The sequence below is a fragment of the Zalophus californianus genome, chromosome 13 (genome assembly GCF_009762305.2).
Source record: "Zalophus californianus isolate mZalCal1 chromosome 13, mZalCal1.pri.v2, whole genome shotgun sequence".
Classification (NCBI taxonomy): domain Eukaryota; kingdom Metazoa; phylum Chordata; class Mammalia; order Carnivora; family Otariidae; genus Zalophus; species Zalophus californianus.
The window spans coordinates 46,040,345-46,328,702 of record NC_045607.1 but is presented as its reverse complement, the minus strand read 5'-3'; the positions used below and the strand labels follow the sequence as shown (position 1 = coordinate 46,328,702).

General features: G+C 39.1%; 1 protein-coding gene across 13 annotated transcripts; it reads right to left on the bottom strand.

Moving 5' to 3' along the window:
- Positions 1–52,908: 52,908 nt before the first annotated feature.
- On the bottom strand, positions 52,909–216,493 carry ELAVL2 (ELAV like RNA binding protein 2). Of its 13 annotated transcripts, none has more exons than XM_027616907.1 (8): positions 216,400–216,493; positions 122,355–122,445; positions 119,302–119,545; positions 93,567–93,670; positions 67,834–67,987; positions 63,939–64,164; positions 56,302–56,340; positions 52,909–55,681 (listed from the first exon to the last, which is right to left on the bottom strand). In XM_027616907.1, the coding sequence occupies exons 2-8, from the start codon at positions 122,424–122,426 to the stop codon at positions 55,351–55,353; spliced, it is 1,170 nt and encodes a 389-aa protein (XP_027472708.1). In that variant the 5' UTR covers positions 122,427–122,445; positions 216,400–216,493; the 3' UTR covers positions 52,909–55,350. The 13 variants fall into 13 exon arrangements, with proteins under 13 accessions (XP_027472708.1, XP_027472709.1, XP_027472707.1 ...); XM_027616908.1 differs by lacking the exon at positions 216,400–216,493 and adding an exon at positions 191,450–192,007; XM_027616906.1 differs by lacking the exon at positions 216,400–216,493 and adding an exon at positions 187,206–187,407.
- Positions 216,494–288,358: the final 71,865 nt, after the last annotated feature.

Sequence of the window (288,358 nt, the reverse complement as noted above, 5' to 3'; positions counted from 1 at the left end):
TGGTTTCTGGCATGTAGTACTGTGGCGTAATTTCTATTGAGGTAATAATTTGAATTCCACTCATAGCTGTAATAAGCAAAATCACGAGCAGTTATTTTCTCCCATTATAAGAATATAGCTATATCTCTGTGATCTGACTTCTGGGTTCTTATTTAGGGGCTGAAAGGGGCAGCAGGTGTCAAGGGAAGAGAGGAAGGTTAGTCTTCCGTTGAATGAGAAGGCAAACAGTACGCCCAAGGGCATCTTCCAAATGAGACTATGTGGAACCTAGAAAGGGTGAACCAAATCCTATAGCTCAGCACCTTGATGAATGGTGGCTATGCCTAACTTGCCTTTAAAATGGATCATGTAGGGGCGCCTGAATGGTACAGTCGGTTAAGTGCCCAAGTCTCGGTTTTGGCTTAGGTCAGGATCTCAGGGTCATGGGATCGAGCCCCAAGTTGGGTTCCACACTCAGTGCAGAGTCTGCTTGAGTTTCTAGCTCCCTCTGCCCCTTCCCCCACACACTCTCTCTAAAATAAGTAAATCTTTTTAAAAAAATAAAATGGATCGTGCTTTTGAGTCAGTGACGACCAACATAGGTAAAAACAAAGACTCTCACAGAATGTCAGACTGTGTGTAAGGCATCCAGAACTTATGTAACACCTTAGGAAGATCCCCACCCCAATAATAATTGGTGTTGGACATCTATCCACTTTGGCAAGTAGAAGTTTAGAACCAATTTGAGCTTTGAACAATGAGGAAATGTAACATTTATGCATCCAAATGTTATAGAACAAATTCATAACCATCATTCAAATGGGAGGCCCACATTAACTCCATGGAGGGATTTTCTCTTTGAGTGGGAAGTCGTGGGAGCATCCCCCCCTTTTTTTTTTTTTAAGATTTTATTTATTTATTTGAGAGAGAGAATGAGAGATAGAGAGCACGAGAGAGAAGAGGGTCAGAGGGAGAAGCAGACTCCCCGCCAAGCAGGGAGCCCGATGCGGGACTCGATCCCGGGACTCCAGGATCATGACCTGAGCCGAAGGCAGTCGCTCAACCAACTGAGCCACCCAGGTGCCCCCCCCTTTTTTTTAAGATTTTATTTATTTATTTGAGGGGGGGCACGAGCAGGGGGAGAGGCAGAGGGACAGATTTCCTGCTCAGCAGGGAGCTCGATCCCAGGACACTGAGATCAGGACCTGAGCTGAAGGCAGACGCTTAATTGACTGAACCACCCCGGCACCTTGGAAGGATCCTCTTTTTATCAGAATATCAGGACATCTTCAGCATTGCTGCCTCACATCTTCAAGGCCATAGTACATTCCAACATCCAATCTGTGGGACACAGCCCTGGGACACAGTCACCAGCTTCTTTACTACCCTGCAAAGCAACTACCCATTCTAAATTCAAGTCATCAAAGGAAGCTTTCTCCTTAAAATGAACTTCAAAAAGGTGAGTCATTCCTTTTCAGTCAGTAAGTTACCTGCAGGTAGAAAGAGAAGGGATGGTCACTTATGCTTCAACGCTGAAAATACGGGTTATGAAATGCTTCTCTGGATGCCTTTCAAAACAAAAGGACTTGAGTAACTGCAGCCACAGACGTCAAAAGGCACTCCACAGGGTGAGCACACAAGCAGAGGCAGCATCAAAATGGAAAACCCTTAATTGAGAGCTTACTCATGTGCCAGCCACGGACCTTAGCACTTCCTAAGCATTGTCTCGTTTAGTCCTGACCACAGCCCACTGCTACTATTATCCCATTTTTTTCAGACAAAGAAACTCAGATTTAAAGGGATTAAATCAGCTGTTGAAGAAACAACTAGTAAACAGCAGGGCAGACGTTCCTGAGTCCGAGTTCTGTACCTCAGTGGCACTAGTCAGGCCACTGAATCACAGGAGCACTGGGCTACGGCTTCTTGTTCAGGCCAATCAAACCCCAGCTGTCAGCCAGCTGTCCTATCCCTTATTCTTATATGCCTTCTCTTCCTGACATTGCAATTAGCAAATCTTCATCCCGGATCAGTCAGGATCCTGGGAGGAAAGCAAAAACCACACCAAATATCTTACCAGAGAGAATCTGACATAAGGAATTAAACAGGTGCAGTGGAACTGAAAATGTGAACAGGAAAGGCCACGGTAATGCAGAAATGAAAGCCAAATGGAATCAACACCACCAGTTAGAGTCTAACTGGGAGCCAGCCTCAAGGACTCCCAGCCTAAACACCGTGAGTCCTGTAGAGAAGGGTGGGTTTGGAGTTTGGGACAAAAAGCTTAAGGACTAACTAGCACACACCCTATCAGGGTGCACAGCTCATCACTGACAATCCTGTGCCTTGGCCGATGATGAAGTGTGACCCGTAAGAATGCCAAGTGAAAACACTCTTCCCACCTGATCTGGCCTCCAGTGAATGGCTTCATGAATGGGAGAAAAATCAGTCTGTGTTCATGTCCACAGTGTGTAACTACTGTACCGAGAATTTGATCACGTGCATCTTTACACAACAGTCAGTTCTGCTATAACTCAACATAAGCATTCCCCAAAATCAGCCTGCTATTCGAAGTCACACAATAAAAACCACAGGACTTGTGGGGAAAGTCAAGGCGAGGGGTGAAAAACTCACAAAATTTGTCAGTGACACAGAGGAACCTAATAAAAAGAGTACAGTTTTATACATTTTAAATGATTAAGAAATATGTTAGTACTACAATAAATATGTATGGAATTTTATGGAACTTGACCTTGAAAACTCCTCAAGTTTGTTTGTGGAAATGAGCATCAGATGGGCTTCAGCTGGTGAGTTACTGTAACATAGGAGGAAGGTCACCTGAAATCAGAGGGACAGTTGTAACACCAGCTGTGGGGGTGTGGGTGGGTGTGGTTCATGGCCCAGAGAACTGAAGTAGGTGGTAGATTCCTGAGCTGTGAGTGTGTGACTTGTGTCTTCTTAATGCAGCCCAGTTCAGCTGGGTATAATTTTCTGCGTTTACCTAATGTTTCTGGCAGACAAAAGCCCACATAACTCAATACAAAATCCATTCTGTGATCAAATTGTTCCCTAATATACCAATATTAGAACAAATTAATGGTTTCAAAATAAATATAGCAGAACTGATTATATTCTGTACCAGGGAGTATTAACTCCAAGTTTACAGATCAGAAAACTGACTCAGAAAGATCAAACTTCTCAAACAATAAAAATAATAAAGCACGCTTTCTTGGGACAGCACTGTATTTTCTCATTTAAGGTACAGCACTTGACAGTATGAGGTCAAAGCAGAAGAACCTAAGGGCAGCTTTCAGCACAGTTTTGCTGGTGACCTTCTCCAGGTGGGTCTAAGTGCCCTGGGATGCAATGGCCGGTGATCTCAATCTTCTTTAGGTCAAAGTGTAAAGCAGAACTGCTGAGCAAAGGAATTCATGTCTCTCCTTCACTTTCTCATAAATGAACTATTAGACGTCTGTCACGGTGCTACTCAAAAGATGTTTGACAATAGCTGAAACCCACAGAAATAAATATCCCAACTTCCAAGGTCCAGAAATAAAACATAACATGAATTTCTAAGTTTATTGTTCATACTCTGCCAAAGTGATCTTTCTAAAATGCAGAAGTCAATGTCATCCCCAAGTTGAATATTCTTTGATGTCTCCCTACTGCCCAAAAGATAAGGCCCCATGCTCCTCAGCACGGAGGACAGAGTACTTGTAGATACAGCACCAGCTTACATATCCAGCTTCATCTCCAAGTAAGCACTCACCTAAAACCTGGGCTCCAATCAGCTGAAAGGTTTGCTTTTCCACACACCCAGGTTCATTTCAGAGCTACATAAATCTGCCCACGGTAATCCCACAGCTCAATGCCTGCATGCTCTCTGCCCAACTTCTGAACACCAACCCACTGCTGCTTACAGCTCTTTGGATAGGAGGATCCCCTCCCCACATCACCAGGCAGAATGAACAACTTCTTTTTTGGGCCCCTACTGTGTCCTTCACTAACTCCTATCAGAGCACTCTGCCCTGCATATTTGTACGAAATTTGACTCTTTTCTTCTTTTTTTAAAATTACAGCTATCTATAGGTATTGGCCATGTCTGAAAAATCTCCACATCCCTAGAACCTACCTCAATGCCTGATAACTAAATGTGTCATAATTGTTTTAGGACTGAATGACAAAAGGCTATGTTATCATAACAGAAAAGAGATAAATCTATGCCTTTTTCTTTCCTCCATCTGAAATCTGGAAAGGACCCTCAGCTCCACTCAGTTTCTGTGTAGGGTAAAACCTACCGAATTTTTTGGGGGGGTGGGGAGGGGCAGAGGGAGAGAGAGAGAGAGAATCTTTAAGCAGGCTCCACGCCCAGTGCAGAGCTGACGTGGGGCTCAATCTCACAACCCTGAGATCATGACCTGAGCTGAAAACAAGAGTCAGACACTCAACCGACTGAGCCACCCACACGCCCCTAAAACCTACTAAACTGATAAAGGCAGATGTCATGGGCTGAATGTATGTGTGCCCTTAAAATTCATATATTGAAGCCCAATGCCCAGTGTGATATTTGGAGATGGGGGTCCTCTGGGGGAGGGCGGCCTGTCATATTTTGTTATAGCAATCCAACCAAAGTAAGATGGCCTATGATCAATAGATGTAGCAAAAGATTTTGCCAAGATGAAGATGGCCTGGACCCACCGTCTTACATCAAAGTGTAAGATTCTTGAGGACACAAAATGCACAGACGCCTCACACAAAAGGCCTACTGAAAATATAGATAGTTCCAAGAAAGTGAAAATTAAGACAGCAGGAAATGCTCACCTGGGTTGAGTTACTGAGTGAGGTACCTACGAAAAACATAATTTTGACTGCTGTGGAAAATAAACACTTCTTGCTGACAAAGTCTCTGTTCAAGTACCAGAGGCCAGTTACCCGGTTCCACATTGAGGCCAACTTAAATCAAATACCACAACAAGGTTGCAGACACCAGATCTAGGATGTTGTAACAAACACAGGTTGCTCAGTGGCTTGCCTTCAGTTTTTCTGGGTCTGTGTTCAAGAAATCTCCTGTACTGATGGGTGGATTGCTGTCCGCGGCAGCAGTGGAAAAAATAATAAATCATGTGATGGTATATCCAGTCCCAAAGAATACTAGGCATGATATTCTTGAAAATGCATATTAAAAAAAAAAAAAGTATCCACAAAAAATCTAGTTTTTTCCCTCCATTTGGGTCGTGCATTTTTTGTCATTAAGAAATGGTAAACCCTGAAAATCATATTCTTACACAGCTCTCAGAAGATGAATACAGGCATATTTAAAGGCAGATAACATAGGTCCTCATTTAGGAAAGTTAGCCACACTGAGGTTCTAGGTCTGTTTTTCCAAGCACCCAAGAAGATTTCCATGGTATATCTCACAGTTGCCTCAAATAATTCCTAAATCACCCTCCTTTGGTCCCTTTCCCACAAACATGCTGACTTGCCCCAAAGCCCTATTCCTATGTTTGATCATCAGCCCAGATGCATTCTCTAGTTCAAATCTTCAAATTGTCCTTCACTTCTCCTACTTGTCTCCTCTGTCAACAAAATCTCATCACTTTTTCCGGTAAGAAATTAGGGATAGGCAAAACATCTAAACCTTTTCCTGACCATGCTTTGGAACCAGAGCTTACATTCTGGGACTGGCTACAGTGCTTTTGGGAGATGGCTGCCCAACCAGTGGATCCATTGCTTAGCCCTACCACTTGGCAGTAAGTTGTGACCATGTGAGTTAGTTCCAGACCATGGAGTGTGAGCAAAGACAGGTGCCACCTCCAGGCCAAGCTCATGGAAAACCCCCTCACGGCGCTCCTTTATGCCTCTCCCTTCTCTTCTGGCAGTAGTGAAATCTGAGGTATTGAGAGATGGGGGACCACCGAATGGAAGAAGCCTGGATTCTCTGTCACCGTGTGAAGGAGAGCTGCCCTCTGTCCAACAACATCCCCCTTAACAGATACATCAAGAAATAAGTTTTATTATAATAAGCCACTGAAATACTGCAGTTTGCTATTCACAGCACAAAGAATAAGAATTCTAGAATCATATAAGGTTAAAGCCGTCTCCACATATGTGATAATAAGGGTTATGGAACTGCCCTTGATTATATGATTCAAACCTGTTTTTTTTTTTTTTCAGGTATACAACAAACATACTCATTCAACAATTCTATACATTACTCAATGCTCACCACGATAAGTGTAGCCAAACACTTGATTCAAACCTCTTGGAGTGATTCAAACCTCTTAAAGTTTACTACTGCTTTGTGAAAATAATTGTAATTGTACTATATACCACATTAAAAGAAAAGTCACCATTTATTGACCTCTTCCTGCGTGCAAGGCAGGGATCATACTATGTGTTTTATGTATTTTGATCTTACAACCAACCTACAAAGTAGATATTGCTAACTGTCGCATTTCATAAATGAGAACACTTAGGCCCAAGGAAAGTAGCAAGAACAAACCTGGGTCACACCGCGGGAACTCAAGCCCTATACCGTCCTTCTCCTCCACTGCTTGCTATCCAGCCTTCTTTAAGACAAAACCAAAACAAAACACGTAAGGATGCTAATGGCTTTCACTCCAGTTACCACATGAGACTCTACATTTTACAATGTGCATGTGAATTTATTTTCTGCCATACAGAATAAACAATCTCGTATTTTAGTTAACACTACTGCAGAGTCCCTCAAGTCTCGCTCAGGGACCCCCAGCCTGATCTCAGCAGCCGTATAATGAAAGAATGGTTTTCTGCTGCTCGTCTCCACTTGCCTTGTACTCTGCCAACAGCATTGCACCCTTCACCCCATGAGCACCTCACACAGCTCACATAGGGGCCTCTGAAGTTATGCTTGTACCATCTCTGACCGTCTTTAAATTCAATCACCAGTCTGAGAATACAGATTTCAGGCTTGGTTTGCAAAAGAATAGACCCTCCCTAGCAAGTGGGCTAACGTACTAAGTCAGCTCATCAGACTTTAACTTTCTTCCTCACTCTCTCTCCAAGAAAATCCAGACGACAGGTAGCTTGCATCGTGCCTTTGAACAGTCTTGAGAACTGAAACAGATCCCTATATGATCCACTATAATGAGTTGGGTTTTTTAATTAATTAATGACCTTTCCATAAACAGCCTTGTTTATGACCGACTGCCTTCCAAATTACAGGCTGACGGGAGGGACAGTTATCAGTCATGGAGTCTCCCTACACAGAGCAACTTACGTGACCAACTGTGACTGACAAAGCCTCTCCCAGCAGAAAACAGGGGAGCTAATTTGTGAAACAGGATGAGCAGGCATGGCTGAGGTCATCTCTCCAAGGGCACCGACCTCCTAACCCACGAAAGATTCCGGACAGGTATTTTATGTGCCAACCTTGGCACAAAATGTAACTTTCTAAGTTTAAATGAAGACAAAGACAAATTAGACACTTCCATGAGAGTACTGATTTTTTTTTTCTATTGCTATGGTAACACTACTCCATTTTAGGAGAGGGGAAAAAGAAAAGTGGGCCTTAAAAACTAAGCTATACAATTTGTCAATGATGTATCAAAAAGGACTAAAAAGATATTCCTTTTAATTATCTCACTGCTAGGAATTTATCCAAGAGAAATCGTCTGATAAATGTGTACACATGAGAGACTTAACGACAGCATTTCATTAAACAGTGAAATTGGAAAAATAAAAAATGTCCAACAATTAAATAAATTATGGTATATTCGTACAGAGAAATACCAGAGAGCCATTACGAGTTAAGATGCAGATACGTATTTACTCACATGGTGCATGTTCATTGTGTACCTTTAAATGTGCATGTTAAGTGACAGGACAGCATACAGTATTTGACTCCATTATAAAAATTTCCCAGGGAAAAATATCTGAAGATATTTATATCAATATACTAACAGGAGCAGTTATGTCTAGTGAGAGAAATCTGGGATGACTGGTAAGGTCTGCTGTGTGCTTTTCAGCATTTTCTAGGATAACTTTTCATTATTTGTGTCATTAAAAATAGGGAAACACGTAACCATGGCTACATGTTATATTGTAATTATTTGTAATTGTACTATTTATTCCAAAATATTTGCTGCTCCTTCCTAGGGGTCCTTGTCTGGTATCTTTCTTTGTGAGAAGAACAGAACTCTTGTACCCAAAGATATCAGGCTCAACTATGTGTTTTGCTTAGGCTAATAAAAGATAAAATAAAACACAGAAGGGCATTTGAGACTCAAAGCAAAAACTTTAATAGCTATTATGTGTTTCCACCAATTTTTATTTTCCTTTTACCCTAACAAAAGAATGTTCCAGAAAGGCTGCTTCCTCTGCCTGTATCAAAAAAGGAAAAGATGTAAAACAGATTTGACCGGACTTGCAAGAGTCCTATTATGAGTGAGAACTAAATCTTGGGTTGTCATAAGCCCCTGAGACTTTGGAGTTGTTACCTCAGCACCACAGCATAATAAATTCTAAGCTGACTGATACATGAACTTTTACTACCACCTTCCCAACAAGACCAAACTAAAATTTAAGTATAACAGCCTCTTTACTACTTATCTCTGATTAGCTCCGGAGTTTCATGTTTAACGCAAACCTCCCTGTTAACAGTACTTTTAAACTGTGATTTGTGGCAGAGTTTACTACACCCAGCCTTCCCTTTATCCTGTCTGCCTCTCCATAACCTCTCCAAGTCAAACTGATTACTCTGCCTTTCATGATCATTTCTTTTAGGCCCCACTATTCTGCCTATAGTCCAGGCCTTGCTCATTTCATATCCACATATGGTGGCCATGGACACTGATGCTATCCTTCAATGTTCTTTATACAGTGTTGTGAGATTCATCTTCCTTCAACAGTGCTTTGCAATTTACCACTACTGGCAGCCTGAACCTTTAGACTGAATTCAGGTCACTGCATAATTCCTCAAACTCACTACCCTCCTAACACAAACCCTCAGCACTGGCCAAATAGCAAGTTTTATTATTTTTTTAATTTTTATTTGTCTTAGCAAGAGAGAGTGCAAGTTGGGGGTGGGGCAGAGGGAGAAAGAGAATCTCAAGCAGGCTCTATGCCCAGCACGGAGCCCGACACGGGGCTCAATCGCACAACCCTGAGATTGCGACCTGAACCAAAATCCAGAGTTGGACACTTAACTGACTGAGCCACTCAGACACCCCATCAATTTTGTTATTTCCTGTGCACACCTCACATATTCCCAGAATCAGGGCCTACCTGCCCAAAGTTACAGTAAAGACGTCAGTAACCTAAGCCCTCTGGAGAAAGGGTATACTGATGTTGGAATGAAGGAATAATTTCATGGGTGACTCTGATACATGAAGTACAGGTAGTGTGCCCTTAAGGTACAGCTGACAGAGTGGGCAGAGTGAAAGGCATGGTGATAATCTACAAATGTGGCCACCAATAACTCCTCATATCCCTGAACACACATGACCTATTTCCTTTCTCTTAGAACTGGGCTGGCTTTGTGACTTTTCCACCAATAAAATGCAGTGGACGTGATGTTCTGAGAACTGCAAGACCATAAAAGATCCGAAGCTTCTCCTACCTCAGAGCCCAGGCACTAAATTATAAGGAAGTACAACACAGACTACAGAAGAATGCGAGTCACGTGGCCAGGGACTTGAGGGACTGGTGGCCCCCTTGGACTTTCCAGCCCTAGCCAAGGTCCTGGCCATATGCAGCCACCTGAGTAACCCCAGGCAACAGACTGGAGCACAGTAACCACCCATTTGAGCCCAATCAACCCACGCACTCATGGGGGGAAAAATGATAGTTTTATGAAACAGTTTGTTTCACAGCAATATATAACTAAGACAACAGGCATTCTCCTTACTTCTGCCCTGAATAGAACACCATCCCAGCCTTGTGGTGGAGGGTCGTTTATGAAAGCTGTTTATGGAACATTCCTGGCACAGCAGCAACAAGAGGATCCCCTCAGCTGACTAACAGGAAGTGGATTTAAACAGTGGAATGAGGGCTGAGGGTGCACACGAAATGGGAGAGGAAGAGATGGCAGCACAGAAGTCTTGCTAACAGACTGACCTCTAAGATACAGCTAGATGAAAACCCAGAGGTGGTGGAAGATCCCCAGGGAAGCTCTGGGCAGGAGCCAGTCCAGTGTGAGTTATTCTTTCTATGACTCTGTTTCCTCAGGCTAGTATGGACTTGTAAAGAGTCAGGGGCATTAATAACAACTAAATCTATATATATCCCTAACACCCACCATGCTCTGGTTATCAAAGTCCATCATGGGCAGAAGCACAAACCTGCCGACATCGGAGCATTTAAGTCTCAGGGGGCAGAGACTGGCAGCTGATCACCGAACTCGTTTCCTCTGGTTCTGGGCACATGGACCACCTTCTCCAGCCTCCCTTGCCGCTAAGAGTGGCTGTGTAACTGAGGTCCAGCCAAAACAATGGAAATGGAAATGATGAACACCACTTCCCAGCCTGCCTATCAGAAACCTCCATGTCTCCCCCTTACACTGCCACCTTGGAAGGCACACATCAACAATGGTAGAGCCTCAAGAGGCCAGACTCTGGGTCTCTGATCTATTGTTTGGAGGAGAGTGGTCACCCAAACCAGCACATTGATTCCATGACTGAAAAGGTGATCCACTACTAAGATTTGGGTATGTATGTTTTACAGCAGTTTATCTTTTATACCCTGCTAATACATCCTAGTTGCTGCATGGCAATACTGTAGCTGAAAGTGTCCTTCAGTGCAAAGATATCCAAAACGAGGTCTCCAGACACCCTGGAAAACGGTCATATAGCAATGAAAATCTCAAGTTTAAAATCTAATCAGCATGGCAGGACAGCAAGAGTCAGTGTGAAATCTTGATTCTAAAGGCGGTCTGGAACAGGATCCCTTTCTCTTTTGGCGACCTTGATCTTTTTGCCTTAAGGCCTTCAACTGATTGGATGAGGCCCAGCCAGAATATAGAGGGTAATCTGTTTTACTCAAAGTTTACCATTTAAATGTTAATCACATTTTAAAAATACCTCAGGGGGCACCTGGGTGGCTCAGTTGCTAAGCGTGTGCCTTTGGCTCAGGTCATGATCCCAGAGTGCTGGGATGGAGCCCCGCATAGGGCTCTCTGCTCAGCCAGAAGCCTGCTTCTCCCTCTCCACTCCCCCTGTTGTGTTCCCTCTCTCACTGTGTCTCTGTCAAATAAATAAAATCTTAAAAAAAAAAGAAATGTTTAAAAATACCTCCAAGCAACATCTAGATGATGTTTGACCACATAACTGGCATTTGACTAACCCTAGCTAAGGCGACAGCTAAAATTAACCATCTCACCAGGAGAAGCTAAAGTCCTGGTGAGCCTCTAAGGGCCACGGCCCTATGGGACTGTGAAGGTATGTAAACTAAGAGAAGTAATGTCATCTGACTGCAAAGACCTTTCAATTACAATGACCTCTCTTTTCTTATAGACCTTTTTATTTTTAATCAACTAGAGAAATTAGGTTTTCACTCCCCAAATATTTTAAAGTTCTGTAGTTGCTTCCTAAACTTAAATAAGCAGTATCTGGATTACCCACTTTATGTTACCTGAGCCTCTTCTTGATCCTATAGGTATAAAAGACAAAAGTTTAGTTATGGTGCTGAGATGACCATTCTCATTAGACAGACATGGACACTAAAAGTTAAGTGTGATCTTCCATCCACCCCTAAGATTCCTCAAATCTCCATGGATCTCAGTTTAGAAACCTGAATTTTAAGATTAATGCTGGTATTCTGACCAGGCACTTAATAATTACATGTTACATAAACATGATGAATAATTTTGTATGTTGAAAAGTTGTAAAATGATGATATAAATGAAATGCTAATTATTCTCTTTTAAGAGAGTTGTTTCCTACTAGGATTAAATTCTTGCTTTTTTGACACATTTTTAAAATCTGCACTTCACAGCAGTTAGGAAATAGCAGAATTTGGTTCTGATTTAATCAGATGAGAACTAATTCAGCTTCAGGCCAAAATGACACTTGGTGGGAGAGGTTGGGAAGCTTTCACACTACATTTTTTTAAAACACAGATTTCTTTCACTCTTCCCTTGAACTTTCACTCTGCTTGATACTATTCCTAGATTTTAATTCCTAATTCCCTGAAGGGTAGAAAAAAGCCATCTAATGTATTATAAACTAAGACATCTTTAGTTACAAAAGAAAGGTTTTATAATACTAGAATCAAATAAGCCACTTTTTAAAAAATCTGATTTTGGCAAAGAGGACAATAACATTTATATACAGAAACACACATCGTTTTGACCAAAGTCCTTTAACACCAAAAAGCTACATTCATTATTTCTGTGTTTCATAAATTATGCTCCACACACTTTGTAATAGGCATTAGGAAAAAAGAATAAATCAGTCATCTGGAGGGAAACTCTAAGTGAAGGAGGCCCTTTATTCTAGAAAGTCTGTTTTTTTAAGATGTTAATATACATGGTGACTTAAAACGCACACGTGTACATGCAGGTGCACAAAGTATGCGTGGTTTCCCAAACTTACTTGTTCATGAACAACTTTTGTTCCCCGCTCAGAGCATCCTTGGGATTTAGGTTCTACTAAAACATGCTAGAAAATGGCCTAAAGATGCATCCAGGAAGAACTGACACTAACAACTATAACCTTTCATTTAAGGAAATGCTTATAAATTTCAGGCTCTCTGTACCTGACTCAAACCCAGTGTCAGTAAGGCCCACTATTCAGCTGAAGGAAAAAAGTAGAGTCTAACCTGAACAACAGCAATGCTTCCATTCTCCAGCATCCCAGAAAACTGATTTCCCTACAAAATAATGACAGTCTTTCACACCAGGGTGGATGAATGGTAGAACAACTGCTAACCCCCTCCCCTCCCCCCCCCGGGGGGTACTAATGCAATATGATAAAGGAAGTCAAAATTATCAATATTGCTCATTTCTAGGTTGTTAAAGTTATGGGAGGCTTTTTTCTCTTTGTGCTGTTTTAAGTTTTCTAAATTTCCTAAAAGGAGCTATGACTTTTCTAATTAGAAAATAAGTTTAGGGGCACCTGGGTGGCTCAGTTGGTTAGGCATCCAACTCTTGATTTCAGCTCAGGTCATAACCTCAGAGTCCTGAGACTGAGCCCCACATCAGGCTCTGTGCTGGGCGTGGAGCCTGCTTGGGATATATTCATTCTCATTCTCTCTCTCCCTCTCTCTCTCTCTCTCTCTCTCCTCTCCTCTGCCCCTCCCTCCTCTAAAAACAAAACAAAGAAAATAAATTTAAATATGATTTTAAAAATATCATCCCAGCTCAGTGGGGAGTCCGCTTCTCCCTCTCCCTCTGCTTGTGCTCTTTGTCTCTCTCAAATCTTAAAAAAAAAAGAGAGAGAGATGCGGAACAAACCACCGGAAAGACAGATTTCGCCCAACTAGAACTTACATTATAAAGAAAAATTCAGCACTATAGTCAATCACTTCCAGAAGAGTCACTTTCAAAATAGTTCACATGCCTGTGGTAGGCTGAATAATGCACTCCCACCCCCAGAAGGTATCCACATCCTAATCTCTGAAGCCACTTCCGGTCTCCAGAGCTGTGAGAGAATCAAGTTTAGTTTTTCTAAGCCACCTAATGGGTGGTAACTTGTTAACAGCACCCATAGGAATGAATGCACTGCCCCAGTCTAAAGTAGGCAAGTAGTTTTGATTTATACCAGGCTGCAGGAGACTTATCCTCTGGCTGACCAGTTCCTGGAGGCAAGCCCCACCTTGGGTGGCTGTCCCTTGGTCCTGATTCAGGGATGATCAGGACACTGGTATACAAGCTCTGGAAGCAGCCCCTTTGAGTCACACGCTATTAAAGTGACTTAACGCTAGGACACAGAGCCCAGGCCTGTGAATACTACCTGGGGTAAAGTGGATTTATTATTAAATACATCATTTCCTGAAATCTTTAGTGTGTGTTTAAAATCATCTCTCTGGCTAGGATATTATTAAAACATGCACCTGACACAATTATATACACACCTATAATCCTAATGTCCAACAAAAAGTCCCACAAATCTAGAAACCAGCAAATGTTTTAAATAGGAAACAGGTGAGAAAGAGACATTTCACTTACCTCAGTTATTGATTAAACTTGGAAAGATAAAACATATACTGAAGAAAGAATTGCTGTACTTGTAAATCAAATTCATTCCACTTAAGAGCTCCATTATCTCCTAGTAGTACCAAAATTGAAAAGAGGTTATTGCTTTTAAAGGTTTAATTTAAATTTAGGCCCTTCAACAGCAAGTTCAATGATTTATCACACTGATTGAATTCTAATTCTCTTACTATGTTGAATTCCAGAAAGTTATTTCCTTCAAACCTTAGGACCACTGAGATACAAACCACACTTACAGGAACTCCTTAACCCTCCAAAAAATAATGTAATTCACACAACATTTAATTGAACAAGAGAGTGTTACTGTCACACGGTGATTAAAGTAGTGGTACAAGGAATATGATGAGGCACGGTACTTTTTTTATGTGGTCTTGTAGAAAATCTGGTTTTGCAAAATGGTAAAATATTGATAACTTAGTGTGTCCTGAATATGAAACAAATGATATACAACTACTAGGGCACAGAGATCACTTCTCTTTAGGAGGAACTTCATCTCCCTCCCCTCTACTCACTCCATGCCATACTCTACATAAAAGTGGCTACCTCAATGGAAAGCCATGGGAATTCATATCTGAATGTGACTCAACCCAGAAAACTCCCCAATCAAGGAAATAACACAAGTAGACAAAATTCCAATGGTGCATGGCCCTAAGTCCTATGAATCAAATACCCATAGAGTTCTGCTGGAGTTTTTGTGGAAATTGGAGAGAGGTGCTGGAAAATATGAGCCATGATTCCCAAGTTGATTCTTGAAACACAGACATGGCAGGAGCTTCTCCAATTATAGGAAAAAACATGTGCAGAAATTATATGGGGACAGAGATTGCAGGGCCTGTGGAGAATGGAATGGGGAAAGATGAGGCAGGGGAGTGATAACCATAGGCTTGGTACTCTCTGCAACAACCTCCAACGTTAGTACCACCGACTAGGTAGCTTTGCTAAGGAGAGTGTACTTTATCCTTAGGCAATGGAAAGTCACTGGTGGTGTTTATGGTAGGCAGAGGCAGACTTAAAACTGTTATCGGGGGGAAAACACCCACATATGAAGTAGAGGAGAGGTGTTTTTTGTTTTTTTTTTTCCCCCTTTAGGAGATGGTGTGGTTAGGAAGGAATCAGAAATAAAGGGATCAAGTTTACAAACTACTGGAATTCTTATGTTGAAAATCAAAGGTTCTACACATGCAGAGAGTTCCCATATACCCCTTCTCCTGTGTCCCACATACAGCTTCCCGTATGATTAACATCTTGCATTAATGTGTTAATGTTAAAACTGATAAACCACTGTTAAACTGTTAAACCACCGTTAAACTGATAAACTGTTAAAACTGACAAACCACTATGGATACATGAACTAAGGTCCATAGGTTACACTAGGGTTTGCTCATTGTATTGTGCAGTTCTATGGGATTTGACAAATGCATAATACGAATCCATCATTACAGTATCATAAAGTTCACTGCCTTTTAAAAATCCCCTGTGCCCAGCCAATTCATCCCCCCTTTCTTCTCTCCCCCTGAACCTCTGGCAACTACTCTTCCTTTTACTATCTCCACAGTTTTGCCTTTTCCAGAATGTCATATATAAAATCATAAAGTTTAGCCTTTTCAGGCTTCTTCTTTCAATTAGTAATATATAAGGTTCTTCCACGTCTTTTCATGGTTTGATAACTCATTTATTCTTATTACTCGATAAAAAATTGCTATTGTATGAACAGAGCAGAGTTTGTTTACCCATTCACCTGTTAAAGGGCATTTTAGTGGCTTCCAAGTTTTGACAATTATGAGTAAAGTGGCTACAAACATTCCCATGTGGGGTTTTTTGGTGTGTTTTTAACTCATTTGGGTAAATAACTAGAACTGTGACTGCTGAATTGTATAGGATGACTACATTTAGCTTTATAAAAAAAGTGCCAAATTGTCTTCCAAAGTGGCTGTAAAATTTTGCATTCCCAACAGCAGTAAATGACAGTTTCTGTTGTTCCACATTCTTGCCAGCATGTATTATCAATGTTTGGAATTTCTGCTGTCCTAATAAGTGTGTAGTGGTATATCCTGTTGTTTTAATTTGTAATTCACTAATGACATATGATGCGGAACATCCTTTCATATGCTTATTTTCCATCTGTAGATCTTCTCTGGTGTCTGTTCAGATCTCTTACCCATTTTTGAATTGGATTGTTTCCTTTTGTTGAGTTTTAAGATTTTTTTTTTTTGGTATATTTTGGATACAAGTATTTTATCAGATGTGTGGTTTTTCCAAAGATTTTCTCCTAGTCTGTAGCTTGTCTTTTCATTCTCTAACAGTGTCTTTTGCAGAGCAAAAGGTTTTAAATTTAATGGAGTCCAATGTACCAAATTTTTCTTTCGTGATTCATGCTTTTGGTGCTGTATCCAAAAAGTCATCACCAAACACAAGGTCACTTAGATTTTTCTCCTAGGTTATCTGAGGATTTTTACATTTTACATTTAGGTCTATGATCCATTTTGAGTTAATTTTTGTGAAGGGGGCAAGGTCTGTGTCTAGATTCACTTTTTTTTTTTTTGCATGTGAATGACCAGCTGTTCCAGCACCATTAGTTGAAAAAAACTATTCTTTCTCCACTGCAATGCCTTTGCTCCAATAGTCAAATATCACTTGACCATAGTTGTTGACCTACTTCTAGGCTTAGTATTCTGATCCACTGATTTATGGGTCTATTCTTTCACCAATACCACCCTGTCTCAATTATTGTAGCTTCACAGTAAGTCTTAAAGTCAGGTAGTGATTTTTTCACTAACTAACAAAGAGAAAACAAGACCTGCCATCACACACAGGCGACTCGCTGCATATGTCTAACTCAGAGAGAAGAGAACACCTGTGAGAAGCCCAGGCTGCTCAGCCAGCCTGGACCCCAGAGTGAGGATCATGTGGGGTAGAGACCTCAGCTAACCCATCATGAATCTTATGTGGATTCTTAAGTGGAAAGAAGTTTTTGCCATTTTCAAGCCAATGAACATTCTGGTTTTCTTTTTAAAGATTTTATTCATGTATTTATTAGAGAGAGAGAAAGCACATGTGCATGAGAGAGGGGAGGGGGAAAGGGAGAAGCAGACTCCCTGCAGAGCAGGGAAGCCCCACATGGGACTCAATCCCAGGACCCTGGGATTATGACCTGAACCAAAGGCAGATGCGCCACCAAGGAGCCCCCGTTCTGGTTATTCTTTTAATGCCACATATGCTAGCCTAATCTCAGGCACAGAAATTTGGACTGGGAAGACTTTTCACAACTTAAGTGAAGAAAACCACTTTGATCTCCGAATCCTTCATCAGGAACAGAACAAATGAGCACCAAAATGCTCCTATAAGTATAGTCACATAACATTAGTCATGGTCCTCTTAAGCAGAAAGAAAGAAAACCCTCAGCTTCCGCAGATAAAGATAAGGCTTTTAATAGTAATGATTCAGATGTGTCCGCATACCTGTCCCCAGTGTGAGCCTCAACCAGGCATGGAATCTTACCACCTAACAGAGTGGAATGTGATTCCGCCCACTAGGGCAGGGAGGCCGAAAGCATGGTGAGCCACCACACTACCACACACAGACAGCGCTTCCTTGACAATCAAGGACTCACTGCATGTATTATGCAGAAAAAACTGGACTCAGAGCAACGGAAAAGATATTGTACCTGAAGAAAGTTGTGATCAATTTCATTAGCAGAATCTGAGAAACCCATGCAATGAAGAGCAACTGATTCCAGAACAGACTTGCAGGGAAGGACAAGGGCAGGGCAGGAAAACGTGCAAGACACAAAAGGGGGAGCCAGAATGGGCCATCAAAGGAGACTATTTTAAGCCATGGGATGTGTGTCCCGACCAGAACCTTTGTGAGGAAGAGCCCTAAGTTCGTATCACATCCTCTGAACTGCCTAATGACTGGGAATACTCACATTTTAATATATAGGACACATTTTAATTAGTAAGAGAGCAGATGATGGCAAACTATGGCATGCAGTCCACATCCAGCTATTATGGTAAATCAACTTATACTGGAACCCAGCCACGCCCCTTTGTTTCCGTAGTGCCTTTGGCTGTTTGAGAGCGACCAGAACAAAGCCGAGTAGCTGTAACAGAGACCATATGGCTTGTAAAGTCTGAAGTATTTACTACCTGACCCTTTACAAAGAAAAAGTTTGCTGACCCCTGATCTAGAGTATAGATTTAGTCATCCAATAACTCTTTTTGTTGTCTTTGGGGAAATTTCAAGTATTAAAGAAAGGTTCTACTATCTTTACTTTAAAAGGTCCTACCAAACCACAAATTTAGTATTTTCTTACCCCCAAGAAAATGATAATGGCACTTGCTTTAAGGAGATGACTGGAAGGGTATGGAATAGAAACAGCTACCCTTTACTGTGTTCTTTCTGTTCATTTTGACCTTTTTAGCAAAAGCACATGTTAAATTCAACTTCTATGTATATCCATGCACACATTCTTTTTACTTAATTAAAAAATGGCTCCAGCAACCAAAGTTATATGAATTAAAGGTTTTATCAGGGTTCATTTTATTTACCTCTGCAATTGTAAAGGGGAAGAAATAACCTTAAGAAAATAACTGAGTGTGGAGAGACTGTTTATAAGTGGAAAGTGGAAACCACTTAAATGTCCAATTTTCCAAAAAATGGCCTCAAGGAAAGAGGCTGTTATGTAAACTGTGGTATATCCATTCAATGGAACTCCACACTGCCATTACAATAGTGAATTACACATGCATTTACTGATGTGGAAATATGTTCACAATGTGGTACTGGGGAAAGCTACAAACAGTACAATATAAATCTCAAAATACACTTAGGTGTATATATAGGCATTGAAAAGACTGCAAGTATATACAACAAAAAGTTAAAATTTATGTATTTAAAGGGAGTATGTTTTTCTTCTTTTGCTTTTCTGTACTTTTAAAATTTCAAAAGTGAACATGGATTCCTTTTCATTATTTAAAAGGAAGAAAGTTCTAAAATATTACTGAGTAGAAGGGAGTATAAGGGCATGCTGGTCATGTTTGGCTCCTGATCTGGAGGCCTGTAACACATGAATATTCAGTATGTGAAAATTCATCACACTTACATGCACTTTTTGGGTCGATGCATATAGATGTACACACATGTAACATTACAGAGCTCAAAAGGGAGGGGAAAAAGCTTTAATACATCATCCCTTATAGAATTTCATTCACTCATTTGGCACCTATCAACTACCTCCCACAGATCAGACTCTGAGCTATGTATGAAAATAAAGACACACAGAATATACATTTGCAGAGCTGGGTGGAGTACAAAGGCACACAAAATATTACACACAAATATTTAAGTTGTAGGATTCAATTACAGATTCATAAATATTTAAAATAAACTAGCTTAAGCAAAAGGGAAATTCATTGGCTCAAAGAATGTGAAGAAGCACTGAAAAGCAAACTAAAGACAGAGAAGCATCTAGGCCAGTGGTTTGCAGAGATGATTTTGCCCCACCCCCACCCCCAGAACATTTGGCAATGTCTGAAGACATTTCTGGTTGTCACAACTGGAGAACACTAGTGGCGTCTAGTGGGTAGAAGCCAGGGATGGTGCTAAACATACTACAATGCACATGACAGTCCCTTGCAACAAAGAATAGTTTGGTCCCAAATGTCCAAGAGTGCCCAGGTTCTCTGAGAAACCCTGAGGCCTTCTTACTACACACGTGGTCTACTGAGCAGCAGTTCTAACCAGCACCTACAAAAGCAGGTCAGAAATTCAGAACTGTGGTCCCAGTCCAGATTATTTAAATCAGAACCTGCACACGATCCCAGGTGTCTCTTAAGCACCTCAGGATTTGAGAAGTACTACCCTCAACTCCTGCAAAAAGAGTCAGGTACTGAGTTTGCCAGGCAAGTGGCTCCCTATGTGACTTCCCTTCTCTTGCTGTAAATGATATTCTATCTCACATAGGAATCCTGGTTGCTGTGGATTCCCGAGGCTCACACCTCCTTCCACGCGAGAGGCACTGACTCTCTTCCTCAAGTGCTGGGCTTACCAAATCATAGGTGGCTCTCCTAGCCACAAAGGAAAATATAGAGTACCATAAGAGAACTACCTGAACTTAAGATCAAGAAAGCCCACACTGAAAATTTAAACTAATTTCTGAAAAACAAGGACAGTTAGCGAGACAAGACATTTGTTAAAAGATTTATTAAGCACCTATAATGTTTCAGACACTGTTCTGACTCTGGGAATGTAACAGTGAAAATGACAAAGTCCTGAGCCTGCTTTTGAGTTAGAGTTCACATTCTACTGTGCAGAAGCGGACAAATATGGGAACAGAGTCAACTCAATTACAGAACGCGATGCATCCTGGGAAGTGGAAGGAGGCAAAGCATCTAAAAAGTAAGGGATGATGTGACAGAATGCCTAGGGCACAAGGACAAGTATTTTAAGGATTCTCCAAATGAGGTAACATTTGAACTGATCTGAAGGATAATTAGCCAGAAGCACCCAGGGGCAGGCATTCCATAAGGAGAGCTCAGGGACAAAAAGGCCCTGAGGAGGAGAGAACCTGGTGGGCTCAGAGATGAGGGCAGGGTTGATGGGGAGGAAAGCGGGCAGAGAAAGGACAGGGATAGGGCAGCAGAGAAAGGAACAAAACTGAGGGTGCGGAATGAGAGAAATATGGTACTGCTCTCTACATTAATTAAAATGACCCACCTTCAGGGGCAGGAGAGGAGGTGGCACAGACTGACGAGGGTTCTGAGCTCTGGTTGCCTTGGTGTGAATCTGGGTTCGACCATTTATTAGAAGCGTGACTACCTCACACACTTACATATTGGATCACATATTACAAGTAACATGTGAAGAGGACTTGGAACAAGCCCACTGCTTGTTTTCATATGGCCTATGACCTAAGAAAGTTTTCTTTTTACATCTTTAAATCTTTACATTAGGAATGGTTACATAAGTACTTGCATTATATCCTGGATTTTGCCCTTGGTCCACAAAGTCTAAAATATTTAGCATGTGGCCCTTCACAATAAAAGTCCACCCCAGAACCAGGTGTGCGGGCAGCAGCTGCTCGGCGGGGGGTGGGGGAGGTGGGGGGTGGGGGGGGGTGGAGGGGCGTGAGAGCGATTACAGCCCTCTGTCATGTCACCAGACTAGGTGGATCCCCAGCCAGCACTAGCAGAGGCTTTTTCGTGTAACACCTCTTAAAATAGCCATTTGCTTGATTTACAGTTAAAATACAGGCAAGTAACATTCCAAGAACACACAACTTAACTCTAATTCTTGAATTAAAATCCAGTTCTTCAAGTTCTCAAAACCCATGGTGTTTCAGTTTACTGTGGGAACTCCATTACAATTAAGCCTTTATTTTTTTTGAAAGATTTTATTTATTTATTTGAGAGAATGAGAGAGAGCACAAGCAGGGGGAATGGCAGAGGGGGGGAGGGGAGGGAGAAGCAGGCGCCCCGCTGAGCAGGGAGCCCAACATGGGGATTGATCCCAGGACCCTGGGATCATGACCTGAGCCGAAGGCAGATGCTCAACCCACTGAGCCACCCACGCGCCCCCAATTAAGCCTTTATTAATCTGTTTTCCAAGCCAGATATTTTGTTCCCTGCATGTCTGACACACAGACAGTTAAGATGGAACTGAATGAATTTATATCATGTTGCTCACTGTATGACCAAAAAGGGGGGCAGGGAGGGGAGGGAATCATTGTTTTTGAGGGTAAGACTTAAATCAATTTAATAGCCCTCTTTTTACTTTTCTCCTTTTCCAATTTTCTCTAAGTGTGTTACTTTTGTAACAGGTAAATACACTTATATTTTTACAAAGAATGAAAGAAAGCAGAAATAATCAGTCTTATGGAAAGTATCTACATTGTACTTTTTAAAGATAGCACTAATTTGACAGCCAAAAAAATACATTTAGGCATGCAGCATTACAAATTCAAGATCATGTCTTATGAACTTGGCTTGAAGAAAAGCCCTCTAAAAAAAATACAACCTACCATCTGTACAATGTATTAAAAAATGATTAGCATAGTATGAAAAAAATAATGCTGGAATAGCAGAAAATTTGTTGTTATTTTAAGAATGCCCCTGGTTCAGTGTTCTTTTCAGATTTCTCCATGAGGTATAAAGCAAAGGCAAAATGGAACTTCAAGTCAAGAAGAGAGACACAGGAAGTAAACGAAGTTGGGCAAGGAACAGTAAATGCTCTTTACTGAAGATGTGGCCCTGCTCTAGAAATTCCACAGAGCCCAAGAGAGAGAATCTTTGTCTGCATGCACCCATGTGGAGAGCTGTATGGGGAAGCCTCCCATTTCTGGTTTCAAATGTGAAGCCTGAGCCCTCTTTACACTATGTCAGCCATCAAAAGCGACGCGGCCCTTTCTGTGACAGCAGGGCTCTCACACTCTTTTCGACAAAGTGAATCAGCAGAGCTTGGAGACACGGAGCTGGGAAAAGTCCCTCATAGCTGACCGTGCAGAGAGAGCAAAGGGAAGCTGTGGAGCAGGCTGTCAGGCTGGGAGAGCGGCCTTGCGGCCCCGTGCTTGGCTTCCTTGCTAATCAAGGCACGACCTTGCCCAAGTCCCTCAACCTTCTTGAGCCTTAGCAGAAAAGAGAAGAAAAAAAAAAAGGAGTTAGGCCAAGACCTTACAGCCAAAAAGCCATTCTATGCTTTTGTGATGTTAAAAAATGAGATCCTGTTCACATTTATAGAAACACATTTTAATAGTGACTTTCAAACATTGTCAGTTTTAGGAAATTTTGTCCCATAGATGTTTAGTTTTCCCAAAATGAAAAAATTTTTAATATTTCAATTTCATACCTATTAGGGGATATTTAACATTCAGCTGTAGTGCCCCAAAGGTGTCAGAAACACCGACGTCTGCATCTGAAAAAGCAGGCTGCGGTGGGTTTTTCCCCTATCTTGTCAGTGGGCCCTGGAGGACCCCTACAGATGAGCTTGTTTGTAGGAAAACTCTCAACCACACCAAAAGGGGATCAAGAGAATGACCTCCAGCCAGCCCTCTATGGGAGCAGCTGGGAAGTCTGTGCCTAACAGAACTTCACCTCTCAGGGGCCAGAACAGCTCATTCAAGCCAGGAGGCAATCTCTGGAGAATTCCAAATTTAAAAAAAGAAACAGGTTAGGTATGAGCTACTGTCTTTTCCTCCTTTACCTGATGGTTTGCTCCTCTACCTCTGGGGCAGCCAAAGCCTTCGAGTTTATTTCGCCTGTGATACTGGCTGTCTGGTCCCTTCCAGGACAGAGGAGATGTGTTAAGGACCAGCCCAGGAGGAGGCTGTGTTCATGCTCCTTGTTCATGATCTCTACAATCTCTTCAGTTTTCAAAGCTGCTTTACTGGGTGGTTGGAATAGGTCAAGTCCCTAATGCTGGCAAACAAAAATGTCCCTTTAATGTGGACTTTGTTCAGTCTACAGACAGAAAAGACAAGGGGAAAAGAAAAAAAAAAAACCCAAAAAACAAAATCACACTTCTGACAATGCCCCTACCAAGAAGGATCTAAGATTTGGGTAAGAAGGATGTACGAACACCAACATGTTTTTCCAGAGACTGCCAAATAAACCAGCACGGGGTCAGCAAACGTGCTGTAAAAGCCCAGATAAGAAATAGTTTAGGTTCTGCAGGCCACAGTTTCTGTTGCAACTACTCAACTCTGCTGTTTCAGTGCAAAATCAGCAACAGACACTATGCAAACTCTTTATGAGCACTGAAATTTGAATTTCTTATCATTTTTATAGGTCATAAAACCTTCGAGTTTTTTCAACCATATAAAAACGTAAAGACCATTCTTAACTTGCAGGCCATACAAAAACGGGTGGGCTATAGTTTTCTGATACCTGGCCAAGAGAATGAGACAAGTGTCCTATTTAGCATCCCACCACAGAGGATAGGCTTGGTGACACCTGATTTATCCCTTTCCTTCCACACACACAATCCTTCAAAACATTCCTCCCTTGGATCCACTTGTCTATCCCTTCTTGGTCAGCTCCCACCATCCTGGGAGGTTGGTGGGCTCCTCCTCATTCTGCTCAAATCTCTCACACCACCAAAGTAGCCTCCAGCAGCACAGAAGTGAGAATGGGCTTTGAAAGGTGGTGGGGTCAGGTCATTCCTTGTGAAGCACCCTCAGTAACTCCCCAGTCCTTTCAGAATTAACTCCAAACTCCTCACCAGCACCTGCAAGGCCCTGCCTCTTTCTCCAACCTCATTTGTACCCCTCTCCATGACTTGGACCCCTGTGTGATGTGTCAACCTAACTGGGCCACACAGTGCCCAGACACTTGGCCAAACATTATTCTGCATACGTCTTGGATGCAATTAACATTGGAATCAGTAGGGACGCCTGGGTGGCTCAGTTGGTTAAGCATCCTTCTTCAGCTCAGGTCATGATCCCGGGGTTCTGGGATTGAGACCCACGTCAGGATCTGCTCAGCAGGGAGCCTGCTTCTCCCTCTGCTTGTGCCCCCCACCATGACAAATAGATAAAATCTTTAAATAAATAAATACATACATACATACATACATACATACATACATACACCAGAATCAGTAGACTGAGTAAAGCAGGCTGCCCTCTGTGTTAGTCAAAGTTCTCCAGTGAAGGGGCGCCTGGGTGGCTCAGTCAGTTAGATGTCTGCCTTTGGCTCAGGTCATGATCTCTGGGTCCTGTGATCGAGCCCTGCATCGAGCTCCCTGCTCAGTAGGCAGCCTACTTCTGCCTCTCTCTCTCTCTCTCTCAAATAAATAAATAAATAAAATCTTAAAAAAAAAAGATTATGAAGGCTGGGAAGCCCCAGGATCTAAGTCCCAGTTTAAAGACAGGGGAAGGGCGCCTGGGTGGCTCAGTTAGTTAAGCAACTGCCTTCGGCTCAGGTCATGATCCTGGAGTCCCGGGATCGAGTCCCACATCGGGCTCCCTGATCGGCGGGGAGTCTGCTTCTCCCTCTGACCCTTCCCCCTCTGATGCTCTCTCTCTCTCAAATAAATAAATAAAATCTCAAAAAAAATAAAAAATAAATAAAGACAGGGGAAGACTAATGTTCCAGTTCCACAGTTAGGCTGGGGGGGCGGGGGGGGCGGGGGGGGGGCGGGGGGGCAGAGAGAGAGAGAACTTAACCTTCATCCACCTTTTTGTTCTACTTGGGCCCTCAGAAGGTTGAATGATTCCCACCCACATTGTGGGGGCAATCCACTTTACTCAGTGCACCAATTCAAATCTATTTTGGAAACACCCTCACAGACACACCCAGAAATCATGTTTAACCAGGTATCTGGACATCCCATGGCTACACAAGTTGACAGACAAAATTAACCGTCACTCTCTCCCTAATGTGGGTAGGCTCATCCAATCAGTTGAAGGCCTAAATAGAACAAAAATATTAACCTTCAGGTAAGCAGGAAGAAACTCCCCCTGCCTGACAGCCTTTGAACCGGGACATCAGTTTTCTACTGCCTTTGGACCTGAACTGAAACATCAGCTCTTCCTGGCTCTCAAGTCCGCCAGCCTTCAGACTGGAACTATACCACTGGCTCTCCAGCTTGCCAACCTATCCTGCAAATCTTCCATAATTGCTTGAGTCAATTCCTTATAATAATAGATACACACACACAAAACCACTGGTTCTGTTTCTCTGGAGAAACCTAATACAACCACGAACTGCTGTACTTTTTCTCTCACTTCCTCAAAGGATGTTCTTTTTGCATTTGGACCTTTTATATTTCCTTTTTTCTGGAATGTCTTCACATTTTTTAGAACTATCTTCTCATTCAAGTCTCAAGCTTAAATATCTCCTCCTCCCCCAATATTCATTAGAAAATAGCTTCCTCTCACCCTCTGCCAATGCTTTTCTATTTCAGTCTCTGTTTTTGTTTCTCTCAAGACATTTACCACAATCAATACATCAATTATTATTTTGATTATCTGCATACATACCCTATTCGTTAAGGGAGGCATCATGTGTGTGCTCTTCACTGTATCCTTGGGCCCTAGGGCACAGCCTGACATAGCATATACTTTTAATCAATATTGTAGAATGAACAGCCCAGAGTTCACAAACTCCTTCCCTCTCACTTGGGTCTTCTATCTTCTTTATTAGAAAATGATCCTTGTCTGAGCAAGGATCACCATAAGGGGATACGTATTGTACCACTGTGAAGTCCTCTGCCACCTTAATGCTGTTCTTGCTCTGGGAACCCATCACTGAAATGCGGACTTGCTCTCACAAGGAAGGGGCTATGTCTTACTAGTTAACTGTGTATTCACATCGGTGATTCAGGTTAACAATTAAGTCACCAACACACATAATCTACAGTAGGGCCTGTCTCTCCCACTACCAGACTGTATACACAACCTGAGGTTCTGGGTATCTCCAGTTCCCAGCAAATGATAGGTACTTAAAGGTCTGCTGAATCAATCAACTTATCTAGGAGATTTCCTCATTCACTGGATGACTTCTCCCGAATCGGAAAGACTTAGAGTAATAGTGGTGGATCAGTGTCAGGGAGGGAAAAAATGGGTACAAGCTTTAATGAGAGTGCTCAGAAAAGTGGGACTTGAGAGCCCATTGGCTTAATGTCATCCTATACTAGCAAAAAGTGTTTTCCTCCTATTACTTATCGCCACCTTCGGCAGGTTCCACCCAGTGAGTGCCTGCTTTCTATTCCTCACACTTGTCCGTGAGGAGAGCTTACCCTTCCACACAGTGCAGAAAGCAAAGTGAAAGTAAGGCGGTTATTCACGGATTTGTTTGTGGTTGGTTAGCAGTGAAGCTGATGACCTTCTGTTGTGTCCTGCCTCATACATCTGAGGTTCCCTCCTGCTTCCCAAACTGTAACAGAAAGAACATCTTTAATTTAGGTAGAACAATCTGATCTCAGGGCATGCTACAACTTAATCGAAGATAAAATAATCTGTCAGCACTAGTTATGTGAGTCTGTCTCCCTACACCTGAGAGCTCCCCAAAGAGGCCAGCCACGGTTATCTGAAACCTGCCAACAAGTCTGGGAACCCGGCCCTCGGAAATCTTCCTTTGCTAGAACTGCTCTATCACAGGGAACATCAGACCCTCAACGATCTTCAGGCCTGTGTGTGCCTGGGATGGCATTCTGCTCACCTAGTTCTTGAATGCAGAACATGTGACCGGAGTGTGAAATGTGTTCATTTTCTGTACGGCAATTTTATTTCCAAGTAAGAGGACCCCTTGTACCTGCTCTACCGAGAGGGGCTTAATCCTGTCACTTTTCCAGGTGGATTTCATGCTGCAAGGGGCTCAGTTTGGGAAAAACAAGGCAGCTATGTTTATAGCTGTCTGACTTCCTGTGCATACAGCCAAATGGGATTTATCAGCAGTGATGCCTCCCCAAGCTCCTGAAAAAGATCCTTGACTTAAGAGCGACTTACAACTGAGCACTTCCCCCTTTGAATTTAATTCTCTTCACAAGGCAGCACCTTGAGGTGCGAACTTCAAAACAGCAACCAGAGCACAACTGCAGGTTACTGTTTCCTAGCTCCAGACCTCACTCTGCGGGCTGTTTACTCTTGAGCTCGGATACAATGTGGGGGTGATAGGTCTGTCATAGGAGAGTAAAAAGAAAAAGAAAAAAAAAGATTATGTGGGTCATACTCTAAAGTGATTAAGGGCTAGCTGGCAAAGCCAGAGCTGCTTTTGATTCACTAGAAACACATTTCCCAGCCCTGCATTCTTATAAGGCAATGCAGCTCAGTTTGTAGTGCAGTTCTTGTTATACAATACTTCTTCATTTGATTCCAAGTACGTATTCGTGAGATATTGCTAAAAGTCACAAAGGGAAGGAGGGCATTAATCGATCGTGCTTCTTCTAAGCTTTACCTCCACAATATACGGACGGGTAAGTGCTAGAAATGAAGAAATGTCTCAATTTGCCTGAAAACCTCCAACATGGCTTTCTAATAATAGGTACAACTACGGGTAAAAGCATTTCTCAGTATCTGACTAGTGAAGCCTCCCACGGCTGGTAAGATTAGGTTTCCAGCAAGACTTGCCCCCTCCCCCTCCCTAGCTGCTTGAGTGAGAAATAACAATGGTCTCTGCTTGATTCCAACTATACTTTATTCCGGAACTCACACTTTGGTTTTCTTCAGGAGAGCTGTTTAAAGTCAACTGCAACAGTAAAAAAAAAAAAATGATGATGATGATGATGATGATGATGATGATGTCATGAACGTTCTTACCGAAGAACTTCTACACCTTGCTTAGGCGCCTGAACATACTACCAGTCTCTCCAAGGAGGCAGAGCCACAAAAGCCAACTAACAAGAAAGGTCTATCCTAACAATTAGAACAAGCCGGCATTTCCAAAAGTGTAAGTCATTAAGTAGGGAACAAGAAGTTTTCTGAGAAAATGCATATAGGAGGTAGGGTTAAATAAAAGTTAAATGGAATGCTTTTCTGCAGAATTTCTCTGAGGCTTTAATATACAGACATGTATTCTGATCTTAAACTTTTTACCACTGACTTCTTTTTGATAAAGCGCAACATTTTGTAGGGCTAGCGTTCCATGGAATAAACTTTTGGGATCTTGGAATAGGATCATTAAAAATGCTAGGAAAGTTATTTTACCACCTTTTCCATCACACACATCCTCTTCACTATTTCCTATCTTTCCATCACAAGGATATTTTGCATAGGGCAGTGTAAAATACAGTATTACACTAATAGGATATAGGGCAATGAAGATGTTTCCAAATGCTCCCTGGCATTATTACTCCTATTTCCTACTTGGCTGGTATTTTGGGCAATTCTGGAATGGGTCTTTCCTCCAAAGCACATGGCGATCTGAAGAAAGCATGAATGAACAAAATGAGGGGCTGCACACAAGTGTGACTGCCACATCTGTTAGCAGTGCATTTGGTAAGCCTTCTCCTGTCACTAAATATATTCAGAAATAATGACAAAGAAATGTGGTTCCTCCGGGCAAATGAAATGGGAGGTGCAAATTAGAATCACACCTCCAGTCTCATTTTGGTATCACTTCTTGTCTGGATAAACAACACTTACTCTCACTTTCCTACTCATGGCAGGTAGCCACTGTTAACACTTGCATTAGGGATCAGTCACAACAAATTACAGTTAAGTTTCACACTGCACTGCAGGAGGGCAGCGTGGGCCCCAGGGGAGCACTGAGTTAAGCTAGGCCCGTTACCAATTTTGAGATAACTATCATCGGGGCTGAAAAGGCCCCTGTGCCTCAGCCACATGAAGTGGTTAAAATTCTAATAGTCTAAGTGGTATCTTGATATTTCTGTGTATGGTCATTTTATTATTCTCCGTGGAGAGCACCAGTGGGCAGCCGCTTGCAAAAAGGGTGATTTTAATCACCAATCATTTTCAAGAACACAAGAGATCAGTAGTACTCAACTGTGAAAGCCTTATTATAATGGGAAACTGCCTATGTGGATTAAACACACAAACAGATTTCACTTCAACATAATTGTGCTAGATGCTAAACTTGTGGCACGCGGAGAGTAGCTATAGACCTTGCGTCACACAAAAACATCCGTGGGGAAGAGGAAAATACAGACTGTAGACTCACTGCTTCCATGAATCTGCCCTACCTAACAGGTGGACAGAAGAAAAGGGGATTTTGTAACCCTGATTCTACAATGGCTACTTTATTAGATACTCAAATAGGGCAAAGTCCGCCTTTTTCAAAAGTGAAGCACATAGGTGAAACCTGACAAAAAAATACCTATAGAATCCACACAACCAACCTCTTTTAAAGAAGCAAAAATAAATAAAATCTTAGTAAACCTTAAGAATCGGCATAGCTATGAATAAATAGGAGAAGTAAGCACTGTTAAACATTCTTCAAATGACACAAATTCAGATGAACTCATTCTTTACCAGATTTGCTAAGCTTTTTGGCAGATTACTTATCCAGGGCCCTTCTCTGAAGTTCCTGAGAGGTCCTGCTATTCCAAGATGGGAGGGAGGAATTGAGGCCCTCTGTGATATGGGACATGATATTCCCAGATCTTGGAACAGGATTCATTTTATAATTTAGTATATTAAAAAGGTAAGGAAGAATTTTGATATGCTTTAATCCCAAGTAAAACATGGATGGGTTTAAGATGCCTGTAGATCTCTTTTCCACAAGGCTTACCAACTCTCCTGTTGGTAAGTTTCAGGTACCTACCAGCTCTTCTAGAAGTACAGGAAAATTATTAGACTCCATCATATGCATGTCCCCTCATTCACACACCTTGGGACATCTGTTAGTTTAAGTATCCTCTCTTATTTAGAAGAAATCATTACGTGGAGCACCCCCTTAGAGCCTGATATTCACATTGCTATCCGTAGTAGTGCTCCTTAATGGCAGTGGTCATGCCCCAAACACCACACTAAGTACTGGCATGCATGATATACCTTATCCCTCACAATAGATTGTAAGCAGGTTTTATTATGCTTATTTTACAAGTGAGGAAGTTGAAGCTCAAAGGGATTTTGAAATAGATTGTTTCCGGTAACAGAGCCAGTAAATGATACAGTCCAGGTTCAATCCCAGCCTGTTTGACTCCAATAAGCATGTGCAGATCTTTCCTGAGAAACTACAAGGTACAGTGCAAGGAAAACAGACATGTGCAAATGAAGATATGTTGTCAATGAGCTTAAAGCTTAGTGGAAACCAGTGTGAAAACCAGTAACTAGGATAGGGTACAACAGATTTCGGGCCAAGAGGGGAAGATGCAAAAGGTGGCTTTTGAAGTAAAGCTTGGGAAGAGGGAAATGTTCCCTTTTCCTATTGAAATCCTGTTTTTCCTTCCAGGCTCAACAGGATTTGATAAGTGGGACAAGGGCATTTCAGATGAAGAACTAATAATCTAAGGGTAAAACATAAAAAACGAAGCTCACATGTTCATGAAATTGCAAACACTGCAGGTTAGCTGAGACCTGAGTACGAGGAAGAAGTATAAGGTAAGACAGGATTGGGCCAGTAGTGCAAACAAGATGCTTTGGAATGGTACTGAACTCTTCCAGATCACTGCCAAACTCCATCAACATCTACCCTTGCATTTTCTCCCAAGCCTCTTCCTTCCATTTCTACAAGCATTTTCCCTTTCCTTTTGCTTGGCCACTTAGTCTCCTACTCATTTTCCATCTTTCTTGAGCTCTGCTTCAAATACAGCTCATGTTCTGTCACCACTGTTCATCTGCAAACCTTGCCTCCTGTACAGCATTCGTGGTCCTCCCTGACTTGGTCCCACGCCTTGTCTCCTGCTCCATCTTTCAACGTACTTAACACTTGTTAGGTTCAATTTAGGGCTCTTCCCAAAATAGCTCTAATGGCTTTGATAATACACCATTAACTCATCTCCTCCCCCAACCCTGTTTCGCCCTCATGTTCCCCATCTCAACAAATGAACAAGTGAAATTAGAAAGCACAACTAAGTTAGAAATCTCATCATCAACCAAAACTCCCACCTTTCCTTTGCTCTGATTATGAATGTAATTTTTTAAAAGATTGTATGGCCACTAATTCCTAACTGGACAAGTTTTAGAATTAGGTAACATCATCTCTTATCAGCTTTACAGCAAAGGTGTAACCGATCTCCTTACTTCTAGTCTTATCCTCCTCCCAACTCCTCATCCAGATTTTTCTTAATAATCAAATTTAATCGACTCATTTCCCTGCTTAAATTTTTTTTTTAAGGTATCCCACTGGTCCTAGGAAAAAAAAAAACTCATCCTTTAAGCATGGTATAGAAAACCTACAAAAGCTGGCCCCCGTTTGTAAGCCTTGCCTCTCCCTTTCTCTCCCTTGTCCCTGTTCTCTTGTTCACAGGAACTACTGGAAAGTTCTAAACTCACATGCATTTTTTTTCTCATCTCTGGAAAGGCCAGGCTCTGCACAGGACCCATCTCTCACTGCTTTCCACATGAGCCCAGCTAACTAATTCCCCCACATCTTTCAGAGTCTTGGCTCATACGTTCCTTCTGCCAGGAAGATAGATGTGTCTCTTCAAGTCTAAGTTAGGAGCTTCTCCAGAGCACCCTGATACACTTACCTCCTCCATTCTGTATTGTAATTGCCTTTTTGTCCTTCTCACCCCATTATCTTAAGAAGCTGTGGAAGATCTCCTAATTCCTGCAGTCTCACGCATGAAGAAGTGAACTTTTCCGTAATAATCCAATACTACTGAATTTCCTCATATTTATATATTATTTACTCACTTTTCACATCTCTTCCTCCGAATCTGAAGAAAACACTAAGGAAAAGAACGATATTCACATAATTTCCTCCACTCTCTTCCTCTTACTCCCTCTGCTTTTACACAGCAACCTTAGCTGGTAACTTAAATGGTCCCTTTGAGAACATCACAAACACCTGTCAGTAGGAGAATACAGTAAGTGAGTTAACAGAATACACAAATGAGAATCTAACAAGTGATGACTCCATGTACTAGTTTTCATAAGACTATATAGACTCCATTCACATCAATTAATTGTACCTGGAAGCTTAGACCAGGAATAAAAAAGATGGGGAAAAATAGGCCAGTTTCCCCCTCTATCTTACTATAGTTCCTTACTTTCTTCATTCCTCATTAATTCTCTGTTAACAGTGAATTCGTCTAGTAAAAATGAGCTCTTGGGCGGGGGTGGCGCCAGGGTGGCGCCAGGGTGGCTCAGCTGGTTAAGTGTCTGACTCTTGATCTCAGCTCAGGTCTCAATCTCACAGTCATGAGTTTGAGCCCTGCATTGGGCTCCACCCTGGGTGTGGAGACTACTTAAAAAAAAAAAAAAAGAAAGAAAGAGCTCTTGGGTACAAAATGCACTGTAGGCACCTGAAGCTTCCATTTATCTCCAATAAGAAGACATTTAAGTGGGACACAAGTAGTTGCCCAACTGTTTGACTCATCCAGAGAAAATGAAGACTTAAAATCAATACATAAATATGAATATTGTCTTTCAATAGCAAAGAGGTTAATACCTGTCCCTTACTACACATTCCTGATGAAAAATAAAAAGGCAAATGTTGCACACGTCTAACAAGGCAGTGTCTCTTTAAATTGGTCAGAAAAAGCAAGAACTTTCAGATGGGCACAATTACAACCCTTCCCCATGGAAAATGGAGAGAGGAAATGATGCAAAAACAGTGCAGAGATATTTGACTGGTATTCACATTCTAGCTTATAAACAATTTCTAACTTACTTGCCTAGACAGTTAGCCATCAGTCTGGATGTAAAAAATTTAAGCCCAACCAAGAAACAGGAAGCATCGGTTCTGACACACGTGTGTTTATTTCAGTGGCTCACATCTGCAGTTTTCCCCCTCGATGTATCCTTTCAGAGCCAAAATGGGGGAGGGAACAAAGTTACTGGGCCTATATCCATTACTGCGATTGTGATAAACTGAACCACCCACAGCATCTTTAGAAGGAAGTTATTAGTTTTATGATGAAGAACTCCAAGCCATATAGAGGCAGAGCCCAGGGGTAAAGGAAGTCTGTTCAATATGATTGACTTTACTCAGTACACCCAATGGCATCCAGGACTGAACTAGTCACATTCAGTTTAGAAACAGCATATCTAAATGGATGTGTTCAGAAGGATGTTCAAAGGCCTTTGGTGCTCTTTTGGGAGTCCAACATCAGCAAAGCATCTTCTTGACATCGTCTTGTGCTGATGATGAAATTACTTCCAATTAATCAGAACCTTTGATAAATAGTGAACAACATAGCAGTGGAGGTCAAAACTGCCATTACCAAATCTACAAATCTAAGGGTATAAACTTCACACCATTAGCCTTGACTACTACACTGCATGAACCCAAATCCTTTGACTGAAAAATCTCGTACATATATTGAATTCTTGTGGTCTTGAACAGGGGTTGATACAAACCCTGGCCCACTGGCTAAATCCTACTGACCACCTCTTATTGTAAATAAAGCTTTATTGGGACACAGCCATGACCACTCACTAACGTACTGTTTTGTGTTAAGTAGTTGTGACAGAGATCACATGGCCTACAAAGCCTAAAATATTATCTTGCTCTTTACATAAAAAGTTTGCAGATCCTTGGTCTAGAATGGTGGATTATTTGCCAATCCTTGCTCTACAAAACCAAGTTCTGGATCAAAATTATTTTGTCTTGATTCTATACTTCTTTACTTAAAAGACCCTAGCACTTAAGGCTTTGGGTTGGCCCAAAGACAACCCAACCCTCCATTTGGAAACACTATAGGAATGGGTCCAAATGGCAACCCTACAGATCTGAACAGATGCCTATTTTTCTTCTGCCCATGAGACAGATGGTCTTCAGAGAGGGGAGAATAATTCGTCCATGAGAGAGAATTCTCTGTGCAGCACTAATTTTGGAAATTTATCCCTGATCCATCTGGCCAAAAAGGATTCCTTAGGAGTACCTTTGCTATTTGAATTTGCTTAACATTCAGGAGGGGAATCCTAAGTACCAAGGCTAGAATATCAGGTATTTTCTCTCTAAATGTCAGTAAAGCTTTCCAAAGTCTGCCCTTGACATAAGAAAACTCAAATACTTTTAAGAACAGAAGATGATTATAAGGATGAAGAACAGCTAACCATTCATTTAGGGGCCCCATTTCAAAGAATTTGTTCACTTCTCTGACAGTAAGTAACCCTTCTGGGTAAGGAAAGTAACACCCAGATATTTTTGCCATGTACAGAAAGTAGGAGGAGCAATATTTACCTTCTGACCCTAGATACAACAGTGCTTCCCTTCTCATTAACCACTCTAACCTGTCTTTGATACTCTGACTTGGTTGTCCTAAAGAGCTTTTCTCCCTGGGTAAAACCTATACATTTTCAACATCAGTTAATTCAGATATGATGTTTTTCCCCATTACATTCCTAATTCTGCTCCACAGCATAGAGTGTTTATTGGGTCTTTTTCATCCATAAATAAGGAAGAGACAAAATTAAGAACTGACAAAGAAAAGTTAGGCGACTACAAACAAGGGCCATAGAAAGTAACTGTGTAGGGGTTCTTTCCATTCAGTTTCAGTTGACAGGCTTTTGAAGTCTGATGGTCTTGGGCTCGAGTCCCACTTCTACCACTTACTACCTAGGTAATCTTAAGGTCCTCACCTATGAAACAAAAAAATAACCTACTTACCTGTGGAGTTATCATAACAACTGAATAAAAGTGCATATAAATCATTTAACAGTGCCTGGTTAGCAGTAAGTCCTTCCTATATAGTTAAGTCCTTAATATGTACTTAACAATCTTTACTGATCAAAGTTCCTGCTAAGAGCATAGTTGCTGTCAGAAACCAAAACAAAGGTAGACTGGGGGAAAGAATCACAAGGGAAAGGTATCTTTCTTGACTTTCTTCTAAGTCATATATACTTGGAGACAAAGGAAAATTCTCAATAGAAAAGATATCATTAAATTTGGTATCCGCTATTCCTATCATTAGGAACACAGTAACAACAACTACTTTTAGAGTGCTTTCGCCCCAAAACCATCTGTGGAGTTGCTTATGAGCCTGCTGTACCATCCAACACTGCCTCACCCAGTCACAACATCAAGGGGAAAGAAGATGCTGTCTCAGATAACTGTAGATGATGCTATGCCACATCAATTAATCAAGAAATAGTTACGTGCCCAGCATTATTTAGGCAGAGTGGGTTGTGGAAGAAAAGAGTTCCTTCTACAAAGTAGTTACAACATTAGGAAAATAATATCACTGACTCTGATGTGGTAAAAGCACTTAGCTTAAATTTAGTCTTACAAGATTTTCTTAAGAACCTACTATTTATTTGTTTACAAAATAATGTGAGATCCCCAGACACGTGTACAAAACGTAGGAACAGAGACAATGTCCACCAGGCTGTGGACAAAAATGACAAAGGACTTTATAAATGAAAATCAATACCTGAATTGTACCTGGAAGCAAATGGGCAGCCAGAACAGACTACAGAACACAGCTGCAGTGACTTCTAACTGCTGTTAATCTTATAGAGCTCACCTCTGGGGCAACTAACTCCCTGAAATCAAAGCAACATTATCCAGCTCCTCTCACCAGATGCTTCTCTTTCTCCAAGCTCCATGGGTTTAGGTTACATCTGAGCTCGCTTTCACCCATGTTGCGAGCTAATTACAAAGAATCCAGAAATGTGGGAATGAACTGGGAATACCATAGGCTGCTGTAACAAACCTTAGCACCATCTGCTGAAATATTAAGATGCTTGTTTAAAAAGTTGGCTGTCAGAGAAGGAGGTCACAGCTACTGACAGTGGGAAGTTCTCTTTAGTAATTACTTTTTATTTCTCTTTCCGGCACATAAGCAGTGGGGCACTGAGCCAAAGGTGAACAGTCTAGAGATAAAAGACCATCTTTGCTTACCTTCTTCTCCTGGTCCAGGTGCCAGCAGGAGAGAACCTAGAGAGCCTTGGTCATCAAAGGACAAGAGATATGGTCAAAAGATTGTGGCATGTTTGTGTGTTTCAGTGAATAACAACGGTTATTTGGAAAATACATAAGAATGTCATTAAAATTCCTGTCTTTTTTATAACAATTTGGCAGAGAGACAATCAAAGTGTACATGTATTTACAGAAGACATCATGTAAATATGGTTTTATCCAGGTATGATCATCCCTTGGCCACTCAAATGGTTCCCTTTGCATGCTAGATGTTTCTCTCTCACAGAACAGTCAAAAACAGCCTTAGTTTTATGGACAAAGATGAGGTCAACAGAGTTCCAAAGGGCTTGGGGAAGGGAAGGGAAAGTAAAGTCTTATATGCCTTAATGTCACTGTTAACACAATCATACACAGTCATACCAGTGGACACGAAGTGGACAACAATAGCTCTGGTCCTTCATACACTTTCAGCAAAGGGAAGAATATTCACCAGTCTCCAGGTGATGAGGACAGCAACAACAATAAGTAACAACAGCGGCCAACATCTGTTGAGCACACACCATGTACTAGGCACGAATGCTACGGGCTCCATTTGTTAGGTATTAATTCTTCCAACACTCTGAGGCAGGTATTGTTTTCTCATTTTAAAGGGGAGGAAACTGATGCTTACAGAGGATAACAACCTTACCCAAGAGTTCATCAGCCTGGAATGGGTAGAATGGGCACAGAAGCCAAGCCATCTGACTGCACGCACAACCACTGTGCTCTAGTGTGCATAGACAAGGTGTCACATAGGCCAGTTTACATGAGGGAGTGTCATCATAACGTATGAGCAGCAGTGAGGAAGACAGACTCTACAAGAGTCCAACCACGTGCTTCACAGAGACAATAAGTGGAGCCAAAGTGACCAGAGGGGCACCAGGCCACCCATGTTCAAGAATCTTCATTCTTGTGACCACAATTACTGGGACTCAGCTGCTCTGCCTATCTGCTTCCCAGCCTCTACCAACTGGCTTCCACTCTGTAACTGGCCCAAGTCACTCACTGACCAGACTACACACAGGCCATTCTTGAGTCAGGTACCAATGGTCTAATTGGCAGAGGCCAGGTACAAAAGCCTGGGCCACGAGGGCTGCAGAGGGCGAGGACTTCACATGAGCTACTGGACAGGCAGACAAGCATGAAAGGAGCTAGGAGCACAGGAGGCCCCAGGCTGCTCACACAACACAGAAAGCAACTCTCCAACCCTACCTGGAGGCTGACTTAACATTTTTGGCATTTACAGAGATTATTTATACCCAAAATGGCACACAGGATTATTTCTCAGTCTCAGTAGTTTCCATGTCATGAATATCTAGATGAAAAAGTAGGTACGTGAAGTTCGCCTAGTAATAAGTGCAAAGAGTACCAACAAAAACAGAGTAGTAACCTGGGAAAGGTTTTCCTCTCCCTTCTTCACTCTGTGTTTGTTTCAATGTCCTGTTTATCAGAATTAAAGGTGCACGGGTTCTGATTTCCACTTACCAGGACGCTGGTCATTTTTCTTCATTATGCAGAGGGGTGGCTCCGAGTTTAGCTCAACCATCTGTCATCCCTCACAAGCCTGAGGGATTCCCAGCAGGACCAGGAGAGTTTGCCAACCATCTTGAGCAGGGTCGACAAGTCACTTCCCAAGCCTGTGTTGACCAGACAGGAAGAACACATGACTAGATAAAGCCAGACATGTGAGCCTGATAGGTCCTAACAAAAGTGAAGTAACCCTGCAGGAGGAAAAAACCCAGCCCCCCAATATTCACTATCAAAGCCACAAAGTGCTCACACTGGACACTACCTTCCAACTCCAAATGTCTCTCTAGCAAAGAGGCTAAAACATGGTCTCAAGGTAAGACTTTTATTGCAGACAAAAATTAATGAGGTAAACAAACACTCAGCTGCAACATAAGCCAAAAGATAAACAAATCTCTACAATAAGTGTAATCAATCCACTGGAAAGAATACTTCACTTTTAAAGAAGGAGGGCATTTAAAAACTTTTTCCTAAGAAAACCAAGTTCTAAAGACATGGGTATTAAATATTATTAGATTAGATCCCCAACTACTAATGCATTTCAATTTTACAAGCCTTTTTATGAGATGTTTGCAATTCTAAACTATTCCGCTAAAAACTTTTCCAGCCTCTTTTAAATACACTTGTAACAGACTGTTAGGATAAGCATGAGAAAGTTTATCAAGGTTTGGAGTCAACATGAGTGTTTGATCAGAGGCTCTGCCATTTACCAACCTTGTTCAATTCAGCCAATCCTTCCACTTGGCTGAGTTTTAGATTGGTTTTGTTGTTTTTTGTTTTTTAAGATTTTATTTATTCATTTTGAGAGAGAGAGTACGCGCACGCACAGGAGGAGTAACAGGGGGAGAGGGAGAGAGAGAATCCCAAGCAGACTCTGCACTGGGTGTGGAGCCTGACGTGGGGCTCAATCTCATGACCTCGAGATCTCCACCCAAGCGGAAATCAAGAGTTGGACACTTAACCGATTGAGCCACCCAGGCGCCCCCTGCCTGAATTTTAGATTCTTACCTATCCAGCCCAATCCCACCTGTAAATGAGCACATTAACACCTGCCCTATCTATTTCACAAGATTATGAATACTTTTAAAACTTTAAAACCTCGAGGTAGGCATGAGGCATTTTCATTTTTAATGGCTGCATGGACTCAAATCTATTTTACCTAGCTTTTAACAATATAAGGCACATGTTGAGAGTAGGTTCCAGACTTCATGTTCAAATCCAAATTTAAATCTCAGCTCTGCAAATAAATCTTGGGGATTTATTTAAGGTCATGTTTCCTCAGCTGTAAGAGTGGAACACACAAGTCAGTTTATGGAATTGTGAGGTGCCTCACACAGCACTCAGCTAACAGTAGATACTCGATGAAGCACTGGTTTTCTTCTTCTAATCCCAGAGTCCCTTCCAACTAAAACTTCTCGAATTACCTGATGGCTCTGTGAAACACAATCCCTTGCAACAGAGTAAGTGCATAGCCACGCCATGCCCAAAATGAACACTAAACCCCACTATTTCCTAGGGCACATTTTCCAGAAAATAACCTTCCAACTTTCAACTCTTTGTTCCAAAAGCACAAAAAGTCAAACCAAAAGAAACTGACAGGGAGCACGAATATTAAAATCCTGATAACTGTCATATAAGAAACTTCTGCTTTTAGCAGTCACTTTATCGATCTATGAATGAGTTACCTTTTATTATTATAGGAGGATGTTGAAAATTAAGGGCAAATGAACAAAACCCCATATACCCAAGCTTCACCTCCAAATTTAAAAAAGCAAAGTTTGCTGAGTATCACACCCACAAGTAGTGAAGCAACTTTTTTCTTTCATTAGGACATATCGAATACTTAATGCCAACCAAAGAAGATAAACAATGGTTTAAATGTTGCAGGAAAAAAATCCTGTAGAAAAATTTACTTTGGTGGGTGTGTGAATTTGCCAGTGCCAATGCTTTTTTTTTTAAAAATTTCATGATACAAACAAGAATACATTTAAACTCCAAGAGCTTTCATTTTGAGGTGAACACAAACATACCTTTGAAAAACCATCCAACATCTACCTCCCCGCAAATTTAGCAGCTGTCCAAGGGTGGGGCTCACTACTTCGTTAACACACTGATCAAGAGAATTGTTTTTAAGCCTTAAAGGTACCTATACTCTCAATGGATAAACTCAGAAAAACACCTTGAGGCAAAGTGGTAAGCAGCCAACCCTCCAGACACAAGAACTGCCTTAAATCGATTTAAAAAGGAAAGACTGGCTGGCCAAGTAGGCTGCTGAGTTCTGATCAGTGTTTGTGGTAGTTGGCAAGGGTAGTGATGAGAAATTATGAAGTTCTTAGAAGGAAGTGGAATCTTAGAAAAGCTGAGATATACAATTTTTCCCTTTTGATGAGTAAAGAGGGCAGTGCTTCTGGCCAACCCATTCAATGGCTTCCTGGAAACAATTCAACTATTATTTCCCTGTTCTATTTATCCTTATATATGTATTTATCTATCTAAATTTATCTTGCCTTCTCGTAGTGACCACAGAACACTTTCCCATCAACCTTAGTCCTTCACAGGGTAACTTTTCAATAAGTAAGTGTAAAACTGTTGTGGACTCCACCTTCAGTCCTTGGTAAAAAGCACCCAGAGAACTGGCTGCACAGGTTCTTAACTTCATTGAGTTCAGCCATCCAAATGACAGTGGGAATAACCTAGCACCAGAGACCATCCAACCACTGCTGCAAGGTATGCAGAGACAGGACAACTCCCAATGCATTCATCCCAGACCTACTGAATCAATCTCTGAGACCAGGAGTCTTGTCTTTTAACAAGCTCTCCAGGTCCATCTTAAGCATGTTCAAATTTGAGAAACATTGCCTCAGAGCACTTCTCAAATTTTAATGTGCATATGCATCAACCAGGTAATTCCACAAAAATGCAGATTGTGGTTCAGTAGGTTGGAGGGCAGAGACGCAGTGTGTCTGCATTTCTAATAAGTTCCCAGGTGAGATCAGTGCTGGGCTGATCCATGGACCGACCATACTTAGAATACCAAGACCTTAGAGAACAGAGTCCAACACTCTTATTCTGTGTACTGTAATAATTTATTAGCAATCTAACCTGGGAACCAAAATTACGTGATGTTGAAGGTTGGAAGGCTGGTAATGCTAAGTAATCAGACCCAGCCTGAGATACTGTGCATTTTAGAAAAACCCATGCCTTCCATTTTTATGCACTTCAATTTACATAGTGAGTGCTACTGCAAAATATATTTCCAAGTATCATTTCACCTGATCCTGCTCAATTTGCAAATTACAGCCTGGTACCTGGAGGTCTGCAATTCTAATCACACAGCAAGTGCTCAACATTCGTCAAACCAATCGCTTCTCTTCTACCCAAATTCCTCACCTGCCAAATGAAGGCATTTATTCCAACGAATCCACAGGCTTACGTACTCCTTACAGGTACAATAGCATGCATGACAATTAGGAAACATTAAACACAGAAAGAGACACAACTGCTACTGACATAATTTTCCACACACAGAAAGCAGTAGGATAACTGTGTATGTTACCACCAAAAGGACAAATGTTCTGTTGTTTCTGAAGGCAGAAAACTAAAGACTTCAATCTGAACTAGGTTCCATTAAAGCTTGTGAGCTTTAGGATTTCTTGAAGGTACAGGCACCACAAGACACAAAGGGAATAATCTGAGTTCCAGTACCAAAATGTATTCCTCTGAGCATACTTTAGTTACCAAATACATAATTTACCATTTACCTACCTGGATATGGAGAGCTCTCCTTTCCATCTTATTTAGCAATGATAAAAGAAGCTAAAACATTTTTTTTCCCCATCAGGGGTTCCTTTGTCTCCTCAAGCCTTAGGTTTTCCTATCTGTAAAAGGAGGATAACATTATGCACCTTTCAGAATTATCATGAAAATTAGCCAACAACTCATATGAAATGCCCAGATTCCTGACAGGGTCATGGTTGACATTCAACAGAAGAAAACCATTATGACAACACAGTCTTATTTTTTTTTTTTTGAAGATTTTTATTTATTTATTTATTTATTTGAAGAAAGAGAGAGAGAGAAGTGCAAACAGGGGAAGCAGGAGAGGGAGAAGCAGGCTCCCCACTGAGCAGGGAGCCCAACGCAGGACTCGATCCCAGGACCCTGGGATCATGACCTAGGCAAAGGCAGATGCTTAACTAACTGAGCCACCCAGGTGCCCCGACAACAGTTTTATATGACGAGAGACTGATATGAGTTAGAGAGATATCTGTTCAAATACACCCCAGACCTCCACATGGAGTGTTATGGATGGGGTGTTTGTACCCCACCATGCACATGTAGAAATCGAATCCCCAACTTGATGATATTTGGAGGTGGAACCTTTGGGAGATAATGAGGTCATGAGAGTAGACTCTCATGAATGGGACTACTGTCCTCCTACAAAGAGGCCAGAGAATCGGCTTGCTCTCTTTTCACTACGTGAGATCACAACAAAAAGTTGGCAATCTGTAACCTGAAGGAAGACCCTCACCAGAACCCGAGCATGCAGAAACCCTGATCTCAGATGTCCAGCCTCCACAACCATGAGAAATATCCTTCTGTTGTTTATAAGCCTACCAGTCTCTGGCATCATGTTATAGCAGCCTGAACTAGACACTATACTTAACATCCTGATACTCTGGCATGACTCTCTTAGGACATGGATTTAGTCAAGAAATGACATTAAGTCAAGCTATAAACTCTAAGCAGGGAATATTCTATTACTTAGAGTAAATTCAACGAGGGCAGGTTACTCTTCTGGCTATTAACAACATAATATTTCCATAAAAAAGGGAAGAGCTGTGAAATCTTGTGTTTATAAATGTATATCAATACCAGGTCACCCAGGACCCCTGACTGTTTCAAAACAGGGCCAAAGACATTTCAACTTCCCTTTACATTTCTGTCTCATTCTTACTGATACACTATACAGACATAGGACCAGCTTATACATTGTCCAAGAAAAAAGACATTAACTGTTCATATCCCTAACATTCACATTTAGAAGACCTTTCTACCCAAGGAGCACAGAAACGGAATGTGTAGCAGAAGTCCCTGGGTGGGCAGACTTGCACTTCCTCCTGGAGCACCGTAATCCCTTTCCCATACTTTCTCTGGGGTCATCATTTTACAATTTAGGTATTATTTCCAACCCTGAGTCACCCTCAAAATAAACAAGCAAACCTGAAATGTTTAAGAAACACAGATATTATAAGCATTAATTTCCTGATAGAGAAAATGCATTTAAGAATATACTAGGTCTAGGGATGCCTGGGTGGCTCAGTCGGTTAAGCGTTGTCTGTTTTCGGCTCAGGTCATGATCTCCATGTCCTAGGATCAAGCCCTGCATCAGGCTCTCCACTCAGCAAGGAGTCTGCTTCTCCCTCACTCTCCTTCTGTGCACGTGTGTACTCTCTCTCTCTCAAATAAATAAATTTTTTAAAAATCTTAAAAAGGATAAACTAGGTCTCATACCAACTCAAATTCTGGATAGGCAGCAGTTCTTCAAACTTCATTCTTCCCTTTTATGTATTCTACAAGTATGCTGAATGCTCACAACGTACAAGGCGCTACAGTGGACACAGAGGAAAAGAAACACCAAGCTGAATCACAGAAACAACTTACTCTAGGGAATTCTTCAGTCTAGAAAGAGCGCTAAAACATCAACAAAGAGTATCTCTCTCATGACTTTAAGATTGATATATATATACTGTATATAAAGTGTTTAACATGGTGATGGTGCTTGACCCAAATACACAGTCAAATGTAAATTTTCTAGGTGAAAAATGCGGTAGGAACAGACAACCACAGGCTTCCTGGAACCTGAAAAGACTAAAACAGAAAAGGAAGGGGAAATAGACGAATAGGAACACCTTGTATTCCTATATCCTCTACAGCCCATTAACCATGACACCAAATATCTCTACCTTGGCTGAAAAACCTCCCTGCACTATGAAGCCCATCTGGGATTTACCCTCGGGCCAGAGAAGCACAATCTAGGGGTGAGCCTCAATATTAATGCTCCCAAATTAACAAGCTTCAAAAATGAGTGTCAAGCTCAAAAGTGATCATGAGACTCACTGCAGAAGATAAAACATTTGATAAGTGCTGCAATATTTGAGACATGTTTCAGCTAAGACCTGATGCTTTACTTTGAGGCTAACCTAGCTAGTTGCCTATTCTTCAAAATCTCAGGATCCCTGTACTAAATTCCATTAAGAGATCTTCCTAATGAGGTTTTCACTGATTCATTAGTACAACTCACCTCCCCGGGGCATTCCTTGCAACAAAAAGGAGAGCATCACACCGAGGTGCCCTCACTCCTCCGTTCAGATATTCTGGCCCACCCATCTATCCACGCTTCCACATCCTTCTTATCTCACTTATTGGCATCTCTGTTGAGTCTTTAATTTATCCAAGATAATGCTGCTACACTGCCTTCAGATAAATTCATAATCAAATCTGAGTATAAAAAAAACTTTGTCCAATAAACATACTTCAATCTTAATGGTTATAGTGCCCTCTTACATACCAGTTAGGTTTCCAAAAGGTTTAACAACATAAGAAATGGTCTCAAGAAGTTTGTAGAAACAAGAAAGCCATCAATAATTCATAATACAATTATTTAATCTTATTCACAGAAAGGAAAAGGGGATAATGTCTTGCATTTTGCTGAAATTTTTGTGTGTTCGTTTCAAATCATGATACTTTGGGACTACAGTATCACTGAAAAATAAAGTCACCCAAAGAGAAAATTTTTACAGGAAAATTTTTTATTGAAGTTACCAGGTTAGGGGCACCTGGCTGGCCTTGGTGGAGCATGCGACTTGATCTCATGATTGCGAGTTCATGCCCCACGGTGGGCGTAGAGCTTACTTTAAAAAAACAAAACAAAATGAAACAAAAAACAAGATTTTTGGTTTACAGGTGTTCATACCTCCCCAACTATATGAAAAAATTTACTGGAGAGAGGGTGTGATTAAAGAAGAAATACTGCACTTGACTTAGTAATAATAGATCGAAGCCGGCTGATCAAACAGATTGCCATCTGGTCAATCAATTACCATTTGAAAGGCTGCTCTAAAAATATCTTCATATAAGTGTCTAAATCTCAACAAAATGTACTGAGTCCTAATTAATTTAGGCTAGCTAGCAGGAAACAAACTTTCACTGTACATTTTACATTCCCACTTATAGTAACTTATAAACCAAAACCCTCCAATATTCCCAAATTATTTCCCCAAATAAAGATGAAAAAAAATTCTAATTCTACTCTAACTTTCTGGGAAGCCACTATATCTAGTCTTAAGCAATCTCTAGCAGCCTTAAAATAAAGCAGAGTTCATCAACCTGCTTCAGCTTAGTACGCTGGCAGTAAAATACAAGAAGTATGTATTTTCTTTTTTGTACAAAAGTAAATGGCTACAGTAAAGAAAGTAAGCAGGTGGCTGGCTACCCACTAACTTAGAGACTATCTACTCTTCTGTAAAATGGGGACAGTACAGAATTCCCTGCCTCACAAGTTACTGTGACATTCAAATGTCAAAATGTATATAATAGTATATTGCGAATCCTAAAGCAACAGGACTATTAAATATGTACACACATATACCCTCTTCTATCAAAACTATATTCAAAGGCAAAAGACATGATAAAAACCGTGAAACCTACAGCCCCTTCATTTGAGCTGCTGTTTCTGGAAGTGTCAGGCATTAAACTGGAGCCAAGATGATCTAAGAAGTCATTCTTCACTAAAGATACAAATCTGAGGCACCAGACTGTTCTGTGAATCTCTTTCTCACACTTGCACATGTAGATTATCCCACAAAAGCCCCAACAAATCAAGAGCAACAAACAAGGAGTAAAAGCAAAGGACAAATTACTGAGAAAACAGCATGACGCTTTTGGATGGACCATATTTGGGTTTGCACAGGGAGGACTCAGAGAGGAAAGAACAGGGCAGGTTCTTTCTGCAGCGGCAGACACAGCCATCCCGGCTTCCCCAGAGCAAGGTGTTTAAGAGACTCTGATCAGCATGGCATGCTGACGATCCCACTGTACATCTGATTTGGCTCAGGATCATCCAATCAAATTTGCTAACACAGTAGACTCCAGAAGAATCACCCATTAAAAACAATCCAAATACAGACTCTAAATGGGCATAAGGCCTTTTATGATCTCCACTGGAGCTTATAGTATCTAACAGCTGCAACTGTGACTGTTCTAGCTAATTGTCTCAGCAACAAAAATAAACAATCGCTCCAGGAAGAAGACTGTACCCGCCAAATATTAATGAATTTTTTAACAGTCAGAAATCTCAAATCTTGGTTTAAAAGCCCTGCCACTGGTTAAGAAAAAAAAAAAAAAAAAGTCTCCAAGAACAAACAGGGTTGAGGCGGGCCAGACAGAAAGTCCTTGCTTTGTATTTAATCCTCCCCCGCACTTCTGCCCCCCGCCCCAAAAAAAAAAAAAAAAAAAGGAAAAAGGAAAAGTGCCTTGTGTCTGGAAGAATTTAAGCAATCTGAGATATTTTAACTCATGTATAACTTTTTAACATATGGGGGAAAAGAGTCGTACTGATTGGAGCTATTTTTGAAGTGCAGCTCTACCGTAAAAATAGACATTTACTCATAAGGATGCTTGAATAGAGAACAAGCCCAATCTATGTCTCATTGTTAAGAAAGGGGTGAAAAAAGGCTGCTGTGCTTTCTGGAGAGCCGTTTATGGTCTGCCTGTGATGTCATGGCAGGATCCAGGTGCACTCTAACAAGCGTCTTTCAGCCTCCTCAATCCTTATAAAAGTGCTCTTCTACCATCAGCTACTTCTCTGAGCACAAGCAATAAGAAGCTAGTATTTACTCAGACCGTTGCAAGAGGGAAGATCACTGCAATCAGAGACACATGGAGGGAGAAAGAAAAATTACTCACCCACAATTAGGTGCCTCATCATCCTCTCCTCGCCCAGCATTTCTTTTTGCTAAGGAAAGAAAGGATAGAAGCAGTTGACTTATCAGTACTCTGGGACATCTACATGTCTTCTGTCCAGGAGAAGAAGGCACTTCATAGTTCTCTCCCCGTGCAGGCCCCAGCAGCTTAGGTGAAGCTCACAACCACATACCCGCTGTAGACAATGGCAAGCAGGCATTTTAGGTATCTCCACAACTTAACACTTGGAGACATCACCCCAGTTTCTGGACGTCAATAGTTCTTTAGCCTGGAGCCATGGAGTTGTAATGGGAAACCATGTAGAAACCCTGGGATTTTAGCCCTCCCTGAGAAAATGTCAGCAGCAATCTGATACAATAAAAACCAGGCAACAGCGTTCACGTGCCAGGTCTTAAACCAAAATCAGAATGCATTAGTTTATGTCTGAAAAAAACCAAACCAAAACAAAACTTTCTCCATACACACCTGGGAAAAAAAAAAAAAAAAAAGAGTAAAGAATCCTTATCAAAAGAAAACCAAAACAAAATTGGAATGCTTAAAATTTCTTAAAAGATTAGATATATAATCATGACTTTAAAAGTGTCAGAGGAAAAAAAGGTGCTCAAATATCTTTTTCAGAAGACTGAGTTAATTCTGATTTGTGCTTTCTGTACTTTATAAATTTTCCACAGGGACTGTATTATTATTTTTGATTGAAATTATCCACAGGGATTAAAATAATATCGAGTGCCTCATAATAAAATACATGTATTTGCCTATGTTCAACTTCTAGATGCCATATATATATATATCCTGCAGGATTTAAGAAATCTGATCCCACAAAAGGACACAGTTTATACGAGTTAATTCAGCATGTGTTTTAGTAACTCAGTGATTGTGAAGGGCAAAGATCCAGCAGTTGGGGAGGGCTGGGTTCAAGTGCCAGGTCTCACATTAGCAAAAGACCCTTTGAGAACCTTAACATATTTGGGACGGACTCACACATCTGCTGAACAAGACCCCTGAAGTGTCTTCCGGCTCAAAACCGGAGAAAAACTAGACATAAATTAAATGTTAAGCCCAGAAGCATAGCAGAGCTACTGGTGCAGAGCAGGTGCTCAATGTATATTTAACGAAAGAATTACCAAAAGAGAAGTTTTAAAAAAAAATATTTAAAAAAGAGCATCCCAACCTGTGCCACCATGTCACAAAGGGCTAACAGGGGTGTCAAGCTACTGATCTCAGGACTACAGCCCATCACACAAAACCATTTGTGAAGCACAATTTTTTAAGTATACTACCATTACACACACAAAAACATCTTTATTTGGAGAAGTTCATAATCAACTTAATAAAAAGTTCTCACTGCCCTTCATTAAGAAAGACAGCATGTGGGTCTTTATCATCTGATATTCAAATCCATTGAATCTGAAGACAGAGAGCATGAGTCATTTACTTAAGAAACTTTGAAAGGGACTTTCCTCACACAATTATGGGTGTAAAACAGGCACTTCTCTAAGAGTAACTTCTGAAAACCAGAATCCTCTCAGCATTACTTGGGTACATATGGAGAACACACAACAGCAACCATTCTCAAAAGATGAAATTCTGCTAAAGAATATTTAAGTAATACAGTAGCAACTGCAATGTGTGGCTTGAACATTTATAGCAACAGCTACTTATCCTTGTTGATAGTAACTAGGGAATATTTTGGTGTGAAAACCTGCATTATTTCTTGCAATTATTAAAACTGGCAACTTCACAAAACCTTTTTTTTTTTTTTTTGAGAAAGGAAAAGATTGGGAACATATGGGGGGTTTACTTTCAACGAGGTGCTTAAGGGTACTTCCCAGCTAGCTGCTTTCCCTTCCACATAAAACAAATAAAAGCTCTGCATCTTTTGGAAGCCCCATCGCCTGTATTATGGGTCACCACCTTCCCTTCCCCAGTCTCATCGCAGTCACTTCACCTTTGTTGCATCTGCAGTGCAATCCACAGAATAAAGCTACCTTGCCAACTGCACTTCATTCCAAAGGGTGGGTCCCTCAGAAGGGGGCTGCCAGTTTCTTCAAATCTGCAAGGAAGTCCACGGTGGGGCTGGTGGCTTCTGAAACTGTCCAGGGAGGATTCTCGGAAGGAGTGCACAATGAAAATCAGAGTTAGAGACGCCATGTGGCTGGCCACGATCTGTAGGTCCGAGGGGCCTGCAGAATGAGCAAACAAGCCCTTCCCCCCTTGAAGGGCCACTTCAATGGTATGCCTTTCTTTCCTGTGGTTCTTCATGGAAAGGGAAGGTGTGGCTATTTAACTGAGCTTCCAAAAAACCCCAGAAATGTAAAAAGCTGTCAAACTAAAACCTCATCTTGGAAACACCTGAGGAACATCTGGGTTTTACAATGTTCCCCTCATCTTCTAGGAATGTGATTCTTGAGCAATGTGGGTTAAGAAAAATATAAACTGCAGTCCAACGTTAAAGGTCAAATGAGTACTATGGCCCTAGAAAGAGTATAAACACTACAGAAGGATCACTTTACCATCTAAACTCATAGAGTCTGAAAGGGTATACACACTGAGAAATAGATTGGTCCAGTGTTCTGGGGTGATTACTGGGGAGATTTTGTGGGGGTTTTTGCTTTTGTTTTGCATACACTGAACAAATGCTCCAAATAAACATCTCCCTTAAAAGAAGGCACTGTCCTGCGTAGCAACTCCAAAAATCACAGATTACCTATCATAGCAGGTATTTTTAGTGTTAGAGTATAAATATGGGCGAAGGAGCAAGAACAAAGTTTTGATGTTTAGATACTTTGTATTTCATTATGGACTCAGATTTCTGACTCATCTGAGATTTAACTAGTCACAGACATAAAAATGTTTAACGAACTCAAAGGTCTGTATCGAATGACTTAATTGCCCAGAAAATACTACAAGTAGACAGAAGCTTACCCACATGCCTTTGATCAATGTTCTCTCATTGACTTCCCTCCCCCCAATCTTTTCAAATCCCACTTAATGCCCCAGCTCAACTGCTACCACCGTGTGGCTTCCCATTCCCACCCAAATTACCCTTCCAACACACACACACGCGCGCGCGCACACGCGCGCACCCACCCACATCCACGCACCATTCCCTTCCTTTTCTTTTTAATTTATTTTTTGCACAGCACTCCACTCTTGATCTTCTTTCTACTGTATAGTTACTTGTAGATGTGGACAAATCTTCTTGAGCACAAGACAGACTGTGTGAGAACAGAGAAGCTTATTTCATCCAAACCCTACTGTCTATCCCTTTGAGACACTGTATGCTGTGGGGGTTCATGCTTGGTTGCTATCAGGTATTTGAAAACGTAACATCCGTAAGTGTTTCTGGGGGTTAGTATTAACTACTACATCTTAACCTGCATATTTACTTAAACTAAAAGTAATGTTAATATTGAATTTGAGACCCTAAGATTGTGGCATGTCTTAATTCAAAGTAGAATAATGCCAGTTGGCATACTTTTGATATTCAGGGTATTTTACCATATTAGTGTTTTGTAAATTGTCACCCCTTTATTATATGTTTACAGAGGGCAAGAACATCTGGCCAAATTCTTCTGTCAACCCAACTACTGTATTATTATTGTATATAATAACTTATTTTGCTTCAGAAAGGATATGGGCAACTTAATGCATATGAGAGCACTTCAAGATTCACTAAATGGCACTAATGTCAGATTAAAAACTACACAAATGAATTAATAATCAAATCCAACAAAGGAAAAGCCAGATCCACAAGAAGGGGAAAGCAGGTTCACTTTTGCAAGTTGTAACTGGGCTTGTAAAAACTACACCAAGTTAGCTGGAAACTGCTCTGGGCTCTCACAGCACTTAACGACATTGTGGTCCTGGCCTTGTGGCTTATCTGCCCTTCCTTCTGGGTGACAGTTTCCAAGAAGGTAAGAGCCACATCGTGCTCATTTTTATAGGCTTGGGGCACAACGCACAATACACAGATCACCAATAAACCTGTGTTGAACAGCCCGAATAGCTTCTGTTTATTTCTATAAACTAGAATTCTGGAGAGGTTAATTTCAGTGACCCTATATTCAACAGGCTGCCTGAATTAATGGTATAGATGTTTTAGTCCTTCCAACTTAAAAGGGTATTGAGCCCACTTCTGGGAGTTTTCAGAGAAAGAATACAAATAGTAGAGAAAAATGAACCATTCACTGCAATGACTGAAGCTATAAGTGCTCTTCCAACAATAATCGTTACAATTTTAGCAATACTTCTGTTTTCTTCCGTTTGAGGTTCTGATATGGTAACAGATACAAAGGATCAAAACCAATGCCTCTTAAATGTATCTTCTCCCGATAAAAAGTATATGCATACTGTTTTGGAAGTATATTAAAATTTCCACATACTTACTGTTAAAATATATGCATTTTCTTATTTCTAGGTAACCCTCTGAGTAGGATGTTACAAGCTTCCACTACACATTTTTGAATGTCTTATAAAGTAAGGGTAGGACACTCTTTTTTTTTTTTTTAAACAGAAAGGCTAAAATGCTAACACTTCTACTCAAATCAGATTAAAATATCATAAAATGATGTTAAGATTAAAAAATTTATGTTGGCAACCCTAACACAGAATTGCACTACTCTAGGATGATTTGCAAGCTTGAGGGGAGAAAGGATTCTAAGGGGGGGGAAAAAAAAACCTCTCAAGTATACCAGTAGTCTCACCAACCTCCTTTCCTGAGAATTTTTCCACTATCTGCTCAAATATAAAAGAACTGCTGACATGCAAACCAGTCAAAATACGGGTAAGCATGCAAGAGGAGAGAGGTGAGGGAAGGATGTTCCGATAACACAAAATTAGAGTATTAAATTCATATAATAAAGAAGGGGGTATGGAGATTTGAGATTAGAAGAAAAAGAATTGTCTTATCACTCAGCTACTCTCTTGACTACTAAGTTGTGAATTCAGGACAATTACTTTTAGAATGGCTTTTTACCAAAAAAAAGAAAACTGACAGATACAAATTTTAAAAAACCATTTGGTATACTTTGTAAGAAAAAAAAGAAAAAAAAGTACTTCATTATATCAAATTTTCTTAAGTTCTATAGAAGTAGAATCTTCACATAAAGGATCAGCAAGAAGTATTTTCCTTCCTGCACAGATCTGGTAAGGATGTGTAATGAGAACTGAACATGTATATGCAACACAGGATTGGCACAGTTCCTGACATGGACACGTGCTACACACATCAGCCTTAACCGAATGAAACCGGAGTTTCTGATTTCAGAGAAGAGTCTCTTGACAATCTGGCACTTGGGCAACAAAAATAAATCTCACACACCAGCAGTTAATCCCATGGGTGAATTAAACCTTGCTGGCAGAAGCAGAGTAAGTTATCTTCCTTCTCTTTGGTTTTTCGTTCGCTCAAGTAAATGTGTGAAGACAATTCCCATTTGTTTAAAAAAAAAGTTGATTATTAAATCAGAGCAATAGAATGATGTCAGCATCCAATTACCCAAACTTTATAACTAGCAGATGAAAGCAAGTATTCCTATAAAAATTACTCATTAAGTAATATTTGAAAGCTAACTATCAGAAATGTCATTCAAAAAATTTTTTTTGCACATTCTACTTCAAATTAACATGCTTCTGGAATTCTTACTTTAGATAACACAGCTTTCAACTAAAGCTCTGAGAGAACCTCTTAACTCAAGAGGGTAAGTTTATTAGCCTGAGCACAGGAGCCCCCAAAATGTGTATAAAGACCTACTCACCACACTGTTCTTTCCCTTCAACTTTGTTTATTGATGTACTGAACATGAAAAAGTACAAAGAATCCAAACACAAAAGAAAACATGTACAGCCTCTTAAATACTCAACAGAATATATTTTCTATTCCAACAGATGTGAATTAAGTCATACTGTACAACTTCAAATAAATACCAGCCTTACATTTTATTAAGTGCTCTGATAAACACTGTAAAGTGAAGCACAATTTGCATGCCCTCTCATCAATGCCTTGGTTTGCTACAGTAGTATAGGAAAGAAGCATGTAGCTGCTGTTTTCCCATGAGGGAAACCTTATTTTTTTTTTTTAATATATACATGTATTTAGTTTTTTTTTTTTAGTTTTTTTTTTAAACGCAGAAGGTTAACTCTGACAATCTAAATGCACCTAAGGATATGAGAAAGTGCTAAGCCAATTGATTTCTGAATAGCATTGAGTGGGTCAGCATGAAAACTCGCTTATTCACTTTAGCACGCGCCTCACAGTATATGTACTGTACTATACTGAAAAATTTTATAACTACAATTTTAAATAATAAAAAAAACTCAACGCAACCGCAAAGATAATGTACAACTATGTTATGCATAGCACATTGCCTGTTCTAAGGGGAAGCATGTGAGCATCTCAGTTTATACAAAAAGCAGGACGTAACTATATAGTTCTCAGTGCATCCTGATGAAGGCATTTTTGCCTTCAGCTTTTTTGAAAATTTATTATAAGCTAGATGCTAATCAGAAAATATTTTGTATTTTTTAAAATTTCTTTCATACATGGTAAAGACTTATTTTATTATTTCCCCAAATAGTGGTTTAAGCATCATACAAAGTTAAATTTCAGTAGCATACAGATATTTATGATTTTTGTATGAAAAATGTAAGGAAATTTGTTCAAAACCTATGGTTATACTCATTTTTTTTTTACCACAAACATATTTATAAACGAAAATGTAGCATCACCATAAACAGCTGAAGCTAGACTATCTACAGACAAAATTAGCAACAAATCTGATGCACTGTAAATTCAAGTCCTCAGGACAACAAAAGTGATTAAGCAAGACCTCAAGTAACAATGTTAATGCCATTTACAAAGGAAAAAACTGATACAAAAACATTCAAAACCTGAACATCACTTGGCATGTAAGGGAAAAAAAAAAATCAAATTAGCTGAAAGGTTCATAAACACAAGGTCTTATTTACATTACACAAAGCTCAGGTGTTAGCCTTGAACGTAACTTTCAAAATACCTTCAAATATATCCAACTCAGATCACTTTTGCCGATTTGCTGCAGTACAAATCATGTGCAACATCTTTTTTTCCTTAAGACAAAACAATTCTTCAAACAATACTGCAAGTACATCACTAAACACCATGAGCTCTATCTGAAGGGATTTCTTTAGGAAGAACAGATTTTTTTTCCCCCATCTCTTGGTAATTTAAATTTCTTGCCTGCTCTTATATATTCTTTTGTAAATTTTTTTTATTTGTTTCAAAATCACAAATCAATGTGAGCCACCTATCACATAATAACCAGGATGATCAGACATTCCACTGGTGATTACAAAAACGAAACCAGCAGTGTTTCCCCCATTGATTCTACTCCTTTCATACAAAGATCTCAAAAGTAGTATTTTCTACATCATAAATCTTTCTAAATTTTCCAACCGCTGCAAATTTCCTGGTAAATTTTAAAAGCTCACTAGGTGTCATATGAAGAGATTTCTCAAAGTATTCAAGTCAAAATATTTGTTCCAGGACCAGTAAAAAGTTTCTCCAAATTTTCTTTTTTATAAAAATAGATGCTTTTTTTAAACCCACATCAAAGAGGCTCTTATCTCTTTGGCAAGGTACTGCTTTACGAAAAGTTCTCCAGTATTCTTACAATAAGCGTTTATAATGTAGCCCCCCCCTTCCCCAACCCAAATCATAATTACAAAATAAATACTGTTTTTAACTTCATAAATAAAAATGTAAACTTCAAAATACTTTTCTTAGACATAACAGCAATGCTTTAAATGTAAACCAAACACAAAGCTAATCAGAAAAAGAAATAAAAGGGGGAAAAAAAGACACAACCAACTGAAGAATTACAACACAAAGCCTCAATATTTACTCACAGGTTCAAGGCAGTTATGTAAAAAGAAAAGAAATGTCTTCCCTTAGCTGAAACACTTTAAAAGGTCCACCTTCTTCAAAGAAGGCAATAGAATGCAATGTGACAGGTAAAAACCCTGTACCTCTTGTCCATATTCAAACATAAAAGATATTTAAGAAGTTTTAATTCAAATACTAGCAATAAAAAATCTCACATATTTCTTAGGATGCTAAGTAGTCGTTTTATCCCCATCTCAACACTGACTTACAAAGACATTTACTAATGTATAAAGTTTCTCTTAACTTGCCTTTGTTGTATAGTTTTCATATATAAATGGACTGAGGACAAGAGCTCATTAGGCTTTGTGCGTTTTGTTTGTCTTAAAGGAGACCTGCAGTACTCTGTCTCCCAGACGGTATCCATTGAGGCTAGCTATCGCCATGGCAGCCTCATCATAGTTTGTCATAGTCACAAATCCAAAACCTTTGCATTTATTGGTGTTAAAGTCACGGATGACCTTCACGTTGGTGACAGCTCCAAAAGGCCCAAACATTTGCCACAGGATACTCTCATCTGCGTCAGGAGCCAGGTTGTACACAAAAATACACCACCCTGTTCCTGGGTGCCCAGGGATATTAATTCCAGCCAAACTGGTCATTCCATCAATGGTCATTGGAGAAAACCTACTAAACAAAATAGGAAACACACATACACACACACACACACACACACACACACACACACACACAAACACCACACACACACACACAAATAGAAACAGAGGTTGGTTACAGCAATGGACGTATTTCTTTTCCCCTCCCATCCCAAGAGTTTCAGTAACCCCCTCCCCTCCAACAGATACATACAACTATCTGATGTTTCAACCAAAGTCTGTGTGTGGCTTGCAGTGACATGCTATACTGTCAAGGTATTAATAAATTATGAAATGGTCATTATATGCTGTATTGAATAATATGATCCACAGTAGCAAATAAATATATTTAGAATATATTTAGAAGTGGTTTCATGAATTAAACAGGATTGGGGGGAAGGGGTACCAACACATACGTACACATGCTATAGCGTCGCAATGCAATATAAAACAAATAATGGGTTTTTTAAAGACCAGGTGGCATCCAGTGGTATAAAAATACTCGAATCAACCGTGCTTCAAAAAAACAACTTTTCATTAGGTTGTACATGCAAAAGAAAACAACACAAACTCATGAAGGGTGTCACTCCCAAAATCAAAGAAACTAATCAATTATGGGAAGGGATTATGATTATCATGAACCTCTATCATTACCTCTTTACTCCATAAGCCATATTGAGCAGATTGTCCAACCTGCAAAACATACATTTAGCAAACTTCAGTTTTTAATTTTCCCCTTGATGTTCAAGAAAGCTGGGTTTGTTACTGACATCTTCCAAGGGGAGTATTTGTATGTTAATTCTATGTGAACTCTCAAAACTTTGGTCTTTTCACATTCCTGAGAGAATGGGTACCCACTTCCCTAAGACACTAGTTCTTCCAATGGATACAGTTTATCCCTACAGTGATCAGAACCATACAGGCAAAATGTAAGTGGTCACTTGAGGACACCTTTCAGAGAGGAAATGTGGAGGCTCTGCAACAGTTCATCTTTGGATTCTCATCTATTACCAGGTAAATTCTAAGTGCTCCACATGCACCTACATGTACTTTATACTACCTGTTACAAAAAAGAAGAAAGAAAATAGGCCTCAAATGGAGTCACCTGTGCTGAGCCCCATGTCAGCAAACCAAGACTTAATATCTAAGCTAATAGTAAGTTCAAGAATACAAACTTTAACAGTCAGGCTGGAATTACCTGGTCAGCTCTAGTGACCCCCACACCTTTCCCCCAAAGGAAGGTGACCTTGGTGACCTTGCCTGAAACAATCCACTCCTTGTTAGAAATGTCCCCTTGCCTGCTCCCTTCTGCCTGTAAAAGCCTTCCATTTTGTACAGCCCTTCTTTGAACCTCCTTTCTATTTGCTAGGTGAAATGCTGCCTGATTCATGGAGAATAAAGCCAATTTGATGTTCAAATTTACTCAGCTGAATTTTGTTTTTTAACATTAAGTTTTATAACTCCATTAACTCCTGTGTATACCAAGGCACACCGATTGACTTGCCAAAGAGCATAGGGCTAGTAAACAGTGACACCAATATTCCATAAATCTCCCTTCAACCTCTCCACTCTGCAAGACTTTCTTTTCTTACAAAATGGTGTATTACAGGTAGAAAGAACCTTACAGACGGTATTAGCTCAATCTGCCATTTCTCTGTGGGCTCAATTAAGGTGCAGAGGAAGACAACAGACTCATTGCTTCAGTGAGCAACAGAGCAAAAAGGTCAGACCCGGCGACCGACGCTTATTCTGACTACGCTACAGGAAGCGTAGCTCTACTCAAGGTCTAAGAAGCCAGGTTAGAAACAAACCAACTTGAGCTTCTCTTAAAATTTTAAAACAAAGTAGTTAGGGGTGCGTAGGTACTCTTTAAAACTCTCCATCCTTTTCCTATTTCAAAAATTAAGTTGATTTTATAATACTTGATTCTTCTTGCTTGGTCAGTTTCAAGGAGACCATTCTGATGTTCCAAATTTCCATAATGTGTACCAGTTAATTACATGTGTTTAGGGGAGGTGGGCATAGCGTATAGTAGACGCTCACTCTCCAAGTGAGACCCTGAGGCAGGGGGAACAATTTTTTTCTTTAACACCTATGAAAAGTAAGTCTGAAAAACGCCTCAGTGTTATTGTCTAACCTGTGGCCTCAAATGAGGTTAGGGCACACATGAGAGAACATTTGCTTCAATCGCTTTTAGTTTTATAAAAGCCAAAAAACATCTCCTTCTGGTCTTTTAGAACTGGAAAAAGAATCTTCACACATTCCTATCCACAATAATCACCTCTGGGCATTTTGTGTGTTTTGCAAAAATGGAAAGAAATAACTAAGCTGATAAGATGCAAAGTGCAAGGAAACAGAACAAATCACAGTGGCAAAGGATCCTCATCTGTGTGTGTCTGTCCCGTCCCAACACCCTCTCAGAAGCAGGGACATGTTCATTCCTCACTGTGCCACTAAGCATAAAGCACAGGCCTGGATCACTGCAAGTTTATAGTAACTATCTGTTGACAAATAAAGCAATATGGTTACAAATACTATCCTTAACTACTTAATCCAGAATGAAAACTATCAAAAGGGCTGGCTGGGGAGCCTGTTTGCACATGCAAGGAGAAATCATGTATTTGGGAAAAGTACACAGGTGGGAGGGCTTGGTTTTCTGCAGAGGCAGTAAGTCAAAGACGTCATGCCTCTACACGCCAAAAGAAAGGCCACGAACACCAGAAATAAAGATGCGTACAACTTAGTATATCACCAACCATAACATAATCTGATACAGATAATTTCATACAATGACTGGGATGATCAATAAAGAATGCATTTGGCATATGATACCTGTAGAAGAGAATGGCAACTGAAGTCTCCTTCCTAAGCGCTGAAGGGCCCAGACACAGACACCTTATCGATTCACTCAAAATAGAATTACACCATCTCTGCCCAGGTAGGGGTGTCCCACTTTGCCACCATCATCTTACTCTACCAACCGAAAGTCCAGAGATTGCATCTCCTAATCAAGTTTTCAGTATTTTCAAGACAGGAAACCAAAACTGCCCCAGATATGAATTACGTGTGTTAGGGAGAGACATCTCATTCACAATTCTTCATCCAAGGACCCTCTAGGCAGGAGGCCTAGGATATTTATACTAGGATCTCTGAGGACTCTCTCAGTGGGCCTCCTATGTGCCCCACCTATGAAATCCTATGATACACTGTGATCCTGACCATGGATTTCTCTCCTCAGTACCCATTTCCAGAAGAAATTCAGTCTTCTGGAACTTAAGACAAGTTATCTGTCTAAACACCATCATCCCCTCCCCGCACCAGCATCTCCTTCCACCTCCCTTCCTCTCTCCCACACCCCCCATTAACAAGGAGAGCCAGGAGGAGCATGGGACCTGAAAAACAGGATGTAGGCAAGGCCAAAAACCCCAGCCTGCAAGCGGGTGGACCTGGCAGTTTTCCCTGCTCTCTTCGCACCACACACTCATGCTTCTCATGGGAGCCGTAAGAGAGCAGTGAGTGCTCCACATGGACACTATGCAACCCAAATCCTGTAGCAGCTGGAAAACTGTAAACTAAGCATCTTCTCTTGTAACTGCTTAGTTTACAGTTCGCTCAGACACAGGACCACTATTACTCTCCAGAATAATACATCTTTGCTGGGTGTGTCCAGAGCCTGAGGACAGTCATCTTTAATAGCTGGTCATTTAAAAATAGAAGCCAATATTTAATGGAGATCAAGTCAGTAGTGTCCAGAATGATCCGGGGGGGGGGGGGGGTGTGTGTGTGAATGATGACATACTATAGGGTGGCAAGAAAAGAGCCCATTAAAAAGATACTTTTAACTTTAAAAATATTCTTTACTCAAATTTAATGGATGCACTGCAGCCAGTACCCTCACTCAGTCCCCATGCACTGCTTACTTTCTGAGGTAAGACTGAGCAGTCCATCAAGAGACAGTGACACTCTTCCCCTATTCTGTAGCTTGGATATAATCCACTTTACAATAACACATGAACTGGATATGGAGGATTGGACAGGGAAACCTAGCTTTCATTAAAATAACCCTCCAAGAAGAGGTAGCTTCACAAAGATTTCTATAAAAATCACCATCATCAGAGTCAGGACGACACGAGTAAAAGCAGCCCAAGTAAACAAAACAGGGACAGAGCTATTTCTGATTATTTCTCCTCTTCCTAGTACAAAGTCCGCTATGAGGTTAGACACAAGATAATCCAACATGAAGTTCAAAATTACCAAAGATAATTTTATGAATCTCACTTTAAAGATATAGGATTTATTAAGATACTGAATAAATGAAAAGTCAGCATGATAATAAGACATTAAAATATTGTTTCTTTCATCTTTATATGTATTTTCTATGTTTGATCAGGGTTTATGAGTTCACAAATGTAATAGCACAAGCCCGTGTTCATATAATTTATGAAAAAATATGTACTGGGGATACCGTGTACAAACATTTTCCTCTCAACAGGAATACAACTCAGACTAGGCAATATTTTGAATAGAACCATATATTAGGTAGAGTACTCCCATTTCAAAGTTAGAGGTCTACAAAAAGAAAACACCTAGTTTCCAAGAAATTTAGCTGACAGGTTATGGGGAGGCCCACACACAAGTAGAAGGGGAAATGTGAAGTCCATTCAAGTCAGAAATAAAAATATAAAGAGAGATTTACTAATGGGTAAGAAAGTGCAACTCTGAACTCTACAAATAATGGTTCTCAAAACCTCTCCAAAGCACTGGCCAAAATGTGCTTTGAAGTTAAACCACAAGATCATCAACTTACCCCTTCTCCCGTTACATGGTGTCATCTAACCTCTAAGAGAAAAAAATTATTCAGGAAGACTGATACCAGTTTCTTCCAAAAGGAAATTAATGATAGTAGCAACCAGCCCATGCCTTCAACGCAACACAAGCACGGATTTAAAAGACTCCTTTAAAAATGCATAAAGGCTTACAGAAGTAGGCACTCAGGCCATTAGACTAGATCACATTCAATAAAATTAAAGCTGCTCCACAAGAAGAGAGATGAAAAATTTGGCTGAAAGCTTAATTCTGACACTGTGTCCCAGAAATATACTTAAGGGGCTTGAATTCTACTATCCATCCAAATAAATAAGGATGGTTTTATTTTGAAAACTGTAGTCAATTAAGTAAGCATATAAGATCAGCTGTGCTCATGTTAAAATAATTCTATTTGTATGGATTGACTGAATCATAAACTTCACAAGCCCACTTTTGAACTTAAACGTTACTGCATGGGTTTTACATTTTTTTTTTTTTTACCTTAAAAGATATGGTGCATTTCATGAATATTAAAAATATCCTTTATTATTATAATATTTATAACTTGTATTCTCCAATCTCTTTCAACTCCCAAGGTACTATGACAACATAAAAAACACAATGAGAAATGTTCTAAGTGTCTGCTGGAAGGTGACAAACTGAAGGCTAAGAGCATTAGGACACAGATGTTAAGGATAAAATATTTCTGTAATGATCTAGACTTGAATGAGAGGAGAGCAAAATACCAAAAAAACAAGCAAGTCCTTAATTCAATGGTCTTTATGAAGAGAAAGAAGAATCAACCTTAATTCAACAGAAGAGGAGGGAATGAAGGTAATGACAACCAAGTTTTTAAAGTATTAAAAGCAACCAAACATTTATCAGGTTAAACCTGAACTCTAGGAATAAAGGCTCCTAATTTCTTCTAAAACTGAGTCTAGACCAAGCACTTTCACTGAGCTCAAAGACTAGTTCATTACTTATTACCTACACAGAGAATATGAAAGGAAAGAACAGAGGGCGGCAGAGATGAGAGTTAGGAATTTGAAATAACAATAAAAATCTTCGCCGTTTTCTGAAACCGAGTCTCCCTTACAACAGACAATTCTTATTTGCTTGTTTTCAGAATTTCTTTTTCTAGGAGTCAAGGAAAGGAAGAATTTCAAGTTAATAACGTATGGGACAGAAAGATAAAAGCAAAGGATGGGCAGAGAGATATTTAGAAAGATATTAAATTTGACCAGCATAACATCCTGGAAAGCTTTCCTAACCCACAAGTAAGAAGCATGGAGCATGCAGGGAGTGGGCTGGGTGGGGCTGTGTGCAGACACAGCAGTTACCAGCCTGTCTGGGAGTCTCCTGCGTGCCTCACCATTTCAATGATCAGGCATTCTCCTGCAGATCCTGCCACCTCAGACCTTTGGTCTGATCTTCCTCATCATTCAGTCCTGACTCAGAACACAGTTTTACTTAATAACCACCATAAAATGAAACCAGAGCTTACAATGAAAAACACCAGAAATAACCAACAATTCAAAATGAACATAGCTCTCTATTAACATCAAACATTTTATATTTTCACGGGGCTGAAATCAGCCAGTAAGTCTCAAAGAACCTCCCTCTATGTAAGCTCAGAACTCTTTTCTAGACCCCAAAGAGCTCTGAAGTTAAGTGAAGAGGCTGTCCAGGAAACACCTCTAAACTTTGTTCAAGTCTGTGCAAAATTTGCAGAAAATATTATTCACTTTAAGATGCCATGCAGGAAACCTATAGGCAGAGCTAAAAAAACAAACAAAAACAAACTTTTTTTTTTAAGATTTTTCTCCACAAGGGCAAATATCAAGTTGCTCCAATGCATCTCTCGCCCTACAGCCATGGCCTCGACCACCCACCATAGTCAAAGGGAGCAGGGTTTCCTGACAATGTGTTGTTTTTGTTTTGTTTTGTTTTGTTTTAACATCGCAAAGTTTAAAGCAGAGAGTGAACACAGGCTCAACCAACTGGGTACCCCAGTCATCCAGTTTCAAATGGATCCTTTTGACAGTACCACCTTTTCTGCCAGGGCAAAAGCTAGCCTAAGTAGGAACTGAACACAGTGTTTATGGCAAATTTCTTTCTCACACCTCAGGTGACACAGTTGAGTATTTTTTTTAAAGCAGGTATCTGACCGATTTTATCTCCATTCTTTAACTCTATTAATACCCCAGTGAAAAAATGCATGTGATTTAAGCTCAAAAACGTTAACTCCTCATTAAGTTACATTTGTGATCCTATTTTTGGTAATTAACTATTCTGCCCCTGCAAGGAATGAAAGAAAACTGATAATGCACTTAGGATAAAAAAAAAAAAAAAAAAAAAAAAATTTAGTATGGGGTTAGATGGAATTATGGCTGCAGTATATCATATGGCCAAAAAGGATATTAAAAAATGTTCTTGAAGAAAAACTGGGTGGCTTTGCTTATGAAACCAGTTCTTTGTGCTGTGTTTAATGTCTTAAAGTCACTGTTCTCACATGCAGATTAAAATGATTCTTGATTTGATTGTTACCCCAGGTTTAAATTAAAACTTGAAAAACTGAAATATTTATGCTTGTCTAACAAGATAGAATGTCTTCTTTGGGCTGAAGATGCATAGTCATTCTACGGACTATACAGGGGTCTGAAAACTACCACCCACAGGCCAAATCCACACTGCCATCTGTTTCTATATAGCCCAGGAGTGAAGATTGGCTTTTACATTTTTAAAGAGCTGTTTAAAAAAAGGATCTATATGCTACAGAGACCATGACCCCAAAGCCAGAATATTTACTATCCAGCCCTTTACAGGAGGTTTGCCAACCCCTAAAATACAAGAAAATAAAAAATTTTAAAAGGGGAGAGGGATCCATTTGTAGAAACTTAATGTTTTTGCATAGGTTGTATCTCTTTAGTGATGTACATATTATAAAACAAAATAACTGAAAGAGCTTGACCTAAAAGCTAAAATACGAGAATAAAATCTTACCAAGAAAAAAAACTAGAAAGGGGAAATCAGAAGCACTAGAAACAGAACCCAGCATTTCATAGGTCAGGGTTTCTCAGCCTTGCACTATTGATGTTTGGGGTAAGATGATTTGCTGCTGTTGGGGGTTATACTGTGCACTGCAGGATGTTCAGCAGCATCCCTGACCTCTACCCAGTAGATTCCAGGAGCACCCGCACCCAAGTTGTGCCCACATGTCTCCAGATGCTGCCAATTGTCCTGAGGGGCAAAATTACTCCCCAGTTGAGAACGACCGCTATAGCTTATTGTCCTTTTTCGTTACCACCTTCAACATTAGCAAAAGACACTAAACCCCAAAGAGGTTTTCTCTGTGCCCATAAGAAAAAGAAAGAGAATACCACGAACAGTAAGAGCAAACCCGAATCCTGTCAACAAAAGTATTGCACAGTGAACCTGAGAGTTCTGAGTGTAGTAGCTGGGCATAAGAACCAGACCATACTTACCTAAAACGCTGTGCCTGCTGAGCTAGTGGTCCTGGATACCTTCTGTTTGGAGACTGGTACAGCTGGGAAAGGATGGCCTGATTGGTTTTTTGGCTTGGATTATTAGCAAACTTTACAGTGATTGGCTCTGTGGCACCAGGAGGTTTCTGGCCATTTAGGCCTTTGATAGCTTCTTCTGCCTCAATCCGCTTGTCAAATCGAATAAACCCTACACCCCTTGATATGCCTATTGGTAGATTTGGGTAAGGATTTGGGAAAGAGGAAGCGGAAGGAGAAGGGAGGGAGAGAAGAAAGGATAAATTAATTTTTCCTTCTCAAAACATGTTTTCAGTCACATATAACATCTGCCACAAAATCAGAGGAGGAGGAAAGTTTTACCTTACCTTAGTAGCAGTTCAGTCTAGAATCACAATTTTGTATTTTTTTAATGCATGAAGTCATCTATACAATCTGAATACCCATTATTACATACCTACCAATAAGCCCAGACAAAGAGAAAGCATGCAAATACGTCCCTGTTCTCCCTACCTGCCGCCTTCTCTCTCCGCATATACTCTCTTGTCTTCAATAATGTCAACAACAGCATGCCTGATTTCTATTTCTCAAATTACGGTCTTGGATAAGCAGCTCAAAAATGAAGGGCACAGGAGCTTCCTCTCTTGTAATAAGAACAGAACCAGGCATTTGCTAAAAATGCTAAAAAGCTATGCTAAAAACACATCACAGTGGTTGAAAGATATTTCAGCTAAATTTCTGAAAAATAAAGTTCTACTTAGTAATATTACAGAGGATACTGGCCCACTCAGAAAAATGTCTGAAGAGGCTTTTCCGGTTCCCTGAAACTTCCCCCACTGATTTTAACTAGCTATACTTTATGAGAGAAACAGTATTATATGGAGAAAAAGGGATAAAAGAGGACCTACATTTTTAAAATAAAGAAAATAGAAATAAAGCCTCAAAGCTTTCTGGCTCCAGCAGTACTGGTCCTATGGAAATGCCATTCTCTGTCTCATGCTCTCCCCGCTCTGACAGACAAGAATAGGAAAGCAGAGGGACGGCCAAATACCAGTCCAGCTTTTGAAAAATGGCAGAGAAAAACCCAACCCATTCCATTTAATTAGCTTTACTGGGCCAGTTGAGGCGGCCACAGCTGGCCACCCAGAGATACACAGGTGTAGGGAATGCTTTCTTGGCAAGCAAATTGGTATTAGCTGTACTAGCTTGGGACTAGTAGCTAGAAAAGTCTAGATGATTCAGAGTATGTCAATGAAGAATAGAACAAAGGTTACTGAGAAAGACAAGCTGAGAAAATGTACCAGACCATCACGATTTATAGGAACTTTAAAAAGGAATGAAGTTCTACTTGCTTTATAATTAACGCTGTGTAAGTTCAATGGCTTAGAACTTTATTCTAAGGTAGAGAGGCATTTCTTTCATATACACTTATCTCAGCCCATACCACTTTTCCTTTCCTATTTAAGTTACATCAGCTGTACACTATCACCACCTGATGGCTGAATAACAAAATTGCAGGGTTTTCTTTTCCATTTCAAGTAAAGTGAATAATTTCACCTTGAAAGTCTTAAGTATAAAGAGTAAAGATAAAATGGTGAAATAACAGTAAATATATTCTTTTAGCTATCCACTAACAGGAAGACTTAATAACCCCCTAGAGCTTAACTATTCCATGAGGAAAGCATTAGATTAGCAATGCAACAGCCTCCACACAGACTGAGTCACCTAAACCTGAGGCCCTCTAACTTGAGCATGCATCAGAATAACCCAAAGTGGGGGGCACCTGGCTGGCTCAGTCGGTTATTAAACAATTGACTCTTAGTTTTGGCTCAGGTCGTGATCTCATGGGTTGTGAGATGGAGCCCAAAGTCTGACTTGGCGCTCTGTGGGGAGTCTGCTTGAGATCCTCTCCCTCTGCCCCTCCACCCACTTGTGAGTGTGCGCTCTCTCTCTCTCTCTGAAATAAATCTTAAAAAAAAAAAAAGAATAACCCAAAGGCTTGGTACAATGCCCACCTTCAGAGTTAAAGAGATGGGCCTTCTGTAACAGAAGTGAAATCTACTCTCCACTCACCAGGTTTTCATTAAGAATGATGAATTAAAAAGTATGAATGATAAGAACCAAAAAAAGGGCATTTCTGTTGCTTTAAGCAAATTTACCTGGATTGCTAGACCTGGATTTCTTCTATTTAACCAACTAGCAGTCTGTGTGATACAGCAGAGTGACAGAATGTACAAGGAAGATTATAAAATGCAGCTTTGATGAAAAGACCATATTTTTTATATTCCTTCCCTAGACAAAATTTTCTTCATACAGCAAAACCTACAGGCCATTCTCCCAAGCATGTATATGATATCTCTCTACCCAGAACTCTAAGGATGATGCTTCTTATGTATGAAGCCAATTAACAGCACAGGGGAGCAGAACATGGACTGCTTCTGTTCAAACTCAGATCTTCACTTGAATTAAGAACTTGGTCTGATTTTATTCTGTAGTTAATCTACTGCATCTTTTTTTTTTTTTTTTTTAAGATTAGAGCAGAAATAGGGGCGCCTGGGTGGCTCAGTTGGTTAAGCGACTGCCTTCGGCTCAGGTCATGATCCTGGAGTCCCAGGATCCTGGAGTCCCAGGATCGAGTCCCCCCCTTCTCCCTCTGACCCTCCCCCCCTCATGTGCTCTCTTTCTCATTCTTGCTCTCTCAAAATGAATAAATAAAATCTTTAAAAAAAAAAAGATTAGAGCAGAAATAAATGATATAGAAACTAAAAAGACAACAGAACAGATCAGTGAGACCAGGAGCTGCTTCTTTGAAAAGATCAACAAAACTGATAAACCTCTAGCCAGATATATCAACACAAGAGAGAGGACTCAAAATCAGAAATGAAAGAAGAGAATTAACAGACCCACAGAAATACAAAGGATTGTAAGAGATTATCCACTGCTTCCTTTAGAGAGAAAACAGACATTGTAATACACGATGATGCAATCTCCTCTGGTGGTATTAGAAGAGACAGGGAAAAAGGAGAAAGAAAACAGGGAAAGTGAGAGGAAAGAAAAGGAAGAAACACAAAGAAAATTAAAGAGGAAAATCTATGTTTTCCCCAAAACTCATAAAATCGTAATGTGACTGCTTGAGTATATGGCACTACTTAATTTTCCCCTCCTTACCATGTTTCTCTGTTTTCAATACGTTTTTAAAAAGAATATGCATTGTTTTTATAGTAGAAAATTATAATTTATTCTTTAAAATCCATAATCAAATCTATATTGCTAGCTTTTCTTTAAAAGCTTTGGCAGAAGAGCTCCCTTACAAAAGTTTTAATAAACCTATTATTCTTCTCATTTCGGTTTGGTCAAAAGTTATACCAGGCATAAAATACATTTTTAACATTCAGAATGTCAAATTCTTACACATGCCAATCTGATACGGCATGGACCTAGAAACCAGCCTGAATGCTACTGTGGACACAGTGTCATCCTCCCTTAGAGCACAAGGTACATACTGCTGCATTAAACTATGCTTTTTACAAGAAAACAAGACTGTTTACTAGGAGGAGTACTTTATGAGGAGGATAGGGGCTTTCCTCACGCGGCAGCTTGTAAATGAGGATTATATCACCTACAAATTTATTACATGCCATAAAACGGACTTCGAACCTGCCCCTTCGGGGTGGAAATGACTCAAGCTTGCTCATTCCACTCCACAATCTATTTTTATCCATGCATATTTATGAACAATTCCAGCAGAAAACTGCATTTTCTGGTCCACATATACCTTTGATGTGTTCCAGAGGCAAGACTGCTATATGGAAAGGGAGACTATTTCACAATCTGCCACTCAGAAAGTGTAAAAGATTGTCTAGAGCAGCTGCCTACTTACCAGTGACCTGGTCAACAAGAATACGAGAAGTAATGATGCGGCCATATTGTGAAAAGAGCTGCTCCAACTCCTTCTGGGTCATTGTTTTCGGAAGTCCGCTGACGTACAAATTCGCATCTCTGATAGAAGCTGAACTTGGGCGAGCATAGGAAACCTAGGAAAGGAAAATGAAATTAAGCATCTACACACACTCAGTTACCTCCCTTCAGAAACTCAAGGACTGTCTAAAGTTAGTCAGCAGCTTTTCCATACAGAGAACATAACAATGAAGTTAAAAGCAGGTCCGGTATTAACAGTTTTACTCATTTCTGGAGAAAATGCTCAACAAATGGGAAATGCCACTCCCTCCGGGGGGGGAGGGGAAGATAGAGTATTTATCCCTAGGTTTGCAGGTTTTCAAAACACATCACATAGCACAGTACTAATCATGGTAATAGGTTGTCCTCAGTGGGGCCAACCCCCTAAACCAGGAATGTAGGCTCAATCGAATAATTAAGCTTAAGGACTCTAAATTCATCCAACACATTCTTGTGACCTGTTTTTGAGCCTCTCCCATCTCTGCAGCTGGTGGTACAAAGTTTCTAAAAAGTCACCCTATTATCCATAAGTATGCCTTTTAGATTCATTGCCAAAATAACTTTCTATCATCCCTAAACTCCCAGAAATTTAAGTAGGTGAATGAGCTAGATCCTTTGTTATTCTTTGCTTTTTGTCTTCTTGTCCACAAGTCTCTGTAACATTGATTTTTCCAAAAGGTCTTGAGTCTCTTTATTGGCTCTACCTACCATTTTATGTATCCTTTCAAAAAGCTTCCTCTAAGATATAGTGTCCAAAATTCTAGAAGGATGGAAGACAAAATAAGTCTGCCTGTATTTATTTGTAACCAACATTCTTCATGTAAGCTCCATGCTCTAAGGAACTACATCTCTCTTTCTTATCATGGTTATCCTCAGTATCTTGGCATGTGATAGATGCTTGAATATTTGCTGAGTAAAACCCATCTAATACGCCACTGATCCTGTGGGTCCACACCAGCTTCCTAGACCAGAGGATTTAAGGGACAGTTCATGCAGTCACCAAGAGCTTGCCCAAATTATAATCGATGGCTCTTTGCTTACAACTCTCTGCCAATTTTCAGATAGCTCTAAGTCTCATGTGTTATTCCTGACCACATTCCCTCTCGTTTAATTCTAAGCTCTCCTGGACTATCTAACTGCAAGAACTTCACAATACAGCCCCCATCTTTCAGATCATTCATAAAAATGGCCAGTGGATCTAACTCAGATTGATTTTTCAGGTACCATAACATGGTAACTTCTGCTTGCTACTTTTATCTATTAGTATCCACCTTTAATCTAGTCCATTGTTCATTACAAAAACAACAAAAAAAACCATCTTTTCAATTTAAACAAGGTTTTGGTATTTTCAAATATTTTCCCCATGGTTTAAATTATGTCCACAGTGTTATCACCTTTTTATTTTTGGCTTTTCATTTCGGGGGGGGAGCCAGGTTTTATACTCCTTTATAAAAGTCTTGCTATCTTTCATCCCTGCCCCACTAGTGTTAACATTTAATATTCTTATCCTTTATTCAACAAATCTGCTCATTAACGAGTGAAAATACACCTATTGGTCCAAAGACTATATCTGAAGTCAAGTGAGCACTGTCTTATCCGACAAACACAAGGAATTTAGAATAGTGGTAGAGAGCATAGATAACTATTCACATGTACTTTCTCTCTACACCTAAAAGAAGAATGAAGACTGGGGAACTTAAATGTTAAAAGTAAGAAATTAAGGAAAATTCCACGTGATCACCAAAATAATTCAAGTGGAATCTAGTCTTGGGACTGCTATTAACTGAAAAAACAAAGCAAATGAATTATACATGCACTCAGCAGTATGAAAAAATGAATACCCAGTTTCTTTTCTAAAGCACAATTCTCAATTATAAGGGTACGCTAAAAATCCCACCACTTAAACTCTTGCTTTCAGTGCAGGGAGCTCTCAGCAAGTCAGCTGTTAGTCTGCTCTGGATATCACGTGACCGAAGTGGTTCCCTTTAGGAAGAGCCACTTCACACGGGCAACAGAGTCAGCATCTGCACATTCTCAAAGTTGGGAGGCTCCCTTCCAAGGGCTAATGAAGCATGGGCTCAAGCAAGGCATGAGGTATTATAACGTAGTTATAGGGGACAGCTCTCTAACCAGTATACCTGGGCTCAAAACTATGTGCAATTCATTAAAGGCTCTGTGAACTTGCATAAATTATCTATTACCACATAACTGGAACTTTGTATGGTTATTAGGAATAATTAATAAAATAATTTCTAATCTACAAAAAATTCTTAGCACAGAACCTAAAAACCTAGGTGACTATATTATTTACTTCTCCATGCATCTGAGAATATAGGTAAAGACATAGACCATTAAAGTTGAGAGTAACCTGAGTCCATTACTGTGTTCCAGAATAATTTACTCATGCAGTGACATTTACTGCTGTGTGCATTTCAGAGGAGTGTAGGTGGAGTGTTTTAAAAGTTATCCTAAAATATATTTAGGAAAACGGGTTTATATTTAGTGCTTATATAAAAGCTTTGAAAACATACTTGGGTCAGCTATGTTATCTGCTTTTTTTTTCCTTCAACATCTGGTCTTGAGTTCACATTGCTTCTTTAATTCTCAGCCTGTACGGACAATATTTTATTTTCTGTATTCTTGATGCTCTAGCATCTGGGGCCTTGATCCTGGAGAGACCGCCCCTCCCAGGGAGACAGCAAATGACTCCCGTGAGCATGCCTTTGATATATAAACAACCAATGCAGAGCCCACACCCGTAACTCCTTTATCAAATTCTCACACACCAAGCCTATTCCCCCTGTCCTAACCCCAGGGCCAGATGCCTGACAACTAGGAACCCCTACCCCCCACCAGGCTAGAGTCCTTCAAAATTATTCAAACTAACCATTGCTAAACTTACTCAGCACACCTACTGTGCCTCGCCCTTTACTCCTCACCAGGAACTCCAATAAAAGCTCTGGGCCATACTCTGCCCTCCTCTCTGCCTCTTGACCAACCCTGATGCTTCCCCATGTGGCCTTACATGTCATGTGTCACCCCCCGTTTCTAAAGATCTGTAACTATAAACTTCTTTCTTCATAACAATCATTTCCATGTCTGCACGTCCTACCATACCTGATTAAAACAAATCCTGGGTACGTTTTTAGAATGCAACTATGTTTTTTTTTTTTTTAAAGATTTTATTTATTTATTTGAGAGAGAGAGAATGAGAGATAGCACGAGAGGGAAGAGGGTCAGAGGGAGAAGCTCCCCGCTGAGCAGGGAGCCCGACGTGGGACTCGATCCTGGGACTCCAGGATCATGACCTGAGCCGAAGGCAGTCGCTTAACCAACTGAGCCACCCAGGCGCCCCAGAATGCAACTATGTTAAAAGGGCTCCAAGAACCAATAATAAGCCTCCTCAAAAGAGTGTTTTTCAGGAACTTCCTCAGGAACCGGTTCCCATCACCATAGGCAGGACAGAGGTGACTACATTGCATATAAACTCACGGTAGTAACAAATAATATTTCCATTTAATTTACACTTAGGGACTTACGAGACTTCACCATGTGCAAAGCATTTTCAAATAGTGTTTTGTTTGTGAGAGGTAAGGCACGCATTAGTATTTTATAGCTAGGCAAATAGGTACAGACAAGGTAAATAACATGCCTAATGTTACATACCACTGGATTCAAACTCTGATCTTCTGACCCCATGTCCTTGTCTCCTTGTCCAGTTTTCTTTCTAGAATTTACCACACTATAGTAACTTTTGTTCTGAAAGTTTGGAAAAATTAAATGAATCTTGGTTGTTTCTTATAAACACACAGACACACACACACCCACACACACATTGAAACTGAGCTAAGATAGAAGAGGATGACACTAGAAATTGTAGTTATGTCAAAGTTACTGTATTTCATTTTCCATTAATATTTCTAAAAAGTAACTTCTCCCAAGAATGAGTGGTCACTAATTGAGATTCACTGCAGAAACTGCATGATAATTAGAATTTTTAAATTAGTTTTTATTACTTTCTAATTCTTAGAATGAATTAAATGAGCAATGTATCTCTCCTCTATCCCTCATCCACTTCCAAGAAAAAAAAAATGTAAGGGCAACCATCCCTCTCCCAGACCAAGGGGTTATGTCTTGCCCCTACACCTTTGTTTCTCAGGATTAACAGGCCCCTCCCCTGCTCTATCAAAGACATCACTGTCAATAACATCATCCCTTCCAAGACAAGCAAAGTATTTCTTCTTCCATTTCAAGGGATTATCAATGGAATGTACTTAGATCAAAGTAGGAAGAAGACTCCCCCAGTGGGATAAGGACTTGTTCTTGGAGATTCGAATCAGTTTCCAGACAGAATTTTGTATCTAGAAATTATCAGCAACCTTCTCCATTCTGATTTTTCTGTGGACGTGAAGCTTGCACTGGTGCCTTAAATCACCAGGAGAACCACTCTTGAGCTATCTTAAACCTCACAGTGTTAAGTCTATTTTTATGGTTCTTCAAGGTTAAAATCTCTTGGAGAAGACCCAAGAAATGGTTTTGTTTTATGGCAAATTATATATTAGAAATAATTCAATACAATGAACCTCCAGCATATGTCCCAGTGGGGTCAAAATAGCTTCTTCCTTCACCAACTGCAAGCTGTTCTCCAATCTACATTCAATGGATTAACAGAATGGGTTTGGATTTTAAATTTTCACTGCCATTTAAACAGGTGAGTATTTAATGCCTGAGGAGTAAGGTTATGAAATGTCAAAACTACTAAGTGAAGGATCTAATTTAAGAGGCAGCCAGAGAGCCTGCAATTTAAATATTTAAAGATGATACAGGGAGTACAACACTGAACACCAATCTACTCCAAAGATAGCAATTTAAAACTCAGGTTTATTCTGGAATTTCTCACAACCCTACAAGTGATATAATAAACAAAGGCAAGCAATACTGAGATTACTTGAGGGGAAGGAAAGGAAGCAGTCAGAAGTACCAGGCAAATAAATGCTCTAGCCAATGGCTTCTCAAATTGTTCTTCACAAATGAGATCACACTGGACAAAATAGAGATAAAAATAGATTTATCAAAGTAATTAGGTCTTGAAAATGGAATAGTTGAAACAATATACTCCTTGTAATTAAAAACTCATTCCTTCATCAGCAACTAAAACTAATTATACATTAAACATTCAAGGACAAGTAACACATATACTAAGAATGGGCTATCAAAACACAAGTTAATCAAAATACACAGAATTAAAAGGAAGGAAAATATCTTTTGGATAAGAATTAGTTCTTTATTTCACGTACATAATAAGTTTAAAATCCCAGTACATTACTTTCAATAGAAGTCCATCGAAATGCCTCTGTCCAAAAACACAACTGCTCTCATTTCTCTCTGATTCATCAAGGAAAGATCAGTGATAATGGACATTAATACCAACAGATTAAAGAGATAAGGTCTACAAATGAACAAAGCAATTCCTTCTTTATTAAACTAAGGACATTTGAAAAACCTCCCACTGGCAAGATCACCACCAAACAACTTCTATCACTTGTCAATTACTGACCCAGGACTATAAACATTAAACCTGAAAATTAAATCCTTGCCACTTCAGACTTTTTTTTGAAAAGCTCCATTCAATCTCGTCAGCTGAAAGGAATGGACAAGGTCACGCCTGTGCCTATTTAAACTGAGAATTAATTGCTGTTCATATCAAAAAATGGAGTCTTGATGGGACTGTCTGAAAAAATGACAATCTCACTAAGTAAAAGTTAGCTCTGGCTCTGGTAGGGTGTAGCAAAGGTCTTGTGGCAGCATTAAGCTTCTACAGACAGGTGGCTACACTGGACCCTCCAAAAGAGCTCAGAAGTCAAGTACATAGAAGGATGTGATCCCCAACCACAATTCAGGCCACAGACCTCAAAATTCACCCAAAAGGAAGAATTGTACTTTTATCTGCTTCTAAAGGCAAAACCCTGCCAGGAACAAGTCTCAAACACACATCAAGGCATATACATATCACAGCCTAAGATTAAGTTTTTTTAAGGGCATGCATGTTTCACAAAGGGTTGCAAATGAGTAACCCTGAGAGAACAAAGCATACGGAAATAAGTCCATAAGAAATTAAAGATTAGCTCTAGCAAAGGTGTTAGAGCTAAAAGCAATAATCACCCCTAGCAGGAAGGCTTAAAAAGGGTATTATAGATTAGGGGAGTTACCTTTAATAGATATTCCAAGAGGCAGAATTCAGAAACTACATCAGAGGAAAATACATGTGAGACCTCAAATTTTACTGAGGCTTGATCTGTTAAATGCTTTGAGTCTCATAAAGATTGTTTTAATTCAGGCAACACCACGGAACACATTTGATTGTGTTCTTCTCTGCTTTGAATCCCTCAGGGGCTCCCTAATGCTTTAAGATTTCAAATTTCTTAGTTCTTTATGCTTGGGGCACTGACTCCCTTTTCTATATAAACACACACAACCTTCAGTAGTTTTCCAAACCTTCCTCTCTTACTTCCCTGTTCTAGTACAACTTGCTCCTCCCACTCAACAAAATGTGAGTCACTTTGGACTCAACAAGGGCATCATCAAGTGCCTCACATCCACTCTCATCTAGTCCAAGTTAGTACCCTTGCTGTACGGTACCCACCCTGCACCACACACACCTTGTTCTTGTCCACACAGAGCAAGCCAAGATAAACTTGTCTTTTATCCTGTCTTGCGTCCTTAAAGTAAAAAACCTTGTCTTTACCCTACTTTGCACACCCTGGTACCTGCCACACATTTACTGTAATGAAGAGGATTTATAATCACACACTAACTGGGGGAAACTTCATGTTTGAAATCTTGTCTATAAAGTTAAGAGGGGCCATAATCTGTGTTGTGATATAGCAAATGTCGTATGTGATGGTACTCTGTGCATAGACTCTGTGCAGATGCCATTAAACATGTCAAGAATGAAGTTTCATTTCACAAACTGGGGACTCAAATCCCCAGAGGCAATAAAACCTTTGACAGAATAATGCTGCTGGGGGGAGGGGAGGGTCTTAATTTTGGAGCAAAAAAGAGATCGTTTAGCCCAATTTCTTGATATTTAGGAAAAAGGGAGGCTGAGGCACACAAAGGTGGTATGACTTGTCCAAAGAGGCAGAGCAAGGGATTTTCCACTACACCACTGGCTGCAGCACAGTCTGAAATCACACAAGTTTCTAGCAAAATGACAATTACTGGGAGGATGATCAGACATTTACAAGGAGATACCAGAAGAGAGATGCAAGAAGGTAAGAACTTTAGCTCTGCTAATTGTTTTCTTCTATTCGCGTAAGAAAATCTGAAATACATCAAAATGGGTCTTTTCCTTAGGACAGTTCCTGTATTTCTTCTACTAGTATTGCCTGAGAACCATTTAGGAAATGTCTGAAAAAGAACTAAGAGAGATAGGGGGAAGGGAGGGCAGCCGGAGAGAGAAAAGTCAAACCAAGAATCTGGGCACTATTGCTTTACACCAAGTAAATTAAAATGTGCCCTGAATAGTCAGAGTATTTTAGATATTAAACATACTTTAAAAAAAAGATCTCATGTCATTTAACAGAAAGGGAAAACAGCAACTGTGTGTATTTCACTAGAGAGACTACCTAGCTTCACATCATGTCCAAGTTTCAGCACAACATTAAATAAAATTCAAAGCAGTTGATTCTCATATTCAACTTAAAAATAAACCAAAGAATAAGTAATGTCGTAGGAATAAAGTGATCGTATATGGCATTATTAAAAACAACACTAAAACTACAGAACAGCAACAGAAAAACAAAAAATTGTGCTGGTTATAAGATTTGTATTAAGCAACTCATCATACACTGGATATTTGACAAATTAGATTTCCTTTTTCACACATCTTAAACTCAGCCTCTGAAAAACTACACTGAGCAGTCTATAGTAAATGCTACCCAAATCAGGGACACCTGGGTGGCTCAGTAGGTTAAGTGTCTGCCTTTCTCTCTGTCACGATCCCAGGGACCTGGGATTGAGTCCCGCTCAGTGGGAAGCCTACTGCTCCCCCTGCTCGTGCTCGCTCTCTCCTGCTCTCTAATAAATAAAATCTTAAAAAAAAGTTACCCAAAATCCATTTTATGCACGTGTATCAATTAAGTTAGGGTCCAAATAGACTGTCCTGACAGACATCTTTGTATCCTATTAAGTATAGTGTTTTTTTAATTTTATTAAAGTATCAAAGTATTTCATAAACTATCAAAGTTAGTAGATCACATCTGCCCTTTCATTGTTGCTTCTGCCTGGCTACAGTACACAGTTGGTTCAGCAAGGACTCTCGCGTTGGTAAAGGCAGACAGGGAGCCCACGGTAAAGCATTCTTGAAATGCAATTTAGGCCAAAAATGTCTTCCAAATTTTTAAAGATCTCTGCGTGTAAAGAATTTAACAAAAAAATAAAAAAACAAGCAGATCAAGTAGTGATGTGGCATCTGAAGGGGGGGTGGATTAAATCAGATGGACAACTGCAGCACCGGTGGATTAGTCATCCTAAGGTCTAAGCAGGAATCTAATCAAATGGCACTGATATTCCCTATTGAATTTCCAATCCCACACCTTCACTTAGCCCATTAAAATTTTAGAAAGTGATTACACTAAAGTGGCTTGGAGGAAAAAAAAAAAAAGGGGGAATTTCAGCTGTAACTACTAGAGTTCATTCCTACCCTTTCTGCATTAAGCAGTTTTCTGTACTGATTAGGAAAAGCAAACTCCCTTACTTTTAACATTAAAAATGAGAAATTAAGACTCTATTTGGCCACATATCTTTAGAAGTATTAAGTAAGGGAAGCCTGGCTGGCTCAGTTGGTAGAGCATGGAACCCTTGATCTCATTAGGGTCATGAGTTCAGGCCTCACCTTGGGTGTGGAGCCTACTTTTTAAAAAAAAAAAAAAGGTAATATAAATAGGCTAGAATTGAGGCAAACATGAATTAGTTTAATACTAGGTCAAAAAACTTACAGAGGCAAAAGAAAATGCATTATTACTGGTGAAGTTCTGGCTGCAACAGAGCATACTCTGAACTAGTGGCCAGAAACTGATGCTTGTACCAGAGCCCTCCGAAGTTATGCCGTAGTACAAACACAGGGCATGGAATCCCAAAGAGCTAAGTTCAGGTCCTGGCTCTGTTACCTTACCAGGTATATAACTACCGTATATAATTTCCGTACATTCTCTGAAGCCTCTATTTCTTCATTTGCAATCTGATGTTAATGATAGTCCTTACCTCACAAGGATTAAAAAGAAAAATAAAACTATTAACACAGAGCTGGAGAACCATAATAAAGTTTCATCATACCATAAGAATTTCATGTATATATAAAATCATAACAACATAATGATAGCCCCAAACATTTATTAAATGCTTACCATGTGCCAGGCACTGTTCTTGGTATATTTTATATATATACATATTTTAAAGATTTATTTGAGAGAGAGAGAGAGCGCACGCACACGCACACGGTATGGGGCAGTGGGGAGGTGTGGCAAAAGGAGAGAGGGATCCCAAGCAGACTCCCCACTGAGTGTGGAGCCCTGATGCAGGGCTCGATCTTAGGACCCCAAAATCATGACCTGAGCCAAAATAAAGACACTTAACCAACTGAGCCACCCAGGCGCCCCCTGGTATGTTATATATATTAGGTGAATTGATCCTAGTAGCACGGTATGAAGGGGTATTATCATTACAATTCGTAATTTATGTAAGAAGAAACTCAAATGTAACTATAATCTCTGAGAGGACACAGATAAGACACATGGGGAGCCATTTGGCACAAGAAAAGATGTATTCACTTTAACAGGAAAAAAAAAAAGCTCAAAGAGTAAATAAATAAGACTTCTCCCAAATCCATGGCAGTTATTATCAAAATTAACCCTTACTAATTATTACAATAGTACAATATTCCAAGCATTTTGTAAGACAATGGCAGGGGAGTGTGTTGGAAAGCCCAAAGCCTGGCTGAAGCATGAGGAAAAGGGTGTCTTACTGTCATATATAGGGCCAACATCCTGCATCTTTAAACGGGCTGATAGAAAAGACCAACTTAATTTTATTTCTCTCATCAAACTGCTGCATATTAAATAATCCTCCCGCCTCCTTATTCTCTCTCATAAAGATCTGTTAGAGCCTAAAGTTGGATGCAAAATGAGAAAACAGAGGGGAAACAGAGAATCCTCTCCGTTTCGGAGAGACAGAGGTAGAAATACTAAGTGGACTTCAGGGAACAGTGCCTAATTTCAGATTAGGGTTGCAGGTATGCTTCTGAATATGGGATTCCAGTGCCTAATGACTCGATGTGATTTCACAGTAGAAAAAAATAGTAACACTAGCAGGGAGTACTGTGATTTTTTTCATTTTTGGACACTATCACTAAATATACTAGGAGGATGTTAGAGAAACTTAAAGAAAAAGGGAAATCTCAGTACTTAGTCCTCAATACTCAGATGTGTTTGGGGCTTCCTCCATGCTGCCAGAGCAGCAGACTGCCTCAGCGGCTCCTCCCAGGTAAGAGTACTGCAATTCACTTACAGAGCTTTTATATTACTAGGCTGTAAATTCCTAGAGGGTTGAAACTAATTCTTATCCGTGAGCCTATCTTACAACCCCACCCACCAAGGAGGCCGTCTGATTCCTGCTGACCGAATATTCCATGGCCTCCTGCAGGGGCTCTTTCTGAAGTACCTCTCCGGCAAGATGATTAGAAGGTATGATGCTTGTCCAAATAATCTGGCTTTTTGTGCTTCACTGGAAACAACACAAGTTAAACTGGCTCGCAGAAAAATAGATGTACTCCTTCAATTCTTAGAAAACCATTCTCCAGTAGTAGCTTAAGGGTTCTTTCAAGATTCTGAAGTATGATCAGATGCAATCTCTAACAAAAGCCATACTACCAAAGGTACAGGTTACAATTTTACCTCCAAAAATAAACTTAAAATATAATTTATGTAGCACTGGACCGTCTAGTAGATCTAAAGCACTGCCAACAGATTAAATGCTGAGTTAGAAAGTGAAACCGAAAGAAGGTCTCCATGGTACTTGGTAGAAGTAAACTGGAGAGGTTTAATGATAGAAGTAAACAAGCACTGGTTGGTAATGTGTGGAAAAAGAAGGTTCTCAACAAGCCAATTTTGATGGGTTACATATCCTAGGGCTTGAACATAACCTATCTAAGGTTTGAGAGAGGAAAAAAACATGAAAGTGATGAAGGACAAAAAGACACAGGCTGATAGACATTACGTAGAAAATCACACATAAAAGGAAAACAATAGTTCAATCTTCATTAACTGTACAAAAGAAAAAGCAGGTAAGTCCTTTATATATCCTTCATTCGACTGTGTCTTCAATAAATAGTAACACCTATCAGGAAGTGTCAGAGTTTCACTTTTGGTTTCGCTTCAGTTGTGAATTTCCCTATCTTTGAGCGTACAGAGCACATCTCCACCATTCCTTATAATATATAGAAATTTCCTCCTTCAGAAGTTTTAAATAAAAGCTTAAGTATTTTGTGAATTGCTCTGAAGACAAAGATGCCTGCCCTCTGAGAGTAGACCACCAAAGGGGAGAAAAAGGTAACGTACAGTTAAAAAAAAAAAAAAGAATGCTTTTACAGCCAAATAAAGTCAGTAAGTAATGACATTGGTACAGGGCAGTATAGGCAGAGAATGACCCAAGGCAGGAGATAAGACTTTGACTTGCATCTTCAAGGATGAGGAGCCCAGGTGAGCAGGATAAGCATCTCTGCAGAACAAAGACAACACTGCAATAGCAAGTTGGGGCAGATTCTGGAGCCCTTAAATGTCACAGTGAAGCTTCTATGAGCAGGGGAGTGACAGTGTACAGAAATATATATACATATACAATATGGTGGTAATTTTCCCATCATGAACTAGGTGAGAATAGTCAAAATCAGTGTGGCCATTTAAAAAGCTAATTTAAATACCATCTACAATAAGTTCTCTTTTGTTCTATAACTAAAAGAAAAACTGCTTTGCTGCAATGTTGGTTCAGATATCCAAGTCTTCTTTGACCTACTTATACATACAGTAATGAAAATATAATGATCCTATTTCTGTGTGTACACTAAATACTCCACAGAGAAATTTCATCTTGGTACCATTTTTAAATATCTTAAATGAGTCTCACAGGTTACCATGGATCTTTGCAAAACAAGGAAGAGAGGTATCTATGAACAAATGAATTAATCGGCCCAAAATTCATCTCTATAGTTCCTTCTATGAATTAGGTCTTCACTTAAAAAAAGGATAAATGTAAACTATGGGGCTAGGTTTAATCAAATTTTCCTCCCAACTACTTTCAAAGAAGGTTAATACTCGACAGAATCAGCATACTTTATAGTTTCCAGATGTAAGTTTCTTCCAAAAAGTACATGTCACATAAAGGCCTCCGTGCCTCTGGATGTGACATTCCTTTATGTATAATACCTGTCTTCTCGCTCTGCATGATAAACCCTATTTTGTAAAACCCTATCACCTCTGAAACCACTGCAGAGGCCTCTCTTGACAGCCAGTGACATATCCACTCCCATTGCACTGTGCATTCCCTTATCATACATCAGAAAAAAAACGGTCGTATAAAGTAAGTGCTGTCTCTCCCTACTACACAATGACATCAAGGACAAGACAATATCTTGTCATATTTTAGCACAGCTCCAACATTTAGCAAAGCTGACTGGTACATACTAGACACTCAAAACGCTTGCAGAATTAAGTACTTCATTACTCACAGATGTTCTCTAAGATTCCCTATCCAAGATTGTACAGTCTTTAAAAAACAATTTGCAACTATTTTTTTAGTATTATATTTGATATCTTTGCCCTTGGGGGGGGGAGAAGAAAAAAAAGCACATGTACGATGGCCATTAATAACTTTTAAGGCATATGCCCTTCCATACAAACTTGGAAACAAATCACTGACCTTGCAATGATTCCATATAATGTAAAAGCCCCTAAAGGGATAAGACTCTTGAAGATGAAGTATTCATTTTTACTAAGCTTTAATGTTCTTAAAAAATTATTCCTCAAACATCCAAAGGAAAATTTCTAACAGTATTCCTTCAAACACCTGTTGCAAATGTAAAAACAGTTTGCAACCCATACCTATATTACAACTAAACCACAACAGCCAAGAAGTGTTTTCGAGCCTGTTTTAACCCAACTGTCAGGAATCTAGTGTGTATATGCATGTATGTACACACACATATGCACAAAATGTTAGGAAACCACCTCACTTTCTTTCAAGGAGAGCCTGTCTTTGGTAAACTTTAATGAGTATGAACTAAACACCATTTAAAAAAAAAAAAAAAAAAAGAGTAACAAACATTTTGGATTGCCTATGCATTTATCTCTCACATAGATCTAGATGAAAATTTGTGTGTGAAACACATATAACATATGAGAAAAGGAAAAAAAAGGATAATAAGATTATTATTATAAATCCTTCCCAGAACCAAAGAAAGTTTTACCAAATATATTTTATGGACCTGACATAAGTTATACAACTATGAAAAATTTATTCAATAGACAATTTAAAAGGACTAACCCCTGAAATATTACTGAATGTTTTATAACTTCAACCCACCAAGATATTTTTCTCTCAACATGATGAGACATTAGAGAATAATCACAGGGAAAGCTTTTTTAAATGAACTGATTTGCAGGACTAATAGTCTCGTTCAAAGACAATCCCTCATTCTCCAAATATCTATTAGACACCTGAGCTGTATATCCCCCCAAACAGCTTTAACAAAAAGTAATTACTGTATTCCTAAAGCCTTTTGTATGATAGTGTGAAGATCTTACAAAAAGAGGGTTTTTAAGGAAAACACCGATAACCTTAAATGTACACAAGGAACAGACCGTATCACTGCCATTCATAGACTCCTCCAAAAAATTTATTTTAAAGATTTTATTTATTTATTTGACAGAGAGAGAGAGAGAGAGCACAAGCAGGGAGAGCAAGCAGAGGGAGAAGCAGGCTCCCTACCAAGCAAGGATCCCGATGCGGGGCTCGATCCCAGGACCCTGGGACCATGACCTGAGCCGAGGGCAGAAGCTCAACAACTGAGCCACCCAGGCGCCCTCCTCTAAAAATTTAAAGAGAAGCAATATGAGGGGATAACTACCTTTACCTGGGTTGCAAGACAAAATGCTCTCCTGCTTCAGATGTGCGGAAGCCCCTCACTTTACCTTGAGAATCCAGTCCTGCGGTATTTAATTACACTGTCGGGAGCACTGAATGGTCTGGCACTGTGCCCTTTCCCTGGGTCTCACTGATTGATAGCATCAATAACATTCACTGGCTGTAATTAAACCGCCAAACTGTACCCCCTTTGCCACTTGGTAGATCAATGTTCTTTAATACTCAAAGGACAAAGTACAAAGGTGAGAGGGGTGTTTTTAGCCCTCACCTTCACAGTTCATTTGACTTTGTACACCAGAGCAGTATGCAGACAATGCATATTTCACAATTCCCCCAAGACACTGGTTAATGAAGAACACTATGGAAAATCCTGTAAGTTGGTGACAATTACTTATTAACCCATTTTTGCAAATCTGAGAACAGAGACATTCTAAGCCTTCTGGTGACAGTATGCCTGCTTTCACATAGCTTTGGGAAAAAATTCAATTTATAGGTCAAAAGGTTTCTAAATTAAGGTGACAGAGAGGAAAGAGGTTTTTTTTTTCTTTAAATATTTATAACATGCTATGTTGTGGGAGTTTTTATGATAATAGAGCAAATTCCCATTTATTCAAACCATGACTAGAAAAGTTCAAACATCCAGATACTGGGGAGGGGGAGAAGAGGGGTGTGGTTGGGAGCCTATAAATAGGAAATAAATTTTTATTGCATCTTAAAAGCAATTTCCATATTCTAAGGATTCACAACCATGTTGAATCATATAATTCAACTCCCAATTTCTAAACTAATATGAAATATCCATTTTAAATAAATGGGCCCCAGAAGAACCATGCTGCAAATTCCCTCTCAGAATCAAATATTAAATGACGTTTATGTACTTGTAATGCTAAAAGTATTTAATGACACCGAAATGCTCTGAAAATGAGTATTCTGTGTGTGTGTGTGTGTGTGTGTGAGAGAGAGAGAGAGAGAGAGAGAGAGAGAGAGAAAGAATGTATTATTTAGGTAAGTCCAGCATTATATTCAATAAAAGTATGCCTGTTAACCACAAGTATTCCAGATACTTTGATAGAACCCACAAATGAAAATCTTATTTACATGTGGATTTGTTTTGAGACAAGCACCACAGATCCATCCAAGTTCAAATCATTAAGGTCCACCAAACAATGTTTCTCGTGTCAGACCACCACCTATTAATAATCACCTGTAGCGGTTGCTTAAAATACAACCTTTGTTCTCAGATGCAGTAAGTTTTGATTGGGATCTAGAAATATGCATTTTATCAACCACCCTACCCCAGGGATTCTGATGAACATTAATATTTTGGCAGTCCCTTATGTAGAGGGACTTTAAATAGGTAATCCTCAAACTCTGGGGGCATATTTGGGATTCCTAGAAATTAGCTCTCCTCCTTGTCACCCACCAATGTTGGTTTTCAAATGAGTAAGAAATTCACAGGTAGCTTGAAAGTAAAGTACATACGAATATAAATCCCCAGCAAATACAAAAATATAAAAGTAAAACAAAGCACATAAAACTCATCCCAAGGTATTTCCAAAAATCTGCCTGGCTAGCTGGGGCTCAGCTGGATCAGGGAGCTCATCAGCCTGGCTGGTCTGTGCAAAAGGCTGCTGTGCTTAATTCTAGGAGGTCAGTCAGAGCCACTCTCAGTGACTCCAGAAATCTTTCTAGGAATATGAACAGGGTCGTTTGGGTGAAACAAGTGGGAATAGTCAAATTTCTAAATAGTCATTTAACAAAATTTGTGGAAATGAAAGCATATTCTGAATGATCGGTTTTTCCAGGACCACGCAGGCACTCTGCTTTCCCTTGCTTTTCCCCCTGCTCACCTGAGGGTCAGTGAGGGTCACTTCAAGACTCATTAGCAACCCCAGAACCTATGCAAGAAGGATTACACTTCCCATTCCCGTGGGAGGAGGTAACCTTATACTAATGACCAAAAAATAGAGCACATTAGCATGATTTATTGATTTTTTTCACAACCTACTTCTCTATAGCACAAGGTAACTACAATAGTTATTTTTGTTTTTGTTTTTTTAAGATTTTATTTATCTGACAGAGAGAGACACAGCGAGAGAGGGAACACAAGCAAGGGGAGTGGGAGAGGGAGAAGCAGGCTTCCCGCCGAGCAGGGAGCCCGACGCGGGGCTCAATCCCAGACCATGACCTGAGCCGAAGGCAGACGCTTAACGACTGAGCCACCCAGGAGCCCCTACGATAGTTTAAATATCCAACAAAATTAAACCAACGAAGTAGACAGAGTGACTACTTTCTTCAGAGTAAAAGTAGCTTTTCAATTACTCCCCAGCTAGATTTCTAAAATACCACTTTAATACAGAAAAGACTGAAAAACAATATTCATCTTCTCTTGCTGAAAGTCACAGGCCAACACCAAATACTTTTCTAACTCCAGATGTTAAATAACACGTTTCACAACAATTGTGCGGTCAGTACCACCCCCACCCCCCCATTTTACAAATGAGGAAGCTAGACCAGGAGAGCGAGAGCAGGACATAAATCCAGGACTTAGGGCTCGAGGTCTTGATGCAGCATTCAAAGGAGCCCTTCTCGCTTGGGGCGGGGGGGCACACACGTAGCAGGCTACCTATACCGTTTTCAAAACACAGCCCACTTTCCCTGCTTAACTATAAATAGTAGGTCAAGACACTTCCCAAAGAAAAACCCCCACCAGTCAGATGTGGTGCTTGTAGCTCAGAAATGATGCTAAGGACAAGCACAGGAAAATCTAGCAGAGGTGGGAGGAAAAGAAATGGACCACACGTGCTCTTGAAAAGACTGCACAAACTGAGTAACAAATGCACTTTAACTTTCAAACGTGCATCTAAGACTTGCAAGAACCTACCAGAAAAACATTCCTGAATGGGTCGTGTCCTATAGAACAGAGATCTGGAGAGTTACTAAATAATTCTTTTACTCTCCAGTTACCATCAAAATACTTAAATCTATGTGAACTTGCCCATCTGCTAAAAAGGACCCCCAGACATGGGTGTTCCTCGCAAGCTGGAGATGTGGCTCTCTCCAGCACTCAGCCCAAAAGAGCAGTGTTTCCACCGCCAAGAAGAGCTCCACTTCTCACACCTAACAGAGATCTGATCCAGAAAGTCTCAAGACAGGAAAAGACACAAATTAAGGTGCCCAAGAGAATATTCCATTTGTTTGTAGTGGTATCTGTAACCTATTTCTAAGGAAAACACCTGAATATCAATAATATGAGATGGAAAGAAAATAATAAAAAGCCACCAGCATTACCCAGCATGACCTTACATTTCTGTTCCTAGTGGTGCTGTTAGCTGCACTGTGTTTTGAGCAAGTCCCTTAACCTGAGCTGCATTTCATTGGTCAAAGGGAGTATTTGCCTGTTGGTTAAGCATCTGCCTTTGGCTCAGGTCATGATCTGGGGGTCCTGGGATTGAACCCCACGTGGGTTCCCCACTCAGTGGGAATTCTGCTTCTCCCTCTACATCTCCCCCCTACCCCACCCCACCACTCGTGCTCTCACTAAATAAATAAATCTTTAAAAACGGGGAGGGGGGGTATTTGCCTACAAGAGACTATTGTCTTTGCATAAATCCAGACAAGTAGAAGGATAAAAGTCCTATGCAACTACTACAAAAAGTAGATAAAGAAATTAAGGGACTCTTCTTCAGAAGTTAGCACACCTATCTTAACCTCTCAAAAGCTAACTTTGTAGAACAGACAGAAGCCACTCAACTACCTGGTAATACTTCTCCCAAGTCACAAATGAAAGGCCACAAGCCCTACCCTACCCTTAAAGAGCAGTAGAAAAGATAAGCAGACAAGTGTTAACAGTGCCTAGTAGAAATGGCTTTGCTGATACACATCTATGAAACAGGCAGGGAAAGTAGAGGCTTGGATAATAAAATGATCCATAAACTCCTTCCTAAGAAAGATGGGTTCAGTCAACTGCTGAGACTCTCCCACCATCCCCCTGTCCTGTGGTTCACAAGCAGGGACGGGCAGGAAGCAAGCGGAGACACTGCTACTGGAAACCCTCCTCCTCACCTATCGCTCTGTGCGGGCTCAACCTCTGCTCTAGCAACCGTGAAAAAAGTATCTACAGAAAAGCCATTCGGATAACGCCAAGTTATTGCCCTCTGGGAGTTTTCAAATGCCTCATTTCCACTATGAAGGGAGCTTGGAAGGAGCAGGAGTAACACTAGCAGGCCTGAGCTGGGACAATGAAGTTCTGGACTAGGCTAGACTCTCTAGGCCACCCAAGGTAAGTAACAACCTATGGTGCTTTTTATAGTTTAAAAAAAAAAAAAAAAAAAAAACTCACAATGGAGTATTCTGCAAACACATGAAGGGCATTATACAAATAATACCTTATTTAAAAAATCTTATTCCTCATTTCAAATGAGGACTATGTAAACTGGACTCAATATAGATATAAGAACTTTATTTAAATGCATTGAAGAGGTTCTGATAATCTGATGTAGCAATATACTGGTAAAACTTGGCACATGGCTCTAGAAAGTTCCAGACCACGGGTTAAAAATGAAGTTACTATACATTCAGACTTTATTTTTAAAAAGGCAAAGAAATTATTCACTCAGCTTCCATTCTCACTTCCACTCCTGGTATGTACTTTTTCCACTTTTTTTGTCCCTCCACAAACAAAGTCTGGCCAGCCAAATAGCAATTTAGGTTAACATCTCAGAAGCTGTCAGTTAATTTGAGGCCTGTCCTTCAGACTATTACTTTCAAATTTTCCACATCTGGTCAAGGTAAAAGGTAAATGATGATCCATATGCAGCAGTGCTGAAATGTGGGGTACTTTATAGGAGATGCTTGGTAAGTTTGTGAAGCCCACACTTCTACAAACATCTATACTTTGTACCTGCACAGAAAACAAAATCAACTACACAAGCCAAAAGAACACTGGGGTAAGCCTGAGCGTCTCAGAGAGACATGGGGTTTGTACCAAACAGACCTTCCCTTCCTCACAAATACTTAAGTCCAATCCATCACTGCCCTGCTCAAAACTCTGGTGTTCTCCCTCACCTACAATATAAAACCTTGGCATGGCACACCTGCCTTTTTAAATCCCCCAATGCTCTCTGGCTCCTATCTGCATTACCCCCCCCCCCCCCCCCCCCCCGCCGCTTACTGTTCTAATTCTATGTGGTTCCCATACCATCTGCTTTCAAACTTCCCTACAAAAGCATAAGCTCTCAGCATTACTGCTATTATGAACCCACTTGTCTCAAACACCCCAAAATGGTGCTGCAGATATTCTAACAGAGCACCTACCAGGTGGCAAGCCTAACTGCGCTTACATTTCGGCTTCCATGCCCTTTCCTTCCTACACCGAAGAGCCAATGATTTATGCAGCATTTCCTAACGGTCAGAATTGAATTTTATAAAAGAACAGTTTACAATGGTAAGGGAGAACCAATGCCCTCCCTGGTAATTCTGTACCAAAAACAGGGTTGAGCGGATTCCCAGCACAAATTTTACTAGAGCGGATAAACTTTCAACAACGGCAAAAAACAGTTAAAACTGTTGTCTCTTCAGGATGGGGTGCTGCATTTCACCACTAACTAAATCATTCCATGATAACCACGAGTTCATTAAATATTTATTAAATAGTTACAGCCTTTCTTAAAATGCAATTTGGCAGACCAGGGAAAGTTAAAAAAAAAAAAAAAGACACAGGTAATAAACATTCTCAGTGATGAATAAATTAATTTTACAGATAAAATGGAAACTTAAATGATTAAAAGACTTGTCCAAGATCACACAATGTCAGGGAGACTAAAATTTCAGAAATGTAGTTCTGTATTCCTTCTGTATTATTAAGGATATAGTTCCATAGGAAGAAATTTTTGTGACCTTGGGTTAGGCAAGGGTGTATCATCATTCAACACCAAAAGCATGATTTATTAAAAGAACAAATTCATAAATTAGACATGGTCAAAATTTAAAACTTTTGTTCTTTAAAAATCTGTTAATAAAATGAAAAGACAAATAAAAAAAATAAGGAGTATAGTTCATGCTAAACACACAAAAGTCTGTGAATATGACTGTTACTGGGAAAAGAACAGGCTAGTGAGGAAAAGATATAAACTAACAGATAATTTAAAGCAACACAATGGCTCAGAATAACGGTTTATTAGCTTTACTTAATTGTTCTCTAACAAACTGAACACTTTAAGAAATAGACACTATTTTTAATTAGTATTCCAATTTTTATAACAGTTTTTCCAGATGATCTTAAATAGTTCGGTTACTTTAATATGAGAAATTTCACATCAACATGTATCAATTAATAACTTTTAAGCAAAGGTGAAATTTAGGCTGGTTTATGTCTGAATGATTTAAAAAAAAAAAAATGTTTAATCGAAACCAAACTTAGGCAGTTTTTCCATGCTGGTAGTATTTCCAAATAGGAATTTTTTTTCTTCAGTGGGGCAGAGAAGCCATGAATTTCTCGGGGTACCTATCAGTAATAACAAAAAAAACTTCTATTCCTTGAGATAAAACCTCCCACTTTCAGATAAAACAAACCCACTTTTGGGAATAACAAAGATTCCTACAGTCCTTATAGAAGAGGGGGAGAAGTTGGGAGTGATGCTGGGAGGAAAGACTTCCATTACCTATTCACGGTACTTGATGGGAGGGAGGGGAAGGGAGCATATAAGATTTTTTGGAAATATTCAATATTTTACTCCACTAATTATGAATTTAAGTCTTATACCATTAACCTAGGCAAAAAATACACTTTCCCTTGGGGGGCGGGAAGGAGTTATTAGCTTGAAGCCATACATGTTTCAAATACCAATTTAGATTTTATCAGTACTTGAGACCCCTAAAAACAAGCAAAGAACATGACCACAAAACGAAGGGTTCCCATGGGGACCAGCGGGCTCTTGATGAGATTCCCCCGCCAGTATACAGTTTTTGACACTGTCATGAGGAGATTCCCAACCCCCACACCTGAATTGTGCATATACTACCTTTTCACTACCCTCCCTGATATAAGAAGTTAAGAACATCTCGTATTCTTTACACTGTATTTACCATCTCAGTATCAGGGACAACGTAGGCAGGCTTTAGCATGACTGCCTCCCGTGAAGCTCAGAGATGGTGTGACATCACCAGCAAGGTAAGCTGCCAAAACATCGACCTAATCAGGGAAAAATGGGATCCTTAGGAGAAGACAATAACCACTTTGGAACTTTAACCTATGAATGCTATTTATAATAAATATCTTTCTAACATAAGGTGAACATACTAAGTTTTTCTAATTTCTAAGCTATACTTTTTAAAAAGTGAAGATGATATGAACTACTTTTTATACTCTGAATGCTGAACTATCATTCAGCATGCTAAGAATTATCCACAAGATTATCAAGGTAAAAGATGAAAACAAACTGAACTTTGCATGCAAAAATGCCAAACAGAGAACCCACCTATTCAGAAAAGGTATGTTTTGGTGTTCCTATGTGCTAGGTCTTAGACTTGCTATCATGAACTAACTGGAAAGCATATTAAAAAGCAGATTCCTACATCTCACCTCTGGTCACTGATCCAGTAGTTCTGAAGTGGGCCCAAGAACCTGCATTTCTAAGTCACTTCTCCTGGTGATTCTGATGCAACCAACTTTAGGAATAACTGCTTTAGGATTTCGCAGCGCCTGAGTGACTTTGCTTCACTCACTGCAGAAATACTGAACATCTGTCATTTATTCAACACACCATCCATCTATTGCACAAAACCCTACTGGGCTAATGCTATTAGGAAGCCCCAGGAGAAACTGCTAAATAAACCACCTTTCACAGCACTTGATTCACTGTTTCAATATTCCAATTCCTAGGAATTCTACCAAATGCATACTAAATGCTAGGTGGCTTGGAAGACAACTTGAGGAGCACACAGACATTTGAATACTCACATATGATGTATGTACTAATTAGTCTACTGCAGCTTTCTAAAGGGAAAGAGTTTTGCCACATTAAATATAAGAGTTTTAAGAGCCTGGTCTTCGCCAAACTCTGAGCACTAAGGTCTCAACTCTCTTATTGGGGGCAGCAGCTGAAGGAAGAACTTCAGATGGGCTCCCATAAATTCTATTCAACTAAAGCAGTGTGAAAAGGTATGCCAGGAAGCGAGACCTACAGGGGCATTATGTGCAGAGCCTGAAAAGATCAGCTTGCCAGGGAAGAGCCAGGCTGACTACCACACAAAGTAGAAATAATACTGGGTCAACTCCAAAGTTGACTCAAATGATATGATAAGAGAGTAGGGAAATACAAGAGAAGTTTGAGTGAGAAGCAACATGAGGAGAGTAGTGTCTATGTAAGTTTAGCCCAACAGCCACTGCCGGGATGGACGGCAAGAAGGGTAAAAAGGCTAATTTATGGAATGGTATCCCAGAGAATGGAATGGTTTAAATGGAGCTTCCAAAAGGTACTTGAAGCAGCAAACATGAAGAAAAAACTGGCTCAAGATGTTGCCTAAGAATACGAAACATGTCTCAGTGAAAATAAGAGGAAATAAAAAACATACAAAGAACAAACAGACAAAAATGGTGCTGTGTAGTTTTGGAAAATGGTCTTCTTTGCCTCTCAGAGAAATCTGGGCCAAATTGAGGATACCAGCTGTTATCTGATATTTTTACAGGAACCGAATGGGGGCGGGGAAAGAAGTAGCCTGCTGCTTCCCCACCACTCCCACCCCCATTTCAGAAAATCAGAAGTAGCAGATGTCACAGTTTAAAAGCCACAAGGCATTACTGTCCTTTCTTCCACATACTCTGCCCAAGCAGCTGGGCCCTGAAGAGAAAGCTGGGCAATGGGCAGGGAGGAAGCAGCTGTCATCAATGGACTCCTTGCAGGCCATGGAAATTTACTCTGGCGACCCATTTCCCCTGCATTTCTGCCTCTTGTGGACATTATTGCAAAAGAACTTATAGCAAAAGAACTGACTCACTAGAATGAAATAAGAGTGGCTATTTCTGGAATGGAGAAAAGGGTATGTTGTGGTGTGAGCCATCCCAACCATCTATTCCAATTTCATCTTAACCACAACTCAGGACCTCAACACTAAGATAAATTAGCAGCAATTCTGGAAATCAATTTAACACGGGGAGGCCTGCAAAAGTCCTCAGGAGTACAGAGAGCACAGAAAACAAACTGAAGATAACTGAATATTAGAGGGTTTTTTTTTTTTAACGGCATTTGTTATTACTTAATAGTAACAGTGCTTAATAGTACTAATAAAACAAGGCGCCTGGGTGGCTCAGTCGTTAAGCATCTGCCTTCAGCTCAGGTCATGATCCCAGGGTCCTGGGATTGAGCCCCGCATCGGGTTCCCTGCTCAGCGGGAAGCCTGCTTCTCCCTCTCCCTCTGCCCCTGCTTGTGTTCCCTCTCTCGCTGTGTCTCTCTGTCAAATAAATAAAATCTTTAAAAAAAAAAAAAAAACAGTACTAGTAAAAGGTTAACCTTTGTGACACAAAAAATGTGCAGAGAAGTATAGAAATTAGAAAAAGCAATTCAGATTAAAAAACCAAGTCCTTGTGGGGTGCCTGGGTGGCTCAGTCATTAAGCGTCTGCCTTCGGCTCAGGTCATGATCCCGGGATCCTGGGATCGAGCCCCGCATCGGGCTCCCTGCTCAGTGGGAAGCCTGCTTCTCTCTCTCCCACTCCCCCTGCTTGTGTTTCCTCTCTCGCTGTGCCTCTCTTAAAAAAAAAAAATTCGAGGGGGAAAAATTAGATTTCTAATACAGTCTATGATCACAAGGACTTTTTTTTTTAAGATTTTATTTATTTATTTGACAGAGAGGAGATAGTGAGAGCAGGAACACAAGCAGGGGGAGTGGGAGCAGGAGAAGCAGGCTTCCCGCTGAGCAGGGAGCCCCATGCCGGGCTCAATCCCAGGACCCTGGGATCATGACCTGCGCCGAAGGCAGATGCTTAACGACTGAGCCACCCAGGCACCCCTTGCCCCCTCAAATTTTGGTAGCACAATAACCAGCTCATTTTCTGGCTAAAGAGTGAATTTTTTCAAAGGACATCTTCTTAATCAACAAATATGTAGAATTCTTGGACATCTTACATCCAAATATATTTGGGAGCCCCCCATACAGTTCCCTTTAGATGAGACAGGGCTGGGAGGCATTGCCTATGGGCCAATAAATATAAAGAATGAGATGTCAAAACTATCCAGAGCTAATGAATTACCTTAGCTGACAATTCTGAGAGAAGCAACTTTTAAGCACAGAGATGACACTGCATTTCCAGATTTCTGAAAAAATGAGCAGAAATCTTCTAGACAAGTCTCTAAGCAAGATGGATGCCACAGTCAGCCTTGACTAACTTCCCCTCACCACTTCAGGCTATAGTCTGAGCTGACTTCTTAAATCAAGGGTGGAAAATAGGTTCCAACTTGAGTCAACTGATAGAGGTTGTCTGGAGCACTATTTTGAAAAATATTTGGGAGCCACATCTAGACTCAGTGAGAAAGACTGCCATGATTGATCGGCAATATCTGCACTGGGCAGGAGAGGCAAAATTGATGGCACGTGCACTAAGCATTTGCCAGAAGCAACATCCCTTTTATTTTCTAAAAAGAAATCTATACTGCAAATTGTATTTACCTCTTATCCAGACACAATCTATGTCGGCATTCCAAAAATTCAAAAAAGCTGGAAAATACCCACAAATTACCGACCAATTGTCTTGAAAAACATAACAGGAAAAATAACCTGTGTGGCATGTAAGCAGGTCCAGTCAGTCTCCTCAAAGTTAGAGCAGGGTCAGAACAGAGCCGAAGGACCACATCCAGCTTCCCAGCTGTTTTTTATGATCCAGGAGCTAAGAATGATTTTTACATTTTTAAATGACTGGGACAAAAGAAAAAGACTATTTTGTGACACATGAATAGGACATGAAATTCAAGTTTCAGCTTCCATAAATAAAGTCTTCTAAGATCACAGTCGCATCCATTCATTCCCGTAGTTACTGGCTATGGCTGCTTCAAGCTACAAGGGCAGAGCTGAGAAGTCATGACAGAGACTGCATGGCCCACAAAGCCTAACATATTTACTACTCGGCCCTTTACAGAACAAGTCTGCCAAGCCCTAGGCTCAAAGAACTGGTCAAAGGTTTCCTCAAGCTATACTTCTCCAAAGGAAGGAGATGTAATTCAGCAGGCTTCATAGAGTACTTAGCACAGAAAGTTGCTGCCGTCCGCCCCTCCCCTTAATACAGGAGTGATTACATAAAATGCTCGTGAACAGTTTTCCCCCATCATGCAACAAACAAAAAATTCTGCTATGCCTCCCAGAGAAGTGTCTATGCGGGCATGAAACAAAGGAAGAGAACTACAAGAAGACCTGAATCATTTTTAATCTCTGTTCTGCAAGTAGATATAAAAAAAATTTTTAAACATACTTTGATTGTTTTGGTTTGAAGTCTCAATCCATTCAGGGTATTGATAGCCTTCTCTGCATCCTTAGGGTCAATGTAGTTCACAAAGCCATATCCCAAGCTCTGCCCTAATGAAAGGGAAGGAGAAAAAAGGCATATATTAGTTCTACACCACTGATGACAGAGATCCACTCTCATTTTGGCATATGGTCAGGTCATTAACACCAGCACGTTTTCTCAATAGTAAAAAGAAGTCTACATTAATTCTCCTAGAAATATACATGTGGTCTTCTTTTTTCAGCTCCTGTCTACTACATTTGCAAGTTTAAACATGTTAGAACTCAGCAAGCTGTGCATTTAAAAACAAAACAACAACCCCACCCTCACCCCCACATCTCCAAAGGATTCCATCAAACATGTCCTGCCTGAGCCAGAGCACCCAGCAGCAAATGCAAGGTTCAGCTTCAGAAACTGTGGGTGCAAGTCTCCGCCAAGCTGCTGAGTGGGCTTCACGGGCACGACTTTTTCAGTTTCATTTTCTTTACCCATAAAAGGGGAAGGCGTCAAGCATCAACCAAGAATCTGTCAGCATTCTGTACATTGTACCCTGACGAATTTACAGCCTTTACCAAGTACAATTATTTCCACTTAAAAGGTGAAGAACCGTGTGTTCACATGTGCACGTATATGTACACATGTACATTTATTTTATAGGAGAGCCTCTTCAAATAAACTGAATACAATTTTCTAAAAAAGGTCTGATGACCTACATAAGGATACAGGGAAATCTGAACACAAAGATTTACACCGAGTACATCCAAGCCAATGAGAACATGCAGGAAAGGAAGAAAGAGTAAAAGAAAAATAATAAAACACAATTTCTGAAGAGTTGCTTAAAAAGGAGTACTGTGTGGTTTTTCCCTATCATCTGAGCGCTCTAACCCCGGCTCAATGATATCCCAGCTCTCAAACAAAATGGAAGGTATTCAAGGGACTGTAATCAATGGAATGCACACATAATTCGAAAGGTCAATTTTTCAACTAAGAGGAAGTTTCTCAGTTTCAGAAGGTAAGAAACACTAAAGGAGAATAAGTAACAAAAATGGACATAAGACAGGTTTAGTCTACTAAAAATCAAACCAAACTAATTAAGGGTTTCCCAGGAGATGCTCAGTAAAGGTCCAAACACTTTTTATTAAATATATTTTTTCATCAATTTCATAGCAAACTGAGGGATTTTTTTTCCTTGACGAGAGAAGGTGCATGTGGTTATGAATACAGGTATTTAGGATAGCCACACTGGTTTCCCTAATGTGGTTCCCTATTAACTACACAAAAAAAGAGAGACAGAACACTAAATACAGTACCAAATAACCATGAAAACTTGTGGTTGTATTTTGGGACCATTATCAGAATTTGGGTGTTGTACAACACCCAAAACTAATATGTCAATTTACCTCAATTAAAAAAAAAAAAAAAATTGGGTAATCATTGCTAACTTATGCCCTCTTATCAAATTGTATTTTTTTTCCTGTTTTTAAAAAAAGAGGGTGACAGAAGAGCTAAAACTCATTCGGTTCATTATTTTTTCTCACACTAATCAGAAATTTTGTTTTACTCATGGTTCTATTTTTAGAAAGTTGCATGGGAAGCCACTGTATTTTAAGCATTCAGTTTTTACTAATTCGACATTTACCAAGGGTCTAATGCATGCATAGTGCCCTCTTACAAAATGTGCTGCAGTTCTATTGTCTTCGAGCAGGATTCAAATGGGCTAAACATAAAAGCTGCTCAAGGAAGCAGTTTTTGATGGACGCACAGGAGTTCTAATCCTGCCTCTGCTGTTTACCAGCTCTCTGACTTTGAAGAAGCTGCTCAACTTCTCTGAGCCCTATCGTCCTTATTTCTAAAATTAGAGTAATTTCTACCCAACAAGGTTGCTGAGGCAGTGATGAGAATATTCACTACTGATGAAAGTAAACCACTTTAGTCAAAAGATAAAAAAAAAAACATATCCACTATATGTTAATGAGGTTCCATGTATTCATTTAAAATTAAATCAGGAGGCCCCTGGGTGGCTCAGTCCATTAATCGGTTAAGCATCTGACTCTTGATTTCAGCTTCGGTAGTGATCTCAGGGTTGTGGGATCAAGCCCCTTGTTGGGCTCTGCTCCAAATTCTCTCTCTTCCTCAGCCCTTCCAACACCACCCCCCCGCAATGCTCACTCGCTCTCTCAATAAAATCTTTTAATAAATAAATAAAATCAGGAAGATGCTACAAATATAATGGGTAAAGGAAAGGCAAGCTGAATATTGTATAGTTTTGTCACACTGCTATTCTATAATAAAATGTATCAAATCAATTAAAACCGCATTAAGACTATTTCTCCTATATGGCACTATCACACCTGCATTTTAGCAGCTTCTAATTAATCGAGGTGCTTTTTCAACCTTGGTCACACACTGGAATCATCTACAAAACTTAAAAAAAAAACCATAAAACAAAAAAACTATTGCCTGAGTCCTAGTCCCAAAGACTTTTATTTTATTGGTCTATCATGAAGCACTGGTACCAGGTTTTTCAAATTATGCTGATTCTAACATGCAGCCAAGGTTGAAAATCAGTTTCAATGGTGAGAGATAATCTGGGGCTGCAAATCTAGCATCTGGGACCCTTGAGAGGGGCCACGTGCTAAGGGTCTGGGCATGTGAAGACACCCTGCAGGAAGACTGTCTTTTTTACAGATGCATCTTCAGATACAAGTGATGTCTTCCCACCAAAACCCTTCAAGTTACCCAGCACTTCAGAGAAACCGTTCACTGGCCTGAGGAGGTCACTCTCAGGCACAGCAGTGCCTGCTGGAGTTGGGTCACCAGGTAAAGGAGAAAGCCTGCCGGGTCAATCCCTGCTTAGCTGTCCGCCAGGCTGGCCTCTGAGAGCTTACTGCTAAGCACACAATAGGCACTCAAAAGCTTGCTAAATGAATGAATGAGAAACACAGTGGTGTTATGCATTTAACCAAAGGCATTATCATCAATATCACGTCAGATGGTCCATCCACTAAATGGGTCTTTGACTTGACCCTCCCCCATAGCAATCATGGCTAGCTGATGAGTCAGCCATGTTTCTACTACCTGTAAATTGACTACACTCAGACAACATTTTATCCCCAAATGACTTCTCCACAAAGTTTCTAATTTGTTTAGTGGCGTTATTAGGAAAATCACCACCCATCAATTAGAATGTGTTTGAGGTAAGCAAAATTTTACTATTAATCTAAGGAAGATAATACAAAAGGAGATATTTGCTGCAAAAGGGTTACATTTCTAAATCCACTATAGATGAATTAGCATGTTGGCACCAGAAGCACAAGGGAGTTTGGAACTTGAGCAATTTTCACTTTAAGTTATTACTGAATACTTAACAATATATAAAGGTTTCACAGATGATACCAAGATAGGCAAGGCTCCACCCCCCATTCTCACCTTCCAGCTGTGTGGTGTTTCACTGTTTAATTTTAGCCTCACATATATCATGTGAGATACTCATTTTCTTCTCCTGAAAGGGAGATACGATTTTTGAAGCTGTGCAAGGTCAATTAGCATCCTCAAATCAAAAAAGCAGGTAGGAAGTAGAGACAAGATTTGAATCCAGGACTCTCAAATGCTAAGCTCTTCTGCACTCAATTCATAGCTAGTTAATATATGAACCCAGACCATCTTCAATATGAAGTATAATGTAACCAGGCATTTTCGAAGAGGGTTCTACCACAAACTGTTTTGAGACAGTTGTCCACTGTCTCAAATCCCTGTAATTCATGTGCAAATATCAGTTTCAGTATATATGAATTTAATGTTATTATTCATTCCTATGACAAAGTAAATTGTATCTTATATAGTGACCACTTCACTTCAGGTTATCCTGAGTACAGATTTTTAAAAAAAATAAAAGAAGTACCAAGTCAAAATCAAGAAAGATTATTTAGCCAGGATCCGCTGTTTCCCACTCTTGTATTCATCAGCTAGTAACAGTCATAAACCACCAGGGAAGGCTTGGAAACCAAGCATCATCTATCCATACCATTCAAATCTAGTTTTCAAATCATTCTGAATTTAGAACGTGCATATTGATAATCCCAAAACCAAGAATCCTTTCTTTAAAAAAAATTTATAAAGCTCTACATTTAAATTCCAAGTATAAAGAAGCCGAACATGATTAAAAGAAAACTGAACAAAACGACAAAGCCCCTTCCAAAAAAAACCTTCAAGACAAATCGTATCTTTAAAAGCCAAAAAATTCCTTCTGGTAACTGGACATCAAGAATAACGTCAACATCACTTGTCCCCAGCTATCCTTACAAGCAACCTGTGGTCTCAAGGCTCGTAGGGATTTTTGGAACCATTGATCCAAGGCTTGGTCCAAACGGCCATGGCAAGGATTCTAGAATCCCACCACAGAGAAAGCCACATGAACAATCACGTGGCCTAAGACCTCCACACAGGCACTGAAGACTCCAGGTCAATGCCACACTTCAGCACATGTATTCCATACTCTGTGTGTGGGAATGCCTTCTTTTTTGCATTGTCCTGTTTAATCTAATATATATGCCACAGAAGATCCTTCACAAGAGGTAGAAAAATCACGTACAGACTGCTCCTGGCATGAGACGAACAGTGAGAAGCAGGCTACTTAGAACCACAGTCAAGTGATCTACAAGCACAGAGCTGAAGCACTCCACAGGCCTCCGAGTGGGACCGAGGCGGGGGTCAGGGAAGGGGAAATCAGGAAGAGTCCTTACAGTAACAAAGTGCTGGTGGGGCACACAGCAAACGCCAGTTTATCCCAAACTGTGCATAATTCAAAGCAGCAGCCATTCCCCTGCCATCTACATTGCTTTTATTAGCATACTTTAATTAAAAATTTAATTGCATATTTTAATTAAAAATACACAATCTTCTGGACCCATTTAATTCAAAGGTCACTTTATTTAGTCTTTTCTATTTCAAATTACTACCAATGTGCAGAATATCAAATTACCCCCCTCAGGTTTAAAGGTAAAGGTAACAGACCTCCATAATTCTTGATCATAAACCTGGTACGTTAATTTTATCCAACTAATATTAAGTGAGACCCTTCTCAACACGGAACTGTGGAAAGTAAAATTCTGTATTACAAAAAGCCATCCTACGTATTTCTCACCAACATTTAGCACTCATTTGTTCAACAATTGTAGAAAGTCTATTTTCTGCTAGTCCCCAAGGACAAAATGTTCCTCTTCATAAAAATCTCAATTCTGGGGCTCTGGGGTGGCTGTCGGTTAAGCGCTGAACTCGTGGGTTTCTGCTCAGGTCATGACCTCAGGGTGATCTCAGAGCCCTGAGAGCAAGCCCCTCGGCAGGCTCTATGCTCAGCAGGGAGACAGCTTGAGGTTCTCTCTCCCTCCCTCTCCCTCTGCCCCTCCCCCCCACCACTTGCTGACATGCTCGCTCATGCTCTCTCTTTAAAATAAATAAAATCTTTGAAAACAAAAACCCCTACCTCGGCTAGAAGGAGACAAGAGAACAAGCTCCACAGTGTACTAGAAGAAAATAAGGGCTAAAGAGATAAAAGAAGCAGAGAGCAGAGTGTTGGGGGAGAGGGGTCAGGGCTGCTATTTATATAAGGTGGGGCTCATCCAGAAGGTAACATGTGATCCAAGGCTTGAAGGAGTAACTCACAGTCTAACAGGAAAGCTTTGTAAGACGGATTTCAGGGCAAGGGGTACCCCATAGGGGTAACCTATCCTGCCCGTTCTAACAGCTAAATCTGCCCCTCCTCCCCACCCCACCTCTGCATTAGCACAGATCCTCATGTATTATTCTAAACTGGACTATTGCTACAATACCCTAAGCCATCAATCACCCTTTCCCTAGACTCCTGTGAACTCCTAAACCAGCTGTCCTCATCATGATGTTGCCCAGATGAGCTTCCAATTATGCTCTGGTTTCCCAGGTAGTCATCGGCTTCTTGTTTACTTCCACTACTCCTCCACACATACCCTAAAATGCACCTTCAGTTCCCTGTGCCTGGAATACACATCTCCAACTGGCCAATTCCCACATACCCTTGGAGACTTTCTCTAAGACCCTTTCCCTGACACAACTTGTCCCACTCCCAGTACACACTGTTCAATGCGCCTCCGTCCTTCCACAGCCCTTATATTATATACCTTTATCTTACTACACATGGGTAGTGAGTCAACTTGGATTACCATCTCCCCACCCCGCTTTAAACTGTTGAGCAAGGGCAAGCTGAGAATAGTTCCTGGCACAGGAAACCCTAGCACAGATTATTAACTACATGTTCACTGAATGAATGAACAAATGAGCTAATGAACAAAGGAACAGCCATCTGCCTTTCAAGAAATTACGGTTTAGAGGAGAGATACCCTGCTCCCAACGTCCCTACATTGTTTCAGAAGGGTTACAGAACAAAGGTGTTCAAATGTTACAGTGTTCTGTCCTTATAAGGGAGTGATGTGAGATGTATTTTTTAAAATAGTTCATGTAAAATTTTTCATGAAAAATTTCGACAAATACCATTTAAATGAAATCTCAATTTTAAAAAATGTCACCTAGAGTAATTTGATAGATTTACATAAATCTGTTTCACAAATCTGTAAGTATGAATTATGGGATGTCAGCATATAATTTTGTTGAAAGTGCTTTTTCACTAATATAATTAAGTCTGCCGAGACTATTCATGTACAAGTCAAATAAAATGCAGAGTGAATTCTGTAAAAACCTGGTAGTTGAATCAACAATAAAAGGTGACTATGCTGATTGATGTGTATCTATTATTTCATTTAGAGCAGTAGCAATGTTTTATGAAATAAAAAAGGACAAAAGCAGCATGAATCTTTTCTAAATCCCACAGTTAGCAGAAACAGGTCACTATGGTCCTCTCTGAGAAGCAAGACTATTTGCAATCTCAAGCCTAATACTGTAATACTTAAAAAAAAAAAAAAATTTGAAAAGATTCACTGTCTCCAAACGCGGCCCAATATAAAACTTCATCCCCTAACAAAAAAAGCAAATAATTTGAATTAAGAAAACAAGTTTACTCCGGGGGTAGGGGCGGGGGTGCAACTTTTGTTTTTAAAGACAGACCTATCCCTTTCCCTCATTGTAACACCCTTCTTTCCTCCTCCCCCAAACACACGCTAGAGTTCCAAATGTGTTGTGATTCTTCAGATGGACTTTCTGTTCTTGGGCATTGGTTATGTGTGTCTGTTCAGACAGGCTGTGCACTGCAACTCTGGCACCAAAGCAGGGAGCACCAGACTTTCCAAAGGAGCTCTCTTAATATCTCGGATCTGATGTGTAACAAAACCATGTGGATACCACACACATCAGGGGAAAGGTTTGAGAGAATCTTAGGAGAACAGAGGGATGCAATCCTCTCCAGTCACGTTTTCTCTCCAAATTTTAATTCCTGACTTAGCCTGAGTCACCTCAGATGTAGCACGCCAGATGCAGCAAGACCTTTCATTTAAACACTCAACTAACTCAGGTCAAATTAAACAGGTCCTCCTAGCTGCCCTCTAATGAGGAAGATCAAATTGTGAGGCACAGGACTAGTGAGATCCTATTACCACAAAACAAGCTAGCCTCCCTGAAAGCTCAGAGCATTTTTACCAGCTTCCCAAAGGACATTACCAGGGATTAGCACAAGGAAGGAGAATTCAACCTAGACGCTCACATAATACAGAAAACAGATGGCTCACTCGAGGACTTATCTTCCACCCAAATGTTAATAAAGCTGGCCTAAGACTAAAATGCCCCAATATTTTAAAAAGGTTTTTAGGACTTCACAAATATATTGAGATAATAGAGAAGACTTTAAATTGTAACTTTTCTGCTGAAATCAAAGTTGTAAATAGTGATCATGTGGTAAATATTACCTAAGCAGCCTAATTCTAAAAGGAGCTGTTAACATCCTCAGCACCAAGGCATTTTCCTTTCAAGTTAATTTTAATGGCCATATCTGTCCTCTGATTATGCAACTGACAGAGCTCTATTTTCCTATGGTTCCAATACCAGTAATTATGAATCTGCTGGCAATGCAGCATGACCTGCAAGTTGGTGAAACTGTGGATTCTTAATACACCACAATTTCAGACAACATTAAGAACTCCCACACAATTCAGTCTTAGGCTATGGAGAACAGCAACAGCATATTAAATTCGTGAGTACTGCACATGGGTACTAAGATGTCTTGCATCCAAGACCAGGAAAATTAGAAAATAAGATCTTTATCGAAAGTGAGGAAAATAAGCCAATTGTTCCAGCAAATACATCTCAGAATAAGACTTCACGTTGGAAGTTCTCTAGCCAGAGACAGTGAGCATCTCACTGTAGATGTATTGTAGCATCTCAACACCACAGTTAAAATAAAAGCCAGCTCTCATTACTTACTAATTTAGGTAGTTGCCCTCAAAAAAAAAATGAGCAGTGCTACCTTAAATACTGGAACTGCCCCCATAATGAGAGCAAAAGCTAAAAAACTGGCAGGTGGCTAGAAAGTCAGACACTACAGTTCAAAAACAAAAACAAAAAACAAACAAAAAAACACCTAACAACTTTCTTCGTTAAAAAACAACAACAACAACAACTCTGAGCTAAGGCAAAACTACTTTCAGCAGATCTAGGTCAGCCCCCACATTCTCATTTCTTTATTGATTAACTCTAGAAAAATTTTTTCTTTTTTTTTTTCTTTTTTTTAGGTAGGCCCACATTAAGCATGGAGCCCAACACAGGGCTTGAACTCATGACCCTGAGATCAAGACTGGAGCTGAGATCAAGAGTCAGATGCTTAACCGACTGAGCCACCCAGGTGCCTCTATACAAATTTCTTATAATTCTACATACACTACACACACACACACACACACACACACACAGGCTGAGTTATTTGCTTTATCCTGTGCTTTCCTAAAAGGCAATGGAGTTGTTCATGTAAATATCATTTGAGATGAGGGCAAAAGAACTGTATATCTCAAAATATTGTTGTGGTAAAGAGAGAAATCAGTTAACAACTGCAGTAGTAAAAAGGGCATCTGCTGTTGCTTGCACTACCAACTGGTGTCAATCTATGCACACATGTACACACACACTCATATACATACACACACACTAGTGAGCAGTCCATCAAAAAGCAATACAGCTTAACGTGTTTTTCTCTCTTTGTAAGACATTTTTATTTAGATATTGCAAGAAAAAAAATTTAAACATCCTAAAACACTAGAATTAGCTCAGTGCCCTTTGAAACTGTGTCAAAGAATCTCACAAACCACTATGATGAGCTCCCTGTTTTGTCCAGAACAATGGGAAATATTAGTCTACAAATCCCACCACTTCCACCTGATTAAAAAATCTTGAGATAAATTTTCTTCTTGAACACGTAACAGTTTGTGTTAAAAAAAAAAAAAAAAACTCATCCAAAAGTTAAAAGCTCACCAGCCAAAGCCTTCCCATACAAAAAACTAAGTCTATGGGAAAAGTCTGTTCCTACGGGTCCATGACTGCTTTTATCTAAGCTTTCTAGAAACAAACAGTACCACTGCCTAATTATAATCTGGCATCAAGCAACTTTTAAGTCTTCCAATACACATACTCATATTTAATTCTCACAATAAAGCTCTGTGTAGATAGATCTGTACCAATTTCATATTTATAAATTTGGAGGCCCAGACATGCTAATTAACTTGCTCAAAGGCACACAGTTAGCTGGTTAATGGTAGTTAGGTTTCTCCAAAGCCAGGGTTGACCTTTCCAAAGTTGGTCTTCCCGGGATATACTTAACTGCCTTTGGCCAAGTTTGGGAATTACACTGAAGCAGAGTTCCGTGTATCCAAAGGTCACGTTTTCAACCAGGATATTCATAATCTCCAAATACACCTGCAACTTTTTTTCTTGTTGTCATGTCATCGATTGACTGGAACTTCACCATTCTTTCCTAATCCATCAAGATATTATGTACAAAAGAAAAAAAAAAAACTAGAAAAAAAAAGGAATGGCATGCCGCAGGTGCACAAACCATTTAAATCCTCAAAACAAATCCATCATTACAAAACAGATTAGAGATATCCACATTATAAAAAGATTCATTTAAAACAGGACTTGATTTGCATACTCTTTTTCCAGAAACTCAGAAAGCAATTCTTATGGCTAAAGCCAAACATGTTTGCTACTGCCAAAATTGTCTCCCACACAAGACACTTCTCTCGTCAGCAGATTGCATTGAAATGCTTTTATACGCACAGTGTGGTTTCCTAGCTAAAGAAAAGCAGGTGGGATCAATACCACATGCTCTCTGCCCTCTTTAGATCTTTGCTTAAAAATTTAAAGCATGACAGTAAATAAGGGAGATGCAGGCACCTAATGAATGTGGACCATCTATGGTTAATCACTGGAGTTTCATGCTCAACCAGCACAAACTTGCAAAAGATATATTTAGTTGGCTGAAACACAGAAGAAACTTAGGAGTTTCTTGACAGAGAAATAAGGAAATAGGCATACGGAGAAGAGCTAACGTGTAGAGAAAGAGGAGATGGTTGGACCAAAGGCGTGGCTGAATGCTGAATGAACAGCACGTGGTCTGTGTAGAAGGAAGCTGACCATAAGAACGGGGACGCCCCACATGAAGGTCAGTAGTGGTCATACTGCAGCATGCACCAAGCAGGGAGGGACAATGAAGAAAAGATGAGAGAGAAATTTAGGGAGGTTAACTTCGGAAGCCTAGAACAATCAGGACATACAAATCTAAGATCAAGAAGACCATTGAGGAAGAAATTTTGATAAGCCAGAAAAAGGATCTGGACCCAAATGTCTTTCATTCAAGTCCCCAGAGATCTCTAAAAAACAAAAATTACAGGATAAAAACCCATGACCTCTTTCACAAGTCCCTACAAATCTGAAATGGCTAACCTCCTATCTATTCCTTATTCTCCTAGTCCACAAAACCTTTTGCTCATGCTACCCTTCTCTGAGCCTCTACTCTGACCTTAGAATAAGCATGATTAACTGGACCCAAAATTGAACTTTTGGACCAACTACTACACCCAAAACTGAACTTTTGGACCAACTATTCTTTTCTTTCGGTGGGCCTTCCATAATAAGGGCCAGGAATGGAATCAAAGGCAAACTCTCCTACCCCAGTATCTCTGTACTTCCATGTACCTTCTCACCTTCATAACACTAACAAAAGACAAGGAACCTTCTAAACCTTAATACTCAGCAATTAAAATAGAGCACCAACCCAAGAGCCTCTCTAATATTCATTCATTATGCAGCTAACAGATATGGATAACTCCAGCCATCAAACAGCAAAACCCAACTTGACTACCCAGGGAAGACTTATGATCTTCCAAAACCTCCAATATACCTGAAACCTCCCCCGCACCAACCCCCAGTTAAGTTGCTCTTATGGGTGGAAAGTGTTAATAGTACCATAAACAAACACAAAGTGTTAAATCTTATTTTGACATTTTGTGCAGCTAACACAAGGTTATACACGATTTCTGAATGCACCCACATGCCTAAGTCCTACACATACAAATGGTGATACCAAGTCAAAAAAGAAAGAGTTAAGAGGGGAAGGCTGGGTCATTTAAGAAGGGGACCCTGGGGGGCATGTGGCTGGCTTAATCAGTTAAGCATCAAACTCTTGATCTTAGCTCAGGTCTTTATCTCAGGGTCATGAGTTCGAACCCCATGTTGGGCTCCACACTGGGTGTGGGGGCCTACTTAAAAAAAGCGGGGGAGGAGACCATGGATAGCATCACATCATCATCTGGAAAAAAAAAGTTTCAAATCAAGCAAAAACATGTATCATTTCACCTTCTTATCTGTATCACTGATAAAGTATACTCAATATATGTAACAAGGTTTCACTTGGGGACTTTTCACTTTAGTTCATTTTATTTCAATAAAAAAATACCATAATTAAATGAGAGATATTTTTAGCGAAGACAAAGGAAGTAAAATTCCAAAGGACATCCACTGTCCCCAACTGACACAAAAATTTAGGTATAAATAACATGTGATTTTCCTTTTGTACAGCACATTTTGTTTAGTTTATATTTAATAAAGAAAGGCATTACCTTTTCAAGAGGATACGGGGAACATGGTTGTCCTCCCCCCGGCAATAGTCACACAAAAGGACTGATTTTTATACTTAGGAGAAATCCCCAAACAGACCAATTGTGTTTGGTCAGGTTAGGGTATAAATGCTGACTATAAAGGAAACGTATTTAAATACTGCAGACACAGCTTCAAGGACCTCAAGAAAGCCCTCTCTGAACCAGTAAAGAGAAAACAATCTAGAGAGGAAGCCAGTAGTACTAGGTGAGAGTTTAAAAGCTGCAGGTCAGATGGGAACCATGGCTACAAACTAAGTCCAAAAGGTACCCAGACAGAAATAAATATCCATTTTGTTTTTGCTGAGGGACAGCTATGTTACAGCAACCGCTCTGAGACCATAGGGCAATTTGCCTGCCAATTAACAGATGGCTTCTAAAAAGAAATACAAAATGGTCGGGCTCCCATGATTGGCACATTCATATCACATACACATCTCTGACAAAATAACCTAGTTTAAAAGTTGAAAAGATTAACTATTGTGATCCTCCAAATTTAAAATTCACACACTTTAATTAAGAAGCAAATGCTTAAAAGATTTTGCTCAATGACTCATTAGCACACAAAAGTGATGTGTCCCTGTCCTCATCAGCATCACAGTAAATGCACCATCACACTGACCTCGAGAAGCACAGAGGCTGCCCTCTTACCACTGACTAAAAAGTATATTAAAAAGGTAATATGCAAATCATATACCCCACAACTTAGTCCATCTGACCACTGCTGCTAACTCTGGACACAATTTCCCCCACGAAACAGGAAAAACCTAAACACAAAAATAATCTTTTTAACTTACTACCATTTTATCATCTCAAGTACCCATGAACCTAAAGCAAGATGGTGGGAAAAAGAATTTCATTCAACCAGTGCACCTAGGGTGCCTGGCTGGCTCAGTTGGCAGAGCATGCAACTCAATCTTGGGGTTGTGAGTTTGAGCCCTACATTGGGTACAGAGATTCCAAAATAAATAATTAAAGAAATACTAGGTACCTACACTTATGGTTTATTTTAAGGACTTTTTTTAAAGGCTTTTTTTATCTTTTTTAATTTCTTTAGCTGAGTGAGCACAAGCAAGAGCAAGTGAGGCTGAGAGAGAGAGGGAGAAGCAGGCTCCCCGATGAGCAGGGAGTCTGACACCAGGCTCAATCCCAGGACCCTGGGACCATGACCTGAGCTGAAGGCAGACGCTTAACTGAGACTGAGCCACCCAGGTGCCCCTATCTTAAGGACTTTTAAAATGATGCTTCTTTCATCTGCTATTACTGAAGTTACCTGATTACATATCTGAGGCTCACTCTTGGGGAAGATGCTGTGTTTTTAATAAGGACGTCTGATGTGGGAAGCAACTTCTACAGACAGAACTCCTAAGCTATTTGGGTCACATCACATGGCAAGTCCGCAAACATATTTCAAGATTAGGGCAAAGAAAGGTGACATAAGGCATCTCATTCAGAATATCCATCTTTTTGCCAGAAGTGTCCCCTATAGAAAAGGGGGCTGGGAGTGTAAGGCCTCCTGCTAACTCAGCCCTAAGATGCACATCTGTGAAAGGATACTTCATCTGTGGAAAAAAGCTAGACTATATGCACTCTCTCATATTCATCCCTGTGACACCATCTACCTTGCCCTTGTCAAGTAAGTTACACAAGTCAGTTCCTACTAGAGAATTGCAATCAGTCATGTTAAAGAGCCTTCTAGCCTGTCAAGTGCTATACAAAACGGTAGGTATTCAAGTACAAGTATACCACTCAGATGACGATTTCACTAAACATTAGTCTTTCAGCTCATTCCAATATTCAATAACCTTTAGTGTCAAGGAGTTTTCTTATGTTGTTGCTGACAATTTTTTCCTTGCTATTTATTTATAAAGGAGATGGGGCCTAAAGAGTATACATTACAAACTAATCTCCTTTATCTTGGGAAAACTTGAAAAAATCTTATGTATGGTGCCAGATCACTTACCAGTCAAGCCCTATCCCCAAACATATTGCAATGTATAAAATAAGGGCTTTTTCTAGCTGTCCTCATAAACACCAACATTATTATGGTAGTCCATTTATACCTAGATTATCAATCTCGTTTTCCTCAAGCAAGAATATTTTCCCAGCAAGAAAACATATATATTCACTGAAATGCATCTCTTTAACCCAAAGCCTTCCATACTGTACTTGGGTTCTTGAACTCCACTCCTCTCTCAAAAAATTACATCTGAGACTAAAGGAAGTAGAACTTATACTGGGTTTAAAAAGCTTTATCTCCTATAGACAGTTGTAAATTGTAAAGGTGTAAAAACTTCAGATACCTCTAAGATTAGTTGAGATTGAGATAAAGATTGACTGGCTCTAAGCAGCATTCTTCTGAAGAAAGGGAGAGGGACAATTCTTTTTCTTAAGCCTCCAGACTATGAAAGATTACATTAAACATCAATTAAACAATTTAATTATGCTCTTCTGTGCTACTGTCACATCTTCATTTTAGTCCTTGCACTCTTGAAACATGGAAATTAACCCGGTATTTCTTCTTATTCCCAGCAATTCTCAAGACTTTTGATTGAATATCCAGAAACAAAAAAAAACTGAAGGTTAATCATAGTGATAACTACATGAGCTATCATATCTTATCAAATGATAGTCCTCAGTCAAATTTAAAAATCTTGCCATCAGACATAATGACTTCCCAATCTTGCCTGTTACCCCAAGACCCTGGATTCCATTATTGCTCACAGAGCTAACTTACCCCTTCACTTTCACTCTCTGTAATTCTCATATAAGTTAAAAGAAGGGAAGCAAAGTTTCTACGGAAACACAAAATGACCAGGAGCCATACTAGACTATTACATTCCCCAAAGGAATCTTGTTTCTTCTGAATGCAGAATCTACAGGCTAATGAAGGTGTTATTCAAAGACTTTCTGTATCATTTCCTTAAATCTATTTGATACCCTGGCCAAACCAGGCCCCTCCGGACCCCCATGCCATATTTCCACTAAAAGCTACTTGAACAGATACCCCATTCTAATCCTTTAAGCTTACATAAATATCTTAACAGGTTGCAGGGTGAGAACGTAAAACCAACTGGATATTCTTTCAAACAATTACAGTTACAACTCTGTATCGGGGACTAGTTAAAGATAAAAGTACTCTAAAAAGGAAAAAGCTAAAACTAGAATTTGATTAAAAAAAAAAACAACAAAAACAAAATACCTTTAGACTGTCCAAAATCGCTGATACTGACAATGTAAACCACTGACTCAGTGGGACAACGGATTTGACACACCATAACCAACCTACTCAGATCCATTTAAAGTGGACTAAGAGCAAACTATATAATTCATTTCAGTGGTATGAAAAAAGCTCTCAGGGACTAGTACCAGGGTTAGGAAAGAGGACTTGGAGAACCGTGCCTTGGAGGCCACTGTGTTATTGACCCAGTGGCACCTTAAGACTGGATTTAAAGCATCAAAATGTGAGGAAATAAAATTGTTCCCTCAGGCTCCAGTGACCTTGAATACAATGAAAGGACTCTGGTTTGCCTGTTTACATGCTGCTCTGCCTCCTTTAAACCTTACTTCAAAAGGAGAATTTAACTTTCTCAGAATAAAGCCGGAAGGTCAAACAGGTTGTGAAGAGTCAAGGACAAGACCACATCTACCGTACAAAGTAAAAAAAATAACCAGATCTATTACCTCAAATGCAGAAATGCAAATTTCTGTGGAGCTGGACAGGAGGTTGGGGGTGGATTTGTGAGCCATATACACTCCCCCTTCAAAATCAAAGCATTATGTAGAAAACAGAGTTCCAACAAAAAGTACAATGATGAGAAAAGAACTCATTAAGAGCTAAAAATAATCTCTAATTCACAATATGCATACGGATTTAACAAAAAAAGGAAAACAAGATGTAAAATTGCATCTGCTAAGTTAACCATGCCCTCGTGGAAATCGCCACCCCCCTTACACAAATCTGTAAAGTCTGTGATGACTGAATAAAAGCAAGGCTTTAAATGTTTTCAATGAATTCCAACAGAAAGAAAACAAAGGGATAGCAATTTTTTTTGGAAGTCTCTGATCTGCTAACACTATAGGAATTCTGGGCTTCTTAACATCCAAACACACAGGTCTCTGCATTTCCCTACCTGAATGTCTTATTTTATGAAATCAGAATATTTGGTAATAGTATTTACAATTTATATTAAAGGGGTACTAGTTTTGGTTTTTTTTTTTTTTTTAGTTTGGACTTTTTAATATCACAACATCAGACTTTCAACATCTGCAAGTACCAAAAAAGTTGAGGATTTTCTCGTTATCCGTAGGCAAGTAAGGACAGAAATCTTACAAAATGTGTTTGAAAACAATTACAAGAAGAAACGAGTTTGGTTTCCCACGCCCATGTAAATTCAGCCTACTTTTAAGGAAGAAGATGTCCATAAAAGTGAAAACAAGCCTCAGTTTTTATCTAACAAATACCTCATGACGCAATTTAACAACCTGCTGACCTTGCAGGCCAGTAATAGTCCACTGGAAGCTCAGCTGAGAGCACCTTCATATTTTAAGTCAAGCTCATTCATTCTGAATAACATGCACACAATACCACACAGAGCAGTAACTCCACACTCCAGCACTCTAGTTCATACAGAATGATGTATTATCAGTAATCATCTTTCTGGACTCCCAAGTCCTGCCTTGAACTTCCTATCCCATTTTGTCCCACCTCTAGAAAATCAATTATCTTGGTCAAATCACCTAGAAAGCAAAAAACAGAACATTAGCTTCGGGTTGTTCCCACATCGTGCCTGAAAAACTGTAAGAATTCTAAGGCACCAGATCTATTTGAAGATCTTTTCAAAATTGGTTCACCTAAGGAATAAAGTCTGCAATTGTTATAACTGAATGTGTATTAACTGGTTAGAAGGGGATAGGATAGAGAGAGAGATGCCTGTGTGTTACTCACTTTATAAAACAAACTCAACCTTTGGAGTCAAATAGCTCAAAAAAGGCTACATTACAAGTAAGTGGCTAGACCGGGATATGAACCCAAGTGTCACACATTCTTTCTAGGCTAAAACCTCTAAAATAGCCTCATTAGGCCACCTCCCTAGCTGGGGAGTAGCAGGTAGCAGGCATTTTGTATCAATGTTAATCCTAAGAACTTGATCCCAAGCTAAGCAAATAACAACCCTAGTGTACATAGGGGTTTGGTAAATCCTATTACCATTGCATTGAAGCCCATCTCACATGGAAAGATACAAAGGAGTGCTATGAACACAGTTTAAATCAAATAGCTCCATCTTGCATTTGTTTCCGTGAAGGAGGTATACAGAGTAAGAATCTTTCTTCTTATTTAGAACAATGTAGAATGATCCTCCATTAGTTAAATACGATATATGATGTAAGGCTGAGTAGATAAATCACAAAAAGATAGTTCTAACTGAGGATCTGTTTCTTCACAATACTTGGAAGAGCTGCCAATGCGGCTTTACAGCTTTAAAGCTTCTCAGAATATAGTTGATGACAGATACCATCACCAATAAAAGGACATTCAATGGTGTCAAAATATTGACACTGCAAAACTTTAAAAAGCGAAACCATGTTTTAAGGAGTAAAACATGCTAACTAAAGCCACTGCATAGTCCTCACAAATCAAACGACACTCACAGGAAATATTTTTTAAAGCTGACCTTTTCAGTTGAAAAGGCAACCTCTGAGGGTTTCCACAGCTCTCAAAATTCAGTAGTAGCAATGCACTACACTGAAAGTCAATTAACTTAGAACAAGCTTGGAAGAAGCTGGTGAATTGTGAAGCACGGTTTTAGCTTCAATGATCAACTCTTCTGTTCAGGAAATATTTAAAAGGAAATGTTCCAACAGGTACAAAATCAAAATGCTTTGCTCTATTCATAATTTGGAAGTTAAAAAACAAAGGCTGACGCTAAAGTAGCGTAATAGATAAGATAGTGAAATAAAAACCATCAAAAGAAAAGCAGGTTGATTTTGTATTACATCATGGAAAAGGGAGGCGGGAGAGTCAATTTCATAGGTGAGGAGAAACAGGATTTGAACATTCTATGGATTACAGAAGGAAGAAGAAATCCTGTATCAGAATTTAATTGTTCTTTATCTTCTCCCATTTAGTTCACCATCTTCTTTCTCTTCTACATTTTTCCATCATTACTAGGACAGACACGAAATAATAAACTTAAAGTGGTTTCTACTCTATGCTACCAATCTCCTGATGCAGAAGTAAACAAAAACTAGAAAAAAAAAAAAAAACAGTGTGAAAAGATCTGGAATAGCAAACAGCACACACGTACTCACACTTGGCTGAATTTTAAGAGGAGGGCCCCTTACAGAAGAACTTCAACTGTGTTTTCTATTAACTGGAATACATTAACAAAGTTTATGTTTTGTACCAAATTAATAAAGGAATCAAGTCATATGCACTCAATGCATGCTCTTAATCTACTGACAAGACAACCATGATCATTCTAGAAGCCTCAGTGATGATACGGGTCAACAAAGCACAGAATCAAAACTCATAAACCTCATTTACACAACAGGTTCAACCTCATTTCCCCAGTAGATATTCTTTTTTTTTTTTTTTTAAAGATTTTTATTTATTTATTTGAGAGAGAGAATGAGAGCCAGAGAGCACGAGAGGGAAGAGGGTCAGAGGGAGAAGCAGACTCCCTGCTGAACAGGGAGCCCGATGTGGGACTCGATCCCGGGACTCCAGGATCATGACCTGAGCCGAAGGCAGTTGCTTAACCAACTGAGCCACCCAGGCGCCCATTCCCAGTAGATATTCTTAAAAATCTGCTGGAAAAATGTGTAACCAGCTCTAGGGAGCTGCAGTACCTTTCTTCATTTCCTTCTAATGGAATAAAGCACAGAGTAACACAAATATCAACATCAAGAAATCAGAGAAACTAAAATCCAGATGATTGACAAACTAATCAGCAATGGTTTTGCTCCAAACTTTTCTATATCCTCACGATAGCTGTCTTTTCTTCCCAGCAACTAGCCATTTCAGGTTGCATTACCATTGGATATCCAAAGAAGAATCTTTTCTGTTTAGGTTTGCTAATTGAAAGTTAATTTATTTCATGATAAAGGGGTCCTAAAGAAGATACCACCCCAAATAATGCCATTTTGGCCTACAATTATTTTGAGCTGAAGGCAATTAATAATCAACAGACACAGACAGTTCTCTTCCCTACCCTTTTCTGCCTACAAAAAAAGTCACAAATTTCCCTTGTGAAGAGGTCCCTGCCCTTGTGCCAGAAAGAGGAGAGCAACTCTCACCACCAGTGATGGAGAGCTGGCACCAAAATGTACAAACAAACCTTGCTAAAATAGCTCCATACCTTCCATTAGTTTCTCCCATGTAAGTCCTGGTCACTTCCCCACAATTTACCAAGCCTCAGAACCCAAACCCCTTTGCCTTTGGTAAAATGGTATAAGCCCCCAAGTCTAACCACTTCTTTGAGTTTCAATTCTCTTTTGTGAGCTCCAGTGCACATAAAATACTAATAAAAATTGTGTGCCTCTCCTGTTAATCCTCCCTGCCCCTGCCCAGTTTTATTTGAGATAGAGTTGACATAAAACACTGTCTAATCTATCCTTTGTTAGGTTCAGTCCCTGGGGACCTGTGAATTAAACTAAGAAAATCAAGGAAAAGATTTTCCTCCCTGATAACGATAAAGGACTGTATTTGGTTTCTTAAATTTGATAAATTTTAAATTTCATCATCCTGAAGTTCTTCATCTAAATTACTCAATGCTGACATTAAAATTTGTTCTTTAAAACACCCTGAGTTCAAGGTTTGAGCGGAAAAGTGAACATAGAATTTTAAAGTTTTTCCCCCAAAACTTTATAAAAAAGCTTCTATACTGGTAACAAATTTTTTAAGTGACTGACTAGTCATGACCTTTGAAAATAGACAAAGGTGCAATTAAAAAAGTTTCTTCAGTACCACCACCAAAGAAAAAAAATTCATTTTATACAAATACCACTTTATGCAAACTTAGTCACTAAAATCTAAAGATAGCCATATTCAAATGTATTGTATTTCAGAGTTAATGCATTAGGGACCACCAAAGCATTTACTAGTAGAGCCAAGGTGCCCGGGTTTTGTGAGGAACTGAGCACACACCAGCCTTTCTGCTAAATGTCTAATTAAATAGCACTCAGAGTCTGCAATGTGAGGTGTTTATTAAGCTACCACCAACCACTCACCCACTCTGCCCTCTTCAACTACATGTCTGAAAGAATCAGAATTCTTAATCTCTTGATACTATAGACACCCAACAGCTGACTTTAGGATTTTAACGGACACACACAACCACCTTCTCAAATTAATGTTCATCAAAACAGCCTGAGGCTCACTGTATTGACTTCATCACAGTAAATAAATGCTATTAAATTTGAAGGTATGGATTAGAAAAATAAAATACCACTTACTGCTTAAATCCTGAAAAGCTAAGAACCTTCCTATTTAAAAAAAAAAAGGGGGGGGGGGGAGTGAGGAGAGAGAGTCTGTGTTACCATAGGTGGCACTGTCTGTTCAGAGGTAATCATCCAAGGAGGAACACTGGCAAAGTCCCTCCTTGGGTCCCCTACAGTTTGTATTTGTTTGGGTCTTTGTTTTTCTCTTTTGTCTGAAAGATTCCAGTTGGCGGCTGACGGGGTCAACATAGGACCCACCTCCAACAATTCCTAGAATAATAGTGAAGACATCACTCCAAGATAAAAAAGAGCATCACTCATTACCTGAGGTCTTCCACTAACTATACTTCTCTAGCTCTTCTATTAGAAGAAAGGAAAAGTAACAATGACAGAACAAGCTATCTTGGAGTTTTGAAAACCAGTTACACATGTGCACACACACACCCTTTCAGGGACAGGTCAGGTGTTCAATACAGAGCCTAACGACTAAACATCTCTAGTCCTGCACCCCAGGAGTTAACACATCAGAAACCACCACTGGGGAGGGGACAGCCCCTGAAACTCAGTTTGCCGTAGATCAGGCACTGAAGTCCTAACAACTCTCCCACCCATCTCCAGCCAGAGTTCAGGTAAACCTGGAATATTCTGGTTCTATCTCCCTGCAAAATGTTCAGGAAAAGTAGTGGATAACTCCCAGGCAAATGGAATATTCTGGGCCCTACTTCAAAGACTCTGATTCAGTAGGTCTGGGCAAGGCCCAGAGAGCTGCATTTCTGGTGGTCATCCCAAGTGATTCCAATGCAGGCAACTCCCCTGACTATACCTCAAAAGGCTGATTCCCAAAACTGCTTGCTTGCTCCTCAAAATCACCTGGGGAGCTTTCTGACAACAGATTCCCAAAGCCTCCAGAATCTGTATTTTTAAAAACTCCTTCACATGAGGATGGGCAGCCAGATTTAACAATCACTGAGCTAGAATATCCAAATTCACAACTACAGGCTACAAAGTTTGTAGAGAGGCAGGGATGTTCTCCTTCATTTCATGTATCCGTCGGTCCTTGACTCTCAAAACTCTCATTCCCCTTCTGAAGACACACCCACCAAAAGATGCCCCTCAGTGGATCTGTACAAGTTATCTGTCTCACTACAAATTCATCAGTTGGTCCTGGGTTAATTTTTAAAGAGTTCTGGCCTCTAACAAGAGGCAAGGAGGAAATATCCCAGGGAAGAAGCAGAAAACCAGAATTCTGGTCCCTGCTCTACCACTTGACAGCTATGTGGTCTTGGACTATTCAGTCATTTAAACAAACCTGAGCTTCAGATCACCTGTTAAGTGAGGGAGTTGGCTAAGGTCACCTCAAGGACGTTTCTGATTCTAACATTCTATTACTCATTCCTTGCATCATAAAATCCATTTCAGTCCTCTAGAATGCAGCATCAGCAGGTGTCAAGGACTCTAAAATGCATAAACTCAAAGAGATGGACCGATATCAGCTGAACTGTACAAGCAGCAGTAGCTTCTCATGATGAATGTCTATAGACAGGAAATGGGATGAAGCATAAAGCTGGGCATGAGCCCAAAGAAAGGGCCTGAAAAACAACATAATAAATAGAATTTAGGCCAAAGAGAAGCTTACTATATTTACTACTGAAGAGGTGTCTTAACGTATTTCTCTAATCTTCATTCTATCAAAATAGTGACATTAATTTGCCAACAACAACACAATCTAAAAATTATATACTCTGTTTCAGGACTTCGGAAAGAGGCACATACTTTCCTAACTAGATTTTTTTTTTTTTTTTTTTACCTGAGATACAGTTTCCTAATTCGGCATTATTTAAGCAGGGAAAGATTTAAGAAAAATGAAAAAGAGCAATTTAAATGTTCTTCCCAAAGAGTAATCTCATAGTTTTCTTATAACCGAGAAAATTAATGCTTACTTCCTACAAAATCAGAATACAAAGAGCTGGCCTGGTAGCTCCCCAGGCGGTAGGATAAATTGGATAATTAGACCAAGGAACTCAGACTTGACCCTACAAATGTGAACTGAGAAACCACATAAACTGGCTAATGCTAAACACCACAGGGCAGGGCCCAAATCCTCACAAATTCAATCTTTCTAGATATGTGAATAGTAGCTTCTTAGGAAGATATGCCCACTTGGCAAAGTACAACTATTCAAAATCCAGTTTTGGAAATCTACCATTTACTATAATATTTTGTTCAATACAAATATTCGCTAAGAAACTCAGAATTTAAAAAAAATATATATTTAAATTTATGCTTTGAAACTAAGTCAGACCCTCTGAACACCATTTTAACCCATACTAAGAATAAGATGTCAGCGGACTATGTCAAAACAAGGTTACTAGAAGAGGTCCTCTGTATTCTTATTTACCTACTCACTTTTTTATAATACATAGTTCATTATCATGGATGTTCATTTATGAAACATGCTCATACTTTGATATAAACAGGTTACAGAAGAGTTTAGGAGTGTCTGATAATCTGTTAAATGATTTCAAAAGCTTTCATAGCATAAGCTTTTATATGCTCAATGGAAATCTAGTATTGGAGGGGCACCTGGGTGGCTCAGTCGTTAGGCGTCTGCCTTCAGCTCAGGTCATGATCCCAGGGTCTTGGGATTGAGCCCCGCGTTGGGTTCCCTGCTCAGCGGGAAGCCTGCTTCTCCCTCTCCCACTCCCCCTGATCGTGTGTCCTCTCTCGCTGTCTCTCTCTGTCAAATAAAAAAAAAAATCTTAAAAAAAAGAAAGAAAGAAAGAAATCTAGTATTGGGGAGATATCCCCAAAATGAGTTCTGTGGTCAAATAAGGCCAGAAAACCGGTTTCTTTACTGCAGGATTTTAATGTATGGTTTCTAATATGCTAATGACCTGCAGTTTGGCTCTTAAATAGGAAACTATAAAGGGCAGCATTTCTCAAACTTGCCTGTCAATGGAACATTTACTCTAAAGAACAAGTATGACTGTGTCTCTTGGAATGAAGCTTAGAAAACATCTTTTGACCCTCCTGCCCACTGTGGATTTTCTTAGTACTCCATTTGCTTACCAGAGGTTTTAAACAGAAATTTTACCATGGTGGGAAACTTCACTGGCTCCCTCTCGCTGAAAAGACAATGGTGGGGGATAAAGGAAATGGACAGCAAATATTAATGCACTTTGCCGGTATCTAACCACATACTTCAGATTACCATGCACTGTGGTTCCATTACCACTGTTTATCACACTAAAGACAGGGAGGCAAAGGGTATGAAGACACAGAATTCAAATTTATTGCACCATAAAACAGCTCTAGTAAAAGACTTATGAAAGAATAAGATAATTCAAGATCACCCAGAGATGAAAGATAAAAATCTTTGAAATGTTTTCTGTGGAAGATGCCTAGTACAAAGGATGTAAGATTTGCTTCATATTTTTATCTACTCACAGTATCATAACAAAAAAATTCAACATTTATATATCTAGTTCAAGAATCTTTTTTTTTTTTTTTTTATGGTAGAGACAGTTACTAAGCAATCAAACCAGAAATCACATCATTGATGTCATGGCCTTTATACCATTTATCACACAGTCATTTATGTCAAAGAGGTTGCAAAATTCACATATGAAGAAGCGGTTTTGCTAAAAAGATAGTAATAAAATTTTAGTGTCAGGACAAATGTATTAAGAGCCATCTGTTCTCTACATTTTTCAATTTCTCAAACATTGTCTATAAATTTTACATATGCTACTGACACCAATTTTGGAAAAAGAAATGGAAAAATATTCTCCATTTGATTATCAGTATAAAAAAAATCTTCCTGATGATATTGTGGTGAATATCTAAGTAACATAACTAGTTAAAATGTAATTATTCAGTACGGATTGATGACAACTATGTTTTACTTAGTTTTTACTTGATTTAAGTATGTTCTCTCTGTGAGCTTCAATCCGTAGCTCAAGGAACCAGGACTGTGAGGCCAAGCTGAGGTGATAGCTCTAAAGAATGCACTCACTCACCCTGGAGGCAGTAAGCCCTACTGTCTTGATAAAAGAACAGCTAAAGACACTATCTCAAATAAAGCAAAAATGATTGCAGAAATCACCTAGTGTGACCCTTTTCTTTGCCCTCTACCTCATTTTACCAAGGAAGACCTGGAGCCAAGACCTGACTTGTCCAAGGTCATAGGACTAAAGTTCAGATTCTTGGTCAAACTCTTCTCACTGCCTTTAGGTATTTGCCCATTTCAAATATTTAGTTTTTATAGTTTGAGTTATAAGCCATGTAAAGCAATTTAATATACATCACTCAAATTTAACCATAACATGAGAAAGTTAGTCTTTCTACACTTAACTTCGTGTATTTTCAGTGTTTGAGAGCAACTCCTACAGGAAACATTAACCCTTGTATCCCAAGAACATGCTCCATTAGGTTTTGGCTTATTCTAAATATTTAGTTGAATCTTACAAAATACTAAGGATATTTTCCACTACCCAATATTCAAAATGTAGTATCAAAGGTCAAATTACCCATCCTTTCATTTTTGTCTTTATGATAAGAGGAATACTCATACACCACTTTCTCCTTTCCTTGTCAAGGAACAGAACATAAGATCTTGCTACATTCAAATGATATCAGTGCAAGTATTTATACATGGACAATGTGAATATTACTATTTACTCTGTCACATACATTATAAACAGAACTATACAGACTTCAAGGAAAAGACATTTTAAGAGGTTTCTTCTTCTCCCAAACAGAATATGCTTCTTATATCTCATTGTTAAAATGCTAAATCACATAAGCACAGGGAACTAAAAACTAAAGGTCAACATGACACTTTCTGTCCCAGACATACATAGACTTCTAAAACCATTTTCAGAGATGTTATTGTACAGTACAGGGTATATAAAAGTCTAGTTATAATATATACTGCCCATAAAAATATTTTATGCTTTAAAAGGAAAACAAAACTCTTAAAACTAAGTTTCGTGCTGTTGATGTATTCAGTAACAGAGAGAATACCTAGATGGGTAAAACTGCAGCACTGAATGATCTACAGGCAGTAAACTTACTATTTTCTCACACTGTGAAACACAAATCCTTTAAAGGTGAGTAACCTGTATAAAACTGCATACCTGTTATTTTGTCCCTTACAAGCTTACAGGACTCTATCTCACCGATGCTCCCAAAGAGACTCTTTAGTTCCTCCTGTGTCATGTTCTGAGGAAGGTAGTTGACTATTAAGTTGGTCTTGCTGTCCTCTGTGTTCCCAGAGTCAACTGGCGAAGAGCAGTTGTTGTTTATGGTGGTTGGACCATTGGCTGTGTTATTGCAAGTTGGCCCATTAGACAGTTGTGTTTCCATGGCAGCAATTACCTGCTAAAAACAGAGAAAACAAGAAATGTCAGAATTCATTATTTCACAAACTATTAGAGATTCCAACCAAGAATGTAAATACTTGTCACTAAATACGAGTCGTTCTGCTGAAATTACAATAAAGCTTCAACAAAAAGTGCAACATCTACGTTAATTTATACTTCATACATTAAGCTAGTCAATTTAATTTCACAATTATACTTTCACATACATATTCCATACATGCACATAAATAAGCACACTGTAAATGTTAAACATTCTCTAGAACCGCATTTTGGGGTCTATTCACATACCCTTACTCACCTGCGGTGTCCAAAGACTTGAGGAAATCTAGTACCAAAGGGCACCGGATTAAACCCTGACTAAAATCATACTACAAAACAGAAGTGCTTAACATGCTACCAAAAAGACAAACCAAAAAATGGTCTTCCTAACTCTGAAGAGATTTTCAGTTAGCCTAAGAAAACTAAACAGACATCCTAAAACTGACAGACATCCATTAACTTAAAATCAAGGAGCAAGAGTACTTTAAAAAATATAAATTTGTCAACATGTACTGTTTTGGTTACATATTGAAAATGTTTTTGATTGACAATATCTTATACCTCTTCTCTTGGTAAGAAATAAGAAAAATATCAGATGTCAAATGTTAGGGCATGAAAAGGATTTGTAGGGTAACTTGGAAAAGAAGCTATGAGTACTTAGTGTACCTTGTAGAATCTAACAAGCCATTCTTGTCAATCTTGGCAGCTAAGATCACCAACAAGGCGACTGATCTAGAGCATCAAAATAGAATCCCCAAACAATTCAAAATGGCATTTTGCCTTGATTCTAACTTTAAATGGGAAAAAAAAAAAACCCAAAACAAAAACTTATCCAGTTCACCAAAACAACTACATAAATATTTCAACTTTTGCAAACAGACCAGCCCAAGGAATTTTCATTTGAGCACATAAGCCTGTTGAAATGCAAGTAATAAGGTACCTATAAACTCCAAATACGGGATAAACAGCAGATTTGGGGAAAATGGCCTCCAACTGTTCAGGCTACTCTGAAAACCTACTTATTAAGCAAATTTGGATCTAGTTTCCTAAAAATCAATGCTACGCCCTTTGAGCAAAAGAGTCACAAACCACAGACCCAAATTTTCGAAAAACCATCTTCCGATAGCTATATATTTGGACAGCCAAGATTCTGGGGGAATCCAAAAATCAAAGCATCACTGAACAAATTATCCTTCATATTTCATTCAATACAGCTCTCATCTCCACAAAGAACTATTTCTCAAAACTGACAATTCTGAATTGATGGAATGCTAGTTTTAGGGAAGTTCTCTAACATATAAAAGGCAAAGAATTTGAGGCAAAATTTTTAAAAAGCAAAGTAGAGGGAAAGAGTGTTACAAGAGAAAAAAGTCTTTTAAAAAGCATATTGCCTAAGAAAAATAAAAGGGCACAACAGTGGATAAGCATACAGGAAGAAATCTCTACTGCCAAGAGATGTTTATAAAAGGCGGCAGCATAGGATAGATTGAGACTGGTCAGACTGGCAAGAATCCGTGCTATCGTGATTAAAAAAAATAGACAAAATCCAAACTACTTATCAAATATCAAACAACCTATAACCCTCCATGACTGCATTTCAAAGAAATGGGTATTTTTTTTCCTAAAAGCTGCATGCTACCTCTCTTGGGTAAGTGTTCTTAGAGAACACTTAAAAGGAGCAAGGTAAAATAAAGAAATCTTTAGAAATCTGCAAGGAAAAAAATCGAAACAATTCAAGATATGCATTTTATTATAATTAACAAATTTATCTGAAACTGAGAAAGGAGTTTTCAAATTTCCTAATAAAGCGTAACTGTTCCAGTCTGTAGAATATTAGCTGCGGGTCATTTTCCACGCAAAACTTTTATGGGATTAAACCTTTGCCCAGCACTTCTGAAAACAACGAGTGGCAAGATGAGAGTGGCCAAGGCCAATTAAAACAAATCACTATTCAAAAGTTAGGGCATGTGTAGAAACTATATGAACCCCAAATAAGAGATATGGATTTAACTCGTTGGGATGGCATGTGAAATATAAAGTGTTCATTGACTGAAATTAGCAGGATTTAGCAAGGACAACAAACACTCCTCACTTAATTGCACATTTATTTCCATGTTCAGGTGGCAAGAATGAGCTCCTAAGCCAACATTCAAGTGAACAGCTGCAGTAAGCTGTGTGTGCTGAAAATTACAGCATCTCTCAGCTATAGGACCATCTGCTCAGAATAAAATGATACTAATGTGCTATATTTTACAAATAATGCATATTCCATTGATAGGCTCAACACAACTGTTCACAGAATGCAAACTCTTTCAACAGTTACTGGGCAAATAATTTTCAGCCAGTTTCACAATTTCAACAAAATTTTTTTTTTGAGCATCAGGAATTGTAAATAACTTCAAAATTTAGTAACCAAAAAAATACATAGTAAACAGAATGTAAAGAATTACGGTAACTTAGTATTCAGACCATACCAAAACTTTTTTGTTTTTTTTTTTTTTAAAAGCTTGTCACTGTTTTGAGTCTGCACTAAATCCTAATTTAGATTATAAAAAGTTACATACAAAAGCATGGTTCTGATGCTACATAGACCACTATGGTTAAAATTGCAATGTGCTTTAAGTCCTAATGATGGCCATACCGCAATAGGTTAAAAGTAAGAATAATTAGTATGCCCAATGAAAAGTTCAAGTGTTTGGTATGGCCTCAGCACTCCTGCAACATGCTAAAAAAAGTAGCCTACAGAATTTAAGAAAAATCCCACAGACCCCAGTCCAAGGCTCTGCTGCCCACGAACCACTTCTAAGCAGAGAAGCCACATCACACAGTCTGACTGCCATGTTAGTTTGGAGTTGCCGTCTGCAATATGGACACAAAAAGTACCGTATGTTAGATGAGCAAGATAATGCAACAAATCAGTTTGTACAAAATTTACAGTGATTGTATTGATATTCCCAGCACGTCCATGCAGTGTGGCTTAATTGAATTTGAGGCAATTCCAATCTAATCTTTCCAAATTCATTTTAACATGTAGTTTTCTTGCACAAATTAAGCATTTTTAATTAAGAGCCTGATTTTCAAACAGTATTAACTAGTTACCTTGACATCTATCCTGAAGAACTACCTTAAACCACATCTCAAAAAAATTTTTAAATAATAAAACAAAGCAAAAACACTGCATGCTGTCCTGTCTCTTAAGGACGTGGGAGAAGGAAGGAAATGTGAATGAAATTTATAGTGAGAAAAGGCAGTCATGCAATTCATAAGTGAATGCTTTACATAAAAGCATTCTTTCCCCAAAATATCAGAAAGGCATTAAGGGAAACTATATTTGCCCACACTGTTACATTATACTATAAATGATCCTTAATCCTGGGACTTAAAATTAAAAGTGAATCGAAACCCTGTGAGGTTATTCTGCCACTACCGTCCAACTGATCTCTAACAGTTTCACTGAGAATTGTTCACATAGACTAAGAGGCAGTAAACCAGCATCTTTCAATTGAAATAATTGGACCAATAAATAGGATTGTGTGGAGTAATGCTTATATAGGATGTCAGCTTTGTCCCTGAACGAAATCAAGTGAATGTTTTTTAATATGTAAATTGTAAACGCAGCACGATTTGAAATTAGTGCTGCGATGAGGCCTCCAATATAGTTAATGAGCCATTTACCACTTATTACAACTTGCCCAAATACTAAACAGAGCCACAATATTGGCACAAAAGCCAAAGTTTACATTTTAGCCATATATGCAGATCCTTTAAATGGTCAACAGAATATTCCGAAAAACTCAAGTCTCTGAAAATAGACAATGAGTAACAAAGGAGGGCCAAAAACATCTTTCACTTGGGTATTTATGATTATAAAAATTTCATCCTTAGAGTTAAACCTGGCTCTAAGTGATATACTCTTGATGTGAGTGATGACATTAATTAACACGTAACAACGGATTCCATTTTCTGGCATCTACCAAAAGGGTTTAACATACTCTTTACAGGATGCCATGAAAATGTTTTATACTTCTTCCCTTCTCCCACTGTTATCAGATAATTCAGTCTGAGTCTATGTTTTTTATTTAAAAAAAAAAAACTACTTATAGTTGAACTAAACCTGTGAAAAAAATAAAGTGCTTTTATATCCATGAAATATTTTGACAAGAACCTTGTCAAATTGTGGGTAGACCACGTGGGTATAACAGGTGGGACCACACCCAAGGGGTTAAACCAAGCTTAACTCTATGTCCTGAATACCCTCGGGAATTGGATCTGAACATTTTTCACTACATAAAACCACAGATTCACATTTAATGGCCTCAGTCCCTTCTATTCCATAGGAGGCGACGCTAATAAGCTAATCTATCGACACCCCTCTTTCTGAAAGCCCCAGGGATGTGAACAATCACTTTACTGCACCAACTAGCTAGAAAGGCTGTGTATGGAAAATGATTCTACTGCACTTTTACATTTCAAGCACCCCAGACAGTTTCTCTGCTTGAGGCAGACACATACCTTTATGGAAAGTTATAAATAAGTTGCTCACATGGCCCTTACCTTTATGCTGGCCAACAATTCAGTTACTAAAAATGTAAAAAGCTACTTCCCCTTCACTTAAGGACAGGCGATTCTGCTCTCCTCAATCTACCACAGACAACCGGCCTGCACTATTTATAGATTCTATTGGCTCTGAAACTCTTTGCGGGGGGGGGGGGGGGGGGGGGGGGCACGTTCCAGCAACACAGAACCATTCATTTTAAAGCTTAAAAAATGTTTCAATATATGTTCACATCTTAATTTAGACATCAATTGTGCCAATTAAGACTGCTTTTTCTCCTGTTATTCTCCATGTAGTAATTTATGAAAGGCACTTCGGCATAGATCAATCTAGAATATGCTAAACTTTCCCTAGGCTCCAAGAGATACAAGAGATAATGATAAAGGGTTAGTTTGGTGGAACCATGATTTTACTGGGGAAACACACACACACACACACACACACACACACACAGGACACACGCTCTCTGTGTCTTCACACTCACACAGTTTACTTCCAAAACTCCATAAAGGCTTTTTAAGTTGATTTTTTTTTCCTTTTTTACTTAAATGGCCCTCTGTGTACTTTAACTTCTAAAGTTTCTTACAGTAGTGGATTTTAGGAAATCAATGCTATTGTTTGATTTCTCCTATCTAGGACCAACAATTTTCTGGTCACATGAGAGAAAACCAAAGTCCCTATTTTTCAAACCTCCTAATACAGAGTTCTGAAAATTAAGGTTCATCAGTTTCCTTCCTATTTTCAACCTCTTACAAACAGCCACCAAACAAGACAGACTGCTCATCAAAAACATCCTAAATATATTCTGAGAATTCTCATTAAGTACAATGTCTGCAAGGGCGGGGGGGAAGGTCTCCAAGACCTAGATCCCACCTGATCTGGGGAACAGACCTTTGCAGGTTAAAGTCATAGTAGGACCACTGAGAGACCACTGCATAAACCCTGGTCAGGCCCGTCCAACTGCATGGACTTCTCCATTGTCATGGTTACCATCCCAATCTGGGCTCTCATGTTTCATCATCTGAACCACTGAACTCTAGCCTTCCCAAAGGCCCCCTCATCACCCTAATCCACACTAACACTACTACTCCCTAATGGATTTTCCCAAACAAGCAATAGCTCCCTGCTGTCTACCGAATTAAGTACAAACTACTTGGTATAAACAGTATAAGCATCTGGGACCCTCTACAACTTCTTTTACCAGCCCACATATTCAAGCACCTAAAAAATCTGAACCATTCCTTGTCCCTCAAACAGTTGCAGTACATGCAAGGGCATACATTCTCAGGCTTTGCTCATGTAATTCCATCTTCCTGGAAGGCCCCCAGCCATACCCACCACATATCTACATCCCTGGTTGTATAGACTAGGCATGTGAAAACACACCTAAGGACAAGAACAGTTTCTTTTTTAAAAAGCTGGGGATGAAAGGGCAGTGACCTTCCTAAATGCATGCAAACTTAGTAGTTTTCTATCCCACCTCAAGTATTTCAAACCAGAGATAATTATGAAAGCATATTTTCAATTTCTGGTGCACTCCATAAGCCACCCTTACCCACTAAAATCCAAATTCTTGTTAAACAGCATAACAAAGAGAAACTATCTTGACTGATGCCTTGTGCACTTTCAAGTATTTCAAGAGGCTATCATGCTAAATTGCCAACTACAAAAAAGCTGGATGCCAAGACAAAAACATGGTATAAATATGCTCCAACCTCTGGCCAGCAAGGTTACAGGGTTGTTGCATCTGGAATTAGGGTCTAATTTGAGGAAGATGGCCGAAGCACAGGTAGATGTGGGGAAAAAAAATTAAACAGATTTTATAAAACAAAGATGTTTAAAAATGCATCATAACTAAGTTATGGATCTCAAGCAGTTTTAATTTTGATACAGACTAGAATGTTTAAGCAAATATAAAAGGCAACATCTCTAAAAAACACCTTGGCCAGGTCAAGGGCGAGCATTTCTCTCACACTTTGAAAGTGACTTTGGTCTGACACTTCCTGGCAAGCTAGTGGGCTCTCAATACCTCGAGTAGTGGAGCACCATGACAGAATCAGGATAGTGCAAAGTCTTTCCTCTGACCACAAACCTCTCTAAAAGCCAAGTTACAAGGTGAACAGAAGGCATTTGTCTCTAAAGTTTAAGAGGAGAAACTACCAAAATAAAGACAAACTTTGGCCCAAAAGCATTTTCCTTTGGGGAATGCAAGGCAGGGAGCTAAAGCACTGAAAATAATCAGCAGAGTAATGAGAACTTACAGATGAGAGCTGGGTAAGCAGCTGATGGGGCTATCTACCTAGCAGACACCATTCCCACATAATAATTTTTTATCTTTTCCACTAAAATGGCATTTTCAGGATGTATTTCAGCTTTACTGAATTAAGCAACAGAGGAACTCAACCAAGCACTAAAATCATTGGGCTGATGTGTCAACTACAGCCATCAGTTTGTTTTCTTTAAACCTCTTCACTTTCCTTTGTCCTTCCTAAAATAATAAAGGCTTGTGGTTTTAAACTTCATGTGATTTCCTCAATCCTAGAATCCCTGTCAATTCCCCACCCCACCCCCATAACCATTTTAGCTGCCTCTCAGGCTTTATGGATTCCTCAGCCTTGTCAAGCTCAGAATTTTGGCCTTGGGGCTAACAAGGGTCCAAGAGCTGCCAGAGACAATACAACGAACAGCTGTAGGAGTCACAGGGAGAATGTTCTTTGGCAGTGAACACCAACATTTCTCTGTCTCTTGGCTCTTTATGGCTCCTACAGACAAACTACAGAGTCCTTCTGACGCCACTCTTTCTGAGGTTTTGTAGTTCTAAGAGCTGGCAGGATTAAAACCTTTGAGGTTGGAGAGTAAAGCTAATGAATTTAGGAGTCCCAAGTCCTTCCCTTCAATCTATGTCCATTTCAGGCATCCATGCTGGGCAAGAGAAAAGCAAAGCTCTGGTGAGAAAGATTTGCTTAAGCTTCACACATTATTCATTCATTCATTTGGTCATTCATCCATCAAACACTCATACGCAACTCCCCTGACCTAAGGACTGTCCTAAGTACTTGAGATACAGTAATGAAGATGAATCCTGGAATGTACATTTGCAACAGGGGGTGTGTGCAGCAGACCACACGTGAACATACATAAGAAAACAGTGTAACAGCTATAAAGAACTGAGCTTTGGAAAAAAAGAAAATGTAGAGCCGAGCTGGGGTTGAGAATGTAGAGAGGGGCAGTTTCCAATATTAAAAAGTAGGCATCCTAGAGAAGGTGAACTCTGAGCAAGGTTTGGAGGAGATATAAACTAGCCACTGTGGGGAGTAATAGCTCACCCGGGGATGTCAAATCCTAATCTCTGAAATCTGTGAGTATGTTGTTACATGACAAGGGGGATTTAAATTGCAGAGAGAATTAAGGCTGCTAATCAAATGACTCCAAGATAGGGAGATTATTCTACATTACCCAGGTAGGGCCAGTGTAAGCAGAAGAGTTGTTTTAATTGTAGGAGGAAGGCTAGACAGTGTCAGAGTAACGCAGCATGAAAAAGACTCAACGGGCTTTGAAGATGGGGGACAGCCACCAAAGTGTGTGCAGCCTCAAAAAGCTGGAAAAGGCAAGGAAAACATTCTCCCCTACAGACTCCAAAAGGAATGCAGTCCTGCCAACACCTTGATCAAAGTCCAGTGAGTCCCACTTCAGGGGGCTCTGACCTTCAAAATTGGAAAATAATAAATTGACATTGTTTTAAGCACCAAGATTATGGTTATTTGTTACAGATGTAGTAGTAAACAAATACGTCCCCATGGGGATATCCAGAAGAGGCACATTCCAGGCAGAGACCATCCAAGATGAAGCTAGAAGAAGAGGGAGAGGAGTCAAAGAGTTGTAATAAGGCCAGACCATATTGGGCCTTGGAGGTTTAGGGGAAAAGAAACATTTCTTTGACCCTCTTAGGGTCCCTGGCTGGGTCTGAAAATTAGACTAGCACAGACAAATTAACAGGAGAAAAACATACAAATCTTATTAAACTTTTATATGTACCTGGGAGCCTTCACAAGAAAATGAAGAACGAAAGCAGGAGGAAGCTTTTAAGAGTAAATTTGTGAAGAACTGACAAGACAAAGGGGTTGGGCTAGGGGTATTAAGTGATGAAGAAGTGACTGGGAAGAGAAGGGTTAGTTTAACAAGGTTTGTTTGTACTTTTTTCTCAGCCCCAAATTCCCTGTCTCTGGTGGTAAGAATGTCTTCCTTCTTCCCAGTACTGTGTGGTATCTTACACATATAGAGTTTTAGAACATGTTTCAGGGGAAAAGGGGGTGGGGGGCAGGGTGACCTTTCTGCTTCTGTTTTCTCAAACTCCTTCAACTTAAGATATTCAATATGCCAATGTGCCATATTTTGAGATAGTGTGTCCTGAACCCCATCAGGGGCCATCATAAGATTTTCAGCACAACAACAGCACATGGCTGTTGCAAAAATAAATCACATACGATTGTAGGGGAGGACTCTGCAACTCTGGAAACAGGAAAGACCTATCAACAAACAATTGCAATAACCCTGATATAGAAAGCCAGGGACTCCAACCAGGGTGACACCAGAGAAGAGGATATACCCAGAAGAAACACAGTGCTACTCATGTGCTACTTTAATTACATCATTCAACTGTTTAAATCCATGATCAAGAAATCAGTTTTGATTCTAACTTCTCACAGGCTCACCAACCATCAATGCCATTTATTAAGACCTGGGCACTAAGAATATAAGATGATTAAGCAAAGGAATGGCTTTCTATAGAAAGTTGTCTTAAGGGGTTAGCAGGGGGGAGTTCTCCATAAGGAAATCCAACACATGAAAACTGAGTTTATGAATATTAAATCAAGAGTTACTCATTTTATGTATGGATTCATTATAGAAGAATTCAGCGATTTAATATGTTTAAAAAAAAAAAAACGGGAGTCACTTGTACTATGCCCCACATCAGCAAACCAAGACTTAATTCTTAACCTAATGGCAGTTTCAACACATCCCAGGAATACAACCTTAAAACTAACAAATGTGGAATTGTCTGGCCAGCACTAGTAAGGTAATCCATCTAACAGACCCCTTCTGTCCCCCACAGAAAGATGAGGTAATCCACTTTTTCCTTGTCCCTGCCCCCTTCCACCTATATAAAGCTCCCACTTTGTTCACTCTTTGGAGCTCCTTTCCGTTTGCTAGATAGGATACTGCCCAATTCTGGAATTGCTGAATAAAGCTAGTAAGATCCTTGAAGTTTATTCAGTTGAATTTTGTTTTTGTTTGTTTTGATTTGGTGGCAGTGACAAGATCTGAAGAGAACTTCTGATGACATCCAGGGCCACAAAAACACAGGAGTAGTACTTGGGGAACCCCTGAGTTCTAGGTCTTTCTCACCATTCCCAACGGCCATGGTTAAGTTCCTTTTACTTTTGACCACCACCCTCTGCCTGCATCAAGCTCCCAACCTAACTGGGTTTCTAGATGAAGGCAGGTCAGCTTGTGCTAGCAGGAATACAAGCCTCTTGCCCTTGGGTCAGTCCACAACTTCCCTTTTTGGAAACCCAGTCCAGTACACACTTCTCATTCTTAAAGTCTGCTGGTTCAGTCCGTTCCCCAGTTCCAGGTTGGGAAGTGCTGGTTGTGCACACACAGCCTTCTCTTGGTCAGGCTGCAGTAATATCTTTTGGTTACTTCCGGTATGTTAAGGTGCACATTTGTCTTGTTTGTGTAGATGAAGACTATTGTTAATGGAAATCTCGGGGGGCGGGGGAGGCCACAAAAATTGGTGGATACAGGTAAAGCACTTAAAAGCTGTCAGAGCACTCACCACCTAACTCAAAGACTCTAATGTTAGGATAAGCCAAGTAACAAGTAACAGGTTGAATTAATACTAGAGTCACCTGAAACCTCAAGAAACTTTCCATGCAATGGGGTACACTGTAAAACATCACAAAATTCCCAACTCAGATGCACATCCCTTCTAGCTATCAGTCTGGCTCCAAGAGATCCAAAGGTTTAGCTAAAAAATAAATTAAATAAACAAATAAATAAAATTAGAAAATTTAAAAATTTAAAACTAAATAATAAAGAGAATCCTTAAATTCTAAAAAGGTAAGCCAGCCACAATCCAGCATACCTGCTTATTTTAAGGTCTAAGAACTAAGATCCCAGAAAGCTGTAAATAGCTACATAAATAACAAAATCTTACTAAAAGTAACCTAGAATCAGAGAAGCTCATTGTGTTATGTCCTGAGAACTTAGCTTGGTAACCATCAGGTTAGGGGCCCCAAAATACTACATGGCAGAGAAATGGGGTGCACCCCATTTGAGGCAGATGTGGCTGGACAGAAATGTGAGTTGCACTCCACTTGTAGTTAAGGGTCCTACCAAACTGCTGCCAGTCCCATCAGGGAAATTACAGTGGCCATTGTGAGAAATGTTCCAATTACTAAGATCACTTAAGACATGCACTAAAACGTAAGGGCTCCCAGATTACGCAAACATGATGGGATACCTCTTTTAACTGATATGCAGAAGGCTCCAAAAGGTTTCAAGATTCCAAAATAGCTTCATTCCCTGTAAAAGGCTAATGACAAAGACATAAAAGATGCCCAAAACAAAAGACTAAGATGAATCCCAACTCCTACTGCTCCTCTCTATCCTTCTTTATTCAAAAGTACCCATTCTACCCATTCTAGTAATCCTGTCTAAATTGTCTTTCTTTTATGAGACCATAAAAAAAAAAAAAAAAAAAAATCTGCCAAGTTAACGGACAAACTTCAGGAAGATAATTCTTATCAAAACAACAGAAGAGTTTTAAAGTCAATTAAAACTTAGACAAAATGGGGGCGCCTGGGTGGCTCAGTCGTTGGGCGTCTGCCTTCGGCTCGGGTCATGATCCCAGGGTCCTGGGATCGAGTCCCGCATCGGGCTCCCTGCTCGGCTGGAGGCCTGCTTCTCCCTCGCCCACTCCCCCTGCTCGTGTTTCCTCTCTGTCTCTCTCTCTGTCAAATAAATAAATAAAATCTTTAAAAAAAAAAAAAAAAACTTAGACAAAATGTAAAATTCTTTTAAATGTCTCCTCCACAAATATTAGTAAAAAGCTTTCACCATCTAAGCAAGTAACTTCAATTTATCTCACCTACCAGAAAAACAACTTAGATCTAACTTCTTTCATAATTAGTGAGTTTTGTATTATATCTGACTTACAGCAATTTCAAAATAGAAGCTATATGATTTCTGTTTGCATCTATGTGTTTATGTGTGTCTACATGTTCGTATGTGTCTACACATGTTATACATGTGTGGTATTTTCTACCTCCAGATGGTACTGCCAAAAATTAATTTGTAAAAGAATGCTATGTAACTGACTTTAAGAAAACAAAGTGCTGATATAACTTAAAGTGTTCCTAAAATTCTCAGAAACCTAAAAGAAACTAACCCAAATGCTTTTCTAGTTCATGTGGATGTAGGAAAATATTCAGTATTAAAGTTAATTTAAATTTGTAGGTCTAATTAAAGTAAACATATCTTTAGAGTTATCAACACTGAATATAATGCAGACATACAACTTTTATTCTACCTGGATTTATTAGTCAAATAAGTTCATGTTTTCTGTTATAAAACTTGTAGGCAAAATAACTTACGATGAAATTTTCATAAAGTAATCTAAACATAATTACTGAGAAAAAGTAAATTAAATAGATGCAAGCAAGATAAAAGTTTTTGGTAAATTTTTTAATAGTCTCCCCAAATTTTCTTGGGAACCTGAAATCTTAGTTTTGCTAAGTTAAATTAAATGATGAATAGTCATTAAATATCAAAATCATTCCCAAATATGATAAAACACAAGAACATTAATTACTAAAAATAGGCTTATCCACTTTTGGCTTCCTTTACAGAGGAACTAGAGATATTTTGGGTCTATTAGTAAACACTTTTTTGTGCCATGCTGAGAAATTTACTATGAGAAACATGTTTCCAAAAATTATAAAAAGTATTTATAAATTTGCCAAGCCACAGAATGCTAATGCTAAAAGACAATTCACAGTTGTGTACTTCTTTATTTTTACTAGAAATTAAGGTTTTTAAGCATTAAGAATTCTAACATACATAATTAAAATGACTAGAAACATTAAGAGAAACAACTATGTATTCAAGGAAAGGAGAATATGGGTTTTGTTTGTTCTGGCTAGAAAAGATATGAGGTTTGAAGATGGATTTCTGTTAAGGAAAAATGAAATATATTTTCCCAAAGTAAAATTGGTTATTTCATAAATGGAAAAGGGGAAAATAAAGGACAAATTAAATAGAAAGTTGGGAAGAGAGAAAGAGAACGTTATCTTGTTTGGATCAGTTAGTTAAAAGTAAATCAATTTATTATAAGGAGTAGAAAAGTAAGCTTTAAAATCAGTAGTGTACTTATGTAAAAACACTCAAATTTCCTTCATCTGCTAAAAAGACAAAGTTTTCTTGGGACTCCCAGTCTGCTCCTGATAAGAAATTGTGGTAAGTTTTTCTTTACCTTTTAAGCACTCTCCCTGGAAAATAAAGATTTTGTGTCTTGTCAGAATAATTCTCTGTGTTTCATGTCATTTTTATCAGGTCTTTATTTTTGAAATCTGTCTTCCATATTAAAAGAGCTAAGGTTTTTTGTTTTTTTGGTTTTTTTTTACACAACTTTTTAACTTTCTGCATTTGCATTCAAAATCTTTAATCATGGGCACGTGGGTGGCTCAGTCGTTAAGCGTCTGCCTTCGGCTCAGGTCATGATCCCTGGGTCCTGGGATTGAGCCCCACATCGGGCTCCTTGCTCCGCGGGAAGCCTGCTTCTCCCTCTCCCACTCCCCCTGCTTGTATCCCTTCTCTCACTGTGTCTCTCTCTGTCAAATAAATAAATAAAATCTTGAAAAAAAAAAAAAAACTTTAGTCATTACTATGGTTAAATAGATAAATATTGTTTCAAAGTGACCTATGATCCTACTTGACCAAGTGTTTTCAATTAACCTTCTTGATAGTTTTGATAAACTTCACAAAATCAAATTCTAAATGATGTCTTTTTGACCTCAAACTAACTTGGGATTTTTCAGAGGGTCCCTGAAACATCTCAAAAGATAGGACTTCTCCTTACAAAAAGGGAGATGTTAAATTAGACTTACATGATAAAATTACATAGGAAGCACTGTCAAGAATACTAAGCCTTTTTTTTTTTTTTTAAGATTTTGTTTATTTGTCAGAGAGAGAGAGAGAGCACAAGCAGGGGGAGGGGCAGGCAGAGGGAGAAGCAGGCTCCCCGCTGAGAAAGGAGCCTGATGGGGAACTCTATCCCAGGGTCCTGGGATAATGACCTGAGCCCACTCAACCGACTGAGCCACCAAGGTGTCCCGAATACTAAGCTTTTTTATGTTGTATTTGTATAGACAGATATATGTTAGAAGGACTCCAGAAATTGTATGAAACCACAAGAAATCTGATAAATGCTGGTATGTTGTTATCAGTCATAATTCCAGTTATACTGTATGTTGTGTATTACAAAAATAACCAAACTTCCTTGTCAATTCCATTATGATGAACACTTAGGTCTTTAAAACATGAAATTATTTTTAAGCCTTTTGTCCTTTGCAGAGTTACTGTTTTACTCTGATGCTTTTGCAAAAGGATTCCTATAAAAGTGCTTCATCTTTAAGGAGATTCATGGAAAGCACTTTGACAAGTACAAGTTACTATTAACATTAAGGTCATAAAACTGAACTGGGTAAAAATCACCAGAACTAATGGGAAAACTGGATTTAAGCAGAACAAGTATTAATGGAGAAGAACTATAATCTTTAGTACTTTGTTTGAAAACACTGCTGGTTCCTTAACATTTTGATTTCATAGATTTAAAGAAACCTTTATTTTTAAACTATCTATGACTTACAGGAATTTGGTAAAGCATACCGTTGTAAACACGGAGCAAACATTTAGTTTTTCTCCCTACCAAATCCCTCCAAAATCCAGAAACTCCTAAGTGTTCGTTTCATGGCAACATAGATATTTACATAAATTCAGTAAGAATCTGTTCTTCTTGCACCAGGACACAACGTGAAACACTAACCAAATTACCAAAGCTTTGAGTGGAATGGTATTACAATAGGGTAAAATGGGATGAGGAGTCCTTAGCTTGGCTTCCTGGTCTCCAGGTTTTTCAGAGTTCAATGTCAGATTCCTTATGAAAAGTTCCAGCAAAGGCATCTTAAAAAGAGTTTATATGGTCAACCACTCTTCTTGCTGCACTTATGTCCAACCAAGTTTTAACACAAACAAATGAGTTTTACTGTGATTACCTCTGGGGGAAAAAATGGGGGTAACTACAGAGAAATTTTGTTTACACCTTTGTTGATATTAAATTCTAATCCCATTGTCTTTGAGGTTACGTACCTGTAGAAGGGACTGGGTCCTAAGTTATTCTAGTTTCCTAAAGTATTTGGCTATGACTCCCCAAACCAATGTTTCAAATTTTCTCCCACCTTTCTGATTTGGAATTTGGAATTACAATTACTGCCCCTAAGATCTCCTTGAAAGAACTATACCAGATACTCCTCACTACCCAGATAGCTGCCAAACTTCAGAGACTAAAACCTTAGGCACACATTTCACAGCTAAAGGCTTCGCCTGACATCTGTGGCCCCATACAAACACTGGAGACCTTCAAATCAAATTGCTGAGGAAGAGAAGTAGCTGACATCAATGAAGACTGCTTCGTCCCAAGACACTGAATCAAGACTTCATACTTTAAATAAACATGAAACCCTTTTGTCTTCTCTTTCTTTGCTTCACCATAGCATTGGGGTGGAAAGATAACACCATCATTTGTATGTCCCAGGCCACTGCTAAGAGGGGTAACCTCTCAGACTGCTGGATTTATCATCAAAAAACGCCAATCTGCCCATGGTTCTGGAGACGCCCCAGGTCCATTTCCCAGTCTCTGGTTAGCGACCCCAAACGCAGAGAACCCTGCGTCCAGGCTCTGTGTGAAGAAAGGGACATACGACAAGGCTAATCAGAATAAAACCACCTATGTGGTCTGCAGACTCTAAAAATGTATAGGCCTCCATGACTGTCACTTTTCCTATCCAAGGCCACAGACTCAAATGGAAATTATCATGTGGCATTCATGATTCAAAATTACATTCCATTGGCAGATCAATGCTCTTCTGGCTAGAAGTAAATGAAAATGAGGATATATGGTCAGGGCCCTTCCCTTAACTTTTGAAAGTACTGCAGAATCTGCGGCTAAAACATTAAGTACCCAACAATTAGACCCTCTGGACAAAGACATTCTTGATACTAAGACAGCCTTTAATTATCTTTTAGCTCAGCAAGGAGATGTCTGTGCTGTGACCAAAACCACCTACTAACCTTGGATTAACACCTCTTGGGAAGTTGAAACTCAGTGACATAAGATCATCATATGAGTGAGTCCCTTGACTTAGAAAGGTGAATCCTTCAATGTGGTCTCTCTGACTTACTTGAGTTTGATTGCTTTGGGCCTTGGAGACCATGACTCCAAAGTACATTCCAAACATGGGAATTATCCTGCTTATAATAATCATAGTTGTCTCCCTACCATGCTATATTCTCCGAAAAGCTATAAATGCATGTCCACAGCTGCTAAGCATCAAGCAAATGATCTCCCTAAGACTGGATGATCAAAAAAGTAACCAAGAGAATGACCAACTTAAAAATTGTGAATCTGAAGTAATGATCTGTAACAGCACAGAGATTAAGAAAATATCATTATGGCCTATGAATACTGCACAGAGGATCAACAAAAACTTAGAGAACTTCAGAGTAGTAGCTGGAGTGGTGATAATGCCTTGAATTTTTATCACATTTAAACTGAGAGTCTGATCAAAAGGGGGGCATTGTTAAAAGAGAAAAAACTGGTCCAAAATGGAGTTACTTGTGCTAAGTAAGCTCCATGTCAGCAAACCAAGACTTAATATCTAACCTAATTATAGTTTCAATCCCTCCCAGGAATGTAACCTTTAACTAGTAAATCTGGAATTTCCTGGTCAGCACTAGTGAGAAAATCTGCCTAATTGACCTAGTCTGTCCCCCAAAGAAAGATGGAGTAATTCACTCTTTCCTTATCCCTATACCCTTCCGCCTATAAAAGTCTCCCATTTTGTTCAGTTCTTCGGAGCTCCTTTCTACCTCCTAGACAGGATGCGGCCCAATTCATAAATCACTGAATAAAGCCAAGAAGGTCTTTCAAGTTTACTTGATTTTTTTTTTTTTTGCAAAATAGTAAATGTAAAATTTTTAAAAATCAGAGTAACTTAAAAGATGCTTTTACTAAACAGTCAGTAGATCAGAAATTGATTTGTAACCTTTGAGAACCTACTTAAAGCTGTCAGAATTCAAAATAAGAAAATATCTCAATGTTCCTCCCAAAAGTTAAAAAAAAAAAAAAATACATGCAGGTAATGAGAATAAATTACATTTTGTGCAACGGAAGTTAAGTTTTTCAGTCTATATTCTTCAAAAGAGCCATTTATACACCTACAAAACAGTGAAAGTTAAGCCAGGGATTAACTCAGTCCTGGTTATAGGCTGGAATACACTACCTTCTAGTGATGAATCATTCTAACCTCATTCTTTCATTCTAACCTCAGTGGGACTAATTAATTTCCATGCCATTATTTGGCTATAGAACCTAAAAAGAGTTATGATCATAATAAGAATAAAATCAACTACTCCCACAGTTTTGTAGCAGAGTTCTTGTTTAGTATAGGCAGATAAATTTGAATTGCTAAATTAGGACAGTTAACATAGTAATCAACATAAAAATTGGATTAACTTCACATTCTTCCACTAAAGTCACAGCTAAAGGGAACCCCCTCAGGGTAGTAACAAATTGTGAAAGGCTGATTGGAAATCCTCAAATTAATCCCAGTAGTTGAGGGTTTTCATTAGGCAGGTTAAAAACACAGCTCCACTGTAGGATACAGACACTAAAATACAGTCATATTCAAGCTCCAAAAGAGAAACTATGCCTAGTGTTAAAGGAACTATAAGACAAGGAAGGTTTATGGTCACAAACATTTTTATCTCACAAGTATTATTAAGGGCCACAATACTCCATCTGGCCACTAAGGTTAGCATTTTACTCTTCACTGTCATTTAGCCAGACTTAGGATAGAAAGCCAAAAACTGTAGTGTTTAATCCCTGGTGGCTAATACCAAAATGTCAACAAAACAAGGTATATTTCCTTAATAATGCTGGGAGGCTACAAATATTTTTCCAACTTCAGAGAAACTGAAAACAAAAAGCAGCCACCTTTGGACACAGAAAATCTTGTAATTCGTTACTGTGCTGTGGAGACTAGCAATGGACTCTCACCCTGCCCCCTGCAGGACCGTAGGAGTCTAAACCTTGATCAATACACGCAGCCAAGCTTCCTTCCTCTCTGAAATGTAGATCATCTCACTGGTATTCGCCTATGAAATATATTTTTCTTTTCAGCTGATGTTTAAAGTACTGACATTCCCAAGAGATGTACACTTTTGATTTAGAAACAGCACTATGAATTATTTAGTATGGAAAGTTGGAGCATCTTAAAAAACAAGACTCAAACTAAGAAAGATACTTTATTTCCTTTGGTCCACCCCTTCCCTTTCCACCCTAAAAGACAGTTTTCTTTAAAAGCTACATCCCAGCTGGAAAAACAAAAAACAAACAAAAAAACCACCTAGGGACATCTGTGGCTTCTTATGGTAATTAAATTCCTAGTTATTTGCAACATTTCTAGAGGGGATATAAAGGGGAGGGGAGAGGGGAGAGCAAGAACTGACATTCAGTTAATCGCCAAGGAAATTTATGGTTAATCTCCTACTTAAGATGTAAGAGCTAATGCTTAAAGAAAAAGAGAGAAGAAAGAAAAAATTAATACTACACAACTACAGATCAGGTAAGGCCTCTTTCTTAACCTCAGACGTTGTTTGCTTATTATATCCATGGTGGGCACATATACCCAATCCCAGATCTCAGATACCTCTCTAACAAAGAAAAGAGTCAAAGTGCTTAAGTTCCCTGTCAGTGACTGTCACTTCAACTTTAGATTTCCCTTTCACAAGTTATCTTACTATCACCAAAATAAAGCACATCTTAAATAAATGCTTAAGGATTTCTAAAAGTACATTGAGGCAAGTCCCCCCCACTGCATAAATGAACAATGAGGCAGGTGTGCAAGCATATATGTGCATACAGAACCTATTTATATATGTACATAGATACTGCCAAAAGTTAATGAGAAGCTGGGACGCCTGGGTGGCTCAGTCGGTTAAGCGTCTCCCTTTGGATCGGGTCATGATCCCAGGGTCCTGGGATCGAGTCCCACATCGGGCTCCAGCAAGGAGCCTGTGCTTCTCCCTCTGCCTGCTTCTGTCTCTCTCTCTCTGATAAGTAAAATCTTAAAAAATATTTAAAAAAAAAAGTTAATGAGAAGCAAATATTGATCTCCTATAGGTTGAAAGGAGGTACATAGGGTACCACAGACTACATTTTAACATAGGAAAATTCTGAAGACTCAAACTACAAAGACAGCTAGCCTTTAAATTATTTCCACTCTAGTAATGGGGGGAGGGGTTATAAGGATCTGTTTTCTTTTAAATCTTTAATTATATACATATTATTTAGTCAAAGAGTATGGCAAAGCACTTTACAAATTGAGGTGCCAAATGAATACTAAGGGCTAGTATCATTATTGTTAGACAAAGGAAGATGCCTCTTTTAAAATGTTACCATAGAGAATGTGCTTACTTGTCTCTTAAGGTTACGGTTTAGGCTCCCCTCCCCCCATGTCTATGGGCAACATAGTTTTTGTTGGGAGCTTCTTAACATGAAAAGAGAACAGTGGACAAAAAGTGCAATATGCAGACTTTGTCCAACCATGACTGTCAGCTCCTGTGCAGGGACTCTGAAGCAGATGCTGTGTTAAACTACATTTAGCACACAGCCACAAATGGTGACTAAGGAGGATAAGAATTTTTACTTGACTTGCTGCAATTTTTAACCCCAGACCTCTAAAGACTACATTTAAATATACAGAGTGCCGATAGCCTAAATGTTTCACATCAGAGTTACAGCCTTTTCTATTTTAATTTACCTTACTTTAAAAAGTGTACACACACACACATGCACGCGCGGGAGTGCACATGCCTTCCATCCTCCCCAACTCCATCTTCTCATGCTCAGCTGCTCAGCCTCTTGGAATTTTAATATTTAAAATTAGAAACTGCTACCTCATTGTTCCTTTGACTAAGAACTCTAAGGATGACACAAGCATCTTCCACTTCAACACAAGAGAGAATGGGCAAGGAGTCTCAGCCATGAATGTACTCTAGAATTTAGATTGAATATGTGCACACTGAGATGGGTCACATGGTGCCACAGTTTCCACAATCCACAGATCAAGGAAATGATCCACATACAACTGTATTGTCTCCTACCATCTTCCTCCTATCATGATTTTCAAAATGACCTGAATCTGAACATTCTTTTTCTAGGCCTGCCCTAACTTCGATTTTAAGAAGATATTTAATTTAAAAAATAGTAATAAAATTAACTAAGGCATCCTCCTAAACTCTCCACAGGATCTGGTTATCTTTTACTATAGTAAAGAAATTCAGATTATCTGAGTGCCTCTTAGAGAATTTAATAAATCCTACTACCAACAGAAGGTAGGGAAAAGTAGGAAAAGAAAACAAAGTAGCCATTTATTGATTCCTTATTCCAGGCAAGGCCTCAAGCTAGGTATTTTACAAACAAAATCTCAATCTTCTTGTATACTATGAGCTATATACATTATCTTTAATTTACAAATGAAGATTTCAAAACTTCAGGAGTCCATACAGCTATTAAGTAGAGAAACTGGGATTTGAAAGCAGTGCTAAGATTCCATCTGAAGAATCCTAACTGAGATCTCTGCTTCCAGGCTTACCCCTTCTCCAATCCATCCTCCATTCCACAGCTACAATGGTCTACCTAAAAGGGTCACAGAATCCCATAACCATTTCTCTTTTCCAGGTCTTCAGCGACTCCCCACTGCCTACAAAGCAACATCTCAGCTCAGCAGTGAGACACCCAACCTGACTAGGTTCCCACCTAGCTCTCCATGGCATGCCCACCACTCCACCTCACACACAGGAGGCTCCAGCAAACTCCCAGCAGTCGCTCCCATGCCCAGGCTGCTTCCCACAACCTCATTACCCTTCTTCTCTTGGTAATGGAAACATCCTCAGCACACGAAAAGGAGGCACAAGGTCTCCAGGAAGCCTTCTGTAAACCACTGAGTTGGGCCAGATACTGTGTGCTTCTCTTAGCCCATATAACTCACCTTTACCTCCTCAGCAATAAATGTGAACAGAGATCCATAAAGAGACAGAACATCAAGTGCAATTCAAGATGGTAAGAAAAATTCCCACAAATTTATATGTGACTTTTCATGTGGTTTTACATTCCCTGCCAAGCAGAACTTTCCAATGCAACTCTATATACCTTTGAGGAACCAGTCAAGGTCACTAGACTGTTAATAGAGGATGATAAACATAGCAGGCTGTCATGGCCCATACCACCAACACACACATACATATCCCTTTCCAGATACACCTACTAGCTCTTATAAGATAAAGCTTCAAGTGGAATCTGCATTTTTTTTTTTTTTTTAAATTCGAAGTACAAACCTTTGTTAGAACAACCTAAGCCTCAGGGAGTAAGCGAGAGGGGTAAAGACAGGGACTGTCAACACATCACAGTTTAAAATAAGCAAACCTTACCACCATTGTGGAAAACCAAGAGCATAACACAAGATAATACCTCTCTCCCCGAGCCCAGCCAAGGTCTGGTATATAGAATAGTATCAGGGGAGAGTAGAGAAGACACCCAGGGGCAGAAAAGCAACATCCCTGACCTACAGGGCATGACAGGCACACTGTGCTAGACTGGAAAAACAAGGTGCAAAAAATCTACTCATATCCCACCCCTCATGGAGCTTCTCCAAAACACACCTGCACCCAGAGGAGTCAAAGACTTGCAAGGCAGTCTTTAAGAATCCACAGCCAGGAATAATAGTCTCTCCGAATGACCTATGCTAAATACTGTGCCATCTAAGAAAAAGATACAAGGGGAAAGTCATTGCCATAGAAACTACCACCACTAACTTAAACATCTGAACTTAGACACATATTTAAGCAAAAATGAAGCATTTTCCTTACTAATGTTTAACATGCCAGAGAGTAATAGGAGATTGTGCACAGCTATCCCATTTAAACAAACTGGATTTCTGCCTCATTATGAAAATTTGAAATTACAAAGAAACACATTAGGATTGCTAAGAGCTTCTTCCTACCCATTTCTTGCTATAACTTTTTCCCATATAAAGAGCAAGGAGAACTTTCTCAGCACACACTTTTACATGTAAATTACTGTTAACAAGACTTTCAGAAAGTACCTACTATGTAACAGGCAATATGCTAGTTCAAGCAGTTTAGACTGCAACCTCTTTTCAGATCAACCTACAAGCAAAGAAAGTTTTACTATCATTTACTATTTTAATCTCAGAGGAACTTGAAAAAAAAGAGTGAAGGGAATCCTCAAGCCATTCTTGAGGCCATGACCCCAAGTTTTTTACTTTCTCTGGAAGAAAAAAAAAAAAGAGATCTACAGAAGTACATTCTTTCTTAGACATATTTTAGAGTTCCTTAACTTGATTTTGATTGCCAATCTCTGGTTGAGAATCATCACTATACAGGAAGTAGAATGGTTTAGAAATATGATTTTACTATACCCTTAGCCCCACCCAAGCACGCTTTTTAAAACCACCTTATATTGGGCTAAAGCCCAGGATTCACAACAAATGCTTGGGGACTGCAGTCCTTGGAACTGAGCTGAGGAATCAGGAGACTATTTTTCATTTTCTATTTTAAGAACACAGAAATCAAGAAGAAGGAAGGGAATCATCTAGGTAGAAGCAGAAGTAGTAAATTAAGACTGGAGAAAACTTACACCGCACTAGAACACTCATTAGAACAAATTTCACTGCCATCAGGTCAAGAAAGAACAATTACTATGCATCACTGGCCAACACACAGTGGTATTTGGCTAAAGTAACTTCTTGTCCTAAACTGAGAAAAACCCGTATCTTGACTTATTTTGACTTGCTGAGACTAAAGATAGTTGGCTTCCTATATTAAGAACTGACCAAAATGCACACAAATAAATCCTCCTACTTGTCCATCAAGGTTGCCTGCACATTAATCAAGACCTACTCAACATGGCTAACAGAAACTGCAGCGGCCAGTTGCCCACTTTTGACGTCCTTCGTGGTATAAAGCTCATCATATACTAATGGCATGGTGAACAAGACCCAACAGTGCCTCTGACCAGAAGGAAGAAAAGCTAGACCAAGGAGGAGCCACAGAATGTAAGGATAGAGGGAGTCAAAGTCTTCCTGATTCAAGCATTATACACTCGAATACACGCCCACAATTAATAAAACCAAAAATAAAGCTCAAAGACAACAATGGACTTTGCTTAAATAATCCATGCACAAAGTGGGAAAGGGGTTACAGGATCACACCTGAAAGGAAGAATAAGGAAAGGTGCCAAAAAATAGTCATGAGTATGACTATTTGAGCATGCACATATGAGCATGCACATGCCTCTTGGGAGGAAAACCAAGAGAAAGAGGGGAAAAGCTGTTAGGCAATCATGGTCCTCAAGATCTGCAGCCTGGAGTCACAACTGGAAACCAGAGGGCAGATTTAGTCTGCAAACATGTGTTATACATTAGATAATGTCTAACACTTAAAACTTTACCAGTTTAGCTATTTCACAGTTTTTGTTTTTAAATTCCTAGCTTCTCTTAAAAAGGGAGAGAGACTGGCAACAGAGCCCACATTCCCACAGAGCTATTAGGCAACAGGCTGCCCTTTTAAAAGGAGCATGTTCTCTGCAGTTCTCCCAACACCGGCTTTACTCTTTTGCCTGGTTTCTGCAAAGGCTGGACCTCAAGTAAAACAACATCATAGCCTGAAGGTCAAATATGCTGAAGGGTGCAGCACAGCTTTTCTACAGCGGTAGTAGAGAGGTTCAGGAAGACCGGAGTATTGGCACATGGGTGGGAGAACAGAAATGACCAGATCCCTAGTGCAAGATGCTTGCCAACTTCACTGTAGATACGGCACAGAGGTACAGAGTGGGGTGAATTAATATTAACTGCTTTTGGCATGTCATGTTTATCTAAACTCAGGATCTTCCATTTCAAACCTAATTGTCTGTGAAATAAGCATAACATAGAATGAAGCATGGCAAAAGAAGAAGCATAACAAAGGAGGCAAAAAAAAAACCCATCGCGACTGTGTTACTATACATCCCACTATGTCCACCACAGACATTCAAGACACTCTAAAATGAGATCCAATTTGGCATGTTACACTACTCTAGATTGGGACTAACTAGAAAGCCATCTTGTCCATAAAAATAATAATAATAATAATTAGTAAGTACAGCCTATCCCTTCTGGAAGCTGAGGAGAAAGTTAATTCATACCTAAATAAATATTTTAATACCAGAAAGAAGAAAAGGGAGGCACACTGAGTGCATTACACTGGGAGTCAGAGGGGGCAAACACACAAAAATATAAAAATTCACCTTAAGGTCGAACTCTCTATAAACTATCAATGACATACCACAAATTACATTTTCAAGGTAGAAGAGAGGGTAGGTAGGGACAGAAGTATAAAGAAAAAGTCTTCCTTGAAACTTTTCCTGTGGCCCTCAGCTTACCCAAACACACTGCTGTAAAAACCTGCTTCAAACCAGGAGAGCGGTCAGGCCATGGGACAGAGGAGATTCCTGAGCCTGCAGCAAGTCTTTGAGAGCAAGGAGAGTAGAGAGCCTGAAGACTGGCTACTTTACTGCAGGGTGAACATGCAAATCAGGAGGTGGCTGATGGAATGAACCATTAGAGGGTGGGCTGAAAGCATTCTTCCATACTCCTGAAGCAGCTATTTTGTTTCTGGTATAAGTTTTCAAAGCACTGCAAAACTGTCCCTAGGTCCATTTGGCAATATCAGAGCAATTACAATTTGGTTAAAATCCTGAGGTAATTAACTCACCATTCTTTTCAATTTTCTAGAAATAGAGGTCTAAACAAAGAGCAAGGGACACCACCACCCAATAATAGAATAATGGTCTCCCAAGTATCTCCTGAACTGAGAAATCTTTGAGCATTGTAAGTTTCAGTAATTTCAGGCAAAGACCAGGAGAAAACTATACTTTTCACCTCTTGTTGTTAACTAAAAGCCACAGCTAAAAATAAAAAGCCGGAAGAACTCCCAAGATTGAGGGTTTTATACGGCACATTACATTCTCTATCAACTGCAAATCTTTAAGGTTGCAGAGTATTACTTTAATGCTATTGATTTTTCCCCCCAGAATCCATGGTAATTTTCCTTTAAAAAAAAAAAAAAATCCTCATGCACTTCCAATCTAAATTGTATTGTGAGAAAAGGAGGTAGGAGTCCCTAACTGTGCAGAGCATACTGCCTGTTTTGCAGGTGGAATTTAGGTCGATTTTCTTCTTCCAGGGCTGTATTACCAAACATGAACTGCAAAGAGACCAATATTTGGCATTAAACAGTAGTGCATTAAAATAATTATTTTATATTTGTTTACTAATCTAGTGTATGAGTTTCCAAAACAAAGTGGTCCAAAAACAGAGACCTTACTAAACATGGAATCTGAAATTCTCATTTAAGTATAAACACTGACAAGTATTTAGTTCTCCCCTTGATACCTAAATGTTATTAACCCTTGTGATAGGTTTTTTAGCCTAATAAACTTGGGAAAATGGCTTTCCATATACTAAATTACTCCAATTTTACAACAGTTTATAAGTACTGAGTATTATGGGTCTTTGTATAATCACTGTCCCACGGTATTTTTGGTCAATTTACTATGACCTTGTAGGAGTTACACTCCAGAATACATGAGTATCAGATAAGAGGTATGGTATGCCTCTTAGCTCAGGTCATTAATTATGCTGGTCCACACCAAGATTCTTATATTTTTTTTAAGATTTATATATTTATTTGGGGGAGGAAGGGGCAGAGGAAGAGAATATCCAAGCAGACTCCCACTTAGTGGGGAGCCTGATGTGGGGCTTGATCCCACATGACCCATGAGATCAGAATCTGAGCCGAAACCAAGAGTCTGATGCTCAACCGATTGAGCCACCCAGGCGCCCCTTATTATATTCTAAAGGACCAAAGTTACAGAAATAAATGCCCTGGATCAGTCTAACTTCAAATCAAAATTATGTATACTATACAGGAGCTTCCAAGTATAGCTACGGTTTCCCATATCCAAACTATCAGAACGAAATGCATCCATCTGTATTAAAATGAAGGCTTCGGTTCAATTCTTCAGAAGAGTTAAGAGATGGCCAGGTAAAAATCAAGGTCAAGAAAAGACAACCTCAGTACTACATCGCATGTGGCGGAGATGTGGAGTTTACACTTCCACATCAACCAAAGTCAGGGCTGGGAAGTGACCTCGGGGACAACTATGTCCTTCTCGGGGGCTTGTCTTATAGACAGGATAAGAGGGTATGGAAGCAGGAGAGTAAAAGTAAAAGCCTACATGAAGTAAAGAAGTTGGCTGCCAGTCTTGTTTTTTTCTTAGTAGTCTTATTGATCTTTGACATATTTTAACCTCAGTAACTTCCCTTATCTATGAAGTATACATTTTTCCCACTCTGCCTATTAAACAGGGCTTTTATAAGAAGTTAAATAACAAGTAAAAGAATGGCTTAAGAAAATACTAAGACACTAACCTTCTTGAGAACAGTTTTCTGCTCCCACTTTCTTCTACCAGCACATTTCTAATTTATGCCAAGGTCAAGTTGTCAAAATCATTGTAACTTGGAAAATTCAAATCAACTAAGAGAAACATACACTCCTGCAAATGGACCAGGCTGGCTATGCTTTCCTCACTCGCTCGCTCAAAAAAAAAAAAAAGGACATTTTCTATCTTGAACTTTACCTGTAAGCAGACCAAGAACTCTTATATACCGCGTTCCAAGTACCAAATATTTTAACCACCACAGCAGACAGAATAGACTGAGTAGTTTGTGTAACATAAAAAAGTTTAAGCAGATACTGATTCAGGTGACAATTTAAGAACCACACAGTATAAATACCCTGCGATAAATCGTAATTAAAGTACACAGTAGGCATCTGCTTGCAGCCTAGCATAGGGTTTAACACAAGGTCCTAACATGGTCAACAAATTGACAGTAGCCTGAAATTAATATTAAATGCTTAGCATTCTTGAAAACATAAAAGAGATTAGGCCATTTTAAAGAGCTAGAAGTATGAACTAAAATTAAGCCTGATGATGAACAGTATGTACCACACCACACCAAGAAAACCACTTTATACAGCCCATACTTCCTGGTGTAGTCTGCTGATGAAGCAATCCCACATGAATTTACTGATAAAGAAACTACTTACAATCCTACCAAACAGCGTGGACACAAGGGAAAAGCGTAACTGAAGATAGAAACCCAAAACTCCAAAGGTGAAGGTGGCATGCAGGGGCCAGGGTGGGGGACTAGGAGGAGGAGCAGGAAGGAGATCAAATTTCCTTAATGGTCTTGTATGTATCATATCAGCCCTTTACTTCCCTCCTAGTTTTTTTTTCCCTAAGATTTTATTTATTTGAAGGAGAGTGAGGGAGAGAGAGAGCATGAGCAGGGGGAGGGGGAGAAGCAGACTCCCCTGCTGAGCAGGGAACCCAGTGCAGGCTCTGTCCCAGGACTCTGGGATCCTGACCTGAGCTGAAGGCAGTCCCTTAACCAAGTGAGCGCCCCCCCCCCAGGCACCCCTTCCCTCCTAGCTTCTCATCAGGCCCTCATCCCCTCTCCCAATATCCTAAGATATTAAATATTTGCCTAGTGAGAGAGAGAGAGTGAGAGCCCATCACATTTTCTAATGCACCCAACAAACTCACACCTCAAAAGGGCAAGAAATACCCAGAATTTTGTTCCACTACTTGTGAAACGTACTCTCTGGGGCATGGAATCATCCCCCTCGTAGATGATCCATTTGGGCAGAATTTTCCCTACCTCATTTGTTAACCTTTACTGCTCAAATAAAAATAACCAAAGTGAACATAAATGCTCAAAGCACCGAGGATGGAAGACAGTAAGATCTCAGCTTACAATCCAGAGGTACTTCCATGCAGTGACTGCAAGCAAAACTAAGTAAGATACACGGAAGAAATACACATAACTTCAAACAGTGTGACAACCTGTACAATTCAGGACAACTACAAAGGGGCCATGCACCAACCTGAAAACAAGGAGATTACTGGGGAAAAAAAAAAAAAAAAGGCATCAGGGATCCTTTGAGATGGAGCTTTCCAAAGAGGCTTAAATTACAACTGAAAGGACACAGAAAAAAATAGATGTGTCTCAAACATCAACACATTTGAAGGACAAAGACATTCACATTCATTCTAATATGCAAATCCTATAACATTCAGGGCACTGTGCTGGATACTCAAGATGACTCAGATAAGGAGTTCCCATTTAGTGTCTAGCAAAGAACAGAAGAACGCATGCAGAACCACGGTGCAGGGCTCGATCTGGTAGACGTGAGAAGGAGGGATTATATCTGGATGACAGAGAAAAATCAGAAAGGTTCAAAGAACAGAGAAAAGAACATATACACCAGAGGCTATCCATTGTCTTAATATGGGATAAGAAGCATGGATTTACCACTTAATAAATGCTACCATGAGAGTCCACAAAACAGGCACTCAGAGAAGGGAACTCAGTAGGAGAGAGAGAAGATATTAAAGAAACAAAAGGACAAAACTATTACTGAAAATGGCAAGGCATGCCATGAAAAGAAAGTAAGAATCTATGGGTATAAAATAGGAAAGGGGATCAGAAAAGTCCTCTTTAGAGAAGTGACATTTAAATTGAGACCTAGAGATAAGGAACACATTAGATATAGGCTAACACTTGGTCTTTCAAAGGAGAAGATGGTGCCATCCAACATGCAAGGAGCTCAGGGGAGAGGGGAGTTGGGATGGTGAATAAGACATAACCTGTGCCCTGAGGAATCTCATCCTAGGGTAGCAGTCACATGCAGAATGGGGAAGCCCCGTCAGCAGAATTGTACCATTATGGAACCTTAAGAACCTGGAGAGATCTTGAAACCCATCCAGCTCAACCATTCCTTTTTTCAAATGAAGGCTATAAAGGTCAAAGATTGGCTCAGGGTCACTGAACTAAGAAGGGGCTGCAGTGGGGCGCCAGCCTATCGCTTCTCATTATTCCACACTGCCCATTAGCTTTTTAATCAGAAAATTCATTTGGGAAACCACAGCTCAATAGTTAGAAATGTATAAGGAACACTTAAGATCTTTAAGGAAAATAAGCAGACTCCGGCCTAAGTGTCAAGCACTTCACCAGACATTGTAGAATAATCTTCCTTGGTTCCGGACAAAATTATAAAAAAAAAAAAGAGGTTTTTCATAAAGTGAAACATATTCAGTTTCTCTTCTGAAATTACATGCATCCAACTTTTGGGTGTCTAAGCATCCAGGAAATGATATTTGATAATGGAGATTCTGTCAGTTTTTTTTAAATGACTTCCCCTGGCAAAACAGAGCTGGCAAACCTATCAAACCCCCTCCCCCACCTACACTTTTATATTTTATTTACTTGGCTGAGAAATACAAGCATTAAGAAACTGTTACAGAGAGGGTAGAGGGGAATGTGGGGAGGCACTTAAAGAGTTCACAGCAGTAAGGTTCATCAAAGCAAAAAAATTGAAACAACTCCAGGGCTTATCAAGAGAAACAAGAAGCTGAAGACATGAAGATAAATAAATGGTCACTCACACAATTGAGTATAATTCAACAGCAGAACAGGACCCATGCTTAGACCAACGTATATTAGAAACTGCGAATTCTGATGAACTTAATTTTGTGTCCTGGACAAAAAATGGACTCACAATCTTGTAAGTTAGTATAGCTGTTCTAAGATGTCAAATGTAGTCAAAGGGGAAACATTAATTTTTAATCACATATTTTCCAAAACATACATTATCATTTTTTATAGACAGTGTGGGAAAAAATGTAACAGGGAGAATGTCCTTTAAATTGGAGCCACTATAACTCAATCCTCACTGCCTCATATCTGGTTAACCCAAAACTCCCAGTATAAGCACTAATGGTCTATAGCACAAAAACCAAAACCTATTCTGCCAGTTAGCAGCTGCTCAAGGTCCATCTGTTAAAAGGTATTTCTAAAGCCAATGACCAGGTTTACCCTGAGCAGAATAATAGGTTAAACCTGGAAAGGACACACAATGGGAAAAACAGTGAATCAGTTTACGAACTCTGCATAGAGTTGATGAGACACTGGGTTGACTTGAAGACGACTTATCTCAACCTCTCATTTATAGGCTCAAAGAAGAAATAGTACTTAAGAATTCCATACCTTTGTGTTCTCAAGGTCACTAGATGACATCACCGTGAAGAGGAATTCTCCCAGAATGCTGATTGCAAAGCAGCCTGGCTGGTCTTCACTGATGCTACGCTCAATTTTGGACACTAACAGTCTCAAGCTAGCTGAAGTTGGGAGATTTTTAAGTCTTTCCAAGGACATGAGAAACATTTGTGTCTGTACCAGAGCATTTATCTCTGTTACTGAAGAAAAGTCACCTTCCAGAAGAATTGCTGTGAAAGCCCACATCATGTGCGCTAATAAAAAAAAAGGTAACATAGAAAAGGAAAAGTAGTTTAAAAAAACAGTTCTATTATATACCAGGAAAGTCAAGGTGAACTTTAAGAAAATTAAAACCCTGATACCTAATTTCACCAAAATGATGTAAGCAATAAAGATCTAATTTATACCCAGACACACTATATAGTTCAGACTATTCCAGACAAGGAATTCAGAAGGATGCTTGTTTCATACCAAGATTTATAAGACATGAATGATTTAGAAATGTACATGGACGTGAGCTACTAAAATGATGACAAGCCCAAGGTGATTACTGACATATCAGAACAAAAACAGGAGTTTTGAGGTCTCTTTTATTCTCAAAAAAAAAAGAGTGGTTCAATAAAAACCCATCTTTTAAAAATAGAAAGACAGTTATCCCTTTCAACTGATGTGATCTGCCCTTTATCACTAGAGATAGAATATTTCATTCAAAAAGTCACCTTGAAGCTATAAAGAAGCTTGAGGGGAAAAACTAAACTTCAGGTAAGGAGAGGGCTAGCAACCTATTAAGACAAAAAACTAAGACATGCGTTCAAAATATATATATATATATACATTAGCAGGAAACTTGCTGTGGCTTCAACAACACAGTCTTTAGTGGCAAGAGAAAAACAAAAGAAAGCCTTAAAAAAAAACAAAACTAAGCCACTGAAATTTTAGAACACCCACAAGTCCCAGTTTACTTTTCCTCAAACAAATTTTTGAATCAGTATGTCGTACACCTGAAACTAATATTACATTGTATGTCAACTATACTTCAATAATAAATTTTGTTTTAAAAAGATGGAAAATGAGGGATAGGAGAAAATAGAAGTTAACAAATTTCATATTTTCTCACAGCTGGGCCTCAACAGATTTGCTCCAAAGTTTCGAGGAATAAATACATTACAAAAAGTTATAGTCATCTTAATCATAATAGGAATATAAGCTTTTCATAGTAAAGAAACACAAAAACACACCACATCTCACTCACACACACACACGAAATACCAAATAATAAAAGATTTAAAAGTAGCAACCAATAACAACATAAAATATAGGACAAAACTAAAACTTAAATCTGTTATGTAAAGAACTCAAAATGGATTAAACTCATTTATAAGGAGTAAGAAATCTGCTTAACTTACAAATAACACCCAGCAATATGGGGGGGGCACCTGGGTGGCTCAGTCCGTTAAGTGTCAGACTCTTGATTTTGGCTCAGGTCATGATCTCAGTGTCCTGAGACTGAGCCCCAGCTGGGCTCCATGCTGGACATGGAGCCTGCTTAAGATTCTCTCTCTCCCTCTGCTCCCCCTTCACACCCCCCAAAAAACCAAAGCCAAGCAATATGCTATAATTTAGAGACACGTATAAGTATGTCAAATTTATAAAAATGTTGAACATCTAAAAATTATAAAAATATTTTATAAAATATTTGCCAAAATATCTCAAAAAGGTTGTAAATTTAAAAAAGGGGGGGAACATACCAGGAAAATATAAACAACAGTAACAAATTAGAAGTTGGTATCTTAATTCAGACAATCTTGAATCGCAGTCTTTGAAGTAAGCTTTAAAGCGTTAAATGTGATTTTTTAAAACACCACAAAATGAGGAAGTTTATAATCCATAATGAAATAAAATCATAAAATCTGTGGTCAGAAGAATTTTACTATGCGCCCCAATATTCCTGTCTCTTAGCATCCATCTATGCTTTGTGTAAATCTCTCCCCTTGAAGCTGGAAAAAAACAAAACTGATGCTATGTTATCTATTTTTCTTTGAAGTTTTTCATGTCTAATAAAGACATAAAAGGTATGGAATAAAACATCATTGACCTGCAAACAAATGTGAACACTAAAGAGAAATTCAAACACACAGGAAAGGCAATAAGTAAATGGCTAATGTGAGAAAGGATAAGGGCATTTGGAAAAGGAAGAACATTGCTGGATGGGGTGAAAAAGACAATAGCTATTATTAGTTTAACCGAGGGTGTGCCAGGCAGTGTGCTAAACCCTTTAAGGGGCAGTATCCCCATGTGATTCTACCAACAAAGAAATGGGTCATTTTAGCCCTATTTTGCAGATGAAGAAATGAGCTTTAAAAAGATTAACTTGCCCAGAACTACAGAACTTGCAAATCCAGGTCTATCAGACTGTAAAGCACATGCTCTTTGCACCACATCAGTAAAGCAGTTAAAATAACCAACGCCTGGCTTCTTCCCAGACCAATTAAATAAGAATCTCTTGTAAGGGCCCAGACACTGGTATTTTTTAAAGCACCCATTTGATGCTAATGCGCAGCCAAGGTTGAGAGCCACTGCAAAGACCTTCATAAAACAAATGGACTATCAGCTGGGTCGTGCAGAACAAGTAGGAGTCAAATCATCAGAGATGGAGGAAGGCATCCAGCTTTTAGGGGGAACTGACTGGGGGTATCCGTGAAGTTGCAGAGGCAGAGCCAGGCAAGAACATGTCCAGGGAAAAGTCTCACCAGAGCAGTGACTAAAAAGTCAAAAAGAAAGTCGGCTGGAATCTTTTTTTTTTTTTAAAGATTGTATTTATTTATTTGAGAGAGAGAGAATGAGAGATAGAGAGCATGAGAGGGAAGAGGGTCAGAGGGAGAAGCAGACTCCCCGCTGAGCAGGGAGCCCGATGTGGGACTCGATCCCGGGACTCCAGGATCATGACCTGAGCCGAAGGCAGTCGCCTAACCAACTGGAGCCACCCAGGCGCCCCAACTGGAATCTTTTTGCTGAGAGCACAAAGTATATAGAGGCCAGGAGATTTGTACCGTAAAAACAGCAGTAAAAAAGGGGGGCACAAAACAATTTTTATAACTTACGAAACAAATGGGATATGAATTTTAGGAAGCCAAGGAAGAAATAACAGTTGACCAATCTAAAGTCAACGGGCAGGGGCACCTGGGTGGCTCAGTCGGTTAAGCATCTGCCTTTGGCTCAAGTCATGATCCCAGGGTCCTGGGAGGGAGCCCCACATCAGGATCCCTGCTCAGTGGGGAGTCTGCTTGTCCCTCTTTCCTCTGCCCCTTTCCCCCACCCCCGCTCATGCTTGATCTCTCTCAAATAAATAAAATCTTTAAAAAATAAAGTCAACGGGCAGAGATATGAAATAAAGGAAACGACGGGATAAAGAGCAGGGCTTGCTGAGCCACAGATGTAGTGTAGTGGTTACAACCATGAGCTCTGTGGTGACCCTTTCCAGCATCCCTCATTCTACGCCTTGATTTCCTCATTTAGAGAATGAAGAAAATATCACATCATCTTGCTCAATTCGTCGGAAGGAATAAATGAAATAATTCAAATAAAAGAAGAGAGACGCAGAGTTACTATATTTTAATAGAATGCAATATAAGAAAAACAGTACCCCAATTTTTCCCTTCTTACCACTACACCTGTAGATGGTCTTGATAGTTTTAAAGTTTCAGTAAATGTAGAACAGAACCTTGACCTGCCTATTTAGTTTCTATTTTCAATTACTTTCCAAATCTGTCCAGTCCAGTATTGAGGTAGATGCAGCCGTGAAAAAAATGGAAATTCTTCCTAAATGGTAAGATGGAATATACCTCCCCATCCCAGAAGAGATTTTCAGTTCACAAATAGTTGGTAAAAATTTATATATTAAGTCATAGAATTACATAATTTATATATAAACTTATATACAAAATTGTATTAAACAATACTCTGTCCTCAACTGAATTCTTGGGGCCACATAGTATGTAGGAAACAAATTTAGCTAGAGGATTGGTTAAACCTTCAATTATTAGTCAAAATTACCACACAACTTAAAATCTGAAGTCTGCCAAATGATAAAGCTTTGGTAGTCTGTAAGATTTTGCCCTACCTTATTTTGCCTTAAGATGATTTCCCACACACTTATTAAGTAGGTAATCCTTTAGCTAAGTAACCTTTAAACTCACACTCTGAATGGCAAGAAATTGCTTCCTGAATAATTTGTTGTATTATACAAGCTAATTGCATCTAGTCATTATGATGGAAACCTGAGTTGATGGTTAGGGTCTCTCTCCCTCCCCTAGAAAATAAACATTCTTAGAGGAGAGGGGATCAGCATAGGGAAAAAGTAGAGTACAGTCGTAAAAAGAGTCAACTTCTTATATCTTTCAAGCCTTTATTAAGTATACCTTACAAATGAGAAAAAGATACTTGAATGGTTTTTTTTTAAAGATTATTTATTTGAGAGAGAGACAGAGAGAGCAGTAAGGAGGGGCAGAAGTGGGGGACGGGGGAGAAGCTCAGGCCCACTCCACACTGAGCACGGAGTCCTAAACTTGGAGCTCAATCCCATGACCTTGAGATCATAACCTGAGCAGAAATCAAGAGGTGGATGCCCGTGAAGTTGTTTTTAAAAGAGCTCTGTGTTCTTTTAGCCCTCTCTTGACTGTATAGAGAATAGGGCTCTCAGAGCTTGGGAGGGGAAGGAATGGGGAGGAGGGGAATGTACCTAGAGTGAAGTAATTACATTAATTTCTAATTCCTAAAACCAGTTTTCAAAGGGAAAACAGCTATAATGCTTAGACAGCCCATTAAGACACACATAAAATGGCAGTTGCTGGTAAGGAGGGATAAAAAAGCCTTTCAGCAAATGAGAAATTTTCTCCTAAATCATTCTTTGGCTAGAGAACCACTCTAAAGGAAGTGAAGGGTCCTGCAGATGTTCTCTTGCTTTGTAAGAGAAACAAAATAGATCTAACCATTATAATGAATAACAGGGAGAGATCAAAGAGGGACTCCTGACACTGACAAACTTTTGTGGCATTAAGGACAGGAGAAGACGCTAAATAAAAACACTGAAGTACTCCTGCTTGGATGGAGGAACACCGGGTATTTTCACCAAACCACTGGAATCCACCTTCTCAGAGACCCACACCTCCCCATCCCCACTCTGTACCTGCACAAGTAAAGCATAAATATAGTTTTGGCTTTGGAATGGCCTTTCTATTTAGGATAAATTAGAGGCATATAGCTGTTCTGGGAGTTCACTTTCAAACAAAATGAGGCCAACACTAAAAAACCTGACTGAAGGAAATGGGATAATACCCATTTTAGGCTCCATCCTGTTCTCACAACTCCATCGCAAATACCTATAAGCCTAAGCCTAAAGAAAGCTAAAAAAAAATCTCACTGTGTTCCCCCAACAGAGGAAAGTCAAAAGGTCTGAATCTCTGACGAGTACCCTGGTGAGACAGGAAAGCAAGAGTTTAGTTGGAGCCAACAACTATACACTGACTAGCTAATGTAGCTAGGTGCTAGCTGTTTATCCCAAAGTTCTGACTTTACATTTTCTATATTAGGGTTTCACAGCTCATCTTCTCTTTGAGTTTGAAAATCAGAGCCTCATTAAGAAGTTGAGACTTGCAGACATGTGCTCTGGGTAAGTACACAAAGCAAAAGAAACAAAAAAATGCCATAAAGCTTACATCTCTAAGCATTTCCCACACAACACAGGTTCCATGATGAACACTTGACTTCTTGTTGTTCTCCAAGTAAAGGGGGCTGCACAGACACTTCAGCAGACATTCAGGGAAAACATTGCCAAGACCCTCTTGACACCCATGGCAAAAAGCATCGTGTCTTTTAAATATATGTTCTGTTTAAGTGGCTTTTAAAGCATAAGCACAGTGCCTTTGAAAGCAGTTTGTAACAAAAGGTCAGGCTATAAAATTGAAGAGCTAAGAGAAGAAATCAATTGTATATCAATTGTCAAAACCCAACTTGCAAAGGCAGAGTTGGTCAGAAGCTGTTGTCCGGGGTAAAAGGGGAAGAAAAAAAAAAAATCACCACATTGGAAATGCCTAATCCCTGGGGTAGGAGCAAGGAGCCTTTTGACCAGTTGTAAAAATCAGACAGCATTTCTGTTCTGCACTAAAAAAAAGGAAAACTATATATCAGAATGCAGGGAAAAGACTAATTTCTCTTCGTCCCTGGAGGAATTAAATACCTTCACCCCTGTTGTGGGATGGATGTGTTTCCCAAAATCCATAGATTAGATTGAAGTTCTAACCCCCAGTGTGACTGGGGTATTTGGTATTTGGGGCCAGGGCCTTTAAGGAGGTAATTTTGTTTAATGAGGTTATAAGGGTAAGTCCCTAATTGCATAGGACTAGTGCCCAAATATAAGGAGGAAGGTTCACCAGGAGCATGCACACATAAAGGCCAATTGAGGACACAGTGAGAATGGAGCTACAAGCTGGAGAGAGGCCTTACCAGAAACCAACCCTGCCAGCACTTTGACTCTGGACTTCCAGCCCCCACAACTGTGAGAAAACACATTTCTTTAGTTTAAGCAACCCAGTCTGCAATATTGTTATGGTAACCCAAGCCAATTCTCTCTTACTGTTTCCTTCCTGATGCCGTCCACCCTTCAGAGACCTCTGGGATCCAAACCTTGGGTAGAGATCCACTGAACCATACATCCTCATTTTTGAATCCACAACCATTCAGAATCCACAACCATTCATTTTTCCTTGACTACCACCAACATCCACCCTTCCATCTTCCAAATCCCGTGACACGAGGGCAAGCCTTTAGCACCATAGACGTTGCTTCCTGTCTCCTCCCAATCATTTACGCTTCATTCCAATCTGGCTAGCTTTAACTTCCCAAAAGAATCTCATTCTATCACCTGCTCAAATACCACCAATCACATCCATACATAGCTACATTCAAGTGTCTCTTCCATTTTCTAACGACTTACCATAATGTGCCTTCCCACCTTCTCAGGCAAAATCCTGTACAAAGTCAAGATGACCCATAGCCATCCCGTGACTCTCTCTTGCATTTTCCCATTTCCTTCTTTTTATTCTCACTGTTGCAACAACTTAGAATGTCCTCTATGCTCTATTTCCTCTTTCTAAATGATGGCTGGAAGACAGAAGTTACTGACATACATTGTACAATCACAGGGGGCCACGGCAAAACCTTGCACCTCGAAATGCTGCTCTGCTGTACATTTTATTCAGATAAGCTTTTAGCCCCACACCAAGGCATCATGCCAAGTTCTTACGTGAGAGCTGAAAGGTGGTACCATCTACAAAAAGAAAAATAGGAAACAGAAAGTCACAAATTCCGTAACACGTCCAGACTATTTCTGGCTTGAGAGAAGGGAGGAGAAAAATCCATGAGGGCTTCAACTGGCCCCAAAAAACAGGTACAGACAGGTATGCTCTAAGAGTCAATGATGTTTAACTTACACAGCATGGGAAAATTTCAGCTCCACATAAATAGGAAATGGGGGAGATCATACATAAATGAAATTTAGACAGCAAGTTTTCAGACTCTCACCTCCCCCTAAATCTTAAGCATTGCATAAGGTCTAGAGAGACCATGACACCAAAAGATCTGATCCAGAGTTCAACCAGTTCTCTCCTCAAACCCACTTTATCTCTAAAGCCACCACATATATCCCAACAACAAAACTTGTAACTAATGGAGACTTTCAGATTTTCCAAATTCCCAGGGATCCCCTAGCAATCCCCCAAAGAATTTCACAAGCCTTTTCAACCCTATTTTTTGAGGACATGACTGACTTTATAACCTCCATTAGATCCTTACTGATTTTCATCATGTAGGTGACAAAAAAATAGTAATATACAAAGGTTTCCACAAATTGAATGACTGGCTCTTAATTATGTCCCCAGAACAAATTCTGTCCCACTCAATGGACTTTCACCTCCATACTTTCACATCTGCTATTTTCTCCACTTGACATCCTCTCTCCCCTAGTTCCAATTCACACACTCGCTCAACACCTATAAAAACTTCGCTCACCTTCAAAGCCCTCCTTTCCTTTAAAAGCAGTACTCCAAGAGTTCTTTCCCGGCAACTTAGCATGCGCTGTATCATGCAGACACCTTTAAGACCCCACCAATAACAACTTCACCTGTATGTGGTTGTTTTTATGTGAAGACCTAACCCAAGTAGAGACTTAAATACAGCCTTAGCACTATTGCTCCAAACTAAATCAAAATGCACTGTAGTCAGCAGCACTCCCAGATACTCCAGCGTCACTGACTAGCACACCAAGAGCACACAGACCCCTTGATGAGCTTATCTTTCCCATTCTAACTTAAGGGTGAAAAGACAGGGAAATAATACCAAGCAGATCTACAATCAAGCCCAGGAATCAGAAGGAAACTGAGTACAACATTCAAGGACTTCAGTGACTGTTTCACGTTTTCTTGTTTCTTGGAACACCAAGTGCCCAAGAGGGCTGGGCCATCAGCTTCCCATCAAAAGGGGAAAAGAACCACCCACTTTCCAAAACAGATTGTTAAACACATGTACAGCAGGCCCCTTGCAGGAGAAAAGGCAAGCTGTCCTGCCAGAGTTCTTAAAAGCTTCTGAGGACAACAATTTTCTTAAGAGATGAAGAGATATATTCTCACCCATACTGGATAGATAGCCATCTTTCCCAAATTCAACACTTAATGAGAAACTTTTTCAGTTTTAAAAATACCTCTAATTTGATTAATTCCAAAATACCAGCCCTCTTCAGATCAAATAATTACATTAGTCAAACCAGACTAATTGTTAAAATTACATAAGGTTTGTACAATCAATCCCTAGTGTTAGGAAAATCTTTCTAAAATTCATGCGGTTAAAAATGCAACCTAATCTTTTCAGTCAGTACACCAAACACTTGGTGTTCTCTAAAACCTGGGAAGATTTCCTGCCCAATGGAATAAAAATAAAATAGGGCAAAGTAAGTATTAATGTTTCCACCCTCTGCATTACACTGATAAGCAGGGAGCCAGGACTATATATGGTAGGTATATGTAGCTTCTACAGAACTAAAACTAAAAAGATTAATACTTCTCTTAACCAAAATTTACACACACACACACACACACACACACACAGAAAACATCTGCATACACACCCTACAAATCAACATCAAAATAAACTAAAGGAATAAAATGGCATTATTGCTTTTGTCTAAAAACGCATTTCTAGGCAGTATTTTCAAAGCCTTAACTTAAAAAAACAAATTAATCCCCTACCTTCACGGATAGAGGAGTAAGAAGCTCATAATTAAGGAGGGTCATTTGTTTATATATTTTATATAGAGATTCTGAAAGAGTCCAAGATCCCACCAGTGACTATGTAAGACATTGAGAAGACCGAATTTTAAGTACTGGACAATATGTCCGTAGTCATTAACAGCCTATAAAATGACCCCAAAAAGAATGGGACACTTATAAAATACAGAACATTTTATACAGAAATTTTAAATTGCCTATATTAAAATGGACTTTAAAATCTCAAGATTGCATACTGCACAGCCATAAAAAAAAGGAGATCTCGCCCCTTGTGAAAACATGGATGGACTTAGAGTATTTATGCTAAGTGAAATAAATCAGACTGAGAAAGACAAGTATCATATGATTTCACTCATATGTGGAATCTAAAAAACAAAATAAATGCATAAGTGAAAAGCAGAATCGGGCAGAGAACAAACAGATGGCTGCCAGGGGTAGAGGGGGATGGACAAAATGGTGAAGGGGAGTGGGAGAGATAGGCTTCCAGTTATGGAATGAATAAGTCGTGGGAATAAAAGGCACAGCATAGGGAATAAAGTCAATGATACTGTAAGGGCACTGTATGGTGACCGATGGTCGCTACACTTCTGGTGAGCAGAGCATAAGGGACAGGGATGTTGAATCACTATGTGGTACACCTATAACGAACGTAACATTGTGTGTCAACTAGAGTCAAATAAAAAAAATTTTAAATCTCCAGTTTCCATGTATTTAAGAAAGAACACTCCTTTGTTCATTACACAGCTGACAGAAAAGCAAGAGCTGTTTAATGGCAACGTGTCTCCTCCCTGAAAGCTGATTTATTGTTACTGAGCATTCCCAGGAAAGTATTTCCAAGAGCCAAGCAATAGTTCTTAATACTGACTCCTCTTCACAACCTGCTCTGTGGCACTACCACCTCTTTACAGATTGAGGAAAAGGCTTACATGGATGCTGAAATGACTTACTTTATCTCGTCATTTTTTCCCACCAGACTGTGGAATACCATACAAAGGAAGTATGCTCATTTTGGTCCTTGGATTTTCTACTGAGTCTTAATTTTACAACTATGAAGAGTAAAATACTTCAGCAACCTAAGGAAGAAAGATGAACTTTCTAGGTCCCACCACAGAAGGAGTGCTCAAAACAAGACCGTGGTGTTAGAAGGGTGATAAAAGTGAAAGCCTAACTCTGGTTCCAGCCTTGGTCTCAGGATTTCACTGGGTTACTACAGTTCCGGTGATTTACAAATGTGGAAGCTTATTACATATAAAAGTTCCAATAAGCTCTGGGTAACTTGCTATCTCCATTTTAAAAGCCTCTTCCTCACAATTACCATCTATTTGAAGAGTGATTTGACCCATACTCTGTCCTTTGAGACATTTACATGAAAGGAGTCTCACCTACTCAAAAATCAATCTTTTCAATTAGATGAAAGCTTAATGAAAGCTGGGATCATCTTGATGAAAGCAAAATACTGCCAAAAGGCAAAAACAGTTTCACACTCTAACAGTAAACCCACAAAGTTGCCAGATTATAATTCTGCTATATAGTTATTATGGTCCAAAGATCTGTAATTTACCCCAGTAAGGCAATGGTTTTCCTATAAAATGTTATTCAGAGTTTACCATTTTTACAGGGAGCCATGACACTATCTCTGTCAAATCTATGTACAGATTTGGTTCCCTGGACAAGAAGGTATTTAATCAAAGTTCTATAATTCAGTCTCTTTAAAACGAAGAATAATATCCCAAATACTAGAAACATATTATGAGGGGCGCCTGGGTGGTTCAGTCGTTAAACATCTGCCTTCGGCTCGGGTCATGATCCCAGGGTCCTGGGATCAAGCCCCGCATCGGGCTCCCTGCTAGGCGGAAAGCCTGCTTCTCCCTCTCCCACTACCCCCTGCTTGTGTTCCCTCTCTCGCTGTGTCTCTGTCAAATAAATAATCTTTAAAACAAAAACAGAAAAAGAAACATTATGAGAACTGCACTTCCCTATGTCCTTTGTATAGGTTGCTCTACTGATTCAATTATCATTATGGAATACAATATGGAATGAATTCATCAAACCCCATTCTCCTTACGGCCAATAATAAGGTTGCAATTTGATAGACAGCAAACCGTAAAAGATGAGAAATGGGATGGAAAGCAAAACTGGTTGACATGGAGTCCAACTCACAAGAAGGACATGGCAGCTAATTTAGCTAAGTGGACAAAGGTTGAATTAACCTAACCTTTATGCTTCAATGTCCTGATTTGTACAATGAATACTATCTGCCCAGCTGAGGCCTGAGCTGTTAACAATAGGATTTGAACAGTTTAAGATTTGAGGGGGGGGGAAATGAAACAAAATTCAGAATGAATCCTACTTTTATTTAAACCTAAGACTGAACCTTCATTCTGTTAAAAAAAAAATTTTTTTGTTTCAAAAATACAGCCAACAAAAGCACTTCAAAAGAACTATTTTCTAAAAATCATTAAAATTCAATCTTAAAACATAAGCAGCCCAAAGTAAACACATGATCCGTGAGTAAGTCCCTAATGCACTGCAGGAGCAGTATAAATACAAACAAAAACTAACAAATGTGTAAGTCATCTTCATGTTATAAGGTAAGCCTCATGTAGTACACACTTAAATGAGCCCTGAATGCCAGGCACTGGGAACTGAAAACTGAAAAATCAGGATGCTGCAGGGAAGGAGGGGATAATGACAGAACTCATCAGAGATAAGATGAGAAAAGATTGGAAAGGACAGCATGTGTTAAGATTCAAGGTTGCCATGATATGCGTGAATGAACAAAAAGTATGGGCTAAGAATTCACTGACCATGCTCAAGGGAAAAGAAAAAAAATCTCTGACTAGTTCATAAAGTGGACATTACATTTGGGAAAGAATGGAGAATCCTGAGTACCCAAAAGGGCTTGAAATCTGTTCTGCAGGTCACAGGGAGATGCTGAAGGTTTCAGGCAGGAGTGGCAGAGACAAGGCTGTCCTCTACCTGTTGTGTCTCTTCTGTACAAGGTTCTAACTAAATCTTACGGGTCTATTTTTATCCATGGAGACCTTTCCTAAAAATCAATGCTATAAAGGTTACAAAAGCCAACTGATCCACAACTGAGGTCTAACACACGGGCACAGAGAATTCTAGTACAGTTAATAATCGTGTACTCTTGGAGCCACATTGCATACCTTCTGACTCTAGCTCCGCCATTTACTGGATCTTTGGGCCAGTAACTTAAACTCCCCTGGGTTGCAATTTCTTGTCTGTAAAATGGGGGAATTTTGACTCACCTACAACCTCAGAGTTCTGAGAACTTGAGAGAAAGAATGCAGATTGCTTAGAACAGTGCCCTGCACCACCAGGTGAGGCTGATACAACCACTTCTATGCCCTATTCTTTTGACATCTGATTAATGTTATTGTAACATTTCATATAAAAGAAGGAATGTTGATTCAGGAGCCTTTGTAGAGATATATGTGTGGGGAGAGGGAGATGGGGGCGGGGGGGGGGGGGTGTCTGATTTTTTTTTTCTGTTCTGATGGATCCTTCCAAAGCACAAGCTAAAAGCTACAAACCTAGGTGAACATTTTTTTTTCAATATGCCTTGTCCATTTTTCCCCTCACAATGGCTTAAAATGGTTCCCAGGCACATGTATGTAATTAAAATTCATTATCTTAAAAGACTGCTTTAGGAAACCCCGTAATGAAATCTGCTATCATCCCTTTTTTATGGCTAGATAGAATTACAACCTAATAGGCATCATTTAATCAAGACTTAACAATTAGATTCTTAAATCCAAAACTTGATTATTTTCTTCCTTGAAAGGTGCACAAAATTTTCTCCTAGGTGGTGGTCATGTAAAGTGAAAGGCAGAAGAACTATTAAAACCTTTATCATAATGGCCTTCTGAAGTGCTAATTATTGTCCAATTATGACAGGCATAATCTGAAAGTAGAAACCCTAACACAACCTAACACAATCTCATAGCATTTTTATTTAGATTTCTTCATCTACAACTCCAAACAACTGCCCACAAAAAGCCTAAAACTTACAGCTGTACTTAACTCTCACCGAATGCTTCTAGACAAGAAAAAAAAGTCATCAGTAACAGCATCCAGCCCTTTCCCTGGTTCTAACATTAGCAAATCAGATGCTAAAGGAGAAAAGCAACCCTACGCTTTATCCCATCCCACATTTTGTATATAAAAAAACCACGGGCTCTGAGAAGTGACAAGCTTTCCTAAGACACTCAGGGTCAAACCGCTAATAGGACCCAGGTCTTCGGCAGTACAAAACAAAATTTTGTACTCTACCTTCACCCTACAATATGGGGGTGGGGAAAACAAGTATTTGAGGGCCTACATTTTCAAGTCTGATCCCTGTGCCTCGCACATCTAATTACAATATCTATCCCCATTTCCAGCTAAATAAGATTAATTCTTAGTCACTGATGCTTAATAGTAACCCCTGCTACTCCCAGCAGCCAACACCCTAGTTTGAAAGGGATGTAGATCACTAATTAATGCATCATCTATTGAGAGCCTGTAATTGCTTTACCACACCCAAGTTCCTTCTGGCTAGACTAAGCTTCTTTACAGACCTAATACACAAAACAGGAGACACACAGTTGGGCAAGAATTCTATTAAAGAATTAGGAAAACGGGAAAGGGCTCTATTTATCACTGCAAAGAGAAATCTAAGCTCTTTGGTGTTCCATTCTATTTCCATTCCCAAAAGCTGTGAGACATCTCCCCACAAATCTAACTCAAGCTCTCGCCTTTGACTTAGTTGTCCAAAGGCTCTATGGTTCAGAGGACAGATGTGATCTTTATGCAAGATTCAAAGGAGTCTAAATATTGTAGAAACAGAGACTTAAAGTCAAATAATTTCTCCCAAAATAATCTCATCAACATTAGGGAGTATTTTCAGTCTTCCAAAAAATTCCAATTCAGGACAGAGAAAAGAAAATAGCTACTGCTTCTGAGAGTTTACTACAGCACCCCAATCAACCTTGTGTCCCGGGTATCACTCATTTTGTAGATCAGAAACCGTAAGGCTTAGAGAGGCTGAGGGACTTGAATAAGGACCCTGAATTCCTAATCTCCAGTGTAACAATCAAGTTCTAAACCAGAAGAGGTTCCTGTTTCTTCCTCTCAACTTACCTAACACTGGCAGGTGTCACCAGGTTGTCAGCTCCTAGGGGCCACTTCACAACCAGAGATGGTGCAGCCAGAGAGCAGCTCCGCTAGACCAGAAGGAGCAAAGGGCCGCATGCTTCAGCAACATCAACCTGTAACCTCTAGTACAAGTTCTCCCTGTCTCTCCTCTCATCCAAGGAAAGTGAAGTAGACCGCAGCCTCATAGGCTTTCTGAAAAAACTAAAATGAAATTTTAAGAGCTGTTCAAAGGATGTAATCTTTACTAATGTTAACTGGTAGTCTAAGTAGTGTGAGAGTGGAAAGCCACTTGAGATTCCGTACTGCTTTCTCTGAGTGCAGAATCAGTACAGAATCCCTCCCGGCAAATGATCCTACAAAATTAGAAAAACTCAAACTTATTTAAAATAAGTTGCCGTAAAAATTTCAAACTAAATTTTAAAATTTAGTTTGCGAAGCCTATGATGTTTGACATTCTTATTCAAATACTAATTTAGATCTATCTTCTCTCAATACGGGTGCCTTCAAGGACAAGGAATATGCTTTTTAAATCTCCTCAGAGGATCTCATCCTCATTTATTAAACAGAAGCCACAGGAAAACCGGCATCAATATCCCTCTCCTCCTGCTCCAAAACAAGAACACCTCATTTGGGCTTTTCAGATCAAAAACGCATTACATACCAACAAACCTTACAGCTGGACCCAGTTTCAAGCCTAAATATTGTGAACTGTATAGCAACCTTTTCTTCCATTTGTACTTTCCACCTCAATTTGGAGCTGTGTAACACTGATGCAGTTGCCCTACAGACTTTATATCTCCAAACAGCCCTTTGCCTTTAGAGATACCCTTACCCAGAGACACCTCAAAGTGTATAAAGTATAAAAGCCCAAAAGAAATATAAAAGAAGCACTAGTGGAAAGAGGCTCACATTTTATTTGTTTATTTTTTTAACTGACTGCTGCCTTATTTCTTTTAAACTAGGCAGAAATTTTCTCAGATCGAAGATTTCATTTTTTACAAGCCACAAGTGATTTCCAAAATGAAAAAAGTGATTAATGTTCTTAATCTTGAATTTTGTGTTCAAAGGAAATAAAAGTTTTACTGTCATTCAATATTAAATTCTGTGTACAAGGAATATAAACGTGTCTTACAGGCGCCTGGGTGGCTCAGTCATTAAGCGTCTGCCTTCGGCTCAGGTCATGATCCCAGGGTCCTGGGATGGAGCCCCGCATCGGGCCCCCTGCTCAGTGGGAAGCCTGCTTCTCCCTCTCCCACTCCCCCTGCTTGTGTTCCCTCTCTTGCTGTGTCTCTCTCTGTCAAATAAATAAAATCTTTTAAACAAAAGAATATAAAAGTGTCTTCTTTGTCATCAAAGACTTCAGAGTTTCCAGAGAAGTAAATTTCTTACAACCTGAAACTCCAAAATACCAAGAATTCTCACCACCACCGAACAGAGGTATCCTAACGAAGGAACATTTGTTTTAAACAGAAATCAACATCATCAAGAATGCTAGATGCCACTGGTATGAGTATTTCTTGATCAGGTATGGCACTATGAAGGTCTCAATAGTTGACAACATAATGTTCAGGAATTTGTTATCCAAATTAAAATGCAGAAAAGGACTAAACAGCCAATTTGAAACTTAGAAGTTAGTGCTATCAGAATATTAAACAAATGTGGACTCATACACAGAAAAGTGAACGGGCACCTCCTCACCACCAACAACCCCATTTTGCAATTTAAGAGGGAAAGGATTCCTGGGGCATTTTCTTCTCCCAACAAACACAGCAACCTGGAATGGACCCCTGCCTCCTCCTTACCCATCTAATCCTAGAACTACCTGGGGGCTTTTTGGGGGGGAGTGGGATAAATGCAGTGGAAGGTTTAAAAAAAAATAGTGCAGGTGTATTCAACAGCTGACAAAAGAGGTTAAGATTCTATATACACCCACGGTACCATTTAGTCAATTTCTATTTAACAAACAAACTGGGACAATGATTCCAATGTACGAAAAAGGAGATGCCTTAGGTGAACTACTTCAAGGTGCATTTTCAGCTCATGTGACCTTCCAAAGTGCTCCAAGTTGTGAGTTACACAGATGTGTTGGCATGTGCATATTTATAAAGTGTTGAGAGCGCTATAAAAACAACAAAGACAACACGTGACTAAATCATAAAATGTTAGTCCTGCAAGGGGACTTCTGACAACTAGTCCACGGCCTCAATTTTTAGGTAAGGAAAATAAGAACCAAGACTTGGACCGTTCCTAAAACTTCACAACACTGAGGTCTTCATTCTCAGCAAAATCTCAAATTTAATTATTCTCTAATTCCATGCCTTTACTCTTAAATTTACACTTCCCCTGGAAAGATGACTGTCTACTTCCTCCCTATAATACAGATTCTAAATTGTCTTTTAGGGCTTAAATGAGCCTTGCCCTATTTCTTCCAGGCAGGCATTAATACAAACCAGTGGTTCTCAAATTGTGGCCTGGGAACCCTAAGGGTCCCTAAGACCTCTTCATAGATCCAGGAGGAGAAAACAATACCTTTTTCTCATTCTCTCATAAATGTACAACAGAGCTTTCCAAAGGTTAGAAATGATGTGTGGCATCTGCTTCTGATTCAGTCTGGTGCAATATGACAAGACAGCTAACTTCTATTAAGCCATACATTAAAAGGGACAAAAGAATGTAAAACCATGCCACTCTTACCACTATTTTTTTTTAGAAAAATATACATATCCTGCATCTTTAAAACATTTTTTAAAGATTTATTTATTTGAGAAAGAGAGAGAATAAGTGGGAGGGGTGGAGGGAGAGAGAGAGAATCCCAAGCCGACTCCATGCTGAGCATGGAGCCTAATGCGGGGCTTGATCCCACAACACAGAGATCAGACCGGAGCTGAAACCAAAAGTTGGACGCCAAAGTTGGATGCTCGCTCACCAAGTACACCACCCAGGAGTTCCTTTAAAAGGTTATTTTTGTTAATATGTTATAGGTTTATTATTTTTTGAACTACAAGATAGTTTTAAACCTTCTCAGTTTCTAACAAATATTGATAGACATAACCTAAACAAACAAAAGGTCTTTTGAGTTCCCAATAATTTAGTCTACAAAGGAGTCCTAAGACAAGAAAGTTTGAGAAACACTGGTCTAACTCACTGCTAAGTAAGCTTTCTTTTTTTAAAGGACTTTATAGTGAATTCCTTTAGCATGTATGGATGAACTTCAGAAAAGCTTCCTATTCCTCTTCCCACTCTCAAAGGGATGTTCCTCCAGCCCTGGGGCGACGTAAACTACTTCTTATGCCCAGTACTTTTTTTAAATCACGTCAACCTCCTTTGATAGGGAATTTTTATAAACCCACAATACAGAAGCCATGAATATACCTTTATATTCTGGTTCTCAGGAAAGACACTTTATAAAGCAACATAAATGATGTTAAGTGTTGCCTACTTAGGTTGGTTTAGAAAATGCTCGTGAATGGGCGCCTGGGTGGCTCAGTCGTTAAGCGTCTGCCTTCGTCTCAGGTCATGATCCTGGAGTCCCGGGATCGAGTCCAGTATCAGGCTCCCTGCTCGGCGGGGAGTCTGCTTCTCCCTCTGACCTTCCTCCCTCTCATGCTCTCTACCATTCTCTCTCTCAATAAATAAATAAAAATCTTAAAAAAAAAAAAAAAGAAAATGCTTGTGAATGTTAACGATGATCTCCTAAAGAGTACCTAGGATGCTAAGAAGTGGTTTTTCATTTGGTCAATTCCATCACGAGGCAGAAAACCATGTTCTCTTTTCCTCCTGCTTCCATCCTGTCGGCCCTTATCCTTTACCTCAGCTTTCCTCACACCAAGCCAATCCTACAAAATTGTCCCCAGTCTGATTTCTCTCAAGGCTTCTCTCTACCACCCCCTTACTACGAAGGTTTCATAATGCCCTTCACCATACAAAAGGAAACGTTTCGGCCTGGGTTTCAAGACCCTCTAGAAAACCCAACCATCCTCCAACAGTCAAAAAAAGATCTCCTCAGTATGCTAGGAGTACATCATGGGTAACCCCCTCTTTTCGTCCTAGAAAAAGTCTCCTTTCTTCTATATAAAATCTCCCTTCAAGTGCCACTGACATTTACCTACTTTCCCAACTACCTAAGGCAGCAGCCCTCACCAAACCCACATTTCCATACTCAATGCCTCAACGTTTCCTGCCTGGGGGATGTCAGCCAGACTTAAACAACTGGAGGACAGCATTTATATCCTACTACTTCTGAACAGCCAGAGTCCTGGCACAACACAGGCACCGAACACTACTCAACAGTTTAGATGTAGATATTAAAAATTTATTAAAATGCTCTGAAAAATACAAGGGGATTATCTTTTGAATTAGTAATTACGTGTCAATAATATTTTTGGGAATTAAAAAATATATGGGTGATGCAAAAAGATCATAACGGCTAAACCATATAAAATGAAAGAAGTCTTTAATTCTTCCAACCCATATCCCAGAGATTAACAGTTTCATTAGCAATTTGAACACTGTCAAAATGAAGACAAATGTATACCAGCACAGACAAGGAAAGCAGATACTCTAATATAGAGATAGAACATTCTTTGCACCTTGCTTTTTACACTTAAATATCAGCACACGGAGAATTATTTCTTCATAGATGACTATTAACAGAAACCTGTTATTTAATTAACCAATTAATGGTTTTAATTTAACCAATTCCTTACTGATAAACATTCCAGGGTTTTGTGATTTTAAACAATGCTTGCAACAAATAACTTATACAAGAGAGCAAAAATATAAATTTAAAGATAGCAATTGCTGGTTCACAGTCTATTTGCATTTTTAATTATACTAATTGCTGCCAAAAAGCCCTCTAAAAACTTAATCAATTTGTAATCCCTCCAAGGCATCGCCTACATTTTAAAAATGAAACTGAAATAATGCAGCAATGTAGAAGAAAGGGATTGGGAGAAGGAAAGAAAAGCCAAGAACCAGCCATGGGTCCAGAGACTCCAACCACTGTCACTATTCATAAGACATTAAGCAACACATCTTTAGCATTAGCTCCGCTTGTATAAAATCAGGGTATGGGTCGCTATTGGGCATAAGGGCCCTTCCAGCTCTAACATTCTCTGGCGTCCTTGAATTTGCTATATACAAGAAACACACATTAAATACAAAGACAAAATCCTTCTTCTCTGGTGCTGCCCAGAACTAAACAAACAAGTGCTGGGAAGTCAAACTGCCGCACTGGGAAAGTAAATGCTCTGATAAAACCCCTGCTAGGAATTTAAAAATGGAACTGAAATGGAGACTGGAGGAAATGGCTACCTGAGAGGAAAGATAACCATTTCAAAAACAACAAACAAAAAAAGGATTCTAATCATATCAGGGTTTTCCTAGTTTAGGACAAGCTGTGTCTCAGTAGAAGAAATATAGCTAAATGGCTATCACGAGCAAGGACCAAAGCAACCTGATGGCTACTAATTAATAAAAAGTCACAAACATCCCTTTCAAGTTTACCATCTGAAAAAAATGGATGATAACAGGAGACAGGATTTGCTAAGCTGAATAAAAGCCTTCATTAGCAAAAAGTGACAGGATCACAACCCTGCCGCTGATAAGCTGCCAACACACTGGAGGCCTTCAACGAAGGGCTGCCCATTTAACATATTGTAGCTTTAAAATGAGTTGCTTTAAAACAGAACAGTACAAGATGCTGTACCCTGGACCGTGTGTGCATGTGTGCGGGGGCCAGGGTAAACCAAAGGAATATCCAGTGCAATAACCCTTCTTAAAGTTAGCCTTCCATGATGAAAGCATCCACCTTACACTCAACTTCTCCGTCTGCTTCCAGAAAGACTCGGTGTTGAGCAGAGCAGAAAGCAGCCATTCTTCCCGAGAGCCAGAGGAGGTTTCACACTGCTATTAAATGATGGGCCCAGCGGTCATCCCTAGAGCCTGCCTCCTTAATCCTGGCAAACACACCCTCTCGGTCCAGTCCTGAAGCAGTGCTAGTTTTGTTTTTTTTTTTTTTAAGATTTTTATTTATTTGACACAGAGAGACAGCGAGAGAGGGAACACAAGCAGGGGGAGTGGAGAGGGAGAAGCAGGCTTCCCACCTAGCAGGGAGCCCGATGCGGAACTTGATCCCAGGACCCTGGGATCATAACCTGAGCCGATGGCAGACGCTCAACGACTGAGCCACCCAGGTGCCCCAGTGCTAGCTTTTTAATATAGCATGCTTTGAAGCTGTATAAAACAGGTCATAAATACATGTAGAAGGCACAGTCTCAGCCTAGCCAGCGTGGTTAAAGAAGCATCCCACTAGACCTTTTCCTGTGTGGTCCAAGTAAATTGTTAAAGTCACCGGCTCGGAGACTGAAAATAGATACAGTGAAATCTTAATCATGGGGATGGATGAAGAGGAACAGCACTCTTAATACCGAAATCATCTTAAAATATTAAATTATCTATTATCTTGCACTTAATTACTATTGTATAGTAATAAATAATATTCACATAAAAACATCAAAACACTCACAGTTTAAACATTAAAAATTTTTATTAACTCCAGCTGGTAAAGTATGTATTTTATAGATGGCACCTTCACAGTAGTCTGGGTACCAAGCAGAGTATACCATTAAAACACACACACACACACACACACACACGTACACAAAATCTCGTATACAGTGTTTACCTTCAGCATGTGTAATTTTATCATTTTAATCTTGATATTAATAGAACAAGACCTACTACAGCCAAGGAATACAGTTATAAGACAGGATCACTGAAATCAAGGAGCTGCCAATGCAGTTGAAAACAACATTTAAGAAGTGTCCCAAAAGTACAAACTCTTTTTGTGTGTGTGTAAACTAATTTAAGGAGCCATTAAGAACAGACCAGACACCCAAGGCAGTGGGAGAGTTGTCACCCCAACCACCCCCCCCTTCCCTTAACTCTCCACCCGGCTGTCCGAGTAATGCCACAAGTAGCATTAGAATTCTCCTCTCCTGAACTAAAACTGTTCTACTTCTCTCCAAGTTCCCTCAGTCAAGAATGGAGGTTATTGGGCGCCTGGGTGGCTCAGATGGTTAGGCATCTGCCTTCGGCTCAGGTCGTGATCCCAGGGTCCTGGGATCGAGTCCCGCATCGGGCTCCCTGCTCCTTGGGAGCCTGCTTCCCCCTCTGCCCCTCTGTCTCTCATGAATAAATAAATAAAAAATATTAAAAAAAAAAAAATGGAGGCTATTGTGCCTATTTTCAATGGCTTCGTTCTGCACCTCAGGAAAAAGGGACTAAAATCTAAACGCTTTGAAAAAATAAGATTCAATAGGAAAAAAAATGCTATAGGAGCCAAATTACACAGTTCTAGAAGATACCAACTACCAGGGATTTAAAGTTTTGATTGCCTTCCAAAAAACCCTGTAATATTAAAAACAAGGGGAAACAGTTGTTTTAGCCATCAGAGTCCACCTCTCTGAGGAACTAAGGAGTTATAAATATATACTTATAAGGGTAATAAGCTAGTAAGATACTGTTTTAAAATACCATGTTATAGATCACTGTACTGCTCAGTTCTGATCATCTGTGTGTGGATGAGAAACTGAGCCACATGGAGAATTTACTTCCTCTTCATTTTCTTTTTCCTTGTGTTTTTTTGAATGCTCAGAGCCATCTCCCAGACTCTACCAATCTCTTACATACAGAGTCCTTTAAGAGTGAGGGACTGCCCAAAAGCCACTCAGGTCATTTCCAAAAGAGTGTTTTTCAATAAATTTCTTTGTAGAAACATTGAAGACAACTGCCTAAGCCTCTGCCATCCCAACAAATGTTTTAAAGACAACTCCAAATTATTATGGTATTTGTTTTTAGTTTAAATATAAATGAATACAGGGAGGAACACACCTTTGTGAGGAAATGGGGGGGAAGTTCAAGGTCTGGCAGAGAAGGATTCTATGAAGTTTATTAATAAACTAACCAAACAATTAAATCAATGACAAGCTACAATTTTGAGTGAGTACAGTACTTTAAGGCAAGCAAAAAGCTTAACAGACATTCCTCTTTAGTTTTTACCACCTCAATCAATATACTGGGAAAACACTACCAAAAAAATACTGATAAATTATACTTCAAAATCAGAGAGCATTTTTTTCAGAGCCATGAGTGAAGAAAATAAAGGATACAGACAACACAGGTCTCACTGCTGCAACTGGCATTCATGGTATAGTTTTTAGTGTGAAAACTGCCTAATTATTGTCCTAAGGAGAACATTAAAATGTGTCTCAGCTGTTTAAAAAAAAAAAAAAATTGCCAGATCTATAGCAGAATACAAGCGAGGCAGAAGGGCCCAGATCTGGGACCCAAAGTGGACCATGAATTGATCAGGGAAAAGAAGATTCAACTTTAAAACCCTTTTCTAATATACTGTCTATAAAATGTCTATAAAATTAATGTCTATAAAATTAAATGTCTATACTAATATACTATACTATACTAATATACTAGACTAATGTCTATAAAATTGAAAACTAAAAAGCCTACCTTTGTGAGAGTAACACAAGGAGACAGTAGACAGGAGGAAAGATAAAATGACAAACGAACTTCCCTGACCACTCCACACTAAGGAGCCCCAGAGACTTTTCCTTCATAGAACAAATCACAATTACAAACAATAACTTCTAGAACTTTAACATGTGTCTCCTTGAATAAACACGAAGTTTCACGTCAGCAAGGACTATATCATGTTTACCACTATATCTCACTATGTAAGTGTGATGAGCAGTATAAATACAAACACTAAAATGAATTTTTGCATAGAAGCCAATAAATGTTCACATACAGAGGCTAGAAAAATAATTGTTTTTAAACTACTGCAGGGCAGAAAAGGTTGATCAACATTCAAAAAAGTGAATGGGTGAGCAATCAAAAACAGCAAAATACCAGTAAGATCAGGAGGCTAGGCAAAATACAATTATAAAAACATAAATCCTATGAAAGTGTAGGTCTAGAGAAGTTTCAAGTTTTAAAGAAGCCACATATATATAGTGAACATTTTCAAATATTCATGAGCTGTTTAAGAAACCATCACCAAATCTGCTTCATTTTGTTAGACGTAACAAAGGAAGTAATTATGGAGAACGGAAAAGAGAAAGAAAGGATAATGAAAAACTCCTATGGAGAAATCTCCACAAAAGTCCTTAGGGAAACTAAAATAAAATAGGACACCCAAGACTTGACAACAAGTCCCTGGATCTCTGTAGGTTTCTGAATTTCTTAGAGAACTGGGGAATTACAGAAATATTCTACTCAAAATCTTTGATAGTCCAGGCCAAGAGAAGAGAGAAAAAAAAAACCACAGAAATTAAAGAGAAGTGGTACATATTCATCAAAGTCATAGTTTAAGACTGTAGTGTCCTATAAGTTAAAATGATGTAAAAAGCTATTCAGCTTTGAATTCTCAAGACTTATCTTAATTCGTTTCATATTGTGATGTCCCAAATTTTGGCTCAAGAGTAAGAAGCATCCTTGGCAGGACTGCACTTTCTACTCTTTGCTGTGTCTGTTGCCTATTAAGCCAATTTTACACCAGAGACACCTGCTTGTAATGTAGAGACAATTTGATTATTTTATTGTTTTAGGCTTACACCAGCTTCACAGGGCACAAATACTTATAATCTACAAGGACTAAAATACACACAGGGATAAGAAACCAAAGAACATGCTAATGTGCAGCTACTTCAGCTTCTCAATTCTAAGACATCATAGAAAGATGCACCACTAACTTCACAGCTTTGAGAGAAATAAAAATCACTACATTAAGCAGATATTTGACACTCAAAAAGTATATAAAAAACTTTAAATCTAAGATTTGAAGAAATATGGCATTTGTTAAAGCGATAGTTTTTACTAATATTTTCTTGTAGTAATTAAAACTTTAGGGGTGCCTGGGTCGCTTAGATGGTTAAGCGTCTGCCTTTGGCTCAGGGCATGATCTCAGGGTCCTGGGATCGAGCCCCATATAAGGTTCCTGGCTCAGCGAGGAGTTTGCTTCTCCCTCTCCCTCTGCCTCTCTCCCCTGCTCATATTCCCTCTCTCTCTCTCTCTCTCAGTCACATTAAAAAAAAAAAAAAAAAACTTTAATAAGATCACCTGTCATTTGAGGCTTAGCTAGAGATTCAAAAAAGATTTTCTCAATTGACAGTAAGTTTCAAGCACTGCATTATCTCACTTTTATTGTAAAGTATCTTCTCTATTCCAAACTTTGAATTCAAGTGAATTAAACAAATGTTTGCTAATTTTCTACTACAAACAAGTAGCACACGTGATGCAAGAAATAAAGTAAAAATAAAATAATCCCTTTTCTAGGGAAGACCAAAAGGATTATCTTGAACCTATTCCCCATCCTCCCTCCAACCAATTTTTGTGACAGTTAAGTTGGAGAAACAAGGTGAATCAAGAACAATCTTTACTGGGTGGATATTTTCTTGATTCAAGTTTGGACATTATACATCCTATTGAACCCCTGACCTGCAACTATTTTTCTCAGAACAAAAATAGTGGTGTTTCTAAAAGCCACCAGACTTGGAAAATATTAGTTTCAGAAATTTAACAAGTTTGGGGCGCCTGGGTGGCTCAGTTGGTTAAGCGGCTGCCTTCAGCTCAGGTCATGATCCCAGGGTCCTGGGATCGAGCCCCGCATCGGGCTCCCTGCTCCACGGGAAGCCTGCTTCTCCCTCTGACCCTCCCCCTGCTTGTGTTCCCTCTCTCGCTGTCTCTGTCAATTAAATAAATAAATAAAATCTTTTAAAAAAATTTTAAAAAAAAAGAAATTTAACAAGTTTAAGGAACAGCCCTTACAGATTCTCTACTACAATGAGCCGGGATTATATGAATGTCACTTTCACTGGGAATAAAACATACAGTATTTCAATCTTTTTTCTTGATTTTAGCAGCATCCAAAAATAAGTTGGAGACAGTGTCTTCATTCCCTTGCTTATAGAAAATAACCAATCCATACCTCATATGCTTCCAAAAAGTAATCCTCCAAGTCAAGACTGCCAGCTGGCGTCAGGAAGACACCAGCCTGTGATGGAATCCTTCCAAAAGTCACCTAGCCACAGACCTAAAATAATGCAAGGTCAGAATCCTGGCTCTGGGGAAACAAGGGTGGGCATTTTGCTGGGAGTGCTACAGGGACCAGAGTGAAGCTGTTAAAACAAAAAGAGGTAACAACAGCTCCACTACTAAGGAACTAAACACAATAAAGCCTGGAGATGAGAAACAGTCACTAAGCCGCCTCTTGGATCTGACTCCCTGGCTGTAGACATCTTAAGCTACAACAAGCAGAACTCTGAAAGGCAGAAAAAACATTTTGGAGTTTATGGAAAAGGTACCAAACTAAGAGTCACAGACCTAGGTTCTACTTCCCCCGGGGTAGGCTGAATTCTTAGGCAAACCACCTAACCTCTGAGCCTCATTTTCTTCATCTATAAACTGAATATCCCCAGGGAGCTGTGGTAAGGTTCTGGACGAACAGACAGGTTGGGCACCATCACTGTTACTAGAGGCAATGCTCTCATCTCCTGGTTCCATCGTTTTGGATGGTGCACCACATTCAATTACTGTTTTTCTGTCCTAACAGGTCTGTCAGCAACTAAAAGCAGGCAGCTCCTTGCTGCCCCCTCCCAATACACTGCCAAACTGACTAATACAAGGTTGCTTACCCTAATTGCATTCTTAAGAAGCAATAATTTAGAAGTTACTTTAGAAGTTGTACAAAAAGAGGGTGGGGATGCCTGGGTGGCCCAGTGAGTTAAGTGTCCCATTCTTGATCTCAGAGTTCAAGCCCCATACTGGGCTCCATACTGGGTCTGGAGCCTAATTAAAAAAAAAAAAAAAAAAGGAAGAAGAAGCTGTTGTACAAAAGGGGGAAAACATCTAGCCATTTTTCTGAGATCACAAACTATGTTGTTCACCCTCAAATCAAACTTTGCCCCCTACTGTCCACAAAATAATACCCATAAGTTAGCCAAACTCTTTTTTTAAAGTCCAAGAAGGAAGAATACATATTATACCCAAAGAGCTAGTTCCAACTGAGGGACTGAACCTCTCCAGAAAACCAAGGAGATGAAGCACCATGTAAAAGGCTGTTTGGTCACCTTTCAGAAGAAAAAAAAAGTAACATAAATGCCACTAATGCAGAAAAGCAACAGACAGACCTGGGAATACCAAGAACTGGCAAGAGAAAGCTATAATCAGTAGTCCTGAGAACCCATGATCTTGGCAGATACGGTCTTAGGCATGGGGAAGACTCAAGGAAAAGGTGCAGATCAGTGTGGTTAAAAGCATTTCAGCTTCTGACCTGTTACTTGCTTTCTACTACTGGAACTATACTAAGAGGAAGGCCCCAAAGAAACATCTTAACCTTATGAATTTTTCCCAGGTGTTTACAAAAAAAATGTTATTTTTTGATGTTGGCACAGCATGCCGTGGAGAGAAGACTATGGGGGGACAGGTCGGGGGCTTTATGTAGCACCCCCCCACACACACACACACACCCGTGCCTGGGATTGTTCTTCCGGGACAATAGCAGAATTAAGATAGTCACAAGAGCATCTCTGTCCAGCCACAACTTAAAACTTGGCAGGTTCTGCAGCGCATAAATATTCTTCACCAGTGACCGGGCTCCTGACAAGCCAGGAAATACTCATACCACAAAAGAAAATCAAAAGAAACAAAAATGACATGGGAGGAAGTAGGGAGAAGAGGGAGATCCAGAACTAAGTAAATAAATATACACACAAAACAGATCAAGAAAAGCTACACATTTCCGTCCCGAAAGTAATATGCAGCAACCTGGCCATATCCTGAATGCCCAGACTACAGAGATCTGTCCCTTTTCTCAATCTCTCAAACACTATTAAACTGCTGGGGGGGGGGGGGGAATCTTTTATTTTATTTTTTTTTAATTTTATTTATTTATTTGAGAGAGAGAGAAAGAGAGAGCACGAGAGGGAAGAGGGTCAGAGGGAGAAGCAGACTCCCGGCCGAGCAGGGAGCCCCATGTGGGACTCGATCCCTGGACTCCAGGATCATCACCTGAGCCGAAGGCAGTCGCTTAACTGAGCCACCCAGGTGCCCCGGGGGAATCTTTTAAATTATCATTTTCTATCATTTTCTGCCTCAATTCCTTAAGCAGACAGACCAAATATGAGAACAAGGATGCTTTATAAACCTTCTCTAAAGCCCTCTCAGTATCTAGCATTTAGTAATAACATGTGACAAAATAATAAATACTATAAAACTTCCTGGCTTCCGAGCACAGTCCCAACACAAAAAACTTGAAAACTTTTTAAAATCCTTTAACTAAAAAAACTTTAGATGAATTTGGATAAGATCTACACGCCAAGTCAACCACAGCCCATCTATACCAAAGCCTTTCTTACCGAATAGGAGTAAGCTCCATCGCAATGATTTTCAACCTTTAGGGAGATAAAACACACTTTTTCCCCCCCAATTCTCAATTCCTCACCCAAACCAACAACCAAGACACCCTAAGAGCCCCTCAACCAGATGATCCAGGGCATATCAAAATAAGCAACATATTCATCTGAAAGGAATCATATAATCAAGGAAAAGAGGACTGGTAATCTTGGTACCAAGAGTTCTCTTTAAGTGCTTCTCAAAGATAAATTCATGGGGCGCCTGGGTGGCTCAGTCGGTTAAGCGTCTGCCTTTGGCTCAGGTCATGATCCCAGGGTCCTGGGACTGAACACCCCCCCACCCCCACATTGTGCTCCCTGCTCAGCAGGGAGTCTGCTTCTCCCTCTCCCTTTGCCCCTCCCCCCTGCCCGAGCTCACTCTCCTGCACGTTCTCTCCCTCCCTCAAATAAATAAAATCTTTAAAAAAAAGCATTTAAAAACAAAAGTTCAGAATACACCTATAATTTTTTTCAAAACGATATACACGAGTTATTTCAAAATTAGGTTTTTAAAATAAGCATATACTTTTACTCACATCCCAAGTATAGAAAAAAAAAAAGTGGCTGGGCTGGAGACTGCACAAATTTTTTTTTTTTTTTTTAGATTTTATTTATTATTTATTTGAGAGAGAGAGAGGGAGAAACAGCATGAGAGGGAAGAAGGTCAGAGGGAGAAGCAGGCTCCCCGCTGAGCCGGGAGCCCGATGTGGGACTCGATCCCAGGACTCCGGGATCATGACCTGAGCCGAAGGCAGTTGCTTAACCAACTGAGCCACCCAGGCGCCCGAGACTGCACAAATTTTTAAAACTGCCAGCATTACACTCCTATTATTCAGAAGGGTTTTGCTAAGATGTTCAATACAGGGACATATTCTAATTCCTCGTTATGACTGGCCTACCTCAAGTGGCTGCCAGGAAAGTAGGGCTTCATAGGCATTGTTCTGTCCTCACGTGCCACATCAGTGCTAGGTTGATCAAAGAGATCTTTGTATCTGTTTGCCAGGCTGAACAAAAAGTTAACTAGAAATTTAAGTGCATCAAGTCACCAAAAGGAAGGCTCTACACTGACATTTTCTACCTACTTATCATTCATCTGCATTCATTTCACTAGACATTAACACACACTAAAGCTGCTCTCTGCTATTCAAGTTGTGCTATTATGCTCAGGAGTAGATGAATAATATCCACCTTCCCCATTGTTAAAAAAAAAAAAATTACAGCATTGGTCCAAACATGGTATGTGGACCCTTTTTCTACTTCTGCTGGTGCATCAGCTTGCTCTACTGCACACATGGGAGAAAGCTTTGCTGAAGCTGTCCTGCTGTTTCTAGAGAAGGGCAGAAAAGGCTGAAGGCTGAAAAAAATAACAGGGGAACGAGGAGAGACAACACACATAAACCTCACACCTGGTAACCTCTCATATCAGCTCTTTTTTCCAGCAATCTGAAGGGAGAATGTCTTTATTCTAAGCTGACACCATCAGCAATGCAGTTAGCAGGTGGGCCACAGGCCTCTTTTAAACAGCTCATAACATCCTATTAGTTTTCACAGTACCAAGGCAACTTCTGCTGACCCCGAAGCATGTGAATGAATACAAGCAGGTGACCAGCAGGAAAAAATTCCCACTCCCGGTAGGGGCAGGTCTAAAATCCCAGGAAGAGGGGGAAAAGGTAAGATAAACTGCTAGAAGTACATCTTGTAAAAGAAGAAGAAAGTCTCTTTAGACCAGATTAAAGGAGACTTCTCTCAATGAGGTAAAGGAGACCACAGAAATCTAAAATCATATGGAGTGATCTAACATAACTCAAATATTTACAAACACAATCATAAAATATGAAATATTAAGCACTCCTGCCTTTGTCTTTATATTTGAGTAAACTTTTTAATTCCCATAGACTTAGGAACTGTCACAAAGTCATAACTCGAATACCACAAAGGCCAGGCAGTAATTTATTCAGAAGTGAAACAAATCATGCTCCACATGAAGGATGCAGTTGACAAGTATGTCGCTTCACCCTTCCAACTTTTCAAGAGACATGAAATATGGTTCTAGATCTTTATATGATATTTCCCAGCACCTAAATCAACACTTCACTACTTTGTTTAAAAAATATGTTTTAGGCCAGTGACACCTGGGTGGCTCAGTCGGTTGGGCATCTGCCTCTTGCTTTCTGCTGCGGTCATGATCTCAGGGTTGTGGGAATGGGCCCATGTCAGGCTCTATGCTCAGTGCAGAGTCAGCTGGAGATTCTCTCCCTCTGACCACCCCCCCCACCACGCACACTCACTCTCAAATAAATTCTTTAAAAAAAAATGGTTTAGGCCAAATGAAACAACTACAGACCATATACAACCTCTGGCCATCATTTCGGACCAATGGCAGAAACAATTTGTCCATGGATACCCATTTCTCCTTTTTGTCCTCTAATAGCTGCAATTCACTTGGTCACAGAAGATATTCTTCAGTGAGTAAAATGTAACAAAATGCTTAAGAGCCAATGAAAAGGTGCAAGCCAAATGAAAAAATAAAGAGACAAGTGCCTAGGTTGCACCTGACCCAGAATTGCCAGGCTAGAGGTAGAACTACTGCAGGGCTCAGAAGCATAGACAGATGACTAAAGGACAGAGGGCTAGCACAGAGGTGTCGAAGAGAAGAGATGAAGGCTGTGGGTAGATCAAGTTCCTTCCAGAGACCATGGTGGGGAATGATGAAAGTCAAAAGCACTGATGACCTAGTATTTGGGAAAAGTCCATGAGTCATTCACAGCCATAGGCCACAAAGGGCCCCAGGGGTTTAAACAAAATAAGCCAGCAACCAGTAAGTAGCACCTCAGGGAAAGAAAGCGGTGTTGAGTAAACGCATACGGAAACAGACCTTAGCTGGGAATAGGTTATAAAAACTTGCTCACTCTATAATAAACTTTGTATACGTAAAACAGCTTAGCTAGCTCTGCAATAATGGTGGGTGATCCTCACATCACCAGAGGTGCCTCCAGTAGGGAAGCAACATCCGTGACATTTTTAAAAATTGACTTTCAAAAGTAGCTCAGAGTGAACTCAAAACCAAGTACAGTCAGTTCCAGGAATATTTTCCTAACCTTACCCAATTCACTGAATTTATTTTCAAATACACAGTGATCTATTTGCTTTGAGAAATACCTCATGTACTTCTGATACACCACACAGGATGCCCAAAGAATAAAAGTGTTAAACATCCTTTAAACATTGAACAAGTGAACAATTTCCAATAACTTACTTGACAGGGCATCCATCAATGACTTTTCACTTAGGGTGGTGAGAGGGTATTGAAACAAACAGGAAAAAAAAATGTATTTCTATGCAAACTCCATTTTGTGATGTAGAGGAATAGATTCTTGATAAGAGATTAAACAAAATTCAAATCAGGAAAATACGGACTGATTATTTTAATTTAAATGCTTAAATTTAAAAATCTGATTTCTCATTGAAAAAAAGATGGAATATTTAAATTAAGACATTTATATTCCTGGAATGTTAGCTGGCTAAATTCTCATAATTTCACATGTAATTTTTTAACATTATTTATATTTTCCAAAGAAAAATGCATTTTAAACTTCCCTTCCAAATCCCATCATCATAGATATATTTATACCTATTTCCATACTGAAATGTTCAAAGGCACAATTTTCTCAAAACCTCCCTGCAGTTTGGGAATTTTCTCTTTCTCCATGGCAGAAATATGCATATGATGGTATGTTATAAAGAATCACTAAAAATTATCGTTCATAATAACGCACTGAAGGCCAAATATATAAAACTAATCAATGGAAACCACCGATTACCACTTTTCCAATTCAGTACACATTGTCAATCTACTGCCAAAAAAATCTCATATTTCAGTATGCTCATCGTCACCTCGTCCTTGAGATATGGAGGGTAAGGTTTTATACTCAAAAAGGTTAAGAAACCAGGACATAAGTAATTGAGTGAAAGACCAGACAACGGAAACTTCAGGCTTCCAGCCTATAGCATATTCCACCTGGCTCTGCTAAATTAAGAATTTCAACTAAAGTGACAAAACTTACCGAGGCAAGACAACTCAGTAGCTAAACTGGCAGCACTGTGCTCACCACAAGACCTTACATGTGTAATATTTGTTTACAAAATTCAAACAAACTATGAGACAAGGAAGCTTAGTGTCTGCCTTCAACGAAAAGCCCACATTGCTAAGGCTACAGCAGACAAGAACTAATCTGAATGACTTCCCCCTGCCCTCACCAGTATAGAGGACAACTCCAATACTCGAAGTCCTATTTCCCAAACAGAACCTTATTTTAATCCTCTTGAATCCTGAGGGCTAGATGGTAAAAAACTGTATGGAAATTTCAGTGTACGTACATTTCTCTAGGGAGAGAGGGCCCACAGCTTTCTTCAGATGCTCAAAGAGACTCAGAACTCGGTATTAACAAGAAAATTCAATTTTACAGGAATTCCGTAACAAAGATACAGGAAAGCTGAGAATCCCTATTCACACAAAGAAATAAAACTAGTCAAGAAAATGTCTAATAAACGTTGAAGTGAGTTCGACCACTGCTAACTAAAAGCAAAATAAAAAAAAACCCATACTGAAATGTTAACCTGCTTGGTATTTATGAACATACAGATTTTTGTGATATTCTATTAATGCAACCTTTAAAGTTGCTGTAATCATCTCCGGTAATGAAGAGCCTACAACGAAAATTCTGTAGGAAAAGTTAGTCATGTCGAATATACGTTTCTTTTTTATGAGACTGACTCCTTTAAATCAAAGGAAAAGGCTGTTATGAATCTATCACTATTAGATTAGACAAGGAAAAAAATATACAGATACTCAACGCAGGAGTTCAAAACTTATCTGGTCTAAAGCAAAACCCTCAACATGTTAAAACAAAAACTATCATTTTACTGTCTCATAATAAATAAGCCTATTGAGAAAAACTGTCATTTTTTTTTCCAAATAAATGATCTCTAAAAGTAGGAAATGGGGTCTTGCCTGTCAAACCTTATTTGCCATACATTTTCAGTCAAACTGACATAGTGGAAGTCAGATACGGAAATAACACACAAGTTCTATAAAAGTGCAAGTTCAAAAAAAAAAAGTTACTTGCAATTAATAATGCAACCTCCAAACTGGTTCAGTTTTAATCTCCTGCCACCTATTCCTATGACCCTGGTTATTTTACCTATCCCACTCCTTCCCAAAGTACCCATCCTTCTCTGCATGAAGATTTATTACAAGGAAAACCCATATGTCATCACTCAAAACTACTCAGCAACACTCAAAGGGGAAATATAGTTAAGAGTATCAATGAAATTGATGCATTCAGAACCTAACCCCTATAACTCTGAGAAAATAATACCTTTACCAGAAGTAGATATTTTAATGTAGCCCAATCTCTGGACAGGTAGCACTGGTATTAAGGGGAAGATGTCTATAGGAATGCACCTTCTACAGCATTACAGAAGAGTCGCCTTTTGTTTTTGTCTTAGACAAAATAGAAGGCTAGAGATATAGAAAGTCATATTCTCTTAGAAAATATTCTCCTGTGATCTTACTAAAATTAAAATTATGATAGGCATCATGCATGCTGAAAGCCAAACCTGTTTATTTCTTGTTAGTGAAAAGTTTCCTACATATTCCATAAAACCACCATAGGATTTTACTATACTAATTCCTATTTTTAATTCAGATTCCAAAAGTTACCAATGCTATTTAAACCATAATAAAATGTGTATGTATCTTTTAATATACAAAAGCCTTAAAGTATTGCCTTTCAAGCTTAAGCACCTTCTGTTTCTGCTTAGCAGATTTATATTACTTAAAATCAAAAAGAAAAATCAACTAAGATCGCAAACCAATTAGTATCTAAAAATCAAATAGAACTTAAATGTTCTTCCCAAATTAGAAACATATAAAACAATGAGTTTGGCATTAAAGTACACAACACGTGCGTTCTGTGAGTAACCAGAACCAGTGAAGACTTCCACATCTGTAAAATGAAACTGGCCAAAGCAAGTGAACATTCTGTGTGGCTAATGTTCTCTATAGAGTTAATTCAAGAGTTGGGTGTGGCATCACCGGTGCATAAGGCCTTCAAACAGTTCTACAATATATTAGCATAAAACAGCAGTATTGGCAGCTAAAAATATTAAACGATTAAGACTCTAACCAGGATAAATTACATAATCTGTGGATCACGGTGTAAAATGAAAGCAGAGGTCTCCTTGTTCAAAAATCTAAGAATTTCAAGGGGGAGCGGTTAAGACTGCATTATATGCCCATAAAGCAGTTCTGCTTCCAACCAAGTATTCATGTTTAAAAACAAAACCGAACTTCAAATGTGGTAGCTTACTGTGATTATTGGCCTTCCAGCTGAATATCCAAAGAATAAGAAAGAGTTGGAGTAGACAGCTATGGGCTGGTTTTCCACGGGGTGGCATACCACCCAAGCCCCATACCATCTCATCTATACAGCCCTCCCAAATGCCATCAAAAAAATAATTATAATAACCTGACCAGGCTAAGTACCATGGGTCTCTAGTCTCCCTTATTTCCAAACATTATTGGTGACAAAGGTGATAAAAAGAATGTGTTATGGTAGCTTTAGTAAGACTTCAAATGAGAGCAAAAGAACTGACCCAACCATGCAGACCAATCTATCAAAAAGGTTAACAGTAAAGTCAGTCTTAAGATGCTATTTTGGAATATCCAGTCCTTTGGGAAAAAAAAAAAAAACACGAAGAGTAATGTGCCACTGTGGTGTTCTTGCGCCATGCTACTGTCTGAAAAGTATCCCAGGTTTAAAAAAAAATTTCTCCCCATCAAAGAAAGGTTGATCCCAGCTTAGAAGTCGGGGTATTCTGGCTTTGTTGTGTCCTTAAAGAAAACTTGGGACTTGCTTCTAGAATAAAAGAAGGGGCGGGGGGAGGATGGAAAGCAGTATTTTTAAAAATTATAATGTCAACCAGAAAAGCATAGAAGGCTAGAATGGTTGGAAGTGGTAACAAGGATTCAGCCAGGAATATCTGTCTGTAAACAAAGATCCAAAAGGGTGGATTAAGAAATGGGGTAGTAGAAACGTCGCTTAGAGCATTGTTGTTCCATATCTCATCAGGAGATAGGTCATAACTAAAAGAGCAAAACCCAGGCAGAGAAGGACCTTGCTTCTCCGGTGAAGAAGCATTAACCAGAACCAACCAACCCCCCAAAAAACAAAAACCAAAAAAGGAACTCTTAACAACTCACGCATTCTTAGCCTAGAAAATAAGGTTCAGTAGTAAATAACAGGCTCAGCCTACACTTACCAGTTTGGGGTTACCTGTGCTATTCCAGGAGCATACCCTAAAACTAAAATTCTCTTCATCCATAGGAACAGTGTGTACAGGTTCAAAGAGCTGACCTGATTCCTAAGAGCAAATACTACACAGTGAAGGAAACACCCAAAGACAGAGAAAATGGGGGGCCTTAAATGCCTCAGGCTGTCTTTTAAGGGTAAATAAAAAACCTAATTCCCCGAAAGGTGGCAGCACCAAGTTACCCAAATAGGCAATAAGGGGCCAGTTTGATCACACAAACGCAAACATTCTCTCAAGGGGGGAGGGGGAGCAGAAGAATCACATCAAATTGGATGTAATGTTTCTTCATAATTTCATTTTTTCTACCCCACCCCAGCCATTACTTTCCAGACACAAATTTTCTTCTTGTCCCTTCTTTCCCTTTCCTCCCGCATTTCCAAAGGAACTTTCTCTAAGTATGCACACACACCCCACCTGAGCAGTATTAAATCAACATTCCTACAAACCTGTCATAAAGAATAACCCAAAACAAATGCAGTAATGTTCCAGTCCATCCAGCCAAACAGTCACCATTTCTAGACCCAAAGATCCAGATGAGAAAGTAGATCCAGGAAAGCTTTTCTACCCGCTCACCAAAATGGAGACTCCAGGTCAGCTTCCAAAGAAAGAGCGAGCTTAGCACAAATGAAAAATTCAAAGGACTCTGGGGAAACCGTTTTTGAGAAGATTCTCTTCAAGGGCAACTAACCAGTAATTCAAACTGATTTTTTAAGCAGATGGGGAAATTACACCCCAACTGGTATTCGAGTGGTTTTAAATGGACTTATTTGTCCTAAGTTTGGAATTGAGGTACATTTAATGAAGACAGAATTATCATGGGCGGGTCCACCAAAAAATTAAGTTTCAAAAAACTCTATCCTTGACGGGGGTATATTCATGTAGCATTGCTAAGCACCATTCTTTGGGGAGGGAATGAAAGAGAAGAGATACCCGGGAACAAGTCCTCCTTTCTCACATTCTCAGAAAATGTAAAGACAGAAGATGAAATTTTTATCATAAAAATGATCTTTTTAAACGCACACTATTTTAAATGACCATCTGGACAGCTACAACTCCTTGCTCATAGCTCACATCTAGAGACAAGGTTTTGAGCCCTGGCCCTCCAGGATAACAAGTAGGCTTTTAAGGCAACGCTGTGGAAAGACTGCCTGCTGGTCATTGTCAAGACCACTGGAGGAGCACCTGCTGGTGAACCGAAGTTGGTCCCCGCGAGACCACCAATCGCACCAGGGCACGCACACTCGTCCGTGCACGGGGGCCGCAACTGACAGGCCCTCCCGGCGGAGCTGGAGGCGCAGCTGCCGCAACCTACCCGAGCGAGCCAAAGCCCCGAGTCCGCCTCGCCCGGCGGCCCGGCCAGCCCGGCGATTCCCGCCCAGCGCACTGCTCGCGCGCAAACCCAGGATGCCACCGCGAGCTGCGACCTCGCGCGGCTGCGCCCGGCCTCATCTAATACCGCGCAAGAGAGCGAGCCGCCCCGGGGATCCTCTTTGCTCTGCCCTGGCCGCTCCCAGTCCCATGCCACCTCCGCACACTGCGTGGCCGCTCCGAGTCTCCAGACGCCCCAGGAGCTCCAAGGACCACGCGCGAGGAGGCGCCGTACCAAGTGGGCACGCCACCAAACACCATCCGACTGGAGAACCCAGTGCACACAGCCTCCCACAGGCGGGACTGCCAGTCCGCCACAAGAATCCTGCCCTTTTTCTAGAAAAACCCTCCCTCCCCCCACTTTTCCCTCCGAAGCACTCACCTGCGTCTCGGCGCAGTTCTCCTCGCGCTTCACGCGACCGTACCCGGGCACGTCCAGGCCTGAGCACGCTGCCTGGCGCGACTGGCCCCGCTCGGCTCCCGCCGCCCCCAACCAGCTTGTGCCCACAGGAGGGGCGGTGCCACCTCCCGAGGCGCCCAATTCCCTCTACTCCCGCCGCAAGGGGCCGAGCTCTGGGAACTTCGCGTGCACAACCTCCGCCACCCCCGCCGGCGTTCCCGCCCGAGGCCGGACTAGGGCTCCTACCGAGCGGACTCCTCCGCTCGGCGCCGCGGCGCCGCGCACAGCCCTTAGCCTCGGCGTCCAAAACAGACCCGAGGCCAGGCGCCGCGTGCCCGCCCTCCCCGCCCCCACTCCCACACCCCCCGCACTTGCCTGCTACGGCTCGGAGCTGCAGCTACTACGGCTCGCGCCGCCAGCCGTCAGCACAGCCGCGGAGGAGTCGCTCCGGGCAGGCTCCGCGGAGAGGCGGCGGCGGCGTCCCCAGTCCTGGCGGAGGCGGGAAGGCGGACTGGAACCCGGCGAAACCCCCGCCCTACCCGCGTCGCGCCGGCGACCGGCCTCCTCACCCGGCCGGCAGCTGCCTCAGTGACGCCCAGGCGCCGCGGTCCCGCCGTTTGTAGCGGGGCGGGGAGGAGGGGCTTGCTTGGAAGAGCGCCAGGAGGCGGGGCCGGCGGCGAGTTAGCGGCGTCGCGACTGCTGCCGCCGGCGCGTGCCCTGCCCGGCCGCCCGCGGGTCGGTGCCTGCGAGAGGACGTCCGGCTGCGGCCGCTCGGCTCGGTCCCTCCCGTCTTCCGATTCCGAGCAAGCTCTGGGACCAGGATACCCTGGCAGCGCGGAGAGCGTCGCGCGCCCAGAGGCGGTAGATTCCAGGTGCAAGTTTGCAAACCCCGAGGTTCCGGGCGCTAACGGGGAGCCAGAGCGACTCGCGCGGGGGTCACTTTGATGTATATGTGTATCAAATATATACACATACGTACATACACATATATTGCAAGCAGTTAAAAGGCTCTTTTCCCCCCTACTTCACAGCCGAAGGGTCCTGTCCCTTGGCGGAAAACTAAAGGCTTAGCCCTGGCTGCCCCTCTCTGCCTCTCTCGATGGAATCTGACGTTCAAATAAGCCCGAGTACCTGTGCGGGGTGCTATACTCTGCTTCAAACGCAAAGTAGGAAATCCTGCACTCGGCTATACAAGAGCCTGCCGCTCGCCGCATCCCTCCAACGCCCCCCACGTCAGCCCCGAAATGGCCAACTCTTCACCGAGGGGGGCGTCACATCGCTGCTTAGCCTTGGCCCGCCCCCACGCCCATCTCAATCGCCTTTCCCCAGAAAAACCTGTGCCTGTCCTCAGACTCAGCCCCGCGACTGGGAGTCAAAACCGACCCCGAGCCACGCGGTGGGAGCACGTTTTTACACCTGCTCAGCCGCTTAATTACGAGAGCACCTGTCGTGTTGTTGTGGTTGTTTTCATTGCAAAGGCTTCTGTTTTAACCCTTCCCCCTTAAAAAATGCACTTAAAATATCACCTGTCATACCTACCTGAAATCGCAGGAGGTAAGAGAAAGGAACTGAGCAGTGGGCGACTGAGTCGCCGCAAAAACGTGACCGAGGTTACAGCTTCAAGGGCATGATGCGGGTTTGATGCAGCAAGGTCCGCTAAGGGCGCCCAGCGCTCCCCGCCCCCACGCGACGGGCGGGGCGGGGTTGGGGGGGGAGAATGGAGGAAGGACTCCTTTAACCCAGGGCGGGGGTGGAAGAGGCAAAATTGCCCTCTTGGGCGAAGTCAAATCAGGCGTAGTAAAGTAAGGGGTTTAACCATAATCGAAATGGAGACAATCCACCCCTCAATTTGGGGGACCCAGCCTGGGGACACCAGAAATAGCTAATTGATTCTATACCAGCATTTCTGTTGTCACCCCAAATCCGATTAGCAATTAAATGACCTTAATTGACTTTGTACGGGGTTACTGGGAAAACTGCTCAAAGCGCCTGCGCCTCTGAACTCCCTCTAAACAGTTAATTATAATATTCCCATCCCAGGCAGGCGGGATTGCTAAAAATGCCTGTTTCCAAACGTTAGGCAAAAATGGGCCTACCACATTTGCCAATCCAAGCCTAAAACTCCTAGAATGCCCTACGCCCTACTTCCTGAAGCTGACTTCTTCAAGTTGCGGAAGACCTCTCTACAGAGTTCCCCAAGTCTTCCAATCCACTTCGACCTGCAAACGTTGTAGTTTTTCTTGGAGAACTCCAGAACAGGTTAAAATGGGGTGCCTAAGCACTTGGTTAAAAGAGGGAAGAAGAACCCAGGAGTGATTGGTGTAAGACAGACTCAGAGAATGACAATAATAACTGAGAGATAGTTACTTTTTTAAATCCTCCAAAAAGTGACTTTTAAACAATCAACATTTTCTGGGTTTGCAGACTTATTTGTTCAGATTCTGACAAACCTTTCAGATGTCCCATTTAAGAAGCCATTTTACGAAGAAAGTCTTACAGGCCCAAACAGCTTTTCTACTCTACCACCCCTAAAACATGCACTTTTTTCTTGACCTTCAGGAACTTATTTCCAATTAGGAAAATAATTTATTCGGTTACTATTGTCTGCTCTGTACTCTACCCTCCCCCCCACTTTAAGCTTGCATTTTATAGGTTGCAGTGTAGGCCTAAGAAATAAACCATCTCCATCTCCCTCCTATTCCCAACATCCAGAGGATGGGTATTTACATATATACATATATATATATATAAATAGATATGTGGGGAAGGGCTAAAGGTTTAAAATCTTAACCAATAAACACTCTTAACAACAGTGTTTGTGAGTAGGGGCGGGGAAAGAACCCGTGCATTTCCGGGAGAAAGTAAGACATTCATCCCATCCCAGCAGTGTTAAAAGTAAATACTAAATGGTTGACTATTCCTCTCACTCTGGCCACAATAAAGCCAGATCTGCAGCTGGCAATTACAAGAGAAAATACTCAGTCTCGACATCAGTTTCGCTAACCCGTACTTGAAAATGGCAAACGGGGAACGTATCCAACCTCCAATTTTCCACAGTTGTATAGCTCTCATATTAATTCTTTACAGACGTGAAATAGGTGGGTACGTAGCAACGTGCTGGGCATAAATTAAGCAACAATGGCCACGCGAGGTCCTATTCGCCGCGGAGCTCCCGTGCAGGGCACTGCCACCTTGCTTTCCCCAGACCCCACCGCCCCGGAGATGGCAGAGTCGAGTCTGGAGGCTGGCCGCAAGTTGGCTTTTAGACCCGGGAGGGTGGGTGGGGTGGAGAGCAGGGTGAAATGAACAACCCCCGGCCGGTTTTGTACCTTTTCCCCATTCTCTCCATGTCAAGCACCACACCGGCGCTCTCACGCACACTCACCCACACCCCCTCGTGCCAATAATTTAAACTTCCCTTAGGCAAAGGCAGCACCTCGTTCACCGCCACCACCACCCTCTCGATCCTCCCCGCCCAGCGAACATCCTTCCCCCTTTCCCACATCTATCCTGATTTCTCTTTTTCCGCAGCAGAAAGCCAGCTGGTTTCTCCCAAACCCTGAGAAATCACAAAAGTTAAAATGAAGCATGTGTCTGCCCAGCGTCTCACCCCCAACCATCTTTCTCCCGGCGTCAGTTTAACAATAGCTATTCGGGGGGGGGGCAGTAAAAAAGGGGGTGAGGGCAACGTAGCGGAGTTGGCTCCTTAGGGTGGCTGTGAATCCTCACGGCTGCGAAGGGGTTCCCCCTCGCCCCTAAGGCGAAGTCAGCCGCGTAGGACCAAGGACAGGGCTTGCAATCCACTTCCCAGAGCCCAGCACAGCAAGGCTCCCAGGCAGCCGCCACTCCACAGACACAGCTCCAAGGATCTTATTTACGCTTTTCTGAACAAAGGGAATCTCATATCCGGTACAGGCTTAAGAATTCGGCCCTAAATTGGCTACCTTCTTTTAAAAAAGAATCACGGTAATTGGCGCCCATGAATTAGAGCCCGCACACCTAGCAATGATGAGTTTTGACAGCTTCTACCCACCCTAGCCCCAGCCCAGCCCTAGCCCTCAGGCGGCATGTACTTTTTCAGTCAACTACAACTAGCAGCCTGGTGCAGCATCTAAATTCCATCTGGCAATCCCATCTCCCCAGCACACGTTATCTGGTTAATGCAATTAAGTGTGGGGTTTTCGCTGGTCTAATCTCCAAGTCCAGGCTTCTGATTCCCCTCAATGGTATTAAAGCCTCTCCAGTCCTTTGGTTACTGTGCGAAAGTAGAGGCATGCATCCCCCAAAACCCAAGTTATCCCTCTCTTCCCACGAAATGAACTTCCAACCTCAATCCCGTAGCTCACTCAACACCTAGACTCTCATTGTACCCCCGCTCTACTCTAACCACATTTACCACTTAAGTTTCTGCCATTGACATTTGCGAAAATTCAGTACGTCAAGCATGCGTCCACTGTCTTAGTCTAGCTCTCTAGAATTAAAAAGCAGAGCAGTAGCTTTGAAATGAGACAAACATGTGCAATTAACTTCATATTCTGTATTCCGCTCACTTACAGGTTTTCTGGGTTTGCCAGCGCATCGCTGCAACTAATGATTAAAGAAACCAAACCGAAACTTACCTTTCTCCCTTAAGGTTTTTGTGTATGTGTGTTTTTAAAGTAACGGTGCAGTTCTCCCAATAAGGATGAGCAAGAAGCTGCTGGATAGTTCTCTTAAGACAACACGAAACCTAAACTGTGCTCGGCTTAAAAGAAGCAAATAAAAAGAAATGTTTTCGACCCCAAAGTCCAACGCTAAAAGAAATGGCGAAAAAAAAATATGAAAGGGGAGGGGGAACTTAAAAAAGAGAGTTTAAAAAGACGGAGAGACTACCCTCCTATTGCCGTTCAACTAAACAAAAAGGGGCAAGAAAAACAAACGAAGGAACAAAGAAAAGAGACGAAAGAACGTTTTTTCAAAAAGACGATGTCTTTCTCCTTGTTGCTTTTTAGTAGGTCGCTACAGGAGTAAGCTGCTGCATCTCTAACTGAGAACAGAAATAAGGGGGGAGGACGTCTTAAAAGGGAGGTGGACTGGACCACAGATTTATAGCACCGTATCACCAACCCCTTCTCTGCCTCCGCACTGCCGTGTGTGCAGCTGCTCTGCCAGGCTCCTATCCCGGGCAGCACGCGCGGAAGTATACGCCGAGTGGCGCCACAACGTAACTTGCTCATCTCCCCAGGACCCTGATTGGTCTAGATGCTTCCATTGAGGCCGCCCGGGCGAGCACGCTTGATACGATTGGCTAGAAGCTTGTGTCACTCTCAAGAGCTCAATGGAGTCCCGTTTCAAGGTAAGTTGTGCAGGGAGGTACACACTTAACACAGGCGGCGAAGGGAAATGCAAGAAGCAAAAAGATGGAAAGAGCAACGTGGGAGGGCTGGAACTGTAGTATCAGAGTTTGCGATATGGCATGATCTTCTTTCCTTTTAAATCTTTCTGCTTCCGAAAGATTCATTTTCCTTGCCATCACTGCCGCATCTAAGGCACGTTTCTTTATAACATTAAACTCTGTCCGGTATGTATGAGTCATTGAGAGCTCCCTCTCTTTGATCTGAGTGAAAGGGATGAATGTACATCCATTACTTGCCCGCATGCCTTTTTCGGTTTGTGTTCCAGTATTCTGTATTCGATATTAAGCAATTTTGTGTCTTTCTCTATTTTAATATATGCATATTGCAGCTTTCTTGTTTATTTTTTAAAGCATCCTTTTAGGATAAGAATGAATTCAGAAATGCTTTCAAATAAAGCTGCACGGTTTGAATTAGCTTTCATTTCATATTAGAAAAGTGTAGGATAAACATCCTGTCAGGAAAAGAGGTACTGCACAGAGCTAAGGTCCTTCACTTTGAGGTATATGGAGACTCAAAAAGAGCATCTGTATATAAAATTAGAACAAGCCACTCCTCTGCATTTGCTGGCGGTACAGTTCTTGGACAACACATGTATTGCTGACAGTAAAGATTAGTCGAACCTTTATCTGGGTTCTTTGAGGATTTAGAAAGTTTAACCAGAAGACCAAGTGCTGTCAATGCTTCTGCTTTGTAGATGAAGACAACTTTATTAAATACCATATTTTAATAACATTCAAGAGACTGAAGTATAGTTTTGTGCATAGTATTTATTTCTTCCTCCAAGTGAAAGCAGGGTCCTCAGGATCGACTTGATGTATAAATAGAGACAACATCAGCTTGACCTAGGTTCTTTTTCAGCCTGAATTTCTTCTTTTAATCTTGACAGTGCCAACTTCCTAGATAGTACTTAATGTTTCTGACACAATGTAACATATCTTCTCTAGATGCTCATGCCTTTCTAAAAGGAATTCCTTTACCTGTTTACTACTAGTGGCTATCTTTGAAATTCAGAAAAAGGAGGCACAGGTTAAGAGTTAGAGATTGCAGGAGGTCAGAATTGGATGGAAGGAAAGGGACAGATAGTCACAAAGCAAAGTGACTACAAAGTGAAGGGTGAAGTAATTCAGAGTTCCCTGAGTGTGGGTAATGATTGACAAAGAACAGAAGACCTGTTTATCTCCCCGTATAGCCCATATAATATGTTCAAGTTCTATTACTTTGCATGACGATAACAGGGGGTTGGAAAAGGAGGCCTGAATCTATATGTTAGCTTATAATTAGCATTGTTATCTTATAATTTATAATTACCATGTCCTAATCCCCCCCACACACACTTTTTATATAACAACAAGACTGGGGTCCTAATTTCAACTTAAAGCTATTCTCTAGACCAGGGTGGAACTCATGGGAAGAAAGAAAAGCAGTTTGAGGAAATGGAGTGAAGGGGCTGAGGGAAGGACAAGTCAAGGGAAAAGACAGAAAGACTCCACTTCACCTAAAATAGATTAAACACTGTATGAATAAACAGTTGGAAGATTGTGTTTGTTATCATCTTCCTTCAACCCCTCCCCTCACCCCCTGGTCAGTACAGAGAAATAACTCTTAAAGTAATAAATACAACTAAATAAAAATATACTACTGTTTGTGCAGACTTATTTATGAAGTGAATTGTCTTTTCTCCTTGTTAACATGCTCGTAATATTGAATTAGTTGCATGTATTCATGTAATATTCTCAGCACTCTGTAGAAAATCTTTACCATTAACTTACAATTATATAAGTATCTTCTAACTGGATGGAAAATAATACTTTGTTTTATTTTTTGATGTGTGTTTGTTTCCACAAGAATTTGCAGATTATGGTGGTATATTTTCCAAAAGGGGGAGGGTGGATAAGGAAAGCTGGGTGTGGTGTGGAGTGATGAAAATCTAGCTTGTGTGTTATGTAGTTAAAGAAATTACTTGGAAAATAGTAAACTTGTCCATTCAAATGCAAAATGCTAAATTCTGTGGATTGGGTATATATGCTTTCTTTAGTTTGGGCAGAGGAGCAAATGCTTTTCAAAATGTTGTCATCTTCAACATGTTGTTTTTTCTATATAGGTAAAATGGAGTTAAATTATTTAAGGTATTGAAAATATCTTAAAATACTAGTTCCTTTCCTCAATAAAACAGATGTTTCTAAATTTAAAAACATTTAAATGGGTACATATACCTTAGGTAACATATATTTTTCCAACTTTTCAAAATAAAAACTGAATACAGCCTATTTAAAATAAGTGATATCTGGATGTAGATTTCACTTTGAAATTCATGTTGTCATAGCCTGAAATACTAACATATTCTATCTTGCAATTAATAAAGACTATATGTAAACATCACACTCCACATTAAGGAACTGTAATCAACCCCTCTTCATCCATAGTTAGGTTAAGAATTATCTACAGCATTTGAACTTGCATTAGAAAAGCATTTAAAAGACATTTGAGTTATGACTGTCATCTTAGCTCTGATATATTTTCAAAGTCCTTAGCATTATTTTGAACTGCAGCAGCGAATGGATAGATTTGGGGGGTCACTCACTGAAAGTTTGGAGAAAAAGTTTGATGTGGAGAAAGTTGCTAAAAGAATAGTTCTCAAAGCTGAAAAATAATGAATTCAATAGATTATTTTGCTAAAGTCTATAAAGGAACAACACTCATTCACAGGAATACTCATAAGCAATTGTGGGCAATATCTTTTAGGATAAATAACTCCCTTACACTAGTTGAGGGGAGTATGATTTTAGCATTTTATGATATAGGATGCTATAAACTACTATTGTGACTTTTTTTTTTAAAGTAAATAAAGTAGTTAAGCTATTTAGGTGAGTTTACAATGTGTGGCTTAGGGCAATAGTTCCGAACATGATACCCTCTCAGAAGAATAAAAATATTCTGTGTTAGTTTGTTGGGCAGTTTGGGGTGGGGGTGGAGTCTGTCGTTCAAAATGTTGGAAATGTGACAGTTTAATGCCTACATGAGAAATATAGATATTATATAGCTTGATGACTACTCTTTTATTTGTTCTACCTAAAGGAGCATGTCAACTTTCCTTCTACAGTTTAGAAAACAGAAAAAAAGTTGTCGAGAAAATTGATACCAAGGTTAAGTTTAGAGCGAGGCGACCGGGCAAGAGAAAGAGGCAGGAATTAGCACCATGGACAGAGACGAGCCGATAAAGACTTGCAAAGCTTGACAGTTTTTTTCTGTCCCTCCCAAGTAAGACACGGAAACTGCAATTCTTCGGAACGTTTCATTCCACAGACTTTAAGAAAAAGGCTGTCCTACTTCACAGAAACACGTTTGTTTTGAATTAGGCTGGCTTTTGCTAGGACTCGGCCTTGGTGACAAACCGTCAGGAGGGTTAGGGCCCCGAACTCTGGGCGCACCCTTCACTGAGCTTCTCTTTTCACACACTCCCTTGCCCTGGTGAGCCTGCCTTTCATCAAAGTGTTCATGCAAAATAAATGCAAATCCAGGTAGTATCGGAAAGTCTGCTGAACCTACTCCAGAATTCTTAATCCTCAAAATTCCCAGCGGGAATCGCAACAAAAAAAAAAAACGCTTACCCGGTCCCCCTCGCTTCCCCCAACCCCAGTTCCTCCCCGGCTCCATCCACCTCTGGCAAAGAGGCAAAGTCTTTTATCCGAAGATAAGTTACCTCCTAGACTATTTTGCAAAGGACCCTTTATATTGCAAACACTTTCCATCAGGGACAGTGCCAGAAGCGGCAGTGAGCAGGATCACAAACATCCTTCGCTTTCTCTTTACATTTTGTCTTTAAACTCCGGTTTGAGAGAAAAAGAACTGTAAAGAGAGTAGACTAGGGGAGAATTCCCCTAAAACCTTAGGTTGCTGCTCACACTTATTAAACATGTGAATTGTTTAAGTGTTTAACATTTTTTGAATGTAATCTAGTGTCGCGGTAAATCTTTTGAGACCAGCTTAGAATGTTCTTCCCCCTACCCCCACCTCCCCCCCCCCCCCGGGCAAAATTTGTATGAAGTTCATTCTCCTTTAAGTGATTTGACTGCAGATATTCAGATTCAGACTAAGATCTGTTGCACGTGCCCCAGAGTGTCTCGGAAAATATATTTGCAGCTTCGGATCGATGATCATTTATGTAAAGCTTCCCACAAATGTCCTCAGATTTCTTTTCCTCCCCTCTTTTACACAGTAGCAACTTTTAGCAGGATAAACTAATGTCTTTGCTGAGCATGCAAAGGGAGGTCTAGGTGACCAGGCAAGGGTGAGGTAAGAAAAACTGGAGGTGAGAAAAGGCAAATCAGAGCTTTGTGTCCGTTTCTTTCAGGGATGCTAACAGCTTTCTCTAAGCTTCCTCCTGGAGCCGATACATCTCATGCAAAATTAATACAAGTAATTAAAAATAGCAGTTTCCAAAGTTAAAGGAAACCATCTGTCTCAGCTGGTGGCAATCAGTCTTTTGGCCGGCCCCTTTACCGGGACCTGGGAAGAAACGGTTTTCCTGCTTCCGATGCTCGGAGGCTCTTCCTTATATTGAAGATTTATGTTTCCACTTGTGTGCGATGCACGTCTAATTTGAAATAATAAAGCCGGGCTCAGCGACCAGTCAATCAGAGCTATCAACTGCTCACGGTAGGCAGCCCTGCCCCCACCTCCCACCGGTCTCTAACCCTCTTTCCCTCCCTTACTTCCTCCCCTCCTACCCTGCCCCTCCTTTTTCCTCCCTCCTCTGCTCTCTCACACACTCGCACTTTCCCCCCACGTGTGTTTAGATCAAACCCTTGCCCCATAGAGCAAGTGACCGCACCGGGGCACAGTGACAAAGGCGGAGTTTGTATCAGAAGAAGACTGAGGCCCGGGGAGACGCGGCGGCTAGAGAAACAGCTGTCTTATCAGCCCGCTGCAGAGATGGAGATGGCTCGAGAGGTCCTCAACAGATAATCACTTGAATAGGTTTGCAATGCGCCAAACTTCACGCTTGATAAGGCCAACCCAATGTAGAGAGCAGCCCGGATCCTGCTCCATTCTGTTTTATCTGAGCTGTAAATTAAGAAATTGAAATTCAGGTGGCAGAGGCAGCAGTCTGCTGATAGACCGCTAAAGTAAACTGTCATTAAAATGCTTGCGGCAGGCAGAGAGGGGGCGCCTGGAATGGGATAGTTTTGTTTTATTTTTTAAGGGGGGGGATGGGAGCCATGAGAGAATAAGCCCACCGGTTTTAAAAATTATCTGGGGAGGGTAAACTCAGGAGGACTAGCAAAGGGACAGAGCATCTTGATCATGATTCCTAGTGTAGCTACCCTGCATAAACAATCTGGAAAGTATAAAGTTGTGGGAAGTTTGGTGAAATAAAGAGTAAGGAACAATTTAAAGCAATTTGATGGAAAATAAAATTCTGTCTTTATCAGAACATGGGGAAAAGGAAGCTCTCTGGCTACAGATTAGAAACAGATTTTAAATGCAATCTAAAGTTTTCCTTTTATTGTGAGGAAAGCAGATCAACTGGATACAGAGGAGTTACCATAAACTGAGGTTAACTTGACCTTTTTGTTGATGTGATAGAGCCACCAGAGATTCCAGGGTAATTTTTAGAATAGCCTAAGAAATTATGGACCACAGAAGAGAATCAGCTTACCTACTTACAGGAATAAGAGTTAAATTTCACCCCCCTTCCTCTTTACCCCAATAATTACTAGGGGGTAGTTCAGGGAACTAAAAAAATCCCATGTGTGTATTTTGACACCACCTGGTTCTTACAGTACACTTTATATCTATACTCTTAGGTCTGCTTTTATGGATAGGAAGCATGAAATTCTATGCATTATTTGACTAAATGTTTCACAAAAGTTTAAAATGTATAATGACCAGAATATAACCAGTGACCTTGGTGCCTTGATTCACTAATTACTTTGCACTGTACCTTGTTCTTTTTGTCATTGAGTGGATTGTAAATTCACTGGTGTGCATTTATGAGAGTGCATGACAGGATGCATTTCATTTCCCACAACAGCATATTATATCTTAAGTTTTAGCAACATTTCTAAAAAGATACCTTCTGATGATAACACATAGTTAATGCAGCTTTAGAATATCAGTTTTTACGTTAACCCCAAAACTTTGATCACCAGGGTACACTTAATTGATACTATTAAGGCTGCTTAAACCACAGTGGGGAGTGGAGGAATTAAAAATGAATTTGTCAGGAAAAGTAGTGAGAAAAAATTTAAGGTGCAGGTATACATTTTAGTACTTACTAAACTATTTAGATACATTTAAAAACTATTATTTTAAACTTTGCACTTATCTGATTACTCATAGGGAGATGAGTCAATAAATACAAGTCAAGGAATCTCAAACACATTTCTTTTCAATTCTTTATGCAAAAATCCTTCATATCTTCTAACCCAGAAAACAGGTGAGTCTTTTTTTTTTTTTTTAATTCAAGTGTATGGATGAATGAGTGCTGTATGTATTCTTTAATGAGAGAGAAATTTATGTTTGTGCAAGCTAACTTTTCCCTTCCATATCACCATTTTCCATTATGTTATATTGGTTTAAATAACAGCTGCTATATAAGCATTTTAAGAAGTATTCTTTTAAATTCCAGCCTTTCTTCAAATAATCAGACAATAAGATATTTTTCTGCTAGTTACAAATACTCTTAAGTTTGAACTGCCAGCTTTAATGAGCTCTTAAGCCATGTTTATTTTTGTTTTTCTTAATTAAATTGAAAATATGCACACAATAGACAGCTTAAACTATTCTTTGCCAAGACAGGTAGGACTTTTTAAAGATGAGAATTTACATAAGGGTTAAAAGATGTACTCTCACCGAGTCTGAAATGTGAGAAAAGATATTGTATAAATGTACATTATAATGTTTCAAAACTAAAAGATAATTTTTAAAAGAGAAAATTACACTATTGAACAGAAAAATGTTTTAGCATGAATTATAAAAACCACTCCTAATTTCTGTCACAAATAAATGATATGTATGGCATTATGAACAATGAAAAATAATTTAAAGATCCAAAAAAGTCCAATTTTATTTTTAGGAGGATTCCCCATTATTAACTCCTTTCTGTGGGAAATGGGTAATAGATTTTTAAGGAAAACATTCTATGATGTATAAAGGCAAAAATATCAGGAGCTTTAGAAATACCTAATTCGGTAATATTTTTGTTTAAAACTGATTATAAATCTATTACCAAGGAAAAAAATCAGACAACTGATAGTATCCTTAGAATACTTATCTTCAGGTGAAGGTCAAATAACGGATACATAATCAGTTCCTGTTTCTAAGTATTTATTCCTGATCTATGACAAAAGACTCATTTCAGTTTGATTCAAGCATCTTTTGAGTGCCTATATTTGTACAATATCTCCTCCTAAGTTTTTAATAGTATAGCTTGTCAAAAATTAGTCCTTTAAATAGGTATGATGTTACTCTACCATGAGCTACAATTTTGCAAATTGTTAAGAGTTTGGGTTTGTACTTCAGGCATATCCCAATCTGAACCTCACTCTATCACTGTGGGGCCTTGGATGAGTTAATCTCTTCTAAGTCTTGATTTCTGATCTATACAATGGTGATAATAATGCTTAATGCAGGATTCCTGTGAGGTTAAATGTAACCATGAGTGTAAGATATTCAAACTTCCGGGAACAGAGGAAACAGTTGATACACAGTAACTATGATGATGGAAACAAAAACGGTGACTTAGCACATTTATTTGATGAAGCAAGAATTAGAGTTCCTGCTTTTACATAGCGTCTCTTAAATATAGTTATTTGCTCTCAATTAATAGCCCAACTGATATATCCTATGATAAATATCTTCTCCCATTTCTAATTGTAACCAAGTTTAAAAGGCCTCAAAAGGCATAAAAATCTTCTGCCTGCCCTCTTATGTGGCTTCAATATATTTCCCAATACAATTTCATGATTTGCCCATCAAAAGTTGTGGGTCTTCAAAAAGGAACTTAGTCTGAGATCCCATTTGATTGATATAATAATAAAAACACCTTAGATTTTCATAGTACCTTTTATCACAAAAAGCTCAATGCATTTTTACATATTTATCACTGTAACCCAGAAGGTAGGGAAGGACATAAATTATTTCTCATTTTCAGGAGCATAACAGAGGCATTAGGAATATGGCTTACATTTTTAAGATTAATAGGAATAAGGAGCAGCTTTCCTGGATGTCAGTCTTTCTACATTGTGTTACTCTCTTTGGCATTAACTATGACCATGTTATTTTAATTAGGCTCAAAATGTTGGTGTTTGGTATTAAGTATAAGTTATAATTCAGTTAATTATTCACTGAAATCAAGTTGAATGAAATACATATCACAGTCTAATCAAATTAAAATATTTTTATTTTATGCCAAGAGATACTTTTATTATTCAATTATATATATACATATATTATCCATTCTTATTTACCATTCTGTGTTAACTCTAAGGCAAGAATTTAAAAGTTACTAGTCATTTATGACCTTGGAAGAAATCAGTTTCAATCTCCTTATCACTGGCCTTTCCCTAGGCTCATTCCCTCTCTCCACATTTTTATAGGCTATTATATTTATTCCATTTACATAGGCTAACAGTACGTTCTGCTCTAATTTTCTATTTCTTATGTTGTCTGTGCTTGATAAATTTATCAAAATAAATATCCAAAGGAATATGGAGGTAAAGTGTATAAAGGGCACAAGAGAATATGCTTTTCATACTAGATTTTGTTTGCTTTGAATGAAACAAAATGAAATAATGTCCACTTGACATTGGAAAACATATAATATCAAAAGAACACTAAAATTTGCTTTGGTTTATACTTTCACAGTTCCCTTCTGGGCTAGCTTTCCCGTGGATTGATGGAGATGCAGCTATGGATGTGGACTTTCAGTGAATAAGTAGAATGGAAGGAAACAAAACTTTGCAATCTGATCAAAGAATTAATCTTAAACTTTTTGAGGTCTAAGTTCATAGATTACAGTGAAAAAAAAAAGCAGGTGGTATTTTCATTTTAAAGTTCAGTGAGCATCTCTCTGTGTCCTAAATGCACTTTATAATTTGATAAGATTGAATCACACAAAGTCCAGTCCAGTCATATGACTGCCAGGCTTCGATGAGGAAGTATAATTAGCACAGAGAAGAAACACACTGGCTACGCACAGACCAGCCAAAGCTGATCTTTACAGCCATCGCACCAACCCCTTTTAATCCTTCATGTTGATGTGGCTAAATGAGAAATCTATTTCTCTGACTGAGCTATGTATGTGCATTTTAAGGGAATACTGAGAATACTATTGTAATAAAAATGATGTTCTCTTCCTTTCGTCACTGTCATTCTGGTGTAAGAAATTAGAGAATACGGTTGTTTGAAATGTCAGTTTTTGTAAACGTGTTGGAGGATGCAATGTAGATGAATGGTGTTACAGACTGTTTAAGCTGTTTGAGTAACAAATAGGCATTTCCTTGAATTATTTCGACACAATTTACTGTGAAATTTCTTTTTCTTTCTTTTGCTGATGTTTCTAGATTCCCTGTGCAAGACAATAAAAAGAAAGGCCTTTCTTTTATGTTGGTGCTCATTATTTAACTCATACAGCACTGACGTTTTCTAGAATACTAATATTTTCCTAGATATGAAATGAATGCTAAACGAGAGGTATGTTTCCATATTAGCCACATCAAAAGGAGACATGAAAATTTGAGCCTCTTTACAAGGTGTTATAAAAGAGGAAAATATAAATATATGTTGTGGTGTTTTATCCTGAGTTTTAAAGATATTTATATAAATTTACTTTACTGGTGTGTGTGTGTGTGTGTGTGTGTGTGTGTGTTTGTGTGTGTGTATGTTTGGAGCAAATGATATGAGGTTCAGAGGAAAAAACTGCAAGACTTGGGTAGAGGAGACCAGGCTGACTCTAGGGGAGGAAGTGGGCTGGAGAGCAAAGATATCAGGTTGGATAGGTCTTCCAGAGTCACATCATGGAAGGCTTTGAAAGCCAAGCAGAGGAAAATACTGACAAAGAACTACCACACTTGATCTTAGCCAAAAGACTGAGAAGTGATACTGACATAAAACTACTGGATACAGGATATATCTACTGATAAGTGTAAATTTTGGACCTGCCAAGCGGGAAGAGACTCAAACGTATAGGAATCAGAATCAAGACAGAAGGAGGGTTAAGAAGCTAAAAAGTTAGTTTTTGATGTAGTGTTCCATGATTCATTGTTTATGATGTAATGTATGGTGATTAACATAACAATAAAAAATTTAAAGAAAAAAATACATGTAAATAAATGAAAAACAAAAAAAAAGAAGCTAAAATGTTAAAACAAAACAAAACAAAACAAAAACAAAAAAACCTAAAACCCCTTGGAATGAGGTGGCAGGGTCAGGGGATAAAGAGATGGGGGAAGACTGATAGGTATAGAAGAGGGGCTCACTGATAATAATGAAAATGTTTTGATGGTCAAAACATTTATAGAAGGTCCTGAAAGTGATAGGGTTCTTAACAAATAATACTTTTGTGCCAAAAAGCCCAAGACAGCTATGAAGGTGAGAAACCAGGCACCAGAGCCCTGCACCCTGATTAGCTATGCATGCCTCTAAGACACCTCTGTGCCCTAGTGTTTAAAAACCCTACTAGGAAGGATGCATTGAGCTCAGATTCCTAGGCTTGGAGAAAGGAGACATGAATCTGAGTATTATTTCCCCCACTGACTAGTTGATTCCCTATCAGCAAGGCACTCTGTCTGAATGCCACAATTCCCAGAAGATTGGATTAGAGAAAATAATGATCATGGGTAACAAGTATTGAGTATGTACCACAGGCCAGACAGCATTCTAATGTTCTACACGCATTAAATCATTTAATCCTCACAATAATCCTATCATTTTAAAGACTAGGAGACTGAAGAAGTTGAGTAATTTGCCCAAGATCACACAACTAGAAACTGACAGAGGTGTGATTTGACCCCAAGTAGTTCATTTGTATGGCCTAAGTCCTTAACAACCACTCATCAGATGAACTCTGCGGTTCTTTCCAGGTAAAATCCAGTAGTTCTAAAGAAGTATAGCAGAAATTTTAAAAAATATATAGCAGAAATTAAAAATGACATAACACTTGCAAGAAAACAAGAGTACAGGGAAAACAGAGATTACAATTACCATAAACAGACAAAACTTTTTTTTTTAAAATGGAAATAATCATACTCAAATCTTGACATGCCATCTATTGCTGACAAATGGAAGAGAGATAAAGGATACTTAGATGATTTACTTCTTTAAAATGATTCAAGGGCGCCTGGGTGGCTCAGTCGTTAAGCGTCTGCCTTCAGCTTAGGTCATGGTCCCAGGGTCCTGGGATGGAGCCCCGCATCTGGCTCCCTGCTGGGGGGTGGGGGGGGAGGCCTGCTTCTCCCTCTCCCCCTCCCCCTGCTTGTGTTCCCCTCTCTCGCTGTGTCTCTCTCTGTCAAATAAAATCTTTAAAAAATAAAAAATAAGTAAAATAAATAAATAAAATGGTTGTCTGGGGTGCCTGGGTGGTTCAGTCGTTAAGCGTCTGCCTTTAGCTCAGGTCATGGTCCCAGGGTCCCGGGATCGAGCCCCGCGTCGGGCTCCCTGCTCGGCGGGAGGCCTGCTTCTCCCTCTCCCACTCCCCCTGCTTGTGTTCCCTCTCTCGCTGTGTCTCTCTCTGTCAAATAAATAAACAAAATCTTAAAAAATAAATAAAATAAAATGATTCAGGTCAAATCAACAGGATTTTGAGAAACATAATATATGATGTCCTAGGAGGTCCAAGCCACCGGTCATATTAGGTTTTGAGGAAATTTTCATTATTTAGTTTTTGTAGATTTTAATTTTTAGAAGTCTGCTCTATAACCATAGTAAACAGTTGTAAGCCACTGAAAAGGAGAGTATATATTTGTAATTTAGTGATTTCCATGAAATATTGTTGAGAGTATTCAACATTGCATAAAGAATAGTCATTAGAACATTAAACAGTGGCTATTTTGAGGTAATAGGAATTGGACCTTTAGGTCCTTTTTTCTTTGTTTTCTGCATTAATGGGTTTGTAAAAATTCTGAGCATGCATTCTTTTTATAAATCCGAAAAATAGGTAGTTTTTTGTTTCAGGTCAAAAAAAACACACAAAAACTATGGCTGAAGAGCTCAAGCTTCAGCCCTGTAGTCAGCAGGTGGAAGCTGGTGGTAGATACTGAATGGTGAGGACCAGGGATTGCTTAAAAGACAACTTAGATTCATAGAGAGGACAGATGAACAGCCCTGGAGTTTATAAATAAAATGATATTGACTTACAAAAACAAATCTTGAGATTTAATACATATGAAAAATACATTTATAATAGAGCAAATTGACAGAATTTTCAGAAATTGCTCCACCAGTTTCTTAGAAGAATACAATATAAGATAATAACTATCCTGCCCATTTAGAATTGCCTAATATTCACTATATTCAACAATATCAACTATTTCCTTCACTTAATGCCTATCTATATTATGGCCAAGGGATGTTCTTTTCATTTAATTAATCATTTCTTTTACCCTATTATACCCTTTCCTGCAGTTGCTAGAGAATCTCATAAAATGCACCTTTATTCCCAACTAGCAAAGCCCTTAAAGTGATTTGCTTATATTTCTATGGCATATAAATAAATGAAAACCATAACACAGTAAATAATTATAATGAGATTGAACAAAAACTGGCTTCCTGACAGGTACCATTTAGTGAATTGCTATTTCAATGCCCTAAACAGTCACCTGAGTTAATTCAATTTTCATATTGTTTAATATTTGTCTTTAAAATCACTTTGCAGAGAATGGGAAAGTGGCTCCCAGTCTCAACTCTATAGGATGGTACAGTCTGAACATTCTCATTTATGTAATTTTGCATTGAAAAATATTCTAATATCAGGACCAAGAATCTATCAAGAACTACATGCAGAATTATTTAATTTTAAAGGAATATAATGACCAAACTTGTAGTCTTGGGAGAACTAGAAAAAGAATATATTAAGAAATAATATGAAAATAAGAGAAATTTCTTTTTTAGCATGGCTCTGCTACTGTCATTTAAGCTTTATAAGTTGTGAACATATATTTTTAGATATGAATTATGACCATTTTGAAAAAACATTATTTGTCATAAACAGAGGACATAAAGCACTGCTGCCCTCGATCATGCACTCATTTGACTCATGGCGCAGTCTTGAATAATTTTAAACCAAACATGACTGCGGCAATCAATTTTCGTCCAATTTATTGGGCATGAGTTAAAGCCAATTAAAAAACCATTTTTGGTGCAATTCAAGGGGAAAATGTATAAACCCATGAAAAACAGATTTCAGTCCTAGACATGAGTCATCACTATTCTAAATAATGGTGTCAGTCCCAAATCAGAAAGAACAAATCCTAAAATTGCATATTCCACACTGGAAACGGCATTTCTCAACAATGGTTTTATATAATTTTTAAAAATTTTTAATAAGAAATTCACCTGGAAGGAAGAAGTATGCTCTTCTAACATTGTGTCATTTTTGAATATTTTTTAGCCATGAAATTAAAAGGTAGTTTACAGCAGCTCCTGAGCTTCTGAATTAAGACCTAAAGTAGACAATCGTCTGTGACTTTTATACAAAGAAAGCAAAACAGTTCACCTATAATTTTAAAGAATCTTTTACCTATTAGACCATGTCTCCTCTCGCATGAATATAGTAGCTCTCTTTTAAGGCCATAAAATGAAACAATCCCTGTACACTCTGGATAATCTTAGGATAATCAAAGCAGCAAAATGGGAGCTTCTAGGTTGGAAATTACAGCTATAAAATACAGCCATGCATTTTCAATCTATATAGTTAAAAGACCTTCTCAGGGTTGTAGCGGTTCATAGTATTCAAGCAGACGTGGATTTTGGTTCTGCCTCTCCCATATCCTTGGTATATGACTTTAGGCACACTCCCCCAACCTCTCCAAGCCTCAGATTTCTCATTGGTAAAATGAGTACTACATGAATAAGAGCCACCTTTTAGGGTTATTGTAAGCGCTAAGTGAAAAAGTATTTGTCAAGGGCTTAGGAGAATGCCTGACACAGAGTGAATCTTCAGTGATCGTTAGAACGGGTGAGAGGAAAGCCTGGAGGTTCTCACACATAGCTGTAGATCAAAGCCTCTACCTACCGGGGAGGCCTTTTTCTTTTAAAGTATAGAGGCCTGGTCTGCATCCCAGGACGTCTGCTCAGTAATTCTGAGGTGAGGTCTAAGCCTAGGTGTTTATAAAAACCACCACGGATGATTCTGATGAACCAGTGATTTAAAACAAAACAAAACAAAAAAACAGTACAAATTTTTTAGTTGCTCAGTTAACTTGGAGTTAAAGTGTGGCTTAAACTATTTTAGTGTGGCTCTCTGTTGAGCAGATTAATTACAATAATTGCCAAATTTGTACTTTGTGTTATGCTGGAAGAGATTTAACTGGGAGACTTTTAAAAGATTTGATTTACATTCATACGTCTGTGAGGTCACAGAGTAAGCATGATTTTCCACAATTTCCTGTCATATTGAAGAACAGACGTGTAAGTTGGCCCTGGGAAATTACAGTCATTCCATTGGCAGGGGTATGTTTTTAGTGTTTACTATAGCTTGTAGCTTTTACTTCTATTTAATAAACAGAGAGAGAGAGAAGGCAGGTTTTTTTTTTTTCCAGTTATATTTTCCTGTTGAGTGAGTTCATTTCTAACTGTCCTATTTCAAGATAAGTAAGAAGTTTCCTCAGTGATAGAGATCAAGGAGTGCCACACGGTTAAGAAAAGCAGCTACCAGAAAAATATTCATATTGGCCTGACATGACCACCCTACAAGTTATTCACCATGATTGTTTAACAAAAATGAGGACATTTTCCCTGGGAGTGACTTTTAAGTATTAACTGGGTGGAAAAAAAGGACTCTCCTTAATATTTTCCCATTAGTGGAGAATAATTTATTAGATTAACAACCAGTCACCTTGGAAGGGAAAGAGATATTGTCCTAGGAGACCTTGGGTTTTAACAATATGAGTAAAGGGACAGCACAACCCTAGGGAAACAAAGGATGGCCAGGTCCTAGAGGTATCACGAGAAGGTGATGGAGAGGTGAGAAAACCAATCACAGAGTTTTCACCATTTTTGCCTAGAGCAGCTCTAGGGGCAGCTGGCATATTCTCAGACTTACGACTTTTACAGGCCTTCTCGGCAGGAAGTCAGAGTTATGTAAACCCTGGCATATTTCTGCACAGGAATCCAAGAAAATTCTAATACTGTCCCACTACCAGATAGTTTTTAATTTAGAGAGTTTTTAGAGAGCATGCCATTGATACACCTTCTCCCTGGATCTAAGAATGCAAATTGCATAGTTGACCTAAGATTGAGAAAATACTCATTCCCTGGGAACAATTTTAGCCCAACCCTGGGGTTTGGAAGGGACTCTTACAGTCTAGATGTAATTCCAACATCATGTATTGGCAAGCTATTGGTAGATCCAGGTGTTAAAGTATTGATCAAGGAGTTGGTATACCACAGATTCCAGTTTTAAAACTGTGAATCTCTGTTTCTCTTATATAAAATGAAATGATACTTTTTAGTATTCTTCCTTTATGAGGTTATTGTGAAGCCAAAATAAAATTACATATATGAAAACTGGAACATTTTTTATTGTCAAGGCATAAGAATTGAGAGGAAAATATTTTTTAATGTACAGAACTTTCTAGCAAATTATCGGAAATCCTTTAAGGAACATATTTCCTTTTTCTTATTAAGGAAACGGTTTTCCCCTCTTTTTCTTTTTCTTTTTTTTAAAGATTTTATTTATTTATTTGACAGAGAGAGAGAGAGACAGTGAGAGAGGGAACACAAGCTGGGGGAGTGGGAGAGGGAGAAGCAGACTCCCCGCTGAGCAGGGAGCCCAATGCAGGGCTCGATCCCAGGACCCCGGGATCATGACCTGAGCCGAAGGCAGCCGCCCAATGACTGAGCCACCCAGGCGCCCCTTTCCCCCCCTTTCAATATGATTCCACAAAGTTTCAAAATCAGGTTGCAAAATAACAACTCTATGTTAAAACTTCAAAAAGTGAAATTGCCTGAAACTTGCAGAACTATTATGGAACATGAAAATGAAAATCTATAAAAAATAAAAATAAAAATAAAACCTTCCATTTTGTTTATGAAAACAATGTTTTATCTAAGTCTACCCTTAGACAATTGGTTTCTAAAACTCTAGAGGAGAGAGCTCTTTCAGAATTTTTCATTTAACCAGCAGAGAACTGCTTTCTCACAGCTGGAAGCTTAAACAGCTGGTGACTCTGGATACTTTTCTATTTCCCTGGGTAACAGTTCAAGGACCCTCACTGTGCCATCAGGACATCCAGCATGTATGTGGTCAGGAACATGTTCCAATACAAGTCAATTCCAAAGCCACCCCTCCACACACCCCCCAAGACTAGGGAACAGATAACTCAGAGTCCCATGTCACCTGAATGGGAAGATACTCTATCTGTTGAGGAAAATCAGCCTTCATAAGAATCTGCTTTCTGACCCATGATCAGATCACAAGGCTTATATGACCATAAGGATTCTTTGAAGGACTTCTGATGTCAGTCTCAGGATTTGGTATTTAGAACTTATCAATATTCCCCCTCCCTTTTTTTCTTTTTTACATTATATAGGAAATTTCGCTTTCATTTTGGATGCATTTCTGAGTCTTTCTTAGTAGAAAGCTACATAGCTAACTTCATTTTTAACTTACAGGAAGAACAAGCAAAAACATAATTCAGCATAGCTGTCACTGCGGTACTATTTATTGTATCCACTAGAGGACTCCTCTCAGAATGGCTCAAAATATCTCCCCTCTCATTCCCTGTGGCCTCTGGCATTTGATGCTCAACTAACTCTTGAGTTGGGCCACTGGCTACATATCAGTGTTAGAATGAAAACAATTCCCCCTACTTTACACCTCCTGCTAGTTCAATAAAGTGATGTTTAAATAACTGAACTGGCTTCAGTGAACTGTACTTGCCATTTTTTCCTGCTTCTTAGCTAGATAAAATGGAGATAATTATGAAGTGGATGAGCAGGTTTAATGAAAGCCAGTTTCTTTTGGTATACTCCTGAAGCAGCAATCATCATCTGTTTGGCTTTTGAAGAGCAACAATTATAATCACTTAAACCCCCAAGGGGAACAAAAATAGAATTTACATTAGCATATAAAATATACAGCTGGATTGGGCAAGCCTATAAAATTCTGGGGAAATCATTCTAATCTGAATGCTATTCAAACTCACAAGTAAAATGAGTTCAAGAGTATTTTACATGCTTCCTTCCTATAACATAATACATATAACAATGTTGAGAGGATTTTCCTAAAAATGAACACAAGGAAGTAAATTGTTGCCAGGAGAGAATCCCAGCGAGAATGGGATAAACTGCATTGTCAAGATATCAGAAAGCAAAATGCATAATGATATTCACATGAAGTACTAATCACTCTGAAGTGAAGATTTTTCATGCAATTGGGAGTTTAAGAAAGAAAAATAGGGTGGTTTCAGTCTGATCAATGATGAAACTTAATCCTAAGTAAAGAAAATTTCAGATTAATAGTACTTCCCTCCTCTGCTGTAAATGTGAAAGCAACACAAAGGAAAGTGAAATCACTTAAGTTGATGCCCTATTGTTACAAAGCAGAACTCCTTTTTCTATTTTAAAACATTTTCATATCATTTCCTCTCAAATAACCTCTTTCTTACACCTCCTTTTCTAATTCTAGCCCAGATCACAGGCAATCTCCCTCACCATTTATGTTATTTAATTACTTTTGCTTTTGCGTGCCTTTCACGGTTTGCAATATACTTCTTTTTTTTCCCCCCTTTGGTAGAGCATAGAAGAATAAAAATGGAGCCTGTGCTTTATCCATTATGCTACTAGCAACAAAACACTAACATAATCAATATATTAAAGGCTTGCCTGGCTGTGCACATTTGTCAAAGGCAGTGTATCTGAGAAATTACACTAATGAATCTTAAAAAATTCAGCATCCTACACAGAAAACTTGTTCTCCCTTATCTTAAGTACATATCAAAATGTAAAAACTAGAAAAATATATACTGCATCTTTCTTTATACTATTTGGAGGTCCAGTATTTCATTTTTTTAATGAAAAAAAAAGTCAGTGTGAAAACTTCACCTCCATTGAGAAGCACTTCCTGAATACCCTCCCTAAAGCCAACTGCAGGCAAATTGGTGCTAGTTTCTTCTGCACTGCTAAAAGCACTTTGTACATAGCTCGGATAGCAATGATCTCACTCCATTATAATCGTTTGTTGACATGTCTGTCTCCGACACTGACTGTGCATTGCTTGATAGCAAAGCCATCTCTCCCAGTGGGGTATTCCCCGGCTCCAGCACTCTGCCTAAAACCTAGTAAGCGTGCAATAATGTTTGTTGGGTAATATATACCACTAATTTGTATTCTAAGACACACCAAAATGTTATGGTGTCTCTGATAAGAACTAAACATATTAAATACCATCTCTGCCATAACACCAAATTTAACGGTGGTAAATTAAGCACTGAGAAATTAGAAAATCGGAAGTCTAGATTTCTATAGCAATCTTCACTCTCATTATCCTTAACAAAGGAGAGTGGTGATTTTTTAGATTTTATTAAATATTTATAATGTGTCCCGTGGTTAATTATTTTTATTGGAAACACTCAAAAAGCTGAGTTCTCAGTTCTTAATAGTAATGACCTCAGATTTCATTAACTGTATATTTCTATTTAAAAAAAAATCCATTAAAACACTGTCTTCTCAACCTCTGTCAATGTCTGTCAGGTGTGGTGGTATCTAGCTTGTATTATTTTGCCCTTTCCTGTAAACCCTTCATGCTCTGAGAAGCTTTGAAAATCCATAACATACTTTACTTTAAACACAAAATGTAATAATTTCATGTTTAAAAGAATTTAAAGGGATTATTGAGGTACAAAGCTTGAAGGATTCCAGAATCTACATAGGAACAATCTTAAGCTACTTCCATTCTTTTTCTAATTTAAACATAGTCCACACCTCCTAATTTTTCAAGTGAAATTAACATTTTGTATGAAGTTATGGGAAAGCAATAGTGGAGATATAGAAGAGAATAGACTCCACAGGCCTATCCTAAAATACTCTTAGATTTTTAGTTAATAATAAATATAGTTAATGTACCCTTCATTAGATAAAATTCAGTTTTGTGGCATTTATCATCCCATAAGTTTAAAACTGAAAAACTGCTTTAATAAGTTTGCTCTTTTGCTTCATACTAACAAAACCACAACTTTTTGTATATGTGTATTTACACTTATTTATTATTTATATATAGACCTGTGCACTCTGATGAATTTGAAGGGAAAGAAAATTGTCTTGATCAGTTCTATGATTTTAGTACATGGTAATGTAATGTGAATTTTCAAATCAAGGATAAAACAAAGTTATACTAACATTTTATTAACTATGATAAAAACTGAGATTGAATTTTATTTAAAATGAGGCAAGTAACCAGAATTAGTTTTTAGAGGGTGAAAATCCAAGAGTCTGTCAAGGCGTGGTCTCCAAGATCAAAGTGAAGTTGAGCTGAGTTATATGTGACCCACAGCTAGAATATTGCCAGTTTGAAACACTCAAGCCCCACAGTTCTGATTGTAACATGGTTCTTAAAAATCGAAAGTTATCAGACTTTTAAAAAAAGCTACTGGCACTCTCATAGTAATTGGGGTTTAAACATGATAGATCTATGAGGTGCCTGGCAAGCTCAGTCAATAGGGTGTGTTACTCTTGATCTCGGAGTTGTGAGTTTGAGTCCCATATTGGGTGCGGAGATTACTTAAAAAATAAAAATAAAATCTTTAATGAAAATAAAAATAAACAGATCTGGATGATTTCACTTTATAAAAAGCTGACACAAAACAGATCAATTTCTAAAAAGTTCTTCCCTTGACAAGAACATAAATTCAAATGCTCTTTTAACATGTGAGCTCTGTGGATTTTAAAAAAGTAACCCAATTAAAAAAAATGTTTACACAAAACAACTCAGGAGACCATTTACTGCATGACATGCAGACAGAATTATTCTGAATGCCTTCATTTCTTCTCAGGTGAAAGTGAAAAATGGAGCAATTTTCTGTTGAATGGAAATGATGTCCTTAAACTTTTTTTCACTGGTACTTAAGGGAACTTGAATGGATTATCTCCATAAAATCTTAACATCTCCATTTTTGCAGATTCAAGTTAATAAATAAGCAAACCAGAGCAGATGCAATATCCATGTCCCAATCTCTCAGGTTTAAGGATTTCATAAATAAAAAAAGAGCACAATTAGAGCTTCTTAAGGGATGGAATCTTTTTATAATATTTGAGAGTCTAAAATCTTTCATATTTAAAAAGGAATCAAATAATGGGATCTCATTTGAAAATTCTGTTTTCTACATCACTTTCTATATGCCTCTTTAGTTAACTAAATGAGGGCAGTTTAAAAATTCACAAAATAATTACAGTGGAAGTTAATTGATTTTAGGTATATCAAGGTAAACTAACTTAAAAAACACATAGTATGGCAAAAAATCATTAAATGACTTGTTACCTATCAAATCATATAACATTTCACTACTTAGGCAAATATTATAATCAAAATTTTAAAGTCTTTAAAATGAAAAATTAAATAGCATTTTAAGTTGGTAAAATTTAAAAAAAAAATCACTCTGCTTATTTGATTTTAAGTCCCCTTTTAAGGAAAACTAGGTTTGCAGTTTGGTTTTCCTTTTAGTAAGTAGGCATTGTTGGTGCTTATTTGAAAATACTTTTGTCATTATAATTGATTTAATCTTCCTCTCCTTTTGTTTGTTTTTGGGGTGGGATGGAGAATGCAATAAATTCTCCATTGTCCCAAGAGAGAAACAACCAGCAAGATTAGCCTAATGTATCTAAACCCAATTTGGGAGTTAAAATTAGGAATATTTCACTAAGCTTTATTTCTTCAAAAATGTTTTATCAAAGAAAGTGCCAAGATTAAGGGCAATCATTCCTATCTTGGGAATTTGTGAGGTCATGTGGGTTTTACGTGGAGGGTCTCTTTAAATTTGGAAAATTATCTCACATTTTCTATTATTTGATTTTCATTTTGTTTGATTTTAGATCAAGTTTCGATAGATCTGATTCAAATGCTCAATAAGCTGTCTGACCTTACTTTACTTAGCTGCTAGGTCTAACAGAACCTACCTCCTAGAGTGTTTTGAAGATTAACTGAGATAATATATGGAAAGCACTCACATACGAGTGGATTCATGCCTGGATCATGGCAGGTAGACATCAAATGTTAACTATTAAAGTTAACTTCTTAGCTGTCTTAGATTGTGTACTTGATAAAAAAATATATATTATGTTTAATACTAATTAGAAGTAAGAAATGAAGGTTATTTTTGAATTGTTAAAATCATAATATCACTTCAGCAATTCCTCTTTTGCTTGTTTGCTTGCAAGCACATTTCACATCCTAAATATGGTACAAGGGGTAAAATGTTCAGTATAACATTAGATGTCCCTGGCTGCCACCCACCTGCAATCCCTACATCTGTCTCATCTATCTTGCTCCTTTATGTATGACACTTATTTACATAAAGTGAGTCAATGTTATGGGAAGCGATGAATATTTCTATGAGAATACTGCTTAATTGAAAACACTTAGAATTTTGTTCTTATGAACATTATAAGCTTTCTGTTTTTGTAAAATTTATTCTAATGAACTGAGGTTTAGGGAAAATATCAGAACATGGCCACTGTATTTCTAATGTGCTAATGACATATAATTAGAACATGGAGGAAAGAAATGATTATAGTATTACATTCTGATATAAAGAAACTTCCATATTGAGAAAATTTAGTAAATCTAAAATGGCCACAGAATTGTCGTATTAGTGAGGGAAAGTGCCAGGAATACATGGCATTAAATAATCTAAGTTTATAAGATATTAAACTATATGCACCATTATTATCACTTAGACAACTTTAAATTACCCAACTTATTTTAAATAATAATTTTTGTGAATGTCTTCAAGTGAAACAGTATTTTCAATGTGTAGATAGAAAGTGATAGTAAAGTTGAGGGCTTAGTTGAGATTATGAGTATTATAAAATAATTCCAATTAAAGGTGTTTTTCCCAAAGTATCCAAGTAATCTAACTTTGCATATATACAGGCCATAAACTTACTTGCAAATATCTGTACAGCAGTAGTAGTGAATTCTTACTTTGTTTATATTCCTTACATAAATACAGTTTTAGATGTTCATTAAAAAAAAAAACCCAGGCAGTACCAGTATAGATCAAGATTAATTACAAAATTAAATGGGTATGACAGTTGACTAGAATGGTCCAAAATAAATTATAGACTTAAAAATATTGTTGGTTAACTATCTATAGTCCAAGAATATCAGTACAAAAGAAAACTTCCCAATTGAAACTCTTGCTACTACAAATATATAAAATACTATATCTAATTTAAACTCTTCTAACATTTTTTTCAAAGTTTCACTCAATTGATTCTGCTAGTACCAACAGACGAGTAGTTTAGTTAGCCATTTGGGTATAAACTCTCAAACAGAAAACTGTTTTAAAGAAGGTGATCACAAATAGCAAGACTAAAAGCAACAGTGGTGATTTGGGAAGCCAACTGCATAAGGTGTCACTTTCCTTTGATAGTTACTGATAAATTACATCAACTTCGTGAAGAAGAGACCAAAAATAAGTCAGTTGTTAAAATAACTTATTAAACTATATGCCCAGTAAAATTCATGAATTTTGTTGCAATGTAATCAGTTTAAAAAGTTATTTTCTTTGTTTTTTTATGATCAGAGGAAGTTTCTAATAACGTAAAGCTATTTTAGAATAGGTCTTGAAAACTGTAAGCATACGCAATTATACCTGCACACATAATTATCAAAAATAATGATAATCAAGAATGGTTTCAACAAAACATGAATACAGTTCCTTTCAAGGGGCATTTTTGTTTCCATTCCATCCTTCAAATGAGAAAACTCAGATGGCCTTGCCTCACCGGAGAATGTGCAGGTCCGTTCCAGTATAGGGCATCCCAGTCATCTCCAGGACAACAGCCCTTGACAAATTAAAAGTCACCCAGCTTCAAAAACAGAAAAAGTCAAGAGTACCGAGCACTGTTAATGTTTTTTTGTTTGTTGGTTTAAGTCAGAGCTGGCCAAACAATTCAGAGTTTTCCAGAGGAAAGGTTGAATCTTTTACCAAACTTGAAATGGTTAAGTATACCACAAATATTAAGTTGGATAGCTATTCTCAGAAAGTGAATGAGATAAAGGGGCAAAACTCAGAAATCCTTTGGAACACACCTCCCATTTTAAAACAAGAAAAAGGGATTAGGAGAGGAGGTTGGGGAAGGACCCTTAAATAAATCTGTAGTCTTTAAAAGGAGAGCAAGAGAAGGTAGAGGTGGGAAGTAGGGTGGTAAGCAATTCTTTTCTCCAGCCTCAAACCTCTTTTTAAAACTACAACTTTCCAAATGTATTATCACCTGTGTTTAGAATTTGTCTAAGAATGATGGCTTCTAATGTTGCTACCTGACAAGTGTGAGGATGAAAGGAGGAGGTCTATCAGTACAGGTGAGGGCACAGAGATAGTTGTAGTGACTGAGGATAACCCCATTGTTCTTCTCCTTAAGGATTTGGATCAGTAATGACCCGGCTACTGTGCTGAGTTCAGGAAGTCAGAGCTGCACGTTCTTTTAGAAACCAGACAATAACCTTGTTCCCTTGCCTCCCTCCCTGGCACCTCCACCCAGCAGACTGCCAACTCTCACCCACTTTAAATACATCAAGCCCACTACCATCCCAAGAGTATCAACCAGATAAATGCGGAACATGTCTACTGACCACAGTTAAAAGAAAAACAAAATTAGAACTACTGTTTTTTGTTTGTTTCACCGCCCCCTCTTCCCAGCCCCCAGCCCTTTGTGTGTGATGATTCTCCTTCAAACCACCCACAGACCGATCATACGAGAAGAAATGGTAATTTTTGGTTTAAAAGTTCACTTACCACGGCAACCTCATATTGCTTTGTCATGCTTTTTGCACTTAATTTTTCAAAACTGCTTGTGCAGGGCGCAGAACTGGGAAGGCAGGACTAGAGTATCTCTAGTAATCACAACAAAAAGGAGAAAACATTCACCAATCAGAATGACATATAAATGCACAAACCTCAGAGCAAGCCGCACGGTTCACACCACAGGAGGGAGAGGGTGGGGGTGGGCAAAGCCAAGCTAACAAAACAAAAGGTAAGGGGGAGAGTTGAGTGGTTGGAGGGCAAATTGATCCAAGCCGTCTTTGGGCTGAGGACTGGCTTAAAACTACCACCACCATTACCCGCCCCCCGCCCGCTCCCAGCACCCCAGCGATTACCCGGGTGACTTGGACTTGCCTCCAGCCAGCTCAACTGCAGGAGAGGAATGCCCCATCTAAGTTCACTAGCCCTGTCACAGTCTTCCACTGCCTGATGGGTTCGTGCAGGAGAACACTTCCAGAGGCGTCCATCCACTTGAGGTCTGGGTTTGGCTGCTGCTGCGGGGCTGCCGAGAGCAGCTGCTAGGATCGTTGCCGTCGCGTTCCTGCCTCATTCGCGCTGCACAATAGTCCCGGCTGGGTGCACCTCATTAAGCCAGCCCGAGAGCCCCAGGAGCAGGGCAAGCCGTGTGACAGCGCTGCCCCTTTGTAATGACTGTGTGATGGATGCAACCGAAGGGTGGGGTCTGGGTGGGTCAAAACTGTTAATGACAGTATGTATCATTCTGTCTGTCCTCCGGGAGAGGGAAGCCCCCTGCCCCTGCCCTCCCCCTAGGTCTCTCTCTCTCTCATTCTCTCTCTCTCTCTCTCTCTCTCTCTCTCTCTCTCTCTCTCTCTCTCCTTCCTCTTTCCTCACCTCCCTATAGCATTTTCTGCAGTCAGCGTTCAAAAAAAGTATGAAAACCATCGGGTCATTTCTATCATGGTGACAGCGATTTTATCCAAACACTTAAGAAAACAAGATCCTGAAGTCGAGAATACCGGTGCGGGAAGGGCAAGAAGAGCGAGCGGGGTGGGTGCGGGAGCGAGCGGGATATTAACTGGCGGATAGTTTGCAACTGAGTCAACTCGCACCACCAACTCCGCCCGGCTCCGGGAGGCGCGGGACAGCACTTCCGCGCGCACCGCGTTGCTCTCGAGGCCAGGGACTGTCTGGGGGCGGAAAGCAGGGCGAGGAGAGGGAAATAAAACCAACCCAAGAGGCCCCGGGCTGGGGAGGAGACTGCAGGAAGGGTCTTGCACTCTCACCGCGCGCAGCCTGTGGGAGAAGAATCCGGCACCCAGACCGAAAGCCCAGCCGGACGGGGAGGAGCTGCCAGGGTGCTGGAATGAGTTGCGGGGTCCGACATGGCCGGGTCGGGCGATGGGTTCTGTCCTGGACTGGTGGGTATTCCTAGAGCCAACGCCCCCCCTTCCCCTTCACAGTTCCGGGCTCCTCCTGTGCCGGGGAGCACCGCCCCTGCAGGTGCGCAGCGAAGTCACGGTCTCCGGGACTCGACCCCCGACCTCTCCCTCACGCCCGCCTACGGACCTGACACCCCTTCCCGCCTCACTCCTTTCTCGGTCTCGCCCCGGCTGTCCCCCCCCCCCCCCCCCCCCCGGAAGGCAGAAAGCACTAAAAACGGCTCTACTTTTGCCCACTTTGTGGAGTCTTGGATCTTAGCTTCCCTTACTCCCTCTTGTCCTTTTGAAAACATCCACGGATACTTTTTTTTTCCTTTCAATTTTGTTAATGGTCAGAAGAATCTAGTTCACAGGCACTGATTTTTCAAGTACAGGAAAGTCTCACAGGGCTTTAATTTCCCCACGTGGACAAACAGGCTATTATTTTACAAGTCAACTTTCTATTTCCAACTTATTGTGAGGCTGTATATTCTTGATGTGCCTACAAAGCACCTGTTCCAAACAACTTGAGCGATTTCTCCAGAACCGCGTGGCTATTTACGTTGATTAGAGTTTAGGAAGCACCATGTCTCTGACACTATGTAATCAACTCCTCTCTTTTCATCACTGATGCCTTTTAGCAGCTAGAAGAAAGAAATAAGCAGAGACAAAACAGGACATTTATGTCTAATGAAACATCTCTCTCTTTTTATGTCAGCTATTTATTAATCACTTAAAATTTGTATATATAGGTTGTGCAGCCTGTTCTAGGCTATGGGAGTTCCTTCAGAAAGATTTTTATGACCCTCCTAAAAAGCTTCTGCTATCTGGGTAAGGTAAAAGAATCGGAGGCTCTTAATTGCTTCTAATAAGAAACCACTTTGAGCAGATGGGAAGGAAAGATCTTGTCAGAAGACTTTGAGCATAGGAAAAGAAGGGTGTGGTGTTGATTTTTCAGGGTTCCCTCAGGTTTTATAAACCTTCAATGTCACAGAAAACGTCCTCTTTTTTTAACCAGTTACTTTTCACAACTTTTTACAATTCTATGATTTGAAGGTAGTACCAGACTTATGTTCCCGTTTTTTCCATAATTAAGTAAAGGGCGAAGACTGGGGAGGAAGGAAGACCAGTTAGAATTAGTGAAAAATCTAAATAAATTGACTTATTAAGTAATATATTGACTGACAGCAATACTGATTTAATAAAGCATGCTTAGAAGACACCCCTAGAGATATACCTTAATGAGGAAGAATAAGAATTACATATAATAAACAAAATAATTGTTTCTACATAAATACCTCGTTTGAGCATGAAAACTTAAAACAGTTGCACTTACATTGTTTTACTAATAATTTGCATAATGTAATAGCTAAAAAATAGTGAGTGAAGATAGCAAATGGTTTTGTAGTAAGTGATCAATTGTAAGTATAATAATAAACAATAAAAGTTTATGTTGCTATTAAAGCTCTCCATTCCTCAAGACCTAGATGGGCAAGATACTAAATACTTTCCTCTGAACATATTATCCTGGTTGAAAACTATGACGTTTTTTAAAGAATAGCTCATTAGCTGGCTGCGTAAGTTCCCTCTCTATCCTCATGAACTTTTCAAGAGTTTTGAAGTCATTCTGGAAAATACACACTTTACTAAATTCACTTTTCTTCTCCAGCTTAGAACTACATCATTAGGAGAGGAATAACGGAAGGGATGGGAATGCTAACTCAGGAATAAAGGTGTTTTCCTTGACGCTTTGAGAAGTAGACACAATGAATGATAGGGCGCCTGGGTGGCTCAGATCGTTAAGCGTCTGCCTTCGGCTCAGGTCATGATCCCAGGGTGCTGGGATGGAGTCCCACATTGGGCTCTCGGCTCAGTGGGGAGCCTGCTTCTCCCTCTGCCTCTCTCTCTGTGTCTCTTATGAATAAATAAAATCTTTAAAAAAAAAAGAAATGAACGATAAATTTGGAAAGTGGGTCTTTTACTAAATGAAACTTTTAAGATGGGATAAAAACAGCTCCAGTAAGTGTATACATTAAACATATTAACCCTGTGAAACACAAGATTGCACCTGGGAGAAGTTAGCACAGTTGGAGATTATTAAGACACACCAACGCACTCAGCATTAATGAGAACTTGAGCCTCATGTGGAACACAGTTGTACCAAATTGGCAAGAGTCATATACCTAAATGTAAACTGAAATTTTTCTAGGAGGGAAGGATATATCAAGCCCAAAGAAAAAGTGTAGATATTTTTTTTAAATCTACCATCCTGCAAAATATTTATCCTACCAAAATTTCCTAGCACACCCCACAATAACCTATATGATAGCATTAGTACATTCTGAAAAGAGTTTAATACCTGACAAAGGTAATATGTTCTATTTTCTATTTTTATTAATACGATTATAGGCTTGATTTATTTCAGGCCCTGCTCTATGTGGCAGGAGAAAATAGAGGACAAAACAGTTTCTTTGGCATACATCAAGGAATACATTATAATCAATAAAAGCAAACCAAGTCTGGAAAATGTATAAGCTAGGTGTTAAATAAGCAATTCACCACCTGTAAATCTCCTACCAGAGGGTGAATGTTGAGTCATGCTAAAGGCTTCAGTGACTAATGGAATACAGTGCTTAATCCTAAATGACCTTGACTTTCTCCTTTTAGGAACTTCTCAACAAGTTTTGTGACAAGTAAAAACAAGATCACTGTGTAAGAATCCAGTATGGATTCTAAAGATTCTCCTTCATGCTACCTTTTAAGAGGAGGTTCAGTCTTTGGGAGAGCATTGTTGTTGTGCTCTTATGATGTCTTTGCCCATGTTAGCAGGATTTCTGGAGTCATATCAAAATTGGTTCCAGGGGCGCCTGGGTGGCTCAGTTGGTTAAGCGACTGCCTCCGGTTCAGGTCATGATCCTGGAGTCCCAGGATCGAGCCCCACATCGGGCTCCCTGCTCGGCAGGGGGCCTTCTTCTCCCTCTCCCTCTGCCCCTTCCACTGCTAGTGCTCTCCTGCTCTCTCATTCTGTCAAATAAATAAAACTTAAAAAAAAAAAGAAATTGGTTACAGTGCTTATAAGCTGGATAACTTGGGCAATTCTCTTAACCACTCTAGGCCACACTTCCCTCTTTAGTAAAATTATAAGAACAAGGACCAATTCCTACTGTTGTGCTGATTTAAATGCAAGCCCTATTGAAACAGATAATATAATGGGCATTCCCAACCTCCTCCCTCCTTGTCTTTAATTTAGAGCCTGAAAATATGAATATTTGATTTCCCAATTTCCCTTGCAACTATTAGTGGCTGTTTGACACAGTTCTGGCAAATTTAATATAAATACATATTTGCTGAAGGATTGCCTGGAAAGACTTTTGCTTTCTTGATGACAGAGGAATAGACACAGCTGCCACCACCTTTTGCCCATTTGCCCTACTGCCTTCTTCCTACCTGGATATTGTATGCTGTCTGGAGGTAAAGCAACTATCTTGCAATTATGAAGCAGTAAGTTGAAGGCCAATCCCTGAAACCTGGTGAAGAAAGATGGGAAAACCTGGGTTCCTGATGACATGCTTGAGTTGTTCAATTAGTCCTGGACTGGCTACTTTTAACTTCTCATTTTATATGGAAAAAAGCTCTATGTAAGCTGTCTGTCACTGAATATTCTGTATCTTGAAGCTTTCCTGGCTGATATATTGGTTCCTGTTGTGGTTTCCTGCTTCTAAATGCAATCTGCCTTAATTCTTATGATGCTGCATGACAGTCATTTTGAGTTCCAGGTAAAAGATTTCTGAGACTCCACCTGTAACCAGGTCACTGGTATTGGATGGGATAAGCTGCTCAAATTATTGAACAAGGATTGGGTTTGTAAGAATCATTAATTCGAGGAAGCCTCACACTATAGTTCCTTTTGAAGAAGCTGCATAATTGTGCTATAATAGGTTGAACTTAAAGTTTCTCTAGTCCAAACGTCTTTCCTCTTTTCTTTTATGATTTTTTTTGCTGTTGTTTTCAAACAAACATATAGGCATAGTCACCTTGGAATGTATCAATATTGAACTATTTAGAATATTCACCTTGGAATACTATAAACACTTATTTGTAATTGATGATCCTAGTTTGCTGCCATAGCCAAAAAAATTTAAATGCCTTTATTTAGGAATTATGTTCAGAATCTGAATCACAGTTTTAGGGAATGTCAGCAATGTTGACAATTTTTTTCCTCTAAAGATTGGATTTGATATGTGGAACATAAGGAATAGCAGGGAGGACATTAGGAGAAGGAAGGGAAGAATGAAGGGGGGGAATCGAAGGGGGAGATGAACCATGAGAGACTATGGACCCTGAGAAACAAACTGAGGGTTTTCGGGGTGGGGGGGATGGGTGAGCCCTGTGATGGGTATTAAGGAGGGCACGTACTGCATGGAGCACTGGGTGTTATACGAAAACAATGAATCGTGGATCACTACATCAAAAACTAATGAAGTACTGTATGGTGACTAACCCCAAGATGACAGCATACTAAAGTGAGCCTGCCTTTCTCTGGAATGGTGTGGATGAATAAAGCTTTCTGTGTTGTCAAAAAAAAAAAAAAAAGAAAGAAAAAATATCCAAAAAGTTGTTCACAATCAAATCTGATAAATTAAGTATGGAATCACTTACAAACTGGATAATACATATTTTTGTTGTTAAAAAACAGGTGTGTATACAAAATAATCAGACCTAAAATGGGCCTAAAAATGGATTGTAGCAATGATGACATTGTTTAAATAAACATATGTTTTCCCAAGGTGACTGCTTTGGAGATCCACACACGTGGTCACATGTGTTAGCTAAATTTGTCAATCTCATAGCTATGTTCAGTTGCAAATTCTTTGAATAAACCAGATGTTTCCTTTTCACCTTTCCCCTTCCATTCTGTCATAAATTTCTTATTCTGAAACAAGCTCACTGTTCAATTGATTCAAAGCATTTTCTTTTGTAGTACTATCACTTAACTATAGTTGATTTAAAAAAAAAAGTACAAGTTGCAAGACAAAATAGTGTCACCAATAAGGAGTAAGATCGCAAATCCAACAGAATTTCATTTGAACTCCAACCTTACTACTTACTAGTTGTGTGATTTGAGTGATTATTTAATCATTTAGGCCTATTTTTTTAATCTGTAAAATGAAGATAAAAATAGTACCTGTCTTAGGTGTTGTGAAGATTAAATAGGATAATAAATATGGGTTTTGCATGTAATGTTTGTCATACAGAGAGTGGTTAACAAGCATCACTTAGGATAATACCATGTTAGGCAAATAGCGAAGCGTTTGAAATACTTAAAATATAAAGAATATCAGGGTGTCTGTGGGAGTTGATACCAAGAACTGCAGCTCTACTTTTCAACAGTTTTGAAGGAATTCTGGAAAATATACATTTTATTAAGTTCACTTTTCTCTGATCTCCCTTTCTCCTCCCCAACCTAGAATTATATCTATTAGGAGAGGAAAAATGAAAGGAATGGGAATGCAGCTAATGGAATAAAGGTGTTTTCCATAACACTTTGAAAAACAAAAGAAATGAACAATAATCTATTCTGAGTGAATTATGAGTTAATCATGGATAGTTAACATGGAATAATCTGGATACTTATTTTGTTTGATGCAGTGGAAAGACATGTGATGCAGTAGAAACGAACCAGTCCTGGCTCCCGTATATGATTCTAGATAAATCTTTTAACCTACCTAAGTCTCATTTTTCTCAGTGTAATATAGCTAATGCCTGTCTTCCCAGGGAAATGTTCTCAAAAATAGGTAACAATCTGGTAAATACTTCTTTCCCCCTTGTTAATAAAGAATAGAAAACTGGATGCATTTTCTAAGAACCAGGAAAGCACAATTAACTTGGAGTTTATAAGATCTCCAGAGGTATTTCATTACTCAGAGAAATAAGATGACAGAAGCGAGATGACTGTTGATTTAGATCATGTGTGTTTATGACATATCAAGCCAGGTGACTAAACAAAAATTGGTGTCTGGGTGCAAGTCAGTCAACTGCTCTGTGTCTGTCCTTCAACTATTAAATGAGAAAGTGGAATATGAATGTCCTTTTCAGTTATTCAATTATTTGCTTGTAGTTAATTTTAACAAAATAAAAAATACAACTGTCTGACTAAACAAGACGTTCCCCTCACTGACCTAATGGCATTTGGCAAGGAGGAGGACAGAATATAAAAGGGGTAAATAGATACAAGGGGAGAGATGAAATAAAATCTTTCAATAGTGGTTTTTTTTTAAGATTTATTTATTTCAGAGATAGAGAGCATGCACACGTGCAGGCCAGTGGGAGAGGGAGAGAGAGAATCCTCAAGCCACTCCCTGCCCAGCAGGGAAGCCCACACAGGGCCTGATGGGTGGGGTGCGGGACTGGATCCCAGGACCCTGAGATCATGACCTGAGCTGAAACCAAGAGTCGGATGCCCAACCGACTGAGCCACCCGGGTGCCCTGCAAATCTTTCAGTAGGTTTTGACTGACTACAGCTTATTATGTGTTATGATACAATCTCAAAAAGGAAATTATATTTTTCAGAGAAAAGGGAAAAATCAAAGTCCTCTAAAAGTACTTAGATTTAAAGATTTTCGTATTTTATGGGAAGAGAAATAAATCATGAATAATGTATGTTATGCTATGCAGAAAATAGTTTATTTAAAAATAAAATTAGACATGTAAAATTTTAGGTTTTCTCTAACATAGAAAAGACCACTGTAAACCAATGGTTCTCACGGCGTGATCTTCAGACGGCATCATCATCAACATCATCACCTGGGAAATTGTTAGAAATGCAAATTAGGGGCGCCTGGGTGGCTCAGTCGTTAAGCCTCTGCCTTCGGTTCAGGTCATGATCCCAGAACCCTGGGATCGAGCCCCGCAACGGCCCCACATTGGGGCTCCCTGCTCAGCGGGAAGCCTGCTTCTCCCTCTCCCACTCCCCCTGCTCGTGTTCCCGCTGTGTCTCTGTCAAATAAATAAATAGAATCTTAAAAAAATGCAAATGATTGGGCCTTATCCAGACCTACTGAATCAGAAACTCAGGTGGACTTAGGAGTTTGTTTTAACAAGGCTTCCACAAGATTCTGATGATGCATGCTAAAATTTGGCAACCATAGCTATAGGCTCAAGCAAAGGAATATGTCCTTTGTGACATGACTTTGCAGTTCCCCCATCAAGAGGAGTCTCTGTCCACATCCTTGGAATCTGGGTTAGTTTTGAGAAGTGCTTTGACCAACAAATGTGGCGGTTGTGATACTGTACTGATTCTGTACCTTGGCCTCAAGAATCCTTGCACTTTTCCTCTCTCTTGATACCCGGGCACTGCCATGTAAACAGTAGCAAAGTAGCCTATTAAAACATGAGAGATCACATGGAGGAGAGCCCAGGTGTCCCAGCTGAGCCATCCAGACCAGCCTACAGTCATCAGCAACTAGACACGTGAGAGAGCCTGGCCAAAATCAGGAGAGCTGCCTCCAGGACCCACAGCTGATGCATGAGTAATGCCAGTCAAGAGTGGAAGAACTGCCCAGCTGAACCAGAGACCCATGAGCAATAACAAATGCTTATTGTCTTAAGCTGCTGAGTTTTTAGGTGCTTTGTTATGCAGCAGTCTGTGAATTGATACATCCTACCAATTGTGTAAAATACATACTTTTCCAGTCCTTTCTTGAGAACCTTTACAGTGATAACATTTTAACGAGGTTAAGGCATGCTGTTATTTGTGAGGTGATATTTATAAAGATCATTTTAAAAAGATTGCCAAGTAATTTATGTATACCATTGCTAAAGTGGGTATTATTAATCCCATTTTGCAGATGAAGAAACTGAGAATAATACAGATGGAATAATTCACTCAGTGTCACACTGTAAGTGGTGGAGTTGATACTGGAACTCATGTCTTTTTAGCAGCAAAGACCCTATCTCTCCACTCTGGCACACTGTCAGAACTGGAAGGACTATAAATACCTTCCAGGCCAAACCTCTTATTTTGCCGGTAAAAAAAAAAAAAAAAACTAAAGAAGTACAATCCCTTGGCTAAAGTGATTCACAATCTAAACCTTTCAGTCTTTATGATGCCAAATATTCACCCCTGATTGCAAAAATGGTGACACCAAGCAACAACCTCAGAGTTGTTTTGACCTGGGCAGAGGCATCATTTTTAAACGAGCTGAATAGGCGAATCTGTAAGTGGGCCGTGCATTGTTTGAGAAAGGTTGAGTCATATTGGTCATGGAGCCAGGACTCAAATCCTGGTGTGATTCCCAGTAAGGTCAGTTTTAAACCACACCAGTGATTTTCAAGAGAGTAGGGAGAAGCATTCCGCCTGGTTATGCAGGGTGGGCAGGAGGTGGTATATAACAGAATCGCCCTACAGGGCTTTTTCAGACCGCCCCTTCAAGGTCAGACAAGTCCTCTCTCCCTCTCCCCAAATGAGAAATCTCGCTATAGTCAATTATTGTTATTGGTGGGTTTATATTATCTTCTCCACCCCCCAGGTGTATGGGGGTTAACAATAACAATAGAGGTTGAGAAGTTCCACTGTACTGGGTTATGCTGCCTCGATTATTTTATGGGGTTAAATTTACTCTCACACAATGAAATCTAATGAATAGGGGCGCCCGGGTGGCTCAGTCGTTGGGCGTCTGCCTTCGGCTCAGGTCATGATCCCAGGGTCCTGGGATCGAGCCCCGCATCGGGCTCCCTGCTCAGCGGGAAGCCTGCTTCTCCCTCTCCCACTCCCCCTGCTTGTGTTCCCTCTCTCGCTGTGTCTCTGTCAAATAAATAAATAAAGTCTTTAAAAAAAAAAAAGAAATCTAATGAATAAAGACTTCAGTGAGAATGGGAACCAGAAGTATTTGTGTATATATATATATATATATATATATATATATATATATGGCATGTAACACCAGAAGTATAATATATTGAACACAGTATATAATGGCAAGCTTGGGTCCTGCTCATATAGTTTTATAGCATTCCCTGATGGGAGCATTAACTTCAACCCCACATTCAGGTGACACTAACCTCAGGGCAAGAGCAATATATGGATCTCTATGTTTGAAGTGTTTAGACTCAGTCTAAAGGTTTTACTACTTTGACCATAATTTTCTTGTTAAGAAATCTGCTTTGTTCTCCATTTTCTTTGTCAACGGTATTATTAAACCCTTATACGATTAACTGGCTGGCATGCCCTGCTCATTGCCTGTCCCAGTGCTTGCTACCTGCCCTTCAACTTCCCTGAAACCACCATCTACCTGCCTGGGTATCTGTTCGTTTATTTGCTACAGGATTTTCTGCCAACTGTGCTTGTGTCTTCTCTGCTCCGTCCCCTTACCCCCTTCCATTCTCCCCCAGACATGGATGAAATGCCTACGCTAGGAAAAGGAACCTCTTGCCTTGTCTCTATGTTCAGACACCCAGTCTATTTTTTTTTTTAAATGTACTATAGGTTCTGTCAACTGCAGCAGTGTCCCAGGTCTTAGAAATGAACTGCAGGAGGAAGAAGGTGAAACAGGAGTTACTTGCCTGGTCCTGGAAAGGCAGTGTAGTATAGGCATCCAGAGGACGGTGAGTTTTTCATTTTTATAGATTTATTATTTTAGAGAGAAATTGAGAGCATGCAGGAGAGAGGGAGAGAGAGAACCTCAAGCAGACTCCCGAGTAGGGAGGAGCCTGACATGGGGTTCAATCTCTTGACCCTGAGATCATAACCTGAGCTCAAATCAAGAGACAGATGCCTAAACGACTGAGCTACCCAGGTGCCCCCAAGTTTTTCCATTTTTAAAATTCTGTGGTTTCTATGAGGCAAAGTTACCCAAAAGGAGCAGTAAGATGCTGACATGAAGCAGTAAGATGCTGACATGGAGCACGTTGCCCAAAAACAACTGCTTTATTTGTCTAAGGACAGCCCCGTATCCACGGACATTCAGAAACATGGTGCAGGAAGAAAAGTTATGCCATGTTTTTACCTTTTATTTACTGTGTTAATCATGTAATTGCTTTTTTAACAAATTATCACTAGCTTAGTGCCTTACAACAACACAAAACTTTGTGGGTCCCAAGTCTGAAGTGGGTCTCACTGGGCTAAAATCACGGTGTTGGGAGGGCTGTGTTCCTTCTGGAGGCTCTAGGGAAAAACTTATTTCCTTGGCTGATGACCCCTTTCCATCTTCAAAGCCCGCCATGATGAGTGGAGTCTTTCTCACATTGTATCACTCTGACACGGATTCTCCTGGCTCCTTCTTTCACTTATAAGGGCTGTTATGATTACATTGGGCCCACCTGGATAGTTCGGGACCCTCTCCCTATCTCGAGATCATCTGATTGGCAACCTTAGTTCCATCTGTAACCTTAATTCCCCTTTGGCATATATTTATAAATCCTGGGGGTTAGGTCATCGATATCTTGGATGGGGGAGCATTATTCTGACTACCACGACTACATAGTGAAGAAAAAAGTTTCTCATGGCAAACAAGTATCTGATGACATCTATTCTCTAGGATTCATAAAGACAAAATACAAAAAAAAAATTTGTGCCAGGCTCTTTGACCTTAGGGAATTTATGTAATGTACTGAAACTTCTAAGGAGATTGAGAAGAAAATTGTTATATAGTAACCTGTATGAATGTATCTTTTTATTTTTTAATTTTTTAAAAAAGATTTATTTATCTGAGGCGGGGGCAGAAGGAGATGGAGAGGGAGAGAGAGAATCTCAAGCAGACTCCTGACAGGGGGCTTGATCTGATGACCCTGAGATCATGAAGGGAGCTGAAACCAAGAGGTGAATGCTTAACTGACTGAACCACACAGGCATCCCTGAATGTATCTTTTTAAAAGCATATCTGGTTCTATAGTTCATCTTCTGTTAAATATTGTTTTTATTTTATTTATTTATTTATTTATTTATTTATTTTTGAGAGAGAGAGAGAGAGAGAGAGAGAGAGAGAGAACGAGCTGGGGGGAGGGAAGAGGGAGAAGCAGGCTCCCCGCTGAACAGGGAGCCACACGTGGGGCTCCATCCCAGGACCCTGGGATCATGACCTGAACCCAAGGCAAACGCTTTTAACCCACTGAGCCACCCAGGAGCCCCTGTTAAGTATTGTTTTTAATCTGAAAGCATCACACCTATGTATATAAGGAAAACATTTGTAAAACCCAGCCCCCCACCAAAGTAATGGAGATCAAATCAACTGAAATAGGTACAGGTATAAGCAGAAGGAACAGAACAAATGATGGCTTCGTAAAAGTAGAAGCAATTTTTTTCATTCTTATTATAATGTAATAATTGCAGCCTCAAACCTTCATCATTTCCTTTGGCTCCAACCCTGGATGCCATCTATGCTGTTGATTTAGCAGCCAAGTCAGTGATTTAAGTGCTGGGACTTATTCTGCATACTAAATTCTGTTTACAGAATCAAAGGATTTTCAAATGGAAGTGCTTATCTGGAATTTGAAGATGAGATCTATCCAAGTGCACAGAAAATCTTAAATCTGAGAAATAACTAAATTACAACACTGTTTTTATTGAGTTCAATATTTGTTAAAAAAATTAAATGTTTCTCTGTTTTTATCTTTCCTGTTCATTTTTAAAAGAAAAATTATTTTATTGATTTTATAAATATAACACTTGCTCATTATAATGAGTTCAAGTTAAGCAGAAAAGTAAAGAGGTTTTTAAAAAATCACCCCAAATCCCTTTTTACCATTATTAAAATATAAACTTGCTATTTTTGTAAGTAGAATTAGAATGAAGTTGAAATGAATTCGAATGGATTGCTAAACTTCAAATAAATGTTGTATCCAGTACAGCGCATGTTAATTCTTAAGAGATCTCTCTAAAGTTCAGAAGAAATTATCAAAAACAATAAAATATTGAAATGATAGCTTTAAAGCCTGCACATTTCAACTGTAGATGGCATCAATTGTTTCCCTGCTCTGAAGGATGAAGACATTAGCTTCTTTTCCTTTCTCCCACCTCTTGATCTTGTTATTTATATTATTATGTATACATTGCCAAGGTTCATATATTTGCACTGTATTCTTAAATGATTTAGATATATTTTAAATTGTTTCAACGCTCACCCAGGACCTTTTATCCTTTCCTCTTTATTTTTTAGTCCACGTGTAAGTAGCTGGATTTTATTATCAAGTAACATGCGTTTATTTTTTTTTTAAGATTTTATTTATTTATTTGATGGAGACAGACACAGCAAGAGAGGGAACACAAGCAGGGGGAGTGGGGGAGGGAGAAGCAGGCCTCCCACAGAGCAGGGAGCCGGATGCGGGACTTCATGACCTGAGCTGAAGGCAGACGTTTAAAGACTGAGCCACCCAGGCGCCCCATGTTTTTTGGGTTTTGTTTTCATTTTGGTGAAGGGTGCATGGGTGTTCTATTCCTCAGACTTCTTTCATGTTTGAAAACATCTGTCTGTTCTACCTACTGCTGTTGTATACGAAGTGGACGTGTACTTCGTATATTTTGGATGTTTATATTATTGTTTGATTCTATTTCTTTCCTTCCAAATTTCTTATATATCTTCCAGTGGCTTCTGTTAGTGAATGTTACTGTGAAATCATGAGACCAGCATGCATATTTTCCTTTGATAGTGATTTGCTTTGCTTTTTGGGGTGCTAAGAGCCTCTCATGCTTTAGTGACGAGTATTCCCAAATTACCTTGGAATATATGTTACTTTTCAATCTGTAGATCAAATTGTTGCTTCGTTTCAGAGAAGTTTCTTCTTCATTTAAAAAATAATATCTCTGGGCACATTATTGCTGTGTTCCTCTGGGTTTTCTACCTAGGAGACATAGGAGTGTTGCACAGAATTTGTCCTCCACTTCGATGAGTTTCGTTCTAATTCCTTAATTTCTTCTTCTTTTATCTGTATTTACTATGATCATCTCAGGTCTTTCCTTCTTGCTTTTGACATTTATTATTATAGGGGCGCCTGGGTGCCGCAGTTGGTTGGGTGTCAGACTCTTGGTTTTGCCTCAAGTTGTAATATCAGGGTCGTGAGGTTGAGCCAGGTGTCGGGCTCCGTACTCAGCATGGAGTCTGCTTGGGATTCTCTCTCCCGCTCCCCTGCCCCTCCTGCTTGTGCCCCTCTCTCTCTCAAATAAATATTTCAAAAAAAAAGAAGAAATTTGTTGTTATTTAATGATTCTGTTTCAGTCTTCTGAATTTCCTTAGGTTTGCAATCCCTCTTTTCTTCATTTTGCTGTTTTTAAACTCATTTTTGAATTTTTGTTTTATTCTTCTGAAGTTATTATAAATAGCAAAGCACTTGCAGAGAATTAATTCATTTTCTTGCATCATGTTTTTTCTAGGCTTGGTTCAGTATTGGTCTTTCATACACTCTTCCTGCCTTCCTAATTTGTTTGCATTGTTGCCTTGCTATTTCTTTTCATGGTGCATGTTCATGAGGATCTATCCAGACCTGCATTTCTTTTCTTATAATTAAAGGAATGTTTTGACAACAATGTCACCTTAACTAAGGGCCGTTTGTTTTCTCCTCTTATATAGTCTGATGGCTGAGAATTTATTGTTCTAGATTCTCCCCCCCACCCACCGGACCATAAAGGCAAAGGGGAACAACTCAAGATTGTATGAACATCTGGGCTCCGCTACTACTTTGCACACATTGTGAAAGGTCTTCTACCAGGGTTCATTGTTTCTACTTGGGAGTGCTGAGATATCTTATTCTCACTGAAGAATATACTTGGATTTTGGGATGGTCCCTTAATTCTGAGTGTAGACCTCACTTCTTTCAAAGAGAGAGCCCACACCATTGTTCACTTCCTTGTTTCATGTCCTCCTTGGCAATCATTTCTAACTACTCCCAAGTTAGAAGAAGGAAAAAATAAAGTTGCCTACTCCTGATGGTATTTTTCCTGTTGGACAAGATCCATTAGCACTGTATTCTGGTCTTTCCTTAATCAAAGGAGTGCCAAAGGAGATGGAATGACTTCTCTGAGAGGTAATGATGTCTCTGATTTGGTGGATAAATCTGTCTAATTCTGGGTGTTGACTGGTTGTACATTTTGCTCTTACCCTAAGCTATGTGATCAACTTACCTCTTTGTATTATGAATATAATATATATGTTTCCCTTCTGCCAATACCTTGTGTTCTCAGTTTTTCCCCTTCAGAACACAGATAGGCCAGAAGCCCCCCTCAGACACCTCAATAGTTCAGCCTGGGTCGGGGTGGGGCAGACTCATCATGCATGTTGTTTTCCAGAATCCTATACTTACTTCATTTGCCACCCCACTTTTTTTAATGATCTTGGGTTATTATCCCTTCCCTTGTATATGTGACATTTTGGGGGGGGGCTCGGTTTTACTATTATTATTCTGTAATTCACTTTCATTTTGTCAACTTTATGTGTAAGTTTCAAGTCGTTTTTTCCTTTTAATTAATTTAATTACTTTTTCGAATAGGCAACATACAGTACAAAATGCAAATGACACAAATGCACGTACAGTGTAAAGTAAGCATCCTACCTATTCCTATCTCCCATCTGTGTGGATCCTTTCCCCAGAGGAAATCACTGTCATCAATTTCTAGTGTAACTCTCCAAAAGTGGCATTTGTGTATACTTTTAGTTTTTTAATAAAAGTAATAGCATACAGCATATGCAACTTTATACTTTTAAAAACATTATATCTTGAAGGTAGTTCCATATAAAAACATACAACTGCTGCATTATTTTTAATTGTGCATAATATTTAATTTTGTATCCATACATAATTATGTAACTCAGACTCACGAGATGTAATAACAGAAAGCTTTTGTTTCGCCATCAGCTCCTTTAAAATTTATTTAGTAAGTGTAACCGACGCCCCCCCCCCCCCCCCAGGTGGAAATGTGGGCAGATTCCCAGGAGTTTTGGTCCCTCTTAGAAAACGATAGTTTCCTTTGCTACAAACACGGAAGGCATTGTCTCAGAGATTATTCAAATCTTCTGGGAGGATGGGGAAGGGCAAGAAGTTTAGTTTCATCCCTTTTAAGCTGCATTTATTCATGTCCTCTAGACTGGGCGTACATTTAAAATTGACCACCCCTGGAAGGCTTTTCAGAGGTTCTCTGCTGGGTCCCACCAAATATGAGATCCTTTTGACATGGGGTAGGTACTTGCTCCTTCAGCAGGCCCCTTCATATCCTGCCTCAACTTATATTTTTCTGGTAGTTCACCCTCCATAGTCATTCAATGACAGGTCCTCTCACCTCTGCCAGTTTCCAGAAGCCCTCTTAGGCCAAACTAAAGATGGCCCCAGCCTGGCTCCTTCTCTTCTGTCCATAGCCTGTCAATAGGGAATCACATCTTTTCCCCCTGACAATCTTAGGACCGTGGGTCACTCTTAACACAGCAGAACTTTCTTGGCTTTTACCATCAGTGGTTAGTTAACCTTTGATTTACCCTTTGAACTGCTAACCTCCTGTGGGGTGCCCTGCAGGGAACACACCTCAAGCTTTCTCACTGGGCCCATGAAAGCTCCTTTCTAGTACTCTGCTGAGCTACAATGGCATCGGAGCAAAAAGAAAACATGTACCCCTATATCCCTGATCAAAATATCTTCCCATATTTTGAGCCAAGTGGCAGGAAGTTAAAAGCTCTTTCCCCTTGCCACCCACCCAAATGACTACTATACACAGTAAGCCTCATTGCTGTCCAGTGTGTCTGCACATGTTTTGTCAACCCACATAAACATGCCCAGTGGGGAGGACACAATAACTGTGCTGCCCAAATGACTCTTAAGTTGTATAATAATGCAAAGTCATAAAATGAACCACAGCCTATCTTAATTTAGAATTTTGTAACTTTGTTCAATGTGGATTGGTTTTGCATTAATTTTATTTTAAAAAATCTTGTATGAAATGATTATTTTATCTTGATGACGGTGTTTTTGGCATCCCCTTAACTTTTTTTAATAACAGTTTTATTGAGATATAATTCACATATTATAGAATTTGTATATTTAAAGTATACAATTAGTTTTTAGTATATTCTCAGAGTTTTCAACCATGACTATTTTAGAACATTTTAATTACTCCCCTGGAAAACAACAACAACAAAACATTAGCAGTCACCCCCCATTTCCCCCCAGCCGTAGGCAGCCAGTAATCTATTTTCTGTCTCTATTGATATACCCGAGAGTAATGAAAACATATGTCCACCAAAAAATGTTCACTGCGGCATTATTCATACTATCTAAAAGAGAGCTCCCTCAAGTTTTGCATTTGGCCTGTTCCGTCTTTAGCTAAAAGAGGGAAAATCCCCCCTCCTTCTTTCCTTTTCACATCAGTACAATACTTCTCTCCAAGAAAATTGCTTCACAAAATCCTCCCTATTTCCATACTTTGAGTTATTTTTATAGCTTGATCCAGCTGAGACATCCACTGGTCTTGGAATAGTTTCTGAGTAGGTAATGAAGAAGTAGTATGGTTAGCACTTTGAGAAATAGATTTCCATAAACGAGCCAGTTGGGTTCACATCTTGCCCTTGCCAGTTACAAGGGAATTACTTAAACTCTTTGAACTTCAATTTCCTCATCTATAAAATTGAGGTAATAGCATTATGTTCTTCATGGAGTTCCTGTAAGGTGTAAGTGAATCAATTCCTATCAAGTACTTATAGGAATGCCAAACATTAAAAAAATTAAATGCCAGTGGTTATTTAAAAACATTTTGGGACAAAAACCATAAAATTTAGCATCTCAACTGTTTTTAAGTGTACAGTTCAGTGTTTATTTACATTGTTGTGAAACAGATCTCCAAAACTTTTTCACCTTGCAGAACTGAAACTCTGTACCTACTAAACAACTATCCTTTGCCTCCTGCCCCTAATCCTTGACAACCATCAGTCTACTATTTGACTACTTTAGATATCTCATAGAACTGTAATCATATAGTATTTGTTATTTGGGGATTGGTTTACTTCACTTAGCATAGTATCCTCATGGTTCATCCATGTTGTAGCATGTGACAGGAATCCCTTCCTTTTTAAGGGTGCATAGTTTCCATTGTATATGTAAAGCACATTTTGTTTATCCATTCATCCATTGTGGGACCTTTGAGTTGCTTCCAGCCCTTGGCTATTATTGTGAGTAGTGCTGCCATAAACATGGGGGTGCAGATATCTGTCTGAGACCCTGCTTTCAATTCTTTTGGATATATACTCAGACGTGAAAATGCTGGATCATAAGGTAGTTCTATTTTTAATTTTTTGAGGAACCCCCACAGTTTTTCATACTGGTTGCACTGTTTCACAATCCCAACAACAGAGCATAAGGGCTCCGACATCTCCAAATCTCCACCATATTTGCTATTGTCTGTTTTTCCTAATGAGTGTGAGATATCTCATTGTGGTTTTGATTTGCCTTTCTCTGATGATTATTGATGTTGAACATCTTTTCATATGGCTATTGTCCATTTCTATATCATCTTTAGGGAAATGTCTATTCAAGTCCTTTGCCAATTTTTTAATTGGGTCATTTGATTTTTGTTGTTGTTAGGTTTTAGGAGTTATTCATATATTCTGGATATTTACCCCTTTTCTGATCATTTGCAAATATTACCTCTTGTTCTGTAAGTAGCTTTTTTGCCATGTTGATTGGGTTTTTTGATTAACAGAAGTTTTTCAGTTTGACACAGTGATTTTTTCTTTTTAAATGTGCTTCATAAATCCTACATGTAACACTCTGTGTTTGGAATTTCATATACATCTTGGGGGAAACTTCAATTTTTCATATCCTGTAGTATTTATTTGGCTGGCTCATTATCAATGAACATTTAAGATTTTTTCCAATATTTTGTTACTACCAACAATTCTGTACTTCTTTTTACATGTGCCATCTTTCATTTGTTCAAGCATATCTGTAGTGAAAATGTCTAGAAGTAGACTTGTGGAAAAAATGATTTAAAATTTTTGATAACATATCAATTTATACTCCTACCAGCAACTTATGAAAGTACTTATTTTCTGACACACAGGACAATACAACACAGTGTGTAATCAAATTTCCTGGTTTGCCAGTCTGATAAATAAAAAAAGTATATTATTGTCATTTTAATTTGCATGTATTTTATTATAAAGAAAAGTAAAATAATTTCATAATTTAAGGGCCATTTGTTTTTCCTTTTCTGTGAAATATCTATGTCTTTTGCACAATTTGGGAGACTGGCTTTTTTTAAACTGAATGATAGGAATTAAAGATTCTTAGCATTTTAAATCAATGTATTAAAGAAATCAAATGATTGTATGTAATATGAGTGGCAAATATTTTTCCTGTATTTGCATCTCTTAGACTTGGTTTATGATATCTTTTATTATGCAAAAATAGAATATATATATATATATATATACACATATAGTTAATTTACATTTTTTATGTAACTTTTTAAAAAACTCGTTCTTTAAAGGGTTTTTTCACTCAGAACTTTTATGGCTTCCTTTTTCACAGTACTTTTTGATGAACCTCAAATTTACATTTGTAGTATGGATCCAATGTTGTCTTTTCCAGGTATTTATCTCCACACCATTTCCTGTATAATCCAATCATTTTTCTCACCTATGTTGCCTCCTTTATCATTTATTATATTTCCATATGTATTTGGGTCTATTATTGTTTCATGATACACCCCCACACACATATTCATTCTATAATTATTTTTAAGATTTTATTTCAGAAGAGAGAGAAAGAGGGAGAGAGAGAGAGAGGACATGACCAGGGTAGAGGCAGACAGAGAGGGAGAAGAGGCAGACAGAGAGGGAGAAGCAGGCTCCCTGCCTAACAAGGAGCCAGATGTGGGGCAATCCCAGGACCCCAGGATCATATGACCTGAGCCAAAGGCAGCCGCTTAACCTACTGAGCCACCCAGGCACCCCTATAATCTTTTAATTAATGTAGCTTTTCAATAACTGTCTTAATACCTAGGACTCTTTACCTCATACACCTTAGTACTTGAAGTGAGTAGAAGTCTTTAGTACTTTTATTTTTCAGAATTTTCTAGCAGTTCTTGCTTGATTATTTTCCATATGAACTTTAGAAGCAGTGTGTCAAGTTCCAAAAATATTGTCTAACTATTTTTATTGGGATAAAATTAAAGCTTAAAAATTAAATTAAAGGGTATTAAAGTGTTTATGAACTTCAGTTTTACTCAGAACATGGTATGCCTTTCTATATATTTACCTCCTCTTTTGTATCCATTAGTGGCATTTTAATAACTGGATGGAATAGTATTAGCATTTGAGTCTCAAAAATTGTATGACTGAAGTTTAGTGTTTGGCTTTGTATCTTGTCACCATCTCATTGCTTTTTTCTTTTTCTCAATACTGTTTTGTTTTGTTTGAATGTAACACCTTCACAGAGAAGTGCACAAAATACAAATGGATAGCTCAATGACTTAACACAAAGTTAAACCCCTGAAAGCACTATCTAGGTCAAAAAATGGAGTATTGCCCAAACTCCAGAAGTATGGATTATACCCCTCTCTGAATCACTATTGGCCCTGCTCTGACTTGTAGTACTATAATTTAGTTGTGTATGCTTTTTTTATTTATATGAATGAAATCATACAATAAGTATTCTTTTGCCTGTATTCTTTTGTTCAGCATTATAAAATGCATCCATGTTGTTACTTATAGATGCAGTCTGTCCATTTTTATTGTTGTATTATGATAGTTCATTGTGGGAATACACTACTACTTCCAGAATTCCTTTTTCTTGAAAAAATTTTATTTATTTATTTGAGAGTGGGCTGGGGGAGCAGAGGAAGAGGGACAAGCATACTCCCCACTGAACGTAGACCTGACATGGAGCTCCATCTTACAACCCTAAGATCATGACCTGAGCTGAAATCAAAAGTCCCTCCCTTAACCAACTGAGCCACCCCAGCGCCCCACTACTTCTAGAGTGCCTAATCCTCTCTCCCTGCACCCCAAACAGGGACAATTGTAATATGCTGTTTGCTCCTTTTTTCCTTCCCCATAGAGAGTCTTCTGGCTCCTTTTCCATCACTAAACACAATTACTGCCTCTTACTTTCCTTTTCTTCTTGATTTGCCAAGGCCTCTATTTTTCCTTAGCGTTTCTGCTCTTAATCACAATGTCCTTATTCCATTTTTTTCCCCCTTCCAGGAGCCCACTCTCGCCTCCCCCTTTCCCTGACCATATAATGCAGAATATTGTGATAAAGAGAAAAATAGAGCAATAACAAGCTAAAAGCACTATACAAATGAACTGGGAATTTAAAATTTTTAATTTGTTGAAAATATACTCTTCACAAAAATACCTTGGATTTGGAATGATGTTTTTATTTATTTTTAAAAAATTTTTTATTGTTATGTTAATCACCATACATTACATCATTAGTTTTTGATGTAGTGTTCCATGATTCATTGTTTGTGCATAACACCCAGTGCTCCACGCAGAATGTGCCCTTTAATACCCATCACCAGGCTAACCCATCCCCCCACCCCCCTCCCCTCTAGAACCCTCAGTTTGTTTTTCAGAGTCCATCATCTCTCCTGGTTCGTCTCCCCCTCTGATTTCCCCCCCTTCATTCTTCCCCTCCTGCTATCTTCTTCTTTTTCTTTTTTCTTTTTTCTTAACATATGTTGAATTATTTGTTTCAGAGGTACAGATCTGTGATTCAACAGTCTTGCACAATTCACAGCGCTCACCATAGCACATACCCTCCCCAATGTCTATCACCGAGCCACCCCATCCCTCCCACCCCCCACCACTCCAGCAACACTCAGTTTGTTTCCTGAGATTAAGAATTCCTCATATCAGTGAGGATTTTTTTTTTTTAAATATTTTATTTATTTATTTGACAGAGAGACACAGCGAGAGAGGGAACACAAGCAGGGGGAGTGGGAGAGGAGAAGCAGGCTTCCCACCAAGCAGGGAGCCCGATGTGGGGCTCAATCCCAGGACCCTGGGATCAAGATCTGAGCTGAAGGCAGACGCTTAACGACTGAGCCACCCAGGTGCCCCTGATGTTTCTTTTCCTATGACTTTATGTTTAAGAGACATGGATTAGTTCTTTTTAGCTTAATTCTTCAAAGTTCTGATATTTTAAAAAATTATTTCTGATAATGTAACAGAATTAAAGCAACTTAGAAAATAAATGTATTTCATGTACATAAATATAATTAGATATTTAAATACATGATTCACATAAATTAAATTATTCCCTTAGGGGGGTATCTCACATTATCTTTTCATTGAAACTTTTTTTTTTAAAGATTTTATTTATTTGACAGAGAGAGACACAGAGAGAGAGGGAACACAAGCAGGGGAAGTGGGAGAGGTTGAAGCAGGCTTCCCGCTGAGCAGGGAGCCAGATGTGGGGCTCAATCCCAGGACCCTGGGATCATGACCTGAGCCGAAGGCAGACGCTTAATGACTGAGCCACCCAGGTACCCCCTTTTCATTGAAACTTAAACTAAAAATAAATAATTTAAAATACTTTGATTTCCATATGACTGGCATTTACTTCAAGTATTCTCTTAAATTTTGTGACAAATTTTGATATTGCTATCTTTTAATAGCAAGAAAAATTCGAAGTGTTAATCTAAATTTAAATATTAAGGTTATATTATCCATAACAAGCATCTTTATTGACCTCCTGATTCAACTAAGTATTGCTCACTTTTGCCTTAAAAATGAGAGTTCTGGGACTGCCTCGGTGGCTCAGTCGGTTAAGCCTCCAACTCTCGATTTCAGGGCTCAGGTCATGATCCCAGGGTCATGAGATCAAGCCCCATATTGGGTTCTGTGCAGAGCACGGAACCTGCTTAAGATTTTCTCTCTCCCTCTCTCTCTGCACCCTATCCCCACAGGCTCTCATGCACAAGCATGCACACTCTCTCTCTTAAAAAAAAAAAAAAATCTGAGAGTGGATAAATCACAAGAAACCTTTCTTGAGACCACTTTAGAGGTGAAAAATTTTAAAGAGCTTCCACTTAAATATACTCATTGAAAAGATGTATTTGTCTGTATTCTCTCCTAAAATGACATTAAAACCACAGTCAAGGAGTTAGAGATATAATTCACAAGGACAAATAGAATGAGAAGAGAGGCAACTTTTATTAATGTTGCAATTGTTATTCTGATGAATTATTTTGAATTCAGTTACCTAACTTAGTGAGACTGGGGGGCAAGCACTATTTTTCAAAGAACTTCAGCAATTGGAACTACTTGAAAAATGGAATCAGTTTCCTCATAAAATAGAGAGTTTCTCACCATTGTTAGGAGTTAAGCAGAGGTGCAATCTCCAATTATATTAATGCTATTTGAGGGTACTAAAGCATTTGATGGGTATGTGTGTTTGTGTGTATATGTTATGAACAGTGTATTGGAACTGGGGATGATGTGGCAGAAGGAGACCAGGTGATTCTTGTAGATTTTTACCCCATAGAGTATCTGTGATTCAAATATTATACAATTCTTTCCTTATTTATAAACCTATGATATCTCTATGTCATTATTTTAAAAATCTGAACTGTCATCCTTATGTTAACAGCAATGAAAAACTTGAATTTTACAAAATGTTTGAGTATTACAAATTTTCACTTATTACTTTACCTCTTGGAAAAACCTCACAATTTGGTGATTGTTTCAAATAGAGAAAATAATTTATTTGCAAATAACTTGTATAAATGCTTGAATTGTGTTGGAGTTAGTGCCAAAATTACAGTTTATCTGCAAATCCTGGGGCTTTAGTTTTAGAGAAAAATAGGAGGCATAAAGTAAGAAAAAAAATAGAAGTCACTATTTTAAAAAGCTATAAAGTTGGCTGAGGTGATTTTCTGTCTAGAGTCACATGGACTTAATTTGAATCCTGAATTTGACATTTTCTAGCTGTATTAATGGTTAGCACATTGTTTATCCCTTCGGAGCCTTAGTTTCTTTACCTATAAAATGGGGAAATAAAAAGGTGGAAATGGCATCTAGCATAGGGCTTTTGTGAGGATTTAATGAGATTAAGCATGTGAAAGATTTAGCACATGGCCTTGCCAATGCTTAATAATCGTTAGCTATTAATGATAGAATGATGTTAACATTATAGACTGCTACCCCCATGCATAATAGATATAACCTAAGGTAACTCCTATGACATACCATAGTAAGCCCTAGATCTCAGAACAATCTCCTGGAAAATCTCAGTTGGTAGATGTTCCATGGGATTCTATGAAAGAATATGGATAACAATCAACTTCTCATTCGTCTCAGAAAAATACCACATAGAGAGTCAACATATATAGATAATGATCACTATTTTGACATTGTCCCAGAGAGGGCAGATAAGAAGCAGCATCTGTGCTAGAAAATCTGGCCTTCTATATTCATTTGTTATGTAAGTAGCTATTGTTAGGTTATATCACTGTGTAGGGGTTCAGCTGGCATAACAGGATGCTGAAGTGTTTTAAATGTATGAGCCTGGTATTCCTGTGCGACTAAATGCATTGTTTACTAATGACATTAAGTGTAGGGTAGCTCATTTGAAAAAATTGTTCTATTGTATAAAATGAGCCTGCTTTAAAATAAGACCATGTATTTTATTTAATCTGAAAATTAATGTTCCTGAAGAAAATGCAAACCCATTTTAATGGTTACCATGCAATTCTAATAAAAGTATCTGGCAAAAATGATCAGCAATTACTTACTGTTAAGCCTATTTTACTTGTACTGAATGGAGAGAGATTTTTTAAAAATTTAATTCGAGGAATATATAATAGTAGGAATCCAGAATCATAATATTCACAGAGAGTAATGGTTTATTAAGTACAATTCATATACCCTGTGTCTAGGTGTGAATTCTTTTGAGCTTTAACATAAAAAAGCAACAAGCAGTGCTAGTTTGCTTAAAAAGAAACTGACTTCTGTTGTAACTGGCTGCTGTAAAACATTTTTCCAAGTTAGGTTAAAAAAAAAGTAGAAATTATCTAGCAAATGGTTACAAAATGAAAAACAAATCAATCAATACTTAGAATTGTTAATTTCCAGCCTCACCTCAGACATCAAGTTTTCTGATTATATATAATGTAAAAAGCATATTCATAGAAGGAAAACAAAGAAGAGGGGGAAATCAATTATTTTTTCATATACCATGAGAATACCTTTTTAGGCTTGCGAAGCTTAACTAATAACACACTCAGAAAAAGCACTCTTCATAGTGGATGTAAAAATGGCCTAATTTGAAAGACAAAGTGTTGGCCATGCATACCCAGTAGGTTCTATTCAGCAAACTCTTGAGGTTTCATGTTGACATAATGAAATATTGTACTATTCCTTGTAGGCTAAATTTTTCTTTACCTCCTTAAATCAATAGCCTAATAATATTTTGTCCAACTCTGACTGCATCTAAATTTGAAGTTGCTTTGCTGAAAACTGTATGCATACTGCTCTCAAGGTACTCACTCCTTCTTTCTATTTCCCTTTCAAATCTTCCCTCCAAATCTTTTAGAACTAGTCTTTAGAATATATATAATAAACATTAATAAGAATCACTTAACCATAGCTATTTTCTTTGGATATTAGGAAAGATGTCCATCTTTCTTAGGGTTGCCAATTGGTTTAATTTCTTCAGGCTATTTAATTAAATAAATGTTGATGTCTAATGTGATTATTCTTGCATTACCTAGGTAATTTCTCTGAGGTGGGTGACAATTTAATTTAACAATAAGCTGTTATGTGTATGGGGAAGGACATTTTGGGCAGAATCTTGATTAGTTTTCACATAAGATTCAATGTACCATATATGTATAAACCAAATTCTTCTTGAATCTGCATTGTTGAAGGGTTCATAAATTTTTAATTCTCAGGTCCCCCCAATGATATAGTGTTTTTTTTAGATTACATTTAATTTTTAATATACAAATTTTCAAACAGACACAAAAGTAGGAAGAAAAGTAAAATGAATCTCTGTGTATGAATCATCCAAATTCAACAGTTATCAAGACTACCATGATTGCTTCATAATTTTTACTTTGCAGGAGTGTTTTATATAAACTTTTTTTTTTGAAGAATAACAAACTACAGAAAAGTACACAAACTATAACAACATAACCCTATGAGCATCTGTATCAAGAAGCAGAACAACAGAACCCTGAAAGTGTTCTTCTGGCCCCCTTCTAGTCACTACTCTCAACTTCAAGGGAAACCAGTATTAAGACTTCTATCATCATAGATTAGTTTTGCCTATTTTTGAAATTTTATACAAATGAAATAATATAGTATGGACTCTTTTGTGTCTGTCTTTATGTGCTCAATATTATGTTTATGAGATTCACCCATGCTGTAGCAGCTTGTTGGAGTTGGCCTATTCTTGTCATTGTATGGTATTAAGTTGTACAGATAGGCCATTATTTACCCATTTTACTATTGAACATTTGGATTGTTTCTAGTCCTTGGCATTAAAAATAGTGCTACCATTAAAATTCTTTAATGTGCCTTTTGCTGACTATATATGCATGCATTTCTTTTATGTATACATGTGCCGAAGTATTATAAGCAAATCTCAGAAATTGTCATTTCACCTTTACATATTTCAGCATACTGATGCCTTGCCCTTTACTAATTAAAATGAATTTTCAGTACATTTTAAAATGAGAAATCCCTTTTTTCAGGATAGCTTTGGAAGATAATGAGATGAAAATATTGAAGTTGAAATATACTAAAGTTGATAGTGGTTTTCTTTAGTTTTGATGGACAGATCAAATAACCAACAAGCATTTATTAAACTCCTTTGTGCTGGATCATCTAACTCATCTGTTTGGCAGTATTCTCATTTGTACACTCACTTACTGACTGGATTTTAAGGGGAGAAAATAATTCCTTTTGATAAATTGCTAGCAATGGAACTGTTTACATTAGGTATCATAAAATAACAATTCAACTCACAAACAAAATGGACTGGGGATCATACTTTAATGAATACTGACTTAAGTGACTTTTTCCAAGTGTAGTCAATGTTACTTCTACAGGATTTCTAACAAATGTTTAGAATAATTAGAATAGTAATCAATAAATTATATATACCATAATAATCATATATATTTTATAGAAAATACATGATTTGTGTACATTATATAAACATATTTAAGAAGAGATAGTATTATATATTAATTAAAATTATATTAATATATAATTATTATAGTTAAAATAATCAGCACTTAATGAAGATATTCAAAGAAATACCTTTTTTTTTTGAGAGAGAGAGAGAGAGAGATCATGAGTGGTGGGGAGGAGCAGAGGGAGAGGGACAAGCAGACTCCCAGCTGAGCAGGGAGCCCAACTTAGGGCTCGATCCCAGAACCCTGAGATCATGACCTGAGCCAAAGGCAGACGCTTAACTGACTGAGCCACCCAGGCACCCCTCAAAGAGATATCTTAACAAACATTTCCTACATCTGATTTCATTATTTTATGAACATAATGTCATGGAAAGAGGTGATCTTTTTCACTTGGGATATATGATAATGATCAAATAATTTGGAATACCTTTATTTATATAATCTTGGTTCATGTTTTCAGGTTGGACCACTCCTATTTTATAGATGAATTTTTTTGCTCTGATTTTCCTTATTATTTTATCACTCCAAACATTAAAACTTGTTTCCGAACTTTCCTCAAATTCTGATTTTCCAATGCATTATTTGTGTGATCCTGATCAAGCAATGACTTCTCTGAGGTCCAATTTTCTTGTCTAAATCATATGGTGGTAATTCCTCCCTCTGTGTTTCACATTTCTCTAAAAGCCCAGAGAACACCAAGCAGGAAAAATGCCAATATACACACACACACACTCTCAAAGACATTATATTCAAACTGGAGAAACAGAAGACAAAATCTTGAAAGATGCTAAAGAATAAAACAGCTAACCTGAAGAGGAACAAGGGTAAGGATTGCAACAGACTGCTTATAAGATCAGAAACCATGCATAGAAAGAGGAGAGTGGAGCTAAATATTTTGAGTGTTGAAAGAAAAAAACATCACCAGTCTAGAATTCTGTCTGGCAAAATCATCCTTCAGAATTGAAAGAGGAATAATTTCTCAGAAAAATAAAAACTGAGGGAATTCATCTCCAACAGACCAACTGTGAAAGAGATGTTGAAAGAAGTTCTACATTAAAAAAGAATTCTATATAAAGAGAGATCTACATAAATAAAGAGGGTTGGAGAAAGAATAATAAAAATAAAACGTTATTTTCCTTATAAAAAAAGAAATTCATTGAAAGGATCTATGTTTCATTAAGATCACTGTCAGCCACCTTTTGTGTTCTCATCTGTGAAACGCCTGCTGACCCATAGGCCTTCAGTCACATGTTAACATTGCCATCTTTGGGGAGCAATATTTTTGTCTATAATTCTCTTACAGATTTTGCCTATGAACATTCCTCAATAAATCATATGAACACACACAAAAAAATTGTAATATTTATCATGGAGATTTTTCTAGAAACTCACACTATATATAAAATTTCTTATATTAATATGCTATTTCAATCGTTATAAATTCTAAAATTGAAAGACTGGCCTAAATACAATAGAAACGATTTAAGCATTCTGCTTTTGTTTTGAATCTTCTTTTTCTTTGACTTTTGGTCACCTAAAACAGTAAAAGCAACAATATCAGACAACAGCTGTGATTTACTGAGCCTTACTATGTACCAAATACTGTGTTTATTCTTTCACGTAAAATATTTGTAATCTTTACAATAATGCTGTAAGATAGTTTAATACAAATAACAATAATTTATGCCTGTTTTGCAAATGAAGAGATTGACATTCAGAGAAGTTAAGTAAGTTTTTCATTGTTGCAGAGCTGAGAAGTAGTAGAGACAGAATTCCAACTCATTTTTCTTTTCTTCGGTTGGGTCAAGATTTCCTTTATACAATGTAAACTCACTTTACTCTGCAATGGCATCTGTACAAATGGAATTGTGAGCACTATGATGTAGTTATGTTAACTTTCAGTAAATTTTTAAAGAAATGTCAGTAAATAATGCTATTTTACCAATCTCATGGGATGTCAGGATGTAAAAAAATTAAATATTAATATTCTTTCCTTTAATGTTTGTAAATAGAGCCTTAAACAATGTAGTGAATTTTCCGTATTATATACAGAATTAGCACATTTTTTGAACTCATTTTTACAAGTTGATAACTTTTAAATATAGGTACGAAATTTTTAAAATAATTAATTAAATCTTACCTAACATTTACTCATCTATTGTGATGTGTTAAGACATTAACGGTATGCACAGAAGGCCCTAAGCACCTTTACTAACTGCCAGGCCACATTGTGTTTTGTGGGACTAACAATGTACAGGATCTAAGCATTCATTTTATTTTATTTATTTATTATTTTTTATTTAAATTCAATTTAGTTAAAATATAGTGTATTATTAGTTTCAGGGGTAGACTCTAGTGATTCATCATCAGTTGCATATAACACCCAGTGCTCATCACATCAAGTGCCCTCCTTAAAAAGTATCATTAAAAGTTCTGTCGCAAAATATTTTCTTCAGTAATAAGGAGCCATGTAATGTGGCTATTCAGAAATCACATTCCTAATTATTTATCTACATATTTGTCAGTCTAATTTCAAATTATACTTCATCCTTCCCACTGTCTTAGAAGTCTTCGATATAATGAGTTTTTGGGGGTGCCTGGGTGGCTCCCTTGGTTAAGCTATGAAATGCATACATCTGCCTTTAATTCTTCTACCTTTTTTTCAGGTGGTTGTGTGAGTGAATGACATACCAGCCCATTGCTCAGGTTCCTGTTCATTCCAGTACCTTGAAGGGTCAGCTCCCCAGGTCAACACTGTGTGGTATTCCCTTGGTATGATTTGTGAGTTGGCACTGAGATAGTCAGACTCAGAGTGATTTGTTAGAGGCCATGTACCTAGTGGTGGGTGGACAGAAGGTGCATCAATTCATGGTGTGGATGTTAAGTGATGCAGCAGAAAGTGTATTTTTTGTTCAATCTAAATGATATGGTTATGGTTTGAAATGGAGACAGGTGGAGGGTTTTTTTTTGTTCTTTGAAAGAGAGAGAGACAGAGAGAGTGCACACCTGAGCGGGGAAGGGCAGAGGGAGAGAAAGAGAGAGAATCCCAAGCAGGCTTCATGCTGAGCATGGAGCCCGATGCGGGGCTCAGTCTCACAACCCTGAGATCATGACCTGAGCCAAAACCAAGAGTCAGATACCTAACCAGATGAGCCACCCAGGCGCCCCGAGACAAGTGGAGTTTTGATGACCTAAAATGTTTTATTCTCTTTGTCTCTTTTCTGAAATGTTGTTTTTTCATTTTTTTTTTCATTTTTTTAAAGTTGATTAGTGATCTCTTATTCCTAGCTTGAGAAAACTTCAGATGGGGGCTGTATACTGCCATAATAAGTATAGATATCCAATATTTGAGTCAGCATTCCACTTCTTGAATTTTGGGAGGGGAAGGTGAGAGGGAATGAACATTTGACATCAGACAGAGTTCTCTTAAATAGAGCTATATCACTGAGAGATGACTTTGTTCTTTTATTTTTTTCCCCCTCCTTTAAGATAGTGACATCGACCTACTAGTTTATATTTTCATAACTAGTTTCTCTGGTGACCGCCAGGCCCTGGAGGTTATGGTGAACAACACGATTTGCAAAGTTCTTTTCTCAAACCAAAAGGATGTGGTCTGTCAGACAGATCTGCTACCTGTTGGAATGCACCAGCTCTCCGTGGCAATGAGGCCTTTTGGTCATGTTATCAATGCCAGTGGAGAAGCCCTCTTCCTAAGCGTGGAGCCCAGACTGGATGCTGTGGAGCCTTCCAGAGCTGCAGAGATTGGTAAGCTGGGGAGCACCCCACCCTGCATCTGACCCTCTGAAGCTAGCATGTATGCCCATATGAGGAACCTAGTCTTGTCACGTGATAAATTCCATATCCCCTATGAGTGACGGCTTTTTATTTTCTGCCATCAGCACTTTTTTCTAATGAGTTACATACTTTTGAGCCCTTAAATGAAGTCACTTGCCACATAAAGGATCATAGTTGGCTGAGTGTCAGGCATAACTGGGTCAGTCACGGAGGCACTGGGACAATCTGTTCCAGGGGAGACAACACTAGATTGGGAGGTAGGACATGTGCCTGGGTTTTTGTCCTGTGAAGGTCAGATGTGTGACCTTAGGAGTTTCAGTTACTTTTATGGGATGCAGTCTCCTAATAATGATGGTGATGGGCACAGTATCATTTACTGAGTACCTCATCTGGGCAGTTGCACTCCCTAAATGCCTAGAGCTGCCCCAAAGACAGACTTATTATCCACTTTTTTTTAGATGAGATAATGGTGGTTTGAAGAAGAGTGACTTGCCCAGGGCTTTCCGATGGGAAGAGGTAAAGCTAGATGTGAACTGGGATTTTCAGAAGCTCAGCCTCTTGCTTCTTCTATGCTGCCCTGCTGACTTAGCTATGCAGCGGGCCTGATGATGCCTAACTCACAAGCCTCCTACTTTTGTGTGAGATCAAAATGAGCCAACGGGTGGGAAAGGACCTTGAAAAGTAAAAACCTTTTTTTAAAGGTCCCAAGGGATTGTGTGTGTGTGTGTGTGTGTGTGTGTGTGTGTGTGTGTGTGTGTGTGTGTGTGTGACTATTTCTGTTGGTAGGGAGGTAAGAAGTAAGACAGAGAGGGGTAAGTGGTGCTGCAGGAAGGTAGGAAGAGGAAGAGAGAACACTTCAAAGAGAAACTTTAAAATTAAGGTTGCTGAGTATAGAGGGGTATTACTTCGGAGATAATACTGTTTGGCCAATATGTAGTGTAGGGGGTTTGGATATTTGGGTCTAATATCAGGTCCACTTGTACATCAAAGATTCTAGAAATCCATAATTCTAAATGACAGGAAACTGGTTAGAGGTCTTTGGATGGCAATTATGAATTAGATCAAGTTCAAAGGGGGAGAGATTTCTGTTTTTCTATTTGCATGGCTACAAGAACAGTTTCAAACACATGATAATACTAGTGCTTTGTCTTACAAGATGAAAGTTTGACTCTACTTTTCGTTCTCTATTACCAACAGTAATTCAATTAAATTTTTATTTCAAGCTCATCTTCTGTCAGAAGCTTTGTCTTTGGTATGCTTGCATTCTGATATACCCTATGTAAGTCATTCACACTGGTGAGCATCTCATTTGGCAAAAAGAATGCAGTTGTTTTTCTCATAAGCAGCAGTTTGGAAAACTGGGGAGAGAACAAACTGTTCACTTAGCTTTGCAGTTACTTTGTTCTTTTCCTCTGTGATACGCTCTAATTTTATTACCACAAACAAATGAAAGGCATAGAGATGGGAAGCAGGGTACAGGCCATATTCTGAACTGGCTTTCAATTGTGACTTGTTCTGATTCCATTTGTACATTCAAAAATGGCTATTTTGAAATTAAACTTGCTTGGCATATCTAGGCTATCATTTGCTTTTGTTTCACGGAGCTATCTCCATTCTTTGGGATGATAGGATTCAGGTCTCGCTGGTCACTCCATCATTTCAGTGGGTGAAGCTTGTCCTCACTGAGATTGTATTATGTTTAGGAATTCACTTTCTCTTTAGCCATGGGATGAATATTGTTATTCACTTCAATTCTTCCTCAAGTGTTATCTGTGTGTGACTTGCATCAGCATCACTTGGGATGATTATTAGATTCTAGCACAAATTTACAGAATCAAAAACTTAGGGATCTGAATTTTAGATACATTTCCAAAAGGGTGATTCTTATTTAACTTGACATTTAAAAATCATGATCATCTGAGTTATTCTGTATTGCCTCTCCCCTTTCACTAGCTTCTCAAAGAGAAGGGCACCATTCTTACACCAGTCCGGGTCCTTTCTCTGAGTCCTGAGTCTTTCTCAAACTGAGGCAAATTCCCTTGTTGATCCATGAATTTTTCCCCTTGTAACCAGATGTAGAAACCAAACATCTCAAAAGAATACTGTGGTGGCTAAATTTTATATATCGATTTGGCTAGGCTATGGTCCCCAGTTGTTTGGTTAAACATTAGTCTAGATGTTGCTCTGAAGGTATTTTGTAAATGTAATTAACATCTATAATCATTGACTTTAAGTAAAGGAGATTGCTCTTGATAATGTGAGTAGACTTCCTCCAATCAGCTGCCTTAAGACCCCAAACTGACATTTCCCAGGGAAGAAGGAATTTTGTTGCAAGACTATGATATAGAAATCCTGCCTGAGTTTCCAGCCTGCTGGAACTTCAGATTTCAAATTTCAGAGTAGCTGAAACTTCAGATTTCAAATTTCAGAGTAGCTAACTCTCACAAATGTGTAAGGCAATCCCTTAAAATCTCCTTCTATATAGTCTATAAATAATCTCTATTAATATCTATCTATCTATCTATCTATCTATCTATCTATCTATCTATCTATCATCATCTCCAATCAGTTCTGTTTCTTTAAAGAACCCAGACAGGTACAAGTAGCTCCAGATGCTATGTGACTCTCATGTTCAGGGGCTAACATTCTCAGGACCTCCTTAGTAGCTCCCCCACTGTGTGTTTATGTAGTCAATAGTACTAACGTCTGTCTTCCATCTTATATTACTGGTTGCCTCTCCATACCTGGTCTCTAGGATAAGGCCTTGTACTGAACAACTAAATCCTACTTCTCTACCATTCAGCTTATCAAATTCCTAATTATTGTTTGCTTCTTGTATTTCCTGATTCTGAACTCCATTTACCGGACTATGAATACCAAAGCTATACGTGTAGGATACAGCATTATTTACACAGCCCCATCTTTGCAATCAGAGCAGTTTCTCTAGGACCCAACTTGTTTTAGAGTATAGGTATCATTTTGGATCCTCTTTGTCTCTCTGCCCTTTTCTCTTGCCTTTTCCTAATTTTCCAAGCAGATCATCACGCCTTGTGTCTACATATTGATTTGGAAACATAAATATCATTAGTGTGTCACAAAAATAATGCTTTGTTATCTTGTTCTCTGCCAAATTTTTGTGTCAAGCTTGAGAAGGGTAAATGGAAGGAGATGAGAAAACATTTTGCCATCTTAGCAATTAGCCTCAGAATTTCTTTCATAGTGAGAAGGGTTTTTGAGTAAAAAGCTCCCATGCAATAAATTATATTTTGTTGCAAGAGTGTGGCAGTTGCCAAGGCCACGTATTATAGTTGGAGGTAGTATGCTATAGTGGAGAGGTCCTAGAATCAGACTGTATCAGCCCTACTACTTACTAGCTCTGCGAAATTGGAAAAATTACTATACCTTTTGGTTCCTCATCCATAAAAAGGATGATGATATTAATAGTTACTTCTTAGGATTTTTGTGAGGAATAAGTGGAGTAATACAGGTAAAACACATTGCACAGTGTCTGAAATATATGAAGACCTCAATAAATGTTAGCTGTTACTATTTTCATTGTCAGAAGAGGGAAAGCTCCCCTGCATGGGACATGGAGAAAGAGAAAGGGAGAGGAGGGCGGGGGCTCAAGGAAGTTGGGGCAAACCTGGGACTGTATTACAACAGTAAGAGGGCAGAAAGGCATTTAAAAATAGTTCAGATTTAATATTCCATAGGAAATTGGGGCGCCTGGGTGGCTCAGTTGGTTAAGCATCTGCCTCTGGCTCAGGTCATGATCTCAGTGAGATGGAGCCCCACCTTGGGCTTCCCGTTCAGCAGGGAGTCTACTTCTCCCTCTCCCCTCACCCCCACTCACGTTCTCTCTCACTTGCTCTGCTCTCTCTCGCAAATAAATAAATTTACAAAAATCTTTAAAAAAATAATATTCCACAGGAAATTATTTGAATTGCTGAGATATAAGCCTATTTCCCTTCCTCCTTTCCAAAGTCAGTGAAGTCTACTAAAGTCACGAATCTGCCACACCATTAGTGTGTGTGTACGTTGGAGACACGGTAGAGTTTTATGTCCTGGTTAAAGTTATGCATTATAGAGACAGTATACATGGCAGCAAGAACCAAGGTGGCCAAGATTCTGAGAACCTGAGCCCCTCACCAATTTGTTGGAATTTTTGGAAGTTTTATGTTTTGTAAACCAGATCAAGACAGAGTTTGCTCAGGTAAAAAGCATGGGAAATCCCCAGCTGATAATCTGGGTTAAATGAGTAATTTTTTCTTTTCATATTTTTTGGAAATATGGAAGATGTTCACTGCAGTGCTCTACATTGCTTATTCTTTGAAGGGGGTCATATGTATGCAAAGACTAACACTGTCATTTCAGTTACTTTTCAGTGAAAAAGTAATTTCAATCTTTACTTGCACCTGTAGAACAAAAAAGGGGATCAAATTTATATTTCCAAACTATGCTGTCTAAAATACATCTTACTCATCCGGTAATTTCTTTGCGGGATTTTACCTAGGAACCTTCCCTAAGCTCCCCCAGATATCCAGGTCTTCTAATCCCTTTGTCTCCTCTCTCCCAGTTCTTTGTTAAATGAATAAATGTAGGCTTTGTGGCTAAGGACTCTCCTTCCCTCTCCCATTCTCATTCTTATATTTTTGCATCACAAAAGAACAGGTCTGACAAAGAAAGGGATCTCATCAGAAAGTAGGAAGGAAGAGAAACTAAATGGGCAATGACAAATTTGTCTTCAGTAGCGATAGGGAGAAAGAGAGGAAAACAGAAAACTAACATTAGAAAGCTTTTTCCCCCTACTATATCCAGGAAATCTAAAAGAAACAAAAAAAGGCTATGTAGAATCCAGTCATCTGTGTCTCTTTTCTTGAGAGGGACTGATCATCATCCATTAACACATGTTAATGTTTAATTTTTGATAATGTAAGTTAATACTGAATGTATACTGTGAGCTATATTTTACATTTTTTACACATTTACATAATGACAAACTAGAGTCACTGACATGCTAGGAAGGACAGCACAAGAAAAGTCAATTATAGGCTGATCTTCCTAATAAACATATCATACATGAGATTATGCTAGCTCATAAACTGATTTAGGGATTATAACCTGTATTCCTATTCTTTGGAAGACCTGAATATTATTGGAACATTTATTCCTTGAATGTTTGGAAGTCTTTATTAGTGATATCATTTGCGCTTGGAGTTTTCAATGTGGCAAGATTTTTGATTTGGATTCAATTTCTTCAATAGTAGATGACTATTTAGATAATTCTATTTCTGCCTAAATCAGTTTTATAAGTTATGTTTTTCTAGAAATTTTTAAATTTTTGTCTACATTTTCAAATGTTTTGGCATGAAGTTGTTCATGATATACTTGTATATTTTTGATGTCTGTAGTGTCTCTGATAATTTCCTCAGTCATGTATCTTAACCCTGGCAATTTCTACCAGCTTATTGCCCCTATCTAAGATATAATTCTTGAATAGAACAGAATTCCCTTTCTTTCGTATCACTTTCTGCAAAATGTCTACTGCCTTTTACCATGAGAATAGCATGGTGGATTAAATAAAGATGAACACAAATTCACTGAAATCCCTCCTCTCAAGAGTGGGGTCTAGTTCTCTTTGCTTTGAATCTGGGATGGCCAATGACAACATCAACAAAAAGTATATAAGATATGAGAGAAGGGGTCCTTTGGCCAGTTCTGGTCCTTGCTTTTAAAAGGAATTATAGTTTCTACCCTGAGCCACTGTAGAAAAAATCTGACTCCTCATCACATGGAGAGGCTCTGAGGCTATGAGAGATGCAGAAGGTTCCCGTTGAGGCCAGCCTTCCAGCCATCTACATCAAGGTGCTAGGGAAACGAGTGAGGCCATCTAAAACTTACCAACTAACCTAGAAGCTCACTGAATGTCTCTGAGTACTTCTTGCTGATTCCATGTGGAGAAGAAGAGGCTGCCAGCCAAACCCTGCCTGAATTTGTGACCCACTAAATTGTGAGATATAATAAAATGGTTACGGTTTAGGCACTAAGTTTGTTTCACAGTAATAGATAACCAAACAACAAAAGACATTTTGCTTTATGTGTCGTAATTCTGTTGTCATTTTTATTCTGCATTCTCTGATATGTGCTGCATTTTTGAGAGAAATTTTATGGACTGTCCTCGGTTTGTAGTGACATTCTGGTTTGAATAAAAACTGGTTTGAATAAAGCAGTAAAACTGTATCGACCTTCACGGTAAAATAATTGAGAAATATACATTTACTAGTTAGGGAGGAAATATATTGATAAAATAATTGCCCTAAATAAAATCATGCAGGTAGAAGACAATTAAGATGTGTTTATGAGGTAATACACCAGTTTTCTAGAATAGAAAATTTTTGAAATGAAGTTCTAGGAGAGAAAAATTAAAATTCTAGGTGAAGACAATATTTTTAATGTGGTATTTTTACATAGAACCCTAGGTTATGGGATAGTTTTGGAAAAAAACAGTTCTGCGATGAAATATGTCCGAAAAAACCCCCCACGAAAGTGTCACTTAATATTTATTAAACCAATGAAACCTGTGTTAATGTTTAATAGTTTTATACTCTTGAGGACTTGGGACTATCCTTCAATATGCTTATGCAATTGTAAATCTCTAAGAGGAATAGAGGGTGAAAGACTAGGCAGGGTTCCTAAGTATTTAGGCACAACCTCCTCTCTTGACTGTTCATCAAGGAATTACTTGTGTTCCACAGAACACCCTTTGGGAAATGTTGTTTTAAATCTGTTGGATTCTTTTTTTTCTAAACATTTTATTTATTTATTTGTCAAAGAGACAGAGAGAGAACACAAGCAGGGGAAACGGCAGGCAGAGGGAGAAACAGGCTCTCCACTGAGCAAGGAGTCTGATGTGGGACTCGATCCCAGGACCCTGGGATCATGACCTGAGCGGAAGGAAGGCAGACACTTAACGGACTGAGCCACCCAGGAGCCCCTAAATCTGCTGGATTCTGATATAGGCTACAAAAATGATTAAATTCTAGTTCCAGTAATAGCCAAGGATCTGGTATTGGAATAATCATCCTGCCTGTAACAATTGTAAACTGTGGATTAAGTTTAAAAAAAAAGGAAGGCATGAGGTTTCACCAAAGGCAGGAAAACATACTAAAAGCAACTTGATCCTTGAAAGAAGAGAACTGCACTGAGTGAGATTCCACATTTATATAGACTGTTCCCAGAGGACCCTTCCTAGACTAGGTAGTGCTGGGTAACTTGAATAAAGAGACACAGAAGTATCGGCTTGTGGTGTCACAGTATGGAGTTTGGGGCCCTCCAAGTAGCTCAAAATTGAAAGAGTACTCCACAGTGTTGGAGTCTATATATAACCTAAGTCTGTATATAATCTCTCCTCCAATCTTTGGTTAATCCCTGAACTAGGCATGCACGAGGAAGACTCTAAGCAGCATGGTGGATATCAAGCCTGAAAAGCTAAGTAGATGGGCAGAGATTTCAGCTGCTGCTCACCACAAGGAAGAATTTGGAATTTGAGTCCCACCAAGTTAACTTTTACGCTAGAACAAAATCAAATTTCTTCTCAAATGAAGATGACAAAATTCAGTGTCCACAATGTGTTATCCACAATGTCTAGTATATGATTTTTCTAGCTGTGCAAAAAACAGGAAAATATGACCTATAGTCCAGGAAAAAAAAATGCAGAAAAAAGAAACCAATCCTGAGATACCACAAATGCTTTAGTTATAAGTTTAATCTGTTGATTAGACAACATTATTGTATCCTTGTTAATCTACTGATATTGATCATTGTACTGTACTCATGTAAAATAGGTATTTAAAGGTAAATAAGTGTCATTTATGCAACTTACTCTTACACATTTCAGAAAATAATTCCATCAATATCTATAGATAGAGAAAGAAATAAGAATAAAGAAAAAGTGATAAAATGCTAACATTTAGGGAATCTGGTAAATACTAATCTGGTATTGGAGAATTCTTTGTATTATTATTGTTTTTTCTCTTACTCTTTTTAAGATTTTATTTATTTATTTGAGAGAGAGAGAACATGGCAGAGAGAAAGAGAGATCACGAGCAGGGGGAGGGGCAGAGGGAGAAGCCCGATGGGGAACTTGATCCCAGGACTCCAGGATTACCACCTGAGCGGAAGGCATATGCTTAACCAACTGAACCACCCAGGCACCCTGTTTTTTCTTAAATTATGTCATTTCTCAAAAATTAAAAAAAAAATGTGATATGCCATTAGAGACAGATAGAGCTAAGGAGATGATTAAAGTAGATGAGTGGGGCGCCTGGGTGGCTCAGTTGGTTAAGCGACTGCCTTCGGCTCAGGTCATGATCCTGGAGTCCCGGATCGAGTCCCGCATTGGGCTCCCTGCTGGGCGGGGAGTCTGCTTCTCCCTCTGACCCTCTTCCCTCTCGTGCTCTCTATCTCTCATTCTCTCTCTCTCAAATAAATAAATAAAATCTTTAAAAAAAATAAACTAGATGAGTGTGTGCCACGAAAAAAAAAATAAAGAGAATATTGAATGTCAGTGAGGGTGCCACCAAAGGGCCAATCTCACACATTGCTAGAGGGAGTAGAAGTTGGGGAATCCCTCTGAAACATTTGGTGATTTATATTAAAAGACTTTGACAATGGGCATCCCATTTTATTCAGTAATTTTCATTCTGAAAAATCTCTCCTAAGAAAATAATATAAAATGTGGAAACAGCTATGTACAAAATATGTCCAATCGAGAATTATTTATAAGGCTAAAAAGTATAAGGAGTCTAAACATCTTTTAAAAAATTAGATGGTCACATATATTACAGTAAAGCCTTATGGTTGGATATTATATGATAATAAATATAATGCTGAAGATGGTAGCTGACATATGCTGACATATAGTTACTGTGTATTGTGAGCTCTACTAAATCTTTTCTATGCCTTATCTCCTGTAATTGTCACAATGTCCTTCAAATTGACATTCATGAATAGTTTATACTACTATAAGAAACATTATATGATGTTAAATGTACAATTCAGGATACACAGTTTTACACAGTCTAATTAGAAACAACTTAAAAAATAATTCTATGGAATAAAGTCCATAAGGAAAATTACCAAAAGGGTAAGAAGAACTGTCTTTAGATGTTGAGATAATGGATGTACTTTGTTCCTTTTATTTTGCTCTATTTTTCATATTGTAGGTAATAGTTATGTGTTAATTTTATAATAAAATATGAGAAAAAATAAAAGAAAAAGTTATAGTAAAAATTATTTTAGCAGAAGTCTAGATATAGTTTTCATTTAAAATACCATAAAGGTGAAAATATTGTTGAAAGTGTCAGGAGGTTAATTAAGAAACATGTACATGATATTCATATTTAATCCCAATTGATTTCTTAAGACAAGAGTTATTAGATATTTTTATGACAACACCAACATCATTACAACATCTGTCAGAGAATATTTAATGCTTAAGGTAAGCTTGAAGTTAAATAGTAGGTTTTCTCTGATTTTATCTCCACTGTATTATAGACAATATAAGCATAGTTAAAAAAATTTGTTTCTGATAAAAAGAAAGTAAATGTGAATTATATAAGTTATATATAATATGATATATTATATAATTGTGAATTGTACAAATGCAGTATAAAAATTACATCTCAGGAATTTCAAAGAAGAATACACTATTTTTTGGACTTATAAGTTAGTAGTTTATATTTTAAGAAATAATAATAAAAAATCTACATGATGCTTAACTGATTGAGCCACCCAGGTGCCCCAAAAGTGTTCTTTTAATAATAGTTATGTAGTCCTAATTTCCATAATAACTAACCAAAATTTTGATTTTGTAAGGAGAAGCTTACTATTATAAATAAGTTTCCATTCTTGGAATTTTGTTAATACTGTCACTGAACAAATTCTATTTTATGTACTTATGTCAAGTATTTGCATTTTAAAGATGAGCTCAAATGTAATTTTTGGCATTAAATTGATGTTTCATGGTGGTCACAGTGATGAGTCATAGTTTCTGAATAAACTTAATTTCATACTTTCATTTTGGCAAACAAGTGGTTGTAAGTTCACAATTATGTGAATAGACTCCCATTCTATTGAAATGCAAAGAGAATACTGAAGAAAAACTCTGTCTAATTTACAGATGTCATATTTTATACGTATTGAATATATACCAAAACCCCATTAAGGCTGGATGAATAACAGATTCTTCTGACTTACACATTGCTAAAATACACACGAATCTATCAACAGCCCTTGCCCTCTTTCCCTGCCTCAATCCACTCTTACTGAAAGGGTTGTGTTAAAGTGGCTACTGTTTCCTAAATGAGATAGTTATATTATAGAAGAATGAAATTGGGTGTTGTTCAGTTCTCTATTAAGAATAAGGACTTGAGGCCATAATCGAAGTGAATTAATGCTGTTATTACCGTAGAGCTTGTATTATGTCTTATTATATGTGAGTGAAGGGAGTGGGGGTGGTGGGAAGCAATGCCTTTCACAAAATCATAAGAGTATAACATTACAATATATAAAAAAGGAATAGGTTGAAGGGCAAAAAAAAAAAAAATGAAGACGATTCATCCACTTACACTATTTACTAAAGCTGACAATTTGTAAGGGTACTGGCATCAGTATGTGCAATTACTTAACTATTTCCACTAAACAGTAAAACTGTTCTTCCCCTAGGAAGGCTTAGAGCAAGGTGTTTGGGGAAGGGGGTGGGGAAAAAAGACAAAGGAGCTTATCCTGAATCTATTAGCTATAATGAACAGGTACTAAGAAGCAGACATTGCCTGGAACATAAATTACAATCTAAATGAGATATTCGTATTTACATAAGCAGTTCCTCAGGCACTCTTAGCTAAGTTCATGGGAAGAAAATCTTCCAAATGCCATTCATACCACCAGGGATAATTGCAGGACTAGAAGCATCCATGCCATTGCCGGGGAACCATGGAATGGGGTTTTAATTTTCAGTTTGACTTACATGCTGTTGTCATATCATAGAGACTACAGTTGCAGTTTTACAGCATGGTTTTTCTTGGCTTATTTTAGAATCACAGAAAGAGTAAGCTTGCAAATCTTTTAATAAGGCAATTACATTCAGACAAAGATTAGATCTCAGTGGCACAATAGATTTTTGCTATATTATTCAGTATCTTTTTGATATTCCACTGTCACTAGACAACGCTGTGAATAGTAATGTGACAAGTCTATTCAGAAGACAACAATGAGGGTTTCCTTAATTGTGTTCACTTGTATGCCATACAAACCCTCACTTAATTTTTTTTCCTGTTTTGAAAAAGCAGAAAGAAAATATCATTTAGAGTCACAAAACCCACTGTTGAATCTATCTTTGAAATCTACATTTTATATTTGTAAAATGAAAATGTTGAGATAGTCAATCATTTAATTTTTATTTGGTAAAAATATCTTATGATTCAAAATGTCAGTCTTAATATAGGAATGAATTACTTGATATGAAAAAGAACAAAAATCCATGAGAATCTAAAGAATTGTTTAAAATATGTACTTTGGATGATGGGATCGGGATTTGGAAAGTCTCCCTGTGGGTTTCTAATGGTTGCTAATAAGAAGAAACTTAAGGCAAATATTTGCTTTATGTATTTTCTTCAAGGCTTAACCTTCCTCCCTACACTTACCAGTCTTTTTAAAAACTTATGATGGAAATGTAAGAGAGACAGTCATTTTTAGAATACCAAATTTTACATTAATATATTAGTTTACTTGGGAGAAGGAAATCTTGTTCATATGATCTAGCATTTTTTTAATTTTATAAATTAATAAGTTAATTTTTAAAAGATAGTGGCACTTACCTTCATGGTCCCAGGTTGAGACTGTGTAGCTAAAACATCATTGAATTTATGGAACACTGTTTGAAAAGAATGAGTTTGTAGAAGCAGTTATCCTTTAAGGATAACTTAAACTTTAAGTTTAATTTGAGCAGGACAAATGGAAACTGTTAGGTGGTGGACAAAGCGATGAGTTCTAATCTGAATTAAGTAATGTTTTTACATCTTGGTTTCACTTAATCTTTTCGTACCTGTTTCCTTCGAAGTAAAACAGAGGAACTACTTCATGTGAGGATAGAATGGAAAACTGATGAGAAAATGTCTGTAATTGTAAAAGCACTACACAAAGGCTACACAATATTAGAAAAGCTATAGAAGATCCAGGAAGGTTCCATAATCATAAATTTGAGAGCTTTGCATACTCAATCATGGAAAGAAGTAGAAATGTGCTTAAGACTGTATACCAGTGGTTACCCTCAAAGAGGTTTCCAGGTGAAAATAAGCCAATGGTTCTAAATAATATCTTATAATATCTGAGAAAATAATTGCTAAATAATATGATGAAATAGACGCTTATTAATTTTTCAAAATATTTTGAGCAACAGTTACCATTTTTATATACTTAAAAAGCCAATTTGATATTATTGTTGGGAGTGATGGATAGAGTTAGAGCTTTCTGCTTACTGAAAAGCATTGCAAGGCATTTTGGTGTCTTTGCATAAAAATTAAAGAGAATACTTGGAGTCAACGTAATAAGTGAGAACTGAATAAACTTTTTCTAGTTAATTGAGATGTTTTCACAAGCACTACTTGTAATGATTAAACAAACTGGGAGCTATTATACTTTGATATTGCTACATAAACCTTTATTTCTGTGCATTTACCAACAACTATCATTGGAATGAAGTTGGCCAATAGAGATGTGACCATAATACTCTATTTGTATCTGGTGCTTCCAAGAAATATAAAGAAAATAGTACAAGTACTTCATGATTAATATATTGAGCAAATTAATATTCATATTCCTGTTACAAAGTCCAAGGAATTATTGTTAGATTCTTTTAAAGTTACTTTTCTCTTCTAGCAATGCATTTTAAGTCATCAAAACCAGTCCCTCAGAAGGCATAAGTTTATCTTGCTGGTATCCTTTAATCTACAGATTTGTCCTGGACATTAAAACCCCACACAAAATGTTGGATATTTACTGTAGAAAATCTTAAATGTAATTTTTCAGCATTACATTCTATTTCTATGGATTCTAATGAATGAATAAATTCTTTATTGACTTTGGCTCAAATGGCAAGGCTACATGACCCAGGGAATAACCAAATGTTGGCAGAACAAAAGTGAAAAATCAATAGCAATTGATTTATTTAAACTCAGAATTTCAGGGTACTCAGGCAGGATTTATTCTAAGCCAAGCCCCAGTAGGAGCACTCTTTGAATCTATCTGATTTGTAAACTGTCTCCAATACTTCATCCTACCCAGTTAATTTGCAATCAGAATTGCTATTTGAAATGTAGGTATCTGATCTGTTGATGAATCTTATATAGTTCCTGCAATTTGGGTTAGGTTTTTTTTGTTTGTTTTTTGTTTTTGTTCATGTATATATTAGTGTCCACCTACTTCACACTATTTTTATCCTTTTGAATTCTGAACCTCCTCTTCAGACTTCTTTTTCTTTATGCTCTTTTATTTCAGGGACTGCTAGAAAAGCCCCAGGACTTAGTACTCCTGTGGTGTTGTCATATTGAGTGGTGGAGGGGGGGAGTTACCCATCTGATCTCAGCCAAACGTGGCGGGGACATCGTACGATTGAAAGCCAAGAGGGACTCAATTGGAAAGCACCACACCATGCTTTTTGTATATTGCACCTGCCTCTTGGGGGTCATGCTAAAAGTGGCAGCACTTTTCAGAAAAGAGAAAACCTGGCAGATGTTGGAGGTGATTAAAGGGATGATTAAAAACTGGCACTTTCTCTCCATGAAAGTGTGTCTGTGTTTATTCTACTACACTTAGAACTTGGCAGATCTTGGAGATATGGTTAGATGGGGAAACTCTGGCAGGACCACTATTACTTACAAAGAGTTTATCTTCCAAGATACTGGGATCAAATACTATTCAATTTGCCAACAAAATACGTAATGTCATAAATTTAATTTTTGTGTGAACTGAGCAGAATACAATGAACTCATTTTCAAAAAATAGTTGGTGAATATTACAAACACTAAGTCTTAAAACTAGAGATGTTGAATTCTGTGATACCATTAAGCAATGTGTTTATGAAAATTTAGGTTTCACATGGACACTTGGTTTTGTGTATAAATAATTGAAAATTGAAGTGTCCACATAAAATATCTGGGCTTCTTGTAATCATGATTACACTTCTTTTTTCTAGAGAAATCTGCTATTAATACTATCTTGAATCACTTATTTGATTATAACAATAAAGTCAACCATTTTTATGTATTCAGTATAGTCATTGTAGAACCTTTCAGCCCATTTACCCATGAGACACTTTGTTAAGGCAAATGTTAACCAAGTTGTGTGGTAAACAGTTTATCAGAATAATTAATCAATAGCTAGTGTTAGGTTTTCGATGATTATTGTGAGTATAGGGACACTTAAAGTGTTAGCAGACTCTGTGTGAACTTGTGGATTGCTAACAAGTAAATTAGAAGTTGACTACTCACTCTATAAATAGCTCAAAGAGGCAAGAACATCATAAATATGGACTGATAATTACAGAGTAGGAAGTGATCTTAGAATTCAACCTCCTTCCCTATTTTGAATCCTTTATTGAACTTTCTTGATGAATGGTCATTGAATCTCTTTGTTATCAGTCACATTTTCTGCCATCCCCAACCATGAAACTCATTGGATTTCTTTTTGTTGCCTACACATTTCTGTGCCTCTGACCATGCTGTTTTTGCTGCCTGGACTTCCTTCCTCCCCTGCAACTTCCAAAATGTTACTTGTCTGGCAATATGAAATGTGACCTTCTTTGTGAAGGACCTTCCCCAGTTCTGCCAAGAGAGCTTGACATATCTTTTGTTCCCTACTGCTACTATGGCATTTACCATACTGTATTACTATTGTAACACACACACAAATACACACAATTGTAACTCTTACTGTACACTCTTGTGAGCAGGAACAGTTAAACTCATCTACATATTTTTAGGACCTAGCAAACCCTCTCAATAAATGTTTTCTGAAAGAATATATGAGTGAATGAATAATTTTAATTGGATCACAAAAAGCAGCCATAAAACTACATAAGCAAGAATTGAAAATTAAAAATCTAAGCTCATAAGACAAAAAATAAGTACTGACACACGTGAGCTGTTGCTGAAACAACCAGAATCCTCTAATTTTCTCTTTATTTTTTTTTTAAAGATAGATATTGGTCAATGGTAGTCTCAGTTCACTGAATGTGGTCAACCTAAAGGCAGGTATTATGAAGCTACAAGTTTTCACTTTGCCGTAGAAGCATCACAAAGTGGTCAGGAAACAAATGTTAACCTGACTATGTCCTGTAGCATGCTGTTGAAATTCATGTCTTCTTTCATGTCTATCAGTAAATGATAAAATGTTTAAAATAACAAAACTTGAATTTTGGGCAAGCATCCCTTGTTTGCCATTATTGTCTCAGTTTTTTTTTTTTTTTTTTAAGATTTTATTTGTTTATTTGTCAGAGAAAGAGCACGCATGTGCACAAGCAGGGAGAGCAGAAGAGGGAGAAGCAGGCTCCCTGCAGAGCAGGGAGCCCGATGCGGGGCTCAATCCCAGGACCCTGGGATCATGACCTGAGCTGAAGTCAGACACTCAACTGACTGAGCTACCCAGGTGTCCCTATTGTCCCATTCTGATAACAGGCATAAGACTTTGCTAAAGTCAATAAATTATTATTCTTTCCCAACATCACTCTCCAAACAGGGCTAAGGTTAATACATTTGCTAAATTTCTTTCATTGTGAAGCTGTTGGAATCTGTTCATTTTGTAACTGTCATTTTATTTTTTAATTTTTAATTATTTTTTTAGAAAGGTGGGGGTGGGGTAAAGGGAGAGAGAGAGAATCTTAAGCAGTCTCCACAACCGATGCGGGGCCAACATGGGGCTCGATCTCACAACCCTGAGATCATGACCTGAGCCAAAATCAAGAGTCAGAAGCTCAACTGACTGAGCCACCCATTTGCCCCTGTGGCTGTCATTTAAAAATGAATGCACATAGAAGCACAAAAGATGGCTTGGGATGATTTACATATTCAAGGAAAGGATATTAGGAAAATAAAAATTATTAATCTGAGTTATATTTACACTTCTGTTACTCTTTATTTCCATAATTAGAGGGGATTCTCTTAAAGTTATTATAGCTGTTATGGTTTTTCATGCATTTTTAACTTTGAGCATTATGTTTATAAGTAATGTTCTAACTTGGTTAATATTTTCACAGAATGCAGTTTTGGTTATTTTCACAGAATGCAGCTTCTCAAGTAATGTTTCAAAATATAGCATTACCCATTCAAGAATTTCAAATAGGACAGTGGTAAATTTGCTGTTATTTAGTTTCTCCTTTAGACAGCACTCATTTATAAGTTCTATTCTTAGATATCTAAGTATACATTCATATATTTATATTATATATTTATATACATTCAAACAATAAATTCTTCCAGGTACATTAAAGTAGAAATTATTATGTAATGAATCTCTGGGGTATGATTGAAAGGAAAAAGTAACTAAACTAAGAGAAAGCATCTCTAGGGTTTTTTTTTATTTTAATAATCTTTATCTCAAGAAAATATGAATAAGACTGTCTTCATCACTAAAATGTAAAATTTTTAAAAATATATATATTTTAAAGATTTTATTTATTGGACAGAGAGAGACACAGAGAGAGAGGGAACACAAGCAGGGGCAGCGGGAGAGGGAGAAGCAGGCTTCCCGCGGAGCAGGGAGCCCGATGTGGGGCTCGATCCCAGGACCCTGGGATCATGACCTGAGCCGAAGGCAGACACTTAATGACTGAGCCACCCAAGTGTCCCAAAATTTTTAAAAATATTAATGGGTATAATAACTAAATGTAATTTAGAATTCTAAGGCATGAAAGAATAGCTAACAAATAATGAAACCAAATTTTAATAAAATATAAATCAGCAAATAGGAAGTAACAGAGTGAAAAAGAATTCCAGGAATATCTGGAAAATCACTCACATACACAAATATATGAAGTCTCATAGAAGACATTGGAGAGCTAGTGCTAGTTGAATACAGATTTTAAAACCCTGAAAAACTGGATATGTCTAAGAATTATATCAAAGTAGCGTGACTTGAAGGGATTAGGATCAGAAAGTCAAACCAAAAAGGTACCTGAAATTAATAATTGACAAGATGTCAACGACTGAGCCACCCAGGCGCCCCGCGTCTACTTTTTTTTAAAAGAATATGTGCAGTGAGATAAACTTTCTACTAAAAGTTTTTACTAAAATAAAAAGAGAAAAATATTACATGGAAGTTATACCTCATATGTATATATTCATTTTTCAATAATTATTATTAAGTATCTATTTCTTCCTGACGCTGTTCGTGGCTTTGGGGATATAGCAGGGGCTTAAACAAGCAGCAGTTTTTCTAATGGTGCTTCCTGTAGTATTCTCATGTGGGAATACAGACAATAATCAAATAAATAAATCTATAATGTATCAGAGTGTGAAAAGTGTTATGAAGAAAAAGCATCATAGCACAGACGTGCTATCTTAGGATGGTCAGAATAAACCTCTTTCATGGGGTGAAATTTAAGCTATGATTATTTTATCTGAGTCCTACAAAAACCAAAGCAAGATAGAGATGTTTTATTTGCATTCTTAATCTTGTGGTGTCTAAAGTCGAGAGAGGCCAAATAAGTTGTTTACCTGTCTAGTAAAATGAGGTGTTAACACTGAATCCAAGTCAAATATTGTTACTTCAGTAACAAATGTTATTGGTGCTTATCAGGCAAGTGACCTTGCAAAAGTTACTTATCTTCTCTAAGACTCAGTTACCTAATAATTAAAATGGGTATAATAGGCGCGCCTGGTTCAATCTGCTGCTGGATAGGAACTAATCAGAGAGAGGCCGAAGGCGGAGAAGGAGGGAGTCAAGGGCTTTCCTGATCACAAATCTCACCTCCACTCCAACTCTCTTTATACTTTCCTTGCAAAAATAATAATCGCGATAAGGAGGTGGTAGGGTTTCCAAAAACAAAAGTCGTAACCTTCAACCATCTGGGGAAGGCAAAAATCTCATCCACCGCAACTCTCAGTTTGAAAGTAAAGATTTCTCAACAGTGATGTCACAAGATTGACCACATTGATCACAGAGGGGCGGAGAAAGATGGTGGAGGAGTAGGAGACCTGGATTTCGTCTGGTCTCAGGAATTCAGCTGAATAGGGATCAAACCATTCTGAACACCTACGACCTCAACAGGAGATCGAAGATAAGAATAGTAACAACACTCTGAACAGAAAAGCGACCACTTTCTGGAAGGAAGGACGCGCGGAGAAGTGAATCCGAGGCGATATTCGGGAGGATAGACGGCGGGGTAGGGGGCCTCCGTCGGCCACTTCTGGCAAGTGATAGAGCCGCAGAGCACAAAATCGGACCTTTTAGAAGTCAGCTCCGCTGAGGGACGTCGCTCCAGTGGCTAAGTGGGGGTGGAACCCTCACGGGACAGTGTGGTCTCAGGACCCTCGGGGTCACAGAAAGACCGGGGGTGCCTGAGTGCAGCAGAGCTCCCAGGTATCGGAGCGGGAAAGCCGGCTGCAGAGACGGAGCCCAGGCGCGGGCTCTCGGCTCAGGGTTGCCATAAACTGTGATCTGCGGCCCAGTCGGGCCACTGCTCCTCCAGCAGGGACCCAACAAGCGGCAGATCCGGGAGACTCCCCTCCCTCCCCCGGGAGGAGTGGCGTGGAAGCGCACCGCAGGGATCTGCTGGGTTTGGAGACTCCACACGGGGTCTGGTGCCAGACATACAAATGCTCAATCACAGGCCGGGTGAGCACTCCTCACAGGCCGGGTGAGCACGGAGTGCGGCCGGAGACCGGGGAGAAGGGAGTGACTGCTTTTCTCTGGGGGCACACTGAGGAGCGGGGCCCCGAGTTCTCAGCTCCTCCGGGCGGAGATCGGGAGGCCACCATTTTCACCCTGGTCCTCCAAAGCTGTACCGAGAGCTTGCAGGGAACAAAAGCTCCTGAGAGCAAACCAGAGCAGCTTGCTTAGTCCGGACTCACAAGGGCGGGGCAATTCCGCCTCCGGCAAAGACGTTTGGGAACCACGGCAACAGGCCCCTCCCCCAGAAGATCAGCACGAACAGCCAGCAAGCCAAGACCAAGTTTACCGATCAAGGAGAATGGGAGAACTCCAGTGCTAGGGGAATACTGCACATAGAATTCATGGCTTTTTTTACCATAATTCATTAGTTTTTCAAAGTTAATTTTTTTAACTTTTTTTTTGAATTTTTCTTTTTCCCTTTTTCAAACAATATCTTATCAATCCCTTTTTAAAAAAAACATTTTTTATTTTTCATTTTTAGAGTCATATTTTTATCCCTTCATAGTAGTTACCCTTATTTTTGGCATATATATATAAGTTGTTCTCTCTTTAAAATTTTGAGATACAATTTCTTCTAACAGATCAAAATATACCCTAAATCACTAGTGTATGGCTTTGCTCTAGTCTCCTGCCTGATCACATTCTCTCCTTTTTTTTTCTTTTTTCTTTTTCTTTTTAAATCTTCTTCTTTCTTTTTAAAAACAACTTCTTATCTTGTCAATTCCTTTTATAAAATCTTTTATAATTTTAATCTTTACAGTCATCTGCCATCCCTTCATTGTATCAACCCTTATTTTGTACATATATAAGTCTTTCTTCCTTTAAAATTTTAGCAGGCACTTTCTTCTAACAGACCAAAATATGCCCAAAAGCTAGTGTGTGGCACTGATCTATGTACTAGCCTGATTATATTTGATCATATTCTGTTTTTTTTGTTTTGTTCTGTTTTTGTTTGTTTTTATATTTTTCTTTTTCCTTTTTTTTTTCTCTTCTTTCTTTCCATTTCTTGTCCCCTGATTTCAGGTCTTTTCTGATTTGTATAGAGCATATTTGCTGGAGATGTTGTTAACCTGTTAGCATTCTGTTCTCTCATTCATCTGTTCTCCTCTGGACAAAATGACAAGACGAAAAAAATCACCTCAGCAAAAAGAACAAGAGGTAGTACCGTCTGCCAGGGACCTACTCAATACTGACATTAGTACGATGTCGGACCTAGAGTTCAGAATCATGACTTTAAAGATACTAGCTGGGCTTGAAAAAAGTGTGGAAGTTATTAGAGAAACCCTTTCTGGAGAAATAAAAGAACTAAAATCTAACCAAGTCGAAATCAAAAAGGCTATTAATGAAGTGCAATCAAAAATGGGGGCACTGGGGCGCCTGGGTGGCTCCGTTGGTTAAGCGACTGCCTTCGGCTCGGGTCGTGATCCTGGAGTCCCGGGATCGAGTCCTGCATAGGGCTCCCTGCTCAGCAGGGCGTCTGCTTCTCCCTCTGACCCCCTCTCCCTCTCGTGCTCTCTATCTCTCATTCTCTCTCGAATAAATAAATGAAATCTTAAAAAAAAAAAAATGGGGGCACTAACTGCTAGGATAAATGAGGTAGAAGAAAGAATCAGCGATATAGAAGACCAAATGATGGAAAATAAAGAGGCTGAGAAAAAGAGAGAGAAACAACTACAGGATCACGAGGGCAGAATTCAAGAGATAAGCGATACGATAAGACGAAACAACATTAGAATAATTGGGATCCCAGAAGAAGAAAAAAGAGAGAGAGGGGCAGAAGGTATATTGGAGCAAATAATAGCAGAGAACTTCCCTAATGTGGGGAAGGAAACAGGCATCAAAATCCAGGAGGCACAGAGAACCCCTCTCAAAATCAATAAAAATAGGTCAACAACCCGACAGCTAATAGTAAAACTTATGAGTCTCAGAGACAAAGAGAAAATCCTGAAAGCAGCTCGGGAGAAGAGATATGTAACCTACAATGGTAGAAACATTACAGTGGCAACAGACCTATCCACAGAGACCTGGCAGGCCAGAAAGGACTGGCATGATATGTTCAGAGCACTAAACGAGAAAAATATGCAGCCAAGAATACTATATCCAGCTAGGCTACCATTGAAAATAGAAGGAGAGATAAAAATCTTCGAGGACAAACAAAAACTAAAGGAATTTGCAAACACGAAACCACCCTCCAAGAAATATTGAAAGGGGTCCTCTAAGCAAAGAGAGAGCCTAAAAGCAGCGTAGATCAGAAAGGAACACAGAAAATATACAGTAACAGTCACCTCACAGGCAATACAATGGCACTAAATTCATACCTTTCAATAGTTACCCTGAATATAAATGGGCTTAATGCCCCAATCAAAAGACACAGGCTATCAGATTGGATTAAAAAACAAGACCCATCCATATGCTGTCTGCAAGAGACTCATTTTAGACCCAAAGACACCCCCAGATTGAAAGTGAGTGGGTGGAAAACCATTTACCATGCTAATGGACACCGAAAGAAAGCTGGGGTGGCAATTCTTATATCAGACAAATTAGATTTTAAACCAAAGACTGTAATAGGAGATGAAGAAGGACACTATATCTTACTTAAAGGGTCTATCCAACAAGAAGATCTAACAATTGTAAATATCTATGCCCCGAACATGGGAGCAGCCACTTTTATAAAGCAATTAATAACAAAAGCGAAGAAACACATTGACAACAATACAATAATAGTGGGGGACTTTAACACCCCCTGACTGAAGTGGACAGATCCTCTAAGCAAAAGATCAACAAGGAAATAAAGACTTTAAATGACACTCTGGACCAAATGGACTTCACAGACATATTCAGAACATTCCATCCCAAAGCAACGGAATACACATTCTTCTCTAGTGCCCATGGAACATTCTCCAGAATTGATCACATCCTAGGTCACAAATCAGGTCTCAACCAGTACCAAGAGATTGGGATTATTCCCTGCATATTTTCAGACCACAGTGCTTTGAAACTAGAACTCAATCACAAGAGGAAAGTCGGAAAGAACTCAAATACATGGAGGCTAAAGAGCATACGACTAAGGAATGAATGGGTCAACCAGGAAATTAAAGAAGAATTAAAAAAATTCATGGAAACCAATGAAAATGAAAACACAACTGTTCAAAATCTTTCGGATACAGCAAAGGCAGTCCTGAGAGGAAAGTATATAGCAATACAAGCCGTTCTCAAGAAACAAGAAAGGTCTCAAATACACAACCTAACCCTACACCTAAAGGAGCTAGAGAAAGAACAGAAAATAAAGCCTAAACCCAGCAGGAGAAGAGAAATAATAAAGATCAGAGCAGAAATCAATGAAATAGCAACCAAAAGAACAGTAGAACAGATCAACGAAACTAGGAGCTGGTTCTTTGAAAGAATTAACAAGATTGATAAACCCCTGGCCAGACCTATCAAAAAGAAAAGAGAAAGGACCCAAATCAACAAAATCATGAATGAAAGAGGAGAGATCACAACCAACACCAAAGAAATACAAACAATTTTAAGAACATATTATGAGCAACTCTATGCCAGCAAATTAGATAACCTGGAAGAAATGGGTGCATTCCTAGAGATGTATCAACTACCAAAATTGAACCAGGAGAAATAGAAAACCTGAACAGACCTACAGCCACTAAGGAAATTGAAGCAGTCATCAAAAATCTCCCAAGAAACAAAAGCCCAGGGCCAGATGGCTTCCCAGGGGAATTCTATCAGACATTTAATGAAGAATTAATACCTATTCTCCTGAAACTGTTCCAAAAAATAGAAATGGAAGGAAAACTTCCAAACTCATTTTATGAGGCCAGCATTACCTTGATCCCAAAACCAGACAAGGACCCCAACAAAAAGGAGAATTACAGACCAATATCCTTGATGAACATGGATGCAAAATTCTCACCAAAATACTAGCCAAGAGGATCCAACAGTACATTAAAAGGATTATTCACCACGACCAAGTGGGATTTATCCCTGGGCTGTAAGCCTGGTTCAACATCCGCAAATCAATCAACGTGATACAATACATTAACAAAAGAAAGAACAAGAATCATATGATCCTCTCAATAAATGCAGAAAAAGCATTTGACAAAGTACAGCATTCTTTCTTGATCAAAACTCTTCAGAGTATAGGGATAGAGGGGACATACCTCAATATCATAAAAGCCATCTATGAAAAACCTACAGCGAATATCATTCTCAATGGGAAAAAGCTGAGAGCTTTTCCTCTAAGGTCAGGAATGCGGCAGGGATGTCCACTCTCACCACTGCTATTCAACATAGTATTAGAAGTCCTAGCCACAGCAATCAGACAACAGAAAGAAATCAAAGGCATCCAAATCGGCAAAGAGGAAGTCAAACTCTCACTCTTTGCAGATGATATGATAGTGTATGTGGAAAACCCAAAGGACTCCACTCCAAAACTGCTAGAACTCATACAGGAATTCAGTAAAGTAGCAGGATATAAAATCAATGCACAGAAATCAGTGGCATTCCTATACACCAACAACAAGACAGAAGAGAGACAAATCAAGGAGTCGATCCCATTTACAATTGCACCCAAAACCATAAGATACCTAGGAATAAATTTAACCAAAGAGGCAAGGGATCTGCACTCAGAAAACTATAAAATACTCATGAAAGAAATTGAAGAAGACACAAAGAAATGGAAAAACGTTCCATGCTCATGGATTGGAAGAACAAACGTTGTGAAGATGTCAGTGCTACCTAGAGCAATCTACACATTCAATGCAAACCCATCAAAATACCATCCACCTTTTTCAAAGAAATGGAACAAATAATCCTAAAATTTGTATGGAACCAGAAGAGATCCCGAATAGCCAGAGGAATCTTGAAAAAGAGAAGCAAAGCTGGCGGCATCACAATTCCGGACTTCCAGCTCTATTACAAACCTGTCATCATCAAGACAGTATGGTACTGGCACAAAAACAGACACATTGATCAATGGAACAGAATCGAGAGCCCAGAAATGGACCCTCAACTCTATGGTCAACTCATGTTTGACAAAGCAGGAAAGAATGTCCAATGGCAAAAAGACAGTCTCTTCAACAAATGGTGTTGGGAAAATTGGACAGCCACATGCAGAAGAATGAAACTGGACCATTTCCTTACACCACACACAAAAATAGACTCCAAATGGTTGAAAGACCTAAACATGAGACAGGAGTCCATAAAAATCCTAACGGAGAACACAGCAACCTCTTCAACCTCAGCCACAGCAACTTCTTCCTAGAAACATCGCCAAAGGCAAGGGAAGCCAGGGCAAAAATGAACTATTGGGATTTCATCAAGATAAAAAGCTTTTGCACAGCAAAAGAAACAGTCCATAAAACCAAAAGACAACTGACAGAATGGGAGAAAATATTTGCAAATGACATATCAGATAAAGGGCTAGTATCCAAAATCTATAAAGAACTTATCAAACTCAACATCCAAAGAACAAATAATCCAATCAAGAAATGGGCAGAAGACATGAACAGACATTTTTCCAAAGAAGACATCCAAATGGCCAACAGACACATGAAAAAGTGCTCAATATCCCTTGGCATCAGGGAAATCCAAATCAAAACCTCAATGAGATACCACCTCACACCAGTCAGAATGGCTAAAATTAACAAGTCAGGAAATGACAGATGTTGGCGGGGATGCGGAGAAAGGGGAACCCTCCTACACTGTTGGTGGGAATGCAAGCTGGTGCAGCCACTCTGGAAAACAGTATGGAGGTTCCTCAAACAGTTGAGAATAGAGCTGCCATACAATCCAGCAATTGCACTACTGGGTATTTACCCCACAGATACAAATGTAGGGATCTGAAGGGGTATGTGCACCCCAATGTTTATAGCAGCAATGTCCACAATAGCCAAACTGTGGAAAGAGCTAAGATGTCCATCGACAGATGAATGGATAAAGAAGAGGTGGTATATAGATACACAATGGAATATTATGCAGCCATCAAAAGGAATGAGATCTTGCCATTTGCAACGATGTGGATGGAACTGGAGGGTGTTATGCTGAGTGAAATAATCCAATCAGAGAAAGACATGTATCATATGACCTCACTGATATGAAGAATTCTTAATCTCAGGAAACAAACTGAGGGTTGCTGGAGTGGTGGGGGGTGGGAGGGATGGGGTGGCTGGGTGATAGACATTGGGGAGGGTATGTGCTATGGTGAGCACTGTGAATTGTACAAGACTGATGAATCACGGATCTGTACTTCTGAAGCAAATAATGCAATATATGTCAAGAGAAAAAAAGAAGAAGAAGATAGGAGGAGGGGAAGAATGAAGGGGAGTAAGTTGGAGGGGGAGACGAACCATTAGAGATGATGGAGTCTGAAAAACCAACTGAGGGTTCTAGAGGGGAGGGGGGGGTGGGGTGATGGGTTAGCCTGGTGATGGGTATTAAAGAGGGTACATTCTGCGTGGAGCACCGGGTGTTATGCACAAACAATGAATCATGGAACACTACATCAAAAACTAATGATGTAATGCATGGTGATTAACATAACAATAAAAAATTATTTAAAAAAGAATTAATACTATTTAGCTGGATTATCTTCACCCTCTAAACAAGTTACTCTTAGGTTAATAAAGGAATATATTTTTAGAAAAAAATAAATAGGCGCACCTGGGTGGCTCAGTCGTTAAGCGTCTGCCTTCGGCTCAGGTCGTGATCCCAGGGTCCTGGGATTGAGCCCGGCATTGGGCTCCCTGCTCCGCGGGAAGCCTGCTTCTCCCTCTCCTACTCCCCCTGCTTGTGTACCTTCTCTCGCTATGTCTCTCTCTATCAAATAAATAAAGAAAATCTTTAAAAAAATAAAATAAAATGGGTATAATAATAGCTATGATATAGCTCATAGAGTTGTGAGAATTATAAAATAATCTGTATTAAGTCTTTTTTCTTTTTTAAAAATTTAAATTCAATTAATTAACATACAGTGTATTATTAGTTTCAGAGGTAGAGTTCAGTGATTCATCAGTCTTATATAATACCCAGTGCTCATTATATCACGTGCCCTCTTTAATGTCCATCACTCAGTTACCCCATCCTGTATTAAGTTTTAACACAAAGTTTGGCACATGCACCTGCCCATCCTTGACCCTAGATCTGGGGTTAGCAACCATGGTCCGCAGGCCAAATCTTATCTACTGCCTATTTTTGTAAGGCATATGAACTAAGAATGGTTTTTACATATTATTTATTTTAATTTTATTTTTTGGGGGGAGGTTACGTTTTAAATGGTTGAAAAATATCAAAAGAGCATTATATGAAATTCAAATGTTATTGCTTATAGATAAAGTTTTATTGGAACACAGCCATTCTCATTCATTTATATTTGGTCTGTGGCTGTTCATAATGCAATAGCAGAATTGAGGAGTTATAACAGAGACCATATGGCCTGTGTACCTGAAAATTTAGTCTGGCCTTTTACAGAAAAACTTGCTGACCCCTGCTCCAAATAAAAGTGCTCAGCTTTATGGCCCAAGCTACATTTCAGCTTTTTGATACTAGAAACCAGTAGCTATCACATCTGATTGTTAGGGATCCAGACTAGGAATCATTCCACATTCTTTTTTGCTAACCTTCCTACTTCCAACCTACTAACAAATTTTGTCAGGTCCATGGCCAGATAATGTCATGAATCCAGTCATTCCTCTCTTTAAGCATTACCACTTGAGAGACTGAATATACAAACAGACAATGGTCAGACCACATATAAAATTAGAACTCTGACCTACAACCTAAAGCAACCTGCCTGGGAACTTACCCCCTTACCTACAATAAACAGCCCAGGAAGATAGCCTGCTACAAGTTAGTCTTGCAGGAAGCCAGATTACTATCGCTAGAAACAATCCCGGAAGATAAGCAATAACTTCTGTAACAATGAGCCCCAAATGGCCAGGACTTTGTTGGCAACTGAGAGCTTCCCTAATTTTTGTTTCTGATTTCATTGTAGGACTAATCAGGAATGCCAAATACACACCAATCACACAGGATGACTTGTTTCTCCCTAGCCTGCCCGTAGCTTCCCCATGCCAACAACTTTCAATCAAAGCATACCTGAGGCCTCCCCCCACCCCCTTATAAATAAAGCTTTGCCAACCCTCTGTCTGGCTTCAAGTCTCTGCCAGAATGAAAGTGATGATGGCTGATTTCCTTGTTACAGCAAGCTCTGAGGGGGTAGCCTTTACTTTACTCACTTGGTTAGTTTTAGAACAATACAGAAGCCATACTATAGAAGCTAGTAAAAAGGGCTTTTCTGTCCCTGGTCCTTTGGCTTTCTTTCTTGCCTCCTTATACTTTGCACCCAGCAGTCAAATGGTCCTTTTGAAAAGTTAAATCTGATCATCTCAAGCCTGAGTTTAAAACCCTATCACTGTACTTAGAATAAAATCCAAATACCTATCTAGGCCTAAATGTCTTATAGAGTGCTTCCCACCTCCTTTTTAAAAAATTTTATCTCTTGATATTCTCCCTTTTATTCACTTTACTTTCGGTGTACTGTCTTAGTTTTGTTCCTTCAACTCATCAAAGCTTCGTTCTGCCTTAAGTCCTTTACATTTATCTCCCAAATCTTGCAAGGCTAAACCCTTGTATTTTCAACTCTGCAAAGAGAGCTTTCCTACCACCCAGTCTAAAGTAGTTTCTCCCAACCCAAACCCACCCCTTAATTTCTCTATTACTATATTTTATTTTTCTCAAAGTACTCAGCAGCATCTGAAAGTATTTGTTTATTTTATACCTGTTTATTATCAGTTTCTTTCCCACTTGACTAAATACTCTTTTGGAGTAGAATCTCGATCTGATATCTTGTGATAGAGTATAAAAATAATATTTTTTCTCTATCTACATGGATTTGCTGTTTTATCTCTAAATTTGTAATGTATTCTAAATGGGTAAGAGGTGGTTTGATGGACTCTGCTCAAAATCCCTAGCAACATATATAGAGTTTCAACATATACAGAGTTCTTTTTTTCCCTGAAGAAAAGACAATACTCTATATATCTTAGTTGACCTCCTTTTTCTCTTCATCCTACCTTGCTTATACATATTGGCTCCCTTATTTTTTTTTAAGATTTTATTTATTTATTTGACAGAGAGAGAGAGAGAGAGCACAACCAGAGGGAGCAGCAGGCAGAGGGAGAAGCAGGCTCCCCACCTAGCAAGGAGCTGGATGCAGAATTCCATCCCAGGACCCTGAGATCATGACTCGAGCAGAAGGCAGACGCTTAACTGTCTGAGCCATCCAGGTACCCCACCCTTATTCTTTTAATAACTCATGTATTATTTAACTATTACCATTGGGATGGATGTTTCTAATATTTTATTATTGCAATGATGCAATAAACATTTTGTTCTTTTGTTCATTTGTACAGGTATTTCTGCAGGATAGTATTAAGTGTGAATGTTGTCTCAAAAAGTACGCCTGTTTTAAATCTGACAGATATTGCCAAATTGCTTGCTAAAGAGTTGTGCAAATTGGTATGCTTCTTAATAGCACCTGTTTCCCTGTTTTGTTTTTTTTTTCCTGTTTCCCTATATCTTAACTAACTGGATATTGTCGAATTTTTCATTTAGGTCAGTCTGATATGTGAAACACGGTATTACATTACCCTTTCCAATTTTTTCATTCAAAATATCAGACTGAACATATTTACTTATATGTATCAGTCATTTGTATGGTTTTTCTAAATTGCCAGTTCATATCATTGCTCTTTAAAAAAACTGAATGGTCTTTTTCTTTTTGATTCTTGTGAACTATTTAAAAAATTCTGAAATTATTCCTTTTCTTCTTATATATTTTGTAAATATTTCCAACTTGTCACTTATCTTTTTACTTTGCGTCTGGTATCTGATAGCCAAATCTATTAATTTTTTCTTTGTGGCTCTTAGATTTTGTTTTGTCAATGAAGAACTTCTCCAGTCAAAAATTATAAAAATATTTCCCTCTAGTTTCTTCCAGTAGTTCTATAGATTTTTAATGTTCAGATCATTCAACCATCTATAATTTCATCTAACTGTAAGTGATCTAGATTAAATTTTCCCTTAGTAGATAGCCATCTATCTCAACATTATTTACTGAGCAGTCAATTTTCTACCACTGATTGGAAATGTTAATTTTACCTTATCCTAAATATCCATATATATGCATGGTTATTTCTTGATTTTTAATTCTTTCTCTTTGAAGCAAAATTGAAGAATAGGGTTTATACAAAAAGTACACAAATTGTAAGTGAAAAGCTTGATGACTTTTATTTTTTTTAAAGATTTATTTATTTTGATAGCAAGAGGGCGGGTATGGGGAGGAGGAGGGATGGGCAGAGGGAGAGGGAGAATCTCCAGCGGACTACACGCTGAGCACAGAGCCTGATGTTGGGCTAGATCCCACGAGCCTGAGATCATGACCTGAGCTAAAACCAAGAGTCTGATGCTGAACGTACTGAGCCACACAGGTGTCCCTTGATGACTTTTATAAAGCTTATACCATATAACCATGAGCTAGGTCAGAAAATAAAATTATCACTGTTTCAGAAAACTCTGTTCTAGGTAGTCAATCATATCTTCAAATATTGACAACCATGACTTTTAAAAATACATCTTTCTTTTGCTCCTACTGTATTAAGGTCTCCAGAAGTGTTAAAAGCAAGGACCTCCTCATCTTTTTCCCGTTTTGAATAAGGAATGCCTTTGCTCTTTTATTATTTAATGTGAAGCTTACTTCAGGTTCTTGGTAGATTCTCCCCAATAAAGTAACAGACTTATTTCTATTCCATGTTTATGAAGATTTGAAAAGACAGACATAGGAATTAAATTTTTGTGAGGCAACAGGCAGATGTCCACTGACGTCCCCAGCTGACGTTGTTCAGGCTGGCTTGCTTGGACATCAGACTAGTTGGGACAAGGATGCTTCTACTTCAGTAGGAGAAAACTCACTGAAATGCAGCTTCTGGGGTGCCCCGGTGGCTCAGTCGTTAAGCGTCTGCCTTCGGCTCAGGTCATGGTCCCAGGATCCTGGGATTGAGCCTCACATCAGGATCCCTGCACAGCGGGAAGCCTGCTTCTCCCTCTCCCACTCCCCCTGCTTGTGCTCCCTCTCTCGCTGTGTCTCTCTCTCTGTCAAATAAGTAAATAAAATCTTAAAAAAAAAAAAAAAAGAAATGCAGCTTCTATCCCATTGCCACCCCACCTTCACAAGAGGAACTACAGCATCCTACTGACCCAAAGTCTTCTCTAAGACAAATGGCTGACCTTCCCAGGTAATTCCTATAAATTGCTTTCACTCTAAATCCAGAGAACCTGATGCTAAGTAGCCTGAGTGTTCTCTCCACCCACAAGTTTGACTCTCATGCTTAAATTATAAGGAAGAGATGAGGATGGGTGGGGGTTACATGGGTACAGGGGTGGGGGTTAAGGTGCCTCTGCCAGGATAGCCTACAAATCCTCTGGGTCAGCAGTGCCCTGGCTTGGTGACATGTTGGCAGGATTAGAGGTGTCTGTCTATGTCATCTCTTCTCTTGCTAACTACTGGAATAACTGTTTTCCCCTTCTCCCCACAAGTGCATTCCTTAACCCATGTTGTGTGACATTGTGGAATTCATCTTGAACTCTGTGGGTACAGATGGTGGCTCAGACTGGAACTACCAGGTGGGGAAATTATATAAAATGTTTTAGCATTTATCAAGATTGGCATTTTTTAAAGACAATCTGTTAATGATTTGAATTATATTAATAGATATTTTATTTTATTTTTTTTTTAATTTTTTATTGTTATGTTAATCACCATATATTACATCATTAGTTTTTGGTGCAGTGTTCCATGATTCATTGTTTGTTCATAACACCCAGTGTTCCATGCAGAACGTGCCCTCCTCAATACCCATCACCAGGCTAACCCATCCCCCTACCCCCCTCCCCTCTAGAACCCTCAGTTTGTTTTTCAGAGTCCATCATCTCTCATGGTTCGTCTCCCCCTCTGACATACTCCCCTTTTCTTCCTCTCCTGTTATCTTCTTCTTTTTCTTTTTTCTTCTTAAAATATGTTGCATTATTTGTTTCAGAAGTACAGATCTGTGATTCAACAGTCTTGCACAATTCACAGTGCTCACCGTAGCACATACCCTCCCCAATATCTATCACCCAGCCACCCCATCCCTCCCACCCCCAACCACTCCAGTAACACTCAGTTGTTTCCTGAGATTAAGAATTCCTCATATCAGTGAGGTCATGTGATACATGTCTTTCTCTGATTGACTTATTTCACTCAGCATAACCCCCTCCAGTTCCATCCACGTCGTTGCAAATGGCAAGATCTCATTCCTTTTGATGGCTGCATAATATTCCATTGTGTATATATACCACATCTTCTTTATCCATTCATCTGTCGATGGGCATCTTGGCTCTTTCCACAGTTTGGCTATGGTGGACATTGCTGCTATAAACATTGGGGTACACGTACCCCTTCGGGTCCCTACATTTGTATCTTTGTGGTAAATACCCAGTAGTGCAATTGCTGGATCGAACGGTAGCTCTAATTTCAACTGTTTGAGGAACCTCCATACTGTTTTCCAAAGGGGTTGCACCAGCTTGCATTCCCACCAACAGTGTAGGAGGGTTCCCCTTTCTCCACATCCCCGCCAACATCTGTCGTTCCCTGACTTGTTAATTTTAGCCATTCTGACGGGTGTGAGGTGGTATCTCATTGAGGTTTTGATTTGGATTTCCCTGATGCCAAGCGATGTTGAGCACTTTTTCATGTGCCTGTTGGCCATTTGGATGTCTTCTTTGGAGAAATGTCTGTTCATGTCTTCTGCCCATTTCTTGATTGGATTATTTGTTCTTTGGGTGTTGAGTTTGATAAGTTCTTTATAGATTTTGGATACTAGCCCTTTATCTGATATGTCATTTGCAAATATTTTCTCCCATTCTGTCGGTTGTCTTTTGGTTTTGTGGACTGTTTCTTTTGCTGTGCAAAAGCTTTTTATCTTGATGAAATCCCAATAGTTCATTTTTGCCCTGTCTTCCCGTGCCTTTGGCGATGTTTCTAGGAAGAAGTTGCTGCGGCTAAGGTCGAAAAGGTTGCTACCTGTGTTCTCCTTTAGGATTTGGATGGACTCCTGTCTCACGTTTAGGTCTTTCAACCATTTGGAGTCTATTTTTGTGTGTGGTGTAAGGAAATGGTCCAGTTTCATTCTTCTGCATGTGGCTGTCCAATTTTCCCAACACCATTTGTTGAAGAGACTGTCTTTTTGCCATTGGACATTCTTTCCTGCTTTGTCAAAAATAAGTTGACCATAAAGTTGAGGGTCCATTTCTGGGCTCTCAATTCTGTTCCATTGATCTATGTGTCTGTTTTTGTGCCAGTACCATACTGTCTTGATGATGACAGCTTTGTAATAGAGCTGGAAGTCCGGAATTGTGATGCCGCCAGCTTTGCTTTTCTTTTTCAGTATTCCTCTGGCTATTCTGGGTCTCTTCTGGTTCCATACAAATTTTAGGATTATTTGTTCCATTTCTTTGAAAAAAGTGGATGGTATTTTGATGGGGATTGCATTGAATGTGTAGATTGCTCTAGGTAGCATTGACATCTTCACAATGTTGATTCTCCCAATCCATGAGCATGGAACGTTTTTCCATTTCTTTGTGTCTTCTTCAATTTCTTTCCTGAGTATTTTATAGTTTTCTGAGTACAGATCCTTTGCCTCTTTGGTTAGATTTATTCCTAGGTATCTAATCGTTTTGGGTGCAATTGTAAATGGGATAGACTCCTTGATTTGTCTCTCTTCTGTCTTGTTGTTGGTGTATAGGAATGCCACTGATTTCTGTGCATTGATTTTATAGCCTGCTACTTTACTGAATTCCTGTATGAGTTCTAGCAGTTTTGGGGTGGAGTCTTTTGGGTTTTCCACATACAGTATCATATCATCTGCAAAGAGTGAGAGTTTGACTTCCTCTTTGCCGATTTGGATGCCTTTGATTTCTTTTTGTTGTCTGATTGCTGTGGCTAGGACTTCTAATACTATGTTGAATAGCAGTGGTGAGAGTGGACATCCCTGCCGCGTTCCTGACCTTAGGGGAAAAGCTCTCAGCCTTTCCCCATTGAGAATGATATTCGCTGTAGGTTTTTCGTAGATGGCTTTTATGATATTGAGGTATGTACCCTCTATCCCTATACTCTGAAGAGTTTTGATCAAGAAAGGATGTTGTACTTTGTCAAATGCTTTTTCTGCATCTATTGAGAGGATCATATGATTCTTGTTCTTTCTTTTGTTAATGTATTGTATCACGTTGATTGATTTGCGGATGTTGAACCAGCCTTGCAGCCCAGGGATAAATCCCACTTGGTCATGGTGAATAATCTTTTTAATGTACTGTTGGATCCTATTGGCTAGTATTTTGGTGAGAATTTTTGCATCCATGTTCATCAAGGATATTGGTCTGTAATTCTCTTTTTTGATGGGGTCTTTGTCTGGTTTTGGGATCAAGGTAATGCTGGCCTCATAAAATGAGTTTGGAAGTTTCCCTTCCATTTCTATTTTTTGGAACAGTTTCAGGAGAATAGGTATTAATTCTTCTTGAAAGGTCTGATAGAATTCCCCTGGGAAGCCATCTGGCCCTGGGCTTTTGTTTCTTGGGAGATTTTTGATGACTGTTTCAATTTCCTTAGTGGTTATAGGTCTGTTCAGGTTTTCTATTTCTTCCTGGTTCAATTTTGGTAGTTGATACATCTCTAGGAATGCACCCATTTCTTCCAGGTTATCTAATTTGCTGGCATAGAGTTGCTCATAATATGTTCTTATAATTGTTTGTATTTCTTTGGTGTTGCTTGTGATCTCTCCTCTTTCATTCATGATTTTGTTGATTTGGGTCATTTCTCTTTTCTTTTTGATCAGTCTGGCCAGGGGTTTATCAATCTTGTTAATTCTTTCAAAGAACCAGCTCCTAGTTTCGTTGATCTGTTCTACTGTTCTTTTGGTTTCTAGTTCATTGATTTCTGCTCTGATCTTTATGATTTCTCTTCTCCTGCTGGGTTTAGGCTTTCTTTGCTGTTCTTTCTCCAGCTCCTTTAGGTGTAGGGTTAGGTTGTGTATTTGAGACCTTTCTTGTTTCTTGAGAAAGGCTTGTATTGCTATATACTTTCCTCTCAGGACTGCCTTTGCTGTATCCCAAAGATTTTGAACAGTTGTGTTTTCATTTTCATTGGTTTCCATGAATTTTTTTAATTCTTCTTTAATTTCTTGGTTGACCCATTCATTCTTTAGTAGGATGCTCTTTAGCCTCCATGTATTTGAGTTCTTTCCGACTTTCCTCTTGTGGTTGAGTTCTAGTTTCAAAGCATTGTGGTCTGAAAATATGCAGGGAATGATCCCAATCTTTTGGTACCGATTGAGACCTGATTTGTGACCTAGGATGTGATCAATTCTGGAGAATGTTCCATGGGCACTAGAGAAGAATGTGTATTCCGTTGCTTTGGGATGGAATGTTCTGAATATGTCTGTGAAGTCCATTTGGTCCAGTGTGTCATTTAAAGTCTTTATTTCCTTGTTGATCTTTTGCTTAGATGATCTGTCCATTTCAGTCAGGGGGGTGTTAAAGTCCCCCACTATTATTGTATTGTTGTCAATGTGTTTCTTTGCTTTTGTTATTAATCGCCTTATATAATTGGCTGCTCCCATGTTCGGGGCATAGATATTTACAATTGTTAGATCTTCTTGTTGGATAGACCCTTTAAGTAGGATATAGTGTCCTTCCTCATCTCTTATTACAGTCTTTGTTTTAAAATCTAGTTTGTCTGATATAAGGATTGCCACCCCAGCTTTCTTTTGGCGTCCATTAGCATGGTAAATGGTTTTCCACCCCCTCACTTTCAATCTGGGGGTGTCTTTGGGTGTAAAATGAGTCTCTTGCAGACAGCATATTGATGGGTCTTGTTTTTTAATCCAATCTGATAGCCTGTGTCTTTTGATTGGGGCATTTAGCCCATTTACATTCAGGGTAACTATTGAAAGGTATGAATTTAGTGCCATTGTATTACCTGTAAGGTGACTGTTAACTGTCTGTTGTCTGTGTTCGTTTCTGCTCTTTGCTGTTTTTAGGTTCTCTCTTTGCTTAGAGGACCCCTCTCAATATTTCTTGGAGGGCTGGTTTCGTGTTTGCAAATTCCTTTAGTTTTTGTTTGTTCTGGAAGCTTTTGATCTCTCCTTCTATTTTCAATGATAGCCTAGCTGGATATAGTATTCTTGGCTGCATATTTTTCTCGTTTAGTGCTCTGAAGATATCTTGCCAGTCCTTTCTGGCCTGCCAGGTCTCTGTGGATAGGTCTGTTGCCAATCTAATGTTTCTACCATTGTAGGTTACATATCTCTTCTCCCGAGCTGCTTTCAGGATTTTCTCTTTGTCTCTGAGACTCGTAAGTTTTACTATTAGATGTCGGGGTGTTGACCTATTTTTATTGATTTTGAGAGGGGTTCTCTGTGCCTCCTGGATTTTAATGCCTGTTTCCTTCCTCACATTAGGGAAGTTCTCTGCTATAATTTGCTCCAATATACCTTCTGCCCCTCTCTCTCTCTCTTCTTCTTCTGGGATCCCAATTATTCTAATGTTGTTTCGTCTTATCGTATCACTTATCTCTCGAATTCTGCCCTCGTGATCCTGTAGTTGTTTCTCTCTCTTTTTCTCAGCCTCTTTATTTTCCATCATTTGGTCTTCTATATCGCTGATTCTCTCTTCTGCCTCATTTATCCTAGCATTTAGTGCCCCCATTTTTGATTGCACCTCATCAATAGCCTTTTTGATTTCGATTTGGTTAGATTTTAGTTCTTTTATTTCTCCAGAAAGGGTTTCTCTAATAACTTCCACGCTTTTTTCAAGCCCAGCTAGTATCTTTAAAGTCATGATTCTGAACTCTAGGTCCGACATCGTACTAATGTCCGTATTGAGTAGGTCCCTGGCTGACGGTACTACCTCTTGTTCTTTTTGCTGAGGTGATTTCTTTCGTCTTGTCATTTTGTCCAGAGGAGAATAGATGAATGAGAGAACAAAAGGCTAACAGGTTTACAACGTCCCCAGCAAATATACTGTATACAAATCAGAAAAGACCTGAAACCAGGGGAAAAGAAAGGGAAAGAAAGAAAAAAGAAAGAGAAAAAGAAAAAAAAAAGAAAAAAAAAAGATAAAAACAAAAACAAAACAATTCAAAAAAGGCAGAATATGATCAAATATGATCAGGCTAGTGCATAGATCAGTGCCACACACTAGATTTTGGGCGTATTTTGGTCTGTTAGAAAAAAGTGCCTCCTAAAATTTTAAAGGAAGAAAGGCATATATGTACAAAATAAGGGTTGATACAATGAAGGGATGGAAGATGACTGTAAAGATGAAAATTATAAAAGATTTTATAAAAGGACTTGGTAAGATAAGTTGTTTGAAAAAAGAAAGAAGATTTAAGGAAAAAAAAAAAAAAGGAAAAAGGGAGAGAATGTGATCAGGCAGGAGACTAGAACAAAGCCATACACTAGTGGTTTAGGGTATATTTTGATCTGTTAGAAGAAACTGTACCTCAAAATTTTAAAGAGAGAACAACTTACATATATATGCCAAAAACAAGGATAACTACTATGAAGGGATAAAATATGACTCTAAAAATGAAAAAAAAAATAAAATTTTTTTTTTTTTTTTAAAAGGGATTTATAAGATGTTGGTTGAAAAAGGGAAAAAGAAAAATAAAAAAAAGTCAACAAAAATTAACTTTGATGAAATAATGAATCATGGTAAAAAAAAAAAAAAAGAAGCCATGAATCTATGTGCAGTATTCCCCTAGCGCTGGAGTTCTCCTATTCTCCTTGATCGATCAACTTGGTCTTGGCTTGCTGACTGTTTGTGTTGATCTTCTGGGGGAGGGGCCTGTTGCTGTGGTTTCCAAATGTCTTTGCCGGAGGCGGAATTGCCCCGCCCTTGTCGGTCCGGGCTAAGGAAGCTGCTCCAGTTTGCTCTCAGGAGCTTTTGTTCCCTGCAAGCTCTCGGTACAGCTTTGGAGGACCAGGGCGAAAATGGCGGCCTCCCAGTCTCCGCCCGGAGGAGCCGAGAACTCGGGGCCCCACTCCTCAGTGCGCCCCCAGAGAAAAGCAGTCACTCCCGTGTCCCCGGTCTCCGGCCGCACTCCGTGCTCACCCGGCCTGTGATCGAGCGTTGCTATCTCTGGCACCCGACCCCGCTCGGAGTCTCCAAACCCAGCAGATCCCTGCAGTGCTCTCCCGCACCGCTCCTCCCCGGGAAGGAAGGGGAGTCTCCCCGGATCTGCTGCTTGTTGGGTCCTTGCTGGGGGAGCCGTGCCCCGACTGGGCCGCAGATCACAGTTTATGGCAACCCCGAGCTGAGAGCCCGCGACTCTGGTCCGTATCTGCAGCCGGCTTCCCCGCCCCGACACCTGGCAGCTCTGCCGCACTCAGGCACCCCCGGTCTCTCTGTGACCCCAAGGGTCCTGAGACCACACTGTCCCGGGAGGATTCCACCCCCCGCTTAGCCACTGCAGCGGCGTCCCTCTGCCGAGCCAACTTTTAAAAGGTCCGATTTTGTGCTCCGCGGCTCTAGCACTTGCCAGAAGCGGCCGGCGGAGGCCCCTCCCCCGCCGTCTATCCTCCCGAATATCGCCTCGGATTCACTTCTCCGGACGTCCTACCTTCCAGTAAGTGGTCGCTTCTCTGTTCAGAGAGTTGTTGCTACTCTCCTGTTCGATCTCCTGTTGAGTTCGTAGGTGTTCAGAATGGTTTGATCCCTATTCAGCTGAATTCCTGAGACCAGACAAAATCTAGGTCTCCTACTCCTCCGCCATCTTGCTCCGCCCCCCCAAGACTCTATTAATAGATATTTTAATGTAGAACTTTTCTTTCTTGTGAAAAACCCTAATGTGTTAGAAACCTAGGCCTGATTTGCCAATATTTGTCATAAAAATTTCTATTCATGAGTAAAAGGTATCTATAGTTTCTTTGTAAACAATAATGATTTTGATACAGTGTTGTATAAGCTTTTCATCTTTATTCCTATGCTCTGAATAAATTTAAATAATCTAGGTCTTATCTATTTTTTCTAGATTTGGTATAACTGACCAGTAAAACTGGGTCTTGTGCATTTTGGGGGAAGGGTAGGTATTGACTATGCTTTCAATACATTTTTTTCATTATTGTTTAAGGTTCTTATCTCTTTTAAAATTCAAATTCGGTAGCTTAAGCCTTTCTGGGAAATTTTCTGTAATTGTCCATTTCATCTAATCCCCCCTAATGCCAACCTATTGGAATCAATCTCTATGTTATTGGCTTTATTTTAAAAAGTATCTCCCAATGTTCCTTTTCTGTTTCCTAATTTTATTTATCGGTATTTTTTTTAAAAAAGATTTTCTAAAGTTTTGGTTTCTAAAGAACTCATTTTTCTTTCTGCTTTTTTTCTACTTTTAACTCATTAATTGTTCTATTATCTTTATAAATATCAACTGCTTATTATAAGTTGATTTTGTTATTGTAATTTGGCTTCCTGTATTAAATGCTTTGTTCATTTATTTTCAATTCCTTCTTGACAGCCAATAGATGCATTTAAGTCTATGATTTTTTTGCTAAGTGCTTCTTTGCTCATCACATAGATTTTGTCAGTAATTTCTTAATAGTCTCTAAATTCATTTTTTATTTCCTTTTTAATATAAGTAATTTAGGTGGGTATTTTTAAATTTCAAAGACAGATTTTATTTTAGCTGTTTTTCATCTCACATATTAAGCAACTTGTTTTTTGATTTATAATAAATTTCTACTTTTCTCCCAAGTCAGTACATTCAATAAGTTCTGTCTAATTTTCCTAAAAGTTGCACTGCATTATGTTTTATGGATGTATCACACTTTATTTAACCATTACCATATAGGTGGAAATGTAGATTCTTTAGAATTTTTGCTCTTGCAAAGAGTACTAAAAAAACATCCTGTATCTCTGTGCATATGTGCAAGTATTTCTTCAGGAGAGCATCCTAGAATTGGAATCAGAGAGCCAAAACTTATATTTTAAATTAGATAGATATCATCCAATTGGGCTCTAAAAAACTTCATTAATAAACATGCACAATAATGCTGTTTTCCTTCATCCTCACCATCAGTAGATGTCAATATATATATTTGGTGCCAATATGATTTTAGTAAGAATAATGGTTCCAAAGATGCCCATGTCCTGATTCTTGCAAATGTGATTAAGGTTATGGATCTTGAGGTGGGGAGATTATCTTCATTATCCCATCTGGGTGGGCCCAATATATTGCACAGTATCTTGAGAGTGGAAGAGGAAGGTGGGGAGGGAGTCAGAAATACAACATGAGGACTTGAATCACTGTTGCTGGCTTTAAAGGTGGAAGTAGGAAACCATGAGCTAAGGAATGTGGTAGCTTCCAGAAGGTGGGGAAGATCTTCAGTAGTCAGAAAGAAAACCAGGACCTTAGTCCTATAATCACAAAGATGTGAATTCTGTAAACAACCTGAATAAACAGAACATATGGTTCCACAGAGCTTCTAGATAAGAAGGTTGTCCACCATTACCTTGATTTTAACCTGTGAGATTCATGTTTCAATAAATGTTTCTACAAATGTTTCTATAAAATCTATAGAACTGTAAGATAATAAATTTATGTTGTTTTAAGCTACTAAGTTGTGATAATTTGTTATAGCAGAAATAAAAAATGAATATACTAATGCGTGGATATTCCTTCCAATATTAGTAATAAGGTCAACTATTTTGTTTTTTTATTTATAGTGTTAGCGAATCATGATTAGGAAATGTAGTCTCGGGATGCCTTGGTGGCTCAGTAGGTTAAATGTCTGCCTTCAGCCCAGGTCACGATCCATCGGGCTCCTTTCTCAGCGGGGAGCCTGTTTCTCCCTCTGCCTGCCGCTCCCCCTGTTTGTGTGCTCTCTCTCTCTCTCTCTCTGACAAATAAATAAAATCTAAAAAAAAAAAAGGAAATGTGGTCTAAGGTCTTATTTTTAAATTCTGTTAATATTTCTCTTGAGGACTAGAATGCTAGTGTGGTTGTATCTCTTGATTGGGCCCTGATTGAGACCCAAGTATATATAAATGTTCCATTTTTATCTGAAAATAATACATATTTACTGTTTATTTGGTAGTAAATGATATATTGCTATGCAGATTTATTAAATCAAACTTAAACATTCAAATCTTTTATATCATTACTCATTTTTTTTACTATTTGTTTTCCATTCATTCCCCTTTACATATGCTTTTGTCTCTCTTTTCATTACTTTTTCAGTTTGCTATCGTTCTTTTATCTTATTTCATTTTTTCTCTAGTGCTTTAAAGTTATATTCTTTATTTCTATTCTTTTAATATTTATCCATGATATTGTTACCATGTATATTTAAGCAAAAATCTAACGTTCATATATAAACACCCTTCCTCTACAACTTAGTACTCTTGACCTTCTGACTTTGTTTAATTTTAAAAATTAGGCATCATCATGGGCACCTGGGTGGCTCAGTCACTCGTAGTCTGCCTCCAGCTCAGGTCATGATCCCAGGGTCCTGGGATCGAGCCCCGCATCTGGCTCCCTGCTCGTAGAGAAGCCTGCTTCTCCCTCTCTCACTCCCCCTGCTTGTGTTCCCTCTC

Excerpts from the sequence above, each read along its gene's own strand:
- ELAVL2 (XM_027616907.1), bottom strand. The coding sequence starts at position 122,426 with ATGGCAGTCAGACTGTGTGATGTGGCTTCTCTGCTTAGAAGTGGTTCG. Across the intron at positions 67,988-93,566 it reads TTCAAACCAAAACAATCAAA|GTTTCCTATGCTCGCCCAAG; the intron begins GTATGTTTAAAA and ends TTCCTTTCCTAG. Across the intron at positions 55,682-56,301 it reads ATGGCTTATGGAGTAAAGAG|TAGGTTTTCTCCAATGACCA; the intron begins GTAATGATAGAG and ends TATTTTGTTTAG.